Source organism: Siniperca chuatsi, linkage group LG4, assembly GCF_020085105.1.
Source record: "Siniperca chuatsi isolate FFG_IHB_CAS linkage group LG4, ASM2008510v1, whole genome shotgun sequence".
Lineage (NCBI taxonomy): Eukaryota > Metazoa > Chordata > Actinopteri > Centrarchiformes > Sinipercidae > Siniperca > Siniperca chuatsi.
Genome location: NC_058045.1, coordinates 15,981,494 through 16,225,286, shown reverse-complemented (window position 1 = coordinate 16,225,286; position 243,793 = coordinate 15,981,494). Strand labels below are relative to the sequence as shown.

Genomic DNA, 243,793 nt, shown 5'->3' with positions numbered 1-243,793 from the left:
GCAGTTGCACATTTCATTTTAGAGAGAAAAATAAAATAAAAAATTGGACAAAAAATAATGCCCCAGAGGAAGTTTGTATATTTGTCTACATGCAGAAAAAAAGAAGCAAGAATTTGCACATTAATATGAACAGAACTTCTTTCAAGTTTATAGCCTGATATTAGTATTCTGATGCTACTTTGCAAAACACTCTTGGCTTCTCATTCAAAGTTATGGATTAGCTGGCAGAATTAAACGTCTCTGGAGTTGTTTAATACTGAGCATCAGAAAATGAGGCTGAGAAGTTTTGCAAAATAAATTGAAACCATGGCAGTCACAGACAAGAACAGTCAGAATTAAAGAAATGGAAAAACTTAAAAATACAAAAGCAAAAATCTAAATGATCCTTGAATTGTTCTTTAATGCCCCTAACAAGCAGTGCTATGGTTGATTGTAGGTTAAAAAAACAGCATGTCCTGACATTCAATATGATTCTTGGCATGAGTTTTATTCCAAAGGGACAAAACCTTAAATGTTCTCACATGTACTATTTTCACATACTAAACCTGTGTTTGACCTGTGCAACTGTAGTAACACTACACATCACTTTTAAACCAAAGTAAACCAGATCTTGAATAAACTCATTGGTTTAACAAAGTTGTCAATATCACTTCATTCAAAATGGGAAATTCAAGTTAAATTCTACAGTCATGCTCAGGTCAATTGAGTAGAGTAGAATTTAGGGCTCAGAGGACCAGCTGTTGCAGCAAATATCTATAGTAACATTAAAATAATCCCCAAATAATCCTATAGTATACTCTTATCATTACAGACATACAGTATTTACCATTTCATACCAAGTTGGAGCAGTTTCAGACCTGTGTTAGTCCTGGTTCAAAAGCAGGGTCATGAAGCCAGGTCAGATAATGCATGTTGACCCATTCAGAACAACAGCAGATGCAGGTTTATGTCGGCTCACTGCATCAGACCGTACTCTTTTATGTCTGTTAGAGTTGTTTGTACATTGGCTTTTTAGCTGACTTAGCTAATATTGATCATGTTTGCACTTTATGGCTATTGGTGTTAACTAAAAATCTAATTGATAAATCCAGCTAATAAGGTGTAATATGCTACATTGAACTTGTGTCAACATAAACAGTTCATCATGTTGAACCTGTACTGTAAACACACATTATTCCAAAGAAAGACACAAGGTGCTTGGACAATAACATAAAGCAATGCTGCATATAATTACAGTTGCACAATGTCATAATACAAATATTCCCTTAATACCCAGGGTAATTTTTTGCAAAATCAGCTGCTAATGGGCTTTTATTTTGAATGTTCCATATTGTCTATATAACTCTACAGATCTAGACAGTTTCTGATTTATTATCTGCATTTAAAGACAGTTCTGAATGATCTGCCACCTGTAAACTCAGTTTTACTTTATTTTGTCTCATTGTCATTTGTGGTGCAACATTTCAGGACAAATATCACAATTTTTCTCCATCAGCTGCAAATATTTAAGAAACGGCTTTTGCATACAAACAAAGATTATTATGAAAATGATGCACTTAGCTAAAGTTACACTTCCATGAATGCATTTAACATACAGCATATCTGAATACAGCTGATTACTTTTTTATGGTGCAACATCTCTAGATCACTGTTGCTTTTAGGTGATCATTTTGTATAAAATGTTTAAATTGGTAATTAGTTTTATTTATTTGAATGGGTTTTGTCCTATTTGTTCTGCTGCAGCATGCCAAAACATTTATGACATATTGGTTAATTGGGTTTAATTTTCATGGAATTTAAGCTGTTACAAACTTAAATTATAGTAATTAAAGGATTTTAACACCTCAGTAATAAAGTACTTTTTATATTCCACAATGTGTTTCTTCTTCTTTTGTGAGACAGTAAGTGTGATTTATTTACTTTATTTGCTTATTATAATAAGCCTCAAAAAACTAACTTTTAATATGTCCACTGTTATCCCCGTGAAATTAAACTGTTACTTTTGAAAATTCACATGATTGATTTCCTTTAAACCCCAAAGATAATCAACTTGATAATGCATGAAATAATTTCTTCTTACCAAAAGTGACTGCCCATGCATTTTAAAACAATCTTTTTTTTTTCTCCCCTTTCTCTCTCAAATGAAAAACGTATTTAGTCCTGGTTTATTTTGGAAAAGGTAAAAGCTAAATCTAGGTTCACTCTTTTCTGGGAGTTTGGGTAGCTGGAGAACAGCCCCATCATACATTTTGTGGTCTTAGAGAATCAGAACTGCCAAAGTGAGTGAGCAGTGCCACCTGCTGGGGAACCATGATGTGATTGTCACTGTTTTAAAAGATAATTAGAAGCAAAAGACTTTCTTTAAGAAAGACGGACACAGCTAAGTTCCTCTTTACTTTGTTCTTTATTACACATTAAATAGGAGTGGTGAGATTCATGGCAAAAAATAGACTCATTTGAGATCAGATCACCACTCTACACTGCCCACAACAGGTGTGTTGTAAAGTGGTCATTCATTCACTTCCCTAGACCTGGACCCAGTCACACTCTCTAGTCACATACACAGAGCGGAGTGAAACTCCATTTAAGCAACATTCATTTAGACACACCAACGAAATGAAGCACAATTTACAAAATATGCACCTTTCAGTATCACAACTATACAAAGGTTGTTAAAATATGATCCAGGTATAAATGATACATATCACAAATCAGCTGTTGGCACGCAATAAAAAGGAAGAGGAACATTTTAAACATTTCAGTAAAACTACTTTTGAAACAGTATTGTTAACAAGAGGGTTCTATAATTAAAATTGCATTAACAGTTTTGTCTACTTCATGAAAAAAAAGGTCGTCATAATAAACTGGGTCAAAATTCATTAATCCTGAAAGCAAAATGTATCATGTCTGGATTTTCTGTGTCAATAATGTTGCTCCCCTAGAACAGCATTTTGTGTATTTCTTGAGCACGCACAGGACAAAGTAAATGTTGTCTCGGCTCTTTCTACCATCTAAATGTAGCACCTAATGCAAACATAAAAAGGCAAATAAAAATCCCCAGTGGAACGGCTTGTAAATACGATGGAAAAAAGGTGAAATATGGGTTGACCTGGGAAAGAAACTAGGACTTTTTAAAAATAAATTCAGACAATTGTCTCTAAAAAACAAAAAAACAAAACAATTTTATGGCAATTACTGCCTCATTTACAAGCATCAGTTCCAGTTACGTCACTACGATAAACTAACTTTGTGAGAGAAAATGACAAATTATTTTGCTGGACAATAATTTCTGTTGAAAGGCAAGCCCACCAAACAATTTCAACACTTTAGGAAATTAATCCAAAAACTCTTTCAAAAGCTCCATAAAAGGAAGAATCTGAAAATCCATTTGGACAACATTTTGAACAACCTCTGTGACACCACACCAAGAGAAATATTCCTGAAATCTGCTTAAAAGCTGCATTCTGCTTTCTAACCAGTCACAAGAGAACAGAGTCAACAGTTTAGGAAAAATGTGCAAGGCATGACACCCCTATGGCCAGCTACTAGAGAGTCACAAATCCTCAAATTTAAAACCCAACCTAACAAACATTGAATAAGGAGCTGATAAAGGGTCCTCATACTGTTTAAATATGAACGACAGGAGAGTTCTTTAATTGTTTTGTAACAAATAGCAATGAAATGATTAGTCAGGATGAATTAAAAACAATCCTGCAGTCAAGCCTTGCAGTAAAGAAAAGCAGGAAACCAGTAAGGTCAAAGAAGCTGATCGACATTAGATTTTGATGAGGCATGAATCCCTGTAACATAAAATGACTCTGGCCGACACAAAACCTGGCTGCTATCCCATTTACTTATCACAAAACTGGTAATAATCTGGATCTTTGAATTTGTAATTAATCTATTTTCTCACAGCAAGTACTGATTCCTTTATTTAAACCTGAAAAACTAGACTGTTTGATGTCCGCTTGGGTCAGAGTTCCTCGCTGCTGGTTCTGCTAAATGTATCAACCAGAGGCAGTTTTTAAATACGCATGTCATCTAGGACACAATGCATGCAAAAAGAAACAACAAAAAAAGCAAACTTCTCATGTAGGCAAGAAATCACTCCCCACACAGTACAAAGCAGTGACATATTGCAAATTAATTAAAATCTAATTGGGGTGTTAAAACATTCAGAGAAGAGAAGGACTTTGCATGCATACTTATATCAGTGACATAACTAAGTCATATCTAGAGGTCATTAGAGATGGGGACATTACACAGTGGCTGGGACATTTGGATCTCATCTGGCTGAATGTTGGTCCTTTCTTCAAAACGGTTTTGTCTACGAGAATCAAAATGAAAATTCATTCTTTGGCATCCCATACTTAAAAGGGCATTAAGAATGTTTGCAGGTCATGACCTTTTAAGCAAACGGGTGGGGGGAAACTTTAAAAGTTGTTAATGAATAATTTGTCAAACATGAGTTGTGATGTATTTAGTTCACAGCTCTGCAGTTATATAAAATTATCCAAATCAACATCATCCTATAAAATCAAACAGGCTGTTGGACCAACACATGTGGGCAACTGGCACTAAATTGAAAATAAAGCTTATTGGTGTCCAGGTAGCAAATAACAGAAAGGCAGAAAAATCAGGTCAGGTTTAGTATTCAGTATGGTGGGTATTGAGAAAGAGGCTAATAATTTAGTGTAATGTACAAAATGTATTACTTTAACTGTTCAACATAGTTCTTTTTTTTTGTCTGTCTTGAAAAGGGGTGATTATTCACATAAGTGTACACTTTGTCTTGGACTTCTTTTTCTTCTTTTTGCCCTCCTTGCTCATCTTCTCCTTATGCTTCCGGATTTCTCGCACTAACGTGTAAAAGGCATCATCAACGCCCTGGAAAAAAATAATAAAAACAATGCATTATTAGAGTTACAGGTTATTATTTTCATACCAGAATACCAATAATCATCTACACAAAAATAAAAAACAAACAATTATACATCCTGACAACATTTAAAGGATTGACAATGTTCTTTGATTCTGAGGTGAAATTTTAAAGACTGCTGAATTTAAAGGGCAATCCACTCTAAAGAATAATTGGAACAGATTAAAATCCGATCTTTAATATCAAACTGATGTGTAGCCTTGACTTGCTCCACTGCCAAAGAAACAAAACTCAGTATTATCCCAAACATTTAATTTTATTATTTGATAATGATTAATAAATATTTATTATTTTTTCCAATTCAAAGCCAGAAATTAAACTTGAATCTCAAAGAATAATCTTGGATAATGTCAAAGTCCATTTTACATCAGTTTAAACTAAAGCTGTACAGTGTACATCAGCCTGACACACATTAGACGCTATCGGTCACCTTTAGTGACCCTCAGCTGTGGAACTCCCTGCCTGGAGATCTCAGGTAGGCAAACACAGTGTCCTCCTTTAAATCTCTTCTTAAGACTCACTTTTATCATATCATATCATTTCTTAATCTAAATGGTATTTGTTGCAATTATTTTATCATGTCTATATCTTAAGCTCTGGATCTTATTTTTTTATTATGTTTTTATTGTAAAGCACCTTGTAACTTTTTTTATAAAAAGGTAATATATAAATAAAGTTGTTGTTGTTATCATCATCAGGCAGATAAATTCATCAGTCCAGTTCAGGCTATGTGAGACAGCTGAATAAAGTACAACTCAAACAGAACTGTAATGTCATGTATTTCAGTGTAAACGTCAGCAGTGACAACACAGACAGTAGCTGCAGTTAAATGAGACCATTTCTTTCCCTCTGAATGTAATCAATCCAATGTACAACTCCCACAACGTGTTTAAATGGCTGCTAAATAAAATGACAGAACAAGTTGACCTGTTTACATTTGCAATAGTCTATGCGCAGGCTGCCTACACAAGCAAACTGTTAAAAAAGAAAAGAAAAAAAGATGGACCTGCATCGAGTGCTTGGCACCAAAACTGGTTTACTGCTGTGGGTTTGTACTGAGGCAACAGTTTTAAAAAAAAAATATTCTACTAACAGAGTTACTGAGCAGAAGGCAAGCCTTCTGTTTACCTTCCTAAAACTAATAAACAAACAATTTGAGGATGGTTCCCCTGGGAAAGATGCAACACTCAGAAAAGTGGTATAAAACTCTCATAAGCAACAAATAAAAAGAGTGACAGGTCTTCCTCAGGTGAACAGCTTTGATTTAAGTCAAGAATTGTGTGATATCCCGAAAATCAAAAGCAATCTGAAACACATAAAAAGAGGTTTAAATCACCGTTTCAAACTGAATGATTTTTTTTTTTGAATGAGCCAATTTATTCTGACTGAAGTGTTTAAATGAGGCTTTTATATTCTTGCTGAGATCCTATTCTGATTATTACTGGATAAAAGGCTCCATGTGAATGCAGCTAGTGTCTGTTTATGCCACACTGAGGCAAGTACACGAGTACTAGAACTAGTTTGTATGGTGCAGTAAATGTGATGATGAATCTGCAAGGAGCAGCAGAGTAGAGAGCCTGAGGTCACTTCAGGTTGTGACAGAGACAGCAGGAAAGGAAAGAATAAAGACTAAGGGATTTGTGACTGCAAGAAAAACTCTCACCCACAAATACACACACAATTTTTGTTCACAATATTATCTGCCAGTTTCTTAGACCACGTCCTCCTTGGAAACATTTCAGCACATGATTTGGTGCCAGATTCACCATAATCTCCTTTGATTACAAATGTTGGCTCACCAGCCCATACCCCTTCCTTCATGTTGATTTCAGCAGATTAGGACGCTTTCACACTGGTAGTTTCGTCCGAGTCCAGGAACAATTCGCCTGGAGATTTGATAATATGAACGCTTTTTCTGAACAGGAGTGCAGATCAAGAATCCTTTGCCGAGTCAACCTGAAGGAGGTGGTCTGACTGGCTCTAGGCCAGCTGTAGAATGGCTTGTGTGCAGTCAGAACGTGTGTTCCCAAAGGAAGAACTATGAGTTTCAATGGTATTTTTATTTTATTTTTACCAACAAAAGAGTTTAGATAAAATAGCTCACTGGTGTATGAGCAGAAAATAACCCCGGATTGATGTCATGTCACTTTGTTCCCCCAGTAGAGTAGTAGAGTAGAGGGCTTGTTTTTGTTTTGTTTGTTTTTTACATTTTTTTCAGCCCATTCAGATGGTTGTGTTACTTTAAATACTTTACTCATGTGGCTCTGTCTGTACATCAGTTTCCATTTTTCTTGCACACCATCATCATTTCCTTGTAGAAATTAGGGTAAACGCCTGCACCTTGGTGAGGAAAAAATTACGCAAACGTACACCTGGATCGGAACAAAAGTAGACAAGTGTGAAAGCAGACCAGCGAGGTTAGCGGGAGGAGGGCAATCAAACTTTACTCAAGTAAACAAACCCAGTGTGAAAACAGCCTTAGATAATAATTAGCCATGATACACAAAGACACTGAAAAGGGAAGAAATCATCAGCTGTTTCAGCCTCCTGTTAGAGCTTCACCACAGCCCCAGTAAAACCAGCAGGTTAGCTTTGAGAACCCATGAAGCACCAGCTCTCTTTGCGTGTCTCCTCCTATTGCCTTCTCCACAATCCCCACACACATAAACAGACACACAGAGCTGGTGGGCTCGCGGCAGCATACACTTACCCCTTTCACATCACAACACACTTTTTAAGCTTGACACAGCGCGGAGTCTTTTCTTCCTTGCTGAGCTTATTGAGCCGGTACAGCCTGATCTCCCGTACCAGAGTGTAAAAGGCGTCTTCCACCCTCTGCAGTGTGAGACACAACGTCCCTCAATGTTGAGGAATACAGGAGGACATACTGTATGGGTGCATGTGTTACAGCTTACAGATACAAAGGAGCAAAGCAGACCAATGTTTTCAGGTGGGTCTAACAGCAATGTCTGACCAGCCTTATCTACATAAACTGATACTCCACCCAAAATCAATCTTGTGAATACCGAACACTCATCTCATGTAGGCTTGAAAAGATTTGTGGTTTCCTCTCTCTCAACGAAGAGGGGCTGTGGCTAGATTGAATTCCAATGGGGACGGTTTTCATGGAAGAAAAAAAAAAAAAAAAGCATCAAGCATCCTTAAAAGATTTCCCACTCAGTATTTTCCAAACAATCATAATTTTGCCCAAATGCAGCTAAATAATACAGTTTCTGTTCAACGCTTTTGCCTTCTTTGAAGCTCTGGCAGAAGCAGGGTATTTAGCAGTATTTTGGCAACACAATAATTGTTTGGAACATACTGACCACACACATGGACAATGAAGAGGTGGATTATGGTGCAGGAGTGGTTTGAGAATTTTGATACTTAATTTTCATCATGAAAGTGTCATCACTGGAATCCATTTAAACTGAACTAAAAAACAAGTTGTACACTTTAAAAAACAGCCACTATTTAAGCCTACAGTGGGTGAGTGACACTAAAAAGATGAGGGTGGAGTATCACTTTAACCGTCCAGCCTAATATAAAGGAGAAGTGCATGCATTAGGAGCATATTTTGATTGTGCATTATACTGTATGTGGGAGATTTTCAAGAGAAGTCGGATGACACCGAGATTTGGGAAACACTGGGTGGCTTTGAATGTAGACGACCGTTGCTGGTCCAACAGCAGCAGCACCGTGAGAATAGTGAATTATTGGTACGCTCAGGTAGGAAATAGGTGAACAGAGCTGTAAGAAATGAATCATTGTGTCATTAATTTCCCCGCACCGGAAGGAGCCGTGATTCACCCCAGGTCAGAGAGGCCAAGAAAGGGTGTGTTTAAAGATCACTGCGTCAGCCAGTCAGCCACCTAAGGCCATGCTTACAACACACACCATTTGATGCGACTGAGCCACGGCAAATCTTCCAACACCCAGTCACAGTAACCAGTAAGCAGAATCATTAATCCACACACCTGAGTATTTACCGAGAGTTTGTCCTTTCATGCAGACTCCTTGACACACATTTACTGATTTGCTGATTATTCATAATGCAGGATCCTTTGCAGATGGCCCTAATTATGATGTAATTTCATATATCCATGACAAAGTAGCATGCACTGATTACATTATCACCCATAAAAAAATAAATTCAATTAACCAAAGAGGATTTAACGATGCGCAGCACATTGCTCGAGACATTTCCAAGCAACGTTATTATAAAAAGGAGACCATTACAGCCACTGAATGTGACAAAATCAACAGCACCACATGACTCAAGACTTTAACTTTTCTTGTGATCCAAGTGTCAAGATTATTAAGCCTTAGCGAGGACACTTATCAAAATTTTTATGAGCTTAATCTCTCTGGAATAACAAAATTTGTTTTCAAGAGTGAAATTTGTAGGACTGCTGTGTCCATCAAGCCAATACCCCTAAGACCACATGCAACTTCTCATCATCCAACATGCTCTACAGACCTGCAGAGGAATACTCGAGCAGTTCAGTGACAGATTGAAAAGTTAAACTGTTTGAGTCTTGAGGGTGTGGCCATCTCTGGCTGGACTCTCACCTGTCTGGTTTTGGCTGAGGTCTCAATAAAGGGAATGCCGTAGCTGCGTGCTAAGTCCTGAGCCTGCTTGGTGTCCACTGTCCGGGACGGGAGGTCACACTTGTTCCCAACCAACACCATTGGGACGTCCTCAGAGTCCTTCACCCGCTTAATCTGTTCTCTGGACATTGACAGACCCAACAGAAAGTTCATTTTGATTTTAATCCAACTGAGGTAATACTGTGATGGCTACTTAATGTGAAATTAAAACACTTATCTGTTAAGAGTAACTAGAATAAGGTCATAAATCAGAGCAAGAATATGGTCATTATTGGCTTTTGCTCAATGCTGCAACCCATTAGGCCATTTATACATATGTGCATATTGCAACTACTTCTGTATGTCAAAAATCTTAATTTTTGTGTTTTACTACAAAATCCCATTATTTTTCAAAAAACATATTATATAATAAAGAATTTAAAACTTTGATGTTGTGACAGATTTAGGTGAAACTTGTTGATATATTGTAGGTCAGAGTTCTCATGTTTAAATAAATAATAAGAGTCACAATAAAAGTACATGGAGATGCAATGAAGGATGATACTTAATTATCACTCAACTCTACGTTACACTTTCCAAAATTGTGCATGTCAAAAAGCCACCTTCACACTAATCAAAAGGTCATAAGCCATAAACTCCATGGTGCAAGAAGTGAAGTGGCATGGGATGTAACAATCAAACCACTACATATAAATTCTTAATTAAATTGTGGTGACATGCAACAAAAGGTTCCCAGCGGGACTCAAACCAGAGATATTGCAATTACATGGTCAGCACCTTACACCCCGAAATGGTATCCCTTTTAACTATGATTAAAAACACTGCCTTAACACTGGGTCCAAAGACTGCAGACATTTAATCTCCTAGCTCACCTATAGTGGTGAATGTCCTCGAAGGACTTGGTGTTGTTGATGGCAAAGACACAGAGGAAGCCCTCCCCTGTCCTCATGTACTGATCCCTCATGGCGCTGTACTCCTCCTGACCTGCAGTGTCCAGGATGTCAAGCAGACACGTCTCTCCGTCAATCACTACCTGCTTTCTGTAGGAGTCCTGGAAGAGGAAGAGGTCAGAGAGCGATCAGAACTCTGGGATGAAGTGGGCTGAGGATCCAAATAGCAGCTTAATAAAAATAATGAGATGGTTGTGGATGGCACAATTAAAGAATTATTCATTTTCTTTATACTTAAGGTTATTATAAATGCATTTTAAACATCTACAGTATAACAGAGTGCAACAATTTTTAAGAATGTGCATGATTTTCTGAGATTCAACATATTTTTTAATAATCCTTAGTTCCATTAATGACTAGGTGATTAGAATAACAATTAATATCACAATAATCATAAGAAATGTAGATATTTATACATAACATAAGCAAAACATACATGTTCAAAAAAGGTATGTAGTATAATGAGCATTTTTTATTATTAATTCAAACAGAATTGTTTACATTGTTTCATCATTATATGATTGTATTGACATGATTTTGTTGAAAGGCGCCACAGGACTGCATTTAATTATTGCCCTATTCTAGCTGTAGCAGGGCACTTTTATAATGAGGTCCTAATTTCCACTGTGCCAAAGCAGTCCAGCTTTCCATCACACTGATGGTAACACCCACTCTGATCCAACACAAATAATTACTGTCTGCTCCAGTGAACAGCTATTGTTTCAGATGTTATCTTGTATTCAAATAATCTATAGTGGAGTTCCAACCTGCAACTGCACATCAATAATTGATTGAAATTATAGTGAAACGGTGTTCACTCAGCGTAGGTTGGCCCCCTGAGAAAGCAAGCAGGCAAACATGCGTGGAAAGTTATTAAAAACCTGTTTGGTGTCTTTTTAAGACTTAAACCAGAAGAACCTGCTGCAACTCCTTTTTAAGAGGAGTTTCTCCTTGTTCTGCCCCCCATACCAAAATACACACAAAACCATGGATACAGTCATGGACTTGAGTGCACACACACATTCACACATACATGCACACACACACAAACAAAGTTTCTTTACCTCAATGGTGGGGTCATATTCATCCACAAAGTGATTCTGGATGAGCTGAATAGTAAGTGCGCTCTTGCCAACGCCTCCAGCTCCCACCACTACCAGCTTATATTCTGTCATGATTCACCTGTAGGACCAAAAAAGGACATTATACTCCGAGATTTCCACAGACACAGACAGTCAATCGGCACAGCATCAATTCATCCGGGGCACCATCAAAGGCTTAAAAGGAAAAGTTTAGAAGTGTATTTCTCAGATTTTGTCAACTAGCTCCATTTGTTGCTCTTCATTTCTGTCTGACACGCTGTCTGCTCGCTGGGAAATCTGCGTCCTCAGAATAGGCCGACTGAGAAAATGTCAGTGTATCAACATCACTTCTAAGTGACTGCTACTGAATTCAGGAATAGTTGCCATATTAAATCATTATCAGCCCTGAAAATTAAATCAAATGTTGATGAACCCGTTTTTAAAAATTAATTAAATTAAAACTGTTTCTGTGAGACAAAAATAGCAGGCTTCATATCACAAACAATCAGTTATGAATACCCTGTATATGTAATTAAATGTCTTAATCCAGCAACACATTCAGTGGTATTTTCTGAGTAGCAGACACAGAACAGAAACTAACCCCAGGAAGAAATCTATGACATTACATTAAGGCTCCAAAACTGACAAGCAACTGGAAGGCTCTCTGCTGTCTGACTGCTTTGTGGAGCAGCACCCATCAATAGTGGCAGCTGGCCTTTACAGAAGTTACAGTACATACTGCTCACAGCTCTGCACGGCCTGCAGTCAGGGAGGAGTTCCACTGAATATCATTGGCTTTTCTAGACAAACAAAAAAACGAGAATGTGGTTTTATAGGTATTTGGCCAACAAAAGGTATACTTTTACTATGCATTAGTGTTGGTAACACTTTAAAATGCTCCATGAAATGATCAGCCACATGTTACGCCCAACTCAGTCTGTGATTTACACATATTACAGTGAGGCTGTTCTGTCCACTAGGAAACCGTCTTATCTTTACCTGAGCAGATAACACTACTGATAATGTCAGACCATTCCAGCAACACTTAAAGTTGTCTGTCACATGTCACAGGCCTGCCAAGCCTGTAAAAATACAGCTTATTAGTTAGTGAAAGTGCCTTTGAATGACTGATCGTAGTACATGTGCAGTTAGCTGTCAAGTCTATTCTGCAACAAACAAGGATGTAATGGAGGGATGCAGCTTATTGATGATTCAATAAAGAGTAAACTCAGTTTTCTAACCCTCATTTGTGTTGCGGTCGAGTTAAAACACCATGAAATATTCACAGAGTATGCTACAGTGTGTTGCATCAAACTGTGGTAAAGTTATGATCCTGTGGTATTTAAAAAGGAAAAATGATTTCCTGGAAATATGATTATGCCAGTCATAATCGTTGTTTGCCTTATGTTGATACCATCTGGATGGTATTGTGTATTCACCTTTTTATTTATTAAATCACTGACAACAGGAACAGGGTTATACCAATGCCAAACTACATTTTTCAAACAATACCACACCAAGAGATTCACCAACACGGTGAATTGAGAAATGGGCGACTGGTAAGCAGCCATATAAATATTAGGCTACTTTGGAACAGTTTGTCACCTATGTGAATTAGCCGAGGTTAAAACAGGCCTCACCACTTTTCAATGAAAGCCCCTGCGTTGTGTTTAAGCAGGCAACAACACCTAGAGCAGGCTTAAAAGTCGAAATTAATTTGATTTACATCCACTCCTCTGTGCCCGCAGGGTTGCCAGATTGGTTGTGTGAAAACCTCTGAGCACTGTGTTTAAATAACCAGGCTGCTGGGCTGTTAGCTAGCTTAGCACTGGAGCTCGCCCACAGCCTCAAAAGCAAGTTTACTAGCCCCTATGAGCTAACCTAACGTAATTTACAAAAGGAATTCATTAATGCAGTATTGTCTGCACCGTTTGCTCGGACAAACTCGGTACCATTCATTCAAAGAGTAAGGATGAAGATTTTGAAGCCGCCATTGACAGGCTAGCCCAAAGGTCTGCATTGCAGGGCCAGACGTTAGGTTAACAAATGGGCGTAGTTTGCACTAACAACGAAAATGAATATCTCCACTATAATAATATTGTTCAGTGGTTAACGTTACATAGCGGACACACTGACCTGTTTACGAACTTAGGGAGTGCGATGTTGCAACAAACCCTAAAGCGACACACGTATGAATTATCCGTTTGTTTTACCTTTTAGCGAGTGGAGTTCCGCGTCCGAAGTAGCGACCAAATAAGTCAAGCTGATAATCCTCTCGTTTCACACGATCTCTGCATTTCCTATTTCACACCAAAACGCCCGCATTTAAGTCGGTCTACCTCGTTTCAGAAGCAAACGGGAACATGCAAAAAAAAAGTGGGCAAATTAATCGATTGAACTTTCCATTTGATCCACCGTCCGGCCTAGCTGCTCAGGTTGGCCTCCGTAAAGCGAATATGGGCGGATACCGGGGCGCACTTTACCCAGAAAGCATAGCTGGGGATTTCAACCGGTTTGGGGCATGTCGCTCGCCTCTTGTGTCGCAGTGTGGGCAGTAATACCCTCTCTTTTGTCCTCTGTAAATACACTATTGGGGTTTTAGACGGGTTTAATTTATAACTGTAGATTTATATATGCCCTGATTACCTCTGTTAGTGATGTAAGTTGTCTATGTGCAAATGTTACTATATTTCTTTTATTACATGTCATTGGACGCCAGACAGAGTACTTCACGTTTACGCCTTACTGATCACAAACAATATTGTAACTATATAGGTCACATGGTGTCAGTTTCAGGACGTCTCCTTTCAGTACCGTGATCTCCTACTGCTGCCTGCTGCAGAGTCAACAAAGCCTAGGGGGCGACTCCACTATATATAGGCTCTAAATATAACTGAATTGTGCTGGAGGAACGTCATTCCCAGGCAAGGAAATGATTTGGCAATCCCTTGTCAGTTTTCCAAAGTGTTCACTAGGCTGCCTCCTGCGCACTCTATGTGCATACACACATGCAAGGCTCGTAACAAAACACCGACCCAAAACGAAGGCATACATTAATCTAACGTGTTAAACACCTGGTAGATACACAGTTATTTCACTACGAGTTCGAGGGAATGTCTCTTTTAAAATACACACTAACCCTACAATTAATATTAGACGGACACTGTCCATGATATCTAATCGCCTATAGCAATAATTCAGGAAAAACGAGAGGTATAAAAGAGCATGAAATACAAAAAAAAGACGATACACTATTTTCACTTCATATAACAGACACGCTAGATGTCACTAGTGGCTTCTTGTCTGGCAGTTCTCCAAGCTGTTTGTTAATTTCAAAAAAGAGGTGAAGGCCAATTTTACTTTCAGTGTTGTTTTAATTACTGTTAAAATTTGGAGAGGCCTACCATTTAGGCTATAATGAATTTATCAAAGACATTTAACCTGACAAGAACCTGTTGTGTGCAGAGATCAGTAATTATTGTACCATTTTTTAAGACTGAAATTTTTACGTTAGTATTCCCATTCTTTTGTGAGAAGTCATCGGCTTCTTTTATCTGCATCTGCACTGTGCATTTGCCCCACTGTGTTTAGTTATAGTTACAAGCAAAAGAAAAACAATAAATACATAAAATAGATTAGAGATTAAACTATCCAACAAGATGCAAAAGTACATCAAAGAGAATGTACCATAAATGTTTTTGCAGAAAAAGCATTAATAATTTCACATTCAGAATGGAAACATTCTTCACAAAGTCTTCACAGTCAGAGGGGTCACACTTGAACAAGAATGTATATCTACTACCATATTACATTAATCACGCTATATTTCTATTTATATCACTATGGATATACAATATAGTCCTTCTGTAGGTTTACCTGTAGATACAATGCATGTAAGAACTTGAATGCAAGCTGGAAATCTATGGATGAAGTACAAAATCTCTGTCTTAGAACAATAGTATTTGTATGAAATTACTAAAACCATATCAAACTGTCACATTTTTCATTTACAGATGCTAGAATATACATGAAAAATAATTGATTGAACAACAGTAGTTTTTTTTTACAGCAGACATTTTGATGTCATAGCAGTAAAATCACAGGTGTACCTGATGACAATAACTCACTGGAATAGCTTCCTAGGACACTAAAAAGTCATCAGTAACGTTAATAGTCACCTGTGCTTTTTTAAAACGCCTGCTGTGACAAAAGGTCAATAGTGGCATTGTTTAGAGCCATGACTGTTCCAGCTGACATTTTATTACAACAGGAAAGTCTGTTCTGTCACAAGAGGGCAGTAAATCTCCATTCGTACATGGTCCCTTTGCCAAAGGTTCATCCGCTGCTCCAGTTGAATGTGCTGTATGTTTAAATTCATCTTTTGCGAATAACTTGCATGTATTTGTGTGTTAGGTGAAGTGGAAATGTAATTGTTTTTACATTATCACCTGTGTAAATCCACTGTTTAGAGTGGGCAAAATAGTGACTGTTTTACATTCATTTCTTTCATAATGTGAAACAAAGAAAAAACGTGTTCTACCAGATTTTATATCACTAAACAATACATTCATTATGACAGACACTTTGTGCGTTCTTCATTTTACATGGAACTTATCCTACTTTGCCTTTATGATGTGAAATATATGACTGTGTTTCAACTGCATGGTATTTTTCGCCATTTTAATTTCAGATGTATGTGTTGTAATTGTACGTCATGATATTAGTATTGTTCTATTTATCGATTAGTAGTTTTTAGGCTGTTATTCGGCAGCACCTTTGAATGAATGCAATGCACAACTTTCTTTACTCTGGAAACAGATTATGAACCACTTTACATCTGCAGAAACAGTCCTCTTTAGATCCTACAGAAATCCTCTTGTTCATTAATAACAAAGTTTCCGAGAGCATCCAGGAAGCACTCAAGTAAACTAAATTACAAATCTCTATTTAAATTTCTCACTTTAATTATATATTAGACATTTGATAACAGTATTGACCCTGCTTTGCTCATACACAGCCAATAAATTCTCTGTAGTATTTTTTGTTATGTCTCGTTTTTATAGAGTCTATGGTCTCATTCTACTGCTTAGATGGCCTGCATGTGTAAAAGTTGGCGCGAGGTAGCCTCCCCCCTCAGAGTGTATTGCAGCTTTAAACAGTCCACAATGCCTTGCGGTGTCCCAGTTCCAATGCGATGTATTTACCAGCAGGAGTAATGAAACTGGGAGAGGGGCTTTTTCCGCAGCTTATTGGTGCGACCGCAAAAGACTAGCGCACAGAGAGGGCAGACACAAACTTTCGGACAGAGGACCCACACGTCAATGATCTGTTTTTAGAGGCGTATGTCGCCTTTAATGTGTTTTTGTCCAGCAGCCAAACGTTACTTTGTCGCAGTTCGTTGGAAGTGATTTGCTGGGCAGTGGTGAAGAAGGACACATTTTGCGGAATTCACGCCTTCACCTGTGTTTTCACCCTAAACTTCGCTTCGGATAGAGAGCACAGAGTTGAATCCTATTTTCACCAAAAAGGTAAGACCATTACACAGACCTAATAATGGCAGACTGTGCTGCGGCTGAGCCCGTTAGTTGTGAGATAACGGAAACATTTCTATAGTAGAATAGTTCGGCTACTCTCTCATCCCCCTACAGCCCATTATCGCCATTTCTCCAGCCTCGTCCCCCTCTACACCAACAATATGAGGCAGAGGTGCAGTGTACTGCCAAAAGGTACTCGTGTAATATGTCTTTTAGGACGTTAAGTGCCGAAATATCAAGCTAATAGTCTATTGCTTTCAATCATGTCTATATCTATTAGTTTGAGATATAAGATAAGAAAGCATTTTTATGTGTTCTCAGATGATTCAGACTTATCTTGCACTATTATTTTAGCAGGGCCAGATGTTTTGTAGAACATTCACTGTTCAGCTGTTGCTTTGCCCCTTTTCACACTATCAGGATCAGCATCTTCTGTAAATATAACGAGCTCTCATGGTCTCTAAAATCTCCAATAACAGAGTCTAGATATAAAATCACTTACAGTTCAGTCTATTCAAAGCTCGAGTGCTCTACACTGCAAACACACACCAGGTGTAGTAGAACCAACCTGTGGAGTTTCTGCACTCAGCCAAGGCTTTGTGTCTCACAGTCTTAGGACTGCTTTAGTCCAGAAAAAGAATCATGTAATTCAGTAGCCTTTGTTGCCTTTAATGTTGTCATAGCACCATGAAGACCAGCCTGCAAAGAACTACCTACAGACTGGAAAAATAAATACGTTTTGCCACTTTTTGTGTGTGTCTCCCATGACAGCTGCTGCTATAAAACCATTTCAGTTCTATAAATGTTTATATGCAAGAATGTGATTCAGCACCAGATGATGTTTTACAAACCGCTGTAACATCATGTAAACCTTGGCCAGAGGCCTCTTGTTGCCCCGCTGTGTTGTTGCTGAGCCTCTGCCCTGGTGCAGCAGCCTGCTGCCTGCCCTGCTGGCTCTTCCAAGCTGGCTAGTGAGCAGTGAATATGGCATGGGAACAAAGGCGGCATTAATGCTGGCTGAACGTGCCGTCCAGATGTTCAAGATCCTGCCAGCACTGACCTCCCAAATGGGGGAGGCTGCTCCAGTGCCTAATAGTTTAACATCAGCCAGGCAGAGAGAGAAAGAGGGAGGCTTGCTCCAGAGCAGGGGCCACTGGAGAGCTCCCAGGAGCTGAGGGTGTTGTCTGTAGCATGACTGGATGTGGGTTTAATCCCAAACACCCCGATCGTCAGATTGGAGCTAGAGCGAGAATTGAGGAAGCAATGCTTGTTCCTTCTTTGTGTATATTTTGGGAATACTTTGGTGCTTTTGGTAATTGGGCTACAAAACACACTGTTTTCAAAAGTTTTACACACAAAATAATATTGACATATTAACATATTCCCTTCTGCTAAGACATTTTGTCTTTTAGCCTCTGATTAAGTGTTGGTATATTGTCACCTTTAATTTCTTATTAATGAACAGTTATCTATATTGCAGGGCAGGCATTAGGTCTTGTCATTGTGTGGAGACTAGTACAAATGAGACACTAAATTAACTGGGAGGATGCTGACATTGTGCACAGCAGAGGCTCTTAGAATAGAAAACCATTAGAAACTTAGCTTCATCTTTTTTGTTTTTCAGATATGTCAACTTAAGGATTGCACATTTCAATTATTCTGAATGTTGCAAACACACATTTGCTGATCTTTTAATGATTATCCAGTGACGAACTGTAACGAAAGAGTTTCCCCTCGGGGATCAATAAAGTATTTCTGATACTAAACACACTTTAGATTGGATGCAGTTCGTTGAAGTGTCATTGCATAGCCTGTTTCCTGTTGCACAGAGTGGATGGACCCATAGCTTTCTTGTCTCGTAGTCATGGCCCGTTGCATTCTCACAGCCCAGGAATGCATACCGTGGATGTTATCAGTTTCCACTCTACAGGATCAAGGCCTGTGTCTAGCAACAGTCTTTGCCCTGCTCTGTAATGTTTACATTTGCAGAGGGTATTGTATATATGCCAGACTGGCATACTGATGATGAGGAACTTTTTTTTATTTGGTTCCCACTGCAAGACCCTTAACTTTTAACCACTGGGATCCCATCTTGTCAGCGTGTCTTATGTTAATGCTATACTGTTGCCACCCCAATGTGTGTTAGACCCACGGATTTTATTGGGCTGTAGCACTTGATGACAATCTGCAGGAATTGAAAGAGAGGAAAGAGATTTTTCCAGTTCCAACCGAGTCACCACCAGTGCCTCCACAATAACCCTATTTCACAACAGATCTGTTACCAATTAGAGCAGAGCATAAATCGCTAGTAATTACATGTTGCTCTACAGGGAGTGCAATTTGAATTAAAGTTTGGTTAGCAATAGGCAAGGAGGTTTAAGTACTAGAACAGACTGCTGTCACTCCAGTCTGTAAGAAGTAACCCATTGTCTTTAATCAACAGCGTGGGGGAGTTTTGCGTGTCAGAAACCTGACTTCTATGATAAATTAGTTACTAGTTTTAATTAGCTATATAAATTCCTTCAAACTCACAATGTCAAAACGTCCGGGCTTCGAGAAATAGCCGTATTGTTTTCCACCTTAGTGAACAATGGTCAGCAAAATTGGATAGGAACCATGGTGTAATAACGTCTGTTTGTGGAGGTTGTACTTGTGGAACATTAGTGTTTTCCTGTGAGATTATTTCTCTCAACTTGGTTCAGTTGCTGCCCTACAGGCTTTCTCCAGAGTCAAGCTCAGTCTTGGTTTTGTATTAATGTAATGAATGCTCATTTTGTTTTCCTCAAATACCCCCTTGTTTGGCAAACTGCTAAACTGCACGATACTCAGGTCAGTTCGTGATGCATGACAGACTGTAAATCCCCAAAAGAAAGAGTGCCGTATTTAAGATCCTACAGTAAAAACTCCTACAGTATTTCTTTACAGCAGTGTGTTGGTCGTATTGGAACACCCCCAGGAGCATATGGTAGGTTGTTTACACCAGCAGCCAGTCGAAGCCTTTTTCCTGCCAGCTCGGTGTGCTCCTGTAGGCCTGGAGAATTGTCGTCAGCAGCCGGGCGGGCAGGCTGGTCAGTGCTGCTCACACACCGCACTGCTCTGAGAGGAGTGCATCTTGAGTCATCACCACCAAACCAATACAAGACTGAAACAATCATGGTCTAGAGTCATGAGGAGTTGGATGTTTGGCTGCAGTTGATCATCTCTCAACTGAGCTTAAATAGAATTCACAGGAATTTAAGCCCTCCTCTGTCTCATGAAATGCCTCTCTGGCATAAGACGAGCTGCACAAATCAGAGAGCGGGCATCTCACCAGGCTGTGGCTCTGACAGGCCAGTGGAATGGAGCTTGCAGAGCTCAGGATGGCACTCTGCCCCGCACCACTGTGCCTGTATCATCACTTAGGTTTTCTGGGTTAATGTTAATGAATATAAATGTTATAAGCCTGGACCAGAGCAAGCGACATTTATAAATGCCCCGCTGAGTCCTGTTGAGCTTGTGCAAGGAAGAGGCATTGAATCAGCTGTTTGTTTTGCCTTCACTCCACATGAAATGTTCTGTTTTGTTTGAACAGTTGTCTCTTTTTTGTGTTTTTATTTTTGTCTTTGTGTTTTGATTAAAAACTTAAAATAACTATTTTTGCAACTATTTTTAATGCCAATGCAATATACAGTAGCCTATTCCATGCAGTGGTCCTTGTAAATCCCTCTGACTCAGTGTTGTTATAGGTAGTATTTTTTTTAGGCACTTTCCCCTTCCCCCTCCAGTGTATCCAAACCTTCCCCCTGGCTGATCCACTATGTCTGCTTTGCATCAAGACCTACTCAGTACCTATTACTGTTTCCACATCCCCCAGGAATAAGGGTTAAACAAAATGGTGACAGTGTTTTGGGTCACTGCAGAAAAATCTCACAGTGTGCTTGTGTGTGACTGTTTTCCTGTTCCTCTCCATCCTTTAGCCCTTAATGCCATTTAAGGGCAGTCTGAATGAAGGACAAAAGCACTTTCCAACCAGCTCTGAATATGCCAAGAATAGAGTGATCAAGAGCCAGGCCACAGACAATGGTGACACAAATGCACAGACTGTACGTATTGGATTAATACAAAATAGACGCGCATGCGGTGCATTTGTGCACTTAACACACACTTGAGTCCCTAAACCTCAGATAACTGCTTGAAGTTTTGTTTGTTAGTAGAGCTAAAATGATTAGTCGATTAATTGGTTAAGCAATCGACTGGAAATTGAAAAACAATTTTAATACTCTATTAATCCTCATTAGTCATTTATCAAGCAAAAGTCCCAAACATTTGCTGTTTTCACTCTCTCAAATGTGAGGATTTGCTGCTCTTCCCTGTTTTATGCAATAGTTTTGTGTTTTATACTATTCAGGTCAGGCAAAACACGTCATTTGAAGATGTCACCTTGGGCTTTGGGAACTTGTGATGGGTATTTTTGACCTCCTTTTAAAAGTAAACAACGAATCAATCAGCTTAAAAAAAGATAGAATAATCACTAATGAAAATAATCATTAGTTGCAGCTACATTTGTCTAACTCTTCAAATGTTACCTTGCAGCACTGTCTAATGTCTACCGTATTTAGAAAAGCAATTGGTGGAGGGTAAGACAGGCTGGTGTGGATGACTTTGTGAATGTAGACAGGGAATAGGTGGGCTGGGGGAGGTGTAATTGGTGGGGGGTTGGCGAACAAAAGGACCTTTTGACGTAGTGGAGGTGCAGTGAAGGTTAGATCCATGGAGGGTGATACAGATCTGGGGACATTCATTCTCTCCCAGTGCACTGTCCTTGAAGAACGTTTTGAAGAATCCCTCCCCCTAGATGGGTATTTCATATACTGTGTTATGTCAGTAGTTATTAATATGTGTTTTGTAAATCTGGTAACGTGAGTAACCAGTTTACATTTGCTCATCTGATTTTGTGAATCTTTAAATTGCATCAGCAATCCGTGATTAGAGATGATATCAAAACAAACTTTATGAAAACAGCCCATCTTTAATATTTTGTTGTATTATGTACATATCATAGTATTGACTGTTCTAATGACCCAGTAGGGTCAGTGCAGAATGCAAGCCATGTTGCATGTGTTAGAGAGCAGTGAAATCAAAAATAAAACCCTACCCTACTCCCTCATGTTATGATTCTTCCGGCTCTCCCTTTTCTTTTTTAATTGCATTTTTATGCCTTCTCTGTTTCACTCTCTGTTTGTGTCCTCTCTCTGTGTCACTGAGTCAATCTTCCTGCTCTGTCTTTGCTGGTTCCATGTAATTCTCTGTACAAAAGCAGGAACTGGACTTGGGAATGTCTGCTGGCAGACTCTTCCTGCACCCCCAACAGACATGTATCTATTGAGAGAGAACAAAACAACAGCATTATGACCATGCTGGTCCTGGCATGCCTGGCTGTACAAGTCCATTCTCAGCTGGACAATATTTTTACCTGAAAGCTACTGCTAAAATAGCCTGCCTGACTATACCTTGTATTTTCTGCTTATTTGACTAATTGTATTAGTAGGTATTACCCCAGGTGGACCTGTTTGCATCTCTTGGCCTTGAGCACATCCTGACTAACTGCTTCCTGTTTTCCCTTGTGTTTCCTCCCCAGTGAAGTAGCCAGAGGGGCTTCCGCTGCCCTGCATCATTGGAGCCTTCAATAATGTCGGGGCCAACACACCACAACCGACCCCCTTGCTTCTGACCCAACATGGAGCTCAAGGTCTGGGTGGATGGAGTCCAGAGGGTCGTCTGTGGGGTCACTGAGGCAACCACCTGCCAGGAAGTGGTGATTGCTCTGGCACAGGCCATAGGTAGATCATTTTCTATTATAAAACCACACACACAAGTAGGCCTGTCACGATAACTACTTTTATTGGACGATAATATTGCCCCAGAGAAAATTGTGATAAATTATATTATGGTCATTTTAAGACCATTTTATGCCACTGATATAATTATAATATAATATATAAAAAGTACACCCTTTCAAGGAGCAATGAACTTTTAAGCTACCTGAGCCCTGCAGACGATGAAAGGACAGAAGCAGCGCAAACAGAAATGAGAGAAAAGCATGTTTTGTTTTGTTTTTCCTGTTACATTCAGCTTAAGCGTTATGCCTAAGTCTTACATTGTAGGGAAAACCTTGCTGTTTATTCTGGCATCATGTTGGTTAAAATGTTGGTGACATTCTTATCCAAATAAACATGCATGTAAACACAACGGGCAATATCGTACAATATTTGGACATGACCTTGATAATTTTTGCTGAGTAATTATTTAAGTAAGTAATTATTGTGACAGGCCTACACACAAGCACACCTGAAATACAAGCAGACCTGTTAGAACTTTCTACTGAGTTGTATTTTTGACTTCCTCATGAAGTGAAATTGGATTCAGTTGTTATGAATTGGGCTATGTCCATTAAACTCATACCCAGGCGATTCAGTACAATGCATCAGTTACTAGATTGACTGCTGTACACAAGAATCATCTAATAGATCCTTAGTTTGGTTTGTGATCCTCATGTTTGCTGCTCACATGTATGATTTAATCAGCTGGTGTCAGTGTGAATCCTAAAGGATGTTTAATATTGCTGTGTTTTTAAAAACACTGGTAGCTAACTATCAACAACAAGCAATATTTCTTGTTGGCAAATAGTGTTGTGTACACCCAAGGATTGTATACTTCTGGTTTGGTGGTTAAGTTACACCACTGATATTAGATGACATTCTGGTGTGTTGGTTTCACAGGGAACATTAAATGACAATTTCCACATCTGCCTTGCTGAATTCCTGATCCAAAGCCACTTTTGTTCCTTAGTTATCCCCAGTCTTGTTGAACTGCTTCTCCACACTACACTCATGGACTGCTGGTGCAATTCAGGCAGTGTATTTGGTTAGAAAAGGGTGCAGACAATCCAGGCTGTTGGCATAATTTAAACCAGTGAAATTCAGGCAGAGCATAGCTCTTGTGTGCTAATCCTAGCCCTCTGTCTGTTGCCCTACCAGCTTGGACAGAATCTGCTTCATGTTAGTTACAGGTTGATCTGACTGTATAATACTTCCATGTTAGCTACACCTCCATCTTAGTCTTTTGTACAAGGACAGACTGCTAATCTAAAATGTCTCTCTCTTATGTAATGCATCTCAAGTCCTTTGTTAACATTGTATTCACTTTCATTGTATTCTGGTAGAATTTTACAGTTTTCTTCACACTTGACAAAACAGTTCAAGCGTATTGTTAAGCATTCATCAACTCACAACTGTAATAAGGCTCTCCAAAATTCCAAATTGCCTTTGTTACCTGAAAAGAAGTCCTTATGAAGTAAACAAGAATTTGAGTCTCCTGCCTATATGTTAAGCTCCTGCTGAGATACAGTGGGTCATAGTCAGAGGCTTTATTGGTACTGTCTTGGATCTAAGCACCCCCCCTTCCCATATGGCTTCTTCAGGAACGGGGGCACTTGAGCAGACTGTATTGACATCACTTCCCACAAAGCACAGGGTAGGAGGATGGAAAGTCTGACTCATCCCTCAGTTTCCTGCCAAACTGAGAAAGCAGCACTTCTGAGCCCCCTCCTCTGCCTTATATCTATTAAAAACATATATACCATGTTAAGTGATCAGACATCAATATTGATTTAGTACTTTGGCATTTTACAAGTGTTTCTGTCTGCACACTACTACCAGTGTTAAGGTGTCAATGTTTTCTCTAAACAGCATTAAGCAATGTATTTCTACAATCAAATGTAATGTGAACGGGTTGCTCGTAGTGCCAAACTCACTGAGAAACACCCAACACTGCAGAGCTATGCAGCTTTTAGCTGATTGTTTCCAGCCTGCATTTTTACTGTATGGTTGAGACTTAATTCTCTCACTTCACTTATAAAACCACTGTGAGCTGTTTTCACAAATCACACTCAGACAAGCCGGTTGAAATTTGAACTTTTCAATTGTTAGGTGGCCAGAAACATGAGTCCAACACAATGATAATGTTGCTCTGTGTCTGCTTAATGTGTAGGAAGATAGGTGTTTGCTAACATATTATCTTAACAGTTTCATAAGATGACAGTATATCATGGCTGCGTTTGTTTTTGTTTTGTTTTTCAATCTTTCACAAGTAATATGTGTTGTTTACAGGTCGCACTGGGAGATACACTCTGGTAGAAAAATGGCGGGACACCGAGCGTCACCTAGCCCCTCATGAGAGTCCTGTGGCTTCTCTGAACACCTGGGGCCAGTATGCTGGTGACGTCCAGCTGATCCTGCATCGCACAGGCCCCTCCCTGACTGAACGACCCCCCTCAGAAGGACCCCCTCTCAGGGGGCCTGAACGTGGGCTGCATCGGCAGAGTCTCCCTCCCCTTGCAAAGCTTCGTCATCCCAACGATCGTTCCCTCCGCCGCCGTGAACCCCGCCGCAAGTCTCTCACGTTTACCGGTGCGCCCAGAGGCCTTAGGGAGATACTGAGCGGAGGACGAATTGGCGAGGCTGAGGCTAAACGAAGACTCCACCTGGGAAATAGTGGAAATCACCACTATGCAGGACCAGCCATCGGGACTGCATCGCCTGGCCTGTGGGCCTGTCGCATGGAAGATCTGTTCAGACTGGTCGGTCTACAAAGAGAGACTCTCAATGTGCTGGAGAAAAAGCTGGAGGCCTATGAGGCCGAGCTCCAAGCCTGGGCTGAAGGGCGAGGGGGGCGAGTTGGAGGGTGCATTGGGGACCCAAGTGGAGGAGGAGGGCTGATAGAGGAGATCCTGAGGCTGGAGAATCATCTGAGGAAGAACGAGGTGGAGATGGAAGAGGAGGAGTTTTGGGCCACTGAGCTGCAGATTGAGCTAGAGAGTGAGAGACAGCTGGAGGAAAGACTGCAGGAGCTACGAGGACGCCTGCAGGGCTGTGAACTGCAGATTGATGAAAAGCTTGCAATGGTACAGGTGTGCTCTGTGTGGGAGATTTTCAGGATATTGAATAAAAAAACCTGTATTTTAGTAGCAAGTTTTGGGGAAAGATGAAAATAACCAGCTAAGAATCAAAGAATAAGAATTCGTTAGTTGGTTCTTTTTCATCATAGTTGTTCAGCTATTACCAGTTGTTCTAGTGATGTATGTGTATTGTAGTAGGTGGTTTCCTTTTTTTTTTCCCATATCTGTCTTTTTCCCATCAGGGTGTAGAGGCAGGCCTGGAAGAGGAGCGGCTGCAGAGGGAGCGGCAGGAGACCCAGTGGGTCACTGAGGCAGAGGCTCGGGCTCAGGTCCTCAGGGTCAAAGCAGAATTGAAAGCCCAGGAGAGACAAGCTGTCCAGCTAGAGAGCAGCTGCAGAGCTGTGGACAGGTCACTTGGACAAAGCAGCAAGAAACTGCAGGTGAGACATATGCATGTATTTGAGTTTTTTTTTTTAATCAAAATAGTGCTGCAGGGTGATGTAGTGATAAGGGAGACCGTCCATCAGTATGAATGCATTTAAGCATCTGTCCACCTGAATCGTCCCTCACCTTGATGCTGAATCCCTGCCAGTTTAAAACGGAACCCCATCGATTTGTTCTTATTTTTTATACATCAAAGTCTGTTTACAGGTCTTGGAGGGTACTGCGTATGTTAAAAATGTTGTATGAAGACTCTTGTGGCTCCAGGGGGAGCTGTGGGATATATAATAAATTGACTCATGCGATTTCACTTGAGTCAGTGTCAGTTGGGGCTGAAAATTACAAGTTTGAAAAAAAAAATCTGGGGGTTGTAGAGTTTACCAGACCTCTGTAGCCCGCTCCTCATTTCTGCTTGAGGCTACATTAGCCGCTACTAACACACCTGAATCGCCGAACGAACTGTTGATAGTTGAGTTGCATTGTGGGCAATGTAGGTGACAGGTTTTGACAAGGAAGAAGAATGTGTGGAATAAAAAAGACAATATCTCCGGTTATGTCACTTCAATTTTTAGCCTTTTTTTAAACTGTCCATCATGAGTCTAACAATGTTATAGTAGTGCAATGCTAAATCGGTGGACTGCTCTTTTAAGTGTCAGTCAGTTTAGAAACAATAGAATATTACAAATGCTTTTTTGGTCAAATAATACTCATAATATTCAGAAATTTGTGTCTGATTGGTTTGCTATGTGTAAAATGGGGTGCTTACTGGTGTGTGTTTCAGTTATTCAAACACCAAATCAGTTGGTGTTAATTAAGATGCTTTCAATGTGACAAATAATGTGAGAAATGGTTTAATAAATGTGTGAGTTATGACACTGTAATTTAGTTGGGGCTACGAGTGTCAGCCTTGAGTAGTCAATCTGTGTCTCACTTACATCAGAGGTGATGTCAGTTGGTATTACAAAATGATGACGAATACAGTATGATCATGTTCATGCCACCAGTTTTGATCCTGTTGGATAATAACTAAGATTGACAAAGGACTTGGAGATTTAAAGTAATATTGCTATTGTCTGGACACAGTCTGATATAATCTGTACCTGTAGATGTCAGTCATTTTCAAGCTGCTGGTAATGCTTGCATGTTTCCTGAAGAATCACACTCTCATGCCGTTTCATTGAAGGACATGCAGCACGAGCTGGAGCTGCTGACCAAGGAGCTGAGGCAGGTCAACCTACAGCAGTTCATCAAGCAGACCGGCACCAAGGTTACAGTGCTGCCGGCTGAACCCAATGAGGATGAAAGTACTCACAACAGTCATGGTATAGGTAATATCATTTTGTTATAAACATTACAGGGAGTGCAGAATTATTAGGCAAATGAGTATTTTGACCACATCATCCTCGTTATGCATGTTGTCTTACTCCAAGCTGTATAGGCTGGAAAGCCTACTACCAATTAAGCATATTAGGTGATGTGCATCTCTGTAATGAGAAGGGGTGTGGTCTAATGACATCAACACCCTATATCAGGTGTGCATAATTATTAGGCAACTTCCTTTCCTTTGGCAAAATGGGTCAAAAGAAGGACTTGACAGGCTCAGAAAAGTCAAAAATAGTGAGATATATTGCAGAGGGATGCAGCAGTCTTAAAATAGCCAAGCTTCTGAAGCGTGATCATCGAACAATCAAGCGTTTCATTCAAAATAGTCAACAGGGTCGCAAGAAGCGTGTGGAAAAACCAAGGCGCAAAATAACTGCCCGTGAACTGAGAAAAGTCAAGCGTGCAGCTGCCAAGATGCCACTTGCCACCAGTTTGGCCATATTTCAGAGCTGCAACATCACTGGAGTGCCCAAAAGCACAAGGTGTGCAATACTCAGAGACATGGCCAAGGTAAGAAAGGCAGAAAGTCGACCACCACTGAACAAGACACACAAGCTGAAACGTCAAGACTGGGCCAAGAAATATCTCAAGACTGATTTTTCTAAGGTTTCATGGACTGATGAAATGAGAGTGAGTCTTGATGGGCCAGATGGATGGGCCCGTGGCTGGATTGGTAAAGGGCAGAGAGCTCCAGTCCGACTCAGACGCCAGCAAGGTGGAGGTGGAGTACTGGTTTGGGCTGGTATCATCAAAGATGAGCTTGTGGGGCCTTTTCGGGTTGAGGATGGAGTCAAGCTCAACTCCCAGTCCTACTGCCAGTTTCTGGAAGACACCTTCTTCAAGCAGTGGTACAGGAAGAAGTCTGCATCCTTCAAGAAAAACATGATTTTCATGCAGGACAATGCTCCATCACACGCGTCCAAGTACTCCACAGCGTGGCTGGCAAGAAAAGGTATAAAAGAAGAAAATCTAATGATATGGCCTCCTTGTTCACCTGATCTGAACCCCATTGAGAACCTGTAGTCCATCATCAAATGTGCGATTTACAAGGAGGGAAAACAGTACACCTCTCTGAACAGTGTCTGGGAGGCTGTGGTTGCTGCTGCACGCAATGTTGATGGTGAACAGATCAAAACACTGACAGAATCCATGGATGGCAGGCTTTTGAGTGTCCTTGCAAAGAAAGGTGGCTATATTGGTCACTGATTTGTTTTTGTTTGGTTTTTGAATGTCAGAAATGTATATTTGTGAATGTTGAGATGTTATATTGGTTTCACTGGTAAAAATAAATAATTGAAATGGGTATAAATTTGTTTTTTGTTAAGTTGCCTAATAATTATGCACAGTAATAGTCACCTGCACACACAGATATCCCCCTAAAATAGCTAAAACTAAAAACTACTTCCAAAAATATTCAGCTTTGATATTAATGAGTTTTTTGTGTTCATTGAGAACATGGTTGTTGTTCAATAATAAAATTAATCCTCAAGAATACAACTTGCCTAATAATTCTGTACTCCCTGTAAATGCGTGAATTTCTCTTGAGGAATATGCTTTGGAGTTAAACATTTATCTCATGCCACAGGACATGCTTCAATATAAGCATAGCCTACAGTCACATATAGTGTTAGCCAGGTATCTCTTGCTTGTAGGCTACTTTGACGGGCGAATTTGTCCCCAAGGATTGCATTGCAGCTATGGTGGCTGGCCCGTGTCGCGGCTGACGGTTGAGGCATAGAGCCAGAATATTTCAGTGAATTAAGGATTTATTTCGACAAAACCAGAGTTGGTGATTGTTAGAACAGTAGGAAGACTAACAAAGACGGGTTTGGTTTTTGTGAGTTTTATTTTGTTTCTGTCCAGTTTGATTGAAGTGTGTTTTACAACCATCTGCAAGGTAAAATTACTGTTTTTCTCAATGGAGTCTGGAGGGCCATAGTGTCCGTTTGTTTTGGTCTGAGATGCTGGTGCTCTAGTACGACATTTAGTGACAATGTGAATGTGACATACAATACCTTTTTAAAGTGCATGAAGTGCAGTTTGTCTTTGAGTCTGCCTGTGCATTAGTAAAGTCATTCTGTTCCATCAAAGCGCTATTATTTTTCTACCTCTTGTCTTGACAGCCTGCTGAGAGAAAATTACTCAGCTTAGTGTTCAAGTGTAGGTGTGTGTGTGTGTGTGTGTGTGTAAGTAAGATTGTGATCAAGAAAATGGGGAGGGGCGGGGGTAAGCACAGTACTCACTCCAGTGGCAATTATAGTCTCTATGCCAACAGCTGCCTGGATACAGGCAGACCTGGCATCATTCATTCACTCTACTTTCTCTGTCCATCCCTCACTCCTTCCATCACGCTGTCCCTCTATCACATGCTCAGCAGTTTCTGTGATGGGCTCATTGGACCAAAGCTCTTGTCACCCTACAGGAGACTAGCAGAGAGCTGACACATAAACTAAGAGTGCTGAATAATGGGAGAGCTGTCACAATGCTATCCACATCAACTATCGGCCAGCTGGTTGTTAAAAACTTTACAGTAATTTGGAACTATCGTATTTAGTGACAAATAGTAATGAAGAATGACTTTCAGGAACAAGTTTGAGGTGAAACTACAGCAGTCCGTTATGTGTTGTAACCAGAGACATAACCAACAGCTTGGAAAAAAAAGCTTGGAAACTAAGAGCTAGATATCCAACTTGCAAAACAAAGTTCATAGGCAGAAAATATAAGCCTGCAAGCACAGAAATGAATGTATGAATCCAAATGTACAAGACTAAACATTAAGTTAAACATCTATTTTCAAGCACACCTATGAATAATTTAGTATTCCACATGCCCACTAGTAACTCGTGTTCATAAAAGAATTTTAGTATATAAACGCTGTATATTGGATTTCATGTTGCACTTTAATTTGAGAAAACAAAAGTTCAACCCAGTCTACTCCGAAATGAATAGCATGGTTGTGGGAAACGTGGAGAGGTCTATGTAGAAACAAGTGGTAGCAGTAACAGTGATGGTTAACAGTTTACACCTATTTTGGTTCAAATCTGTAACACAACAGTTAACACAACACAATCTTAACTTATATCTCACCTCTCCAAAGAGCCCAGATATTTTTTTCTGATTGCATGACTTATACTTCATCATTGCATCGGTTAGAGCAGTAGGTCTCTTTATTAAACTTCACGGTAATAGATTTCAATTGTGAAAAGTAATGAATTGAGTGTTCATGTCCTTCTAGTAACCTTCCAGTTCATGAGTGTAAAATCAGAAAGCGCTTTTGTGCCTGGCCATAAAATTCAATGCATTGACTGGTTCTCTGCATGGCTCAGTACTGCCCACTGGTGGCACCATGGCAGAGATATTATGTAGCATACACAGGGCTCTGTTTTGTTTAATCAGGTAATTTATTGATATTTAATATGAATTTAAATTAATAAAGTACATTTAAAAATAAGTTTTTAAAAAACAGTTTTTTTTAAATCTGACTCTACATTTTCAGCACTAAACCTTTGAAATACACTTTTATTTAGATTAGGCTTAAAATTTTCTGTCTTTGATGTGTTTTCATTCTCAGATTTAGTTCCCCTGTCTGGCTCCCTGAAGCGTCCCGCGTCATCGCACCCGATGTCCAGTCACCTCCGGGTCCTCCACAGCCCCCTCAGTTCTGGTCTGAACCCAGAGGGGATCTATGTGTGAGACAGTTCTGATTGGAGGGGACGCATCATGTCTCCCGTCCAGCGCCCATTTCACTCCAGAACACATTTGTAAGTGGATATCTTTGTACAGGATACCTCAGTAGCACACTACTATGCACTGTTGTCTCAATTATCTGAAGGCAACCTTGAGTGTGAAGACGCAAATTGTGAAAGAACGATGTTGATCTTTAAATGGAAGTTGTGGAGGACTTGGTGGGAATGAAAGATGGTTGGAAGCTATGGCATGAAGAAAAACACGCGGCAGCAGCACCATCGTGTGTCATGAGTGCACAGTCTCTGAACATGTTAGGACTTTCTAAACATCAGGCTGTTGTGGACTTCATTTATAAACATATCCACTTAATGTACTTTTACTCTCACTTTAGTACCTGCTGAATGATTTGTATTGTTTTCTCACTAGCATCATGATTCAAAACTATTGCCTTTTGAACAGTATTCTTGAGAATCTTGGTATGTGAATCTATAAAGTATATCTCTAAAATCATATGTAATTTCTGCAGTGAATACATTTTACCCAGCATAATGACTGGTTCTTATATTAAGTAATGAAGGATCCACTTGTGTCTATAGTAAAACCGTCTAGAATATATCATTGTACATATCAGAATTTATTCCTGTAGCTCTGTCTGCTCATGTTAAAACTATGCACAAATGGTTAATAGTTTTGTTACTGAACAATGTTACTGTCTGTATGCACCAAAATGATGGCTTATTGTAAATATGTTTTCTTACTTTTCAGCTTTATTTAGTGAATTATTATATTTTAATACAAAGAAGTGCATTCATACTTACAAAAATGCAATTCCTGCATTAATGTCTGCGTAAAACAGTGTTAATTATCCTCTTAAGCTGATTTTTTGTTGTCAGGATGACTAAACAGTATATTTTTGCCAATTGTATTATGTTGGTTTTTCTGTTAGGATCAGCGGCCAAAGATTAGCAGATCTTGTTGCATGATTGTGTTAATATAGCCATATCTGGATGTGCAGAGCACCCACAGTACAGTAAATTAGTTAGTTGATTCTAAATACTGTGGCATGTAATAATACAATGGAAGGCTACAGTGCATATGAGAGTGTGAGTGAGTCAGTGATTAAAGAGGTGTGTGTGTGTGTGTGTAAAGTTAGAATAGCCAAGGTATGAAGCCCCTCTTAGGTTGTAGTTCAGCTGCTAATCACATCAAAGTGCCTTATATTCATTCCACAGTGGGTGTATTCACATAATGTACACTACAGCTTTAGTAGAGACATTGAAGCAATGATCATAGTCAGTATAGATCAAATGTCGCTAGATGTATTAGTGACACATTGTTGCACATAGAAAAATTGCAATAGCACAGCAACAAAGAGGAAACTATAATTATGTTTTATCTGTCAGTATTTTGTAGAAATGTCAGTGGAAAGAATGTTATTGATAGTGCTTTCCACTTTGCTACTGTATTATTGTCACCATTATACTGTGTGCTGTAAAATGCATTCACATTTAATCTGATTTATTTCATCATGCAACACGTACTGTATACTGTAGTCACCAATTTAGATCAGTACTGTCACCCAGGAATAAATACTTGCTGTAATACAGAAGGGAAGTCCACCCTGTAACATTCAGTATCTACAAAAACACATCCTCACTACAGTGTGTCTCTCTGCTTTTCAGTTAAAGGAGAGACCTGTTTTAAAATTATTCTGTGATCGTCTATATATTGGGGTGGATTTTCCCTTTAAGAAACCACTTTGTGCATTTTCCACCCTGGGATAAGGCATAGCTGTGGTCACTGTTTACAACCATATATGTTCTAGAGAACTGTAAGATGTCGACTGTACATAACCTGTTTTTATGTTTTCCTGCCTTAATATACTGCAAAGTGTTGACAGATGTATGGCTGTAACTGGCTGCTGATATGACATGGATTGCATGATTCAATAAACCATCTGACAAAATTCAATGTGTCACAACTGGTGCTTGTGGTAACTGTAACTATTTGCCTGTTGATGTAAATGAGGAAGAATTTGTATTGTATTGTACAGTATGTGCTCTAAATGTTTTCAGGCTTTTCACCAGTAGATGGAGACCTTTACTCAGTAATGGTAGAAACGTGGACACAACATGGCTGAGATAGAATAAAGGGAAAACAACTTTTTTTTCCCCACAGAAAAATGAAATGAGAAGAAATGCTGTGAGCGTATCAAATGCATTTTTATGCAATTAATGAACAATGTTACTTGAGTTCATAGGAGGATTATAAGAGAATGGAAACGGTAAAATATAGGCAAAATGCATTTGTTTAAACTTACAAAGTTGCTCTCACTGGTGAATGAAGATACTGACTGGCTTGTTGTCAGTAATTGGACTTCATTGTTGCCAGGATCACTAGAAAGCATAAAGTCTGAAGTTTCAAGACTGATGAAATTATTAAATTAAAACAATATTGCAGTAAGCCAGTTAATGGCAACAACAAAGACTGGATTTGATCCTGCTTAAAGCTTTTGACAGGTTGGGAGGAGGCCCTTTGTTTTTCATCAGCCTGTACAGACTGAGGATAATCTCACGCCATCATCTTTGTATCACATGACATTTGTTTAAAGCCTGTACATTCCTCTGCTGTGACCTGTCAGCTGATTGCAGTCTTAGTAACAATACATTTTATCTACTGGACTTATAGTATTGTTTATTCATAAATGCTATTAGTACTACTGTGCTCTGACCTGTTTGTCTTGTGCATACATTACATTACCTAAATATTACATATGTAGGTATTTGTTGGAACAGTTTCACACATGCTCACTATAGTTGTGTTAAATAAGAAGAAGCCTGCAGAGTTTAGTTTTTATATTTATTTTACAACTCATCAGCAATAATTTAGAACAGCATATGTGTAAAGCATTAACGAAATGTGCAACAGTTGCTCAGTTAAATCTTTTTTAAAAAATCCATAGACTTCAACAACATTGACATAGACATGTATACTTTATGGTATATTCACAAAAACCTATTTACAGACGCACATGACACTTTATATAACAGTTGATAACAGATTTGAGGCAAAACCAGCTGAAGAAAACTACAAAAGCAATGTTATGTATGCAAAATACAATGAAAATCATCTGTTTATTCAGCCATGTGTGAAACCTTAAAAAGCTGAACAACACTACAGTTGCAGGAATTATTTTCTTAGAAAACAGGCCAAGATAAAGTTAAAGTTCTTAAAACAGCAATGATCATAACTGATGGTCACATGACCACAGCTTCTTTCTCGCCTTTGTCAAATATTTGAAAAGCAAGGTTTTACATAATGATAGCATATAACACAGAATCGGGGATAGTCTGGCGTGTAGTGGGGTGCAGGGGTTTCAAATCTGATTATCTGATCTAATTGCAGTGTTTTGTTAAATTGGGCAAATTACTTAATCACCACTTTACTGTAGGCATGAAATCATCACAACGCATGTTGTGTCTCTGCTCTCTCTTTTGAAATGAAGTCATATTTTTTATTTCAAGACAACTCAACACAATAAAAAGGTTCAAAGAGAACTACAGTGAGAGACTTTTTGAAATGATGAGGTGACTGTTGAGGGGTGAGTAAAAGCAGAAAAAGTGCACTTTACGTCTCAAAGAGTAAAGATCATTGTACATACAAATTTTAATAGCTGGGAAAATACAAGTACATTCAATATCAACGATCTATAAGGTGCTATCCTACAATGTTTCCTGGAGGTACAGGAGGTCATAGCATCTCTGTGCTGAAATGTTCCATTCAGGGGGCGTACAATATGCTGGTCAAGCAGCCCCTTGTGAATGAAGGGTTTCTTCTTTCTGTTATTTTCTGAATGATTTCAGTGAATTTCTTTCCTCAGAAGAACAAACAAGTAAAGGAAACCAGAGTAAACTCTGTAAAAATGAGTAGAGGGCAATCAGGCATAATACCTCCCCCATGATTTCATTAGTATCAATGTGTAATTGTTAAAGTAGCTGATTTTTGTATTTGTCTAATGATGGCGATGTTGTGTGTGTTGGGAGGGGGGTACCATTAATTTCTTCTCAGGAGGGACAGTAATGTGCCTCCCAATCAGCCCACTAAAGTGAAAGTTGGGGATGAGGTACTTTGGGAGTTACACTTTTTTTAATAGGCCCATTTAGTGCACATTTACATGAATCAGACTGTCTTCCAGGTAATAATATTTACAGTCAGAGTCAGCCAAGCTCTTAATGACCTTGGCAGAGGTCAGTTGCAACTTCATACATCCAAAGAGACTCGCTGATTGGGATAGTGCGCACTGTTGTAGTACTCAAAGGTTTGGCACCAATGCTGCCATTTCAAAATATTTTATCAAAGAGGATTACAAAACTAACTCCAGCACAACACAGCCGTGCCTATTAATGTCAATCATTATCGATAACCGTTTAGATTGATTAATCTATAAGTGCAAAAGGCACACGCCGTCACAACTGTCCCCTGTTTCGCCAAGATACATGAGAAACTCTTCTGTGAAACCTCGTTTTAAAACTTGCCTAATTTAAAAAATGAAATACATAAACTCCTCAGCAGAATGCGCGGAAAGGTAACAGACAAATTAGCTCGTTTGACAAGCAGAAAACCGATCATGTGGGCTCTCCTCAGCTACGTCACCCTCCCCGTCGTCACTCGCGGGACTTTCCTCGCGCTCCTCAGGTGAGCCTGTCTCAACCTCGTGTGACTCGTCGCTGTCTGGACTGAGGGAGTCGTTGGACTGAGGAGAGGCTCCAAAGTGCGCAGATAAGCCAGGGAAAGCGGCAGCAGCCGCCGCGGCCGCCGCTGCTGACGCGTGTGCAGGGTATAGCCAGGGGAAAGGGGATGCAAGAGCGGCCGCCGCTGGGTACATGTACTTTTCAATGTTGCTTTTATCGAAAAAAGGCATATAAGACGCCGCGGCCGAAGGGTTGATGAAGTAGAAAGGCATGCAAATAGGTGTCTGCTGTCCCACACTGCTTATTCCCATCAGAGAGTTCATAAACGCCAGATCTGGCCTGGTGGGGTCTGTGCCCCCTAACCCGTACCCAGGCCAGTTCATCTTTGGTTTTTTGGCAGCGCGATCATCTCCAAACTCTTGCTTGATCTTCACTGCTTTGTGTCCCTGCGCCTTATTGCGCTCACATTCTTTATCTTTGCCATCGCTCTTTTCAGCCTCGCCCCCGTATCCACTGTCAGTGTCTGTGTCATTCTCGTTAAGCTCCCCGCCTTGGGTCCTCTGGATGACCGGGACACAGTTAGCTTGGCTGTCGGCTTTCTGCCCATCCTGTGCGTCCAGCTGGTGCTGGAGCGGCGGCGCGCCGGGCTGGAACTGCGTCAACACCTTGTGAAGGTGGTTGATGAGCTGCGCGCACCTCTGCTCTCGTGTCGTCCAGTTCTCAAACTGACTCAAGTGCTGCAGGACCTCTTTGGCACAGGCCTGGAACCCGGAGTGGAACGCATCCAGATCTGCATGAATGGACGATTTCATCGACCGGTCCCCTGCGAAACATGCAGTTTAAAGATTAACAGATCATTATTCTGTAAGGTGTAGCACATCATAAGCCAGTGACAAAAAAAAAACGGACGCGTGTCAACAGCACGTTTTATTTATTCTGTTGTGGTATTCTCAGAATGCGCATTATCTCTATATCCCTTGTGTTTGTTCTATTCATGTACATTTTCTGCTATTGTAAACACATACTTCCTCTATACGGGGACTAATAAAGTTTCATGTCATGAAACCAGTTTAATAATGCAACCTCATCTCACTATAAATGACCACGTTTGTTCATCTTACCATTCTGCAGAGCGATGATCTTTTGGTGCTGCTGCTCAGTGACAGCAGTCAGTGCGTTTAAATGTTTCAGTGTTAACTCCAGGACAACTGCTTTCTCCAAATGCCCGAGCGTCTACGGAGAAAAACAAAGGATCAGTTGGCTGTTTACTCTCTGTCATGTAAAACCGGGTACGCTGAGCATGTAAAAACTTTTTGTAGTATGATTATCTCACCGACAGCTTCAGATGTTCGGGTAACAAATCCTTCAGCTGGCCAATACATTCGTTGATTCTGTCTCTCCTCTTCTTCTCTATCAACCGGTGTGGTAACTTGTATGCGTCCTGCTGGCAAAATACAAGCGTTACAGTTTTAAACACAAATGTATATGTAAACAAAGTTACTGTATTATACATATGAATTCTGCTGAGTTTCAGGAACACACAAAGGCTGGCTAATGAAAACAACAAACGAATATTTAGATTCCCTTAGTATAAAAAACCGCGCACACCTTCCCACCATCCTCTCGCTTTATTCCTCTTTTGGATTTGCACATGTAGAGAGAGGGGTAGTCCACCCTAAAGTAAAGAGGAAAGTGTTCGATTATTCACCAGGTTGTCATAACAGTTTATTTGACAGAGTTTGACAGAGTTTGCCAAAAGCGACACTCACCCCAAGAAATCTGCGTGCTCCATGAACTGCCTGTCCTGTAAATGCGGTATTCTTTCATCCATCACTTCTCTGCTGCTGGTTATCCGCTCCTGAGCTTTTTTTGGAAATGTTTGTTATTCCTCGACCCACAGACGGACGGCTGAGGGAGATGATGCACAGTGCGTGTCCTCCAGTGGAGCTGCTCTTCAGACTGATGTCTATAGTTCCCTGAGCTGCTACTTCGTAAAGCCGTCAGTGCTGTGGTCACAGCGCACGCGCGCCTCCGGTAGGGAACAGCTTCCGACTCACGTGTAGCCTGCACCAGCACAAAGTCCGGTAATTAGACCTTCTCTGTGTTATAGCAGCTATCTCCGCCGTTCCTATAGGGATGAAGTCCAAACACTTTCGACGTGGTTGCTGAAACGTGATTCGTGCGCAAAATGTAGCAGAGGAAAAGGAGCACAGACGTAGAGAGAGACAGACTAATCCACATAAGCATCAGCTCACTAAAGTCGGCGTTCTTGGAGCTAATATAATGTGTCTCCTAAACTTCGCAGCTCGAGCCTGTCTTTCTGTACAAGTGGAGTAAGGGCTGATAAGTGACCGGATGGGCTGTAAGATCTAATGTGACACATAATTAGACGCACGCTAATTAGATAGAAATCACATTCACAGTTTAGAGGGAACCCAAGTTCTAAATGCACCTTATTCACAATCACTTATTTACTGTAAATGATTGCAGTTTCTCCTGCTGTTCATTAAAAAACACATTTTCAACTGGAAACGTCCTGATCGCTCAACAAGAAAATAACACCCATGCTGATATCAAGTGAAAATATAGAGGCTAATGTGAAGTAAACGCACAGTGTAAACATGGGACCCCTTTCAAATATTCAAGGTGTGTGCGTGTGCATGCAGTGAGGGTTCGTGTGTGTCACTCTGTGCTGTTTCCCGGAGCAGGGCAAGGTAACCTATTCATACATCTCCAGTCGTTCAAAGCTGCGTTGTCAGTAACCATGGCACCGACCCAGCTGGGTGTTGAAACACGTGCGCCGCGGTTCTTTATTAATCTCAGCATGGGTGCTGCTCTCCCACCTTCATCTAAGTGTCTTTGTCTAATAAGAACATATTAACATCACTGTGACAAAGATTGGCGGGATAATTGCTAAATGAGGCTTTGTGACTTTGACTTTTTGAACAGTTATCCAAAGAATGATCAAATGTCCCCCAAATAATTCAAATATCAATTGTGACGTTATTGCCATATTTACTAGTGATGAAAGTAAAGATCCAGAACTTTCCATCAAAATATATGTTATTACAAATTACAAAAGTTTCATAAATGACCATACTAAGTAGCTAATAACTAAGTTAATCTGATTGTCAGTGACACCTGTTCTCCTCCCATGAACATTAAAGTGCTCAAAAACACTCAAATTTGAGCCCCTGTGATGCCCTCACATGCCTTATGATCACATTACTTCTTCCTGTGAGTCATGTGACTTTTTCTGGCTGGCAGCATATGGCTCTCTTGTGTAACAGTGCTGACAAAGAATGATCCAATCACTCCGGCTCTCAAATGAAGTGTGACCTCCTCTGTGCTGGCTTTTCATTAACTCATAACTGCTGATTTGCCTCTGTACTTTTCCTTTCTTGTCTTTAATGTGACTACACCCTCATAGTTGTATGTTGGAATCCCCCTTTGTGTCTTCCTGCCCCCTTCCCTCCTCTTCCTTTCCTCCACAGTATGCTGCTTGCTCTATATGTGGCACTGGAGCCGCTTTAGGAATCCAGTCCAAATGTTTTCCATATTAGTTCAGAGTCTTCTCTGTTTCCAAATAGCAGCCGAGCAGGGCTTATGGTGAGAGGAGGCCCTGGCAGGGAGGGGAAGGGAAGGGGAGCGAGGCAGACGGCAGGCAGGCTCATCCACCCCAAATACTGCAACAGTAAAAGTCGAGAGTACAGAGAGGGAAACAAGTGTAAAGAAAGGAGGAGAAATGGGGCAGGGGCAGAAAGGTTCCTCAGACAAGAAGGAGGGCAAGAAGAAGAAGAGAGATGAAAGCCCAGCACCGGAGGACGGCCATAAGTGCAGAGTATGTCGCTTCCCTCTGCTCGTCGCCCTGTTCCAGCTGCTGTTGGGGGTGGCCGTCACAACCGTGGCCTTCCTTATGTTGGCCATCAGCCCCTCACTCCTGGCCAGGGAGACGCCACACTGGGCTGGGATCATTGTAAGCTCCATCCTTACGCTCTAACATCAGCCACTACATTCACATGTTTGCATGGACCATGAGTCTCCCATTTCTGATACTTCTGCATGACCCTCGGCTATATCCCTCAATGTGTTGTCCATCTTCACCATACCGCATGTCCTTACCCACCTGTCTCAGTCAGACAGTCATTGTAGGCATGGGAAATCACTGGTATTGTCATGTACTAATAAATCATCATCTGTCATATTCATCTGAATGCATACACCTGAATCCCCAATCTGTCTCAGTCACACAAGCTTGCTTGCACCTTCTGTTGTTTTTGTTGTATGTCCAACAAGTCCTCAATATCCGACCTGATGAGACAAGCCAGCCAATCAAAGCATGCCATATTCCAACTTGACCTTTGAGCACCTAAAAAGCATCTAAATACATTGTTTTTATTTGCAAATGTTATGCGCATACTGTACTTGCTCACACCTCGTCATCCTTACCATCTGCCTTATTAATACATTACACACACAAAAATAAATACACCACACATTTCATTTACTTCATACATAAGTTTAACTTTGACTATATAGATAGTTAAAGATAAGCCATATTTTAATTAGGTTTATTTGTGTAATAATTTGTGTTATTTCAAAACTGAGTTTTGACCAGAAACCGGAAAAGTTTTGTCTTAAAACTCTTTGCATGTGAAATATGGTATGGAAGTTGCCATTTAAGTTGATGCACCTAAAGGAGTTTAAGTGTTGAGTAAGTTGAGGTACTGAAGTAGTATGAAGTGTCAGTTGAAGTGTAAGCATTGAAAGGGGCTGGGGTTTTAGTTGAAGTGTTAGAGGTGAAATCCGTTGAAATCAGTTAAAATTTAATCGCTGACAGCATGTGAAATTTCAGTTTAAGCCCTGCAGAAAGTTGAGTTGTCCAATTGTTTGTAAGCACTGAGAGTAGTTAAATTAACAGCTGAGGAGTACCAGCTCAAAGCAGCTGAAGTGTAAGAGATGAAGGAAGCTGAAATGTCAGGCCATGAAAGTAACTGAAATGTTAGTTGATGTGTAAGCACTAAAAGTAGCTGAAGCGTCAGTTAGAGTGTTAGAGTTGAAAGCATTTGAAATAAGTTGAACTGTAAGCACTTAATGCATGTGAAATTTCACTTTAAGCTTTGTAGTAAGTCGAGTTGTCAGTTTGTGTGTAAGCACTGAAAGTAGTTAGACTAACAGTTGAAGAGTAAGAGCGATAACAGTTGAACTGTCAGCTGAAGTGTAAGAGATGAAAGAAGCAGAAATTTCAGTCGATGTCTAAGCCATGAAAGCAACTGAAATGTCAGTTGATGTGAATGCACTGAAAGCGGTTGATTGTCAGTTGAAGAGTAAGAAATGAGGGCAGTTGAAGTTCCATTTGAATAGTAAGAGGTGAACGTCTAAATGCCAGTAAACCTCTAAACAATGAAAACATGTAACATACTAAAAGCAACTGTGTCAGTTAATGTGTAAGCAATAAAAGCACTTAAAATTTCAGTTAACGTGTAAGTAACGTAAGTTAATGAGACTGTTAAATCGTTTTTTGCAGTTTTTTTTTTTTTTTACACGTGAACAATGATTAACCTTCTCTGTGAAATCTGTAACATAAAACAACAAAAAGGTAAACTTTACTTATTATAATTTGGGATAAGATTAAAGGTCACATTTTGGTGATAGAAAAAAAACATGTTGTTCCTGTTTGGACCCTACCCTAGCCTATCACAGATGCCATCTGCTCTCAAAAACAACCCTGGACACCAACATCCCGAGTTAGATCCTCACGAGATTCAGCCAAGTGAAAAACACTGAGGTCATCAAGAACTTTCCAGAGAATCCTGAGTGCTTAAGAACCTGGGAAAAACATTTAAATAAGATGCTGCACGTTAGTCACAAGACTCTTTTGCACTGAAGAGAAAGAGTGTGAGTGTGTTTGTGTGAGACAGAGGGAGTGAGAGAGGGAGAGAGAGATAGTAATGTAATAAGATGACAGCCTACTGCTGAATCATGCAATATTAAGAGACACCCCTGAAAACCTGGGCACAAAATATTTTCTAGAACAAGATTCTTGTTTCTATACTGTATCTAACACCAAACACACATACTGTACATCACATATATGTATATATAATAGCTACAAGGTACAAATGTAATAACCAATATGCATGGGTTGACTACATTCTTTTTGAAATTGAAAGGGAACAGAATGAATATTATGTTGTGAATCTAACCAAACTATGTCAAATATTTTCTGATGTATTGTTGCAGCTGTGTTTAGTTTCCATCCTGGGCTTTATCCTGTACTGTATCACCTACCTCCCTGATGAGAGAACGTTTATGCAATTCACTGGCAAGGTGAGTCTATACACATGCTGACACATTGTTTGCAGATGTGAAAGTGAACAAATCAGTTTGTGAATGACAATCTGTCATGTCATGCATGGAGTCCTCAATGATGCCCAACATGTCTCTTTGAAATTGACCAAAGGTATATAGTAAAATCATGGCTGCAGTAAAAGGTGTGCTCAGATGGGTCAGTGTATTTTCCAGACAGAGAAAACCTTTGCAGAGAACAAAGTTTTACTCACTGAGATACTGTAATTGTTAGATGGCTGTTCTAAGAGAACTGTAACTGTAAATGGCATGGAGAGAAAGGCATCTAACTGTATTCCTGTTTAAAAGAGCTCTTCAGGCATTCCTATGAGTGGATGCGTGCATTCATTAATGTGACTTGATTGTACAGCTCAGTTAGCTGTACATTATATGCAGTTGGAATGCCAATGCAATTAAAATCAGTCCACCATTGTTTGCTGCTGAGAAGCAGGTCCTTGGAAGCAGCAACTTCTTTTTTTGTCCAGTTCGTGTGTGCATACCAGGTTCAAATATGTGCACACGCTCTGAATAGAGTGATTCAAAACACTCACACAAGACAAAGTATTTTGCTTAAAGAAGCTAATTTGCAAAATGGTCTTTGCAGAAAGTTATGATAAAAAGTCAATTCCAAGTGTGTCTGTATTGTGTAGTTTTAAATACCATCAGACTGTCTGAATCACCAAAATTACAGGTATTTTCTCAATTTACATCTTAACATACAAAGTTTACAAAGCAGACGTTGGAAATATTAAATGGTCTTATAAGAAGTAGTTATCGAAATGATGCATGTTGTAAACAACAACAATATGAGTGTTGAGTCGTTGTTTTGGGGTTTCAGATCATCTCCATTTCGTGAAGTAATAATGTTCAACAAAGTACTTGCTGATGCACTTGCTCTACACACATTTCCCTGTAACCAACCATACTCCAGATTTCACAGCTGTTCCAAAATTAACATAAATACCATTTCAGATGAAGCACCTCTCGTCGCTTGCATAATTCCATAAGCAGCATGTAACTGAGAGCAAAATACACCAGTGAATGAGGGCTCCTGTTATATAAACAATGGATTAAGATGAAGGTTTAGTGTTATTGAGATTGTGCAATTGCATAAACAACACAAAGCCTCTTTCACATTTTACAACTGTATTTTTAGACACTGTCTGTTGTTCAGCATACTCACACAGGATGTGCACTAAAGGTGGGAAGCGGCTGTAGCTGCAGGGCAGTCTTGCATGTGCTGTGTCTCCTCTGTGCTAAGAGCTGGGCTCCTACTCTCAGAGTCAGACCTTTCCCAGTAGTATCGTGGGTAATCTCTTTTGCCATATAGGCACTGAGCCAGCATGTCTGTTTGTAAGCTACAGTTTTGGCACTCTGGGTTAATCATGAGACAACAGACTAAAGCAGGAGCCAGATTTTTTGTATGAAAAACACAGCAAGTTGAAGACAAGAAAAGGTTTTCTGATCACAGCTTTCAAAGTAAAAGTGCATGACTTCTGACTTGTCCTCTGCCCTCCACAGCTCCTGTACTTTGTCCTGTGTACAATCGGCCTGGTCATTTCAGTGCTGGTTATGGCGTTCGCTGGACACCACTACTCACAGACCAGTAGCTTCAGCTGTGAGCAGGTGGGAGAGGACTGTGTGTGCAAACTGGATCAAGCTGACCCGATCGCCCGCACCTTCACCTATGAGGGAGTCAGCGACTGTGAGGTGATCACCGGGACACTCACACTCTACTTCCTGCTCCAGATCGTGCTAAACCTGGTCCAAGCACTCGTCTGTGCCGTCGGTGCCTTCATCATGTGGAAACACCGTTACCAGGTCTTTTATGCTGGTCTTCAGATTGGCTCCCCCTCCTCCCAGCAGTGGCAGAAGGTTTAACGTGGCAGAGTTGATGGGATGACTCTGATCAGTCAGATCAGGATGGAGGGTGATGCCAACTGTGTGATTACACTCTGAAGGACAGGGACATTTGCCTTTTTGGTGTGTGCCTGATTGTGTTTTCTTTGATGTCAGTTTATATTAACCTTTTGTGCTAGTTGTACTTTTTGCACAAATTTTGTATACCATATAAATAACTTTGTACTTCCAGTTGTCTGATGTTATAAAAACAACTTGAATAGAGGAGCAAAACAACTCTATTTTTGAAAAACTAAAACCAACTATTTGTGTTCCACGATAATGACGCAATGTTTGTAACTATCTTGACATTTGCTCTTGTGACATACAGCTTATATACATATGCAATACTAGACAAATTAAAAGCACAACACTGAAACCAAACAAACCATTTGTTATGCACATAACTCCAAAAATGAACATGATCTGGCAAAATTTCCTTTGGTCTGAGTTATTGAGATTTAATAATCATGATTAGTTGCTGCAGTGATGCTTTAGGTGGCATACTGAATCACTGTGTTAAATGACACTGTCAAAAAGGAAAAAGGCCAAATATTGTCTAAATGCAGTAGCAAATATTAGTAAGACATCCTTTTTTATCTTAATTGACTGAAAAAATAATACATTCTTTATTAGTTTATTGCTTTTCGATCAGAAAATTACATTGTATTGAAGTTTTTAACTCTATAAAGTTTGCAGCTGCCTGCTGTAACTCATTATCACGTTTGACGCACACACAAAAAAGCAACTAGGTGGATTAATTCCATGAATAACCTCTGTTTTGTTTCTTTTGCTTATTATATAAACATATGCAGCTCTTTTATGCAGCAATATTGCATAAAATCCTTGATGAAAAAAACAAAACAAAGGACATTTCAGCTGATAGAAGTAATCTCTGTAATACTCCAAACAGGCTAGTTATATGCACTAAAAGCGGATCCTGACAGCAGCAACACAATCTGGGCAGAGGACACTTCATGAGACTGGATCCAGGCTGAACTGGGCTGTGGCTTGCAAAGGTGGTGCCAGGCCATAGCCAGCATGACTCAAACAGCCTGTAGGAGTCAAACTACTGCAGCCACAAAGGGAGTGGGGAGTGGGGCCGGGGTGAGGAAAGGGGGACTCAGACAGGCAGCAGGACCGAGGTAACAAAATCATCTCACTGTGTTTACAACATTTCAGTTGTTTTCATTCAGACAGGACAGAGCAAGAGGGATGCAACAACCACAAAATTTTAGGTTCGTATTTTCAAAATGCTTTGCCTTCTGCAGAGCTTCAGCTTTATCTCATTCTTACTCTCAGCTCAGGTGCCGACAGCAGTCACCTACTGTATATACATGCTAAGCAGGGAATGGTAAACATGAGGCAGTTTCCGTAGCAAATTAGATCAAACGTGCCCAGAGGGAGAGTGTAATTAGTGTGCAATGTTACATCTGTTTTGTCAATGATGAAAAAAGGTTAACTGACTGGAGATGGTTTAAGAATATTTTTTTCACAGAAGCCTTAAATGTGGTGTGGTGAGACAGGAGCGTTTCATTTAGATAAAAAAAAAGATGCCAATGAGTGCATTTCATCTTTTAAGACTGTCATACTGTTTGTGGTTACAAATACAAGTCTTTGTTTCAGTTATATGCAGTTTCCTTTTTTCCTGTTTTGTCAACACACATATACAGTTAATAAACAGAAAGAGCCAACTCAGACCCAAAATGTCACTCATGTTCAAATGAATAGATTTGCTTCTGCAGGTAATGGCATTATTATTAGTAATGACTGAAACTGAGCAGAAAGAGAATCAGTGAGCATCTCTTAAATATGCATCCCCCAAGCCAAAAACATTTTTATGCTGCACAAAATACAGCCTAAACATGAGGCTAGCATATTATTAAAATTTATGGAAAAATGCATATTATAACTGAATCATCCATATTAACAACAATGCAGCTGTCAAAGTTAAGGCAGATTGTATTACTAATCTGTGATATCAGCAAGAGACAAAGTCGTCACTGTCTGAGCCTGGATGTGATTTACTGTGAACTATTAATTTATACAAGTTAACTGTGACTGCTCACAGTGATTAACTGATGGCATCCCCAGGGATCAGTCTCTCATGGCAACACATTTGGTAACATTCATCATTAAATTTTTTAAGCTTAAAAAAATTATCACCATTTTTTTCAGTTAGCAGGATAATAAAAGAAGTAGTGTATTATAGTGGGAATGATTGATTAATTCTGTTGAATGATGCATTTCACACAGTAGACACTCATACTGTACATACTGCATCTACATGTGACGGAGGGCTGGCTTGTTTGCTGTGTTTTTCCATGCTTATTGTTATGATGTTGATGCATCATGTGACTACAAAGGCTCAATCTCGCAGCCAGACACAGGAAGTCACATGACTGTCATCACGGGGGCATGTTTATTTATAAAAATGAGGAGGCACTGTCCACCCTCGGTCAGTAACAACTTCCTGTGTGGTGAATTGATCTTTCAAGGCAAAAAAAACACTGAATGATATCTGATTCTGGTGGCCACTGATGTTGCTGTGAGTCTTTAGAGGAGACTGCAGAAGACAGAAGATCAATATGTATATTGACACGAATCTCAACTACTTTCACAGAAACTTGAAAACAACAGACTGAACTCTATTCCAGTATTTTAATTACGTAATAATGTTAATGTTTTTATCTACAGTATATATTGTTTATATGCCGTTAAATATATGCTTTAATTAAAATTTATAGTTTGAATGCAAATGATTCTTCCAGCGAGATGGATCCTATTGGTCAGCCTCCAGCCACAGAGGTGTTTGGGACATTGCCTTGTATTTATTGACCTTCTCTGGGTGTTTTCTCACTCTCACTACTGAATACACACTGGCTAAGCACGTGACTCTTGACTGTGGTTTGCAACGAGATTCATGACTGTGATCCAAATGTGTCCAAGGTTGTGTTCATAAAGTAAATAATTCACTGCTCACTTGCATTAACAAAGTTCAGTGTATACTGAGAGGATGAAATGAAGCGGACTATCTTGTGTATTATCCTAAACTGATCCCCCCCCCCCAAAGTCATTTTAAAAGTTTTGTTGGTAAGTGGACATCAAAGTTAAATGTTTTCTTTCCACGGTCAAAATCATCAAAATAAATCTCAGCTGATAAAATGGTCTGTTTAGGAGGCGATGCAGACCGAAGCAGTGAATATTTGTTTAGTATCACACTACGGCTATAAGACTTTTGCCAGACAGTACTGATGGTCCTGGTATTATCCTCCTCCCTCTGTGAGTCCAATACATTCCAGTAATGCTGCACTTTACCCATCTTGTCTGCATAGTGACAGCTGCTCACCATTATAGCACTGCGTGAGCTAATTTTAATGGCTGTCACAGGCAGCAGGCGCAAATGCAGGCCTGCCAGCGTAAACATCGAACTGAAGCCAAGAAGGATGGGATTCTCTGTAGAGGGTAAATGACAGGACAGGATAAAAGACCAGTTAAGGCCTTTCTGTGATTCGTTTATTATCTCAAATATGTTACACAAGCACAAACATACAGACAATCAACCAGCCACAGCTTTGAATTATCTATTTCCACAAGTACTGAGTGTTAAATTACCAACAATGTGAATGGATGTGTGACTGACAGGCCCAAATATAACCAATGCTTCATACCTGTAAAGGAAATTAATTTCTTTATGAATAAAAACGCCACATGACAAAGGAAAGACACAGCCTTTTGAATAGATAGAAGCACTCAATGAGAGTAACTTAAGATGCTTTCTATTTTATATCTCCTAGAACAGTCTAATGTACACCCAGAGCCCTTTCAGATGAACTAATGTACCCCTTCATCGACAGCACCTGTCATGTTTCAAATGTATTCATTTGCAATGACTTTAAACTGGGTGTTATTTAACACTTTATTATATTAAGGTGGATATTATTACAAAACATTCTTCATACAAATTGTATTGTTTGAGTCAGTTTGGTCAAGTTGGCATTTGTACTACTACCACTTGTAGTGGCATAATCTAGACGTTTCAGCCATTTAACTACCCACTATTTTAACTACCTGTTTCAACTGCTCATCCATTACTTTTAGCTTTCTATTTCAACCATTTATCCATTACTTTCAGCTGGGCTACAAGTACCCGTGGTTGGGAATCGCTATGCTAGAAAACATCTATAATCTCTTATTTCTGTACTTTGATTACTTAATTAAATTTTTAAAAAGAGTGTTAAACTTGGATAACAGCAAAGCTCATAAAGTAGACTGACTAAGAACAAAGGTTCACTTCCAGAGTCTGGTCTAGTCTCTCTGCATCATATCAGCTATTAATTAGCTGCAATTAAATGTCAAGATGAGCTACACAAAAGCAGTACAGTGACGGCATGTGCAGCATATCTGTTAACTTTGCTTTTAATATTAGATGACTATCCCTGCTGCATGAAATATGATCCTGTCTGAATGAAGTCTCTTCCTGTGCTACCTTCATGGATAAGTACAAGTGTGAGTAAACAATGAGTGTGTGGGTGGGTGGGTGCAGAGGGGGTCAGGGTGAGTGTGGGGGAGTGCTCATTCATCCCCAACAACAACAGGGACTGAGGCAAACTCTGCTAGAAAGCTACTCACGTCATTGAGTCTTCTTACAAATTTATTACAACATCCAACCACATAAAACACATTTTTCTATACACTTTGTTTCAACAGAAAGTGTCACGGGACAGTTATCATCAAGTGCACACACTCATAATCTGCCATTAGTGTGTGCAAGTTTAAAACACAAGTTCAGATTTAACAATCAATGGCAGTCCAAGAGAGACTAGTGAGGATGATTTACACCAAAAAGTTAAACTTTAAGAAACAGTAGAAGATGAAGATGATATGAGCAGATACAGTAAATATTACAGTATTAGTTGACATCTCTATAGACATGAGGATGTTCATATTGTAACAAAGAACTGTAAGCATACCATCTTCAGTCAGTACTACATTATGTACCAATATAAGATTTAGATTTGAAAGAAATTTCAAGTAAGTTCTGCACAGGTAATCATTATTTTCATTCACATTTCTGTTACTTGTATACTCTGTAGAAATCTGTAAAAAGTCAACCAAAATGGTGCAGTGAATGCATTTTTAAACACAACACAAAGCATGCATAAATAATACCCCAAACTAACCATTGCTTTCGGTTACAGGCTTAAATTCTTACCCCTTTTATTTTTTATAAAAGTGCACTTTCAGCAGTTGCAATGTACTGTTTATAAAAGTTAATGAGTGAGGCAGCATGATTCTTTTTCCAAAATGCAAAAAATAATACTCCAGTTATAAACTGCAAATCGTCTCATAAATATCATCAGAAATCTAAAAAGGTGAAGGGGAGAATACTTAATGCTCACACACACACTCTTCCCCTGGAGGCCAATCGGTGATGCAAGAAACCCCCCCAACTTCTGTGTTCACCGCTATTCACTGACCTCAGTGCAGCCAGTCGGTCCGCTCTCTTACGCATCAGCACTGAGGCAGTCGAGGAACGAAGGCTGAGACATGGCCATCCGCAGACTTGACAGCACTTAACCATTAACTTTACCTTAACATTTCCCTTGACCTCCCGACACTACACTGACAGATGTGTGCCGTGTCTGGCCAATCATTCACGGAGACGAGCTCCTCTGTACGAGGGTGTGTACAGTAAAGCATGCTCCTAGAGCACATAAGGCACAGTCTGTATCCCATAATGCAGTGATTGTGTCATAAAAAAGGCACTATGTCCTCTTACATTTTGATTGTAAGTGTACTCTGCGTACATGTATTGTTCTTAAGGCTGGAGTTTGTGTGTGTCTGCATTTCAATCTGGTTTCTACTGCGAGCCTGCAGTCGAGTGGCCCGTCACTGTCTCCTGTTTGAGCTTCGAGCCCCTCAGTGGGCCGGGATGTGATGGTTGGGCTGAGGAGGACCCAGGAATCCAAGCCTCTGCTTGTTCTTCCTCTGTTCTGTCATCTGTGGAGGATGAAAAAAAAAACATCAACCTGGAGTGGCTTTTAATTTTGCATGTAGTATAGGCATGATACAGGCAAACCTGTATTTGTGCTTTTACTGTTGTAATGGGCACTTTATTATGCAAAACACAATGTTCCTACTATGTTCACATATAATTATTACATTCCAGAGCGGAGTGTTTATCTATTTGAACTTGGAGTGCAGGTAAAATGTTTCTCTAAATCTCTACTCTAAGAGCGAGTCAATTCATTTAGACCAAACAAAATGAATCTTGGTCTCATTACATGAAGAAATGAATCTGGATTAGCTGTGTTACAAAAAAATATTGAACTGAACAAGACTTCTCACATTAGTCATTTCAAACACTGCAAACAATTACTTTGTGAGAGTTTAGTAGTAATTTAACATTTTCTTCTCAACATTTGACTGAGATGTTATAAAAGAGATAAATCTTCTCAACAGTTTTATGCAAATTGCTTTGTTCAACCGCTGATATGACTGGAAACTAAAATGTCCCCTGGAAACTTCATTAAAGGACACCGTCATGTCTGGCTGTTGTATGTGTGTGTGTGTGGGGGTCATGACGTCAAAAATGAATGCCACTGCTTCTGTAAACCATAAACTGTACATGCAGATTAAAGGACATCGAGTACACTGTGCAGAACCTCAAAACCCACACAAAGTGTCATGGTCAGCAGAGGTTGTAATGAGGGAGGAGCTGCAGGTGGAACTTTCTTCAGTCAGAGCTGGTGTGACACCTGCAGGCCTCCCATCATGACTGCAGAGCTGTAATTGGGCCTGCATAAACACACACCATTTGTGGTGTACACTAAAATTTCCGTTTATCATAAAGGAGGAGTGACATCCTTGCCAACCCCATGACTACATGTTTGTCAGTTTAGACTGCTGTAAACCTAGATTAGAATAATCCATCGCCTGCAGTTGAACCAAACTACAGACTCAAGAGAAAAGGTTTCGTGTCTTGCTCAACAGCACATTAAACTTGGTTGTTACAGGGATCGCACGAGAATCCCGACCAGCAGGGAGATGTTACAGACTTAACTGCTTACTGAGGTTGACAGAGGTTGTTGTTTTGTTTATTGGAGTGTGATCCTCCAGTAGGAGCTGTTTTCACACATCTGGCAGAAGAGGAACAAGGACAGGCCTGTGACTGGAATCACATGCAGGGGAGGCAGGTGATGAGAGTGATCAGTCACACTGCAGCAGCAGAGCTAGTCATCCAAATAGCCAGAGGCTCACTGGCGGCTATCAGTCGCGTTGATCACTGACGTGACAGTCACCTGTTGTGCTGCGTTCAGGAGCATCAAGGGTCTGATAAAATTAATTTAGATAACTGAACTCAGTACAGAGATGGATAGTAAAATAAGACTGCTGACGCTGCCTCTTCCATGTGACCTATTGCCCCACAGGTGATTTTAGGTGAAAGGAGTCTGTAGGTCAGGTAGCACGTGGAGTTCACAGTCCATGTGCTATAGTTGGCGGAATGCATCTAAACAAGATGTTACTATGATATATACTTTTTAAAAACAGGCAGATTCTGCTTTGGATTATTCATCAGGCGTTCAGGTCAGACTACCATGGTGCTTGGACCAGAGCTTTTCCCACCACAGCAAGAAAGACGGCCTGAAGTGGCACTTTACCTGTTCCTTGAGCTCAGCCAGCTGGCCAGACAGCTGAGTTACCAGAGTGACAGTGCTGTCCAGTTTCTCCTGCAGAGAGCGCATCTCATTCTGCTCATTGTCTCCCTCACTGCTCACCAGAGACATGGCTCTCATACGAGGGAACCACTCCAGGTTCTTCTCCTGGGAGGAGAGAGGGAGAGATGGGATGTGAGAGAAACAGTGAGAAAGGTGAAAGGAATTAAGAGGCTGAAATAGAGCTGACTTAGTGGGTCAGAGAGACAACAACAACAGTATGTTGGCACAGACAACAGCAAGGAGCATTACAGAGCTAAAGCCAGACTGCAGGAGGAGAGTAAACAGAGAAGTGTTGGTAACTGGAGACAGGCGTGGAGGTTTAATATTAATCATTCCATCAGAATGGAAGCTGCTCTCTGTTTCATGCTTGACAGTGTAAAATCTTTTAAGCAGCACTACTGTCTCTTGGATACTGCAGATAGCAATTATATACTAAATGAACAGTAACTGGCATTTCAATTCTCACCCACTCCATAAACACACTGTTGATGTGGAGTTGAGTCACTGTCATCTATTGAGAACACAACTGGGAGTATAGTGTTATTTATATTTGTGTGTGTGTGTGTGTGTGTGTATGTGTGTGTTTGTGCTCTCATGCAAAATCTGTTTTTCCAACAGTGCAGTGGACAGACCAAACAATCTGCAGCTATGCCATGAGAAAATGGTAAGCAAAACAAACCTATAGCATTATGTAATGGACTTAAGTGCGTCTGTGTCTGTACACGTGAGGGTATGTGTACTGTTGGTGTGCATCTGCATGGATATATACATAGCAGACTGTGAGCAAGCGTGTGTGTTTTGCAACACGCATGCTCTTGTGCATCTCTGAAAACGAGCTAGGTTTCACAGAGACAGACTGCCATCAGCTGATCTTATGTAATATTCCTTTGCCAGTTCTTCTGATAAAAATGACTTAAAAGGTGCTGAGAGTGGGATTTGACTGGCACCACATTAAATCCAGTAGGAGGAGTGAGGTATTCTCCCACCTACTCTTATATAAGAATAGACTACAGGGATAGAAAAGCTGATCAGAGTGTGAGACGCTGTGGACAGAGAAGAGGACATGAGGAGAGGAGAGTCTGAGGGTGGAGATGAATGTGTGGGCGTGTGGGTTATTTGTTTTTGTTTCCATAATTAATGAGTTTATTACAGTTTGCTTAGTGCGACATTAATGGCCATGACACGGTATTGCCTCTCCAAATCTAAATTCACTCTGCCTGTGAAATTCATGAACAGGACCAAGAAACTAAGTAACAAAAATCCAGAAATTCAAATCATTATTATGTTAATGATATTAAATTTTAAATAAAATAAAACATTCTGCTTTTGGCTATAAAATGCACAGCATTTATGCCATATTTCATCATTTATACCATACATAAGAATAGAAAGATACTATAAAGTAGCTTTTACCAGTAATTTGAGGTAAAAGAAAAATAACAGTAAAAGTCTATAGTCACAGTAGCAGCCCTGTAATGTTCACTTAAAGCCAGAAAACAAAACTGCTGAATAGATGAGAAGTTGAGAGAAAACTGCTTTTCTTACATATTTTGCCCCACTAGTGGAAAAGAAAAGATCTATGTATGGCAACAGAAGAAATTATAACCATTTTGTCACCTAAATTAACAGGGTTTATCTTCTGTGCAGTCTCATCACATCTTCTCTCAGACTCAGGTTCAGCTCTACTTTGTCTCACTTGACTCATCTTGCATCAGTCTAAATTGTACATTTAAGACTTTTACATTTAACTCATAATCCATCAGCTTCAGCTGCACTCTGTCAGGCTCAGCTGTGCTTTGAGCTTAATACTAATATGCTAACATTCAGCATCATTCTGTGCTAAATGCTAACATTCTAACATTTAATACGTTATCATCATCATTATAGTCAGTATGTCACATTGACATTTTGCAGTTATCATATGTAACCAAGTACATTCATACATGTATATCTGACTCAGATTACTTTCATTTACTTCTTTACTGTACTTTTATTTCGGTTGTTTTCAATACTTGACTACTTTTTACTTTTGACTAGAAAACTTTTTCCATCCCTGGCTACAGGGGAAGCAGTTAGACTGATTAAGTATAATTGCTGAGCTACACAGCATGAATCGAGTCTTTCTATAAGAGCTTGCCTGAAAATCTTGGGCCTCTAGCATTGAGAGGCTGACAAAATAAAAAAAGAATACTTTCCTGTCTCAAAGCTTCGAAAACACAGCAAAGTCTCTGTGAGCTCAAAGACAAAGCTTCAACATCACTGAAACTGAGGACTATCTGATGCTTGTTTTATGGATGGATTAAGGAACCTCAAAGACTCAATAAAGAGACCCATGAGACATTATTAGGGGTGAATACAATATCATGTTTGAACGTACAGTCACTCGGTTGAAGCATCGTCTCTAGATTAATGAGATACGGTGAGATACGGTTAAACGGTGACTGTAGAGAATCTGAACTATCCCACTCATGTCTTGTTGCTGTTCATTAGACTGTACAGTAGACCACTGTGTGCTGTGCTGCACTGTCTGAATGAGTCAAGGCTTTAGTGTTGCTTCACTGATCCATTTAAACACCTCAGTGAGCATGAATTTACAGACATTCATGTGCTTCTCACTCTGCTGCTGCCACCACCATACCACTGGTGTGTTTCACCACGTACATGTACATACTGTACTTCAGCTGTGCAGAGCGCTACAACGCAAACCAAAAAGGTCAGGTCGGTGCTGTAAACATACTATGGGAACAACCTTGTCAGACACTATAGTCAAATTCCAGCAAAAATTAGTAGTAGTTGTAGCAATTGTAGTTATTTGTCTTAACTACTACTACTACCATTTTGAAAATGTCCCAAAATGTATTATATTTAGCCATCAATTTGTTTTTGAGATGAGAGCAAATGCAACCCCATGACAAAACTATAGTCTATTTCCCAGGTATAGAAATAACTACTTGATTCATCTAGATATGGCAGAAAGGTTGCCTAAGCATTTTCTTTAAAACCTCTCAAACAGTCAATTTAGTAAAATTAGTGATGAATCAATGAATGGTAATCCATTAGTTGATCACCAGAGGATAGTTTTGAGTCATTTATTAACTAAAACCCCAGTAATACAATACCTTTGGGTTGTTTCACTGTTGGTCAGAAAAAATAAGAAATTACATTATATCGCACTGTGACAACTTCTAACAGGCAGTTGTGATTTTTTAGACCGTTTGGAGACATATATTTGTAAATAAAATATCAATTAAATTAATTTACTATGAAATTAGCTGTAGCTATAGTTGCATCAATGTTATGCTTTTGATATTCTCACCATGCCTCAAGAAAAATCGTACATTGTTTTATTAAAATCACGTAAACATCACTGTTAGTTAGCTCTCTGCATTTTGGGTTGTGTCCATAGTAATATACATTATTTACCTTATATGCAGTACTGTGCACTTTAGTCAGGAACTTAAGGTAAAAATAGCAGAGCTCTGGCTCTTCAGTGACTTAGCTGTAGCTATACAATGCTTGTAAACAACAACCACAAAGATACAAAATGAGTGTCAAGAGAAACTGACAAAGCCCACCAGAGTGTACCAGAAAGTCTGCAGATAGAATCATCTACCACAGTTACCACACACACACACACACACACTCACACAAGTTCTTAAACTGAGCAGTTTCTAAAGTCCTACTACATTTCATAAAGCAAAATCTGACCTCTCCCCTCACTTTACATCATAAGTACAGGCTCCTTTTCTATTCAGACACTGAACTGTTGCTCCTATTGTTACAGACAACGTGTCACATGTGTGTTGTTAAGTAAGTAAATTATGGGTTCACAATGAGGTGGAGAGAGAGAGAGACAGAGAGAGAGAGAGAGAGAGCGGGACAGGAGAGCACGTGCCAGGCAGGGCTGAGCTATTAGCAGGCCACTTGAGATGGGTTATGTAACAGCGCTGTGGCTGCTGCAGTACCTGCTAGGCCTGTAGTCGCTGTCATAATTTACACACAAACACCCGCACACTGACTCACATCCACATGCACGACACACCATCAGACACTCAGTGTAACACGATCACACTCTTTTGCTTGGCACCACATCACTCTATGCTACCCAACCAGATGCACTCATTATGAGAGTGAGTGAGTGTGTGTGTGTGTGTGTGTGTGTTTGAGGTCATCAGGTTTCAGCTCTTTTCCAGCAAAGAGAGGGGAGGGCAGAGTTTTTATTAGTCCAGCAGCTTCATGTTGAGTTGTCGCTCCAAACTGTGGTGCAGTAGTGCAGGAGATTAGAATAATGATGGAGCTTAACAAATGAAGCCCTCAACTGCAAAACTTCCCCCCTCCCTGCCCTTCCCACCTGCCCTCAAACACACACACTTATCTCTACCTTCACATTAAGTCAAATCCTACTCTAGGCTGCGGTGTGGACAGGGCAGATGGAGCAGGCTTCTGCAGAGATCAACATCACAGACTCCTCTACTTTCTAATTAAGCTGTTTTTCCAATACAGCTTCTGTCATTGCACCTATGCTCTCTCATGCAGAGTAACGTACCATGTGAGCAACGACATAATCGCTGATTTTAGGAAGTCCAAAACGGACACCAGTTTACATCAACAGTGTCCCTGTTGAAATTGTGAAGAATTTCAGATTTTTAGGCATTCAGATCTCAGACTCCCTCTCCTGGTCTCTAAACACCAGTTGTGTCGTTAAGAAGAACAGAGACTATAGTTTCTGAGATGTCTTAAAAAAATATGGAATGTCCACAAAACCCTGGTCAGTTTCTACCAGGCTACCATAGAGACCATCCTTACAGGAGGCATACTGGTGTGGTTTGGCAACCTGACTGAACAAGACCACAAAAAAACTGAGAAGGACAGTAAAAACGGCTTAAAAAAATCATAGGAACATCACTGTCACAGCTTCAGGAAATTTACACCACCTGCTGCAGAAGGAAGGCACTAGGTATCATGGAGGACACTAGCCACCCAGCACATGGTCTGATCTCACTCCTTCCCTCAGGAAAATGCTTACAGAGCATCAAAGCTCGGAACAGCCGCCTCAAAGACATTTTTTACCCCCGGGTGGTCGGAATAATGTACAGGAGGCACCTTACATAACTCGCAGTGACTTATTATTTTGTGGGATTTCTTATTTATAGCTTATGTTATTTATTTATTTATAGTGTTAAGGGCTGAGAGAGCCAGGGCACATGATTTCATTGCATTTGAATGTACATGGTACTTTTTAAGTGTATATGGCAATAAACTTGAACCTTGAGGTTAAGGTCTTGCTTAAAGGGGGACTCTAGCAATTTAGTGTTACGCTTCCATAAAGTTCCCGAAGTGTTCACATTTCTTCATGTTTTGTCACCTTTTGCATATGGAATAAATACATTCTTTTTGCATCTGAGCCTTTCTAGACTTTTTTTTGTCAGTGTGCAGTCATTTGGCAGTTGGGATAAAGTTGGCTGACTAACCAGAGACAGATTATGAATGTTTTACTTCTGTTAACGTTATTTATGTTACTTATTATTGTTATTTATGCACTTAATTTCTGCCAGGTGCCACTGTTTTGTCATTATTGTATTGTACATGTTGTTTTTACTCCATACCATGTTACCATGATTTAAAATCAATAAAAATATGAATCTGAAAAACAAGGTCAAAACTGAAGCGGCAAAGGCAGAGATATCCTAACTTGTAGCCACTAGTAGGGGCCAACTTTGAAAAATGTTGGCTCTCACATTTCCCCATAATGCAACCAAAAACATATTTTTCCTTCAAACTCCACACCCTCACTTTGTCAAACAAGCTTTCTCTTATAAATTTGTAGTCTAGCCATAGACTATGATCCACACCAAGACAAGAACCTTACAGAAGATAATCAATAAGTCTGAAGGCAAGGTAAGGTTCTCATTTGTAGCCATGGATGTGTGAATACCCCTAGTGGCTGCTGTGTATATGTATGTGGTATGATTAGTCTTTAATGTTAACTTTTTTTTTTCTTCCACACTCATCATATTTAAATTTTCTCTGTAAAGTGTTGCATGTTGACCCTCATGAAGGCCACAAGCCAATGCATGTTATTCTAACAATAAAGTTAATATTATTACAAGTTTTATTGGAGGTTTAAGACTGCTTTCCCTTCTTCATGAATCTTGCAAGTAGGTGAAGTTGTGTGGGATTTTTTTCAAAACTTGAATTGTTCTTTACTACTACTCTACTCTACTTTTTATACAACATATTAGTGATACCTGAAGAAAAATAGAAACAAATAGTGGTTTTAGCCCAAGTCTGTTACCCTTCTGTGTGTGTTTCTGCTCTGCAGCATATTAGGAGGTGTTAATATAACTTTCTGACTCATCATTACCTCATCAGACAGTCATACTTTGGCCTGGCATCACAGAACCGACCTGTTGGAAGACCTGCTGATGCATATTAATTCAATGTCTGTCACCTGTTTGTTATGCAAATTGTTCATTCTAATGCCACCATTCTTATGCCCATCATGGCCAAATGTTAATCACAAAATGTGCCATTGTGCTCCGAGGCTTCATTTGAATCCATTAACCTAACGGCAACACCTTTTGCTGCCCCTACATCCTTCAACTTCTTGTCTGTGTGTCAGCGCAGCAAGTTGGTGCATTGATGATAATAGAGCTGGACTGGGTTTAATTACTATTTAACCACACTGTGTCCCAGCAGGTTAGGAGCTCAGCATAGTGAAGACTACCTGAGCACAGAGACCCATCTCTCTCCAGCAGCGAGGGGGAAGGAGAATAAATTGAGATGCTTGGCACAAGCCTAGAGGCTCAGTCTCATATTTCGATTGCTCGTCTGCTGTAGAGGCTCACGCTTCTCTAGCACACTGTGCAAGTCTGCAAAGTGAGGAAGTCTGCACAACTTTAAGACTCCAAGACTGGGACATCTGTATGCTGATTGGTTTGGCTCGCCAGCAAAATATGAATTAGGGGGTGAAATGAATGTGTTTGTTTGTCCATATGTTCCTGGAATAATAAACAAAATCTCTGAGGCTTATGTACTTGCAGTTTCAAATTCCTAAAATATTACATTGTTGTATACCTTGCAACCACAAAATAAAAGTGCTTCACTGTAACTTAAGCTACAGTATTTTGATGATAGAGCAGTTTGTGTGATGCAACTTCTAAGGTGCAGAAAACTGCATTACAAAAAGGTACTGTGTGACCATTTCCTGTGTGTGTACTGTCTGTATGTTTGGTCTACTGACCGCAATCATCTGAGCCACATAGCTCTCAGGGCCGGTGTACTCGGTTGGATCCTTCACCCTCACCAGAACCAGGAAGTAAAGGTAGTGCCACATGTTGTGCTCGGATTTGATATGCTCCTCAAAGGACACCGTCTTGTTGTCAAATTTGTCCCTTTCCAACCCTGCAAGACATTAGCTCTATTTAATATGAGTTCTTCCAAATATACTGTTCTGCCACTTCACTATCATTTGCATACAGTATTGGGTGAACCACATAGCAGTACGCACCACAGATGAAACAGGTGGTTTTCAGGATCTCCTCCTTCCTTTGTTTCTCACTTCTCAAGTCAGCGAAGGTGTCAATGATGACACCAAAGATGAGGTTAAGAACAATAATGATGACGACGAAGAAGAACAGAAGGTCGTAAACCACTCTGGCCGCAAACAGAGGCTCCTGGATGGTCCAGTTATGGGTAAAATATGGAGAAAATGCATAATTTATCTTACAATTATTTAATTTCATCTTAAACAGAAGCTAATGCAGCACAAATGCATTTATGTATAGTTCAAGTGATTACAAACAGACATTAAGTATAGAAGAATTTTGTAATAAATGAACACACTAATTCATTTGTTAATTTTGAGGTTGTCTTACCTCTTTAGAGGGTCTCCTGAGAATGTCTCCCACGCCGCCTCCATTACGTAGGCCCTGGTTCAACACTGTGATTATACACATGAGCAGAGTGTCGCACACCCGCTCTATCCCATCGTCTTCATCTATAACCAGACACAAGGGACAACGTGTGAGGGGCAAGAATAGACAGAGTAGGACTGAAAGTGACAAAGAAGTTATTAAGATAAAGAAATATATTATTAATAAGAGAAAATATATACGAACAGTAGACAACAAGGGTAAATGTGCAGTATTGGCTTCTAAATATCTGCATTTGCGTTAAGCACATGGACTGCCAGTAAGAAATCAACATGAATGAGCCAAAAATTACACAAGATTGGCTTGACATACATTTTTATTTTATTTTAACTCTCACAACCACAACATCTAACTTCATTTTCAAATTATTAATCTGAATTTTACTGAACTGAATTACATGATATTGAACCAAGAGTGTGTGAAAGATTTTAAGAACACTCAAGTTCAAGTTCAGGAAAGAAACTATTTATCATTAAACCAGAGTGTGACCTAATTCAAAAAATTATCACTCAGCTGACTTTCATAACTGATAATAAAACACCTTTGCATGGGAACAGCTGATAATGGTGGGATTAAAGATCAAATGTGTACTTTCAACTCCCTTGCTTCCTCAAATGTGAGAATAAAACAGATAAAAATGAAAAGAATTAAAGCTCTATAAATCTATAAAGAAATGTAATATATTATTTATATCACATATGAAATGTGCATATACTGTAAATAGGAAAGGGTATGCACAGTGTGACTGCTGAGGAGAATGAGGAGGTGAAGGATGTGGATGAGATCACATGTGTGCCCCTATGGTGCAGGTGATCCATAGAGCCACAGGAGAACAAACAGGAGTGTGAGTCACCCCCTCTTTCTCAACAAGTTTCTTTGTGTGCGCTTGTGTGTGCGTGCATGCGTGTGTGTGAGTGTACACTTGTGTGTGTGCATGTCTCAGTGTTTGTGTTTGTGTGTCAATAACCTTTCAGGAACTGACTACTGCCGGAAAAGTAACATACACAACCACATGCCAGTCAAACCACAAAATCTTAAACTTGTCCACTCAGCAGTGACTTTTATAATGGGTAGGGTATAAGGCTAAACAAAATAAAACAAAATATTTGATTTAACTTCATCATAAAACTTACCAGGAACAGGTTTAAGTGTTGAAACAGGGCAGCTATCTTTTGTACATGAGTCAGTAACTTCTTTGTTACTCAATAAATCCCTTTTTCCTTTTCAAAGAAAAAAAGAGAGGAAAAAGGAAAATTATGTAAAGTTGATTAATGATAACAGCATTGAGAATTTACAAATGAACGACAATGATTAAATTGTGCTCTGGCATTAAAACTCCTTCCCGCTAATTCTCATCAGCACCGGTAATATCAGCAAGAAAGATATAGTCAGACATTATGTAAACTGAGGCAGCAGCTGCTGGGTGGGCGGTGAAGTGTTGCTGAAAAAACCTGAACAAATCAGTTGCACATCGGCAAAGCCCTGAGCAGCAGAGGAGCTGTACTTGAGTGTGATCAGCTCAGGCAGACAGGCAGAAGGAGTACTGTACACCTGGGCCAGAGGGTCACCAAAAGGGCCTTCTTCCCCGACAGCCTGGGAGGCAAGAGGCAGAGGAAGAAGAAGAAGAGTGGAGGGGACAGGGGGCTGAGGCGGGGCGCAGGGGTCACACCCCCGAGGCAGCAGCAGTGTGAACATGGTGCTCCTCAGCTTTGATGGAGCTCTGGTTGTGCCTCGGCTCACCCCACAGCTAACAGATAGACAGGCGTGAGCCCAGCTGGTTATATAACCCACCACTGCTCTGTGTCTGCTGTGCTCTATTCAGCAAAACACAGGATGACGCGGCCACCAGGTTATGCAACAGGTGCACATGTGTTGGCAGGTTGTCTTCCTGACCATCCAAGCACTGTGCTGAAACTCATTAACACTCCCACACTCTACACAGTGTTTTCAAAACATGTGTCTGGGTATGTGTATACAGTGTACTGTACATATTCTATATATTTTTCCATGTAGATTGTATATATGCAAACATTGATTCTACAGTTTATATTGATAAATTGTAATCCAAAAGGGTAAAAAATTCAGACAAAATACATAAAATCCACTACAGTCATGTTGAAACCAAGTTGTGCAATGGATTCATTCTAAGCCAAAGAATCCTTTTGATTATTGTCCTGATAATTTAGAAATTAATGTCAATAGTGTTAAAGTCTCTGATATACTGTATGCAGATCCACCAACTGCGTGCTTGAGGTTTGAAACTCATGAACTCGTAGGATGTACAATCTCTGAGTTATTGATAGGTTTAGAGCAGAAAAAGGACACACAAACAGCACCTAGACATTTATGAGAGCACTGTAAAAGAGTGCGAGTTAAGGATATGTTTTAGGTTAACTAAGGTTAAATTCAGGAGTAGAGCAGCCGCAGCATAACAGAATATAGTTTGCGATAATTCTGTCTGGAGCAGAAGTATTTTAAGGACATTTAATGTCCTGAAAGGAAGCAAGAGGGGAAAGTTGGGGGATGACATGCAACAAAGGTTCCTACCCGGACTCTGACGAAGGACATTGCAATTACATGGGCAGCGTCTGTCTGAATAATAGACTTTTAGTTTGCCAAGGTAGGCGTAAAGCTACACCTCAGGTAAAATCTACATTGTAGAAACTGTTCAAGACAAAGGGTCTGATCACTAATAATTACTAAGAGTGTTTTAACAGTTCGAGAAGTTCTGACCTGGTGCAGGAAGGCGGTCCACCTCCATGCGGAAGTCATCTTTGAGGAAGAGGAAGCCGATGATAGAGAAGAAGTAGACAAGGAAGATGGCCAGAACAGCTGTCAGGATAATAGAGCGGCCATTCCTCGTCACACTCTTTATCACGTTGAGCAGCGTCTCCTCTCGGATCACCAGGTCGAACAACTGTGGAGGGAGATCAGCATCAGTGAGTCATCAGCAAATTGATTTATTCAGAACAACACGAATGTTTGTCTCTGAAGTGCGATGCTGATCAATCAGTCACAATGTAATGGAAGTGAAATGTATAAGAGATTTCTTACCAAAAAGCTGTAGAAGAACTCGTGCACAAAGAGGCCCAGGACGCAGATGATGGCATAGCCCAAATGGTAGATAAAGAGCATGTCCATAACAACTGCTTTGTAGCCTCGAGTGAACGTCCCCTGGTTTCCCACAAAACTTACAAGAAAGACTAACTTGTTGAACAGCTGAAAGAGAAACAAAGCAAGTCAACAGCTTTGATGTCTGAAGAGGCAAGAATGATGAGAAAAGATGTCCCCAAACAACACTGGGTCAAATCTTCCATTACTTACATTGACAGTGCCCAGCAACAACAGAGCAGGGCCGAGGCCCATAGTGTAGATGGCACGTAGAATGAGGGAGACCAGGAAGAACAGGATGCCCCACGGCTTGGGAAAAACAGGAAGTAATGTGGTGAACACCCCCAACGCCACCCACAGTAAGATATTCCAGAACGGGGACAAGGTGCCTGGACAGAAGAATAAAGCATCAATCAAGGTACCACACATCAGTGCTCTGTAACATTGTGGCATTTCTCTAATGAATTATTCACCCGAGCTAAGAGCCTAACTTAGCACAACACAGTCAGAGGCAACACTTTAAAATGTCAAACAGTGGTCCGTAGGGACTGTGAACTTCATCACTCATAACAGCCTTCTCTTCTTCAGCTCGCCCTGTAAACCACTGAAGTGAAGCTCACGATTCTTTAGGAAACTGCAGTGTTCTGATGATTGTATTGATAAAAAGAGGCTTTCAGGAAAATACTTCAGCACTTCATCATCACTAAGGCAAACGATCCACATATATGTTCACGTTTCAGTGGGGCTTAAACCATTTGATCACACTATGACACATTTTGCTCACATCTGTATATGGTCTTTAAAAACCCCTGATATGTGACTGATATGGCTGACAATGTGATTCATTTAACAAAACCTAAATGCAACATTGCAGATAAAATAGGAAAAAGTAATATATGTTGCTTAAAGGCTATGCACTCCCACAGAGGTTTTTTCAGTTATTCTGATTGATTAGACCTCAGGGTGAAGTTGGGCGGAGCTTTGCAGGGAATTACATGAGGTCACCAATCTCAACATACCAATAAAGATGATTAAAGTCAAAGTTGTCCCGCCTCATCAGGTGCAACTAAAGAGTGAGGGAGATTTCAATGAAGCCCATTTTGTGTGTGCAAACGCTGTCCTTAACAGAAGTCTAATCCCCTAGTGGGTGGACTATGGGTGTGTAGGGCCTTTAAATAAATACAACCTCAGGTGACATATGGCAGCTGATTTCAAATGCGAACACACAGCGAAATAAAGTCCAGAAAAACAATAGATCTTTTCACAGCAGATATTTTGACTGGTCATAGTTGGAGAAGCACAGTTACTAATAATATTAACGATGGCTCTGTTCTATTCACGTGACAGCATGAACCAGCATGTGCAATACCAGGACCCTGAAACTGAAACAGCTGAATGGAATTCCGTCATTCATTATTTACACATGTGCTTTTGCTACTGTGACATGTCAAAATGTCTTCTGTGAAAAAGGTCTATGTATTGGCCTGTGTATTGTGATGTAAGAGACACTTGGCTCTAAAGCTTTTTGAATTCTTCAACAACTGGAAACAAAATGAATGTTTGGGGCAGGGTAATTTTATAGTTTAGTCAATACATTCTAAATTATTTAATGCAGAGGCTGGCAATTAGTTTGCCACTGACCATTTTTATATAATTGCAGTCATTTGTTTGAATTCTTTAATTTGCTTGGAAATAAAAAAGCCAGTGAGCCTCTTTGAAACATAAGAAAATAATAGAATCGCCTCATCATATCTGTTTGTGAAACTCTGTTTGTGATACTGATGACTGTGGTTGCATTAAAGAGATAAGGCACTGATTAATTAAAATGAATTGGTTTTATTTTTCATCTGTGAGTTCTCTGGTAAGTCTATTAGATCTTATTTCAGGAGCTGTCCATACCACAACTCATCAAACAGCCGAGGCTTGTTATTGGTTTCCACGTGGTTGTACTAAGTTTAATTGGAACTTAAATTGACTCAAAATTTATAGTGTTATATCTTTAGTAGATTTTTGAAACACGTCTAAGGAAACATGTTCAGATTTCAGTGGGAGGTAGGTCCATCTATCACACTGACAAGGGAAATACATGGGTTTGAGAAAGCATGAGACTAATTCAAAGAACTAACATCTATCTAGCATAACCCAGACTAGCTTTAGCCTCATCACATGACCAGGACAGGTCTCAAGCCAACACATTACACAACATATAATACACATAATTTGTAGCAGTAATTTAAAAATCATAAACTCTCACCCTCATCTCCATCATCACCAAAGGGGTAGAATACAGCCACAGCGATGTTGACCAGACAGGCCAGGTAGAAGGAGATGCTCCCCCAAAGAGATATGTGGCGTGAGAACCAGAATAGAGCCTTATTTTCTGCACAAACAGAACAGGAAGCATAAGTAGAGGGGCACAAACTCAGCACACAAACACACAAAGTCGCTGAAGGCCTGTCAATTTATTCTGGAATAACAATAACCAGACACTGTGGATGATAATCATGATTTACCATCCTGCAGCCTGCTTCTGCTGCCACCATCATTATTACCAAGTGCTGGATTCAGAATGTAAAGACTTACTGCGGATCTTCTTCTGCCACCTCATCTCATTGTAAAGGTTGTCAAACTGCTGGAAGAAGTCGTTAACCTTGCTGCCCTGGTCGTCTCTCTCGGTAGTGGTGAACACACGCACCTTGGATTCCTCGGTGAGATACTCGCAGATGTTAGGGACTGGAAAAACTATCTGCTCCATGGTGCGGTCATGACGCACAATCTGGCAAATAGATATCCAGTAAATCCACTTTGCAGGTTTATAGTTATAATTTTATTTTGAGAGATAGGAAAAATGTGATTTGCTTGTTAAATAAAGTTTTAGAGATCCAGAGGATAAATGGATGACATAATGCTGAGGTTTACCTCTATCTGAGCTGTGTGATTGGCATAGTAATGAAGGGCGTCATCCTTCTCATTGTCGGGGTCCACCCCTGACCCCAGCCCCAACCCCGACCCTGGCCTCAGGCTCTGCTGCAGAATCTTGTTGTGTCGGGCCAGCTAGGATCCAAAAACAAAAATGGTAATGTGATTGGCCCTAAGGGGAAATTCTCCTCTCATCCCGCCCATGATTCCCCAGCCTAATCACAACACAACCATCTTGCGACACAAAGCTTTAAATATGGATACATCAGACAACTTCATGAGAGTAAAAACAAGACGATGTTACTTAACATGACAATAAGAAGACAGAAGAGCAAAAAACAATGGCAGAATGAACATACTTCCTAACAGGATAAACAAACAGGATACATTTACAGATATCTGGTCAAGGTAGATGGCTCTTTAGCTGCTAAATGCTCCATTATGTTCACCAGCTAGTCTCTAACTGTGTCTGTCTACTGTTTGGTGCTGAGCAGCACAGTTGGTTTTTAGAGCTTTTTCACTGACAACAGCTGTCTGCTGCGGTGAGAGTGAATCAGTAAAGTTGCGGCCGGACAGCTAAACAATGAGATGAAATGCACTATAAAGCTCCGTAAAGCCGAGGGAAACTGCAGATTCAGCTGATAATCCTCTGTAGTTTCATTTCTACGAGCAACACCTTTTACATTATCAAATTGTTTTCACATTGTCAATACATTGTTATGAAATTATCAATTATAGCCACTTTAAGAAATATGGCCAATTGGGAAGAACTTTGATTTTTTATTTTTTTTTCTATTTACATTTGGCAGGTAAAGTAAGATAATCTCCTTCTTAAGTTAAAAAGTCAGAAGTCTTTTTTCCTTTTTTCTGCTTCTCTGTGTAATTGATTAAAGTTCACCTTAAATATGTGCCACAGTGCTGTAGGAGGAATTTTCTGATGTAAAAAAAAAAAATCAACAGTCAAAGAGTAAAAAAAAAATGTCCTTTTCATGATGCAACTAGTCTGTTGGTTGGACAAAAATACCCTGTCTGACACTTGGCTCTAAAGAGGCAGAAGTGAAAACCTGCTAGACTCTCTGTCTGCTCTCTGCAACTGACATAAACTGTAGAGAAAGGCAGAGACACACAAGATGCACACACACATGCACAATACAACTATTTTCTCTGTGGCACAAAACACCCGTCTCATTTCTTTACTGTTGATACACTGGACCAGGAAAACCACATTTGTTTAGTAATACAGTGACTACTCCCTGCTGCAGTGTAGGCAGTATGTCTGCAGAACCAGTGTAACATCCTGAAGGCTAATTTTAGAAAATTGGCAGAGTGACTCCTTCATAGAAGAACAGTCTTCCATCATTTAGCACAGAGGACATGCATGTGGACACACACACACACACACACACACACACACATCAATTACTGCAGTGCAAGGCCCTGAGGTCGGCAGAAGGTCAGACAGACAAAGAGAGAGCAAATGCAGTAATGCCTCTGTCACAGACAAAAACAAGCTCAGGCATTGTTATTACCTGGTGGGCCAGGATGTAAATGTTGTGTCCAACGTCTCTGGGCTTGATCTGGTCTCCAACACTGTCCTCATCCTCCTCACTCTCCAGACCCTGGGTATAGGCTTCCTTCATTACATCCACCTGATGCACGAAAGTTTAGAAAAGTTACTGCTGTTACACTTGAAAACAGATTTTACATGGGACCTAGCTCTGTGTGTGTGTATACATGCTGACACACACTTACCAGTTCGGTGGGTCTCATCTTGTAGAGAATCTTCTCTGCATTCTCGCTGTCATGGCGGCTCTCCATGATAGCCAATAGGAGCTTAGAGGCATTGTTCTACAACACAAGGCTTCACCAATGAGTGTTTACATTTTGACCAACCTTAGACTACAGAGCTGAGTAATTCAGGAATTAATGAGTTGATGGATGCAATTTTTTTGCAGAAGATTGAAAACCTCAGCAGTCAAACAGCTAGACATGATGTCTGGCCAACGAACATAGGCCATCATAAGGAAAAAAGGAGGTGCAACACTCTATTGAAATATATGGCTCCATTTTTTCAAAACATTATGTTTATGTCATATTGCTCTTTTAAACATTGGGGAATTGGTAAAAATACCTCAATTTATCTTGTTCCCAGTCTCTGGCACTAATTACTACTATAAAGCAATTTGTAAGTACTGTTATGTTATGTTAATGGCTGTGCGTCATAGCGAGCAGCCTCTCAGACACCTGCTACTCACCTTAAGCTCCAGCACCAGGTCCAGCCGATGCTTCCCCAGGGGGTTGATGGAGTTAACAATCAGTGCTATAATAATGTCAGTGCCATTCGACTCATGCTTGGCTATACAGGTCTGGAAAAATATGAGCAGTTTAGTGAGAGCACACTGGACAGCAACAAAATTCATCAGAAGAAGATGTGTCTGTGCTTGACAAGTCAAGCAAACACACACAGAGAAAAGAATATTGTACGATCAAAATTAAACCACAACTGATGAAACACCAGCGCTGTGACTTGTGAAGACAGCAAGAAAAACTGTTTGTATTTGGGAAGACTAGCCAACATATTAGTGTTCAAAGATGATTCGCCTGAGTTTTTTAAAGTCAGCTACCAAACAGCAAGCCTTTAAATTCAAGAAATTACCAGATTTAAATGAAATATTTTCCAATGTAATGCTTAATAAGAGTTATTTTCTTCTGGGTTTGATTTTCTGACAACACAGGTCATGAATGTGACACTTTTTGACAGTTCAGATTCAAATCTCTGATGTTGAAAATTCCTTGAATGACCACCAAGGAATGGTTTTAAAAATCATGTGGCAAAATAAATTTCACAAAAGTATAGACCACAAAATGTTCACTGTGATAGAAAAATTTGAAGTCTCTGCAAGTTGATTTTGATTGCATACAGACATGAAAGCAGACCTATGACTTCCCGAAAAGAAGGAAATTGACATACATACTTATGGTATACTTTGCAAAATGGTTGGCAGCAACACTTTACACACATACACTTTGTAGTTAACAAACTATAACATTCAAAACTACCATAAAGTTATTTTCCTATGTATTGTATATCCTTTGAGTCGAGGAAAAGACAGAATACAAGCTATATCATCAATACATGACCAAAATCTCAGGTTATACAGTCTCATCATCCTGTTTAATACTTAATTAATATATAACCTACTTAACTATTCACTAAACTAAACCTACTATGAACTCTAAACTAACCAATCCTTTCCCTACCTGGTTTTCATGGCAGGGGCCCTGGCAGTACTCTGTGATGGTTTCCAGGGTTTGGCGAACCAGGTCCACATTACTCTCATTTATATAAAGGCCCAGCAGCCCGAGGCCTCCAGTAGTGCTTCCACAAATACAGTCCAAGAACTGAAGAGTCTCACACACCAAATTGTAGTTTGTCTTGTTGTTCTGGTTGCGCAGAAAGTTCTGTATTCAAAGCAGAAAAACAACAGTTAATCAGCAGTCAATTTAACAGTAGTTGAACTTCATGGTTCTTACTCTCAATTCTTAACTCTTATCACAACAGGAGCCATTACCTGCAGGTCTGAATTGTGGTTCTCACAGAGCAGCTGTAGGTAACGTAGGATTGGTTTCATGATGGTGATGGCTGGGCTCATCTGAGTTTCTTCTGAAGCCTCTTCAGCCCCAACTATCTCATTGTTCTGGCCGAGGCCTTCGAGGTCGGGATCCAGCTCCTTTCTGAAGGCACAGAAGGCCTTTGAGGTCACTGACGAGGCCTCCTTCAGCTGCCCTCGCATGTCCTCCCTCATATGAAGCCCTGAGTCTTTCCCTAGAGCACAGCACGCAGGTATAAAGAGACAAACTTGATTCACTGTTAAATTATTGGAAAGTACAGTAACATTTGGCAGAGGATGGGTCTTTGTAAATGGACGGAGGAAAACAAGTTCACTTGAAACATGCAAAAGGTTACTATTTCAGGTAACGATCAATGGCAGCCTGCACTATGACGTTCTAGACATATTATTTTATTACTATTGAGTGGGGTTCTGTAGCATGAAAGTACACAATCTTGATACAATGGCCTTTTGATAGGCTTGTGATGTGGGCCGTCACATGGCCTCTGACATGTGACTGCAGGAACTAGGAACAACAGTCTGCACAGAGGTCAGCAGAGCAACAAAATAAATTATGGATTTATCCTCGACTTTTGTTTAAACTCAAGGCAGAGCTGTACATGAAGACCACACGTACTGCAAAAGCATTAAGGTTTTCAAGTTTATATTTGAGCCGTAACTGTGGCTTTTCACTGACTCCAGGCCGGTTTCTATGGAAATGCTCAGCTGTGCTCAGGACATGACCCCACTTTTAAATGCTCATCTCTAGGTACCTCTGACATTATTATCCAGTTGGTTTGTTGCATGTTCCAGACAGCAAAGGTGACAAATGTTTTTTGGCCACACGCGGGTGTGAAGCTGAGTAGCCAGGGTGTGTTAAAATGCATCATTACTCAACTGTACCTTTCTTTAACCTGATGCTACTGACATCGCTGTCATCATCCCTTTTTCTGCAGCTGAGCTCAAACATGTTGACGGACACGGTGGCTCGGATCTCTTGCTGGGCCAAACGCATGCGGTCATAGAAAACCTTGAAGAACTTCTCGGACTTCTTCTGCTTGTACAGTTGGTTATAGAAGGAGTTCTGGTTGGGAGGCAGAGTAGTTATCAACACAGATCTAAATCTGAATATCTGAGTGTGTGTGTGTGAGCGTTTGTATGAGTTTTAGCTGATCGATGTGCACGGAAATAAAGGGTCGGAGTGTCTGTGTCACCAACCTGTATCTGTGTGTTTCCGCCCTGGAGAAGGGCAATGCCCAACAGGATGCTCTCCTCAAACACCCGGTCGTTCTTGGTGTTGACAATGAGGTCAATCACCAACTCTGATGCCCCAACGTTGTCCAACAGACACTGGATCTCCACCACACTGCTGCCTGGCTTGTCAGAGTCCAGCATGGGAGAACCTCCTGCAGAGATTGAATAATAACATTTAACATTGTGCTCTGGACAGATATAACTGCACACATTACTGATAATGTTTTATTTTAATCTAATTATAATCTAGCTATATTCCACAACTGTTTGGACATATACAGTGTATATTTATGTGGGACTTTAGGAATCATTTTAAACAGATTCAAAGTCTGCCGGCAATTGTCAAACAGCACTTCTCCTAAGAAGCAGAATGCTGTCATGTTAGCTGCTGTTGTTTCGTCTGCAGTGAGTAGTTATTGCAGTGTCTACTGGGTTTATTTGGGGTTCTCAGTACCTCCAGATGACGGCTTGACAAAGCCGCCAGATGAGCTGTTTCCACTCCCAAGCTCTGACTTAGAGAGAAGCTTTTGATTTCCAAAGTAGCGTGTGAGGAGAATCTTTCTCAACTCGTCTCCCTGTGGAGACAGAAATCATGATGTTAAATCCATATCACAGTCTTAGAGAGTACCAGCTTCAAACTAGGAAATTCACATTTTAACACATTTTGAAAAAGTAGCATTTTGTTAGCCATAACCATAAAAATAACATCAAAATGAAGGACACGTTAACAAATGTCCCATCCAAGAGAACATCTGTGGTGTAGTGTATTCACTGGCATGAAATCCACCCAATCACCCAAACAAGAGGGCTGAGCAGATTTCATCTTACACCTAATAGGAATGATCATCCCATGATGCATTTCTTTCTTGATGGAAGCAATGGCTTCTAGGATGATAATGCTCTTATAAATAAAGAAATTGGAGCCTCTCATTGAGGAGCATGACAAAAATAGCCCTATAACTACATCCTAACTGAGCATTTATGAAAGATTCTGAGATGGCAGCCAAGACAGAAAAAAAGAAGAAAAGAGAGGGTTTTTTTATTTAGGTTTGTCATAATTAGTGATAGCCTTTTCTGAAATCTTTGATGTTGATGTTTTCTTTATTTTATCTTGAACACGAGACCATAGCATGAAAGTCAAGTCTGACATCCACTTACACTTACATACAATTTCATAAAGATCAACTTCAACAACATGGATTACTGTGATTGTGGAGATTTAGTGAGTGGACAAAGAGTAGAGATGGAGATAACATAAACCCAATTGAAAAAAATACAGTAGTATACAGTAGTATACAGTAGTATGTCATACACACAGAAGCACTATAGTGCAAAGGTGATAAAAGGAGGCTGCATGTGGTCATTTGTGTTTTTTCATTTTATGTATATGCAACGCATTATACAACACCAGTTTGCTTCTAGCTACACATTTATCTAAGGACTGTATTTATTTTCTTTCTATCTTTCAAAAAACATCTCTGTGCATCTCTTGTGACATTTGATGCAGATAAGCAGAAATGAGATGAAAGGATTCATGGAGATAATCTCCCTACAGTGGTTGTGTAATCTAAGTGGACAGGTGGATGACTTGCATTGTGCTTGTCGCCAGATATTTTTATTGAGCAACAGGAGGGAGCGATGGATGGAAGGATGGATGGCATATAAAGAATGTATGGACTGGGGTGGTCAGCATCAGTTTCTATGGCAACCTAACAACTCAAAATGGACTTGTTTTGATGACAGCTCACCACCGTCATTACTGATCAGAGTGGATGAATAGTGGATAAACAGATTGATTGAAGGGTGGAGCAAAGGGATGAATGGACTGTAGGAAGCCACCTTAGGTTTCCATGGAAACATGTTAGTAGGATAATCAGCCTTCCCCTGAGATTCAGGCAGTGGACAAAATAACAGAAACACCTGAAAATACTAGAGCTTTGCAGTAAATTCATACTGTGGTGGTATTGAGTTGTTGATCCAACTCGTTGACCATATATTTTAGGCTTTCAGGTGTTGTTAAGTAAAGTTAAGCAATTAACGTTTAATCAATTAGTCGTTTATCAAGTAAAAAAACATCTTCTGGCTCCAGCTTCACAAATGTGACTGCTTTGGACTTTTTATTTTTACTGTGACATTTTATACACTAAATAATTTATTGATTAATCAAAAAAATGTGTGGTTTAGATTAATTAATAAAGACAATCCATTGTTCCTCTAAGTAAATGCAGTTCCTGTGTTTGGCATACATTGTCATAAGTTTTAAACCTTTTCCCTTCATTACAGTGCAGAATTTTGCAGTGTTTGCGAGTGACGCACCAACATTTCAGGCAGCGATTATCTGGCCTCTTTGTCCATCTGCAAGTTCCCTTATTGTGATTGTCACACCTCTATTAAAGCTGACACATACTGCTAATTGGTATTCAGCTTAATATGACTCACTTGTGTGGCTGCCTTTGTAAGTGTTATTTACAGTAGTTGCTGCTTACAGTAAATTGCTGGTGCATTGCAAACATCGCAAAACTGTAAGGTGGCACAAAAGTCTCTACTAAACACTGAATTATCAAGTAAGGGATAATGTACAGTGAGCCGGTCATTATTACGAAATTATCCCAGACAGTGTGATGCAGGACCTTGACTCAAACACCCTGAAGGGGTTAATTTTGCAATAATGACCGGCTCGCTGTACATTATCCCGCTTATTGCACGGATAATTCAAATCAATTATTTTGACAACAAATATTGATTTGATTGATATAAAAATGATTTTAAAACTTTTTTTGCCACAGGACTTCTTTCTGCAGATTGATATGATTGGACTCAAGAGTCTATGATCAGAACTGCATCCATAGCAATGGTCTGTTATTCATACCAGCGGTCTGCACTTCAGAAACAACAGACTGTAGAATGCTGTAATTGACCAATGCTGTGTAATAAAAAGGAATATTGGTCGCTACTCTTGTATATATTTTCAACAACACTCCAAACGGCACCCATCAAAAAAAGAACATTAATTTTTGACAGCAAGAGATCAGACAAATGAGGCACCTCTATGCCTCGCCACAAAGGCTTTCGAGGCACAGTCCAGCCGAAGAGCCTCAAACTAAGTGCACTGAAGAGTGAAGATGTGGAGGAGCACGTGTAGCTGATGCGCCCTGTGTCAGTAAACACTCCATCTCATCTGCAGTCAGCAGAGACACTTGTCTGCCTGCACTGTCTGGCGGAGCTGTCTCACACACACACCCACACGCGCACACACGCACACACACACACACACACACACACACACACACACAGACAGACAGACAGACACACATTTCTTGAACTGAAGGTGAGGATCCACTGAGCTAGCCTTTCTCATTTCCACAGAGCAATGCACAGACACATTCTCGATGCAGCTACAAACTCAGCACTACACTCTGTAAGGCAGCGCATCCCAATGCACGCTCTTTGACTGATTGCAGATTGAATCATGTTTGACTTAAAATTTCCCCTTTTCTGACAGAGGACGTGTTGGTTTTGCACTACTGTCAAACTGTCAGTGAAAGAAACACTCTGGCAGGGGAAGTTGAAAAAGGGATGTGGGGGTGGCAGGTTTTTGCTCTTGTTCGCCTCCCTTCTGGGCAATGCAGTCTACTGGCTAGGTCTGCAGAGAGAGAGGAGAGGAGAGGGGAGGCTGGATGGCGGTAGAGGAGAGTCAGCCCAGCCTGACTCATCTGCTTGCTGCATTGACGAGAAAAAACTCCAGTCAGGTGATGTAAGAGCCCCGAGAAAGAAAGAGAGATAGAAATAGGAGCAAACAAAACCCAGCGAGGAGCAGACAGTCGTGGTGTTTTAAAATGTGCACCGGCACGCCACACTGCGGCTCTGTTGTCCAAGCTGGGGATGAGCTGCCGATCCCCACCTCCAGCATCCTCGCTCAACCTTTTCTCCCCTCCCTCCTCCAGCCCCCTCGCAGCTCTGCTGTCTGCAGATCTCTCCGACTCCGGAGAGATGCATGGAGAAAAAGACAAAGACACCAGCCTGCCCTATGCTTCTTTAGGTGGTCTGAAAACTCACACAGGCAGTGGAGGGCAGCACCAGCTGTGAAACAAGACAGACAGTGCCACGAACTGGTGGGGGAGGCTTGAGCCGCTTAGGTCAGACAAGGTCGATCATAGTGGAGACAGGCCACAGAGGAGGAGAATGTTACCCAAACTAGGGTAATAGTTTCTTTTTTGTGTTACTTTCTCCCACAACAGAAACCTGAAAGGACTCTGTGTGTGTCTCTTTTGTAAACAGTGGGGAAAGCTGATCAAGTACACTGTGACACAGTACAAGCAGAGTTTCCCTACAGGCCATGTGATGGCTGAACAACATCCAACAACTTTACCATCAGATAGCAACATTTAGGTCCCAACAGAAACTACAGTCAACACACTTTGTTCAGTTTTGAGTTTCAAACTGAAACTCTACCTCTTACACTGTTGTTGTCATTAACACATGATACTAAAACTCAAACTGAAACTCAATCTGATGCATCTCATGCACAGCATAAAATGATGTGTTGCCTGTAAGACTTCAGTTGTCTCTAAGGAGTCAGTGAGCTCCTCCACAGTTTGGAACGGGAGGGAAAATTAAAAGCTTAAAGTGGGAGCCTTCCGTAATATACATATCCATACCAATGTGTTTTGCAAGGCTTTCTCACCAAGGGAGTTATTTCATGAATAGTACGAAATCAGGAAATCAAGACACATACAGTCACATTATCCTGCTGTTTTATGGGAACATGAAGTGGGAGAGTGAAGACAGAGATGTGGGAAGACGCAGGCAGGGCTGTAACTGACAGTGAGGTCATGTCATCTGTATTTTTTCTGGGAATTAATTTGTTTTTTTAGTGTAGTTTAGATTTTTCAGTAAAAAACCTGCACATCTTTCAGGCAGACCCACCGTTTTTAATTACCAGGATTCCATATTTTTCCCCCATAATTTCACTCCTGACAGCATAAAGAGGACTTTGAAACCGCATTTAGACATTCATATTTGGAAATAAATGCAAATGCTTTACTTTACAGGTCCATAATTTCCAAATAATTATAGAGAAAGTAGAGAAAACATTTTGAGACAGTTATTGTAGTTAAGAGTTTATAAGCAGTTGCTGCTTTTAAGAATTTCCTTGGAAGAACTGCAGAAAATCTAATTGAATGTGTGGTGATTATGGCTTCGACTCATGAGCTCCGGATTTCAGAAACTACGTTAGGTGATGCTGTTCAATTAAGTTAGAGTTAGGCAGACAGAACCGTTGAGACAGAACTGTCACTACAGGTGGCTCAGCAGCTTTGCACAGAGGGCCAACAGTCTACCATGGTACATGCATCTGAAAAAAAGAGACACTCATGCGCGGTGACAAACATCACATGTCGCCATTACGATGTTTTTCAAGCTGCAATTACACAGCACATAAAATGCTTTTACACAACAAACAAGCACAACAAATTAAGCCCACGTGAGAGCAATTGGTGAGACTGGTTCAGGGAAATACAAGACCAGCAGCGTAAACAAGCATTCAGAAAAAGGCCAACTGTTAGCTGTTAGGTGTCTATGGAAGTGTTACATGCAATTCACTAATATTAACAAGTGCTGATTGTGTTTGTTAGGAAGACTGTAATGGTGAAGATAGGTTAGCTGGCTGACTGGTACCCGAGCATGTATACAAGGTGGACAAAATAAGAGAAACATCTTACAATAAAATAGCCCTGCAGTTAATCGAATTCTAATGAAGGCTTGGATTTCAGCCATGCTATTGGCATTGCTTTATGGATGGAAAAGTTAGCCTGTCTGTCTGTCTGTCTGTCTGTCTATCTATCTGTCAGTCGACCATTTTGGTCTAGACTGAAATATCTCAACAACTATTAAATGGATTGCCATAAAATTTTGTATAGACATTCATATCCCCCAAAGGATGAATTGTAATAATGTTGGTGATCCCTTACTTTTCATCTAGCGCCGTCAAATACCTGCAAAACTAATGACATTCCCATCAGCCTCAGCTGGACTTGTGTTTAGTGCTATACCTAAATTGCTAGTGAATCAGTTACAAACATTGCCAAATTATGTAATGTGGCAAGGGGAAAAGTCTCAAACTGATGATGACATACAGTATGTGATAAAAACTGACTGAAAGGCACCTAACGGCATATTTGCTTAATAGCACAACAAACCGCATTACCCTCAACAGCAAAGATCAAACAAAATGAGGTTCGCTAAATTCTTATTTACTGCTATGCAAAATTAAAAGCTAGAAGCAATCAGTCCAAGCACAAGTTTGCAGTTCATATGATTCATCCTGTCGCCTGTCATGTGCCTCGCACAAGAGACCAAACTCACATACAATCAGATTCAAATAACACGCTATGATCTGTGTCGAAACACTGTTCACAATGACAATTAATCTCATTCATAGTGGCCCTCAGATGCATGAAGTCTGGGCCTTTCGCATTTTTACAAGTGGTTTTTAAAGGACTTCTCTTTCCTCCGCGGCTTGGAGCCAAAAGAGTTCGGCAGGCACCGTGCTCCTGGTCTGAAGGCATTTCTACACAGGGTACACAGACTTCCTGTGCCCAGTCACGGCCAGACCAGACAGACAAACAACATCTGCTAATCCCTCATTGCCATGGAAACCAAAACATAATACTCAACTAAGAGACACCTGACGGATGGATCGAGGGAAATGAGGGCAAGAGGAAGGAAGGAAGGACCATCTCAGCACAAACTCAGGTAGTAAAACATAAATGACAAATTGATTTCCACACAAATTATTTGTATTTTTTGGCACTGGATAAAGATGTATAAAACCTTAAGGCATTCTGGGTCCAGACTTAGGATCTACATTTCATAACTCCAACTTTCTGACTTGACTCAGCATGCTGTGTCAGCCTCAATCCTGCCAAAGGTCAAACTATTTGAGGTATCCGTGAGCTCACCCAGCTCTCAGCCTGCCCGCCTGCTTGCCTGCCTGACCCGCTCCCTGTGGATGAACCTAAGCCATGTTCCATGAGAAGACAGGGAAACAGGGAAAACCCTGAAGGATGTGCTCATACAGTGACAGCCAGTGGCTGCATGCCTGACACCGTGTGTGTGTGTCTGAATAAAGCTTTACGTCTACATGCGTCCGTGTGATACGCTTAGCATTGAGAGGGTGGTAATCTGAAAATCTGCTTTGCCTTGGGCAGGTGGTGTGAAACTTGGCAAGCAAGAAATGAAGAGAGTGAGAGAGGGACAGGAAGAGAAAGAAGGACAGACAGACAGACAATGTGTGAATGACAGGGATGAGTGTGAAAGAGGGAGGAAAGAGAGTGTGAGAGTGGTTTATATTACAGAACTAGCCTTTTCAATCTTCTGTAAAGAAGACACGCTTACATGCACATACACATGACAGCACATTACATACATATGCATGCATGTGAAGAAAACACGTAATAACTAAAATATGTGCACATTTTAAAAAAAACTTGAGCCATTGTGTTAAAAGGTGTTAAAGTATAGTGATATTCTATATTTTTCTTATTTTCAACCAATCCCATGAAAACACAATGATTGATCCTGCTAACAAGTATTGTCTGTGTATCCAAAGCCTGATATAACTGCAAACTGCATTATTCAATCCTGTTCGAGTTACATTTGAGAAAAGCTAAAGTGTCCAGATGATTTAAGAGATTACTTTTTTAAAAATGAAACCATATATTTGTTTCCCATATTTAAAGATTTATTTTCTTCAGTAGCAACAAATGTGCTTGCTGCTGAGTATCAGAGAGCAGGGCCTTTGTGGGACTTGAGGGGAGAAGGATAGACAAAATGGGGTGGGCAGATAGAATGCGATAGCCTTAGACAAAGCATGGAGAGGGCAAAGGAAGAAGAGAGAGGCAGCGAGCGGACAGAAGAGTGAGTGTGTGTGTGTGTGTGGGGGGATAGAGAACGTGATGGTCCACGTGACGCTGTCTCAGCCACTGCAGGCTGTTACGTAAGCGCACCCCCTGCCCTGTCTCCTCATGGACTGAGCAGACTCCGCTTCTCTCCAATCCCTCACCCTGCAGCCGCTGCCCACTTTTTTTTCCCCTTCCACTCACATGGCTCCTCACATGGCTGCCTCCCTCCCTCCCTCCCTTCCTCAATCACTCTCCCTCCATCTCTTTCTCTCGCTCTCCTCCACCCACTCATTGCACCCCAGGGGAGCCACCAACCTCTGCTGCCTATGCTGTCACTCTGTCTCTCTCTCCCTCTGTTTTTTGTCTGTCTGCCTCTCCCTCTCTCATTATTTCCATCAATCGTTTTCTCTCTCTCTCTCTCTCTCTCTTTCCTGTGCAGTGAGGCTGCAGCTCCACGCTCTGGGCTACAGGGATATGACAAAGAGAGGCCACAAATACATGCTTGAGCACACTCACGCACACCTACACAAACTGACATTTCACATATCGTTACCGCACTGTCTGGCTTCTCGAATGCGCCGAGCCGCTTTTAAAAAATGACTGTTTTTCCACTTTGAATTCCTCTGATCTTGTTCCACACAACTGTTGAATAATTTGCCTTTCGAAAAACAGCTTGGCTGACTGACACAAGATGCAAACACAAATAGGGAAAACAAAACTCTCACTCCTCAAGCAGCTGTAAGTGACACTGGCTGACATGTACTATATTGAGAAGGGTAATCTTGACAGTATCACTAATACAGTTACACTGAAAGGGAAGGTAAAGGCACATACATACATTCTATTTTAACAAGTGACATTCTGGTGCGATAAAAACAGCCTTTAGGAGGACAGTATTGTCAGCCAAAAATAATCATGTCTGCATGAAATCCCACATCAAAGGACAGTGACACATGCTTTCTTCCAGTTTACTTCAGGACAACATTTAGTACAACAAACTGAGCTCTAAGCGATGCAAAACAATGGACCATTCTTTGGAGTTGTTGTCTTCTTATGCACGCTGAATGAATGAAGTCTTGACCGGAGTAGCTCATTTCGTGTTGTGTGAATTGCACAGCGTCACCTCCTCTCATCACGCAGCTGGAACAATCTCTCATAAACCCTCCAAAGGTGATACAGACCTGACTTTTTTTGTACTTTGGCCCTCACCCTCCACCCCCTTGGTGCACACAAACATACACACATGCAGCCACCTCCTTAAGTCTCCTCTAACAACTCTTGTCATTCACTTTCCAGAACTCTGGCTGAGAGGGGGTGCAGCAGGAGACGGGCTCCTGCACCCCCCACTCGCTGCAGTATTGATTTGTTTGTTCAGTACCCCCACCCCCTCCTCCTTCCCTTACTTCCTCCGTCCTATTCTCCCTCTCAGTGTGAGTGTGTCCTCAAGTGCCTCCCTGCCTTATGTAACATAGATAGGCACACAGCATACTGATGAAGGGGAGTCTGGGCTCTGGGCCGATAGACCTGGGAGAAAACAAGGACTACACTGCACTGCTGATACGAGTACAGCACTGCTGGCACTTGAAGACAGTGCTAAATCCACAGCAAATTTTGAGGTAATTTTACCTACTTAATGTATTTTGTATTTAACAGTGACCATATGAGGATCCTGAAATTTCTAAAAGTGACAAATAATTTAATGAAAGCCATGTTTCACTGACAAGCAGGGTCAAGTACTCACAGACTGCTGAAAGCATTCCTTCTTGTCCAGCATCTCTCTGAGTGTCTGCAGGATCTTGATACACAGCTTCTCCTCTTTGTCCATAAGCTTTTTGGTGTGTTTGATCAGTCTGACAGGGTGACAAGAGAAGTGCTGTATCCTTTACAGGTGTGTCACTGGCTCACAAGTGAAAACAAAGAAATACTTTATTGATCGCCACAGGTGAAATCTCCTATTCTGCTTTCCAGGGAGGTCAGACAGTAGCAGCAGAGTAACAGCACCCCTGGAGGTTTGATGGTGTATCAAACTCATTTTTTATGAAATATCTAATATGTTAGTTCGTTTTCATTTCATTTACTATTGTTTATTTTAAAGCTAAATGTTGGTCTAATGTTGTTCATTTATAATTTCAAATATGTTTTTTGTAATTGTGTTTCTTCACTTTCAACTCTTTTCCAAAGCCTCCCCAACTACTGACTAAATATAATGGAAATAGTAGTCAATAGTAGTTAATTAGTGTAGGTTTTAGTTAAAGCTAGTTTTTCCATCTTGGCAAAAAAATTACTTGTTGTTTTTTGACATGCCAATCTTTAATTTAGCACATATTAAATATGAGCAAAAAAAAACAACAAACAGTTATCCGCAACTTCTGTCAAAAATCTTAACTCATCTACCATTACCATTTTAAGATGTGCCCTCCAGGTCTTCAAAAATGAGGAACGTGTTCTCCATACACAGGTTATGGACAGTGACTTACTTGGACATAAAAGCTCCGCTCTCGCAGCGTAACCGAGCAGCCTCTGGAAACAGCAGCTCAGGGCTGTGAAGAACATCCACCAGCACAGAAAACTCTGCCTGAACCTTTGGACTGAACTGCTCCTCCAGAAGAGACACAACCCCCTGTACATCACAGATAGACACATAAAGGCTCAATTAAATGCTGTCCTGGAGAGAATGATCCTGCTGAAGACCATACAGCTACAATGCAATGGTCCATTGTTTTAGCCACGCTAGCAGCACGGCTTTAGTGATTGCAGTGTCGGTCAGTCAGTACACCACTTTGGTCCAGACTGAAATATCTCAACAACTGTTGGCTGGATTGCCATGAAATTTTGTACAGACAGCCATGGTCTCCAGAGGAGATAGCCTACTGACTTTGGTGATCCCCTGACTTTTGCTTTAGCACCACCATGTGGTTGACAATTTAGAATTTTAAGTGAAACGTGTCAACAACAATTGGATGGATTGCCATAAACATTGAATGAATTATAAGAATTTTTTTTTAACTTTTCATGCAAAATAATGACATTCCCATCAACCTTAGTGCTAATTAGCAAATGTTAGCATGCTAACACGCTAAACTAAGATTGTGAACCTGGTAAACATTACACCTGCTTAACAATGGTCATTGCAATGGTCATCTTGATAAAATAAATTGCACCTGCAGCTTCTCAATGATGTTCTTATAGTCAGGGCCACCCAGGGGCTCCTTGCGGGGTCGTGTGCGGGCAGAGATCCTCCAGTCCTTGGCTGCTCGCTGCACCATGTTGCTATGGACCTTGAGAGACAAAGTGTTGACCTGACTGTCCAAATCCACTGGGATGGCTATGGCCTGCGCCTTAGCTGGGGAAGAACATGAAAGGTTAGATGTTTATTTGTTCTGCTCATACAGCAAACACATCACAGGCACCCTAATCCCAGTTGATCCAGTAGAGTTTCTCAGTGGTCAATGGTACTGTGCAGCTCAGATTTACACTGTGACATGAAAAATAACCCATCTCTAAATAAATACTGGTACAAAATCAACACAATCAATACATTTACTATTACAGTACATTTACTATTAAATTACATTTTAATAATACAAACACTCACCAACGTCAGCCAGCGTTTTGATACAGCTCTCAATATTGGCCTTCTGAGCTGCGTTGATCCAATTGCAGCTGTAGATCCTGAAAGCAGACTGGAGTAGCCTGATGAAGACATTCTGGTTTGTCTGTGAAAAGAGGAGCGAGAGCAGGGAATATGTTTTTTTTTTTTTTAATGGGCATAAGTGTAGAGAAAGACAGAGACAATCCTGATGGGACCACTTCAATATAGTCTCTGATTGGAGACATTAGTACAGACTTCTGCGTAAAACACCTCAAGCAGCTGCTCTAGGTACAAATGTCTGCAATGAAAGAAGAAGGTCCCAAGCGAAGGTGCAGTGAAGGAGGCAGTCTGCTGTCAAATAAATTTACTGTAAAGTAGCTAAAAGTTGGCAAAGGGTTTGGACGTGTTATGAGTGAGCCTCCCTCTGCGGGCACATTTCACCTGCTTGTCAGAGGTGAAAAACAGTACCTTCAGGTTGGAGTGGTTGACAGAGAAAGGTGAGCTGAAGAAACCCTTGACAATGGCCATCACTGTCTCTGTCACATACTTCTCCAGGGCAGGATTGGCATGGTTACGGTCTATGGTAGTGTTGCACACCTTAAATACAAAAATGAAATAGAGGAAAATAGAGGAAAACTTCTGAAGTTCAACCTCACATAACATCTTTTTAATTTTCTCTACACATGCAGTATGTGAATACATTTAGCATATGAGTAAGCCCCATTCAGAAAGTATCAGGCAGACATGTGTGACTTTTCAATCTGACAGAGCCTTACACTGGACATGTCCACCAGGAAGTTGTCAAAGAGCTTCCAGATATGGCTGGAGGTGTAGATCTCCTTCATTTCTACCTCTGTGTCCACATAGCAGTGATTAACAAAGTTCACATAAGCAGTTTTCACCTGGGGGATAAAGAAATAATAAAATAAGATGCCTGGTTACTTTCAGATAAAGAGATAAAAGAGACTTAAAAGTTTTGACAAAATGTATATCATTTATCTATACCATAAAACTCAACTAGTAAAATGATCTATCCTTTACCTCTGGTATACACTGGTCATCAGTGACAACTTTGACAATGTCGTCCAGTGGTAGCAGAGAGTTGCATTTCAGTTCTGTGTAGACGTTCTTGCCCTCGGTGCAGGCAGCCAGTAGCTCCACGAGCGTGTTGTGGTAAGCCAGAGCTCCATCTTCATCTGTTCGCTCTCGCTCAGAGCCCATCATCTGCAGCAACACCGGGAAGGAGGAGCGGTCGTTGTAGAACACCAGCACGTCCTCGCCTCCGTTCACCAGCTGGACACACAAACAGAGACCCAAAGAAAAGTTACATGAGGTTAATGCAGGGTGCCTGACGTTACCTGAGGTCCTTCCACTATCGCCATAAGCACAAATGCTTTCATTTGCAAATATTTCTTAACATAACACATGGCCAATATCACAATGAGCTGCATATTTTAAAGCATCAAATTTCACAAATTTTAAGAATTCTGATTAATATGTGATTTATTGCGGCAAACTGCTCCTGCAACTAAACAGTACACATACTTTAATGACTGTAAGTAACTGTGTACTCAGTAAGATGACATAAAAACTATGCACTGAAGTGAAAATAATAAAATAGACCCTTTCAGGTCTTCAGTAGTATTCCCTACAAAGATAGAATTAATGTTTATACTGTAATAATAGTAATCATCGAGACATGTTACATTTTTCAGGTGATCGGTGGTTGCAATTAATTCAAAATAATACTGTTGAAGGAGAACTATCATGTGGATTGATGTGATGTGAATTAAAATTCTCACCTCTGTCATGACTTTGTCCTGACATTTCTTTACATACTTCCCATCAGCTTTCACAATGGTTTCCAGGAACTTGAGGTACTGAACGTGTTTTCCGTGTGTTTCAATGCAGTGGACAAAATGATGGACCACGCGGTCGCTGATCTCATTGCACAGCTGGTAGTTGTTCATAAAGATGTGACGCATTGTCTCAGCTTCCAGCAGCTGGTGAAAAATATCATGATTCAGTCTTTTACAAGATAATCGTCATGAAAACAGTATACTGATTAATTTGTATAACAGAAAAAAAAGAAACTAAGAAAACTGTTGTTGCTTAAAAACCAAGACAACCTATCACGTTTCTGCTGTCAGGCTGCTGTTGTTTTGGACCTTGTATTTTTCATTATAGGCTCATTCTGCTGATCCTACTGCATGCTCTACTAGAAAAGAGGATATCTCTAAACTGTACATCATGTCAAGGAAAAAGTACAGCGAGGTCATCTATACCCCTGGAGTGAGGAAGAGGTTCAGGTGTTTATGTAGCAGAGCTTGGTTCTGAGGGTTTCCTCTGCAGAAATTTTGCAGAAATGTATGAGCCAGGATCATGATCTCATTCATCTTCTCATCACTCTGTGCAAAGGCAGAAAAACAAACAAATAAAAGGAAAGTTTATTATAGAAAGACATCGAGAAACTATGTAACACAAAGATTTTACAGAAACATCAAGTGCGACGAGTCATTCAGTTGGCTGTTTCGGTTGTTACTCACCTTCTCATAGGGGATCTGCAGCAGGTCCAGCACCACAGTATGGGCCCCCATGTTCTTTAGCAGCCTCTGCTGCTGCACACGACTCTTCTTACTGGGATAACACAGCTTACTAAGCCGCAGTAAGATCTAAATATCAGACACACACATCTATTGTCGACACAATACAGAACAAAAAGACAAGAATAACCTGGAAATAAAAGACATGGAGCTCACCTCTTTGACGATGTTGTAGTTGTTTGCTTTGTTGCTGTCAATTTGAGGTTTATTATCTCCATCCTGTACTGGGCTCAGGACAACCTCCTGGCAAAAGACATACATGAAGAAAAATCAGTATGTAATACAGTACATAAATTAAAAGTATGCTAAATATTTTAATTGTTGTAAGTTTATGACACAGTTAGCTAAAGCCCCACAATTCATGTGTTCACTCCAAAAGGTTCATCTTAGGCGTGCAACAACCTCTAAATCCAGTCTCTAATTACCAGGTATTTGTCACAGTGTGATGGGAAAAGTCCCTGCACTGATCCTTATGCATTATTGTAACAATAATGATGTGAAAACACACTACATATTACAGGCCTGACTAATAAAAACTGATTTACAGCAGGTTCCTGTTCTGCAAGACATTATTATTCATTATTCTTAAGTAGCTAACAAAACAGCTTTCCATCAGCTTTGATGAATAATAACAACAAACAAAGAAGCCATTTACAGTGCAGCTGAATGACGGGATGGGATGTTTAAGATAAATATAGTAACTTCCCGTGGAGAAATACATGTCACACTAAAATCTGAAGTGTGACATTTTGCTTTTAGATGCTGGATACCATTACATGAAGGTACAGCACCTCGATGTTCTGTTCTTTGCCCTGTCTGACCCCCACGTCTTCACTGCTGTAGACTCCACTCTTCTCCACCCACAGCTCTGACTTCTCAACAGTCAGACGCAGCTGGTCCAGGTCTGCCTTGATCTGCTTGTAGTTCTCTACATCCTGCTCTGACACTAGCAGCTGGACCTGGAAAACACACAGACACACACACACACGCACACACACACAGGATGAGAAATAAACCAGACAAAGATATTAAAAGTGTGTGAAAGCATATCTCTGCCAAGAGATTCCAACTGAGGAAGCTCTTAGTAAGCAGCTGCTGTTTGGCCCTTTGGAGAACACTCCTAATCCAAACTGACAAAAATCACTTAACTGCGGAAGTGCCTAATGCCACACCCTGTCTGTTCAACCAAGTATCAAGTGCTCAAATTTAACTGCTGTGTCGCTACCTGTTTGAAGGCCTGCAGCACCTCGGCTCTCTGGCTGAAGTGTTTGAAGATGAGCTGCAGCGAGCCAGACACCAGTGGGGGGTAATCTTGCATGATGAGATGGATCAGAACCCTCAGAAAAGTCCGGCCACCCTCATCGTCCAGCTCCACCGCACATAACTCTGAGCTGAAATCATACATGTGCACGCAGTCAGTTCGCATGCACACACATGCACAATAAAGCTTACACACAATTTTTTAAGCAGATGCAATCATTTCCAAAGTGACTGAGGGACCAGATCATTCAAAACAATCAGCTTACATCTTTAATCAATTTTTTCTCTATGGATGTTTGAGTGTATTTAAGCACAGCTTCACCTACCTCCCTGCAAACATGCTCTCTGCTTTGGTTGCAATCTCATCTATGTCTGGTTCAGAAGCTGGAGACAAAATATAGTGGACAACGGGTCAGTAAAGTATGGCAGGCTGCAGTGTTAAACACCTAATTTAGAATGTAATAAGAATGCTTTAGTATTTGCATTAAGAGAGAATAAAGTCTCACGTGTCACAAGGGGCATATCAGCCAAAGAGGCAGAGCTGTCAGTTATAGTCTTGTCCCCAAACTCTTTCTTGTAGATGGACAACAAGTATGTGATCCTATAATCCAACCTCACACTCAGGATGAACTAACAGGGAAACAAAAACCATGCAAAAAGAGAATCAAACACTGAAATGGAACCATTGAATGATGCCAAATTGCACCAGAAATCGCTAAAAGTACATCTAGTGAGGGCGCTTACTTGCAGGATCTCAATGATCTTCAGCTTGGTGTCCATCACCATGACATCCTCATTGTCTGGCAGGAAGTGTCCTTTCCCGTAGCGCAGAGAGGGCGAGGTGTCAGGGAGGCTATGCGGCACACCTCGACTCATCACCATCTGAGTCATCATTTCCCCAACTCCGTGGATCGTACGCAGGACATTGTTGCCTAAAGGAAACATTCATTTTCACACATTTTGTGCATATGTAAAGCCTATCATTTACATTTATTTACATAGTTGACATATTTCAGCTCAAGCATGTGAAAATTTGACTATGTGTATCATAAATACTAAGACAAATGCCCTGAGAACATCAAATGGATGGCCCAGCCTTGTTCCTGCATACATTCATTAACGGCTGCATCCATATTTCCCATCTAGAAACCTGACGCTGGCCTCTTGTCTTTCCTTCACTCGGAGAAGACAAATCATTTGGTCATGATTTGAAGCTGAATCATACGTTTTTTATTCACTTTTTTTATTTTGTTACTCAAATTATAGAACTGCCTCCTCCCCCTTCAATTATCTTAGTCCCTTAAATAGGAAACAACAAAATACAGTTTAACTCATTAGCTTTAAACTTTCTCCTCTTGTTTAAAGTGCTACATTAAAAAAAACTTAGTTGACCACCTTAGTTGAAATAATGCACTTATGCTGTGTAACTGCACTAACCAGCCTCTGGGCTCTTGTTGAGCTTGTTCATGAAGGTGAGTGGGTGCTGGACAATATCCAGGATGGCCAGCAGAGTGCGTGTGAGACGCAGGAGCTCACTAAAGCTGTAGAAACCAAAGTAAACCAGGTTACGAGCCAGATTCACCACCTGGAAGAGAGGAGTAAAACAAGCACATCATTGAAATAGCCTATGTGAGAAAAAAAGTGGAAGAAAGTACTCCAATCACATTTGAAAAACATATGCACCATGTTGAGTTTCTTTTACCTCTAGTGTGAGTTCATTCTTGTCTTTATCCCCAAATGGAAAAGGCTGGCTGACCACGTCTCTAAGGTATTCTTCCACAAACTCCATGGTGGGAGCAAACCTCCTCTTCATCTCCTCTGTTGAGGTGTCAGTGGACTCATACTCAAACCTGTGGAAAGGAACATATCACAATCATAATAACAGCCTGTACATAACACACACAATCACACGGACAGACGCTCACTCATGGATGTTGATCTTGGAGGGGATCTCGGTCCAGAGGCGGGCGTAGCGTACAGGCACCACAGCCTCCTGTGGGTCACGGTCCACATGCATGTGCAGCATGAGACGGCAGAAGGAGGCTCTAAGGTTGTAGGGCAGGCAGTCATCAAACATGCAGCGCAAGATCAGGTCCACAGGTTGCTGACAGGAGATCTGGTTGATGGCTAGGTACTGACGGTCCAGACACATTTTAGCAAACAGGTTGAGCTGGTACCTACAGAGGAGGCGAGGGACATGGGAAGAAAAGGGGAAAAACATTCACTCTTGCTAGCTTGTTTCAGCTATTTTTATGTTACATGGGGAAAGAAGGTGTAGCACATGGGGGAACTAAGGGCAAGAATGCCACAGTCACCTGTAATAGGTCACAATGTCTACATCCATCTTATGGTTGCCCTTAGCATCCTGGGCCAGGTGGCGAATGGATTTGCCATGAGGCTCCTTGTGGCGGTCGATCCAGTAGAGCCAAACCTCCTCCTCCTCCACATCCTCCTGCAGCAGCGAGGACTCCAGGGTGGTCTCCATGTTAGGGATTAGTCTGGGGAGGGGGGGGTGACATAAAGCAGTTACTAGAAAAATTGCACACATTACACTCTGACATGGAGCTGCTGCTGCTGAATTTCACAAGAGGCACACTGGGTGTTGTGGAGAGTACTGCATGTGCGTGTTTATACATGTTTAAAAATGAATGACTGAAATATGACAGGATCAACTTGGATGTTTTAAATACAGATACCACACGGTGTGACTCACTTGGTCTGGATGAGGATATCTGCGTTGGTGGGGTTCAGCATAAATTTACAGATAAGCTCCTGTGTGACAGGGATGGCAGTCTTGTTGGACACACAGAGATCAGAGAGATAATCCAGGAATCTGGAAGAATAGACCCGACATGAATCACCATGTTTAACGAATGTTTTACACATGAACTGATTGTACACGTAAGGTTGTGTGTGTTCCTGACTGTACATAGCATCTTTGTCTGTCTAAGTAAAAATGTTTAGGAAAATTCTTCATTCTTACTGTTGCTTTATTTGACAGATTCTGTAGGTTTTCTGTCTCTTACAGTATATACTGTATTTTATGTTTACATGTAAAGCAGGGGGAACACAATAACAGCAACACCTTATAATATACCTATTATGCACTCCAATACACCAACACCACAAAATACAGTGGCACAACGAGTGGAGATTATAGGTGAATTAATAAAAACTGAACATTTTACATTTGACAACATTTGAAGTTTAAGACGGTAAAATTCACATAATGTACTGGATTGCATTATTCTGCATTATAGCACAGAATAATGCAACGTTCAGTTTCTGTTTCACAAAACTGACCATTCGCAACAAAAGTCTTATGTATGACTACTAATAAGACGGTGTAGTCCCTCATTCGTCCAGGAGTGTTCTATCGTAGAAAAGGTTTCAGTCGTAGTCATCTGGACACTGTTTTCAGAATCAAGACGTTTCGGCTCCCATCCGGAAGTCATTCTCAATTGTGAAAAAATTGAACGGGAACTGGAAATTTAAGCTAATCTGTGCTATTAACAGATACTCAGGCAGATTCCCTCCTGAGGGCAGGGCTTATGTAACTCAGATTATCTTAAATTTCCAGTTCCCGTCCAATTTTTCCACAATTGAGAATGACTTCCGGATGGGAGCCGAAACGTCTTGATTCTGAAAACAGTGTCCAGATGACTACGACTGAAACCTTTTCTACGATATGACTACTAATGTTCATGCACAATATCATATTTTTCCTATATTTTCTATTATTAATTTGTTCCCTTGGTCATCTAATCTCTGGGAGGTGTACATGTCTGACCTGGGCTCTCTGTTGCGCCTCAGCAGGCTAACAAACGTCTCAATCTCTCTGGCTGTGATGTGTTTTTCCAGCAGCTTGCGGTTGTTGTGCAGCAGGGCAGTGATTGTGTCCTCAGCCAGGATCTCATACCCAATCTGAGACTGCATGATTGAGAACTTTTTGGCTATATACTCCTACGTGGCACAAAAAACATATGGTTATAAACACTTGTAATGTAAGAAGTAGTGAAGTTGAGAGAAAAAGACTAAATACAGAAAGCATAAAAATGTGCTGAATCACTGCATCTAGTGTGTTCATTTATCCATCATCCAGGGAGAATTTGTTGAACAAGATAACTTTCGGAAAAAAACACCCTCATTCACATTCATGAAGTTACCCACAGTTACACCTGAGAGCCACTGAGCAACTCAACATGAGCTATTTGTGATTAGTCTAGGGCTGCAAATGATGACTATTTACATCAGGGGGTTGGGTTCTATCAATATATCTACTGACTATTTTCAATTAACTGATTAATCATTTAGCTTATAATATGTCCAAAATAATAAGCACGCTTAAAATTTATCGAAGCCCAAGTGAGGTTGTACAATTGTTTAGTTTGCTTGATGAGCACAAAAAAAACTCCTAAAATACTGAATTTGTAATGAAATGAAATTGAGAAAAGCGAGAAAATGTTATTTTCAAAGGTGTAATTAGCAAATGTTTGGCATTTTTACTTGATAAAAATTGGTTAAAAGCAAGTATATGTAACTTTTGCTCGCTCTGGCCACAAGCGGTAATTATCGCTTATTGAATGTCCATATACATTTTCAATTTTCTATACTTAGTGTAGGCCTTTTTCACAGCAGACATTTTGACTTATTATAGTAGAAAAGCACAGGTGATACTAATAACATGAATGACGGCTCTGTTCTATTTAAGTGTCCCAGTGGCCATGACAGTGTGATCATTCATTTTATTATTTACACCTGTGTTTTCCTACCGTGACATGTCAAAACGTCTTCTCTGAAAAAGGCCTGTTGAAGTAATAATTAGGTGACCTGACAGAGAGTGAGGGGAACAAGAACAAAATCAGGAAATAAAAAACAACAAAAATGTCTTCTAGCGAGGTACTGTTTACTTCTTGTTTTACTCGTATAGTAAAACCACACAAATGCTTATCTGTGACATGCTAAAATGCAGGGCAACAGTAGCGCAAGTGAAGTCCAAAGTCAGTCAAATGACTCGAGAATCAGTTATGTAGGTGTATCTAGCTAAAGTTAGCTTAATAGCTAACTAGCTAATACCTTGCATCAGCCACTGGTCGTACTTGACCAAGGACGACTGTAGTAGCAAAAGCCAAGAGTGTATTGAACTGAGAATGAGTGAGTTCCTTATAAATAAAACTTCTATTTCTTAATTCAAAAATTATATGAGCTCACTTTCATTATTAAACTTGTCATGAATTATCTGTTAAGACAGCGTACTACATAGGTTTAGATTCATTGATTTTTCCAGACAGTCTGACAGAATCTATACTGATAAGCTCCCAGTCCAAAGCCATCTCTCTATCCTTAAACTACCTCACATCCCCATAATAACAAGCATGATAGTGAGCCTGACTCAATGAATACTCAATACTAGACTTGTGTGGAAGGCGGAAACATGCCTGGTTCTTGCGATAGTCCTGTTGGGAGTGGCGTAGCACCCTGTAGCAGAGTCTCAACATGTACTTGAAGTGAGCATAGCGCTGGTCTCCCAAATCCTCCAACTTCAGCATCGGACCTTCACCCTGATCTGTGAATGGAGCCTTCAGGATACCAAAGATCTGGGGGAACAGAAACCTGTATACAATGATGAAGAACCAACCGAGCATCTACAGACTATAGCAGGAAAATACTTTAATAAACACACTTCTTAAGGCCAATCTGTGGTTATTGTAAAATATCACACTAATGGAAATACAGTACAATTTAAGATCTGCACTGGGCATCACTGTCAGTCCTGGACCCTCGTGTTTCAGATCAATCTGCATTCTGTCCCAACATAAAGGACAGAGAGGACAGACAGAAATGTGTGTGTGTGCGTGTGTGTGTGTGTGCTTGTGTGTGTGTGTGTGTGTGTGTGTGTGTGTGTGTGTGTGTGTGTGTGTACTTGTGCTGACCTGGGCGAGGATGTTCTGTTCCCTCATGAGTTTCTGCCTCTCTCGGTTGGGTGTAGCGGTGACCACAGACAAAACATCCTGGCCGTTGTTTGGTACCACACACACAAAGAAAACCAGCTCCTCCAGGAGCTTAGTCACAAACCTGAAATATATATATGAAAGCAAAAAAAAACATGAAATTATATAACACTATGCAATGCACACCATCTTATGTCACCTGTGTCGTACCTCCTCTCATTCTGAGTGATGCAGCCGTACTGGAGCTTCCTCACAGTGGACTCCAGGACCTTGCTGGCATCGTTGGCAAAGTCCAAGTCTCTGACCTCCGACAGCGGAACAGATACAATGGCAAAAGCCTCTTTGTCCTCTTTAGTGGAACAGGTACCAATCTATTGTGGCAGCCAAAAGACATTTTCAAATAATACTAATACATCTATGTTTGTTTTACTTGAGTGAGTGTGTGTGTGTGTGTGTGTGTGTGTGTGTGTGTGTGTGTGTGTGTAGACCTTGAGCATAACTGGACGCTCCTCTTCTGTATCAATGGGGACGTTGGTGCTCGTCACCCAGGTGTTGGTGCACAGGTGTCTAAGTCTCACATAGGAGTTTCTGAGGAAGGATGGTAAGTATTTAATTTCTTGCTGCTGTTATTGAAGTGAAAAGTTTCCATCTTGGTATGTCAGGTAACTTCATTTCCAGTCTTAAAATGTATTTTATTTTATGGCGGCCTGCATTTGGTCCACAACTTTGGTCCAGACTGAAATATCTTAGCAACTATTGGATGGATTGTCATGAAATTTTGTACAGACACTCATGGTCCCCAGAAGATAAAACCTACTGACTTTGCTGATTCCCTGACTTTTCCTCTAGTGCCACCATGAGGTTAACATTTCTGTTTATCTTGACAAATATGGGATGGATTGCTATGAAATTTGGTACAGCCACGAATGTCCCCTGCAGGATGAATTGTAATAACTTTAGTGATCCCCTGATTTTTCACCTAGTGCCGTCATCAGGTCAAACTTTTAATTTGTCCAAAACTGTGGTTTAATACCTGCAAAACGTATGATTTTCCCATCAGCCTTAGCTGTTCATTGTGTTTAGTGTGAATGTTAACATGCTAACACACTAAACTAATATGAACATGGTAAACATTACACCTCCTAAACATCAGCATGCTGACATTAGCATTTAGCTCAAAAGTACTACTGGGCCTAAGTCCAGCCTCACAGAGCAGCTAGTATGGATGTGGACTCTTACACTAGTCTTGTTATAAAATATGTGCATATTAAATGTATATTATGCCAAATGAATGATAAACTTCCATTCCCTTCTATTTCAGTGCCACTTGTTTGTGAAATCGTTTGTGTCAGTATATTTCTGGTTGTTCTATTACTAACAACAAAATGACACTTAATTGAAAAAAAGTGTTAAAAGCAGATGTTTGGTGTCAAAATAAGTGACAGTATCTCACCCTAACTGCTGTGCTCTGTGCTTTCAACTGAGTGACTGACCTGGGCACGAGACAGTCGGCCCGCTGCAGAGTGGTGGCATCCAGCTCAAACAGAGAGGCAATGTCATTCCCATGGGGAACAGAAACCAGGGTGAAAGCAATCTTCTCTGCTGCTTGATGCTTCCTCTTGGAGAACACAATATCTGTCTCATTCTGCAGCACACACAGATACACGAGGATACACACAGACACACATACACGCACACACGCAGAGGAAGTAGAAATTAATGCCAGCAGTCTAAAAGCTTATATGGCACAAACAGTTAAGCCATTTATCAGTACTCACACAATGGATTTTATACTGTCCTGACAACCTTCAAACATACAGTACACAACACTACTGCCTTGCAGTTCACACAAGTGCGTTTACACTGTTGCAAGTCAATGAACCTTACTTAGAGCAGGTAGGGGCTGCAACTAATTATTACTTTGGTTATTGATGATTCTGTAAACTGTTTTCCATGAACTGACTGTAATAATTGTTAGGTCTACAAAATAAAAATTATTACAACTGCCCATTAGAAGTTTTCAGAATCCAACCTGATCAATCAAATTGCTTATTTTGTTGAATAACACATCAAAAAACTCAAAGTGTAATCAAAAAATCAATTGAAGAAGTTCAACAAAAAAAAATCATATTTGATAATAAATTGAATATCTTTGAATTGTTAAAATGTTGGTTGGATAAAAGAAGCAATATATGGGCAATGGGAAATTACAATGGGTATTTTTCACAATTTTCTGACATTTTATAGGAAAAATGATTGATAGATTAATCTGGACAATAATTGGCAGACTAATAGATAATGATAGTAATTCCGAATAATTAAATTTCTAATAAGAAACAGAAGGGGACAAATTCTCACATTTTTATAGCTGTAACCAGCAAACGTGTGGTATATTACTATTATTAATAATATTATTATTAAGTGTTACATACAATAACTTGATTGATTATTTTTCTGGCCACTATTCAATTAATTGACAAATAGTTTAGCACTAAAGGCAGTGCACACAGCCGGACAACACCACAAGGCCACTTCACAGTCTTCATAAATGCCTCAATTAAGTATTACTAAGTCTATGTGAACAAAAACTGAGCAGTTATGTTTTGTGTCAAGTTGCCACAACTTTCCACACATAGTCACGTAAATACTGATAAATGAGCCCAACTGTTGATAAAATCTATAATTGAGAACAGACGGATGTGAGCCAAACTATACTGTCACAGCTTCTTACACTAATGAGGTATCGCATTACATAGAAACAGACCCAGAGAGCCATGACTTCTCTGTGTGGTGTGTTAGACACTGCGGTACGTAGGCTGGTACAGTCTGCGCTGTACAGATAATGGCAAGGGTTAATTTCTCCCACTGTTCTCTGCATGTCAATGGGAAGCTCCCCAGAGCTACCTCCACGCCTCAGTTTCTCTATCCTCCCACTCCCCCACCACCCGCTGGTGACTCACCCCACCAGCTTAGCACAGGCGAGTGGAGCAGAGCAGACAGCACGTCTGCCTCCCCTCCATCCCCTCTCGCAGGGCACCCCCACACCCAGACGTTATGTAAGGAGCCCCCTGTGTGTCTGAAATTCAGCATGTGCATGACAAAGTGTGCGAGGCTGAGAGTTTGTGTGTGTGTTCTGTACATTTCCAGAATACAAATGTGCAAGGGAGCTAAGAACTGAAAGTAATGTCTAGATATAGATTCAGAGTTTGTGTGTGCATGTGTGTGTATGAGTACTTTGTGAGTGTGAGAGAACTGGTGGTATTGCATAACCAAAGGATGAGGAGACACAGAAGGGCCTGAGGTTGGACAGACAATGTATAACTGCTGAGATAATCGTTCTTTCCATTAAAACACTCATATAATCTTCTCTCCTGTTGACTAACTATTCTCTCTTTCAGTCAAGTGCAATCTGACTCATATATGGTGTAAAATGGCAAACTATTTGCATTGCTGATGTCTTGAATTATAAATATTAGTATATAAATAATATAAAATAATGTGAAACATGATGTTAGTAGCAGCCACTCTGAGGATAGGTGTATGTGATTTTGCAGCTAAATGTGATTGTTTGACTGACTCACCTCTCCTTTGGGCTCCACCCTGTTGTCTTTGAATTCAGGGTTCACCTGCAGAGAAACTGAGCGGTCAGTGACCTCAAGTCTAGAAAGCTCTGATGATAATTGTGTCATTATCATCCCCATTACCCAAATCCTAACTATTCAACAGCAAGAAAATGGGTGATAGTAACCATATCAGTGGGAATACTGCCACCTACAGCACATCACCTAACATCCCCTTCAACTGTGCTTATTCAGAAACTATAAAAGTAGATAACTCTCAATTTGGAAAAAAAAAATGACTCAGACAAAATGATTAGTGCAAGTGCTATTTTCTAAAAAAAATATTATTTATTTTTTATTTTTTTATTGTGAGCGTTAAACAATGATAAGCAGCTACACAATGAAATGGATGAAAACAGAAGCACTGCAAAGGCATGACAAAGGTTGGAGAGTGAAAACTCACCTCAGCTGCGAGGTAATTCCCTGTCGCCAGGTGTTTGAAGCGGAAGAGACTGTTCCACTGGCCGGCTCCGCCTCTACAGGGGTCATAGTGCACAACCTGGCACAGAGACACAAAATAAGGAGCATTATACACCTTGAAGCATCAGTTTTTGTCCACTGTTTGATGTTTTCTGTCTCTTACAAGTATGTGGTTTAGTGTCAGTCTGTGCTTACCTGATATAGTAAAGAGGGACTTTTATAACATTGTTCACAGTTTTCAGTTTATGTCTCTGCCTTACAACACTGCTCATTTAGTTTCTGCTTTTGTTCAGCAGACAGAAAAGCTCTGACAGGATTGGTTTAACAGCAGTCGTAGGATGATTTCTGTTATTCAGAGTGACAATAATTCACAAACCAAATGAGACAGAGACACATGGCTTCATTTTCAGCACTTGGTACACCAACATCAGTTTAGCCTATCACTGCGGTGTCAGAGTGAATCAGATTAAGTCATCCTGTGTGCCAAGTAAAACAGGAATTTGTGTTTGTCATACTGACACAACAACATGTCAACAACTGATAAGGTAACATAAGTACATTCTAGCACAAACAGCAGCGGGACAACAGGAACTTCAATTTAGTGCAAGCTGATAAAGAGGAACATACAGTACAATAGACAGTGGATTACACAGAACTAAAGGTTAATGTGGCAGATGGGCAGACAGTATACAGTATGTATAATGACATTATGGCCTAAATTTGTGAGAAATGGCCCTTAATTATGACAACACTGTGTAACAAACAAAGTGCTTAAAAATACATAATTTATGTTTATTTCAACTGTCTTATATAATTCAACTGGCTTTAGCTGATTCTTTATTTTATCTTTCTTTATTCTTTATTTTTTTCTTAAAAGGAACAACAGATATATTATATATAGATATATATTCAATTTCACCTTTTCCATAAACTGCACTCAGGCCAAAAAGTCACCTGAACATGAACATGACTTTTTTCTAGAAACAATGATTTTAATAAAGTAGCATCAATGACCTTCTCAAAAATTAAAGAGAGATATTGTTCATTTCTGTGTGTGTGTGTGTGTGTGTGTGTGTTTTACCTCGATCTCCCAGAGAGCCTTGGAGCTGGTGGCGGAGGTGGCAGACTGCCGCAGCGTGGTTCTGAGGAATACATGCTGCTGTTTCTTGTACTCGTCACTGGTCAGAAACTTCTCCTGCTCAGCGTGAAACAGCCTCACCACGTCTCCCTGGACACATACAAAACATGAGACTGCTGCAAAATAACTGCATGCTGTTTGCAAGACATGCAACCTACATGCAGTCCTGCTAAAAAAATTGCACAGAGGAAACAGAGCTAAAAGCGATAAAGCAACATACCCCCTTTAGCACATCTTCCCTGTAGTCGCTAAACTTCATGAACAAGGCGACCTTCCAGCTTGTGTTACAGTTAACTGCATTGACCTGCAGCATAAAGCAGAGAGTAAGGGGCAAACATAACATGGAATTAAGATTTTTATCATACACAAGTCACATGTTGTCTGAAATCCTTGTAACACCACCTTTTGGTGATTTTTATGTTTCAACAACAGTTAAAGGATTACATGTTCTTCTGTGGACTACGACAACATATTATTACATTACAAACTATTAGACAAACTGCAGCCAGAAGACAAGCTACAGGTTTTTCTTGGTGAAAAGTTGTTGTAGGCTTTTATCTGGCAACAAAGAAACAATATAAATGAACTAGTCCCACCTCTTTGCAGCCGGGGTTGTCTAGGAGCTCGATGTTACTGGCATGAAGAGGCTGCCCTGCGTTTACTGGCATCAGCACCACCTTGTCTCCAACCACCACCTTGAACCCAATTGGAGACAGTCATATCCCAGCAGGAGACACAGGTTGGTAAACTTTCAGCAGTGTTCAGATGGATCAGACAGAAAGTTAGAGTGTGTCCATGCAAGGGGTTTGTCTAAGGTCTGCAAACATCCCAGTATTCTTATTTTAAGCAAAAGGCCGAGCTTCACATGAGAGAATGGTTGAGCTGTTCACAGAAAACCGGTTTATTCATACCATGGTAAGTGGACATGAATGCAACATACAGAGATATGGTGACTGAAAAGTACACTACCTCTATCATTGCTTGCATAATACACATTCTCTAACCCAATCTAAGTAATGATAGACTCTAACCAGCCACACACGAGCATACTGTGGAGTCAGAAATGGGTGTCTTGTCACACTTATTCCAATGCCATGTTGGAATTTTTAAAAACATTTAAAACACAATGAAGCAGTATCAGTGACATACAGGAGATAGCAAGTAACAACTGGCTGGACGCTTTTAACGCTCAGCCTAAAAGTCTACATGCAATGGGAAGGGCAGTGCATCCATGCTTTTTACATGATATTCTGTGTCTGACCGAATAATGCACAAACACCATGCACAATTAAGAGCAATACCTTTAACCATAGGATGCTAAAGCCAAAGGGGAGGACAAAATCAGAAATGTTACTGGAACAGGACAAACAATGAACTGACAGTGTATAGGATGAAAAAGTTGGCTCACACACCAAACAACAACTGCTGTATTTGTAACAAAGATGTTGTACAGTACTTCTTGTCTATAGAAATGTGTGTGGTGCTAAGCGGAGGGAAACCTACATTGTCTCCTTCGCTGCGGAGCTTCCAGAAGGGCTGAATGTAGAACCAGGATCCCTCGTTCCCGGCCGGGTCCAAAGACACCCGCATGGCATTCTTCTCAAGCAAAGCAGGGAGACGCTTGTTCACCGTCAGGTACTTATTACTCTTAATGTGCAGTAGCTGAGACAGAAGAATCAGGGTGTTTAGATACTACAAGAGCAGTGATGGAGGAAGTATTCAGATCCTTAAGTAAAAGTACTAAATACTGTAAAAATACTCCATTAAGAGTAAGTTGTGCAAGTATTAAGTATTAAGTTGTACAAATGTTACTTAAGTAAAAGTATGAAAGTATAATCAGGAAAATGTACTTAAAGTATCAAAAGTAAAAGCACTCAAGGCAGAAAAACAGCCCCTCTGACTGTTATACTATTATATATTAAATAATTAGATTATTATTTATTATTATTAGATTAGATTAAGTTATTATTATTATAACTAGATTATTATTACTCAATGATGTGTAAGTTGTATTTTACTGTTGTAGTTGGTTGAGGTGGAGCTAGTTTTCAATTATTTTATATAGGACTGCAACTAATGATTATTTGCATTATGAATTAATCTCCTGATTATTTTCTCAATTAATCGATTGATTGTTTGTTTTGTTAAAATTCAGAACATTCACATCACAATTACCCAGAGCCCAAAGTGACACCTTCACAATGTTTTGCCCAACCAACAGTCCAAACCTCAAAATTATTAAAAATAAATTTTTAATTATTTAAATAATTAAAAGGAAAAGCAGAAAATCCTTACATTTGGGAAGCTGGAACCATGAAATGTTTTTGCATTAAAAATGACAATTATCTAAGTCATTTTCTGTCAATCAACTAACCAGTTGACTTCAACTAACCAGCTGATTAAAAGAAGTTGGTTTACTATTTTATTCAATTTGACCTCATTTGAAGTGTGTGTAGTATCACACAACCCATTTTTGGATTCCATTTAACAGACCATGGCTAAATTATACCAGTGTTTGAAGTCAACCCTAACAAATTGATAAGGCCTGTTTACTGAAGCACTGCAACAATGGAGACTGCCTTGAAAGCATTTTGCAACAGCAATTAAATATGTAGTTGCTTTTCTCAATTCAACCCCTAAAAACAAAAGTTTAGCAATCAGTAAAACCAAATACGACCATTGTGGGCTTTTCAACAAAATGCCTGAGGTATCAGGGATCAGATGACAGTAACACAACCTTGGTAAACAAGAAAACAAAAACAAGGCTCTGAACTCAAGGCAACCTGACACCGCAGGTGTTTGCTGAAGAGATGGGCTGTACCTGGATGACGTTACTGTATTTGACGACTTCTCCAAGGAGCTTCTTGTTCTCTGACTCATTCTGCTTCTGCTCCAGTTCTGCTGCATGCTGAGGAATGAAACAGAGATTTACTAAAGCTTTGGGATGCAAATGAAAATGAAAATGAAGATCTAGATGCAAATTGTGATAAATAAAAACAAAAGTTCTACCTGTAACTTCTTAAACAGGTCTCCCTGTGTGTTGTTGTTTCCTTGTTTTCCTTGCTTTGCCTTCCAGAACTGCTTCTGGGCCGAATATCTGTTCATGGGACACACCTTGAAGAGGCAATCTGGAGAGGAGGAGAAGCATTCAGGCACACAGGAATCACTCTCTGTGAGTCAGCTTAAGAGCCACTCAGTAAGGGATAATGGCAATTCTAGACCTGCATCACCAATCGACCAATTAGAATCGAGTATTCAACAAAGCCGTGAAATAAAGGGTCTTAATGTCGTGAAACTGCATTTTTGAGGTTAATGGTTATTTACCCACCAGGGGCCTGCAGAGTCACTTAAACACATAAAAACTTCTCTAAAACAAAGGAGTGCAAAGGATCTGGTCAGCTTTGACAGTTAAAAAAAATATGTGTGTGTGTGTGTGTGTGTGTGTAACCTCGAACCAGTGTGACTAGTATATTCCTACACACCTCTGAACTTTTTGGGTGGGTTGGCCAAGTCTCCAGCATCAGGCTGGACCACACACCTGTCATCGACAAGCCTGCAGAGACATGATAACAATTCAATCAACATATTTCGGAAGTACATCTTGTTGTAACTCATTTCAACTTTTATGTACATATAGTCCAATTTATATGCTACTGTTCTGCGATTGAAACTGCCCTGGTCATTAAATCACTCGCCTTAAAAATAAAGATTTACATGGTACAAACTGTAATCTATAACACTCTAATTGTGTCAAATGCAAACACACAAAGCAGAGTCTCAGACTACTGTTAAACCCCTTCATTTGAATACGCAGTTCAAAACCACACTTGCTCTACAGTTGATTAGCCACCTGCAGGATGAAAAGCTCAGCTGGCAACACAAGAAAGAGTGACGGCTCTGTTCGCCATCATCTCCATCTCCTTAGAGCTCTCCCAGTGACTGAACGGATGCTCTGAACATTTCTGGACAGAGCTCATCAAATTTAACGCCGCTTTGATCTCCGCTTTCTAGCCCAGCAGGGGGAGAGCTGCTCAGTCTTGTGGTTTGTATCGAGATAGATAAACCGTGATCAAATGACATCCAACTTTCTGTGCCTTTCATATAGTGTAGATTGGAAATGGGGAGACAGAAAATATATTTAATTATATATAACAAAACCAGATATCAACATATTGTGTGTAAAATGTACAATGAAGCTTTAAGAGTGAACATTATATTGGTGATTGAAGACTGAGCTTCTCTGTAACGTCTACTATAGGTTACTAGAGCATGCATAGGCTACAGTGGGCTGCTGCCACCAGAGGAAACCATGTGGTTTCTGTGCAGGGTTGATTAGAGGACATTCAAAGAAGTCATCCAGTTACTAACTGCCTTGTTTCCCACATCGTAGCTTTTTATTTGCTAGTTACTGACTATTTTACACACTAGAGATGCTTCATTGACAGGTTTAGTGATGCACACATTTGACTGAGTTAACGTTGCAAAAGAGCATTTAGTAAACACTGTGCCAAGTGTGCACATGGTTCATTCAAATGGCAAGACAATGGAGACGGAAAAAAGAGCGGGTTTACGAGCAGAATACCTAAAACATTAAAGTACCGGGGGGGGCTACAGGCATTCTTTTTTGTGACTCAAATGCAGGTCTGGGCTACAACAGTGAAATCATTTTTTTCTGCATTTGCTTTGAAAATGAATGAAAATTATAAGAAAAAGAGTTTTATATAAAAAATTTAATTGGTTGCACCTGTCAGTAAATCCTTGTTTAGCTGGTGTTACTTGTTGGTGTTATAATAATCCATTAAGCTGAATTTACACCTGCCTTGAAAGTTTTATTTAAAACTTAATTTAGTCCTGGATTAACTCTAATCCCCCTTCAGGAAGTTGGTTTAGTTAAATCAAGCTCAAGCCAACCAGACCATGTCTGAGAAATCAAATTTGAGATAATCTGGTATAAAGTTCAGTTTAGTCGAGAACTAGGTTGAATTCATGTGTGGAAAACCAGTTCTCTGAGGGCAAGGGTCACAGTGGTCACAGGGTTTGAGGGAGTTTTCATGTGAGTTGTTTAGGACATACAGTATTTGTAAGTTGTTTACAGTTTTACGATCACAGATGGCTTCATACCAGAGAAATACTGTAACTTCAACCTGCTGAAATATATTCTGACTCCAGCTATGAATTTCTATATCAAAGACTCCATATCATCCCATTCCCTTCATCAAATTTGCACCCAAGGCCGAGGTGCACAAGCACATCCATTCATCCTGTCCACTGAGAAGAAACATAATGCAACGCACAATTCCTCCAATTCATACAAAGCTGGCAGCCCTGCTGAAGTGAGTGGAGCCATTTCCTATTTATGCCACGGCACTTGATCAGTGTCAATCCACAGGCTGTGTATTATTTCCTCCGACTCTGTATTGGAATTACATCCAAATGAGAAACAATATAGCAGGAAGCAGAATCAAGTGCTAAATGGCTAAACAGGAAGGATCTCTGGAAAAGTCCCTCGAGCTCATAAATAAGTAACCTTAAGTCCGCAGAGAGCCGGACTTTAGTTTAAACAGAGAGGCTTTGACGGAGTCTGACACTCACAGCGAGAGTTTGCTCTGTAACTGAGTTAAACATGAACCAATGATAAATCTACCAGGCTGGACACAGACAAGCTAATTTTAGCTCCATTGCTTGTGTTGAGTAGACTGAGACAACAACACAGAAACAAAAACAGTATGTAATGAAGAGCAGCAGTTCTGATATGTTTCTTCTGTTAAGTGTTTTTTAAGGAAAAACTAAAGGAAACAGTAGAACGACTCATCTGTAAGAAAAGTGCATGTGTGGAAGATTTTACAACCATTGTCTGTTATTGCATGTTTCAACCTGCTGATGAAGCAGTCCGGTAATCTAATTGAGTCATACACTTCCCCATTAACTGTATCCTGTCCTTAAGTCACTGTTTATGGAGTGCATAAATAACACTTGGGATACAGAATTATTCTATCTTCGTCTTATAATGTATCTCTTATCTATGCACTACAGGTCCACAATACAAGTGAATTGCTTGATTACTATGAAACACAAAATTAACCTTTCTGATGATTACAAATGTGGGGCGGCATGAGATTCAAGAGGTCAAGGTCACTGATGGATCTGGATCAGCCAGATGACCTTATAAGAAACTCAAACGTCATTTGGCTTTTGAGTGTTTGCAATGTGAGGCGTGTGAGGAACTTGCAGATTTAATGTTATCCAAAGCAAACATGGGCAGCCCTGTGTAGTCGAGGTTATATTGTGCTCACAGGGGCTGTGGCTCAGCGAGGTTCCTGCGGGGTCTTTGCTTTTAGATACTGTCGCTCTCTCTGTGCCTTGGTGAGCTCTGGCACAGCACAGTCCTGGAAAACACACTCAGCTCTCCCGTCAAACTACTTGAGTTATTGAATCGCTGATAAGAGTTTCACTGCTTTGCTTCACAACAACATGAGCTGTGAACAATCGCTGCTGTGCATTTTTGCATTTTGAAATTTACAGCCCCTGTGTGTGCTGCTGCTGCTGCCTACATTTGCATTGGCACAGGCCTTTACAGTTAAAAGAATGTTGGCTGTCTGTGTGCACTCCTGCAGATAGTGAGGCAGGGAACATTGTTGCGTACAAACCTCCTTTAAAGTCAAGGAGCTAACATATTTATTTTGATTTGAAGGCATTAAAGAGACTTTAACATCAGAATATGCCAGCTGTTGTTTAAGGGAGAAAAGGGAAAGTGCGAGTGTGAGAAACAGGGAGAGGAAAAGGGAGAGGAGGTGGGTGGGGCAGACTCATTCCTCAGGACTAGTCGATCTTTCTATGCTTGTTCTGCAGGCTCAGAGGCCAGAGTGCAACCGGAACCACCGAGGCATTTCACCTTGCACTGAAGCTTTCAGCTCAGGAGGAACTACAGCCAAACAAACTGCCTGTGGCATTTTTTTGCACTGCCGTGTGGAGAATGACACGATGAAAAGAAGTTTCCATCACACCTACACACAGCTTTAAATATGAAGTCAGATTGACAACTGACTGCATGAGCTATGAAGAATAAAAACTCACATCACACTTTAAAGCAGTGGTTTGCAAGCTCTTTATGGTTGTGACCCCTTCAAATGGAGCAGTGTCTACTTGCAAACCCTGAATATTTCTGTGAGCAGTCCCACAAGTATTTCACAACAAGTAAGCAAAGATTAGTAAAAAATCTAAAAAATTTCACAAAAATCGAAGAGGTCCCGACACCCAGGTTGGCAACCACTGCTTTAGATGATGGCCTAGTGACTGAATCTGGCAGGAAACTTTTTGAGCTCCATATCACTCTTGCCCAAATCAAAATGTGGCTCAGATCTCTTCAACACTTGGCTATTATACTATATAACACAATATGGAAGATCACAAGTACACTTCAAAGTGTATGTAATAAGACTTGACTCGAGTGAATAACATCCTTAGGATAGGATAGGATAGGATTATTAGACGTGCAGTGTGTTAGACGTGTGTTCTTTAGGGTCAGTTAATTCACATACAGACAGATTTAGTTCGAAGATATACATAACTGGGTACATTTATGTTGCAGGTCAGGAGGAGTGAGTAGCATGAACATCGATCATATTCTAACTTCAAATCAATGAAAACATAGTGATACTCCTCCCTTATTTTGCTGAGGGCCCCCCTAACGCCTCCTCATGTCGCCCTCCGTGTCCCCACTTTGCGGACCATGCTCAGCAAAAAGATCTGCTTGTGACCATTACCACTCGCCTACCTGGGTAACACGCTGCTTTGCATTCCTGTTACATTTGCATAAACTTGAAGAATTTCCTGAGAAGCCGCATTTTGCGCGCTGACAGGCCTTGGCCATAAGTCCCACACTTTAAATTTACTTTTCGTTTACAGTGAACGTATATAGATTAAGAGAGGGAGAAGTGGTGTCAGATGTAAAGTGAAAGTAATAAGATATGAGGATTAATCCATATGGACTCCCCAGTGAGTAGAAAGTAAGAGGTAGGGTGGAGGAACATACCCCAAAGTACTGATGAAGCCATTCACCGAGCCTTCCGCGTAAAGAGACACAATGTCTCCAATGTGAAGAAAACTGGATCTGTGCTCTGACATTTTCACTGAGTAAACGTGTTAAGATTTGTTCTGGTTCCCAACATGCAGACGAATGGTACTTCTCTTCGGGTGAAGTGATCCACACGTTACTGCGCCTCCAGTTAAGCAGCAGTGCTCAGATTCACCGTCATTCTTCCAGCTCTACATTTCAGCAAGTCGATTGCGGAAAAAAAAAGCGAAAGTGCAAAAACTGGTGGCGATTTTTAGGAAGCGCTGTGTTTTTAGACTTCTTCAACTTCTTCCTGTATGTCAGACAGACCGGAGAGAGCTCTTCTTCACATCCACTTCAGGGGGGAGGAGACTGCTGCTGTCAGGGCTGTGGGCTAATTCCGTTCAATGACATGTTTTTGTTTTTATTCAGAGAAGGCCCTCTGAGAAGTACAAGTCAGTCACTTCTTTCTACTTTTAGTAGAAAATATACATCGCAATATACCTATAGCTGTAGGGGATATTATATAGATCTAATATAGAGATATTTTGGGAGATTAAAATGTATCGTAAAGGCTGCTCAATAGACTACAACAGATGTAACCTACTTGTTTCTATTGGAATGTTGCATGATAAGACTTGTGAATATATAGACATAAACATATTAAACATATCCTTTATGAAAATGACGCTCAACTCATTTTCCTGTATGTGTGTCGATTGAAATATACAATATAATAATGCCATTGGGAAATAATTCAATATATTTTTAAGCAAGCTAAATATTATGAAATGTTATTCCATCCTGCTTCTTTTCACAATACCACTTTTAAAATTAAAAGACAAACTTTGGAAAAGTGGACATTTTGAAATATAAACTGCTGAAATGAAATAAAAAATGACCTGCAATAAATGCTGTTATTGCAAAAAGAAGCAGAATTGGATAACATTTCATAATAATGAGTTAAGTTTTAACAACTGAATCCTATAAATTGTTAAGTCAGCTAGGATATGTATAAGTTACATTACATATTTTGTCTATATTTAATCATATGATTGCTTATTTTACAATGTCATTTATTTTTCAACATTGAACACTTTGGGTTTCCATAGCCCTGAGCATCATTTCAGAAAACAAATTAATTTAGGCAGGAACAACATTTCACAAATAAATCAACAAAATGGAAATCACAACAACATTTCACAAACTGCAAGTGGTAAGCACCTATGTCCCTTAGAAAAGATTTGCAAAAAACCCCAACATAAATATAAAAAATCTAAATACAAAATGTGAAATATATTAACAGTAACAGCTGGGCACGAGCCATGAGCATGCTTTGCAGCAGACAGAGAAGACAACACAACTGTGTAAATCATAAATCACACATTAATAGTCTATCAACAGGTTTTCACGTTATCTGATTTCTTTTCATCAAAATAATTAGGTTGGGTGTGATTATTTTATACACACACACACACATACACACACAGGCAGTGTCTTCCCAGACAAATCACAAAAGTTTGGTAGTGAACTTTTGGCAGCATCACACACAACATCCTGACTGCACTTACACATGGCCAGAGTAAGTCTGTTTATCAGTGGGTCCATTACAGGTCCCCACGCTGCTACAGCAGCAAGACTGACAGAGACACTTTTGCAACAAACACAGACAAACAAGTACATGTCTTTTTCTCTGTACAACAGAACAACACGTGGTAGTGCAATTTAATTTCCTGCAGGCAGGTGTTTTGTCTTTTTTTGTGAAACGTCAGATTTGACATATAAAATGTCTGATAAGCTTATAAAATACAATGCAATGTCAAAGATTAAACCAGTAGTTCCCAACCTTTTTGGCTTACAAAGAATAATGTCTACTTGGGGCTCCTTGTCACATGTCAGATGTCTTTGAGTTGTTAGTACTTCCACCAAAGAGACAATTCCCCTCTAAACTTGTCATTCAAACTAAACTAACTAAAAGAGGTATGCAGAGAAACACCTAAAAAATGAAATACAAATTTGATATATAATAAACTTTTGTTCTTTCTTACCCCATTAATCATCTTATGGACCCTTAGATTTATCTTGTGACCTTTTGGAGGGGTCCGACCCCCAGGGTTGGGAAGTACTAGACTAAACTACCAAATCAACTGTATATAAAGTGAAAACTAGTTCCAACCCGACCAGCTACAACAGTAAAATGCTGCTTACATATCAATGCATCAGTATTAACAATCTAATAATGTCATATATAATAATATATCAGTCAACAAGTACTTTTACTCTTGTTACATTAAGTACATTTACAACGATGATGATGATAATGGTGGTGGTGATGTTTCTGTGGAAAGTTTTATAGATTTTGAAAGTTGGAGCCACAAAGAATACCAATTGCGTGATGTGTGATAATCATGACACATGGACGTGAAAACATCTGAAAGAAAGTGCCAACATTAATCTAATTTTAGCTGATGTTTATCCTATCAGTTACCTAATTCATTAGAAAACTTTAAACGGCAGTAGGTGGTCTAAATGACCTGCAGTGAAACAGTGACAGAGGCTTTTCAGGGAAAAATTGTAGTGGTTTTGGACATTTTAATGTACTACCTATCTTGATACACAAGGGGCCGCTATAGATCAAGCCTCAAATGGGTCAGCCTCAGCTGCAATGTCATGCAGGCAATCCCATTATCTGGCCTGTATCGCCCTCTAGTGTTCACTTTACTGAATCAGCCGGTGATTCTGCTGTTCACCGCTGACTAATATATATATATATATATATATATATATATATATATATATATATATATAAACATATATATGCTATTATAGGACAGTGGAGACAGAGGAGATGATATAGTTGTATAATGGTAGACTCTCTTCTGAAAACCATAAAAAATGCCCTGGAGTCCTTGAGCAGCGTTGATTTTTATAGCCCACACATCACAGATTACTGTGTACACACAAACTGGTTTATGTCTGCCTGGAAGTAACATGTTTACAGCCTTGATGTACGTAATAGTCCTTTTGATACAATGCCTCTAACAGAAAATAGGAGGCACAGTATTGTACTATACAGTCACTATTTTTTTATTTCATATGTTGACATGACTGTACAGCATTGCCAAGCATGTTGTACAATGTGAGAACGCTATAATAATTCAGAATGTAAGAAAAAATACAACAAATGGTTTTTACATTACTCCACTATATACAGTACAATATACAGTACATGATAATATACATGAAATATGTACATTTTCTCAAGTAGCCTACTGTACAAATTTGAGGTATTTTACTTGAGTATTTTCATTTTATGCTACTTTATACCTCGACTCCACTACATTTCAGAGGAAAAATTGTGTACTTTTTACTCCTCTACATCTATTTGACAGCTTGATCAACAAATTTAATATCATGTATTTATATACATTAAACTACCCAACATCATATGGAGTACTTAAAATGATCTCCACCTTGATCAGCTGCAACATTAAAATGCAGCTTACCCATTAATGCATCAATTTAAGTAATATACTATATAGATAAGTTACAAATTAAAGGAAAAAACAACATGAAGTGTCTAAGTATGGAGTCAGGCCACCACAAGCCTCCAGAAAGGCTTCAGTGCTCCTTGCCAAGTCTGTGGAACTCTGTTGGAGGGATGAACACCATTCCTCCACAAGATATTCCCTCATTTATATATGCAACCTTTATTTAATCAGGTCATCTCATTGAGATCAAGATCTCTTTTACAAGAGAGACCTGAGTACAGCAGAAAGAAAGAAAAACAAACATAGCCAGACCTAACAAAAGGATATATAGCTTCAGAGACAGTCACAGACATCACTGAATAGATTTGAAGATAAAAGTTTATATTATGTCATTTGGTGTCATGGAGATGGTGGTGAGCATTGTCTTACACGTTGGTCCAAAATCTTCCATAGTTGTGAAACTGGGTTGAGATCTGGTGACTGTAAAGGTCGTGGCATTTTATTCACATCATTTTCATACTCACCACTAAATATCACAAATAGCTAGCTATAGCACATTTCTTTATATTCATATACAGACTACAGTGGTAGGTAGTGTTTTGTTTCCATCTCCTGTGATATCAATACAAAAATAGACTGATAAATGATGTAATGATGATTGTTGCTGGTGTGTATGAGAGAGAGAGAGAGAGAGAGAGAGAGAGAGAGAGAGAGAGAGAGAGAGAGAGAGAGAGGATTAATGTTCCCATATTGGCAGTGCAGACGCACCTTTCCACCAGCTCCGGACAATGAAAGGCTCCACTCCCTCCTCCTTCATTCCGCACCACACAGACCTGTTTTCTCGCTTTTGTGTTTTGATAGAAAATTAAACACCGTCGGTCGGAGTCTTTCTCCCTCTAAATCCGTGGGCTTCGTATTGAGCCTGCTCAGTTTGCCTCCGACACCACCAGCAGGACTCTCCCGGTCACACTTCACTTCACTGCCAGTCGTTCAAGTCGTCGCGAGGCACCGGAGGATGTAAGTAAACCAGACTTCTTACATTTTTATGAGTTTCTTCCCGAGCACGTGCGGTTTCTGCTTTCACGCAGGTGATATTCACTACAGTTGATTATCGCTGTAAACTTTCGGATACATTGTTTCTTTTTTTTACCTTTTGTTACCTCGTGGATGTGCCGAGTTAAGGGCTTGCGCGGCTTTAAATAAACAATTAAATGAACCTAATATGGTGGGAAAGCGGGAATAAAGACGATAGTGTAATATCTTTAGCAGGCTACCAAAAGAGAAAATCAATATCAGTGTATAATGACTGGACCAAACAATAGTCTGAGACAGGAGAGCTGAAAGAAGGTGCATGGCTTCCTTTGGTTCTTTGTGTCTCACACCACATTGTCAAGACTTATATTGACAAGCTATGCAGTTACTGTGATATATGTGCTGTAGCATCACTGTTCCCCGTTGACTGGTTTGCCCCTCTTCACAGACAGACGCGAGCGCGCACACACAAACACACACAGGAGATGTGTTAATACACACAAAATTATACTCATAATTTTAAGGAAACTTTACTGCCAACCGGCCATTTTCAACTCAGTTCAAATCCTTTGTCAAAGATTATCAAATCAAGTTTATTTATAAAGCACATTAAACAACCATGTTGACCAAAGTACTGTACAATAACTTAACATAGATAGAATAAAATCACATAACATAGTAGCCAGCATAAAATACTATCCAATACACAAATAAATAAGGTAAAGGAGAATTTTAAACACAGAGGAGTAAAAGTGAGGCATAAATCCATTAAGGGCAGTCAAAGGCCTAAAACAAGTGGGTCCTAAGTTTAGCCCTGTGTCTACAGAGGGGAAACACTTAATTGAAAATGGTAAACTGTTCCAAAGCTTTGGGGGGGCTACTGTAAACGCATTAGGAGGTAGGTTTGTGCTCAGCCTGCTTCATTTTGCTTGTGGGAATTGACACATTTTCTACTTTTCTCCCCAGAAGCTTGAGAGGTGAATGCTGTGAACAGAGTTGGAATGCAACAGGATTATCATCTGACCTTAACTCAGAGGAGGCAAAGCAACCAGACCATTAGATCACACGTTTTCTGATCTTTGCTGCACTACAATGCCTTTGAGGTTATAATGTCTACGCTGAAGCACGTTATTCTACAGGATAAAGACCAGGCCGTTGAGAAGAAGCTGGACTGGAGTTACATTGAGTGGGCTGAAAATGAAGTCGTCACCACAAGTGTGACAAATGCACAGACACAAACGGACTGGGGGCCTTTTGAGCACAAGGAGAGTCAGACCAGCAGCCCGGTCATAATGCACATAGATCTCGCACGGACACATTCCAAGCTGAGACATTCGTCCCTGGCGGACACCGACTGTTTGGCAACACCTTTTTTCCAGTTTGATCGGCAGGCCCCTGGGCGCATCTCCACGTCTCCCACCTTGAGGAGGATGAGGAGCACCCGACGTCCTCAGATGGATACCTGGGATCCTTTCAGGATGGGGAGCACTCGGGAGGAGCCATCCCTCCTAAGCCCCCTGTCCCCAGTACACAGAGTCAAGTCTCCTCTTGCAGCAAGCCCCCTCTCTGATGGAGAGGTCTGTCAAGACCGTCAGCCCATTTCATCCTCTGGCCGACAGAGAACCAGATCACATAGATCAAAGACTTTTGACAACGGCATCACTTCCAAGAGACAAGAATGTCACAGTGCTCATCCTACTCATATTAAAGATTTTGGATTTTCTGATAGTGAAGTACGGGTGAGCTTTTACCAGTATTGTGTGTAATTTTAATTAAAGCATATATATATATTAGTATAATAGTCAGTCAGAAATCATTTGATTCCCTAATCATCTTACAAACCTCTTCCCACCATCACCACGAGTCACGTGCTGTAGTCTAGTGAGGATTTTTACCTAAAGCCTATCATTTAAATGGTTACACATTCCTTCCTTGGGGAAACCTTCTCTCCCTCATTCTGCCTTGCCTCCTGTGGTGGTCACTCACAATGCGAGCTTTTGACAGCAAATGAATCAGCAGTTACATGCACTGACAGCTCTGACCAAACCCATTGCCTTGAGAACCCTGGGAAGTGCTCTCTTTGGGCCCCTATTCACCGCAGTCAGCAGTCGCCCAATAATGGAGGGGTCAGTGAGCGATGGAAAAAGATAATGGGGAGATCTATTCATCAGCTCGTGGTATTCAACCGAGCACATTCTCAATAGAGTCCTGACATTCTCCTCAGATATCAGAGGCTTTTGAATCCAAGCGACCACTTAAAACACTGATTCAAATTTGAATGTCTTTGAAAGTGATATAGTGGTGTTGTTAGCAGTAGGAGGTCTTCGCACCTTCTATTTAATGCTGAGTGTACAGTAAGACAGTGCTAATATGGCATGTAAATAGTATAATAATCACAGCTTTGGAAACTTGAGAGCACTAAAAAATAAGAGTGTTTTTTAATGTGTACAATTATCTGATTTTAACTAACATCATCTCAGTACATTTACTGTAATATATGTTTTCAGCAAACAGTGACGTGTTAGTGTATAGAGTGGTTGCATTTTTTTTCATTGACTGATGCAGAATTTTTCTCTTTTTGCAGGAGAAAGAGCATTGCTATAATAGGTAGGTGTACCTCGGACTGGTTTGCATGCTGTAGTGTGCCCTGTCAGCGTAGACAAATACACCAGGACTTCCCTTTCAAGTTTGTGAGAACATGTTTGCATATCAGAAATGTACTGTAGGAAAGCTTTTCCTGTAACTGATAAACTGGACTACAGCACTCACATTTGTTTTGTCACATTTGGGTTTTGTTTTTGTTTTTTTTGTCACTCTGATTCATCAATCACCAAATCATTTCATAAACACAAAAATTTGAGCTATAACTTGTTACTTCAGCATCACGAGTGCCATGCCTATTGTGCTGGCAGGACACTCATGAGTTTGGATGATTGGACCTTTGATTTAAGGAGCCCCATTGCGTATTCATTGTCACTCATGTCTTTGTTAATGGAGCATAAGCTTAATGGGTTAAGTTTTGAGAGTCCCATGGTTATGTATGGGCTAGACAAACCCTCATTAAGGCTGTTTTCTCTTACTGCCACCCACACCCCTCCTAATGGGCTGCTGGGCTCTTCCTCTCACTGGATAATTAGGCAGCTATTGTCTCTGTAATTGCACCCTGGCACTGTGCCTCTTACAGTGACCAGGCCCTGCAAGCCATTGGTTGGGACAGTTTTGTTTTGGGGCATCATTATTTCTCTTGTTGTGCGGGAACAAAACACCCATTTTTACAAGTGTTCTTGGTGGCAGAGAGGCTGACACAGAGAAAGCTTTCTGGGCGGTCACAAAGCAACAGGATGTCATTGTGAGGATGCTGTGGAATGAGCTGCAAGGAGGCACTGACCTGGTTTAGAGGAGTAATCGTGCCTTTCTTACTGTCCCATTTTCCACTTCTCCTCTACAGTGCTCAGGTGCTGCTGCTGATTGTTACCTGTTTTACTGCCTGCTCATACATTGATCTGGCAGGGGGTTGTATCAGTTTACCAAGAAGAACATGACCCCTGCCAGTGAGAGCAATGAACAGTGCTTTCACAGTTTCCTCTTGGAGGGGAAAAAACATACCAGTTTACTCCTGTTCATTTGTAGACTAACTTATCCTCCGAGTGTACAGGTTGACCCTGCAGCCACATGGCCTACATGGGCATTTGAGTTAGTCTCGTTTGCTGCTTGTGCAACGGTGCAGGCACAGCAGCAGAAATGCAGCTAGTGTATGAGGGGATATTATGAGATTTAAGAGGAAGAAAGATCATTCAGTCTAACAAAGCAGATTTTACATAGAATAGTAGACCAAGACAAACCAGTACCGGCATTGTTCCTCTTGCTTGTACTTCTGTTCCAGTTTATTGTACTGTGATAAACAGGGTCATTAGCCCTGATCTGTAGGCCAGGCTTCCTTGTGGTCTGATCAAGTCCTGATAACCTTTGTCAGATAGAAAGTATGTTGATCTACTGCGATGAGGAGGTGGTGTGAAATGGATTCTATAACAACATTCTCTCAGATCTTGTGTTATTATTTCTCCTTTATCAGATCATTTCTGATTTACTTCTGAACTCTAAACTGTTCTTTTTAAAGCCAAGACCCTGAAAAATGTGAAAAATGAAACTGCAGCATGCTGAAAGTGAACCGTACCTTTGGCAAAACCAGCCTATCTGGTAGCTGTGCTGCTTATTCCTGCTGTCTTTAACCACGTTAAATGGCAAGAAGCCTCTTGGTATTGGCATTGCCATGGTTTGGATTGTGATTGTTGGAGTCACACAGTCACCAATCAAGTTCTTCTATGTTGAGAATCTGTTAGTCTTGCAACAAATGAAAACATGTATGTGGCCATGCCTTTTCAAGATATTTGGTCTGCATATTTAAAATCACCTGCACCCCCATAACATAAATGAATTACATTCATTAGGGTCTTTGGATTTGAATTTCAACACGCAAATGCTCATTTTTATTTTCAGCAATAATCCCTGAAGTACAACAACTGAGGATAAGTCAAAACACTTGAGAACAGTGGCTGTTTGAGCTTTGCCTGAGGCTAAAAGGCTGGCCTGTGTTTTTCTAACTATGAAAAGGAGAACAAGAGGATTATAACTGGCACACACTGACAGCTCGCCTCCTTCCACACAAATAGAGTGATCCAATAATCAGCAGCTATCCACACATAACCCAGACAACACTTATCCTATGTAATTTCTGCTACTCATGTTAATCGCCAGTTTGCTGCACAATGCAGATGGTATCTCAGTGGTATTTCAACCATGCAAAAGGACAAAAGGAATTCTGTTATTTCCTGTGGCTTGCACTAAGTCTGTTCTCTTTGTGCTATATTATATTTACAATATAATAATAATGGTTCTTGTAACAGTAAATCTCAGAACGTCCAATGAGGCTGTTTTGAAAGTGTCAATCGTTACTATCAGTTTTAATTTTAGCGTGTTTGGCAGCCAAAAAAGTGGAATACCATCTGAAGACACTCACCTGTTTAATGTTCCCTCAGGCTTCAGGAAAGGAGACGGAGCTCTGTGGTGGTCAGCTTGCCCGGATTGGATGTTTCACCAGGAGACCTTTTTGTATCCAATGGAGCAGCCGACATATTAAATGGTTCAAACTTCTCTGGTAAAATCTTATAATATATTATATATATTTTAATGGTATTGTTTCTTACATTGTGAACCAAGTGGCTGATTTAACCCTATCAGTCCCAGCAGAGTGCTGGTGGTCCGCCCCCAGTTTTAAGTGATGCTTCCACATGAACCCATTGGTGCATCTTGCTATCAATCAACATATAAATAGCCCCGGTCCTTACGAGCAAAATGAGCTATCATTGCTTGACTGTAACCCATCCCTGCGTTTTGCTGTGGCAATCCAAGCAACATGTGAGCATCAAAGTTTGGTTGTTTCCCACTCTCCATTACGAGGCTGTAAAAAGTTAATTAGTTGCCTTTGTTATTTATTGGTTATGATGCTTTTAGAAACTATTCACAGTCTAGGTGTTGACCCTTGACCCCCATAAAGTCAGAAGAACCTCAATAAAAGTTATTATGTAAATGTTTGTTCTTTCTAAATTTCAGCCTGTATTATTTTTGAGGCTGTTGTAAGCTCGTAGTTGCTGTCAGTTTCACCAAAAACCTCACAGATGTCACTCATTAGTTGAATTACTGTTTTGTGATGAGCTTTCATACTTGACAACTTCAGAATTTTAATAAATTGCATCTTGTAACATAATTTTTCTAGACGAACCTAAATTCTGTATATAATCGAGCATTAACCTTGAATGCAAATGCAATTATTCACATCAAATCAATTCTTCATTTAATAACAACCCTGGTAATTCTGAAAAAGACAACACATTCATATTTGAAGCTAATTAGAGACTTTGAGAGGCAGATAAATGGAGATAAATGGAACTGGCACTAAACTACTAACTACTACTTTGTACATAATTTAACCTCTCATATTTGCAAAAATAACTGAACCATTTGTACTTGCCGTAAGTGTCCAAGTCCACCATAGTTTTTATCCTAACACACTGTTTTGATTCTAATTCCATCTATTGCACATCACACATTCCTGTTTGTTATTTTGTTAAACATCTGTATTTTATGTTTATGATTCTTACAGATACTAAGAAGCCAAAGTGGCCTTTTTCAAGGCGTAGTACGGTAGGTGTATTGTTTGTCTGTTAGTTGTTGTTGTGTGTGGCTGGTGCCAATGGTGTGCTTGTGGTTTGTTTTTGATGTGCTTTGTTTGGACATTGTTCTCTGACCCACTTCTCAAAGCAGATTAATGTGGTTCCTCTAATCCATTTTGGCCCACACAATTTTTGGAATTGGTCAACACTTGAAATGCAGAGCTTGAGCCAAACTTGTTTAGTTTTTCGACACTGTCGTATGGAGGGATATTTGAACAAAATAACAAATCTGCAAACACGCCCTTTCCCTTGATCAACACACATCCATAACTGAAAGTGCCTTTTCAAAACCTGCCTAATATAACTGTGTGTGTTTTTCCTTCACCTTTCAGACTAAAGGGAAGTTGCAGACAGGCACAGCATCAGATATTGAAAAATATCTCTCAGCATCACAGATTCAAGACTGGAGAAACTCTGACCTTCAGAGGTATAAGGTGAGAAATGAACACTGTCTAACACTGTGTTTGTTACGTAAATCATCAAGTTGGTTCTGACTGTGCAGTGACTTCTAACCCAAACAAAGTCAGAGTTTGAACAACTAAGATCCAGATTTCCAATTCAAATAGAGCTCAGTGTCAACAAGTGACTCAGAAATAACAGGACGGCAGTTAGAGGGAAGCTCCTGTAACGTTTAAATGACACAAGTTGTGCAAGAACCCGAATTTCTAGGCAGTAACCAGTCAGGTTGACCCTACACACGTATATAATCAAACACTGACATACGCTTGAGTGTCTCAGGATGGTGGTAGGAGCTTTACAGTGACAGAATATACAGTTTTTATACAAACATTTGAGGTGAGGTGTAAATAAATGTCTCATTTCCCCGTTTAAGTCTTTCTTAAAAGTTTTTTGTCTTCCTGTGTGCAGGACTACTCTCTGGCGGAGTTCTTGCGGGACCAGTCTTCCCAGGTGAGCGCCGCCTCTGACCCTCAGGGCTTCAAGAGACAGGAGGCCATCTGGGAACTCCTCACCAGCGAGTGTGTTTACTTTCTGGATCAGCTCATGGTTCTCAAAGAGGTACAACGCCTCATAACGCACATGCACATGCAAATACACACACACACACACACACACACACACAGGATCACAAATAAATAGACCAAACCCAAACGAAACCAAACACCTGCTGCTTTGTGTTTTTCGTCCCGTCACTGAATTCCTGGTTCGAGGTTCATGTAAAAGTCTCTTTGGTTTTTCCATTCTTTACAGCAATAGATTAGAAATGTAATGCTAGCACACCAGATAGCCTGAGCCTATTCTCTCTCTGACTTCTTTGTTGCTTTCAGGTGTTTTTGGCTACGCTCACAAATCTGCAGATGAGGAACTGCCTGACTGATGTCGACTCCTGGAGGCTGTTTGCAAACCTCAATGAGCTTTGCCTGGTGAGACATGATGCAAATAAGTAGAGTGAGGCCTGCTAGTTCTAGGTGTATTATGTAAATAATTACAAACAAGAGCAGCCTTCATAGCATTATAATAACGCTGTTTGTTGTGCAGCATCTTAAAGGTAAAAGACAGTAAATTTTAACTCTGTCTTATTCTTGAAAAAGTGCTCTCAATAAGACGATGATGAATGGTTTATTTATTCAACTTTTATTGAACCAGAAAAAGCCTCCTTGAGATTAAAAATCTCGTTTTCAAGACTGCCGCGTCCAATAGCAATGAGGAGAGACAATCAACATAAGACAGATAACACAAGATACAGTATGACACAAAATCAAAGTAACATTTATAATAAAATCATACAAAAGATTGAATCCTAGAAACAACCTAAATAGCAACCTAACAGCTGTGTAAAACCAACAAAATCACTAAGACTAATCTAAATCGGTAATGTGTGACACGCATAGCGGTCTTATTGGTGGCACCCAAGATGAAACTGAGGTGATGATCTATTCATTCGTTAATTTATTCATCACGTGTGTGACGTTTGTATATCTCAGACACGGCTTAATAGAGAAGTCTTTTAGTGTTGTTTTTGCCTTTAATTGACAAAAGTTAAGTGTATGACGCATCTTGCCACAGCCTTCTCACAGTTACACTACAGTTACTGGTGAAAACAAAGGGACCTGTGACATTAGAGGACTGCGTCTTTCATAGGGGATGATATATTTATATTGGTTATTTTTGGTATTGTTATTAGTTACTTTGCGACAAAGTTGCAGTGTTCGGTTCATTAAGTAACTTAGATAAAGCGAAAAGAGGGCAATACATTTAAAAATGTGGAAGTTTTGCAACAAATATCTTGTCTAACTTCATGTAGCACTTCACGTTAAGTGGACAGCTGTTAGCTTTATTGTTAACAAACTGAAAGTGGCTGGGGTGTGAGAGTGCTGGCTGTGCGGTGACTCTTGACACTGAGTGTTTTCTGCTGCAGGTGAGCTTTGGTTTCCTGAACAACCTCCTCCGCGTCATCAAGGACACGTTGAAGACTGCTGAGGGTGGCGGGCTCACCCTGCTGGAGCTGCTGAGCAAGGCAAGTGTGGCTCACATGTGGACACAAACACACTGACTCTCACTGCAGTCTACACTCAAGTTATTCCTTCAGTTGTAACACTCCACTAATAAACCTTTGGAGACAAAGGGAACATTTCACACTTAAAGGTGGGGTATGCGATTCTGGAGAAATCAAATACAATGACAAATAACATGATATAGAGCGAACAACGACACAGCAATTAATATAAATATAACTATCCTTAGCTAAGTTGTGGGTTAGCAAACTGTGGCTACAGCTAACATGTGAGGAGGACGAGACTTTTCCCAGAGCCAGCAGACCAGCTTCAGACAGCGACACTCACAGCTGTCCTGCTGCCAATGCTAACAGCACAACAACAACGCGTCTTAGCAAAGTAGAAAGTTGCTGAATGTCCGCGGGCAAGTCATTTAATGTTATCTGACACACAAATCATGGCAGGAATAGTGTTGTGTGGCTCGGTCCGAGCCTCTTTGTTTGTTTCCAGTTTACAGAGCCAGGGCGGTGTTGGCCCTGGCTCTGTGTGCGCTGAGTTTTTTTCAGTGCACACTGAACGGACAGCTAGCGGACTGTGAGGAGATATGACCCACCCAAAAAAACGTGTATTGGATTAGAATCGCATACCCCACCTTTTTTTAAGGACAAACATTTATAAATGTATGCTGGGTATGTTTGCACATTATGCAATAATGCAGAACACACATTAAACTGGAACTGATTCACACCATGATGTATTTTTTTTAACACATTTCCATTTTTAATCACAGACTGAAAAAAATCACCAATAATCAAAGATTGTGATATTTAGAATCATTGTATACATTATAATATTTGTCCACACTAAATATGATTTATGTATTATATATATCTTTACTGACTAGATTAGAAAGCAGGCTACATTATATAGGCTGGTGCTTAAATGATACATTCATTGCACAATAATTATTTGTTTCGAATCATAGTTTGAAATTTATGTATGTATGTTTTGCAAAAATAACACTACCATTATTTGTTACTAGTCTGTTCTCAGCCTCATCTCCCACTACAGGAGCCTCTCCAGAATAAAATATTAATAATAAGAACTCATATTCATGGCTGTGACTGGATCAGGTTGCCTCAAGGAGCGCACAATTCCTCTGACACACTTGAGATAAAACTAATCTACAACAATCCTAGTTTAATATTTTGTTCTTTGATAATAAATGATTTTGAGCTCCAAAGATCAACAAAAAAGAAACTGATAGAGAAAATAAAGAAAAAATAATAGAAACTTCTTCATCATGCTGTTAAATTATACATCACAAGAAGCAGCAGAGAGGAAATATTTCACACACAGGTTCAGTGTTTTGTGCTTGTACCCAGATTGGCATCTTCTCGCCTTTTTTATGATCTGTTTATCTGCAGCTTAATGGCTGATGTGACCCAGCAGTATCCTGATGTTTGTGTAACACTCCTGTCTGTTGGCAGGCTTACCAGGAGAGCATATGTCACTGCCTACAGAAGTACTGCCTCAACTACTCCACATCTCTGCTTTATCTGGACAGCCTGAAGCCCAGAGAGGACTTTGGAACTTACGTGAAGGTACGGGAGGGAGCTCATTGAGGGCAGCTAAATTGTGTGTTTGCGAGTGGCAAGGACGCTGTGTAACGCGGCTGGCAGAAGCGGTACAAGTATAAGAGGGGACACACAGCAACATTGCTGCCTAAACAGCAAACAGCCAGTTCAGTGTCACAGAGGCCTGCCAAAAAGAGGAATGTGGCCATTTGTCCGTTGTGTAACCTTCCCTGTCATAATTTTTATGTATTTTAGGGCTTTTATTGTGTTTAGGTCTTAGATCGCATTTCTCTTCACACGCTTTTCACCGCCCATCCCCCCCCCATCACCCCTCTGTTCTAACAAACACCGTGACGAGTTCTTTCACCCCCCTGACCTCCTTCTTTTTCCTCCTCTCGCCCTGTCCTCTCTCTTTCTCCCCTTTTCTCCCCAGTGGTGTGAGAGGAACGAACAGTGCCGGAGGCTGCAATTGCGTGACCTGTTGGTGGCGCCATTGCAGAGGCTAACTCGATACCCGCTGTTGTTGCGGAATATCGCAAAGAGATGCCGGGTGGAGGACGAGATCAGAGGCCTGCAGGTTATAGCGGAGCAAATGGACACATCTATATGTGAGCAGCATACACCACCCTGACATGAACCCTGAAATGCATCACTATAAAATGTGCTCACAAAACAGTGGTGTTCTTCACCACCTGAGCACTTCAGCACTGCCTTATCAGCAGACTGATTGAGTACGCATACTGTTGCGGGGTTAGTTATACGACCTTAAGCTCTTCCCACAGATCTTTTCAGCTGCTGATGACAAGCTGAATGTTCCTCTGAGCTTCAAGTGTCAGACTGAGGTGTTTCTTCAGTCGGGTCTTTTTCAGCAGGTGGTTGACAATCATATTAAGATACAAGAAGCATGTTAAGCAGATGTAAATGAGGTTATCTCCATTTACACAAACAGATCAGTTTGTGTCTTTCAGAGCAAACAGGCTACATGCCTTTGGACGGCAGCCAGCGCTGACCGTTTATTCTTCATAGCATGGCTCTGCCTGCAGACCTGTTGTGGCGGTTTACTCTGTAACTAGATGGACAGGCTGTGGGAAATGTGCTGCAGCACTCCACCTCAATGTCATTTTGTTGTATTGAACAAATAACCATACAAAACCAAACCGTGTGGGCTCACAAATCTTAAATTACACACTTTCCCATAGCCATTAAAAAGGTGCGGCAGGGCTGCACAGGTGACAGAGAGTATTGTAAACATGGCTAAAGATGTGTCAAGCAATGTCCTCTGGGCGTGGGGGCATATTTACTGTAAAAGTTGAGTGTGCTGTAATCTGTCACGATACGGTCACGCCTCTGTTTAGCAGGCAACCATCACTATACAGGAAAACACAACAAGATAATAAAGTAGTGCTTTATTAGCCATGTTGTCACACTATAAAGACCAGTTTGTCTGTCATTTAGAATAAAAGGTGTCATTAATGTGACTAAAGTACATTATTATTCTTAAAAGGAATCAACAATTTGATCCTAAAACTATGTAGTACTGGTAGTTTTTTTTCAGCAGTACATTCCAGTCAGAGGTTTTTGTCTGTTTTTGTCCGTCTTGACTGAAATGATGGCACTCTGTTTCCAGGTGATTTAGAGGGAAAGGTCAAATGGCTGGATAACTACCAGAAAGTGAAACAGCTGAGAGATGCCCTGGTGTGGCTGCCTGTATGGGAGAGAGACAAGCGTGCCTTCGTTCCTGAGGTCTGTCTGGTTATGTGCAGATATGCAGCAGCGCTTCATCCTCCACTACAATTTTGTGTGCAGATAAGATGATCCAATCATTTATCTGGATGTAAAATCAGACATCATGAAAAGCAAAGAAAACTATTTCAGAGTATTCACATTTTACAGTGCAGTGTGTCATTAGCTGTTACTTTGGTATCAGAAAGGCGGAACAGTTTACATGCCAAAAGGTGAAAATGCTTTCTTCTTACCTGGTTAACTGCTTCTTTTTCAGAATCTGAAACATCTCTTAAAGACTGTCACTCTGGAGAATCTCATTTCTCACAGAAGTCTGCTGCACGAAGGGAAACTGGTGCTCACAGGTGTGTACAGCTGGCCTAACTCCAACACATTTTGCGTGCTTCGTGCTTCGATTTGAGCAAAATCTTACACCATCTTTCTGTGGTTCATTACCAGAGAATACAAAGCAGATAGATGTTTATCTGTTCCTGTTTGACGAATTCCTGCTGATCACAAAGATAAAGAGAAACAAGAAGGTGCGTCACTCTGTTGTCTTGTTCTCAGTCGGATTTGGGCCACGGCAGATATTCAGTATTAGGCTGTTGTAACGCTGTACAGAAGCTTCATAGCTTGTGCCCTGTCTTCCTGTGTAGCGGTCCATTGGTCCAGAGCAGAATCCTCTGAGGCTGCCACAGAACCTGGAGCTGGATCAGCTGCTGAAGGAGGGGTGCATCTTCACGGTTCTGGACCAGCCCGTTTCTCTGGACCGACTCCAGCTCAAGAACATCGATCAGCTTAATGCCTCAAGTAATAATAGTATTTTAAACATTCTTTCTTGTTGAGTTCAATCATTAAACATATTCCATAGTAGGGACACATTTCAGACTGCTTATTTACTGTCACATGCAGTAATGATTAACAACAATTTATTTGAGTTATTGGATTATTTATCTAATATCAGTGAGTGGATATGTTGAGAGCACTTGATTAAGCTTGATAAACTTCTCTCTGTTTATGTTCTGCTTGTGTGTTACAGTTGATGTTAATGGAAGAATTGTAATTTCGTGCTTCCTTTGTAGCATCGGGGCTGCCTCACTCTTTCATAATCATGCACCAGAACCGCTACCAGCAATGTATCGGTGCATTCATTCTGCAAGCTGCGTCAGAGTCTGCCAAGGTAGATTCACTTCAACTATGAATTTCTCAGAAGTTTTAAAAGGCATGCAGTCTTTTAAGAGGTGGCGGAGCACTGATTACATTCAAAAATACTGCGTACATATCATACAGATGTGCGACATCATATGTGGGTTTGTTAATTATATCCAAACATTTCTGCTTTCTGTATAGCATCAACAAAAGATTTCACTGTTAACATTCACAAAAAATTATCTTTTTAAATGTATGTTTTGCTCAAGGCAGTTTTGTATGTGAGTTTAGAGGATTTTCAAATAAACCTCATCACTTAATTTAGATTTACCTCATATGCCTGCAGTTACTTACTGACACAGAATATTATTTTAAATCTGCTGGGGGTTTCCTTTATGAAGATGTATTTTGTCTTAAAATGTACATGCGTTTTATCTGCAAGTTAGTCTTAAACTTTATAAATTGCCACGCAGTAAGGAACTCATAATAGTTTAAAGATTTATGCATATTACAGTATAATTCACATACATTTCTACTTATGTGCATCTCTTAAGTAATTTTGCCCTTTCTGTAAATGGAGGGAAATTGTTTAAGTCACTGCTCAGGAATGATCTTGTATGTGTGGGGCAGTTTTGTAAGCTCAAGCACAGAATTAGTGATGGCTCATATGAACCCACTTTAAAAATGAAGACTTATGCAAATAAGTAAATCATTATCATCTGAGCAAAGCATCCAAATAGCTGCTAACTGCTGGATAGTAAACTTGATGATACTTCTCTTTCTGAATACCTCCATGTGTGACTTTCCAGAGAGTGTGGATGTCTAAGATAGAGGACGCTATGACGGCGCTGCTGAAGCTGGACTCTCAGCAGCCGCGACTCAAGAGCTCCTCCCTGTGGCTGGAGTCTTCACAGATATAACCCATCAAACAGCACTAGAAGCATCTGTAATGCCTCTACTGTCAATGATCACTTCATGGTCTCCTGACGTCTTGTAAAATGAGTGCACTAGCACTAGGATCATTTTGTAAACTAAATGTTTGCCTTTAAAGGTAGCTGCTGCAGTAGTGTACAATAAATAGATTGTGTAGTAAAAGTTGTTCTTGAGTGTTTTTCCTGTTTTAAGAATACACATCATTTTTTTTTTTTTAATCTAGCTTCTCATCCTGCTTTCTCAGTGCACTCTTTTCAGTGACATTCAAGGACCTTGACAACAATTTCCCCCCAAGTTCTATTTAGTAGCTGATCCTAAGCTTTTGATCAAATCACATGCTCTTCATCAGAAGATGGAGTTTGCTCAGTTGTCTCAATTTTTAAGCCAACATGGACAATTCCATGACAACTGGGCAAACTCCATCTACTGACCAAGATCATATGATACTGTATGATCGAAAGCTCCAGAGCAGCTACTAAATGGACCTTGAGGTGAGACTGTCTTTCCAACTGCTGTTTCCAAGGTCAAGAATGAACTTTGATCCTCAAATTAAAAAGGTCTTACTTGGTGAACAAACTCAAAATCAAACTTTTTTTTTTTAACTAAGAGATATATATATATATATATATATATATATAATATAATAATTTATATATATATATATATATATATTTATATATATATATATATATATATATATATATATATATATATATATATTAATATATATATATATATTTATATATATATATATATATATATATATATATTTATATATATATATATATATTTATATATATATATATATATATTAATATATATATATATATATATATATATATATATATATATATATATATATATATATATATATATATATATATATATATATATTATATATATATATATATATATTATATATATATATATAATATATATATATATATATATATATATATATATATATATATATATATATATATATATATATATATATATATATATATATATATATATATATATATATATATATATATATATTATATATATATATATATATATATATATATATATATATATATATATATATATATATATATATATATTATATATATATATATATATATATATATATATATATATATATATATATATATAATATATATATATATATATATATATATATATATATATATATATTAATATATATATATATATATATATATATATATATATATATATATATAATATATATATATATATATATATATAATATATATATTATATATATAATATATAATATATATATATATATATATATATATATATATATATATATATATATATATAATATATATATATATATATATATATATATATATATATATATATATATATATATATATATATATATATATATATATATATATATATATATATATATATATATATATATATATATATATATATATATATATATATATATATATATATATATATATATATATATATATATATATATATATATATATATATATATATATATATATATATATATATATATATATATATATATATATATATATATATATATATATATATATATATATATATATATATATATATATATATATATATATATATATATATATATATATATATATATATATATATATATATATATATATATATATATATATATATATATATATATATATATATATATATATATATATATATATATATATATATATATATATATATATATATATATATATATATATATATATATATATATATATATATATATATATATATATATATATATATATATATATATATATATATATATATATATATATATATATATATATATATATATATATATATATATATATATATATATATATATATATATATATATATATATATATATATATATATATATATATATATATATATATATATATATATATATATATATATATATATATATATATATATATATATATATATATATATATATATATATAATATATATAATATATATTTATATATATATATATATTTTAATTAATTAGAGATAAGGCTTATTGATGAATTTGGCAGCTGAATTTATCAACACATAAAATATATTATAATATTCATTTTTAAATCCATTATGATTAAACTTTCAATGGCTGTAAGAGTAATTCTTCCTGTCTATAAAGAAAAACACAAGACGAGAAAATAGAAACATACTTTAGGTTTTATTTAGGTTTGTCATGACGATGAATTAGAAAATCAACTGGTGCATGTGAACATAAATTACATTGTTTCTCTCGTCCCCTCAGGTGAACTGAGGTCACCCTGACTGTGGTAATACGTGGTGCATGCCACCACTAACAATAAGCAGTGACGTACAAGATGTTGGCCTAAGGCACACCTTCACAACCATCAATTATGATGACTCTAAACATGGAGAAAATGTGAGAGCCACCGACCAGTTAAGTCATCATGCATGATAACTGACAGCAACACAAAGCAAGCCACAATTCAGTGTGTACAGGTCTGTGGTGCCATTTTGTAAAAATTTGTAAGACACTGATAAGTCCACACACATTTTCACTGTTGTCATGTTTCTACATCCACAAGTGTTATATAGGTCCTTTTTCTCTTTCATTACAAACATTTACAAAGATAATTATGACAGCCTTAGTATTAATCAGCAGTTAAGTACATCAGGGCTAGAAATGCTGAAGCCTATATAAAGTTGGTGTTCCTACATTTGTGGCTGGGTTCTCATACGAACAAGCCCAGAATACAATACGGTGCAAATCATCTCTGGGTTTTTTAAGGGACTGTACAGCTTGATAGATAAATCACAAATCCTTGATCAAATGCAGGCAATGACACAATTTTTGTGATCTCTAAGGTTTACAAATAGTGCTTTTCCTGTGCCAATCTGAGGTAGACAGAACAAAACCAATGCAACACAAAAAAGAGACAGGTGTTCTTGAAAGCTTGCAACTGAGATGGATGTTCTTTTTTTAGTGGGTGTACAAGAATAAAGAGCGAATTTGGTAAGCCAATGTCTGAAACAAAATACAAAATGCCAGAACAGCCTGTATTGTCGCCTGGTTTACAGTGTTTTCGCCTGCTCCAGTCTTTAGACAATTGCACAAAAGATCTGACCAATATCAACAATTATAAATTATACAAAGCAGGAATTTACTTTTACAGTGTTCTCAGCTGCAGACCGGTTGGACAGAGAATTGACAGTAACTGCTGCACCTGAAAGCAGCACTGACATCCCCGAACAACGTGCAGAGAGATACTGAGGTTCTGAGCAGCCAACATTCGTACAGTGCATCTCAGCAGACAAACACAGCAGGCCTAAACGCTAAAACACACACTCTGTTACAGCAACATCACATACAGCCACAGTTATTGCTTCAAAGCAGAGCACACACATACACACACACACACACACACACACACACACACCTCTAGCAGTCAGTCAGTGCTGTTGAGCGGAGACAAGCAGCAGGGAAAAAAAAAAGTTTTAAAAATGAACATGCAGGCATCTTCAACCTGCATTACCAGTCTGCAGAAAGCACCACAATTTGCAGAAATTGACACACAGAGAAATGTGGCACAGCAACAACTGACTGCACATAAAAGCCTCAGATGGTCATACATGCTGTGTTCAAGATAAAAATTTAGGACCCTGTGATTTAAAACTCAAAAGCTTTCAGAGACGCTTAGAAAAATACTGAAATATGAAACAAACTCAGGGTTTTCGTCTCGACTGTATTCCTGCTGCAGACATTCTTTGGTCATGAAATAGGCTGAATACATTAATTTCAACAAACACGCTGCCGTACAAAGGAAACATGCAGTAACTGATTTGACATCACAATTGATTTCAAGCCCTGTACAGAAAATCGCTGGTGCATAAATCGACTGATTTTCTTTAGGGCACTTTTTCTTTTTAAAGTTGAAGACTTAAACACCAAAAATGCCGTTTGACCCATAAAATCTCAATCTTTTGCCGTTAACAACAAAATGTTACCAAAAAGGATCTAGTCTCTTTTTACCACTGTGAATTTACTAAACATAATGCATATTTTTAAATGTAAAATCTCCACTTAATATTTGAATGAAATCATGTCCACAAACAAACTTCAGCTAATGAACTAACAAGCATTGGTTGCCTTGTTTTGGGGCCAAATGAACTGTTGACAGCATGTAATTCTAATTTTAAACACAAATAATGATTTCCTTCAAAAAAAAAAAAAAAAACAATTTTAACACACCTCCGTATTCACATATCAAATCTGCATTACACACATTAAATACAGCATGTCAGTTACAGTGAAAAATCCAAAAATACTTTTGTACTTACTTGAGTTGCTATAAAAATCTGAATTTAAATGTCTTAGTGATCAGATTGGTGTAGTAGAAAATATGTCACATCGGGCATTTACATTTTTCAAAAGTTACCTGCATTTACCTTTGTAGGGCAGCAATGATTTTCAACATCGCTATTACAATATTTACTTCCCCAGTCACTCTTGCAGTGTCGCGCTGACCTTACACCTCCTGATGCCAAACATTTTACAACATACAAAGCAAACACCTTGCATTTGCTAATGATGCCAAACAACGATGGAGATGTGAATATGAACTTAAAAAGAGATGGATGGTGTTTAGTTCTCACTGTCTCTGCTCTCTGGCAGTCCACAGGAGCAGCAAAGGCACAAAAACAGACACAGACAATCTCAACCAAGCCCACCCAATCCCCTCACGTGGCTCTGGTGTCTCTTCATTGAAACCCTTCAGTTATTTCACTCCACACCAGAGCCAGAAGTCACATGCAGGTGGGAGTCTTTGCACTGGGTCTGTCCTTTATAGTGCACATTAAAATATGACAGACACGCCTTCTTCTGCCCGCTGGAGTAGGAAGGGGAGGGAAAAAGTGGGTATGGAGGGTGTTTGGGGGAGGTAAAGGGATGAGAGGGAAATCAGCCTTGGAGCTCCTCAAAGCATGTCTCACAGACCCGTACTGGCTTTTTAGAGGACGGCGTGAGGGCGTTCCTCCCTGAACACTCGGCACAGAAAATGTTTCCGCAATGTCTGCAATGATGCTGGATATTCACAGAGGAGAAGGAGAGAGGTGGTGCATGTTACAAGGTAGACAATGAAATGATGTGTCCTGTTGCCTATAAGCACCAATACTTAACATAACGTCATTCTTACCTTCCTGACAGTGACCGAAAAGCCTTTCCCACAGGCCATGCAGTTCTGCACTTCGTGATCTTCGGCCCACTTCCTGGTCAGAGACTGTGACTGCTTGATCTAAAAGCACCAATAGCAGGACTTACAATCAGAGTGTCTGCAATAAAGCATCCTAAGACAAACTGTTGACAAATGCTGCCAAACATATCTGTATTTTAGTGTTTTTTTTTATTATTTTTTTTCACTGTACAACTTTTCTGACTGACCTGGAGCGACTGGTTCTCTCTGCCAAGCTCCTGCATGGCTGCTGTCGTGTCATCCAGCTTCCTCCTCAGCTCCACCACCTTGGCCTGTAGTTTCTCTATTTCGCCTTCACCCTTTACACACCTGAAACACAACCACAGGACACTGATGATTTGTGTGCACATGTTAATTAGTGGCTCAGGAAAATTTTACACCACCACTACCTGGCTGGACGCATAATAGGTTTGTTAATTAATACTTTGAATGAACAGTGTTTTATTTACCACATCTCTGTGCTACCACAGCGCTCTATTGTTAAAGGGACATTTCCCCCCTTAAATCAAAAATATATATTTTTCCTCTTAACTGTAGCGCTATTTATCCATCTAGATTGTTTTGGTGGAAGTTGCCGAGATTTGGAGATATCGGTCGTAGAGATGTCTGCATTTTTTGAATATAATGGGACTATATGGCACTCGGCTTGTAGTGCTCAAAGTGCCAAACAAAATACATTTGAAAAATAGCAAACAGCAATGTCTCTTTCCAGAAATCATGACCCGGTTACTCAAGATAATCCACAGGCCTAGAAAATAGTTCCTACATGAAACTGCTCACAACAAATAATTTCTGGAAAGAGACATTGCTGTTGAGTTTTTCAAATGTATTGTTTTGGTGCTTTGAGCACCACAAGCTGAGTGCCATGTAGTCCCATTATATTAAAAAAATGCAGACACATAAATAGCACTACAGGTAAGAGGAAAAATATGTATTTTTGATTTTGTATTTGGCTCATTTCAATAAATTCTGACTCATCACATTGCACCCATTCACTTCATCCACGGAGCACATTTATAGGACATCAAATATGAAGACTTTTCAGTAACCTTAATATTCAGTAACTGACAGTGCTAAATGAATGCATGTTTTCACGAGTTAATCTTTAATGGTGGTATTAAAAGTTGAGATAAAGGAGCACAAAAAGGATTAAACACATCTGTACTTATGTACAGAGGTGATCCACTATTCACACTTGGAAATTAGAGCTGTATTCAGTGCTGCGCCACTGTCTGATTGTTGCTCAAACCACAGTTTATTTCCCCTAAAACTTATCCCTTTAGGCGATGTAACATACACTCACATGCAAATACAGCTGCATGTATTGCATATATAGCATGTAAAGCATTTTATTTTTAGACATGGTAAGTAACTGTTAACAGTGCAGAACAATGGCTTTCCCTACTTTTGGAAAATCATAGCAGGAATTTGTTTAAGAAAATAGAAATTGGACATATATATACATACATATATACTCGAACCTGCTGACTCATTCAGTGTCTGTTCCTTCATGTAGTCAGCCCTCCATGACTTTCTTTTTTCCTCTGTGAGTGTGCTGCGGTGGCACATGCAACAGCCTATAATAAGCCTAATTTATAATGAATTTCACATGATAATTTTAATTATCATTTGTTATGCACAAGTAAATGACGTTCTTTAAAAATTGAGATTGTAAATGAGTTAATTTAAAGTTGTAGGAGAGATGTGGCCAAAACTAACCCTGAAGCAATGTTCAGCAGCTCAGGGTGACTGATTAAGTCAAGTCAGTCTTATAATAAAGACAATTTAATTAATGTTTTAACCTAAATTATTTTTTCACAGCCTAATTGGTTTGTTTCTTCTAGGAACTGGAGGCAAGTGCTTGTTTTAAAAAGGGATGCGTTAGATACATTGGATAAACACATTTTTTAAAACCTAAGAAAAATAAGAAAATCCTGGTGACTTCTGAGGCCTGCACTGGAAGCAAATGGTTTTAATAATCTGTATGGGAAAGCATCTTTGCGTTCCTCACTCAAGAACATGCAAAAACCTTTAAAAGGCTTTTAAGTACTTTTATGAAACAAAGAGTCATTACTTGCCGGGTGACATGTTGTTAAAACAATATCAACTTTCAACCTTTCTAAAAGAGCCCGTCTCTCGTCCTGGTTGTTCTGGATGGTGGCCTCCAGCACAGCGATCTCTCCTCTCAGCTCATCGGTCTGCTTCTCCAGTTCACCGACTCTCCGTTGGCTGCCCTGCCACTCTCTCTTCAGCGTGGCCACATTTTCATTCAGAGCTGTCACCTGCACACCCATCTTTGCTTCTGCTTCCTCCCTACGCTTCACCTGCTCTTCTCTCGCTCGCTTCTCTGCCAACTTTGGAAGGAAGCATTGATCATGTCACGAAAGGGATCAGAAGGGGACGTGAATGATATTTAATATACTAATTTAAAATCATTTGGTGGGATTTGGCAGATGAGCCTACCAACTGATCCTGGACATCCTTGGTTTGGGCAAGGAGCTGTTCCTCTCTCTGGCTCCTGCTGTCCCTGGTGGCCTGGTGCTCTTTCTGCTCCTGCTCCAGGGTGCTCTGTGCTGCCTCCACCTGACTCTGCAGCTCCAGTTTCTGCTGGATCAACAGCTGTTTGGCTTCCCGCAACTCACCCAGCTCCTGAAAAGCAACAAATATGTAGCGCAATGTGCAATATTTGGTAATTAAAGGCTCTTATACTGTCTCAAACTAAAGAAGCATTAAGTCATTTTGGAAAAATAAGATCACAGGTGGGGTTAAACTTTAAAATGTTTGAGAAGGTTTGAGCTTAGGAAGTTAGAGATGGCTTTGACTGCTTTGAAGAACTGAAAAATCCAGGCTCACGTCAAATTGTCGACTCAAGCACGCCCAGTTATAACTTTGAAGAATGTGGCCCTGATGACCTACAGTATCCCTGAGTTAAGATGTTTACATAAGACAAAGCATGGGAAGCAGGTCAGCCAGTATGAGACATCAAATGGCAGTCATTACCAGGCTCTGACACTCAGATTCCTCTATCTTCCCCTTTAAATCAAAATAAAGACAGTGTTAGTTGTTGATTCTTATGAAAAGTGACTGACCTTCTCGCTCTTCTCCATTAGCGCTTTTAATTCTGAAGTCAGTCTGGTGTTATTCTTTTCCAGGACACTCTTGGCTTTGTTCAGCTCCTCCACTTTGCTCCTCTCCTTCTCCACTTCCTCCTTTACTTGACCCTGGGTGATTAAGCACAATTTACAATATATGAACTTAACATCAAGTCATCTAAGTGTTCATGTCTGTGTGTGTTAATCTGTTTGTCTGACCTGTTGCTTCTGTAGTTCCCTCAGGGTTTGTTCTTGCTGTTGGAGCTTCTGGTCCCGTTTTGCCAGCTCCTGCTCCAACGAGCCCCGGCCAGTCTGCAGTTCCTGAATCTGAGCCTCTAAACGTGTCTGATGGGTTCGGTTAGCAGCCAGCTCTTCCTGAGCCACGTTCAGCTTCTCCTCTGACACCTACAGTCAGAGAAAGGTCAAAAGTCACTCACCGAGAAAGAGAAATCGAAAAAAGCAGCAGGGACTATGGGAAATGCTCAGAGGAGGGCGTGTTAATTTTGTTAGCAAACACTTCATTCAATCATCAACACCCGCCTCCCTATCCGTAATCCATCTCTGAGAATTTGTCAAAAGTGATGCAGCATTACGTCACATTTAACATAACCTCCTGAAATGAAGCCATTATCAGTCTCTACTCCTCCAGCCCCTCCTGCATAAACCTACCTTCAGGTCTTGACGCAGGGCAGAGACCTCAGACTCCTTGCCATAGAAGTCAGACTGAAGCTTAGTGAGGCTTTGCTGGCTTTGCTCCGAGGCCTTCTGCAGCTCTGTCGTCCGACTCTTCTCAGAGGCCAGCTTCTGACTGAGCCCTGACACCTGGGCCCTCAGCTTACTCTCCTCTTCTTCCTGGAGATAAGAGTCAAATATACAAATAAACATACACATAAGACATAAGATTGCCATTATACAAATTACTTAACATATAGTAAGTGTTGCTATGTGGTTAAGTGCGATGACAGCTGTCGACTGTATGCATGTCTGTATTTGTATTTAAACATGCTACTTGCCTTCTTGACATTAACTTCTTGTAACCCTGCCACTTGGCCCTTCAGTTTCTGCATCTCCTCCTCAAAGGACCCCTGGGCCGTCTTAAGTTGTGCCCGCAGCTTCTCCAACTGATTCTCTTTTTCCTTCAGCGTCTCCTGAGTCTTTGAGTGTTGCTGCTCCACTGTGGTGAGCTGCACTTTCAACTTTTTCTCTGCCTGACATTTGTAGACACACAACAGGTCTTAGGTGTTACATTCAAAGCAACACTGCTTGATGTTCCATTTTTCCAGAAGCTTACCTCTCTCATCTGCTCCAACTGCTCTTTATATTCTTCCATTGCCTTGGTGATGGCCTCATTATTCTTAAGAAGCTCCTGTCTGGCCTTTTCATTGGACTTTTCCTGAGGATTAAGACAGATTCATGTTGTCAGTGTCCTGGTGTTGTAATTAGGTGGCTATTTGTTACTCTTTGTTGCAAATTTCCCAAAGGTGAAAGATAATATTGAAGTGGTCTAAACTGGTTTTGTTTTGACTGAAGCTTACTGAACCTACCTTCTCCTCCATGGCTGACTTATTGTTCTTCCTCTCTGTGTCCAGTTGAGTCTGACTCTCTTTCAGTGCCTTACTAGCCTTTGCTAGGCTCCCCTGCACAGAGGCAAGCTCCTTCCTTTGAACCTCTTTATCCTGCTGGGCCTTTTGTAAGTCTATTGCCAGGCTCTGAGCTTTCCTGTCCACCTCTGCATGCTTAGTCTTTCCCTCCTGGATCACCTTGTCCAGATTCAACTTCAGAGCGGCTTTCTCCTGCTCACTGCGCTCCATCTCGTGCTGAATGTCACTCAAAGCAGCTGCTGTTTTCTTTAATTCCTCTTGTAGTGTTGTAGCCCTTAACAGTGTAAAATACATTTATGTTGTATTATGGGTAATTCATTAAAATACAGCGGAATAAACAAAAAAATAAGAAAATACTAGCATATGGTTGTGACATCATTATAATACAGTTACAGAGGGTTAGTTACAGTTGCATGCATGTATTACTCACTTGGAAAGCGTCATCACATTTTAATAAAGCCAATGCACCAGTATAGTTTATCTCACCCTGCTTTCTCTGTTTCCAGTGAGTGCTGCAGCTCCTTGGCTTTCCGTTTAACCTCTGACCCCTCCTTCTGCAGCTTCTGCACGTCTTGCTGCACCTGGTCCCGTGTGGTCTGCAACTCCCCAACCTGTGACTCCAATTTCTGTCAGATTAAAACACCAGATTAATTTATGAAACACAAGATGTATGTATACTGAGGGCACTACAGACAGGAAACATTTAGGCCTAAAATTACCCCTCATACAGTCCAATATCAGGTACCTAAATAAATACTCAACACAAACCTTATTAAGCCCCTCCAGCTGCTCTATACGCTGTTCTGATGCCATTAGTTTGTCTTTGCATTCCTTCAGACTGGCTTCCAGCTGTGTGCACTGCTCCTGTCTCTCCTTTAGCCTTTGGGCCTGCTCCTCCACCTTCTTCTGAACCTTATTAAGCTCCTATACAAGATGTGGGAGAGGACGCAGGATAAGAGGGGAGGTGAGTAGAGTGAAGGGGGGAAAGGAAGAAAACAACATATATAAGTCAGGGAGTGACATATTTTCAAAGGAAAGAAATATGGTGCATTACAAGGGACACTGCGCTGCGTTTTAGCCAAATTTCAACATCAGTGGCACAAAGAAGGCGCTAACCTGCTGCTTGTCCTGCAATGCATGCTGAGCAGTCTCCAGGTTGTTCTCCAGGTTAGCCTTCTGTGCAGCCTTGGCTGCCTCTGCAGATAACAACATCTCTGTCTTTCCCTTCAGCTGAAAAGAAACAGACAGACAGAAACTAGTAAAAAATAAAATCCGCAGGACAACATACTGTTTTTGGATCAGTCCTTCCAAACAGATTACACAGAGGTTTACCTGAGCGTCCAGCTGGGATACCTTCTCCTTGCTGTCTGCGAGCTGGGTGGTGAGTTCAGTGACTGAGGTCTCCAAGGTGTGGGCTCGGTCTTGGGCTGAACGCAGCAGGGTCTTCTGCTCCTGGACCTGCTCATGAAGGTTATCCTGGGCTTGCTTGTTGCTCTCCGACTGGTTCTTCAGCTTTTCTGTCAACTGTGTGACCTTTAAGACGTACACATACAGAAAAGGTTATGTGCTCAAAATGACCAATAGTTACCTGTAATTATTGTTAAATAAAACTGGCCATTCTATATGATGCTTTTTAATCTACACTGCAGGTTTTAGTTGTGACAATACATTTGTGTAGAGGGGGGTGGCATGAGTCTTTTGTCATATCACTTTTTCACTACAGAGAAGTGCTGGCAACATGAAAGTGAACCTTTGAGAGAGAGAGAGAGAGTGTGTGTGTGTGTGTACACCCACTTGTTCTTGTAGTGCATGGTTTTTCTCTTTTAGCTGGTTGAGCACAGCCGTCTCTCCCTCCCCGGCCTGGATCTTGGCACATAAGTCCTCTCTCTCGGTTTCCAGCTGGCTCACAATGTCCTTACTCTTCTGCAGCAGAGCCTCCAGATTCTGGATCTTCTGGTCCTTATCTCCGATCTGACGCAGCACCTGCTCCAGGTCATTCTACAGCATGAAGGCAAGCCAGCATAGCAGAAAGGTTGCATTAGGTATTTTGGCAGAAATATAAATTTTATTTCAAGTTGGGGTTTTATGTTGAGGTATGAGTGAGGTATATAATGAGATGTACTGTAGACCACACCAATTTTCACACATTCATACTACACCAGTGTTTGTTTGTGTATGGATCAAATGTTATGCAATCAGGATAATGTAAAATATGCTTTAATCTTATAAAGCTTCTACAAATAATAATCGGATTACCAATAAAGCAGCATTGTCATGTAGCACTCACTTTTACGTTCACGTTTAGTTACAGTAAAATAGCATTTAAGAATCCAATAAGTGGCATTCAAAATCTGTACGTACATATTAACTACATTTTTCACTACTAAATGACAACACCACGAGCGAGCGAGCTCAAGCCAAAAATCAAATGATAAAACTATCATCATAGTATTAACACCTGATATTCTCGTTGCAACTCTCCTCTGAGATGAGTTGCTGACTTTGTAAAAAGACTATGTCGCACATTGTTCCAAGTAGAAACTCTCTGTGATTTTTAAATTCACTGTACAGCACAGCCTCGTTTGGCTTTATGCTCTCCAATATTGTTGCCAGAGGGTTTTTCTTGTGGACAGTACCTGTGCCTCGCGGAGTTTGCCATTGGTGTTTTGCTGCAGCACCTGCAGCTCCTGGTGCTGCTGCTTGGCTTTCTCCAGCTGGTGCTGCAGGTCTGTATTCTTACTGGCACTCTCCTTCAACTAAAGAAGCAAAAACACAAAAGCACTTAAATTTCTTTTCCTTTATTTGTTTACCTCTACGCTAAACCTAAATGCAGTGTTAATTTCATAGTCATTTTGTGCATCTTACTGTTTCTGTATTATCACTCTACAGCAGTTTAATGAATCTTAGGTTAGGTCTTTATCTTGATTTGTTTGTTTTTAGGAGATCTTTTATGATCTTGTTTGTTTGTTTTTGTTTTTATCTCATCAGCACGGATCATTGATTCCCTTGGGTTTTAATCACTCTGCTTCCCTGTTTTAGCCTAATAAATAAACCTAACCTAAACTTCTCTTGCATATCTTACAGCATACATTATAGCTTACAATGCACACTTAAACAACAGACACATTGATGTACAGATGTTCTGTCTGTTCTATTACACTAATTCCTTTCCCTGTAGCGACCATTAAAGTTTCATCTGATGCCTACCTGTTCTTCCGCACGGGACAGTTTGAGCTGCAGGTCGGCTGCTTGCTGCTCGCGGTCTTTTAGTTTCTCCCCAGACAGCTGCCTCTGTTCTTTAAGACGACCTTGCACCTCGCCCAGCTGCCTCTCCGCCTCCAGCAGTTTGGAGTGCAGCTAGGCAGAGCGCAGAGAGAGGGGTAATGATTAAGATGGAGAACAAGTTGACAAACTTAATAGCAAGAGATACAGTCGATACTTGGATGAGGAAAATGGATGTCTGGAATCTTCGTTGACTGAGTTTTTAACACATTACTGCATAACATTTGTGCATCAACTATTGATTTGAGTGATTTCTTTCTTTGTCATTTTTACTGTTGTAGAATTTTCTTCTTAACTGATTTCATGCAAAAACAGGTTTGCATGAGCCTCTGCCATTCTGTTATATGGACATATTTTTCATGGGTGCCATGTAGCATGAATCATGCTGTAGTCATAGTTAAATGAACTAAACTTTAAATAAAAAGCTGAAGATATCCCGTGCACAGCAGTGCTTCTCCTCGGGTGCCAGCTGGTGTAGAGCAAAAAGAGTATTTTTTGGTTAAACTTGAAATAACCCAATCCCTAATTCCACAATGGGACCCTTTGCTATATCGACCACCCTGTAGTTATAATTTACAAAATGGAGGAAATCATAACTACATGTTTTAGAATTTCAGAATTCAGAGTCATACAGTTTGATACCTACATTTAATGTTGTTTTCTTCTTTTGTCACCCATCTGTATATCAATTGTACTGTTGTCCTGCATGCAGTTGTGTGTGTGTGGCTTTTGTCCGCCCTACTCACCTGACTGATCTCAGTCTGCTGCTGAGCACCATGGCTCTCTTTTTCTTCCCTTTGCTGTTCCAACTGTTTCCTCTCAACCTTCAGCTCTGCGTGCTTAAACTCCAGCTCCATGACCTCACTCTTCAACTTTGCCACCTCCTCAGCTCTCTCTACAAGCTCCATCTGGGCCTTCTGCAGGGAGGCCTCAGCCCCTGTGGCCTGAGCCTGGAGCTCTTGAACCTCCAGCTCCCTCTCCCTCAGGCTGTCTTGAACTCCCTTCTTGGTAGCCTTCTCAGCTCCCAGACGCTCCTCTAGTTCCTGATACTCTTTCTCCTTACGCGCAAGCTTTTCAGACAGGCTCTGTGAGAAGAGGAGAGGACAACTTGAAGCAGATGAGCACTGGTTGCCCAGATGTTTGGGAAATATGAAGATGAAAGGGGGGTGAAAGATGTCCCTGAGTAGGATTGAAAGCCAGGGAGGAAATAAGTGCAAAACAAAACAATAGCAAGTAAAATCATTGTTTTCTGACATTTCTTGAGGGAGCAGGGTCTCATGAAAAAGGATTAAGTTTTGAAAGGTTAATCAGGAATTGTTTGAATCATTAACTAAGCCAAACTGTAACATGAACCATATGTCTTTTCTAAATTAAAACAGTTGGCATGATAGGAGCTGTAACAAGGAACTAACACCCACGCCTGCTGTGATATAAGCTATGGAAAAAACAGTCGGCTGTCGAGTCAAGAATAAAGTGAGGTATGGCATTTCTAGGGGAATGTTTACATAACAGGACTTGGAATACTGTGGTATGTGTACAGCACTTGCTCTGGTGTAAGCTCTGGCAATAAACTTAGCAACAGGGTGATAAAGAGCAAAATGTTGTTAATAGTGGAGCGTGCTGCTAACTAGGGAGTGTGACAGGGCACCTGGACTTCACAGACGTTCAATAAACCTCTACAGGCCACCGCAGCAGCTGGCCAACATTAACAACCCGCTCCAGACACTTTGTTTTTTCCCGTCCTCTTTTGTTGATCCCTCTCCTTCTCACGGCCTTGTCCGGCTGTCCTTCTCTTGTGTCATTGTCACAGCTCCCTGCTGGGTTTCTCCTCTCTAATCCTGGTATTACAGACCAATGAAACCCGTTGTTGTTCACCTGTCTGTTCCTACTCCTGATCCTCTGTATTTCACAATATGCTCCAACACTTTTGTCTCTATTCTCATGAGATAAGTATCTGTATCAGCTCTCAGGGTGTCCTTTTGCAAGGAGAAGCATAGGGCGGGGGCATCACACTGGAGATCCAGCTCTGCAATCCTCCTCGTACCCGGAAACCTACTTGGCTGGAAGGACATTGACGTGCCTGATGTGGGAGGATTTAATCTCTGGCAGGAACCCTTTGCCTCCGTTCCCCATTTCCCTTTGCACCTGTGCAGTTACCTGTGATTGTATTTCACCCCAAGTGACAGAGCTGGCATGGCAGAGATCCCCCCCTGCTGGTTTAATTTTAGAGCTCCATGTGACTTTTTTTTATCAACATGTCTAGGCTGCCAAAGACGGTTGGTGACAGCAGGGCATTGTGATAGGGCCTGATGCCAAGCAACAGAGGAAGGTTTACAGAAACTGAGATGGCGTGCTCTGTATCTGAGAGGCAGCTGGCAAGGCTTGTTAACATTACTGAAGTAAAAGTAAATCCTACACAATTGTATGCTGTATAACATGTGGCAAATGCCGTAGCAGTAATCTGCTCAGAATGACAAAACTGTCACATGACTATAATAACTGTACTTGTTTGATTCTGGTGGTGTGTGTGTTACCTGGCTTTGCTGCTGCAAATTATTCAGATTGCTCTGCAGCTGGTGGATCTGTTGTGTGTAGACGGCTGCTTCCTGCGGACCTTTCTCCAGCTCTGCTTTCAGTTGGGATATGGTCATCTGCAATACCATAGACAGACACGTTACATTATTTTTGCAAGCCATTTAGTGTACATTCAAAGAACTGAAGCATCACTGAGAAGGATATAAAAGAAGAAAACAAACCCCACATGGATTAGTAACAACGAGGCGTCAGTCACACAAAAACATAAGAGGCAACGCACTGTTAAAAAAAAATGACTTTCTGAAAAACCTTTCAAACTTAGAGAAACTTAAAAAGATTAAACCAAATTTGGGGGCAACTTGAAACAACATGTTTACCTCCAGTTTACGAATCTTGAAGAAAGAGTGAGTGTTGGAGAGGAATACAGTATGTTAGGAGCAAAAGAAGAAGGGGAGGGAAGAGAGACACAGACAAAGGTAAGTCACGATACAACAGCAAAAGCCAATGAGAGAATAAATAATCCAATTTATCACGAATTTACTGCACTTCATTGTGACAACATCTTGCTATGGCAGCATTAAGCAGAATATTTTATACAAAAGAGGGTTTGGTTTGCTTTTTGTTATGTACTACTGCAGGGGCAGATGATGCATGAACCTGAATTTAATGTTAACTGTTTGTCGACCTGGAGACTGGCTGCTGACTGCAAAAACTCCTACATGTTCATACTGTGGAACTTAAACCTCAATGTTTCAGACTATTTGCAGACTGTAACAAAGTCACTTATTATCCTGAGAGCAATTACATGATCAAAAACCAGACAGCTCTCAAATAAATTCAGAATGTGGTCCCTCAATGTGTAAATTTGCAGAAGGACAGGTTCAGCTGGTGCTGCCTGACAGAGACTGATAAATGCTCCTCTCCTACTGGGATCAAAAATGCAGGAAATAAGGCTAAATTATTCACAAAGCATAATTATTGGGAATTAGGCACAAAGCCATCTGGTATGACAGTACATTAGTTATTTCAGAGCTATTTTTAAATAAGAATCTTAAAAGCAGTTTTTTGCCAAAAAGCACAGTGGGTGGCCTGAGCAAATGACAGGTGAAATAGAAAGGGGGTAAAATAAGAACAACTACACTATACTTCACATCAACACTACAATCTTCTAGATGTAAATTGTGGGAATCATTGTGCATGTCTATGTGCTTGCAACAAGTACAATTTAGGGTGGAAGAGTGGCAGCTTATGTTGCAACATGTCTGGAAAAAGTTAAAGTGAGAATCAGCAGAACTACATTTGGCCTTCAAGACATTCAGTGTTTTGTTCCCCTCACCTCTGAGGTAGTGTAATTAGCCTGCAGCTGCTCGTAGTGGTTTTTGAGACGTTCAGACTCGTCCTCCCTCTTGCGGGTCATACTGTCCATCAGTGTCTGGACCTGCACCAGCTCCTTCTGCAGTACCTCCACATCCTCCACTCCCGGTCGCTGCAGCTAGGGGGCAGAGCAGAGGCACTGTGTTGAAGCCATGAGGACTGGGTGGCAGACAGTGGGCAATATTTGAGCAAGAGGAGAGTAGAGGAGACATCAACAGAATATGATATTATATGATGCCGATATAATATGATGATCCCCGATATGGAGATAAATCTGTTGTGAAGTTGGCAGACGACACTACCATCATTGGCCAGATTACAAACAATGATGAGACTTCATATTGGGAGGAAATCAACAATCTTGCAGAGTGGTGCACAGAGAACAACCTGTCTACATCAGTGGAGCTGAGGACGTCAGGACTGGAGGGCAACAACAGTTGATTAAAACCGCTCAGAGGGTCATTGGTACCAACCGAGCATCAGTGATAACGGTGAGGTGAGGTGCCTGCGCAGAGCCCAAAAAGGCAGTACCCACCCCAGCTACAGCCTGTTCACCCTGCTTCCATCTGGCAAGAGATACAGAAGCATCTGCTGCCGTACAACCAGGGTCCGGAGCAGCTTCTTTCCCCAGGCTGTGAGACTTTTAAATTCATCCCCTCACTCCATCAAAATTAATTGTTTTTGTTGTTTGTGCCTTGACCTCTAGCACCAAACCTATGCTTGTATGAAGCCTTTCTAAACCACTCCGAACAGTTAAAAACATTTAAGAACGAATAACATAAAAGTGCAACCAACAACTCTAACTAAAAAAAACGCGTGAGCTCTTTTGATATAAATTCTTTAAAGTTCTGTTTCACGTTTCTATAACAACGGTGAAGGGATTGTCTGGGTAAGATCTGCTTTAATTCTTCACACCACACAGCTCAGAGCCAAACAGATTTCATGGTGTCAATTTAACGTTATTCTTTCAGAATCCAAAGCACAACATTTATAAAAGAAAGGTCTATACAAAGTATGTCTCAAGCCTGGTGAGAAGAGAATAAATACCAACGGAAACTTAGTGTGTGTTGTACCAGTTCTGTTTGAAGTCTATCGTTCTCCTGCTTCTCTTTCTGTAGCTGTTCGGTCAATTTGGCCAGCCTCTGGTCAGCAGCCTGCCTTAGGCTCTTCTCCTCATCATAGCGGGACTTTAAGTCTGTCAGATTCAACAATTCAAAAAAGCCAATTTAATAATATGCTAGTCAAACCAACACTTACCTCATTTGTTCACATCATCAAACTGATTTGAGGAAAACTTCATCAGGCTGTAAAAGCAAATGTTGAAGAATGAACAACAACTTATACAAGATAAAACACAACGGATGGATTGAGTTTAATAGTGGTCCAGTAAAAAGAGTACTTCACTGTTGTTAAATGATGCAGACCCACAGACACAGGCCTCCCAGTTCCCTGGCCCCACACTAACCTACTATCTCTGTGGCCAGCTGGGCAGCCTTCTGCTCAAACAGGTCTTTCATCTGCTTAATGTTGAACTTTTCTGTCTCCGCTTCATTCAACTTCCTTTCGAGGGCTGAGAAAAGAGCATCACGTATTAGTGATTGATGTTTGGTATCTTTTTCACAGGGATTTTAAATGTAATGTCCCCTACCTGAATCCTCTGAGCCCGTCTGTCCGTCAGTCTGTGGAATCAAGGCAAAGAGAGAAACATGTACAGTAAGAGTAAGCATTGCCATCATGTTTTATTAAGCAGTTTCATATTCAGAAAGCCAACATTTTATTATAATACATATTAAATATCTTGAAAGAATTACTTGCTTCAGGTGTCCTTGGACTTTGTCTAACTCCTTCTTGAGCTCTCCAGAGAACCATCTTTCCTCCTAATCAGGTAAAACACACAAACAGACACACAATCAAGTCTTTGTATGAACTGACCATTTACACACTCTGTTCACTTCAGAAACCCAACTATACCTTGAGAGAAGCATGCAGGTCCTGAACCTCTTGCCGCAGCATTGTAAGGTCTTCCCTAAAAGGAAAGGAAAGACACAAAGTAAAATTATGTCAAGTGCACCATGAGTTTAGTGACTTGAGTTTGTTATAATTAATGTGACATTAATATATCACCGAGTGGGGGCCACATGAGCGGGCAGGTCTCCGGTATCGTGGAACAGCTCATAGTGCTTGAAAAGCTCCTCTGCAGAGTTGTGAGACTTCATGCACTGAGGACAGATGAAGCCCTGAACACAGAAACACACCATCAGAATCAACCATTTGATAATAAATGATTAGCTTCAATTCTACAGCTCTTACTTACAGGGTGGAAAAAGCTACAAGTTATCAATTGAGAAAAAAAACAAGCGTCCACCTTACCTCAGACGTCTGATCGTGGTTAAGATCTGTGCTGGGCTGCTCTGACTCTGCGTTCTGGGAGCCTCCCTTCCCAGGAGTCTGGAGAGGACAAAATGGACTTGAATAGTCTGAATGTAAAAAAAAAAAACACTGTATACATTTGTTAACTTAATTGCCTGAGAGAAGTAGTTACGGTATGGGAGGAGATTTATATCCTTTTTTGCAGATTTTAAATCACTATTTTTTTCTGTTTTCTCAAATAAATTACGGACTATATTCCAGAGACATTCGAACGTTACATATACACCTCTGACTCTGATGCTTGTGCTCTTTACTTGAATTGTTTTGCAATGTTTGCATCCGGGTAAATGCTGGATCAAGTGAACAATAATTAATTTCAGAAAAGAACAGTGAGGCTTCCCAGAAAAGGGCCCCAGGCCTTCGTCTGAGTCTTGGCTCACACGTCTCAAAAAACAACAATGCTGGGTGCGACCTATTAGCCTTAAAGACATTTTTATATAGAGTATCTCTACCCTAGAATGTTGTTGTATTCTCCTTTTGAAAGCATATTGATTTAAGACAGTTGCATCATGAAATAACAGACTGATGAAAAAATCTCAAATCAACTACACCTCTTGGAAGTAGACCTCAGATCAGCTCAGTGCACTAGCCTGAGCCACGAACACATGAAGTGGATGTGCCACTGGTGGCACATTCACAAAAAGGGTTTGTTTGAGCTGGTGATAGTCTGCATGCATGAATCAGGTGAATATGTGGGTTTTGTGTGTGTGTGACTGAGTGTTGGGAGGAGGACATTGAGCACTTTGAACTGAGTCATCTCAGAGCCTATTGGAGGGCTGACAAACACCACTTTGATGGCAGGCTAAGCATTTGCATTATGAAACCTTTGACCCAACTAATGCAAACTGCACACATGAAACAGCACTAGACTGACTTATTACAGTATTACGATACACTAATAATTATGTTAACAAAAAAACAAAAAAAAATCTTTACTAGAATTAATTCAACACAGGTCCTGTGCATAAATGATATCTTTAAATCAGGATTCAATTAGGGAAATAGATTGACAACATGATTTTTGTTAACGCACCATTAAGCCTAGAGTTTAAAAAATGATGAAACCTCACATTTTGGTCAAAGGTGACAGAGTAATATAATGCACTGTATTATCTTATCATTATCTTGGCAATGTGGTCTACAGTTTGAGGTGTGTTTGTGCCCATAAACTGTAGACCATATTATAAATCAAATCTGTGGTTTCCAAACTTTATCATATGGAGGACAGATGTGTATTAGAGAATGGACCCTTTTTAATCAGATTGTTTCTTATAAGCGCCCATGCCCTGATAATGTCTGTGTTGTTAGCTACATGGTTTGAATAATTAACAAGTTACTGCACAGGTCCGGTGTATGTTTATGTGAGGAGGTAACGGAACAAAACAATAATTGCTAACAATTTTTTTTTTTTTTAATTTCGTTTGGCTTCCTAAACCTTTGCAATAAAATCCATTAGAGGTTACACGCCCTAGTCTGGCAATCCCTGACCTAAATGCATAGTGTTTAAAGATGGATTTTCCTAGTTACAAGGCCGGAACTTCAAAATGTACACAATGATGCAGTTAACGTTAGCATGCCCTGTGGTAAATGTAGTCCTAAGTAGTAGGTTAGCTAACTAAGTAGCTAACCTCTGTTACTCCCACTTGTACATTTAGTGATGAGCTGGCAATTTATCCAAACAACCATGTCACCATTAACAATAGTATAAGCTCAATTATTTAAAACGCATGTTTCTCCCCCAGTTGCGGTCAGCCAGTTGACACGGGACTTCCCAACAGTCAATCTGTGGCTAACGTCAGCGTTAGCATGTGCTGAGTGGACGATGAATTAACCTACCGCAATAACATAGCTAGCTAACGGAAACCATGAAAACAAAATGATTCAGTGACCAAGCACGTAAGCTAGCTAAGTTATTCCTTACTCGACTAACCTTGGCAAGGTGGCCCGTTAGCTAATATGTTTGCTACTGCATTGTATTGCTACATCCCTGTCAAGAGTAGCATCAATCAGTTGAACCGAGTTAGCATTTAATGGTTAGCTGTGTAAACCATGGATGTAGAAGGAGCGCTTGATATGTTCACTACGATCTGACGGGTGGCGGGTTTTTTTTTTTCCAATCGAGAAACTCCCGTTAGCTGAAAATAAACCCCGTCCAATCACAACACACTGTGTTGTAAAACGTGCGTCCCCACCAGGAAAACAGACAAGGATAGGCCTGTCTCCCAAGGAAAACGACTCGGTTTAACCAAACAAAAGCGACTTAGGTTGACTTAGTTGCATTAGAAGCTTACCATTTGAAGTATCCGTCTAAGCATGGCCTCGACTGTGTTTGTCCACACAAAAAATCCAGTAAGTTTTCCAAATTCAAAGTTTACGTCGCTGTACAATGAACACCTGACCAAGCTCAGGCAGCAGCGGCGAATGGGCGGGTCATGAAGAGGATGGTTAGGCAGGACACACAGCGTGGCTACATTCAAGATTATAAGAGCTGTTATGTTCTACTGCACTGATTAAAACATGTGGCAATGAGGATCATCTTTTTTTTTTTTCATTTAAAGCTTTTATATACAAACATGATGATGAACAGCAGAATATTCCAGTCACACATGCACACAGAAAAAAAGGGTTAGTCATCATTGATCTTTTCCATCCTACTTAAGTACAAGAGTCAATGATAGTTAATTAATTTATCATATAATTTGTGCTCTTTTTCTGGTGCAAAAAAAAACAACAAAAAAGTCTGGCCTACACACTGACCATGACTTCCTGTCATAGTTTCCTGTTCATGATGGGAGGGGGCATTTCCCTATGAAACATAAATAAAGTTCAGTCAACTCTTACTAAATACTGTACTTTCAGATGTAACAACAATTCCAAGTTTCCTTCAACATCCTATTGTTCAAATCTAACCTCAGCTGAGAAATATAAGGGGCTGGTTTTGACAGTGTGTGTAAGGCAGATTGTACTGCTTCCAGTCACTGCTGATAGGTGCACAGTGTTGAGAAACTAAACACAATTTACTGTTGTGTTTGTTCAAGCACTTAGAAGAATCAGACTAAAACACATTGTAATTCTTATCTAAAAGCAAGGCCTCCTTATTGTCTTCTCAGACACAGGACTTCACATTTGTCAAATGCACTTAATAGTTTCTTCAGAAGATATGTATTATTTCTTGTATGATGCATCTGTGTTTGTACTGTCTTTCTTCGGCACATTTGCAAGATTATGCTGACTGCAGTTCTGTTCTACTATACAAAAGCTGATATTTATGTAACTGTACCAATATACTGTCATTGTTCAATTTAGTTGTCAGCCTGACAACATTAAATTTATGTACAACTAAAAGGATGTTTGAGGAAGGACTATGTAAGTCTCCATTTCAGTGTGGTGGCTGGTTTTCAGATTTTCGCCTAATCTTTATTACAGTGTTACACTGTTACTAGTAATTAGAGATGATACTGTGTGTACTTGTAAGGTGGTAATTACTGGAGGAGCAATGTTGTTCACACTTGTTCCATCAAAGACAGACATTGCCCTCAGCTCTCTTTAGGCAAAATACCCTACAAGACTTGAGCTATAGTGAGAGGACATTAGCTTTTCTCCCAAAAAGTGTCACAACAATTCACAAAAAACTGAATTGTAATAAAATATTCATACACGTGGCGACTCCTCTTCAAAACGTCTTGCAGAAGGGCATTATTTGGCACTGAGTCACTGTGGGGATATGACTTCCTCTTAGAGCAAACACTTTGTGCACTGCTAGTCAAATATTCGGCATGTAAGACTAAAAAAGACTTTTACATTGCATAAGCAGCACACTGAGAAAATCCATCTAAAGCTGGATGCTTTACAGGGACACCTTTGCTCTATTAGCTGGTGATGGTTGTTAAAAAATATACATATAAAATCTTAAATATACTTGGAAAACATTTTGGCACTCTTCAAGCCCACTCGAAATAGATTTCAAATCAGCTTCAAGGAAGTCCATACTGTACATATTAAGAGGCTGCGTTAGTAATGCAATCAATGCAGAAGTCTTTTTTAGATGATATGTCCATCCCGGTATCCTCTTAGAAGAACTGCTTGCTGCTGGTGATGGTCCTATCTGTTGACTAGATCTGAGCCCTGTGTGGAGCAAACAACATAGTGAGGTGTGTTGTTGTCCGTCACTTGGGAGCTCGGGGTGTTGCCGTTAGTCGGGCTACACGCGGGACTGCAGGTAGGATTACAGGCGGTTGTGAGACTGCGTAGGTACTCTGCATGGACAGGCTTGTGGCTCTGCAGCACCCTGATTGCTTCGTCAACTTTGAACCACTTCCTCTTCCTCCCTGTGAAAACATTCAAGGAAGGACAAGGGCAAGTTGTCAGCATATGGATTACACTGGTAAACAGGTAGAGGTTTGGTGTTGTGCTAAATGACACTTTATCAACAACCAAGGATTATACTGAACACGATGGCCGTAGTTGGGATCGAACCTGTGGTCTTGTGGTTTTGAGTCTGTCAGAGTGTCAGTTTTGGAAAGTTACAAAAATTGTCTGATGTTTTTTGAACTCCGACGTTGGAAAGGTGTGGGAGGAGGGATTTCAGAAGCTCTTCGACGATCCAACAAGCACTTTGTTTTAAACATAGTAACCCTGTGAACTTGGCCTCTATCATGCTGATGAATACAGTGTATAATGATAATACGCAGATAACAATAATCTGTACTGCCATCATTTTCATTTTTCCTTTCAGTGTTGTTAATTAGCTTTAGTGTTAAAGCTCGACTAAGATAAGATACGCAAGGAACCAGAAATAAAGCATTTATTATGGTCATATCATGTTACCTTATACAGACAAACTTACACAGCCTTACTAGATATGTTAAGTTTAGTTTAGTTTATTTGCACATATATTTAAGACAATAAGAATATCGAAAATAAGTTTAAGCATTGTGCAGGAGCGGTTGGAAGCCAAAAATGGTTTATGAAAATACCTTTCCTATATAGGCTAAATATCAAGTCATACTTAAAAGAGAAAAACAAAAATAAAAACATAGATTGCATAATTCATCAAGTTTCCAGACTAAGCACTAATACAAAACTGATAGGAATGTAGTGAAGTTCATGTTAGGGCTGCATGATATGGTAAAAAAATCATATTGCGATTATTTTGACAGATATAATGACTGTGATGCGATTCACGATTAGTGGGAATGATCATTTTTGCATCGCAATTTTCATTTTCTCTGAAAAAAATATTAAAATCAAGTTGATGTGACATTTGTTGAGGTCTGTACCGAACAAACATGTTTTCTTACATCTGGAGAACAAGATTTGTAGGCCAGGGCATCTCCTGCGTTGCAGTACTTCACTATAATGCTGTTTTGTCACATTTTACCTTTTTCAAAAAAATCGCAGCTTCTGTGATTTGGATATTGCACTTGGCCATATTGTGATTTCGATAATATTTCGATTAATTGTGCAGCCCTAGTTCATGTTTGCAAGTTGAGATGCATTACAAAAAAGTCTCAAGTTGAGTTAGCCATCAATTTGTGGTTGATGAATTGCTGTTTGAATATTTCTTTGAAATCAATGTGGTCGTTTTTGATTTGTTGTTCAAGTTTGCGATTTCCTTGTAAACCCTTGCGCCTCAGCATGGCGCCCTTCCACACCACCAATTTTTTCTTCTGTATTGAGTTCTTCTTGTTTGTCCTCCAGCATTTTTGGGGTCTTTCTCCTTTTCTGTCTGTTACACCCACTCATCCCTCATTCAGCCTAGCATAGAATTTGATTTGTTTATTTGGGTTTGTTTATTTGAGTTTTTTTAGAAGCAGAAGCTTGGTCTTGTGTTGCCATCCCTTATGACTCTTAACTGGAAGTCATTTTAATGAAACCAATAGATAACCAAGATGAAACTGCCACTGCACTGCAGCCAATGGCATTCTTCACTAAAGCTCTTTAGCAGTGTTACTGTATGCCTGACTGAGCGGTGAGTAAGATTGCTCAACAGGCAAAATGACCTTAAATTGCTAAACCACAATATTATACAACACGCTCAAGAATAAACTGTTCAGCACATGTTGCAGCACTAAGATCAGAGTGGAAATGGACATTCCTGACCTACTTCAGTTTGTGTTTATGAAGCCCTCATGTCACCAAACCTTCCTTAAAAAAGCACCTTCCACAAGAACGATCTGTCTAGTAAACTGTCGGCTGGGAGGTATTTATACTTTGCTTCAAACCCATCATGGTGTGAGAGGAGGGGGGATTCAACCACTTTATATTGAAACCCTGAAGTACACCACCGCTGGCCTTTCGGCAGAGGGGGAGAGTAAATTAGACCAGTAGTGTCGAGCTCTTTCCGCTCAGTCACAGTCCTCATGCAGGGCAAGAGAGGACAAGTAAGGAGGGGGCTGTGGTGAATGATGATAACTGGAAAACAACTGGGCACAGCAAACATTCCTCTCCCTTGTGAACAGGCTGAACTCTATTCCTGTGGGTGAAGGGAGTAAATTATCCCGACCACTTTTTTTCACGTTTTTAGTTACTAAGTCCCCAGAGAAGCATTAGAATTAAAATACTGAAGACATTCAAAACAAATAGTGATCACATGCCTATACATACTCCACATTACCGGCAACATTAGAAATTTTACAGTAATAGGGCCAAATATAAGCAATGGGGGAAAGAATATACATGTTAGGGCTGCAACTAATGATTATTTCCATTATCTCTACCCTGACTCGACCTTCTGACCTGTGATCTACAAATGACTTTTTTACCGTCAAAAAGACAACAAAATCAATTGAAGTTGTTTACAAAGTTATAATAACTTCTGTATGTCATTATAATTGCCCTAAAACCTTTAAAAAAAAAGGTACTCTGTAGAGTTTCTTTTCTTTTTAACCACTCGTAGCACTATGGAGCAGTGTTTTTGTGGGTCCCCAGTAGGTCCCCAATTTGTTTGTATCATGTACAGCCAGAGGACACACAAAGCACAAGCATACGGGTGACGCAATTTCTGTTATTCCACTATTAAACAGTTGGTGGCTGTAACATGCAAAGAAGCATCGCAGTGAACCAAGGACAACAACAAAGGCAAGGAAGAGGAAGACTCCAAGCTGGCAAACATTTCACAATTTATAATATTAAAAAATTGGCTTTGCAAGTGTTTTATGAGGAAAGAAATACATTCATCACATATGACGGTGTAGTCCCTCATTCGTCCAGGAGTGTTCTATCATAGAAAAGGTTTCAGTGGTTTCAGTGGTCATCTGGACACTGTTTTCAGAATCAAGACGTTTCGGCTCGAAACGACTGAAACCTTTTCTACCATTCAACACATATGTTAGAGCTCAAGAGTATACACAATGCATTTTGATGAGAAAGAAGAAGAGAAGAAAGAAGAAGAAATTGTTTGTGTACAAGAAAGCTTCACAGGGCACCTTTAATTTACCTCTATGCAGTAGGCTGAGGAGCCCTAATTAGCACAATTTATGTGAAAACTATCGGTAATATGATGACAAAGTGAGACTTAAATGTAGAGGCATACCAATGTTGACAGAGTCCTCCCAGTCCTCCAGTGTCTCCGTCACTATGAGGGTAAATACGTACGTCCTGTGCTTTCTGTCCTGATTGTGCTGCAAAAGTTTAGATGAAGACACTACTTTATATCACTGCGATAAACTGTGGCAATGCAATGCATTCAAAGCTTTCATATACAGTAAAGACATGATGTAAAGACATGATGTTAACTGAGATTAACTGTACTGTTTCTTTATAGACACTACATGAACAAAATAACTTAACGCTGGCTGACTCTGAGGACTGGCACACAGACATGAGGCATGCCTACACTGGCATCCAAGGCATGATAGTAGGGTTACCAGCTAAGATTTTAAACAGCGTTATATAATGTATTATATGCAGCGTGAGAATTAATTCCATTTTTTTAATGACAAACTTACCTCAAAAATCCCGAGTAGTCTGCCAAGCATTCCCTTCACACCAGCCTGCACACACAAGAAGAAAACTAATCAAGAGTCATTCAATACATTTACATTTGAGTGACCACAGAGTGTTCTATATCACCAGTACTGAACATTACGTATTACTTGCTAAGTAGATTTCACCTTAGTTCATAGGGACTGATAAATTTGTTCTTCTGACACTAACAAAGCTGAATGAAAACACTCACTGTGCGATATTTTCATACGGCAGCACCACAGCAAGAATGCGTGACCTGGTATAAGGAACAGCTTGTCTTTGTTCTAAAGTGTACACATATTCTCTGTTGAACATTTGTCTCATTTAGGTCAGGAAACCCTTTGGCTTGGTACCATCCTAGCATCGCCACATGCCTGTGAGGCAGCCTAGCAGAGATGACCAGGTAGACCTAAACATAGTCTGAGTGACAGGATGATGACACAGCGGGGTTTAACACAAGTACAGTGCACGAGTAGAGTTCCATTTCTGCTTATGCACAGTTTGTGACAAATTTACTCTTTAGAAGATCGTGGCCACGGAAGTTAGCTGTGGAAATGTCATCAGCTCAAATGTATCCTAGAGCAGAAGTTTCCAACCCGGGAGTCAGGACCCCCATAAGAAGTTCTAAAATGAATGGGGTCGCGAGATGATTAGTGGGTTAGAAAATAAGACAAAATAATCAGCTTTATAAAATTATGTGTAACTTTCAGACATCTTTGCTTTTTCTTGTGAAATACTGGCTAGTTTAACCTCTTCAGGTTGTTAAAATATATTCCAAGTCACTCTTCAGTTTAATTAGTCACAAACTTATAGACAAACTACACCCTGAGATGAGGGGTCACAAGTAGAGAGTGCTTTGAAGAGAGTGCCTTGATCCCAACCTTTTTTCCTCACAACCAACAAAAGATTAGGAACCACTATATTAGTGTCATAGTGAAGCTAGGCAGCTTGTGGAGCATGCTCCAAGTCAGCAGATACTGATGGCATGTATAATCAGCTTTTTGCAAAAAAACATTGGCTGGCTGGGAGACTCAGAGGCATTCCAGGGGCATGTTTCAGACATGGCCTCTCATTTCAGAACCGCCAGGATCTGTTAGGATGTCTAGGACCCCACAACAATTGTTGTGTCCCAATACCATACTATTATACTTATCTTTATAGAATATTGTTTTTGCAGTAAATATACAAGAAATCAACATACTTTAAATGTAACAAATAGAAAGCAAAATATCTTACTAAAGATTTCTTTGCATGTTTTCCAAGATCTTTCTGGAGCACTTTAACCACAATTACCAATCTTGTTTTAATTTTGTGCAGTTGCAAGCAACTCCTCAATTTCCTTTGTGCAAGGCATTGTGATAATATATTTATGTGATAAAGTATTTTTCAGTATGCTTGCTGTCTTTTGACTTTTGAGCATACTGTAATTTTGTCACTTTTCTAGTGTGAACACATTACATACTGAAAACCTGCTTAGATTTAGTATGTAGTATAGAATTTGGACACAGCTATTGTCTACAATAAGGGATAACAAATATTTTTGTCAAAATATTATCTTTGATTGCTGTAGTGATTATACAAAAAAGATATAACAATTACATTTGAAAATAGCCTGATAGGACAGACAAATCTCATATTTGCACAAATGAAAACTAACACATGGAACCGTGGGGTCGATGTGTTGAACTTGACAGAAGGGTATTAAACATGACGTTTCGAATCGTTGGCTTGCCACAGTAGTTGGTTTGCAGCTCATCCATATTCAGGCACATGTCTGGTCTGGGAGGCACAGGATGTGGGTAACTGGAAACCCTTCCCAAATGTTACTGCCATACCTCAAAGCTGTCACTACACTACTATCCAAGGCAGAAGCTCACATCTCACTCCATGCCAAACACTCTGGCCAACTACCAGCAGCCCCCTTTACTAAACCACAGAACAATTAACTGGTCATTTATGCAACACTGCCAAATATTTCTATCCCTCATCTGGATCTGGCTCGTACAACAGTGGGAGCATTTCACAGTGTGAACAGTGACGACACTAACTGCCAAGAATTGCTGCTTATGATAACGATCATTTGTGTCTGTGCCTCTAGCCAATCAAAACTAATAGACTAGATGACTTATTAAGGTGACACAGTGCAGTTTTTGCTTGTGTTATGTAAGGTTATAGGGTTTGCAGGTTGTAATTGCATTATAAATCACAGTGTATTCTTGACCTGCTTTATTTTTTTCACTATCATTATCATCATGTGGTAATGCAGGCCTGAATCTGGGTTTTAAACCTCTGTTATTGATGCTTTCGCAATCTTGTGGGAAATTCCAACAACCGAGTCTTGGGGAGCTGACTTCTACACCAGAGACCTTTTGAACGCATGAAATTACCTAGTTCACAATGTCCTTTTCACAATGTCCATGTTTGCTTATTGTTTATCTTCCACTTTCATTGTATGACAACAGAGCTTGTGAAAGCAATACTGCTGAAAAGTTGACTCTCAAAACTCACATGTTGGAAATTCCCAGAACCAGTTGGGCTCACCAGCAATGAAGTCCTATTTTCACCTGCATTATGGTGCACTTTGACCCCCTTCAAATAATAAATAAAGCTATGAAAAATTAGCAATCTCCAGAAAATTCCAAGTCTCTGAAAGCTGATTTTTCATATTGTACTAGCACAAACTTGTCTCCCTCTGAGGTACAAAATCATCTAAATACATACAGTATGCTTTGGAGAATGGTCAGCAGTAATGTCAAGTGTATGCAATCTGTAGTTTAACATGCAAAAACACCACTATGGACATTTGGTGGTTTTACTGCTTTAAAGCAGTGGCAACTACAAAATATAGAAGAACAGTTACATGATGTATAACTCTGTATTTTTTCAAGGGATGAGCTCACCTCTTCGTACACCTCCCTGACGGCGGCCCCACAGGGCTCCTCTTTAGGCTCCATTCCTCCTCCTGGCACAATCCATTGGTCTGGATGTCGACTGCTGCTCACCAGTAGCACCTGCCAAGGAGAAAGGCCTTCGTCAGGTCTCTGCTGCTGAATTCGGGGTGCTAAAAACACGCCAACGGCATGCCCAGGTTTAGAGTTTGCCACCACTGTAGGTGTCTGGTGGCGGCTAAGTGTGGAACTATTCATTCAGCAGGATGCGAATCAAACATCTCACATGTCATGCCAGCCATTCACTTAATTTCCTTAATGCAATATGAGCATGGTGTGGATTAGACTGCTGAGCAGATCACACCCTTTGCCACATAATTAAAATAAGACAGACAGAGAGTAACCAGTGTGTTTTTTCATATAACATTCAAACGTTGTTGTTAGATATTGATACACATGAAAAACAAATACAACCACCTTTACATTTACTATTACTGTGGGTATGAAGCAACATTATATTTGACATATCATTTTCCCAACACTACAACCTAACTCACTTTTCTAGCCTGAGATATGACCACAGGGGGATGCAATAAAAGTAACACCTGTAAGGAATACCTCACATTTTAGGTAGACTATATAATATAATGCGAAACAATAAAATTATACCATGAACAACAACAACCTCAAAATTGAACAGTTTAAAATTACAAATAAAAAACCTCTCTGAAAAACAGTCCCACAAGTAACATTACAGTGCCATCATTTGCTTAACAAATAATAAACAAATTATAGTTTAAAAAAAACAATAAAACATTAAAACTTGAAGAGCTATAAAACAAGACAAAAAAGATGACAAATAGCAATCTAATCTGAATTAATCAAACTAGAGCCACACACTATGTTGAACTGACCTCAAACACATGCAGTTTGGTCGCACCTCTGGAGATGCAGTCATTTGACCTTAAACCCTATCTGGCATCACACTGACCCACATTAATTTCACGTGTGAATGCTTCTTGAATTGTGCCAGACACATGCAGCCACTACACTCTCTTGACAGCAAAGACTGGTTAAAAGCCAGCACCCAAAATCAGCTATTTGCATACTATACATTACAGGCAAATACAACTGTCCCAGCAGAGGTTTCCCAACGTTAAGATGTGTCTGCATTCCTGCTGAGACCTGATAGTGGAAGCATGGCAGATTTGTGAAGAGCACTAATGAAACCATCTTCACTGCCGTCAAAGCTGATCTCAGTTGCACAGAAATGACTGTGATGAGTGAAACTTCATGCTGTTTGACCCTTGACTGTAACTCGTTCTGTAACCGGGTAAAGAGTAAGGTAAAACCCACAAGAAATCTCAGGACTCAGACAGAGCTTCATTCAAACATTATTTTGACGGTCTCACTGTTAACTGAGCTAATTCAGTCATCAACCTCATCATGAATTACCACACTATAAAACTACACAAAGAGCTCTTGTTTACCTGTTTACATGCTTTGGATCACTGATACAAATACATAAAAGCATGTGGGTGTGACAAAACTCTGTCTCTGTTCTTGAATTTATAAACTCTGTGGAGACCATATGACTTGTTCTTAACACCGGCAACTCTAACACTAAAATACAGTGCTAATAAAAAAGTATTCACCCCCTTGGAAGTTTTCATATTTTGTTTCATGTCTTACAGAACTGAGTTAAAGTAGATTTTAGTGGGCTTTTTTGACACCCTGTAATGTTAAAGCAGATATCTAAAAAGTGATCTAAATTACTTAGAAATACAGGCACTGTACTAATTCATTTAATGTCCAACAGGAATATTACACTGTATGTAACGTAAATGTGGTGTAAAGAGTTTGCTGCGTGATGAGTGATGATGAGGTGGCAAATTAATAGCCATAAGGATGAGAGCAATGGTGAGTCTCATTTGGATCTCTGCCCCATAAACTATCTGTGCAGGGCCCTGGGGGCTGTAGAAACACTGGTAGCTGTCTCACAGACACAAATGCACACAACACACACATGCATGCGCAATTTCACACAAATGCCATGTGAAACACGTAGGCACTCAAAAACCACTGGATCAGCAGTTGTCATTCTGTATGAAAACAAAGGAGCTTAGCAGAGGAGGTTAATGACCCCAACAGGCTTCACACACCTCAGTGAGAGATCAGAGTGAGGAAACGCTTTGAGCGAATGAGGTATCATGAGGCAAGAAGTAAAAACAAAACACAAATAGAGGTCCTATTTCTTTCAGATCCTTAATAATAATAATAATAATAATAATAATAATAATAATAATGTTGTTTTCCCTTGTATTGAAAGGTGAAAATGAAATGAACAGATTACATTATTTTTCTGAGTACAAACAACGTGATGTCATCCTGTCTAGTATTTTTCTGCAGACCTGTTCCTGTCCTCCTGGACTCCAGCTGACATGTTGAGGAAGTGACAGTAAACCAGGCATGCAGACTGGAAGGATGGTTTACCACATAAAGTGTGACACATGTAATCAAAGCAAAGACAGTAAGAATGACAAGCTCAGTATGCCATGTGATGTGAGATTTCATCAGCCTCCAGTGCAATCAACAATAATCAAAGAGACTTTTAGCATATGTCAGCACTGTGCGCCAGACGAACAGAGCATGATGAAAAGCGAGACAGAGAGAGAGAGAGAGAGAGAGAGAGAGAGAGAGAGAGAGAGAGAGAGAGAGAGAGAGAGAGATGGGGTAGAGGAGAGGGTGGGAGCACGAGGAGCAGGAAAGCAAATCTGTCAGAGGCCAGCAAGTGCCTGCACCTTGTTTCTATAAATTGCAGCTGATAGGTCACTTGGTGTTTAGCACACAGTGTAACACTCAACCCCCTAACCAGGCCCCTACGACCCCACTCCCCTTATCACATGTGGTCCTGAGATGGGTCACCGTCACTAGGCAGACAGGTTGCCCACCTGCCCCCAGTGAATAACTTCTTCCATATTAACTCAGTCTTAATAATTACCCCAACTAAAAATCCCCTTAATTTCAGCAGCATCAAATGAAAATAACATATGTTCTGGAAAAAGCCTGCACTCTTTTCATGCTAATTTTAAGAGTTTACATTAGCTTCAGAATGAATCTAATGGGAGACACATTCAAACCTGGTCATTTGTAATGTCAGTGTCAATATTCTGTATATCCCTATTTGAAATTTTCTAAAGTTCCTCATTAGCCACATTACCCTGTTAGGTGGCATGATGCATTTAATATTAGTATTTACGGTAACGTATCACATTTGATATTAAACTATAGAAACCTACTTTAATTTAAAAGTTAAGCATTTTTGAGTGGGTGTGGGACAAGCCCTGCCTAGGCTTATTTTTCTTTATAATGTAGAATTAAATACAGATTAAACATTAATTAATGAGACAAATGTTGAAGCACTCCCTTGCAATCATGCTGCAGTTTAGAGCAAGCAAAAACATTGCACATGGGATATTGTAAGAAATGCAGCAGCAACAGAGTGCAGGATTTGCACAGTGCCTCAGCAAAGGATTAGTGATCACAATGACATGTGTTGATATGGAAATTACCCTGTATAATAACCACATCAGCTGATGCCAGTGTAAGATAGAAAACAAACACCACCTATGTGAGTGAATGTAGATGCAAGATTTTATAATGACAGATGGTATTAACATAATAAGTGGCACTAATGTTTATAATCACATGCAATATTACACCTATGAAATCTGCAGTTGAAGAAATCAAATAGATTCTTGAGTGTGCAGGACTGTCTACTGATAATACTTCAGCCAGCACAGTTTGCACTGCCAGGACACAATGAGGATGCCTTGTCTTTATGAATTATGAGTTATCTGGATTTCCTCCTGGACAGGAAATGAAAATGATGGTCTCCTGCTGAGTGCTGGTTACAGTGGGTGCCAGCTTGTAAGACCGCCTGTTGTTTTAATAGGTAAAGTAGTTGGCCCTTCAGCCAAGTTATGTTCACCTCTGCCCCACACCTCAATTAAAGGCAGACGCGTGAACGCGCTCTCTCTCTCTCTCTCTCACACACACACACACACACACAATATTATAATGCAACTCAAGGTGTGTGAACATACAAAGCAGCGTAGCCTACTGTATGATAGTCAGCCAGAGTTCAGGAGTTAGCTAAATTGGGACTTTGCCAAGCCTGTTAGTAAATGCTCTCTCTCTTGACGACCATTGCAAACAGGTTTAACAGCCGTCGACGGACACATTTTACCTCGTCCTCTTTTTCGTTTTTGAAACACAAACACGCCGCTCTTCTCTTGAACCCTTCGCCGTCGTACGTCCTGGTCTGGTTGGGCTTAAACTTCATCATTTATGTTGCCAATCGTCGAGTGCCAGGAAACGTCAAGAAGTATTGGGAAAAGCGAAAATCTAGATTCAACCAGACGCTGAACAAAGTAGCTTCGGCTGTCCGAGAGAGTGGGACGGCAGGAGCAGAGTATCCCCCGAAATCGTCCCAATTTAACCTTCTTTAGATAGTCCCAGTGACAAAGTGTAAACTCGGTTCATTCATTCCTGGGCAATGTCAGACTGCGTCTGGTCGTATATTGTACCGACCATGGCGGTTAAGTGCCGTTGTCAACACGCATGATTCAACAAACTCGCTCACATCTGTGGTCGGTGAGCAGCTAGCAGCTGACCTGAGAGCTGCGCAACAAGCTGACTGTCAGCTTCCCAGGTTACAGAGAGTTTCGTGTTCATCATTAACAACGATTAATAAGCCAAACATGGATCAAGTTCTCCGCACAGCCCGCAGCTCCGCGTGGCAGTGTTTTTCAGCGCGGTTGCCTAGTAATCATCAAAAACGTCGCGTGCGTGGAGGCTTTCCCGGAATTACTAATGCTGCTTTCAAGTGCCGCTCTTGAGATCTTCAGCCCTAAACTAAGGGGCTTTGAAGATATTTCGTTTGCCTTTTCGTGTGGGATACTAACAAAGCAGGCCATTTTAAACTAGATTTGTGGATTTTATTATCAGTTTACCAAACAAACATACATGCCCTCCACCATCCCATAGTTATAACATCATATATAGATTAGTCCTCCCATTTTCTCCCCTCTTACATATATCGAAATAAAATTATTTTCAAAGGTGGAATAGTAGGGGGTCAACAAATTCCACATTGACATCTACAGAAACAAAAACAAATACACCCCAAACAGATAAATAAATAACCCCTACCTTTCACCCATTTGCAGCACATTTGTATTACATTTATATTTATATCAGAAATTACATTGTAGGCTACTGATAGTTGAATAGAAGTGGAATGAATTAAATAAATAAGCTCATACTTGTAGTAGGTGGTTTAAGCAATTTATTGGCCATCAGCTGTTGCTGGATAACCCACCAAGTAGCCTATGAGCTGCTGCCTAAACTCATATCTCGGCAACCAAGGTACATGTGAGTCGCATTTGGATTCTCATGATTACCCCAACTTCCCACAGTAACTGAAGGAAGCATAAGGCCGTTCCCTGCTGTTTTAAAGTCAAATAAACAAAACAACGCAAGCCTGAAATCCTGTCCAGTTCAGTGCAGCAGTCTGGTGGTAAAACTCACTGGTTATTTACATCAGTATGCTGCTTGTAGTGAGGTAGTGAAGCCTGTATGCAAAGTTACAAAGCTCAGGGCTTCCCTCTAGTGGATGTGGACTGTCTTTAAACCACAGGATGTGTTCAAAGGTGAAAATGTTTAGTAGTGTTTAAAAATGACAATGCCAGTGTGTTTGGCTGTGTGTTCTTCATGGTAGACTATTTCCAAAATGTAGGACATGGACATTCATAACTATAGGACACTGATATTTGGCAGCAGAACAAGAAAGTGTTTTTTAAAAAGGGGAAAGTCTTGATTATTATGAACTCATGACTGATCCTGACTGACATCCAAAGCATCACTATGCTCACAAGAGGATTAAATGGTTTGTGAAAAGTCAAGGACCATACCATGCTCTGCAAAGATAATTACTAAAATGTCAGGGGCATGGGAGCATGCAGGCTTCAATTTTGCAGGCCAGTGGGACAACCCTGAAGACCCCTTTGAACTTTTAACTTCATCTGACTGAACCAGACCCATGTGGTTGGAGAGGACACACAGCTCTTTATTCTGTTAACTGTGCAAAGGTTTTAAGCACCAAGTTAAGAGAACAGCATGAATTTGGTTTGATTTGCATCAAGCGCCAAGTTAATAAGAGTATCTTTCAGTGCATTAAGGGAGAGTTGTAATTTCTTGATGGTTTGAATCAACAACACAGTATATAATAGTATCATCTGTATAAGGATGTGTCCACATACTGTCTAAATGAGCCAGAGCCCACAAAGGAGCACATACCTCTAGTACCCAGCAAGAATTCAGACTGGGCCATCTCAACCCTCACACACTGATGAAATAAGACGGTGTAGTCCCTCATTCGTCCAGGAGTGTTCTATCGTAGAAAAGGTTTCAGTCGTAAAGAATCTTAATAGTTATAATTACCAAAGGTGTGGTAATAAAAAATAAAAAAACTACTACTTTAACTTGTTTAATGTAAAGTAGGAACATTGATTGGTAAATACAAACTTAACAAGAACGCACAGTTCACACAATAAGCAGCATGTTGTTGTGAATAGAATTAGCTAGTTTATTAATTAATAGTAGTTATCAATTGTAATTCATTTGTCATTTCATTTTTTATAACCATACATGTACACAGTCTAGAATAAATGTACCTAAAATGAAAGATTCTTTGGTGAAGTTACAGCCTCTCAGTGGTTGAAAATAACTAAGTGCATTTAGTCAAGTACTGTACTTGATTATATTTTTGAGGTTCTTGTACTTTATTTGAGTATTTTGATTTTTTGCTACTTTATACTCCTATTTCACAATATTTCTGATGTAAATATTGTACTTTTTTGTCCACTACATTTATTTAACAACTATAGTTAGGTATAATTTTATACAAAACACGTGACTTATTGTGGCTGATTAGACCTCAAGTTGAAGTTGAGCTACGATGGGAATTATGTGAGGTACTAACGATGTAACCTGTCCAGTCTGCACACACCCACACAGTCCTGAGAAAAGGTCTAATCAGGCAAAATAAGTGACCCCTGTGGGAGCAGCTCATGGGTGTAGAGCTTCTTTAAAATACCCAACAGTTTCTTATATACTATAAACTGGCTCCACCTCGAGCAGCTACATCAAAATGCTGCTTACATTTGATTGCATCAGTAATAATAATCTGCTAATGTAATTTACAGTATACTGTTTAATAAACTGAAAGGGGCAATTCTGCATAATAAATACTTTATGTGGTAGTTTATTTGCTGATAATACCTCTGTATGTGTATCTGTAGTAAATTTCAGAGGACTTGTAACAGAGTACTTTTACATCACCAGCTATCCCTATAGAAATTACACAACATACATCAACAGCAATATTTGCCACACTTGTCATACGTGTCCCATCAAGAATTACACTCAGGCAGCTATTTATTAATCAACTGATTTTATTTACAGAACATAAAAGTATGCAGGTGGACTGTTTCATAGCATTCTGAGAGCAGGAAAACATTTCCTCCCCAGATTAATAGAAAGAATAAATTTACAAACAGTGAATTGAATACAGACTTTTCAGCCAAAGACCAACGACAGTTGAGAGTCAAAGCCTTCATTGATTTTTTGGAGTTTGATCCCGTAACAACTCGGCATCTCCTCTCATACAGATCAGTCCCCCAGCACCCCAACCCCCACTCACATCATCACCAACAGACAGCTCAAATGTAACCACTGCTTTGTGAAATAAATGCCATTGGAAGAAGTAAACCACTGAGTTTTGTAGCAATTAGACTGTGAAGACTTACGGGGGAAAAGCGGTGTAGTTTGGCAATCGTGAGAAAGATTCACATATAAAAGACTGGATATGGTAATAAAACATATGTGCTAAAACTAAGGAAAGGTGCACAATGTCCACCCTTCCCTCCACACTCTCCCACACCATCCACAAGCCTACAGTTTACACTGAGAGAGGTTGAAAAAGTAAATGTGACAGTGGCAGGCTCAGTTTGGTTTTCAGTCATATTATTTTGCAGCCAGATGTGACTTAAAGAAAAAGTAGGGCTACGATTGTTTGTCCTGCTAGGCCATCTACATAAGACAAAACTCTGGTCTGCCTCCAGGTGACTGTCTACATACAGTGGGCTAGTAGTAGTTAGCTGTATTTAATAAACAAACAGCGACACGATAAAACTAAAGTTAAAAGAAATTAAGTTTACACTACGGACCACATCTAGCCAGTCTCTCCGCCACCCCACAAATGTGGGACATAGGACACTCTTTTCCTTCCTAAACGTGCTTGTTTTTAAGCAGCAGTTGGATTTAGTCTTCCAAAATCAATGGACATAGAAAGCCACATGAGTAGAAGACCTTTGCCCATGCATTTGAACAGTAGTGAGTTAGGACAAAGACAAGTCATTTCATTAATGTGCATTTAAATTACCAGTTGTCAGCAGTTGTTTTTTCCTTTACAATATATTCACGTTTATTATAGAATATATATATATATATATATATATATATATATATATATATATATATATATATATATATATATATATATATATATATATATATATATATATATGTATGTATATATGTATGTATATATTTAAGACTGTGTCCTTTAAATGCAAATGAAGTTGGAAGAGGTCTTGGCAGAACGTGAGGAGTTGTGTTCACACTTGACATCCACTTGTTAGGCTGTGCTACACTTCATTTTTGTTTCCGGCATAAAGCCTGGTCCATGACTTGGCTGTAAAATAAAAATAAAAACAGAATATTAACATAAATCAGTGAGGGCAAGGAAAAACAAAAGGACAAAAATAAGACATTAAAAAAGTCAATGTGATCATGAATTAAGCAAATTAATGTATTTATCAACATATTACAGTATATATACAGTATGTTGATTTAAAAAAGAATAAATGGTTTGAGTATAGTTCTTTCTTTCTTATCTTATAGTTTTAGGTCTATATAGATTTTGTGTTCAGTAAACAGTACTGGAATATTGTAGCGTCATCTCATTTCAGTAACTGAGATATACAGTATGTACAATAAGGATATGGTATAAATAATTCTAGTTCAAGATAGTTGAAAAAAGTAATACAGTAACAAACACAAAAATCTGCCTCAAAATCCAAGGTATTTTGTTTTTTTGTATGTATGTGTGTATTTAGGCTGGATATCCCTTTAATCCAAATGACGCACTAGGTACGAGCTGCATGGAAATGTGTAATAAACCCTCTGTTGAAGCCAGCCAGGTCATAGCTCTCACCTGTTTCTATAGCTTCAGCTTCATTGGACTTCCACTTCTCTGCAACATCATTTGCTAGGGGATCATCAGGGTTGGGGGCACTTAGTAACGCCTGGATTGATAGCAGCACTGTACGAATTTGCAGAGCCGGCGACCATTTATCTGCAAAAATGACAAACAGAGGGATTAATAAGACTAAAATAGAGACCAAGAAAAGCAGAGAGACAATGCGTCTGACATTGAAAAGAGAGAGAAAAAGAGTAAAGAAGAAAGCGCGAAAATAGTGCATCTGTTTGAAGCTGCAGGGGCAGTGAAGAGACAGTGGTGATATGCAGAAGTAGTGGCACAAAGCTCCAGTTAGGGGTCACAAGTGTAACGTAAGAGGCCCTTGATCTTTTGAGCAAGATGAAATTGGCAAATCCCTCACTTCAATCACAGGCCAAACATCACAAGACACAATACATACAGGCTCTCTCCTACAGTAACAGGCCTGACTCAACAGACCAAAGAGAGAACAGATGCAAAGCTGCTTGGGAAAAGACACATTTTCTGTCAATTGAAAACATGTCCTTTTAAAAAGGTAAAGCACAATGAATACCACATATAGCTGGGCAAGCATAAACTGTGACATTACAGAGTATTGACTTACCTTTCAAAATGTCTAGACATATTCTTCCCAACTTGTCTACATTGGGATGATATATTTTGGTCATGAAACGTACTTTAGGAGCTGCCATGGGATATTCCTCTGGTAAAAACAGTTCAAGTTTAAATGTGCCCCCCTCAAAAGGTGAGTCCTGAGGTCCAGCAATGACCACATGAAAGTAGCGGGCGTTGCCTTCATCTGGATCTGCCTTGATGCCCGGGACAGGCTCTGCAAGTAAACGCTGAGTTTCCTGGTATAGAAAAAGACAGAAAGAAATTAACTATAAGTTGGTGCCAACACATTACAGGCTAATGCCACATAGTGCTTTCACTTTGCACTGCAAAATGCACTGTCACTACCATAAGGCCCCTTTCACAGGGAGATGTGTGTGTTAGGAAAAACGCTTTTGAACTCTATATTTCAGTGGAGGGATGCAACTCGTAGTGTTCGGATATGGCAGGGCAGCGCTGAGGCACACGACTGCACAAGGTGAAAAAACTTGAAATAGTTCGATTTTTTAAGGGGATGCAGCACAGAGCATCTGTCGTACCACACAAGTCCACCAATGAGTTACAAGGGGGCCAGAGAGCAACCAATCTGCATTCCTGTCTACTTTTTCATTGTAGCTGCTTCTTTTGTAAATAACAATTGCATAAAAGGTATGTTTTTATGTGACAAGTACTAGCCATTTTTTTAAGGATAGGTTAGAAAATGTTCTAACTTTCTGCGCATGTCCAAAAACTTTTGCGATAACTGAAAGGAGCAGACTGTCGTCATAATTATATATATACACACTATGATTTTATGCTCATCTCCTTCACTGAATCCATACACTTGAAAACAGTGTAATGCTTTGTAATAAACTATGACATCTACACCTGTGCCAAGCATTACAGTGCACTGGTGGAAACTACACATCACAGTGTTGAACTGAATTTAAAAATATCTGCATCTTATTGGGTGAAACGTCCTCAGGAATTTTTATTTGATATTGGTAAAACTTGTTTATTAAAATGATGAATTTGGAAGATTTATAAAAGCCCTAGCCCACACTTGAGAGCTGCAAAAAAGTTGTTAGTCATTATCATTCTAACTAAGATGGCAGGCAGGAGGTGGACTGTAGTCTGCTTGGCTTTTATGTTTTAACACAGAGGGGAGGGTGGCTTTGACTGCAATAGTGGTTCAATGCTGTGATTCTGAAGACTCTTTGTGCAGTATGTAACGGTCTTTTAGAGGTGACACTGACTCAGCCACCGCACCACTGGAGTCCATTACTTTCATTCCCATCAGCCAATGCAGCAAGGCTTCTCCCAACTCATCGTGACAGCCAAGTGACCAACAGAAACACACACCTTTACTGTGAAAGAGGAGCAGGTATCCAATATATCTTGTGGTATGCATGAGGCAGCATGAGTGACACACCTGAGAGATGCTTTTAATAAGGAATCATTCAAGATCAAGTCAAACTCATTCAAGTCATTATATAAACTGCAGTGCTCTCAACTCTTCACTGTACATTCTGCATTCTCCAAACTGCAATACTGATAATACAATTATCCTGCTATATGAGGTCTTTTGATTATTTTCCTAATCTACAACCCTAGTATCCCCTTGTGCCTGTTTGAAATGCAGCCTTGTGTAATATATGCATCACACCTGACTACAACAGAACAATAAATAAATAACAGAATAGCCAACTATGTATGAAAAAAATTGCATCTAATAAAGCTTGCCAACAGCTTGCACTCTTGTTTTTGACGATCTTTTCCTGAATGCAACTGGGAGTGAGATTCCTGAAATGTTTCAGATAACCCACAGACAAAACCATGCAGTGAAAACACAGACGAGAGAGGGGCTCCCAGTCTCAGTCACACGCTCTGAGGGCTCAAGGGCTCGGCCCGCTAACTACTGTTCCCAGCCCTCCCGCCTTTTCTCACCAATGCTAGTCTGTGGTCTGCTTACTCACCCACCTGTGCAACCTTAGACAGCATTCATGATCCTATAATGCTTTCCTAATAAAACTCAATACAGGCTAAGAACATTTCCTTTAGAAACCAGAAGCTGTAATTCCAGTAAATATGGTTAAAATACATGTAAACAAAAACACTGAATGAATGACAAAATTACAGCTGGGGCACTGTATAGGTTCCGAAAAGAAAAATGAGAAAGTAAGTGGTTTCTGTAAGACTTGAGTATTACCACCAAAGTTAAGCAGGGGTTAAAAACTATAAAGATGAAGAATCAACTAAACAGCAAGCTGAATGTAAATGAGCCTCTTATTAGGTTCACAAATAGAACACTGGCCAGCTTTTCATTAAATTATTAATTAAATTTGTGGCTGCTGGTCAGAAGGTGAAAGCAGTTTCAACACATCACCCTGGTCTCTGGAAACTTAAGGCTTTTGACATTTTATAGAAGTGATCAGAAACCTTCTCAAAACTTTGCTGTCCACTGAAATGTCATGATGACAGAAATAAAATGCAACTAAGGTACTATTTTTGTCACTACTTGAGAACATACATTTTCACTGAATACAATGGCTTTCATGATCGGGAAATTACTCATGACATTAGCCCTTAAGTTCTGTAATGATGGGTTTGCATTTGGGAGGCAGAGGGACTGTCAAGCGACAGTGATAACACTGTAGCATATTCAATAGCATCCTACTGTAAGTATGCTGAGCAAACCCTCTCTGGTTAGATGCTAACATCACTTGCTGATGCTGTCCCATAGTCAGGGGCCGTGCGGCAATGGAAGTGATTTCTGATCACAGTTTAAAATGTCTTATCAGGATACTACTTTGTTAGGTAGCTACTAAGATACGTTTCCGCATTAATGACTAACGTTAAGTTGTGGTACTAACGTTTACCCCCTAGCTAACTTAAGAACTTCATTATATGTAATGTAAAGACAAAACAGTGTAAAAAGAAAAGACTACAAAAGGCAAACATCCCATCTTGAGTTCATGTATGCTTAAATGACAAGTATAATGCTAGCATAATCAGGTTTACAGGCTAGCGTCAGCTTGATAAGTGTTCCTGTTTTTATTATTCAAAGCCAAACAAAGCTATCAAACTAGCCGGGGTTAGCATAGTTAGCCAGCCATTCAATCAGATCAGTAGCTACTATATTTAGAAAAGATAATCCCGGCACACAGCCCATTTATCCGACATCTTTACAAAGAAGTTATGTATTTGTAACCCACCGTGTCTCGGTGTACCTGCGCACAGGAATGAAACGGAAGTTATTTTAGCAAACTAACGTTAGCGTGCTGGATGCTAACGTTAGCACACAAAACCATTAACCGGGCGTACGTTACCAGCAGAGCACAGGGAGTTTAGACTGCTTATGTAGAGTTGTGGCCATGACAGAAAGGTCACACATACTGCTGTTTAACGTTTGAAACAATTACCTTAATGATCCTGCGCGGCAGTCCTGTCATCTTGTCTTAAATGCGGGGTTTTAGCTCTCCGTGCCTCTTCTCTGTCGCTGGCATTGAAAGCTAACACACGTCTTCCGGGTTCTTTGCGTCATGACAGTGGCTGAAGGACGTGACGGTAGCTGATAGAGCAGTAATTCATCTGATGTACAACGGATGTTTAAGACAGATCTTATACAAAAATGTATCAATATCAAGGATAAAAAACGTACCAACAGACACGTCAGATTACGCTCCATAGCTCTGCACAAACAAGAAATATATTAATGACATTACTGAACTGTTTTTTGTGATATGGGCACAGAAACAATACATTTATTTTCAGAATTTATTTCTGTGAAAAGGTTTTGAACTGATGTGCAGTTGTACATGCATAGCCTACATGGATATATGTGTGTGTGTGTGTGTGTGTGTGTACCCCTGTTCATTTTTCTTTTCTTTTTTTTTTGTTTAGCCTTGATGGTTTTGTATGACTTTATATGAACCAAATAAAGCATTAGAGCACACAAATTACGATGATATCATAGCAGCAATTTTACAACATTAAAGTAGTGGTTACAACCATTTACCACATACATAATTAAACAATTTGAAAAGGAGAGTGAGAAAGTCCATTTGCTTGGTATTCTTAAGGTTATTTTACAGTTTATTGTTTTAAAGCATAATTTGAAAGCAGGACTTTTATGGAGTATTTTTACACTGTGATATTTCTAAATTTAATGAAGATTTTGAATGCTTTTCCTACAATTGGTGAGTTGCCACTTTACCCTCCACAATACTTTGTTTATACCATCTCATCACATCACATCTAAAGAGTGCAGTTTATGCATTACAGCACCCGATCTCATTTATTTTCCACATGCACTTTTCCAGGACCTGTTTATCTACATTGACTGCTTGATTTGGAAATAAAAGTTTCTCTGAAGTTGAAGAGCCTCACTTTGTGTTCCACAGCTGCTCTATCTGTTTTAGTCAAAACAAAGCATGAATTAGACTTAACACTTCCACAGGCCAATAAGGCTTTGCGCTAAAAGCTGCATTTTAACTTTTTTTGCACTGCAGGCTGAATGGGAGCTATAGATTGGAGGGGGTTAAGAGCTCCTCCTCCTGACATATCTGTATGGACAAAAGCATTGTCCCTTTGGGTGGCAGGCCTGTGACATGGGCATTAGCAGTGCAGCAAACTGAAAGGAACTTTATTTTAAAAAGCTAACTAAGAAAAAGAAGTCCAGCATGCATTTTCTGTCCCAACATAGCCCAACAGGTGGGTTTGATATTTCTGTAATTGGTTACTCTTTTGAGCATGAATTCTGTGTGTAGAAAGTGGAATTAGAAATGTATGTATGATCTGTTTTTTAATTTGTCTTGGCAGGAGTATAGTACATTTTACTATAGAGATTGTTGAATTCTGTCATAATCATAGATTCTCTGATCTAGTTCATTGTATTCATGCTTTATTTTACATTACTGTTACACAAACATGAATTATACTCCTTAAGAATACAATATGTTAGACTGTGGATTGTTTTGAAATGTTAAAATCTTATTTTGAAAAGTTTATTTCAACCTGAAGGTGAGAGTATTTGACTCCTTTAAAGCTATTCTTTTGCCAGCTCACTCATTCCTAACACTGACCTTGGCTATTCCACCACAGTTTAGGGCTAAATATCTATCTTTAGTCTTTTGTAAAATATGTATATTACAGGCAACAGGGAAAACAGCCAGGTGTAAAATCTGAGCCTATAATTACTGCTCATGTTTGTTGCCTTACAGGTGCAAAGTTTCCACCTATTTAGTCGTGATCATGGAGGCGCATCAGACCAATCTGAGCTCATGGGATTTTAAATTGATCTATTTCTGTACATGTATGCAAATATTATAAAATATAATAATGTTAAATGTAATAATGTTTTAAGATACTAATTTTCTGAATCTGAATATGTCATGCTCTCTCATGTTTGTAAAGGTAAAATGGCAGAATGTTTTAGGAATGTAAACAAATCAAGTCCCTAAAAAAATATTCAAAAAGCTACAATTTTTATGAAAATATTCTCACAATAATAATAATAATAACTGATTTCCTGCTACTTATCCACACTTCAAAGTAATGTTTCATTTACACTGCAGTGGTATCTTTTAGCATTCTGCCCTGCCCCACCTCAACAACCCTCCAAAATTTTCCATTGTTCAACACACACAGGAACAGATGAACCAGCACCTAATCTAGTCCCTTCTCTCAGTGCACAGAGAGAACAGACAATATCAGCCACATTAGAGTGCTTGATTTGAGTGGCAAGATCTATCTCGACAGGGCTTAGCCAGACTTCCTTATCAACTTGGAGTGTTTTATATAGAGGCATTATGGGTTAAGCTTAGTCTGATACACAAGAAGTGTATAAAAGAAGTGGCTTTTACTTTGATATTGACAGCTAAAATGAAACAATGTCTACTTGTAACCCCTCATAATAGAATATGTGTTGTGAGCAGTTCAGCTAAACAGTGATTTTTGACATTTGGATTTGTTTCATTTGAAGAATTTTACAAGAAACCCCCCCCAAATTATAGAAAAGCCAGAGAGAATAAATATTTTTCTGTAACAGACTAACTCACTAATACTTTCAGTGACTTATGTCTGTCATCTGTAAATGTAATTTCTTTGATTTTCTTTTTTTAGCTCAGTGGAGCACACACTATTACCTGGCATGTGTATTCATCATGACCACCTGCTCAAGACCAGTTTCACCCTTTCATGGCCCCCCAGGGACAACAGGTCTCCGCTCTGCTTTCTCTGCCACACGAACCAACAGCGTAGTGGGAGGCAAGCAGAAGGCAGTGACCTTCAACAGGCTCATGGTCAACACGGGAGGAGATTTCAATCCAGACATTGGTCACTTCCGCTGCCGCATCCCCGGGGCTTACTATTTCTCCTTCTCCGTGGGGAAATTTCCAAAGAAAATGCTCTCTGTGATACTTGTGAAGAATGGAGAGGAGGTGCAGGCTATAGCATTTGACGACTACCGCAAGAAAGGAAGGAAAGTTCAAAGCCAAAGTGTCATGATCAGTTTGAAGGAAATGGACACAGTGTGGCTGCTTTTACAGCCGAGTCCCCAGTATGCTTTGTACAGCAACGCTGGCCCTTACATCACCTTCTCTGGTTACCTTGTCTATCCTGACATCTCCCCAACCAGCTACATCACCAACCACCTGTCCCCACCAGGGCTGTCCTACCCAAACTGCCCCCCTCAGGCTGACCCCTGGGCCAGAGGTCAAACCTCAGAGCAGCCACGGTCTGCCTTCTCTGTGGCACGGACATCCACACTCATAGGTGAGAGTAGCAGGCAGCAGGACAAGCCACCTCTGACCTTTGATGTGGAATATGTCAACATCGGGGGGCATTTCAACAAAACCTCAGGCTTGTTCACCTGCCACTTCCCGGGTGCGTACTTCTTCGCCTTCACTGTGGGGAAACACCCTCGTAAGGCTGTTTCTGTGAAGCTGATGACCGGTAAGGGCGAGGTGCAGGCGATGGTGTTTGATGAGGACACATCGAAGAGACGGGAGATGCAAAGTCAGAGCTTGCTGCTGTCTCTCCGCCGGGGCGACAGTGTGTGGCTGTACAGTCAGCAGGATGAGCGTTATGCTGTCTACAGCAACCAGGGGAGGTACACCACATTTTCTGGCTTCCTGATTTATCTTGAAGCAGAAACACTCACACCTCCCACCACACAGGACAGAACTCACCTCTAAATGTCTTTACCCTTCATGGTGTCCTTTCTAAAACAGTAATAGTAAAAAATCTTGACTCTGTGGTCAGTATAGTGTACGTACATTTACTGCTTTCTTTGTTTGTTTGTTTGCTTTTTGTTTATTTTCTTTACAGTAAATAATATAATTCCAGGGATAACGTTTGTTGCCAAATTATGCCACAAGATGGTGCTATGATACAATTATGGATACTATCCAGCATGCAACATGGTTACTTTTGTCCTAAAAGCACAATTGGCTGTAAGACATCACAAATATAAGAACACATACAAACATAAGAAGTCATACAATTGCATTTTGATTCACAGATACCTTTACTTTTTTAATTCTTTGTGTTTAGAAGTTTTAAAAAGCATTTTCTATATTTAAAAAAGATTATTGCATGGCAAGGAAAATTATGTAAATGATGTATAGTTTATTAACATTTACTTACTGTAAAAATGAGATTTAGAGATACATCATGGTCCTGTGAGTGGTGATAGTCATGTTATGGAGCTTTTATATTGTGGATATATCTGTATCTGTTTTGATGTTTTATGTGCATTTCAGGAAAACAAACAAAATAAATTCAAACACTTCAATGAATTAAAAAGGTCTTTTTCCTTCTAAGTATAATGTTAATGATACTATATGCTGCACTGAGTACAAGGTAGATTCACTGTCAGTTCAGTTCATGTTGTCGGCACTGAAATGCAAAGTGTGGGGTAGCTACTGCAGCTGATGACATCTTCATTACTCTTAATGTATACACAGTTTTCACAATGTGGTAAATGTCTGTTGCTCAAATCCTCACTACAGCTAGTACTACTCCTCCCCCAGGTGGTGGTGTTGCTGCTGCAACTATTAAAGCTTCTGCTACAGTGCCTTTGCTACTACAACTACCACAATTAATAATAACTACAGCAATAATAGCAGTATGCCAGGTATCACTATACATAAAAAGAAGGAAAGAAAGAAGGAGAAAATGGAGGAACCAAACGTTCAAAATTCAAACCAATTCACCACTGTAATGGTATACATTAAAATGGTCAACAGCAATGTTAAATATCCTATAAATTACAAAAAATTGGCTGAAACATGCAAAAACACAGTAATGCTCCTGTAACTGAGGTGCGTTGTTCTGATGCCCCACTGAAATGAAATATTAGCAGAGGGTTAAATGTAGGCATAAATGAGGCATAAAAAGTCCTTGTTTTTGTTAGTTGTTGTTGCAGGTTATATGATAGAACACCATATTTCATCAGGGAAACCCTTTATTTTAATATCATATAAAGTCATTTGAACATATTTCAGTTTAGTTTATTGAGATAAAGTTTCAGAAAGATTAAAGAGGAACAGGAACTTTTCAGGAGTACCAGATGTTATATCTGTACAGTATGTGTACTCCTGAATAGTTGTTTCCTCTGTGCTGACTAACAGGCATGAAAATTAGCATAAGGATGTTCCAACATCAACCTTTTTCCTGTTAATCTTGTCATTTATTGAGGCAGAACATACAACTTTTGCATATTTACAGCACGTACATGTAGCAAGTACTTCGAGTTTTATGAATAAAAAATAAATGAGCCCATTATAAAAGTCAATGTAATTTAAACTTTACACTTCTTATGAGCACCGTCTTTGCTTTGAAGAAGTTCCAGTGTTGTCTGACTAATCACGCTGGGACTTCAAGTTTCATGTGTTACATGATGTACACAGTAAAAAGAAGTCATTTCAAATGTCTCACCAATGAGACAAGTGTCAAGAATCACACAGTAACTAGACATGACAAAGTTGTGAGCCATAAAAACTCAGAATAAACACAAACAATACTCTAAAGCATTCACTGAGTTAATATACGACTAATGCCATCAAGGTCAGGCCACACATACGCACTGTTGTTGAACCATGACTTTTTCTTGCAAGATGAAATGTTCATGTTATCATCCCTGCGTTACCACTCTCTTCACTTCTCCTGGTGTGTCACTGCACATCCCAGATCTCACAGAGCAGTGGGGTAAATTTGTGGTCGTTTGTTCTCCAGGATGTGAGCATCTCTGCGTGGTAGTGGCTGAGTGTTCTCAGCTCCGTCAGGCGGCCCAGGAGACGAGCAAAGTACTGCGGCTCCTGTGGATGCTGCAGGACACACAGCTTCCTCAGCATGTCCAGCATGGTCTCCTGAAGTCTCTCAACAGCCTGTTGATCCTTCACATAAGGCCGATCTGAGAGGAGTAGAGTGAACCGTAATGATAGAAAATAAAAAATTGTAGAAATTATTTTGTAAAAAAAAACAAAAAAACACCTTACGTTTCATTACAAAATACTTCTGGATCATTGAAAGCTGTTTAGTTTTCCTATGTTAGTTTTTCCTATTTATGGATATTGATATTATATACCTCCATTACTGCTGTGCAATATCGTAATAATCTGTGCAATATCTTAATAATCTCAATAAACTACACTTAACTCGACAGTATGTACCACTACTAATTACATTGTATTATTATACTGTATTATCATCATCAACCGGTAAAGCCACTTGGTACCTCACACTTATCTTATACTTATACCCACCTGGTACTTAATTTATTTTCTGACCTGTTTTTTTTATAGTTTTTATAGTGTATTGTATTATATTTTTTGCTAGTACTTTCTCCTGTGTGCACTGACGTAAAGGCGAGCTGCTGTAACAAAGAGTTTCCCTTCGGGGATCAATAAAGTATTTCTGATTCTGATTCTGATACTGGCTCACCTGGTGTCAGGATGGTTATGGTAGTGAGGAGAGCCTGTTCCTCTTGCACCATGTGGAGTTCACCGATGCTTTTGTAAAAGTTGAACATGGGTGTGATGAATTCCTCTGATATACCTGCAGAAGAAGATATATTACATTTTTCTAAAATATTTATGGTGGATGGGCAAAAGCAAGCGCCCCATAAAAACTCTATGATAAGGTAATCTGTTTATTTATATTTACTGGAAATCTCCCTGATACCAAAGTTTAAACTTGGACACTGTAAACTCACTGAAGTGAATGCAGATGATGTTAGTCTGTATAGTGCTGCACCTCATGTGATGAACTAAACTGATGAATGATGGAGCAAATGCTGTGTCTAAGGTGGTGCAAGTAAAAAAAAAACTGTCAAAACACTGCTAAGAACAAGTTTAGTTTATCTGGTAATGCATCTATAGAACATGACAGAAGGAAGATCAGGAAAAGAGTAGAAAGAGCTTGTCTTACATAAGTGTCTGCACTTTGAGCCACTTAATCAACAGTCCTCCCTAATCTGCATTATTGTTCTCTTATATGATCATCCACAACAAAGACAATAAACTCAAGTTTACATAGAAGGAGAGCAGCAAGTCTAGTTCTCAATGTAGGACGTTTTCTGGTGGTATTTTTCTTGAAAACAGGGTACATTTCTGACTAATTTTCGGACCATTTCTGCGCACTAATCATTCAAACATATGTATGTTTATAAGTTTTTCCTCAGTTGTTTACATGGTAACAGTGGAACCTGAGATGCAATCATCATCTGACATTCAACAGTTAATGTAATCAATAAAAAAACTCTGCAGTTTTACAGTTTTTCACATTTGACACTTTAATGCTAAAATCACATGTGTTCAGATTCAAAGGGCTGTCATGCAAAATAAATACTACTACAATTAACAGTGGGCCACGCTGATTACTCCAAGGTTTAAACACTAACTGTAAAACTCTTCAAATAGAAATCAGAGCCTAAAAGCTGTGCTGTCCTTTACTGTATTGAGGTGAGTGTCATGGATGAACTGGAGAAGAAGAGGGGAGAGGAGGAGGAAGAAATGTAAGAGGATAAAGAAGAGAGCTAATAAAAAGCGCTGAAAGAGAGAAAATACTCTTGACTGCGTTTGTGAATATACTGTACATTTATATTTATGAACCTGAGTGGTAGCCAAATTAATGCGATTTACATAGGCGAACAGAAGAAAGGGAGTGAATTTTAGATAGATAAAAGTCATTTTAACTGTAAAATCTATTCCTCTAACTAAAAAGGAGTCATAACTGTAAAATGAGGGGCGACATAATGTACATCATTCCACAAGAAGATTGCAACTGAAGTACTTTGCATTATAAGACGGTGTAGTCCCTCATTCGTCCAGGAGTGTTCTATCGTAGAAAAGGTTTCAGTCGTAGTCATCTGGACACTGACAAACAGTGTCCAGATGACTACGACTGAAACCTTTTCTACGATACTTTGCATTATGTCTTAACTCATATATTTCGTGGTCATACAGCTGTACAAATTAAATTACAGTAGTTGCAGTGCAGTAGGATTTGCAAGCAAGAGGGTCAGCCTCATTCATCTCTAAATAGGGAAAATATCTGTGTATCTGTGAACAAATATAAACGTCTCTGCTTTTCTTCTTAAGGTAATGATTCAATAATAAATATGGATGATTATTACAAACTGCTCTCTATATAATTCCAAATGTTTGCAGTCAGATTTGCTCTTGCACACTGGCAACAGTTCCTACTTTCGACGCTCTTCAAACTGGCAGAGGTTGCCTGTCTGCTCGGACACATCATCAAGCATTCAGAAATGCCAATGGGGCTCAGAGGGAGAGAAGTGGACAATAGCACTCCTGATGTTTTGATAAGGAACAATGGTCTCTTCAGACAGCTTTTCTCCCTTATTCTCCCAGACTGACCTTTTATGTAAATATATCTTATCCCCACCATTCACACCAGAGTTGCGCTGAGGGAACCAGTGACTCACACACCCTCCTGCCATCTTGGCCGCTGTCTGTCTAACTGTCCAACCTGGTTGACATAATGACACCTCGGATACATATAAATGATTATTTAAAACCAGCAGGCAGTGAACTATTTGATATGGGATATATGTGTAAATAGAGAGGCTGCGAGAAAAAAAAGTATATGTGAGAAAAACCTTTCCATGGCAGAAATAACTTATAGGTTTGTGTTTTAATAAATCAGACCCAGTTTCACTAAAGAGCTGGGTTTGCTTTGAATGCCCTCCTTCATCTGTCAGCATGCCCACACACATGCCTAAACAGAGGGAAACTGTACCCAGCAAGGCTGTGTGTGCATGTGTAACCTACACCCAGCCAGAGATCAACAAGTCAGCACACATCGTCCAGCTGCATCACACAGATCAGGCAGATCAATTATTAAAGGAGGATCTGACTAGACCTGGCTGCTTGGCTGCAGGTGGAACTACAAATGTCATTATGCTGCATGTGCTGAAACTGTTAGAGCAAAGGACCATGACTCTTAAAGGTCATGAATTAGGAGTAGAAATATTCTAGTTCCACACTTATTTCACTTCCACAAATATTTTGGGTGATGGAAGTTTTGAAGGCCATAGATTTTACTATAACCACAAGGATTAGTGTAGTTGCATCGTCTGAATTTTGATGGAGTTTGAGTACCAAAAGTATGGTGCGTTGTATCAGACAGCGCCTTACATTTTTATGTATCACTTTTTTCTTTTGTCACAGTTGACTCACCACTTGTGCGTATCCTCTCCTCCAAAACTTCTGTGTGTCCAATGGGCATCTTTCTGCTGAGAACCTGAGCTGAGCGCAGAAACATGGCTTCCACAGCCGAACCCTTCAGCAGAGCGATCTGATCCTCACGATCCAGAGAGAGAAAGCCTGCAAGAGGCATCACACCACTCATTACATCCACCAAAGACCAGTGAAGCAATTTGTATTTGCACTGATATCATGGTATCAGTGTGTTATACTCTCTATATTCTATAAGATTTGCAAACTAGGAAACAATACCTGGAATATTTTTCGTAAACTCCACCAGAACTTGAACTTGACTTGTTGCCATTTCCGTCAATAGGAGGAAGTTTTCCTCTACGCTGTACTGTTCTTGTAGCTGGATGGGAAACAAGAGTAAACAGCCAAGACCACGCTGCATAAACTCCACCAGTAGTAGGTTACACCAGTGTTGTTCTCAGTGTCAGGTATGAGCCTGAGAACAACTACATTCAGTAGCTATAGCAGCATCAGAGGTCTAAGTCATCATGTGAACTTCAGTGAAATTTAGATAAACGTCAGCTGAATGGTCCAAGTGTGGCATCTTTCTGTTCTGACTTAGTGTGTACCAGCGGCACTCTTATCTGTTGGATCATTTAATGCTGATAATTTGAATAGTTTAAAGAAAAGTAAAGTCTGAAGTGATATTGAGGGTAAAATACCAGTTTTTTGGCCACATCTTGAGGAATTTGATGTCTGTTGTAAGCATCTACAATGAGATTCATGAGCGCCTGCTGCTCTTTGGTGATTTCAACTTTTTCCTGGATACAGACAGAAAACAGAAACAACACATCATGACATGGTAACACATTTTTTGTCACATTTTATATGACAGAAAAAATGAAGGTGGAAAAACTGCAAATTTCCAGGACTTGGCAGAGGTTGTGATTACCTTTGACAGTTTGGTGGTTGAGGTGACCTGTTTGTTGTCTGCCCCCTCTGTCTCGTCTCCAGTTGACTGTCCCGGGGAGGCCTTGGTGGTCTTTCGCAGCCTTTTAGATTTACACTGGATCTCTGTCAGCAGGCCTGCCAGCGGTGATGAAGGCTTCACCATGTGTGTTAAATACCTCACAGCTCTTTATTCAACAGCATTTGTAAACATTTACATTTATCATGAGGCCATATTAAAGTTGTATTTAATATTAGTACCAATGCTGCATAGAATAATTAGTGAAGTGAGAATCTTAAATATAACTTTGTCATTTTGTGCCATTAATATTTTAACATCATATCCACTGTAACATAATCCATACACGTCAGTGATCCATAAGTCACACCTTACATTCATATCTTTGCATAATTGTTTCTATTCATTTTATTGATTTATTGCCTTGTTTAATTCAATTCTACTATTTTAGTTTCCATTTTGTAATCTAATTTATGTGTTTGTTTTCTATTAGTGTCTATTTTACTTTTGCTGCTACAATGGCCACATTTTCCATTAAGGAAAAATATATTTTCACTTCACCATCCTTTATTATGATAACTTGTTCTAACTATAATTCATGAATGTAAAACCGTGTTAGTTCTTTACATTTCTATTTGACTTTGTAAGCTCGATCAAAAAAGTGGTGAGAGAATTTTCCTCTTTAAACAAGACTTGGGAGGAAAGTGAGGAGAGGGGAGTAATCAAAGAAATAAGACAGAAATCAACCTCTCCAGGAAATTGTCATCTGTCTTTTCACACTACGACCAAAAAAGTCTAAGTCTTTGTTGAGCTCTTGTTGTGCCAGCAGGTAGAGTCGTGAATGCCCACTACGCTGCAATATTCATCACAACTTCCCTTCATTATTTATGAGCAACAGGAGTCTGGTCCGTCCTCCTGCTCTATTCAACTGACTTAATAGACCCAATAACTAATAATCCTCCAAAGACTCCAAAAGTAGGCTACATGTTCACATTTACAAGTTCTGTCTTAAAAATGAAGTGTGAAAAAACACAAGACTACATTCCCAAATAGCCAAAGGTGTTAAGATAGCTTTTAAGGCAAACAACACGCCATAGAAAATTTGTTTTTATAACTGCAGCCACTTTGAAGTGAATATTTCCTAAATGGAGCTTAAGGTGTCTGTTTAACTGCTTCCTGTAACTAACAAAAGCTGGACCTTTCTATTGTGTGATATGTGACATTCAATTCCTCAGTAAAACTCAACAGGCCATGTCAGAATGGAAAATAAGGGCTCATAATGGCAGCCTTTAACATCCACTCTTGACTTCACTAAATAGACAGTACAGCGTGTACATGTGGACGGCACAAATCAGTTTGAATTTATGCCTGATAGTAAGTAGAAATATGTTTACAATTCTTTCATTCCCCATTGTATTGATTAGCAATTGTTTCGGCATCCTGTCAACATGAACAGGAACCAGAGTCTCTTAACGATCAGTGATACTCACATTCAGCCAGCATGCCCATCTGCTTGCACTTTCTTAGCCGACACTCCTGGCATTTCCTGCGCATATACATGTCCATCTCACAGTTTCCGCCACTCTTGCATTTGTACACAGCATTCTTTGTTATGCTCCGTCTGAAGAAACCTGAACACGGTTGACAACACAAGGCATTATCATGAGCCAGGTACAGAAGATGCTGATGCAAAGCCAAGACATTTTGTTCTCTTAAGGATACATGCAGTATGTTCTGTTAGGCCACACTTTAATAGGCCCATCGTGGTGGAAAGTACATTCACTTAAATACTGTATTAAAGTACATTTCTGAGGTACTTGTAGTTACTTATTTCCATTTAATACTACTTTTTACCTCACCTCTAGTTACTAGTTACTTTGCAGATTAAGGTTCTATGCAAAAACACATTTATCTTTGTTACCTTGTAAGTTCAACTATGTAACACAACATGTATCAGGGATAATAAAATAACAATAAATATATATTATAATACAGCAATCTGAAAGAGCTCATTCTAGTGGTTTTCTTTTTGGCCACTTGGGGGCAGCAGAAACAAGCTGTGAACACAACACTGTCATAGTATGTTGATATGGCGAACATGCACGCAATTGTCCATGTACACATCCAGCATACACAGAGCAACATTATCATTTATTTGGAGTTATGCTTCTGGCCACCTGATGAATGTTAAGTCCAATATTCACTCTTCTTTTAGCTCTGTTTTTGGTCTCCACCAACTCCTGAGGGAAATATCTGGCTCTTTAGCTGCTAAAGGCTCCGCTATGTTCACCAGCTAGACACTAACTGTGTCTGTCTCCCGTTTGGTGCAGAGCAGGTAGTGTATAGTTGTTTTTTTGTTTTTTTTCGCTGAAAACAGCTGCCTGCTGGAGCTCAAACCATTGTGGTATTCATGGGCATTGTCAAAATCAGGCTTCTGTTTTTGGATTAGCCCCGATTCTTTCTGACAGAGGAAAAAATCTATAATCATCACGAAATGTAAATAAATAAATTCCCGACCATCCCCAACCCTTGCTGCTGCCTGTGTGTGGATGTAGAGAGACTCATGGAGTGGGCGGAGCTGGGTAACATCCTCTTGTATACAAGTTCAGTCAGTCCATCTGTAGCCCTCTTTTGGCATGGACGCACGCCGTGCAATGCTGCTTCTGCTCGGTTGTCGGGCTCACACAGCAGCAGTAACAACGCTACACCAAAAAGGTAAGGTATAAACAAAAGTCCCACTAGTGACCGTACTGTCCCTAGATTTAAGAACCACTGGTTGATTGATTGATGTAGCTAAGCAAACCCTAACTACATGATATCTGTGATATCTGCTGCTGGTGCATTCTGACATTTTTGCCAGAGAACGTGGCTAAGCTAACATTACTGGTACATGTCAACAAGCTAATTAGCATAGGGTAACAGCGTTGCCTGGCTATATCTGATAATTAGCCAGCTAGCTAACGTTAGCTGCTGCATCGTTTAGCTCCTGGTATGTAAGTGTTCAAGTATGTAACATTATGCTACCTTTGTTTGATAGTTGGTCAATGGTCATCATGTGCAAGCCATTTTTCAATGTACAATCAATTCAATTCAAGCTACTGTCATCAGGCTGCTGGTTTATTTTATTTGTACAACACAAAGTGCCAAACATTACAGCAGTCAAATAAAAATGTAAAAACAGAATAAAAAAGTAAAGTAGCAATGAAACACTGGTGTCATAGGTCTGAGAATTTGTAGCTTCCCAGAGCAATTGTCTTAACATTACTATTAAAAATTTAAATTCAAATTAAATGTAACGTTTGCAATAGTGATACAATGCAGTAAAATTAAATACAATTTAGGCAGTAGCGTTCCAGGCAGAACAGCAGGGACCACCCAAAAGAAATATGGCACACGCTCTGCGCACACACACAGGCTCAGCCCCAGACCTTGTCAACTCCGAGAAACGCCCCTGGTGGTATTGCTACTTTTATGTGAAGGATCTCATCTTCTTCAATCACTGCTCAGTATGTATTCCATATCGATTTAAGCTTCTTTAACCAGGAAGTATAATTGACAAGTTGATATAAATCAAATTCGTAGGTTACATATTGTTCTAATAATGTCACAGACAGAATCCAGCTTGCAATGTTGACAGGGAGAGCAACAGAGCAAAACACAAGCACGCACACACACACACACACACACACACACACACACACACACACACACACACACACACACACACACACACACAGAATAACTTTGGAACAGTTATTAGACATTCTGACATACAACATTAAGCAGAATGACATGCATGAGCTCAGGTTGCTCCTGCATTGTACTGCAGAAAGCTGAGAGGGAACCTAATCTGGCAGCAGTACCAGGTAGACCTGAGCCTATTCTCAGTCAAATGGCAGGACAGGCCAGCTGCTGCACTCGTGGCATTGTCCAGCCTCACAGGGTGGAATTACACTCATATCCATTCACCCTGCGGTTTGGAATCAGCAAATTCAGTGTCATAAAAATTTGGGGAGGAGCTGCTAAAGGCCACGACTCCACTGTCACCAAGTGGATAATTTTTACATGGAGACGGGTTGTAAAGTTATGCTTACTCTTAGTCTAATATTTCCTCATATATCCTTTGTTCTCTTTAAATCAGCCTCAATCTTATCTGCAGCTCAGGAGGTCACACACACACCTTAACCTTGATGTACTGTATGATTGCATGGATTTTATTGCCTGTCCTTGGCATGTAATTAAATTTGGACTCCACAGCATTATGCCACAGTGTGTAGCAATAGTAGTAATATCGTAGAAAAGGTTTCAGTCGTAGTCATCTGGACACTGTTTTCAGAATCAAGACGTTTCGGCTCCCATCCGGAAGTCATTCTCAATTGTGAAAAAATTGGACGGGAACTGGGGACGAGGGACTACACCGTCTAATAGTAGTAATAGTTGTACAATTAAACAACCCTTAATCTGTTTCTACCAACAGCACACCAACAGTAAATCAGATGCAGCACCAAAGCATACTATGTGAAGAATTGTCACTAACCTGCCCCTTAGTCAGGCCTACTAAGCACAAACAGCATGACCAATGCTCTCGTATTAATTAAAAATGATCATGGACAGCAACAGCCTTCGTTTGTGCCTGGAGATGCACTTTAAACAGTACAAACCCAAAATCAGATAAATACAGTGTATGTCTCATAGGTTATTAACAAAAAACATCCAACAACAACACTCTGACTTTGCCTTTTGCCTGAAAAGCTGATCATAAACACATCATCTAACTGGAAGCAGCTTCTTTACAGGACATATTTCTTCCTTGTGTTAAAATTAGTTTTGGTTATTAGTTGTTTAATATCTTCAAATAGTAAAACGCCCCTTACACCAACAGCCCTTATTATTAACATCAAATGTAGAAAATGCAAGCAAATCTACTAGAACAGAGTGGAGTAAAAATCACATATATAACTGTGATGAATTTAAATCCAGCGCATGTGTCGCTACAGCGCACCTTCCCTCACCTTTACATCCCTCACAGGTGAGAGCGTTATAGTGGTATCCAGAGGCCTTGTCTCCACACACAACACACAGTTCCTCCCCTTTGACCCTTCCAGCCTGCGGCACGTGCCGGGTCCTCTTGCACACGGCAGGCACCACAGCAGACACCTCCTCCATGTCAGCATCATAGCTGACCTCCAGGGGTCCTTTCCTCAGTTCATATATCCCCGTGTGTGAGTACCATTCGTCTCCATTGTACGGAGGGTAGTAGTTCTGAGTGGAGTAGTATGGCGTGGAAGACACGGTTGGCTCCATGGACGGGTACTGCATGCTGGGATAGCTGGTGAAGGGTAAGATGTCGGGATCCTGCAGGAGAGGACTGCCTTGATCTGCCAGAATATCTAAGAGAAAAATAGCAGATTATAAAACTGTTTAAAAACAGCATGTACCAAAAAAAAAAATCTTAACTCAAGGTCCACTTACTTGTTTTTTTTCTGAGATTTTAACTCATGGCCTTCTTTAGCAAATGGAGATATCTTAGTTGTCGTTACATGTCACTAAATATGGAATCAGATAATGACAGCTGAAGCTTTCTCCAGCTGAGCAAACTTGATCTGCTGAGGAAGATCATGATATGTGGTTGAAAGCTTTGAAAAAAAGCTTATAAATGGACCTTGAGTGAAGATTGAACTGCCATTTTCCAGGTTAAGAATGAACTTTCACGCCTAGTGAAGTTGATACAACTTAATATAACTTGGACTAAACTAAAGTGTCAGAAAGCAGTAAAATACCAGAGGAAATGTCCAGTCACATTTACTTTTAGATCCCAAATTAAAAGTTTGTTTCAGAGAGCTTAAAAATCTCTTTAAGATACCAATACTTAAACTTACAATAACTAATTTTTGGGGGGCCACTTGGGGGCAGCGTAACAAGCTGTAAATACAACATTGACATATAATCACATTCAGAGGTTGATATGTTTCTGGCCACCTGATGAATGAAAGTTCAATATTCTCTATCTTATAGCTGTTTTTGGTCTCCACCAACTCGTGAGGGACATGTCTGTCTCTTTTGCTGCTAAATGCTCCACTATGTTCACTTGCTAGTCGCCAACTTTGTCTGGAAATGATGCAAATAAGAGCAAAGAGAGTCAACCAAAACAGTAAAGTTGCAGGCAAGAAAACCAAAACAATGAGCTGAAAGATGCTAAAATGTGCCATAGAACTGTGAGGTGCAGAGTCTGGTGATAATTATCTGTGGGATCATCACTACGAGTCACCCCTTTCACTCTACAGGTAGTCATTCAAGCCACTGGCTCCTTGAATAAGAATGGTGAAGCTTAAGTCAGAAGCAGTCAGATACCAAAGTATATCCATTTTGAATAATGTCAAGTCAAGTCACTATTATTTTTATGCCCCAAAATCACAGGGTGCTTTACCATCTGTGCAACATAATACCTTCAATCATTAAACCCTAAAAAAACTCCATGAAACAGTTTTATTTCAAGTGATTCCCTGCAGAATCTTGTTAGAATAGGGATTGGCTCAGCAGTAGTCGGTAACAACACGTACTAAAAACCCATAAATGATTAACAACCCGCTTGCACAGAGCACACTGTCTTTCAGAAAACAAGTTGGCACTTTTGAAACACATACGAGAATGTTAACAGGATTGCATTGTTGTTTCATCATTACTGATTTTCAGAGCAAGTGTGATATTTATTTTTTTAAAAGCAGAGGGGTGATGAGTACCATTTCAAAGACCATGTGAAGTCCACAAGTATAATCTCTCAACTGTACTGAAATATTGTCATTCAAATCTGTCATTAAAGCAACCTGACACTAAAACAATATCTGTAAAATACATGTAACACTGACCTCTTGAAGACTTGTTCTGGACCATGGCCATCTCTGTGTGACCGAACACACAAACTATTCAGAGACTTTACTCTCTGATCCCGACAGTCCAGCTGTGTTTTATAGATCAGTCCTTGCTTTGCCTCTAACTAACAAATCATCTTTCTTTTTTTCTTCCTTTAAAGACATGAGAACAGCAGATCAAGTACTGAACTACTTGCCGCTTGCTTGAGAAATCCCAAGGGGAGCAAAGGTTGCCACGGCTACTGATTAACCACACAGTCACATTTCTTTACATCATTACAAGTAGCTGGCTAATGTGTGGAGTCATTTCCAGATTTGGGGCAATGGTACCAGCTGACTGCTACTGTGTCACTTGAGTTTGTGAGTAGCCAGACATGGATGCGAACTGGTTTGTGCAATTATCATAAGGATCATGTGCATCCATTTTTTTTTTAAATTTTTTTTTGGAGTTGCTGGGTAATTATTTCCTGCCTGCTTGTTTATATTTTCTTTAAAATTTAAGACCTGTTTTTGAAATATCTAGATTAATCAAGGTGGTTGCCAAACTTTTTTGTCATTTAAACTCATTTACTGGAGCCCTTCATCGTCACCAGCCGTCATGCTCCAAATGTGTCCAGTTGAATTCATTTTAAAATAAATGTTATTTAACACTATTAATCATATAAAAGTGGATACTGTTACAATGTTGTTTTCATACATGACATACTGTGATCCTGGAATCGTTGATGTTTAGGGTTGGTTTTTTTTCAGTTGGTTCAGTCAAGTTTGGATTTTTACCTCAACCACTTGGAGTGACAGAAGCTGGACATTTTTATCATTAATCTGTTTTTTTTTTTTTAGATTTAATTTTCACTTCTCTGCTTGCTTGCTAACTAGTTTTTGCTCACTGAAGTGCAGCATGTGGTGCAACAGTGTTTCATCTCACTCAAATAGGTTGGATTTGTGCCTATAATAGTGTAGTTGATTGGCTGTTGTGATAATAAATGTACAGATAAGCCTCACACCACACTATTTGTAATCCAATTTGCGTGGTTTATATTCCTACTCAACACAAAAATGTAAATATATATCTATATTTTTTTTACCTAATCATAATTTCTATTTTTTCAGAAGCAAATTACTGATCTACGGCACTCCTATTAGTGTATTAGCTTTCTTCTTTCCTTTTGTGATAAGGTATCTATGTGTTTTTTGCATGTTTGCTTTTGATTTATTAGTTAACTCAAAGCATTCTTGGAATATATTCAACTTTTCTCCTGTCTAAGTGTGAAAGCATTTACTCTAATGCTTTACTTCTAATGTAATGTTGATGGGACATTTACAAGGGCATTGTGTGATCACTCCTAGTAATTGACTGATTGGGTATATTGTCCTCATGTGTATATCATTAATTACCCAATTCACAGATGATGTGTGACATGTCATCACAGCTAAACTAAATGTGTATACAGGTGTGCTCATACCCTCATGTTTACCTGAGGAGGATCATGTGGTGGAAATATTGTCATGTCCATGTAGAATAAAAGTCTTGGGAAGGAGACAGGCCACCACTTTGGTCCAGACAGAATTATCTCAGCAACTATTGGATGGATTGCCATGAAATTTGGTTCAGACATTCTTGTCTCCCTCAGGATCAATTGAAATAACTTTGGTGATCCCCTGACTTTTCATGTAGCGCCATCATCAGGTAAAAATTTCAGTTTGTCCAATACTTTGGTTTATGACCACCTGCAAAACTAATGACATTCCCATCAACTTCAGCTGTGATAGTGCTAAATAGAAACTGGTAGCATACATGCTAATACACTAAACCAAGATACTGAACATGGTAAACATTATACCTGCTAAACAGCAGCATGTTAATGTTGTGAGCATGTTAGCATGCTGACGTTCACATTTAGCTCAAAGCCCCGCTGTGTGGCTGTAGACTCTTCTGTGGCTTCATCTTTCTGTGAGCTGGTTCCTGTCAAGTAGACTTACCAAACAAGTGGGAGCTTTCTGAGACGGAGAATTCATCGCTGAGTGGGATTTCCAGCGGTCCCACCACATTGATGTCAGGGCCCACCCACTCATTCATTCAGGAGGGTCGTCGGGCGCCAACTCAGAAAACACGGGTTGGACTGGTCTGCAAAGTAGTAGTAAGCCTCTAATTACTTCTGTAATAAGCATACAAGTAGTGTGATTTGTGAACCATGGAGAAGACCTCCTCAACACCCTTGTAGGTCTGCAGAATCCTCTGAAACCTGCACCACAATGTAATTAAACATCAGGCTTGGAGTCTCTACAGCAATACACCTGACAGGTCTTTCCTCCTACACAGGGATGAGATGTTCAGTAGCTGCCTGCAGGGAGGTGGGGGGATGACGGTCAGGCCTCAACAAGGTCCCCGTAATAGCGAGTCATGGGAAGAGTTGTTTTTTTCTACCTCCCGTCGGAGCAGTTATTATATGACCTCTCCCATTACATATTCAAGTACACTTTGTGTCGATAGTGCTCACTTGACAGGATGTATCACAAGATCAGTGTTGTCTTTTTTAATGTAATTTCACTAAACATGTACATGTATGCAAGCCTTCAGTCTCAGTTATCTCATGAGTAACAGGCATGTTTTTAAACTTGTCCATGGCCTTTCTGATGTCAGGGCCACAGCATGGTCACATGTGGGACATTACTTTTATAGGCTTCATCTGACACTCTTTTTTTAATTAACTCAGTGTAATTTCCCCTGAGATCCAAAAGCAACCCACAAGGTTTCAGAAACCTCCAGTCCACTCTAACAACCCACACAACAGCCAAACATACCTCAGACACAGTGGCACACCGCGGACACATAAGAAGTCACCTTTTCACCAGTGAAAAATGAAATATGTTCAGACTCAATCTCATAGTTCTTACCTTATCCTGGTCAGTTGATGTTGAATTCCTGCACACTAACTTTCCTCTTTTTCAGCCTTGTTTCTGATATCCACGCCGTGAGCTACAGCTCAATCAATATTTGCTAATGAACATTTAGCTGCTTGTGTCTGGGCTCCAGTGAGAGCATGTGTGACCAGTTGAGGTCAGGGAGAAATGGATGGTGGTTATTAATTAAACTGTCCATTCCTGTCCATGTCATCCCCCATCCAAACACACTCCCCCTCCCCAAATACCCCCCAAAAAAATCCCTGTTTATCTTACCAAGACAAGAGGCTGCCTCATACATTCTCTAGCAGACCAGAAATCCCACACAAACATCACACATGAAACATACATCCAGTTATTAGCAAACAACTGGTATTATTAGTATGAGTATGTCTTCTTTTCACTGCAAGTACACTACACCACATATAATATTTTCATAGGCACAGCAAGAAGCTGAGGTCATCATAGATAACCTCTGAAAGCAGACTGTGGCAATTGTTGCCATCCGTCCTTGAACTGATTAAAGCCACTTTTTGTTTATATTGGCACTTTCATACCTCAGCATACCTGCCTTGAGATGGACACACACACAGGAAATCAAATTAGTCTTGTCTTTATAGTCTTTAATTTGTCCAAAAACCAATAGTTTAATCATTGATGGGTTGTTGCTCCATCCAAAGAGGCCCTTCTGAGTCAACAGACAGTCTCTGTGAAATAAACAGAACCTTTGCTATTGCCTGCTGGCTGTTGGTGGACTATCTGGTCTGTGTTTGAGAGTATGTGGGGAGTGAGCTGGCTGCGATAGCCTCTGGGAAGGGACGGACACAACTCCACTGAACATATTTATAAGTTACATGTACAGCAGTCAAAGCTCTCACAAGTATTGATGAGGTCCATTTAAAATTATTTTAGATATCTCTCCATGTGGTGTGACGAAGACTAGAACAGATATTGGTAATATGATGACAGCAACACTCCCTGGAAAGTGACATAATCGTCCACATGTTCTCAAGGACTAAGAGCACTGCGAGGATGACCAGCAACAAAGTCCATAACCTTGAAACTTTTCACCAACCTCTGAGAGGGAACAATCATTTTACACAGAAAGCATACATTTTAAGTGTTAAACATATTTATATTTGTATATTTCACAATAAAAGTACTCCCTTTATCATCTTTTCAAGCAGCAGTAGTTTCGTAGAAGTGAGTCTGACATTGGTGAGGCATATCCTGTCCAGTAATTATCTTCTGTTGTGAAAATTAAGCAGGCGTGCAAAGACAGATAAGACAGAGGATGTTTACCACAGTGTGATGGGAAACAGAGCAGTCTTAGGAATATTTAAAAATGTCTAATTTGAGCCCACTAACATAAACAGGCAGCAATAGGGACAGCCTATTCTGTCAAGTAGTTACAGAAAATAACAAGAATCTAAACTGTGTCTTTATGAAGGCTTTACGTTAATCATTTAAATGTAAAAATGAGCTGGAGGGGTGGAAACTAATTTTAAAAAGCTGAGCTATACTATATTACAGAGTGAGAATGCACAAAAATGTTCTAGGACTTCCTTTCAGCTTTTAAAACTTTTTATTTATTTATTTTTAGCCATGCTAGCATCACGGCTTCATGGATGGCAATGCCAGTCAGTTGGTCCACCACTTTGATCCAGACTGAAATATCTCAGCACCTATTGGATGGATTGCCATGAAATTTTGTTCAGACATTCATGGTCCCCAGAGGATGAAGCCTACTGACTTTGGTGATCCCTGACTTTTCCTCTAATGCCACCAGCAGGTCGGCATTTCTGGTTTTGAGTGAAAGCTCCTGACAAATATTGGATGGACTGAAGTGAAATTTGGTCCAGATATTCATGTTCATCTCAGAATAAGTTGTGATAACTTCCGTGATCCTCTAATGTTTCATCTAGAGCCATCATCAGGTCAAAATTTTAATTCGTCCAATACTTTGTTTATGACCACAAACCTGCAAAACGAATGGCATTCCCATCAGCCTCAGCTGTCAGCTGCTTAGTGCTAATTAGCAAATGTTAGCATACTAACACGCTGAACTACGAAGGCGAACATGGCAAGCATTATACCTGCTAAACATCAGCATGTTAGCATTGTCACTGTGATCACATTGCCATGCTAACATTAGCATTTAGCTCAAACCACTGCTGTGCCTAAGTACAGCCCCGCAGAGCTGCTAGCATGGCTTTCCATTGCACCAACAGAACAATTTGCAATTTGATAAATAATTATTTTTATAATTTTTTTGAATACACAAAGTAACATGACATGTTGAATAACCTCATGCAAGGTACTCAATAATTCAGAACCTTGAAGCTCTTGAGGGATTTTATGTCTCAAAACAATCTTAATACAGTATGGAAATGCAGTTTTTTACATCTCCAGTGTGTTCACATAAAGTGCAAATCAAATCAATGATCTCTCAAACAATAAGATAATAATTTACTGTACAAAATCGATTTTTCTCTTCTTTAGCAGTAATGATAAACAGTGAGTGTAGATTTCTTATACTCTTTTATGATTAAAGTGAAACATTACAGAATGTTATTTTTTAGAAACAAACTGGGTCTCTATGTATCAGAAGAATAAATAGAGTTACACCAAATGCTTCATGGAGTGACGTCAGCACTGGACTCACCATCCATTTCGTCCCATTATGAGCGCAGAGCACTACATATAATGAAGCCGACATAATGCTGGAAGAAGTGCATAACAAACGGATGGTGAACAAAGACCTGCTCAGACAAGGAGAGCGAGCTAAGTGGTGACAGAGTGCAATCATTCAGCAACAGCAAATACATACAAGCAAAAAAACAACAACAAAATGCTTGTTACATTAACACTGTGGTCTGGTGTCAAACCCATTATTACATTCCAGAAGCGCGTCGCTTTTCACGTTGCATAGCTGACACAAAACATTTCAAAAACTGTTCACATGGTTCCAAGTAAGCTACGTAAAGTTCAGTCGACGTATGCTTGCACAGACGTAATACAATCAACGCAGGCGGCAGGAAAAGTAAACTCAGGTTTGAAAGTTGATATGTGTTTCTGATGTTCTTCATGAACGTTGGTCTGTGGTTTAGCTTCCATTATAATATTCATATTCATATGTCAGTGTAGATTAAATCTATTGTCTATTTTTGATTATATCATGTATTTGTATATGTTTCTTTCTAATGTTGCTCCAATGGGTTTCTAATAAACATTATGTTTGATTTTAGCTTTGTGACTTTTTTAGTGTTGTGTGTTATGTGTTTTTCTGTGGACATTACAGTACATACAGTTAAACTGGTGTAGTGACCAAATCTTGAGGTGCATATGATGATGCTGCTGCTTCTGACACTGCTCCGATGTTTCTGACATTTCCACAGGTGTGAAATCAAACCAGTGAGTGTTTTGGAAGTTCTTTGCCCCACAGGGCGTCTCACTGGTACCGGTCCTGGTAGTCGCCATTCCCATAATGTTCCTCCTCTTCTTGCATGGTCACCCCTCTCTTCTTTTTCCAGCCCTGTTTTTGACCAGATGAATTGTCTGTGGTTCCGTAACTCTTTTTGGGAGCCACCATGGCCTCGCTGTTGAGCTCTGACTCTTCAGCCAGCTCGTCCTCATCAATAATGCCACATTTATCCTCGCTGGTGTTCTCAGGATTAGCCCAGTCCTGCTGCTCTCCCGAAGCAAAGATCGCATAGAAGATGACCCCTGAGTAATGCACCATGGACGCAATAACAAAGACATTCTGCCATTCCAGACGAGTCTAGGGGGAGATGAATGGAGTCAATGAATTTCCTGTCTTTTGATTATGTTCCACTGAGGTAATGCTATAAATCCACTGCCTTACTCATGGCATCGGAAAAACTACAACTGCAATGTGTATAATAAATTTTACAGGGCTATAAATTATTAACAACAGCCATTTATAGGTGCGACATTAGATACAGTGATTCTGTGTTTGACCAAAAAACAAACCTGATAATAAACAATCCTGACATGCCAGGAGGGAAAACCTCAGTGAAGGACAGGACTGTTTCTGAGTTTCCTGTAATGTTTTATACACTTATAAGTAAAAATAAATAAAATAATTTCAACAGAATATAGATCAGATCAAAGGACCAAAGCATTAATCTTCAGTTACAGTCAAGATAAGAACAAAATATCTAAGATGAATGACTGGTAAAACAACTCATCAATGTACGTATGTTAACATATATGCAAAACAGTTACTGTAGTGTTACAAATCAACTTGTTGTACCTTGTTTTTAGTCAGGGCTCCGACAATCAAAGGACACACCATTCCAGATAGTGTTCCTACCCCGTTAGAAATGCCCATCAGGATGCTGGCATAGCGAGGAGCAATATCCAAATGATTGACATTAAAACCTGCAGACGCAGTACACACAAGGGCATTCACTTATAAGTAAAGAGTGACACAATTACAAAATACATTTTTGGCATTTTAATATTTTGTAAAAGTGAACATGGTTTAGATCTGCACGCACATTTAGATTTTTTGGTTGCCTTGACAACAATCTATAAAACATTCAGGAGAAGTGCCTGTGTGAAGGCTAATGCATGTATACTGCATCACACCCAAAAGGAGAAGTAGTACTGCATTTCAGTGTTTTCAACTGCTTCAACAGCTTCAAACAAAACCCTCATGTTTCACGTTTAGTCTATAGTCAAACTAAAGATCTTACATTTCAGGTGAAACAAAAATGTTTCTTTGGTGCAGATGTGGTAATACCTGAGATGGCAAATCCACTGAACCCTACAGCCAGAACTAGGAAGGAGATGGCGATGCCTCGAGTGTGAGAAAACCCGACCACCAACAGCAGAGTAGCCTCCATACCAAATCCTGTGAAAATGCAGGACCAGTCAATGTGAGTCAATAGCTCATGTAAGAAACAACACGATAAACATTTTTAAATGTATGCCAAGGATCTGTAAGAAATTAGTCCGGGGTTAATTTAAAGAAAATGTACAGAAAATGTTCAGCAAGGGACATAGCTGGCAAAAGAAATCTGACTTCATCTTCTTAAATCTCTTTTGATATGGCTTCCTTTTTTCACACCAAAAGAAGTATTTTAGTAGTAGTTGAAGCTAACAGAGCTCAAGAGCAATGGTGCATAGTGATATGGAGCTTATTTTCAAAATTGCATGATATAATGTTACTTTAGAGTAGAAACAATGAATATTTTACTACTTCTACTACTGGCTAATGCAAGAATGGTTGAAATCAGACAAAATCTAAGTTACAAAAGAGCTATATCATCTACAACACCGAGTCTCTTCGTTTCCAATATCAAGAGAAAGAATGACAAAATGCATTGCTTCAAGTTTACCATGACGTACCTCCACAGTTCATGAGTTTCCTCACGTTCGTGGTAGACATGATTTTGTTACTGCGTAAGAAGTCAGCCAGCTGTCCTCCAATAGGAACTACAATTGTCATCACCATGTGAGGGACAGCGGACAGGAACCCTACCTGTTGGGAGATCACACATTCAAGAAGCCATAATGTCCCATGATTAATTATCTCTCCTTATGGATATTTGTCATTGTCAGTTGTAGCGAAACTGTGAGGCCAACCTTGCTGATGGGGAAGCCAAAAACCTCTTCAAAATATGCCGGCTGACTGATGAGGAGCAGGTAGAAGGTCCAGCTGCGGCAAAAGTTGGCCACGATGATGGCATAGACGGGCATGGAGGTAAAAAAACGGCGCCAGGGAGTCTTGAATTTCTGTGATTGGGGGAAAAGAAGTCAGTGTTTATTTATGCTGTGTGTGTATGTGTGTGTGTGTGTGTGTGTGTGTGTGTGTGTGTGTGTGTGTGTCAGCAGTTTAGTGAAATGAATAAAGATTGTACTGTGATACCCCAACACAGGCAGCACATCACGCTCACACACCTCAGTCACACTCATTTGGCGCATTGTTTCACCGATGGCGGTCTCGATGTACGTCTTCTCCTCCTCTGTGATTGTGGGATGTTCGGCAGGACTTCCATATGCCAGCAGGAGCCACAGGACATACCATAAGATCCCAAAAACACCTTTTCATAAAATGACAACAACAAAAAAAGTGAATGCAATACTTTGTACATATAAATATACACTTAAATATGTTAATATCTGTAGTGAACGCTCTGTAAGGCGCAGGACAGACTAATTAAAACAAACCCCGACCTTCTCTGGACTAAGAATTTTCATTATTAAAATGAAATGAACAAGGTATGAGTCACAGAGCCCAGACAGGAACATGCTAATTCACATCAATAAATCAAGAGATTATATCACAGCAGAACCAGAGTAAATTTTTATTAAAACACATTTGGCAAAGTATGAATTTTATGTCATTGTTAATCATTTTAATCAAACTCTGAAGCTGAAGCAGATAACGCTTATTGTGCAAAGCATACAAAGTACAGCTGCCATAGGGCAGCGTGCCAGTCAAGGATTATGAAAACCACTTTGGATGTCACTAAACTGACACCTTAGTGTATTTAACACCTGATGAACTATATGGATCGCTGGAGGAAGGACCATCATGGGAGGACAAACCCCTACATGGGATGTACCACCGGAACATAACTGAAGTGGCTGATATCAAGAAATCCTACCAATGGCTAGAGCGGGCCAGACTGAAGGACAGCACAGAGGCACTCATCATGGCTGCACAGGAGCAGGTCCTGAGCACCAGAGCAATAGAGGCCCAGATCTACCACACCAGACAAGACCCAAGGTGTAGGCTGTGCAAAGAGGCCCCTGAGACAATCCACCACATAACTGCAGGGTGTAAGATGCTGGCAGGAAAAGCATACATGGAGCGCCATAACCAAGTGGCTGGCATAGTGTACAGGAACATCTGCACTGAGTATGGACTGGAAACCCCCGAGGTCAAAGTGGGAAACACCTCCAAAGGTGGTAGAGAATGACCGAGCCAAGATCCTGTGGGACTTCCAGATCCAGACTGACAGAATGGTAATGGCGAACCAGCCTGACATCGTGGTGGTTGACAAACAGAAGAGGAAAGCCGTTGTGGTTGACGTGGCGATACCAAGTGATGGCAACATCAGGAGAAAGGAACATGAAAAACTAGAGAAGTACCAAGGGCTCAGAGAAGAGCTGGAGAAGGCCTGGAAGGTGAAGGCAACAGTGGTGCCCGTGGTCATCGGAGCACTCGGGGCAATGACCCCCAAACTGGAGGAGTGGCTACAGCAGATCCCTGGAAGAACACCAGACATCTCGGTCCAGAAGAGTGCAGTAATGGGAACAGCAAAGATACTGCGCAGAACCCTCAAGCTCCCAGAGGACCCGAGCTCGAAGGATGAGACCACCCGCGGAGGGTGAAGGACAAAGTTTTTATATATATATATATATATATATATATTTCTGATGTTTTCTTATTCACATAAATATAATATGTTGGATATGACTCAAAAAGTCATATCCAATAATCAATGACCACATGTCATTTAAGTAAGAGAGATTCCTAGTTTACTCACTGTTTAGATTGATAAACGCACTTGTACTTTTTGGGTCTTTCAATTGTTTCTTAAATCATTGCTTTCATTTTATTTTATTTTTACGTGAACATATTTTGCACTTTTACATTGTTTCTGAGTGAGTGCATGAAGTGTTTGTTATGATATATATTTTTTTATGTTTGTGATGTTTAATACAACATCAGTCTTACCATAGATATAGAAGACCGAAGACCATCCGACGTACTGAACAAGCACTCCAGCTAAAGGCATGGCGATCACTGCTCCTGCGTAGGATCCTGGATTTCAGATTTCAATGTCAAGGAATTATTGTACCAGTAACATCGGATCTCTGTGATAATTAACTAAAAATATATCAAATATTCAGAAAAGATTGTCATACTAAAACAATATGTTGTCTCTTGTTCACATTTCCTTTTCACAAAATTGAATATTATACAACAGAAATATAGTGACAGTGCAACAGCCTTTTATTGCACAAAAAACTGCACTGCATAGTGAATATGAAAAAACAAACAACACATCATAGAAAAACATTAGTTTCATTGATAATCAACGGCGTCAAAATGAGTCATTGGCACTGCCGTGACAGAGAGGGTGTTTTAATGTGTTTTCTATTATCTGACAGATTCATGAACACTGTTGTTTTGAATAGAGCAGGGAGCATGAGAGTGCTTTTGGACAGTAAGCAATGTGACACTTCATTTAGGTGAACAGAGGGAGAAGCTCCTTTAGAGTACGCAGCTGAGCTGTGTTCATTTACAGACAATGTCAAGAGGGTTTTGATGCATGGGTTGTCATGGAACCAGTTTAAAGTGCAACATGGTTATTTTAATTTCAGGGGAGACATTGGACTACATCTGCAAATCAAAATTAGCTCTCTCGTGTCCATTTACTGAACAGCCCCGCTATGACTTATAAGATTGTGTAAAGTGGTTTGTATCAGTGAAAAGCTTTGTGTTGCGGTCAGTTTGGGAGTGTTCACTGAGTATTTTGGAGCATTTTGACAAGAGGAAACTAGAGACATCGCTCACCGCAGAATGAAGTTGTGGCCAGTCGACTCCGTTCAAGAGGTGGCGCCCATTTGGACCACATCCCATGACATGCTGGGTAGGTGACACCCTAGCAGGGACATGGTGTGGAAGATGTCAAAGGTCAAAGATTGACTTGAGAGGAAACCTGGGATTCATCTGACAAAGTGGAAATGCTTTAAAAAAGTAGTTTGACATTTTGGGAAATACACTTATTTGTTTTCTTGCTGAGAGTTAGATGCGAAGATTGATACCACTCTCATGTCTGTATGATAAATATGAAGCTACTGAACAGAGCCGGTTAGCTTAGCTTAGCCCAAAAACTGGGAACAGCTAGCCTGGCTCTTCTAAAGATCATCAATTAACACATTATATCTTGTGTGTTTAATCTGTACAAAAATAAATGAAGAATAAAAACAACAAGTTGTGCTTTTACAGGGAGTTATATTTGCAAGACTGTTTCTTGGCCAGGAGCAGTGACATAGTCCCGCACATAACCAACCTAAAAAAACGTACAACCGCAATTTGCTGTTCAGTGTTTGTCATCTAACTCTAGACAAGAAATAAATTAAGCGTATTTTCCCAACATGTCGAAGTATTGCTTTAAGTCGATCATTTTCACTAATTTAGCCAACACTTTTTTTCTTACCTCCACTAAGCCCTGCAGGATGCGAACAAACAGGACACAACCATAGTGCACCCTCGCTGCTGATGGGATGAACATATTGAGCACTGAAGTCAGGAAAATGGCAGCCCCAAACACCCTGTAGAGATACTGAAATGTCAACATATTGTGTGTGTGGTTAAAAGTGAAGGGGTGGTAACATCAGTGTCCACCTGAATCACTTATATTACAGACTTACAGTCGTTTCTTGGGGGGGGGGTCTGTTAAAACACTGCACTTTCAGTTAATTAATTCCACTTAATTAAAAACTGAACATGCAAAAATGGGAAACTTAAACTTCTTTCGAGGAAACGTCCTAAGAAATTTTTAGAAATTATAACCTTGACTTATATTGTGACATCTGTCTGAGCTGTCTGTAACAGGTAAAAACACAACAAACACATGCTACCCAGTGTCTGAAAGCTACTGTTGATGTCTAATATTGGCAGGCAGTATATCTCCAAATATCTCATGGTCAAAGCATTTCAGTCAGCCTTATAATGAGACAGATCTCACGCCTCTGCCTTTCATACACTGAGATAAAGACATCCCATTCAATCTGCAAGTTTCTGCTTCATCACCACGGTGCCGCTTAGCTCCCTTCTCTTTTCTCTTTCACCTCATCCCCCCTTCCTTCTCTTTTTCCAAAACAGTGTGTAAGTGACACTTGTAATATTCCAGTGGCTGGTGTTTCAGAAAGAAATCAGAGGCAGGATCTTTCATTATTAACTCTGTCAGTGGCGTGTCCTCTTTTCCTGTGAAGCTTTTATTACAGGACTGCTATCTGCTCCATCAGCACCGCTCACCACACCGTACAGCTTTAACCCTTTAACCACACAGGGTGAGGAGGAGCCCGCCCCCAAACCTTTATCTTATTTAGGCTTTCTTGTGATCCTTTCTTAACATGTGTGGTCAAGGCTGCAGCGACCATGACTTCAAACATCAACAGATATATCAACATAAGACAAAAAACATAATCTGTCTCACATGTAACATCAAACAGTTTCTGTCTCATGGGCAACAGCATCAGTTGTGTCTGCACTGTGTTTAGGGCTGCAACTAATGATTATTTTCATTATCAATTAATCCTTTGGTCTATGAATTGTCAGAGAAAGGTACAAAAAAATGGCTCTCAGCATCATCATCAAATTGCTTTTCTAACCAACAGTCCAAAACCCAAACATATAAAATTTATTACTACATAAAACAGAGATTACAGTATTACAGTGGAATTATCGGCTATCATGAAGCCATGGAGTGCATGTCACCTGTTGGCAAAAAGCTTGTTGGAGATGAAACCACCAGGGATTTGAGTGACAATGTAGCCCCAGAAGAAGGAGCCGTGGATCAGGCCCACTGTCTCTGGGTCCCAGTTAAACTGAGCTTTCTGGAAAGGGTGAAAAAAAACAGAAGCACACTCAAATATGGAAATAACCCCCATTTCCCACCAAACTGTATTCATTTGGTATATTCTACCTGGCTGCATCATAGATACATCCATAAAAGAGTTGATTAAAATGGTTAAACTACAATTTAGTCGGCTTCTGTAAGGTCAGACTATATTTGGATATCTATTCTGGAGTGTATCAAGAAAAAAGACACACATTATACAAAGTCTTACAAAGTCAATAACCCAAGGGTCCTGTCTGATCCAGCTACCTGAAGCACTGGAGTCCCATTTATATAGACGGTGTTGTTGTTCACCATCTCCACAATGGCCACACCAAGGTTGCACCGGATTCCAAAGGAGATGCAGAAGCCCAGGCCACTGAGGATGGCAATGATGTAGCGCTTGGGCAGACCACCACAGCTGCAGTCCAGCAGTGGGGCAGAACGTGGTGCTGATGCCACCGGACGCCCATGCTCTGTCAGTTCAATGTTGTCCTCTTCTTCTATATTGCTACCATCTATTTTCCTAAGAAGCAAATAGCAGGAGAATAATTTAAATTAAATTCTTCCCTTTCAGTATCTGATAAACCTAAAATCTGTGATTTTTTTAAGCTAATCTTGGCTGCAAGTCATACAAGCACATACAGAATGTAGTTTTGTGTAATATCCACATGGCAATCATTTCACAGTCCTATAGATTTTGTCTGTAACTTTATGAAAATGTGGCAGCAAAAATAGCACAGTAACACGAGTCTCTCTGCTCTCTTACATAGGGCAGAAGCCAAGACACATGACTTAAAAAGGTCACAGCCCTGCTGTTATCAGGTTGCTTTCAGGTTCATCACTCTCCACACCTGTTCCACTACCCAGAATCCATCTCTGTCTCTGTCCCAGTGCTCCGATTAACTGCTTTCATCTGCCTGCAGCAGATCTAAACTGCAGCTCTCCTCCAACCAAACTGGGATCAGTTTTTTATATCAAGCACTCAAATCTTCACATTTTTTAGCCCAGTGTTTGAAGAATCACTAGTGTCTTTACAGTTGAAACAACTGGTTTGTCCTGTTATATTATGTGTTGTGTATTGTATTGTATTGCTATGGAAAAGAAAGGGTTTTTCGTAGTAAAAAAATACAATAACATCAGAAATATAGTCCATAGTCTTAATGTAGTCTGATAGCAGACTTACAGTAGACATGATTCTTTGAAAGAAAAGTCTGGTTAGTAGGTGACTCTCGTAGAACAGCATATATACAGCTGCATCAAAAATTGTGAAATGCATTTAGATACAAAAGGCGTCTTTTAAAGGTTTATGCCTGGTCACTAACTTCATGTGCTCAGTTTGTAAATTGGGGCATTAACCAAAAATGGCCACCACAAATGGACTTTCCAACTCCAAAATTGTGTAAATTATGGTTAGTAAGTATTTAGTTTATTTGGCAGTTTTGTAAGGAATATGAGTGTGTTTGGGGTAGCACAAGTTCCTGATCAATGTCAGGCTCTTCACATCATATAGGAACTGCTATGAAAAGTGTAACATTTTTTGCAAAGAAACCAAACAAACTGGTACATTTTTTTAATTTTTTTTCTTCTTTTATATCTATATTGATCAAAAGCAAAGACTAAAAATATTCCCATTTTCCACTTGTTCGTAATGTAAATCAATGCATTCTTAATATACATGACAAAAGCACATGCACATTCACGATACACATGCAAAATTCATTTTTCAGGAAATTGCCTACTTAGTGTTTTATCTCTTAAAATGACAACAATCTTCCTTATATAGGAACACCCCCCTCCACACGCACACGACACGCATCCATCTGTGAAATATGTATCAGATATGAAATATGTATTAATGTCTTAAAATAAAATCTGTGATTACATCACTGGCATTGCCTGGCAAGCACAAGAATCAAATATGTATTTATTGTCAAGATCTCTGAGACGACGCTGTGCTTAATGTGCTCGCTTCCAGGCTCTCCACATCCCTCTGACGGCAGATGTTTCAGCCCTCTTAGTTGAGCATTCTTACCAAGTTATTTTAAAAATTCAACTCCACTGTGAATACAATACATGGATAATGATTGGCATGCTTATTTTTATCCATGTAAACATCTAAAAAAGCTGTGGAGGATCAAACACCCTGCACACACAGTCTTCATGCCTATTACCCACCACTCTCCATACAAACCCTCTCACCTTTGCAGTTTTCCTAGAGAGTCCCCCACTGTGTTCTTCACTTCCTCCTTCCCAGGCTTAAGCACCTGCTCCTTCAAACCTGCTAACCCACCAAAAGGCATTTTTCTCTGCGTCTTTGTTTTCTCTCCCTGTTTATCTCAGAACTGTGTCTTGATACCTCACTAACACACTTTGTTCTGAGGAAGACAAAAAAAAATCCACTAGAAGCTGTTCTTCATCCTTGTGGCACCGGGGGTTGGCTCCACCTTTCAGTGGTGCCACGGGTCCGTCAGAGGTAAGATAGACCTTTCCTCTTCACTTTTCTACGTTGTGAGGAGAGGAGTCCGTGGAGAAGTGGAGGGGAGGATAATATTGAATTATTCCTCAGTGTCCAAAGCACCATGCAGCCAGAAGCTCTGGAGCTTGTTTCATCTCCAAAAGATCCAGAAAGACTGATGAATAAGCACAAGTGCAAATTAAAGTATAGAATCCAGGTTTTAGTCTCTAGGCATTGTGAGCCCCCTTTTGTCTGCAGCTGAACTGAATGAACCGCTTAGATCTCCTCTCCATCTCATAACTCATCCATTCCTGGTGAGGAGGGGCAGGTGTAGCTGGTTTTCCAAAAACCAGCCCCCTCGCTTTACACATCATCATCATCATCATCATCATCATCATCATCATCTCCCCAGCGCCAGCCCTTCAGCTAGTTAGGTTAATCTGATAGCAGCCCAGTGGACGAACAATCAAAGATGCATGAGCTTGACAAGTTGCATTGAGGAGAGACAGGAGTAGCTGGACTGCGGAGGTGTTCAATGGGAGCAGGTGAAACCTAAGACAGAGCCATCAAGTTCCAGGTTTATACTCAATTTCTGCATTTATGAGGGAGTGACAGAACTCATAACTGCTGCCATAAAGCTGTATAGTTCATGGACTAAGCAACAACATCATGTCTCTTATCATTTGACACTGATGGGAATTTCACTGCAATGCTTATTTTGCCAGCAGGGAGAAAGTCATCATTTTACAGAGTGAGTTTCTAGATAATCCAATATGTAGCATTTTAAAGATGTAGAAACTGAGATTTCAAAATTTAAACAGTAGACCGGATGCTTTGGGCCTGAGCCCTAAGAGTCAGGGTGGTGCTGGTACTCCATCTGTTTATGCACTCCATAAATAAACTGAAGGCTCGATACCCAGTGGACGCTTTCAATAAATAAGGTTCTTTATACCAGAAATATCACAGCTCCATTACAGGAAACATCCTTCTTTTTTGTATATACTGTATGGCATGAAAATCCGATACTACTTCAGAAATAGATTGAAATTACATGTATGTAATTGTGTAATCTAAATAGCAGTATTAGTTTTTACAACATACATTGTTCAACCAGCAAGACTAATGCTTCAATGATTACACTTTAATTTAAGCTAATGAATAACAGTGGAGTGACTATAATTACATGGCAGTGTGGTAAAAAGGCACACGCATATTACACATTACAATGACAAACAGAAGCCAGAAAAGGTGTAAACAAACACTTTGAGATGTAACTCTCAACTAAACATATATTCAACTTGACAGCCTTCTTGTTTCTGTTCAACTGCTTCCCAGGAATTATAAAATTAGCCTAAACCACAGGAATGCAATTAGCAAACAGTTGGTTTAACATAATTTATGGACTTGCATTTATTATTTATTTCTGATTGTAATACCTGAATATGAAGCCAAGGATGTTGAAGACAAAAAAAATGTCAAGTCTTTCCATTTCTAAGTAAGTCATGCCTGCCATCTAGTGTTTGGAATGAGGAAGTGTGATCATCTGCTGATTCTGCAGAGATAAATAATCAATACACTGTATATAATTCTGTCATCTACCCAGTGCAGTCTGTACTGTGGAACTAAAACTAACTTGAGAAATGATTAGGCTTTGGCAGAGGTCTTCAAATCAAATACAGTACAACACAATACACTTCAACAGCACCACAAACTGCAGCCTCCAAACTAACCATAAAGTTGAATTAATGCCTCTCTAAAACATAGAAAAGGTTTCAGTCGTAGTCAGTCCGGAAGTCACTCACAATTGAGAATGGAATGTCTTGGTTAGATGACAGATGACTACGACTGAAACCTTTTCTATGATAGAACACTCCTGGACGAATGAGGGACTACACCGCCCTCTCTAAAACTGTTTGAACAAAAACTGACTTTATAACCTTCATGAAGGTAGCACAACTCATGTTTTATTAGACTGTGTTAGGTTTAACTGGTTGTTCCAAACTACAAACTTAATTTGTACATCTTTATAGTCTTTAAAGATGTCAAATAACTTTAAAAACTCAACTAAAAACTGTAAATAACTTAAATGACTAACATTACAAGTTATTCAATGATTTCATAAATCAAATACCTGATCACTATCAGGGAAAACTACATTTATTTAAAGTATTTTTGATCTTTAGTATTTTTGTATTAAGAAGAGGGGTACTGCTCTGCAGATTCATGAATGTATTAAACTGCAAATACAGTTTATTGTAATTTAAATCTGTAACATCAATTAAATATTTTCATATCAATCTTCCCTCAAGTTTTCACATTAATTGTAGTTGTTCCACAAGGTGGAGCCATGCAGAGTTTTATCAGTAAATACTCAGTAATTATCTTGCAGTCACTGAATAGCCCTTTATGAAGTAACTCAAATGTATTAAGCAAACTTGAAATCAAACAACAATATAATAATACATTACAAATATATCGTTTCCTTTGCACTCTTAGATCATTCTTTCTACTGCCTCCTTTTGAGCAACTTTACAGTAATATTTTACATAATGTGTGTGCGCGCATACATAAATGTATGTTTTCCTTTGTAAATGAAGTGTTCTTTTCATCTTTGTCATTATTTTACTTGCTTTATTTTTTTATTATAAATATTTTTAATTGATTTTTTGATTGATTCGATGTGATTTCTCTTCCATCCATTATCTATACCTCTCACCCAATATGAGCCTATCCCAGCTCACATTAGGTGAGAGGTCATCATTCACACTCACATTCACACCTACGGATCTAACCTGCATGTCTTTGGACTGTGGGAGGAAACCAGAGCACCTGGAGAAAACCCACGCAGACACGGGGAGACCATGCGAACTCCACTGAAAGGCCTGCCTCCTGTGAGGTGACAGTGCTAACCACTCCACCACCGTGCTGCCCCTGCATTTGTTAATATAAATTATGAATTTATGTATGGATAGATAGATAGATTCATAATTCAGATTTATAAATACATAACTGAAAAAGCTGAATCTTGACTGCAGAATTTGTTCTTAGTATTTAAAGTGGTGTTGAAAATTGTCTTGTTTCTGTAGCTTGTTTTGTTTAGAAAGGATGAGGAACTGTGCATCGGAAGTCGCTGTAGGGCTCCATCAGGTGGTAGACACAGTCCCACATGCAGCAGTTAGTGTTTGTATTGGCAGTCAGTGAGTTGGCCAGGATACCCACGGGAATAAGTAGGCCTACACCTACAGTGGCGATGCCAACATGCAAACCTACTTTCAGTAGGCCTTTAACACAGCGACGCCACATACTTTTGGTCTGAATCTCAGCAGCTGGAGTCTCCGGGAGGCTGTCGTCTCTCTGATCCTCAGGTGAGTCCGGTCGTTCTGTATTTTCAGCCAACATCCTACATTCGTCTCTGAAATTCTCAACACCAGCAAGTATCTCCTCCTCCTGGTTCGTCTCTAGCTGATCTTTAAGATCACGGATTGATTGTTTCATATCGGTGTTGAGGATGTAAATCTCCTCTATCACTTCCTGTTTATAAGCAAGTTCCATGTTTTGCTTTGTTATCAGCTCATCTTTATCCCAGATTACTTGCTTAGCCTCCTCCAGTTGGTACTGAAGATCTTTCACAGCTGTCTTCAGGTTTTTGTTCTCCTCGTTTTGTGTCTCTGTCAGAGACTCAAGTCGGGCCAGCTCATCTGTGATGCCCCTATTCTGTTTATTCAGAAAGTCTTCCTTTTCCTGAACATCATGCAGTGCTGTCCTCAGCTTTTCAATCTCTGCCTGTTTTTTCTCCGTCAGATATTCAGGATGGGTCAGCTTCTGTATTACCTCATCTTTATCCCTGATGACTTCCTGAGCTTCTCTTACTTGACACTGAAGGTCGCACACTGCTGTCCTCAGACTTTCAATCTCTTCTTGTTTTCTCTCTCTCAGAGATTCAAGATGGGCCACTTCATCAGTCAGGCTCTTGTTGTTCTCCTTTATGTTGTTCCCATGTTCCTGCAGATCGTGAACTTCTGCCCACAGATTTTCATTCTCTGCCAGTTTTTTCTCTGTGTAAGATTTAAGCATGGCCAGTTCGGCACTGATGGTCGTATTCTGCTTGTTCAGAGACTTCTCCCTTTCCTCCAGATCCTGCAGTTCTGCCAACAGGTTTTTCTTCTCTGTCTGCATTGTCTTTCTCACATGTTCAAGTTGGGCCACCTTCTGAATTAGCTCATGTTTATAGCTGTGGTCTTGCTGAGCCTCCTCTACTTGATGCTCAAGGTCATACACCGTTGCCCTCAGCTGTTCAATCTCTGCTTGGTTTGTCTTATTCAGGCATTCAAGTTGGGCCACCTTCTGTAATAGCTCATCTTCAACACTGTATTCTTGCTGAGCCTCCTCTAGGAGATGCTCAAGTTCAATTAGGCTATATGGTTCCTCTGATATCTCTGAACTGCACAGAGCAGCGTTGAAACTATATTGAGACATTTATTTTATATGTTACCCTATTCTAATATAAATGTTATTATCTGTTATGTTCTATGTGTGTAGCATGAAGGGACTACAAACTAATTTCGTTGTACAACCTTTTGTTGTAAAATGATAAATAAATTAGCTTGTACCTTGTAGGCTACCTTGTACCTTACCTTAGGAATGAAGTTTTTCACAGCCCCTCAAATGAGAGAATTCATCAGCCAATAAATTCAGCTAAGATTAAAACTAGTTACTTACCTGTGATTAGTTGTTCTTCCTATCCGCTTTCCTCAAGTCTCTTATTTGTCCTCAAAATCCTTCGAATAACAGTCCTTTGTTTCACAAAATAATCCATCTTTAATAAATTCCAGCTATATGTGATCTTCCTGAACAAAGCTACACCTGACGTCATCCGCGTCTTTAAAGCACATCCGCGCCTTTGATCAGCGGTGACGTCATGACATGTGCTCCCGATATGAGCGCATGCGCATAGAATGTTTACATTTTTTATTTCGATTTTTAAAGTTCATTGGTTTAAAGACGCCTTAGCACACAAGCAGTGTAACATTGATGTAAGGCAGACCCACGTCCAGCAGAACTTCAGAGTGCAGATGGAGTTGGTGGTGGTATGGCTCATGTTATGTCTTCATATATACTCATGCGAATACTTGGGGAAATGATCATATTTTCCAACCAGAAACAGACCTGAACTGTGTGTATAACAGATATTTCTGGTACCAAGCTAATTACCTTTTGTGGCGAAGGTTTCGTTTTCAGAAATGCTTTTCAAATTTTCTTGTAAATTAATCCAAGAACTGCAATATTGGGAGGTATCCCTGAAGATTGTAGATATTCACTGCCTACTTGTTCAGTGTTTTGAATGAAATGCATAACTCCATAATGTCTTAATCGCTATACCTTCCAAAGGAGAATAGACGAGCAGATTAAAATTATAAAATGCTTAAGACACATAAAGACCAATAAAACATTTGAAAAACTGCACAAATGTATTACAAATATTTGCAGTGATAATGTAGTGTTACTGAAAAGGGAATGTTTATGTTACGTCTAATGCAACTTAATGTGAATCCATCCACCTTTCATTATTTATTCAGCTTTAATTTCCTGTTTGTTTTTCTTTTGACCATCCTGGATTTCTTAAATTAGTGGGATGGTAAGTGCATGACGATTGATATTTATATTGATAAACCACTGCTAGATGTAGGCTAGTAGATTTTCTGAAGTTGAATCCGAAAATTGCAGCAGAATAGACGATATGATCCATATGATCGAGAATACTTAAACCTGCAACAAGAACAGCTGCCGCTCAAAACTGCAAAACTGAAAAGGAAAAAAAATATACAGGCTTAAAATGTATGGGCTTATTACCACTTACTTTGTGGTATTTTAATCAGCATGTTATTAATGATGGGACATGTTTCAGATACTGTAGATGTCGTGTCTGTCCTCAGAATCAGCACCTATCTTTCTCTGTGCAGGGCGCTTGGGTTTATATCCTTTACGGCAGAAGTCGATTGTGGGTTAGTTGTTGCTGCGTTGGCTCTATGTTCGTGAATCCGCGGCGCGGCCAGATCGCAGTCAAGTGCGCCCTGCCCAGTGAGTCGGGAGCGTGACAAACGTACTTTTTCGTCCTTTCGTAGCTATAGGCTCCCTTGGCGCACCTGTGGCGCACTTGGGCACGTTGCGAGATTACCATACATTATAGGTCGGTGAGTTAGAGGCTGTGACAGTTATGGCCAATCACATCCACTACTTTCATCCCGTGTAAACACTGGGCTCTCCCCGTCATGGTGCACAAACAGTTTGGGAAAAAACGTATTGTTGTCTGTTATGCTATGTGCATAGTCGTGCATATGCTACGTGAGTTTCAAATATGAATACAGCAGCTGAAATATGCCGACAAGAGCAGATAATGACTCATTTTAGTTGAATTCACTCTTCTGGACGTTCGCAAAAACAGCAAGACAACGGCTCTTCTTCCTCCACAGCTCAGGATACTCTGCAACTTCTACAGGTTGCAGCACTGGGGGAATCCTGACTGTCGCTGCCATCCATGGAGGACCTCTACACCCAAAGGTGAAGGATGAAGGCCCAGCCACAAACTGCTCTGTCTGCTGTGGTCCGGCAGACGGCACCGCAGCACCACCAGACTCAGGGACAGCTTCATACCTCAGACCATAAGTCAGAATCGGAATCAGAAATACTTTATTGATCCCCGAAGCGAAACTCTTTGTTACAGCAGCTAGCAAAAAATATAATACAATACACTATAAAAACAATAAAAACAGGTCAGAAAATAAATTAAGTACCAAGTGGGTATAAGTATAAAATAAAATAAGTGTGAAGTACCAAGTGGGTTTACTGGTATAATAATGCAATGTAATAATATTAGTAATAAGTAGTATTGCAACAGCAGTAATGGAGGTATGAATAATAAATAGGAAAAAAGCTAAATATTGCACATGAGTACTACACAGATATTGCACAATTATTCAAGTATAGCAGAGATGTAATGATCAATGTCCAGTTTAGTGACCTAGGGTCATACAGACTAACCCTTAGAGGGAGGAGTTAAAGAGTTGGCCACAGGCAGGAATGACTTCCTGTGGCGCTCTGTGGTGCTTTTTGGGGGGATGAGTCTTCCGCTGAAGGTGCTCCTTTGCTTGACCAGCACGTCATGGACTGGGTGGGAGACACTGTCCAGGATGGCATGAAGTTTGGCCAGCATCCTCCTCTCTGACACCACCGCTAGAGAGTCCAACTCCACCCCCACAGTGTCACTGGCCTTACGGATCAGTTTGTTGAGTCTGTTAGCGTCCGCTACCCTCAGCCTGCTGCCCCAGCATGCAACAGCATACAGGATAGCACTGGCCACCACAGACTCATAAAACCTCCTCAGCATTGTCCGGCAGATGTTGAAGGACCTCAGCCTCCTCAGAAAATAGAGGCGGCTCTGGCCCTTGTCTAAGTGTACCCCCAGGTACTTGTAGTCCTCTACAGTGTCCACATTGACCCCCTGGATGGAAACCGGGGTCACTGGTGCCTTGGCCCTCTGTAGATCCACAACCAGCTCCTTAGACTTTGTCGCATTGAGCTGCAGATGGTTCTGCTCGCACCATGAGACAAAGTTCCCCACCACAGCCCTGTACTCAGTCTCATCACCACCGCTGATACTTCCCACCACAGCAGAGTCATCAGAAAACTTCTGAAGGTGGCAGGACTCTGTGTGGTGGCTGAAGTCCGTGGTATAGATGGTGAAGAGGAAGGAAGAGAGGACAGTCCCCTGAGGGGCCCCAGTGTTGCTGACCACGCCGTCTGATACACAGTGCTGCAGGCGCACATGCTGTGGTCTGCCAGTCAGGTAGTCCACAATCCAGGACACAAAGGGGGCTTCCATCGCTGCCAGCTTCTCACCCAGCAGGGCAGGCTGGATGGTGTTGAAAGCACTGGAGAAGTCAAAAAACATGATCCTCACCGTGCTTGCCGGCTTGTCCAGGTGGGTGTGGAGGCGGTTCAGCAGGAAGATGACGGCGTCCTCAACTCCCAGCCGGGGCTGGTAGGCGAACTGAAGGGGGTCTAGGAGGGGTCTTACCATGGGCCGCAGCTGTTCCAGCACTAGTCTCTGCAGGGTCTTCATTATGTGGAAGGTCAGTGCCACCGGTCTGTAGTCCTTGGAGCCACTGGGACGTGGCGTCTTCGGCACAGGAACGAGGCAAGATGTCTTCCACAGAACTGGGACCTGGACAGCAGGTCCAGTGTCCTCTCCTCTCTAGTATGACATTTCACACACTGGGTGAAACTAATCAGTGTTGTTGAAACACTGACATGGTTGAAATCACCTGAGATTAAAATGAGCCCACTGCCTTTCCGCTTACCGCTCCCAGTGTGATCCCTGTCGCCCCAAACAGTCTGAAAGCTGTCGATGGAAACGTTATGGTCCGGGATATCCTGGTGTAGCCATGTCTCTGAGAAGCACCATGCCGCTCGGCTTCAGCGCGATCAGCTGTTCCCTGGTGTAAACAATGCGGCCAAACAGCTGATCTGCAGCGGTGCCCCGACCAAGTAGCAGAATAAGATGTTCCACGGCGAAAAAAAGTACCAAAACACTTTCTACTCTCATTTTCGTAAAGAGCGTAGTTTAAATTATACTTACACACTACTCAAGTTTGGAAGAAAAGGGAAAGTTAAAAGTTGGAAAAAGTAAGACGACGGGACGGAGCTACGGCAACAGGCAGCATGCGGGCTGGCGCATGCGCACTAATAACTGCTGAACTCCTGACCCCCCAAGCTTATTACTGACACTTTACTTGCACCTGATTGACGGATGTCACTTTACTTTATACTACTATCACTTAGTTACTATTTACATCTCCGTTTATATATTTTTATTACTACCGTTTATACCTGCATACATCACAGTAGGCTATGTACTGTATATATCAGGTTCAGGGTTTCTTTATTTGTACCCATATGTAGATTTTGTGATATTTGTACCCATATGTAGATTTTGGTTTGCTGTAGAGGCATCTATCTTGACACACATTTTACAAATGCACTGCTTGTCTAAAATTCTGTTCTTACCTGTCCATAACATGTCTACATTAGTTTATTCATTTTATCATAACTGTGTACCTGCCTACCACAGTATTATATTTATACATTAGGCATATATTATATTTTATTCTCTATATATTATATATTATTTAATTTTTTAACTTCTGCACTATTTCATATCTTAGATTCTCTCTTTTTACTTGTGTGATTTTCTTTTATACATATTGTTTGAGCTTTGTTGGAGGGAGCCTGAGAATTAAGCATTTCATTGCCAATGACTGCTTCACTATAATTGTTGTGCATTTGACAATAATTATGAACTTGAACTTGTTCGCAGAGTCTACAAGATACCAAAGAGGCTCAGGCGAGGAAATAACTTCAGTGCACTGTAGCCATATCAAATAAGAAATCATTGGACTTACAACATAAGTGCAGAAATATGCTATTTTATTATTTTATGTTATTTTCTGCACCATTATTTTGCTTTGGCCAGTTACGTTGAGCAACTCCTCTAAACATTTAGTTCAGTTAAAGGCAGGCAGTCAAGTCATGATATTTAAGTAGAAAACATTATATTGTAGGCTATATGTTTATCCTTATTTAAAGTTTACCCTATTTTTCATACTTGAACTACAACAGAATAATGCATCCACAAGCACTTTAACAGAAACTGTTAAAATAGTTTTTTTCAGAGATTATTTTAAAAGGTAAGATGATATTTCCACTGTGTTTCACTTTGGCCAGAGGGAGGCTGCAACCCTAATGTCCCGGAGTAATTGACTGTCCCTTATTTCTCATATCAAATTTGTTTAGAAATTGATTTTGGTGGACTGCTAAGGTGAAATAAGGGAAAGTTTATGTAGCCAACTTCATACAACAGAACCCTACTATGCATGCTCGGATCCCATTGGCACACAGAACTAGTGGTGTCAGGAGGTAGGACGACTGCAGTTGGATCCTTCTCTGTCCACTGGGCATGACCCTGGGAAACTTAAGGCTCGCTAGCAATGCTAGCAATGGCAATGGCGAGAGTGATTGGTAGCTGGAGGAAGAGCGATGGCGGAAATGGAGTCAGAGGAGGAATCGGAGCGTGAAATTGGAAACGAGGAGTCGAGAGGATTTGAAAATAAAATGAAAAGGAAGAAGAGCAATTCAAGTGATTCCAGTCAGACAATGAAGAAAGAGGAGAAGTATCTTTGTTTGAAAAGAACTGTATTGCACCACTTACTACTACGGTGTCAACCGTCTCAGAGAGTCGATTACCACATTTGATGTCCAATGGCCATGAGAGAAATGAAGAGGAGGCAGTTGTATTGAATCGTATTAATTTACTCTTTACGATGTTGAATATCAATAATCAAATACACTGTGTATATTTTACACATTATTACACATTATTTTGATCAAAGTAGATCACAAAATAGCAAATAAAATATACATATAAAGAGTGTAGGCCTACTCAAAATAATAAACAAACAAACTGAATTATTTTAACAGATTTGGATTTCAAGGATACAGATGGAGGCTGGTCTCGCACTGTGGCTTCTAGAAGCTCTTGATAGCTACTAAATTGAGGGACATCTGGAATGGCAGGTGTTGCAGTCTCACGTAGTAACCCACAGAATACAGGTTTCTTGAGCTCCTGAATATCATCAGGGGTTTGACATTCAGGTGCCGTCGGCCAGTTGCACTTGGGTTGTGTCAAAAAGGCTGGACCCTGCCTCCAGCGAGTGTCTTGAGCCAGTTGCTTCAGTGCCAAACCTTGTGTGATGTCATCGGCAGGATTATTAGATGAATCAACATCGCGCCAGGATTTTGGGTCAGACAGCTCTTGTATTTCAGTGACTCTGACTCCCACAAATACTTTGTACCTGCAAGAATCAGACTGCAGCCATTCAAGGACCATGGTAGAATCAGTCCAAAAAAAGTCAGCTCTTTCTTTAACACAGTACCCAGCTGCACGCCTGTCAGTGCAGCACAAAGTTCTAAGTGTGAGATAGAGAGCTTTTTTGGAGCGACTCTAGATCTTGCTCATCCTCAGTACTCCTGTATGCTACAGAACCATAGGCTCTCTCAGAAGCATCACAGAATACATGAACGCTGCGACTCTTGATTGCATGCGGGATGATGGAGATCTGGGACAACTGAGGGAGCTCACTCTCCCACTGTTGCCAAGCGGTAAGTAAATCAGCAGGGAGGCAAGGATCGTCCCAGCCACGTTTCTTGTCCCAGAGCAACTGCACAATGATCTTGGCCCTTGTAGTGAAAGGGATCAAATACCCAAGGGGATCATATTGCTTTTCAAGTGCACGGTAGATCTTGCGCGTGGTGGTTTCACCTTCCTCCTTCTAATATGGTTTGTATGCCAAAGTATCGGATTTGCTATGCCAGATCAGTCTGAGGGTACGTTCCTGAGGTTTCTTGACTAAGCCAGATCTCACTGCTCTGTGATTTCATCTCAGAAGGAAAGTGGCAAATGACCATAGGAACATTACTGACCCATTGTCGCAACTCAAATCCGCCCTCCATTAGATGGTGCTGTAGTCTGTTTACTAGTTTGTCAGCCTGTGCTTCATCTGGGACACTTTTTAGACAGTTGTCTACCTAGAAACTGCATTCGACAAATTGACGCACATCGGTCAGTGGGCTTAAGGTAGTTCCCGACATGGGACTGAAGGGCAAATGTAGCGCAACAGGGGCTACAGGTGGTTCCAAAGGGCAATACTTCCCACTGATAGACTGTTGGAGGCTCAGCAGTATTGCCATTATGCCACAGAAATCTGAGGAAAGGCTTGTCTTCATCAAGGAGACAGACTTGATGAAACATACCTCTCACGTCGCTGCAGAGAGCTACATGGTGCTCCCTGAAGCAGAGGAGAACTCCTAACAAGCTTGCCCCAAAAGTAGGCCCAGGTAAGAGGTGCTCATTTAGAGACTGGCCTTAGAATTCAAAGGAGCAATTGAATACGATACGGTCCTTACCATTATGATGGACCATATGGTGTGGTATGAACCATGAATGAGGACTCAGTCCACACTCCTCAGATGATAGTGGGGTGATGTAGCCTGCCTGCAGCAACTTCTGAATTTCAGCATTGTAAGTGGTGGCCATTTGTGGCTCTCAGGATAGTCGTCTCTCCGTACTACATAGAAGAGCCATGACAGCTTCCTTCGGCGCATTCAATGGGGGAAGTGACTCTTTCCAGAGTAATGGGGTAGCGTATCGGTTTACTCCATCCACATTAATTCTGATGTTCTTTTCTTCCAGAATGCGGAGGGCTTCCGCATCTTGTCATGAGCATGTGACTACCTTGTCAGACTGGTAAGGCAGAATGTCAAGTTTCCACAGCCTTTCAACCTGGTTAAAGAGTTCAGAATCTTGTGTCTCACAAGAAACAAAGAGACACTCCTGCGGCTGAAGACGAGGACAAAGGAACCTTGATAGACCTTGCAACGTCCACCCAAGCCTTGTATGCACAACTGCTGATCCTCCTTTAGGTCCCAATCTCACTGGCTCCACTGCTGTGATCAAATGTGGATAGTCTGATCCAATAAGCTCTAATGATTGAGCTTGATTGATATCGTGCAAGGGCAGATCTCTAAGACACCGGTACTTTCGCTGCAAATAAGTGATGGGATAAGTATGTTGGAGCCGTAAAGGCTCCATGAATGGGGAATGATTTGTCAGGTTGTGAGGCTGGAGCTATTGAGAAGGACACTGAACTTCCACAGATGGTGTGAAAATCTCCTCCTTGTTCCTTTAAGCTCCTTGTTCAAGAGCTTAAAGTTTGAGCACTGATTCATGTAATGCTGGGTAGTATCGCAGAACAGACACTACCTTTTGGGCTTCTCCTGAATCTTTTCAGAGGATGCTGTCCCTATCTTTGGATTCTCAGTTGGCACTTGCTTATGTTCTCCTCCATGCAGAACAGTGGTCAGCCTTCGAGGCGTGAATCCAGGCTTCTTCTCTTTACGGAAACTATGCTTCTCATGATCAGGGTATGATCGTGTACCGTACTGGGTTCCCTCCACTTGCACACGAACCTCATATTCAAACCAATCTGCCAAATCAAGTAAAGTAGGAATGGGAGTATGAAGAGGATTAACAAATCTCTTAAAGTTGGCTCTTAGGTCATAAGGTAACTTAGCTAAGAGGCGAGATACATGAGAACCACACTTCAACTCAGTCCAGCCTGGGCTACCCAACTGATTCAACATTCCGACTAAGGCCCGAACACGAAGAGCGAGTCCCTTGAAAGCTTTGACATCACCACTTTTGATGTTGGGCCCGTCCATCAAGCTGGTAATCCGCTGCAATGCCATACATATCGGTAAGAGCTTGCATAGTGTCACTGAAAGGAGAGGTTAGGGTTACTGTAAGAATCTGCAACAAGTAAAGCATCTTCCAATTTCAAATGATCCATGAGTATCTGAAACTTGAAAGATTCAGAAGCATCATTGGGCAGAACATTGTCTAAAGCGAGCTTAAGTCTGGCAGACTCTCGTGGATCATCATGAATGAAATCTGGGATTGTGGGTGTAGGCCCACGATATTGCACTGGCATTGGGTGCCAAGAACGGTCTTTATCCAAAAATGGGTACGAACGATCAGAGGGATACAGCCATTCATTGCCACGATAGTGGTCCATTCTCCGTTCCCATTGAAGTTAAGGACTCAAATGATCGGGTAAGGCAGTTCTCTGTGAAGGGTGCAGTCTGTCCCCATAGCATGGATCATGAAGATTTCTAATGGGCCAATACTCTGAACGTGAATGAGAAGTATGTGCCTCTGCTGGAGAATGACTGAAATCTCAAGGTGGGTAGAATGGAGGATTGGGTTGCAACGGCATGGCATCATCTGACTGGCAATAAGGAGAATCAGACTGACGATGCTGCAAACCATGGACATTAGCACTATGGCCAGGAACATGTTGCGGGTTTTTTACAATCTTGTTGGGATGGAAGCTGTGACACAAACAGACGGCATTTTCAAGGATCCGCATGAGGTCGGAAAGTTTGTAGGAGGAAAGCTTGGAGATGTAAGATCGGTCAGGATAACAAGTGGGATAGTTATCATTGACTGTGTATCAAAGCATCAGAGAGATAGAGCCCTGAAGATTTGTGTATTTAGAGATCATAGCAGTGTGAATTGCTTCCCACTTGGATCAGAAGTGAAGAAGAAGGGAGTACTGAGCGGCGTGCCACTGATGGTGGAGGCCGAGTCATTTCGGGATATTGAAGATGTGTGTGAGGCACGAAGGCTTACAAGATTCCGAAAAAGGGGAGAAGGAGGAGAGTAACTCGGTGTGTTTGACGTTTGAGGGGGAATTGCCAGAAAGAGTGTATCTAGATTATGTTTGTTACAGGGTGAGGCCATATGAGAGAGCTCCTCTCAGATGTTTCTGCTGTCAGGAATATGGACATGTTGCTGACTATGTCATGGGCTCACTTTGGGTGGACACTGTAAATAGTTTACACTGTGAAGCTGTTACAATCCAGTAGGTGGCGGTAATGCACAATTATGGATGCCAACCATAATAAAACTCAACAGAAGAAGAAGAAGAAACTAATGCTGGCAACCAGAAACAACCATCTATGATCCATTCTTTGATAATCTAAACAAAGAACAGCAGTGGCCTTTCTAAAATGAGCAGTGGTGAAAGTGACTATATTCTGTTATGATCAAGGAGTTCATAAGTCATAAGCAGAAAGCATTAGCTAGCTTGCACACTAGCTAGTTGAAAATTTGTCTGGTACAATGGACAGTGAGATGTTTGCTCTGCGCAGACATCTCACCAATATTACTGATGCTCGGTAGGTTGGTACCAATGATGTTCTGTGTGGCTTTATTCACCCGCTGCAGAGCCCTCCTGTCCTGGGCCGTGCACATTAGAGGGTGACACAGGAGTTGAAATCAAATCCTGTTAGCTCTGTTAGCTCCGTTAGCTGTAAACATACTGCAGGACTCTGCTGCCCACTGGCTGCTAAAATCTAACAAGCTCTGCTCTTGCCAATTTCAGAGTCCCCGCCTTCGCCTCCGACCTCCATAGGGTCCCCGCCTTTGCCTCCGGCCTCTAAGGGGTCCCAGCCTTCGTCGCCGACTTTCCATCTGGCATCTAGATGACGTTGATCTTTGTCACGGACCTCCTGCGGTGAGCTCCGCACAAAGCCAGTCCCCGGGATCTCCCTCTCCAGCGATCTCTCTCCAGCGATCTCCTTCTCCAGCGATCTCCACACCATTGAGTCTTCTCTCCAGCGGACTTCTCCATCTCCATACCTGCACACCTGTCTTCACCATCTATAACCTAATAAAGAACCATTTATCCCCATATTGGTGTCTCCTGCCTGTCTGTCTGTACAGGCAGGAGACACCAATAGACACCAATTTGTCCCCAACAGGCTGAGTAGCCGAATGCTAGCGTCTAACTTGCAGCACGCTGTACCGCTCCACGTGACCAGAAGTTTGCATCCCACACCTCATCCCCAGAACCTCCATGTCCATCTCCGCCCACAATGGCACCTCAGAGCACTGTTCCCTCTGTTAGCTCCCCCCACCGGCCTCATGTGTCATTACCCCTCTCACCAGAAATTCTCACAATTCTCACATCCGATTTGATGCATACCCATTTCTGCCATGTCATGGTTTGAGGATCTGTGTTTGCCCGCCCTAATTAAGTTAATCTGTGTCTAGTTATTCTGCCCTCACGTGTGTGTGTGTGTGTGTGTGTGTGTGTGTGTAATATTAAATGTTAGCCTATGCATATAATATAAATCTACATAAAAACGCTTATGCGCTGTGTTATAATGGCAGGAAAAACCCTGCTGTTTATTATGGCAGTGGTATCACATTGGCTAAAATGTTGGTGACATTCTTATGTAAACAAACACGCATTTAAACCAAATGGGCAATATTGAGGTCAGCAAAAATGATCACGGTCGTGTCCATACAATAAGTCGATAACGTAATTATCATGACAAGCCTAGTTTCAGTCAGCCTTCATGAAACACCCCTCAGGTCACGTCAGGTTGTTCCGAGATGTTGTAGATAACAAGCAGTTTGAAAAACTGAGGTGACATGATAAATGATACTGGTTATCCAGGATCACTAATGTTAGACTGAGAACTTGGACTATTCCACATCACCCCTGGCAGTGGCAGTAATGGACTGAACCATCTCGCTGCATAGGCAGGATGGCTCTAGTCGGATCCACACTGACTATGGACTGGGGGTGGTTCTTTAGTTTTGTGGACATGTGTATGTGTACATGAAGCTGTAAGTTAGTCTACCGAAGCAGTAAATTTATCAGTGAGTGCTATATTGACTGAGAAAGCTGAGTTCTCCTTAGCGGCACTGCCAGCAGGGCACTGCCTGCCTCCATATAACAAGCTAACTGAGTCTAGTTGCACTTCTACCATTAATATCACCACAATAAACACTTCTAAACCAAAAACTTGACCACTGCACATGTTCGAAGAAGGAATCTGATCCGTATTAGCCTCTGCTTCACTGCCCAGCAGGCCACTAACATTACAGCTTTATGGTCTGAGCAAGCTAGCTGCAGGGTGCTAATCGAAGTTACTCAACGTTGCCAAGCAAATGAATTCCTGCAGTTTGACCATTTATTTTTCACACCTAGCTATATCATTACTTTCAGGGCATGTCTATCAAGTACAGTTACATAAAGCAGCAACACACACACACACATCTGCAGAACAGGCTTCCGTATAGCAACAATGCAAACGCTAGCTCACAGATGCTCTGGCTAGCTGCTGCAGTAATGTTAATAAAGTTCCATAAACATGAAAAAACTGTTACCGGCAGCCAACACTGGTTATTCCGTTGGCTTCAAATGAGGCTTAAAGGTTATATTGATAACAATATTATATAGACGATTTTATTTTTTAAATGCATCCACAGAGCTTTTAGAAAGGAGCAGAATAAAGTACCAGTTTCCCTAAAAAAAATATTATTATTTTGACGGGTCCAAAATTAATGTTTTGTTTATCTCTGTGTGAGATGTCTGACATTTGGTTCCTGCTTCTAACAAGGTTTGTGAGCCAATAGTATAACGACGCTGGTATCACATGGTATAGTTTGTATGGAAAAAATGGACACTGATGTTAGCACATATTAGCTAACTTAGCTTAGTCCAAACAAAAAAAACAAAATTACAGTTCTGCATATTTAAACAAAATAAACTATTACCAACAGTCATAGTCCTTAAAACCTTAACTATTGTGTTGTCACCGGTTAGATTGTCAAAATTAGAAAAATAACAGCGTCAATCCCTGAGGAGCTAATTAGCATTAGTGACCGTTGTATCCAGTTACTCAACGTTATAGTTCCCTCAAACAATGTAACGTTATAACAAAGATGCATATCACAGGGGATTTAGAAGTGGGCCAGGGTCTGACATAACCGACGGCCCGGGGCCAGTACAAGTTTATGCAGGGCAAGTCGCTCTTGGACGTGGGATCCCAATATATTACCAATGTGTCATGTTGAAGTTAAATTAATGTTCAGAACTACTGTAAATCTGCTCATTATAGTGTTTGGACCCAAAATGTGACTTTTATTGAGGGTGTCATCTCATATAGCAGTCTAACATTAGCCCTAATATGAGACACGTTGCTGAGGTACCTGTGGCTAGCTAGCCATGTAGCCAGATGTATTGAGCTCAACAGCTACGGTACTCACGTTAATATAAAAATCTGAAAATACTGACATGATCTTACAGTCGTCCTTTCTCTCTGTAGCCATTGTTGCTGTGTGGCGCTCAGCTCTTTTTTTATAACCCGCTATGAGATTTTTTTCACCAAGAAAACACTGACTAATGTTAGGTCAACTATGCACTAGCTAACATCAACTTTTACTGTAGCTGTCTGTCTAATGTCAAGCGCTGTCTGTTTTAATAGCATCCCTACAATGTACCATACTGTACCCTTTTATTGGATTAAAATAAATAAGTAAATATTTACCTACTGTCTTATAGCGTAAAGATGATTGAAATATCATTTTACCATAAGTGTTGCAATATAGGGCCCCTATAATTATTAAATGATGAGGGAAAAAAGGATTACCTAAAGCTAGATAGCCATATCCTAAGATTACTATAGATAACGTTGCATGAAACACCACCGCACAAAGTAACCTAAATCTATGGCTAATGTAAAATATGTTGCAAAATGAATTCATTACTTTATCACGAAAGATTCATCACTTCACTCACTCCACTCGACTATGAAATATGCAGGTTGTACAACGAAGTGGCCACCACTGGAATTAAATGGAAGGGGGGAGTGCATCATCTAGTGGCTGGATGTTATCAATAGCACCTTTAACATTCACACAGTTTCTCTTGACTGTCCCTGAATATTACAACATTAGTCTAACATTGCCTAGAGTACCACCTTAGGTGCCCTCTCAGCCCTGCTGGTCTTGGATGTCTTTTCCAGTTTATCTTCAGGATCAGGATTGGATTATTGCATCAATATTTGACCCTTTTTCCATATTTGTCCTGCGTCAATGTTTAGCCAATAGAGGGCAGCATAAGCAAGCTAATGGTACATTTATTCACCACTCTACCCATTCCACAGTATGTTGATGTGGAGAAGCCAGAACCTTACTGTTTTAGTATCTCTCATTACATATATTCATTTATTATTTTTGTTGTGTATTTCCAGATGCCATTCCACATGTTCATTGCACACGTTCTGATGAAAGAGGAATCAAGTCCTGGACAGTGTAGTTGAAAAGACTGTGGACAGTCATTCATTCATCATAGTCAGTCACCTACACCTTCTAACAGAGGACAGGAATATCTAGCTGCAGCACACCAGTGTTAGTGCATACATGTCAGATATTATGTTATTGAATTGAATGGGTGATATTGCTTATTTTAAGATTTAATCAGTTATGAAGATTCTGCCAAAAGTGACATGACTGAACGTGATCGATGTTCAATTGTCTCCATCGCTTCAAACCAAAAACAAAGACAAACCCCAAAATGAAACCTTCTCATTCGGACTTCAGTGGCTTTTTTAACTGTACATATTTAGAGTAGTATAAGATGTCAAATAGCTTTAAATAAATAACTTAAATGACTTGCTGATGGGGGACAAATGAAAGGAAAAACCTGAATAAAAGAGTGAATTGCTGATGGTTCCGTGAACCAGGGCTCATTGAATAGTTTGGTGAGAATTAAAATGATGTGAATAAAATGTGATGGCCTCTACAGTCATCAGATCTCAATCCAGTTTCACACCGAGATTTTGGACCAACGTGTAAGACAATGCTCACCACCACCATCTCCATGACACCAAATGACATAAACTTTTATCTTCAAATCTATTCAGTGATGTCTGTGACTGTCTCTGAAGCTATATGTCCTTTTGTTAGGTCTGGCTATGTTTGTTTTTCTTTCTATCTGCTGTACTCAGGTCTCTCTTGCAAAAGAGATCTTGATCTCAATGAGATGACCTGATTAAATAAAGGTTGCATATATAAATGAGGGAATATCTTGTGGAGGAATGGTGTTCATCCCTCCAACAGAGTTCCACAGACTTGGCAAGGAGCACTGAAGCCTTTCTGGAGGCTTGTGGTGGCCTGACTCCATACTAAGACACTTCATGTTGGTTTTTCCTTTAATTTGTCACCCATCTGTACGTTGTAAGTTATTCACTGATTTCATGAATCAGATAACTGATCATTAATGGCAATCTTCCAAATTTGCGTATCAGGGAACACTACATTTGAAGGATTTCTAATCAACTGTATAAAGAAGAGAGGTACTGCTCTGCAGATTCTAAGAGCCTTTTCATAAATGTATTAAACTGCAAATACAGTTTATTGTCATTTATATCATAGACTTGGACAAAATTATAACATCATCATCAACCATATTCTTCTTTCTCTTTATGTTGTTTTTCTTTTGCAAACCACTACAATATATCTTTTTTTTGCACTCTTTTGAGCAACTTTACAGTAATATTTTACATAATGTGTGTGTGTGTGTGTGCATACATAAATGTATATGTTTTCCTTTGTAAATAAAGTGTTCTCTTCATCTTTGTCATTATTATACTTGCTTTATTTATTATTATTATTATTGTTGTTGTTGTTGTTGTTGTTGTTGTTGTTGTTATTATTATTAATTGTATTAATAGATTTTTTTTTTATTGATTTGATGTGATTTCTCTTCCATCCATTATATATACCTCTCACCCAATATGAGCCTATCCCAGCTCACATTAGGTGAGAGGTCATCATTCACACTCACATTCACACCTACGGATCTAACCTGCATTTCTTTGGACTGTGGGAGGAAACCAGAGCACCTGGAGAAAACCCACGCAGACACGGGGAGACCATGCGAACTCCACAGAAAGGCCTGCCTCCTGTGAGGTGACAGTGCTAACCACTCCACCACCGTGCTGCCCCTGCATTTATTAATATAAATTATGAATGTATGTATGGATAGATAGATAGATTCATAATTCAGATTTATAAATACATAACTGAAAAAGCTGAATCTTGACTGCAGAATTTGTTCTTAGTATTTAAAGTGGTGTTGAAAATTGTCTTGTTTCTGTAGCTTGTTTTGTTTAGAAAGGATGAGGAACTGTGCATCGGAAGTCGCTGTAGGGCTCCATCAGGTGGTAGACACAGTCCCACATGCAGCAGTTAGTGTTTGTATTGCAGTTGGCAGTCAGTGAGTTGGCCAGGATACCCACAGAAATAAGTAGGCCTACACCTACAGTGGCGATGCCAACATGCAAACCTACTTTCAGTAGGCCTTTAACACAGCAACGCCACATACTTTTGGTCTCCGGGAGGCTGTCGTTGCTCCGCTCCTCAGGTGTAGTCTCCGGGAGGCTGTCGTCGCTCAACTCCTCAGGTGTAGTCTCCAGACGGATGTTGTCATTCCGCTCCTCAGGTGGAGTCTCCAGGAGGCTGTCGTCGATCCGCTCCTCAGGTGTAGTCTCAGGGAGGCTGTCGTCGCTCTGATCCTCAGGTGTAGTCTCCAGGAGACTGTCATCGCTCTGCTCCTCAGGTGTAGTCTCCGGGAGGCTGTCGTCTCTCTGATCCTCAGGTGTAGTCTCTGGGAGGCTGTCGTCGCTCCGCTCCTCAGGTTTAGTCCCCGGGAGGATGCCATCGTTCCGCTCCTCAGGTGTAGTCTCCAGGAGGCTGTCGTCTCTCAGCTCCTCAGGTGTAGTCTCCAGGAGACTGTCATCGCTCTTCTCCTCAGGTGTAGTCTCCAAGAGGCTGTCGTCTCTCAGCTCCTCAGGTGTAGTCTCCAGGAGGCTGTCGTCTCTCTGCTCTCTGCTCCTCAGGTGTAGTCTCAGGTTTAGGAGGCTGTCTCTCAGCTCCTCAGGTGTAGTCTCTGATCCTCAGGTTTAGTATCCAGGAGGCTGTCGTCTCTCAGCTCCTCAGGTGTAGTCTCCAGGAGGATGTTGTCATTCCGCTCCTCAGGTGGAGTCTCCGGGAGGCTGTCGCCTCTCTGCTCCTCAGGTGTAGTCTCCGGGAGGCTGTCGTCGCTCCGCTCCTCAGGTTTAGTCCCCGGGAGGATGCCATCGCTCTGCTCCTCAGGTGTAGTCTCCAAGAGGCTGTCGTCTCTCAGCTCCTCAGGTGTAGTCTCCAGGAGGCTGTCATCGCTCTTCTCCTCAGGTGTAGTCTCCAAGAGGCTGTCGTCTCTCAGCTCCTCAGGTGTAGTCTCCAGGAGGCTGTCGTCTCTCTGCTCCTCAGGTGTAGTCTCTAGGAGGCTGTCGTCTCTCTGATCCTCAGGTTTAGTATCCAGGAGACTGTCGTCTCTCTGCTCCTCAGGTGTAGTCTCTAGGAGGCTGTCGTCTCTCTGATCCTCAGGTTTAGTATCCAGGAGGCTGTCATCTCTCAGCTCCTCAGGTGTAGTCTCCAGGAGACTGTCGTCTCTCTGCTCCTCAGGTGTAGTCTCCAGGAGGATGTTGTCATTCCGCTCCTCAGGTGGAGTCTCCGGGAGGCTGTCGCCTCTCTGCTCCTCAGGTGTAGTCTCCGGGAGGCTGTCGTCGCTCCGCTCCTCAGGTTTAGTCCCCGGGAGGATGCCATCGCTCTGCTCCTCAGGTGTAGTCTCCAAGAGGCTGTCGTCTCTCAGCTCCTCAGGTGTAGTCTCCAGGAGGCTGTCGTCTCTCAGCTCCTCAGGTGTAGTCTCTAGGAGGCTGTCGTCTCTCTGCTCCTCAGGTGTAGTCTCCAGGAGGCTGTCGTCTCTCTGCTCCTCAGGTGTAGTCTCCAGGAGACTGTCGTCTCTCTGCTCCTCAGGTGTAGTCTCCAGGAGGATGTTGTCATTCCGCTCCTCAGGTGGAGTCTCCGGGAGGCTGTCGCCTCTCTGCTCCTCAGGTGTAGTCTCCAGGAGGCTGTCGTCTCTCAGCTCCTCAGGTGTAGTCTCCAGGAGGCTGTCGTCTCTCAGCTCCTCAGGTGTAGTCTCCGGGAGGCTGTCGTCTCTCAGCTCCTCAGGTGTAGTCTCCAGGAGGCTGTCGTCTCTCTGCTCCTCAGGTGAGTCCGGTCGTTCTGTATTTTCAGCCTTCCTAGATCCCTCTCTTAAATTCCTAACACAAACTAGTATTTCCTCCTCCTGGTTCGTCTCTAGCTGATCTTTAAGATCATAGACTGATTGTTTCATATCGGTGATTAGGATGTAACTCTCCTCTATTACTTCCTGCTTATAAGCAAGATCCATGTTTTGCTTTGTTATCAGCTCATCTTTATCCCAGATCACTTGCTTAGCCTCCTCCAGTTGGTACTGAAGATCTTTCACAGCTGTCTTCAGGTTTTTGTTCTCCTCGTTTTGTGTCTCTGTCAGAGACTCAAGTCGGGCCAGCTCATCTGTGATGCTCCTATTCTGTTTATTCAGAAAGTCTTCCTTTTCCTGAACATCATGCAGTGCTGTCCTCAGCTTTTCAATCTCTGCCTGTTTTTTCTCCATCAGATATTCAGGATGGGTCAGCTTCTGTATTACCTCATCTTTATCCCTGATGACTTCCTGAGCTTCTCTTACTTGACACTGAAGGTCGCACACTGCTGTCCTCAGACTTTCAATCTCTTCTTGTTTTCTCTCTCTCAGAGATTCAAGATGGGCCACTTCATCAGTCAGGCTCTTGTTGTTCTCCTTTATGTTGTTCCCATGTTCCTGCAGATCGTGAACTTCTGCCCACAGATTTTCATTCTCTGCCAGTTTTTTCTCTGTGTAAGATTTAAGCATGGCCAGTTCGGCACTGATGGTCGTATTCTGCTTGTTCAGAGACTTCTCCCTTTCCTCCAGATCCTGCAGTTCTGCCAACAGGTTTTTCTTCTCTGTCTGCATTGTCTTTCTCACATGTTCAAGTTGGGCCACCTTCTGAATTAGCTCATGTTTATAGCTGTGGTCTTGCTGAGCCTCCTCTACTTGATGCTCAAGGTCATACACCGTTGCCCTCAGCTGTTCAATCTCTGCTCGGTTTGTCTTATTCAGGCATTCAAGTTGGGCCACATCAGCAGTGAGATTCTTGTTCTGCTCATTCAGAATCCTCTCCTTTTCCTGATAACTCTGCAATTCTGCTCCCAGCTGTTCAACCTCTGCATGTTTTTTCTCTCTCAGAGATTTTAGTTGGTCCTGTTCAGCAGTGAGGTTGTCCCTAAGGGTCTTCTCATTTTCCAGTAGATAATCTATTGCTACCTTTAAAAAGTTAATTTCAGTCCTTTGTTCCTCTCTCAGAGATTTTAGCTGGTCCTGTTCAGCAGTGAGGTTGTCCCTAAGGGTCTTCTCATTTTCTCGTAGATAATCTACTGCTGCCTTTAAATTTTCAATTTCAATCCTTTGTTCCTCTCTCAGAGATTCGATCCGGGCCAGCTCTTCCAGTTTTCTCATGTCATTTTTCTCCCTGGCACGTTTCTCGTTTATCAGAGAGTTTGACACTCGGTCCAGATCTTCCTTAATTTGTGCGTTTTCACTGACCCACTCCTGCAGCCTTTTTTTCTCAGCTGTCAGATCACTTACTTCCAGTACCATCACCTCTAACTGGGAGTTAAGCTCCTTCCAATGGCCATGCAGTTTATTGAGCTCTTCCTGGGAAGCAAGCACTTGTTTTGTACGGTGGCTCTCCTTGGCCCTCACATCTTTTAACTCTGACTCAAGCGCACTCACCTCTGATTTGAGCTTACAGTTCTGCTCCTGATAGGTTCTGCAGCTCATTTCCAACTCATGAACTCTTGTTAGAACCCCCTGAGGCTCAGGTATTTCTGCCTCCTCTGACACATAGAGGCAGTGCGATTCCTCTGATATCTCTGAACCGTACAGAGCAGAGTCGAAATTATCTCGAGACATAATTTTTGAATTTGAAGAAATTCAATTTTGAATTTTTGAAGAATGAAGTTTTTCACAGCCCCTCAAATGAGAGAATTTATCAGCCAATAAATTCAGCTAAGATTAAAACTAGTTACTTACCTGTGATTAGTTGTTTTTCTTCCTATCCAGCTGTCCTACACGTGACGTCATCCGCGCCTTTAATTCGTCATCCGCGCCTTTGATCAGTGGGACGTCATGACATGCTGTGCGCATGCGCCATAGAATAGCAGTCTAGAATGTCGCCATAGAATGTTTACATTTTTTATTTCATTTTTAAAATGTTATTGATAGAATTGAGCAGCCGCAGTTGGTGGTGATATGGATGATGTCATATCAATACTCATGCGAACTACAAATTATCAGTGGATATTTTCAAACCCCAAACAGACCTGAACTGTGTGGAGTACAAGACATTTCTAGTCCCAAGCTAATTAACTTTTCTAGTGAAGTTTTCGTTTTCATACAGAACTGCGATATTGCGAGTTATCCCTGAAGATATTCATATTTGCTGAGTGTTTCGATTATGGCAAGGCAATGCATAACTGCACATTGAAGACTTTAAATACCAATAAAAGACAGAAAAATGGGACGTATTCTTCCAGATAAAGCATAACATGCGCGCGGGAACGTATTTTCAGCAGGAGGGCTGCCTTGGATACGTGCAGGCGCTCATTGATATTTTAATAAACAACTGACAGACGTAGGAGTAGGCTACATTTAGAAAAGTTGAAACTGAAACTTGCAGCAGGACAGACGGTATGATCCATATGATCGAGAATATTTAAACCTACAACAAGCTCAGCTGCCGCTCAAAACGGAAAAGGAAAAAAAAACATAAACATACAGGCTTAACATTGTTGCCAGATTGGTTAGATTTAATTATAACGCAATGTAAAGAAACCTATTTGGAACATTGGAAAGAAGGAACTAAAAGCAAAAGTTATCTAGCCCTATAAAGAGATGATGAATTGACAGAATATCTCTCTACTGTCAGAGATAGAAAGCAGAGACAGATCCTAACCAAGTGCAGGCTCAGTGACCACAAACTGGCAATCGAAAAAGGAAGACCAACCAAAAGAAAACAGAAAATGTGGTCAGTGTTCGACAGGTGAGGTTAAGACAGAGATGTACTTGCTCCTACATTGTACAACATTCAATGAAATACTGCAAGTCTACAATTTATTATAATTATTAACATTATTATCTTATGTTACCTATCTGTATATATTTTAATAACACATGTCCTCTGTTTATGTATATGTTTATATTTTATTTCAGACATGCTCTGGCAATGTTAACGTCAGTTTCCCATGCCAATAAAGTCTAATTGAATTGAATTAAGAGAGAGAGAGAGAGAGAGAGAGAGAGAGAGAGAGAGAGAGAGAGAGAGAGAGAGAAGAATCTTTTAACTGCAAGTGTAACATTTTATTATCTTATCTTACTTATCGGTATATATTTTAATAGTAAACCGCGGGTAGGTGGTAATGATGGTAACTCATATCTCTTCTCAGCAGAATGAATAAAAAGGGCCAGATCGCAGTGAGGTGCGCCCTGCCCAGTGCGTCGGGAGCGTGCCAAACGTACTTTTGGTCATTTCGTAGCTATAAGCTCCCTTGGCGCACTTGGGCACGTTGCCAGATCAGAAAGAGTAGCTTACATTACCATACATTATAGGTCGGTGCGTCAGAGGCTGTGACAATCATAGCCAGTCATATCCACTAGCCTACTTTAATCCCGTGTAAACGCAGGGCTCTTTCATTTGTGATCACAATGATCCATATAATAACCATCCGCAGTTAAATACCACCATAGTGCCTTAAATCAAATCACAATCAAATATAAATGTGGTCTAGTGTTTTGCATGTTGGATTCAGTTAGATTGACTCTTACTTGCAAAAATAATTGCTCACAATCGGGGGACGAAATTGTTGCCTCTTTAATTATCATATTATCACATAAACGTGATCCTGGGAATGATCCACCAATAAATTGGGATTTTAAAAGTAACCCTGTTTTGTTTCTGGGAACACCGCTATAAATTTCAACTCGAACAATCTAACATTTTATGTTGCATTATGTTAGCGCAGTGGTGCCAAGGGTCCGTCAGAGTTAAGACAGACTTTTCCTCTTCCCTTTTCTCCGGCATGAGGATTCAGTGGCGAAATGGAGGGGAGGATGATGTTGACGTATTTCTCTGTCCAAAGTACCATGCAGGTGTAGGTCGTCTTCAAAACCCAGCCCCCTCGCTTTACACATCATCATCATCATCATCTCCCCAGCGCCAGCCGTTCAGCTAGTTAGGTTAATCTGATAGCAGCCCAGTGGACGAACAATCAAAGTGTGTTGCAGATGACACAGTAATCTTCTTAAAAGACAAATCTTAAATTGGAAAAGCCCTGGACATAATTTCAATTTTCTCTAGATCATCTGGTCTGTGTTTAAATTTGAAAAAATGTGAATTGTAACCAAATTTATCCTTGTGTTGAGGCAAATATTGGTGTGATCGGAGTGTTAAAGTTGAACTGGATAAAAGGTTATTTGGCACAGCCTGGTTCTACGGTATATGGTTTCATATACCAAAATGTTTATTCCAGAAAGTTGGAGGGTTGGAATTTTTGTTTCTAAACTGCCTCTTAAACAGTCAGATTTCCATAAATAGATATTGTATTACTGGAAAATTATATTTACCCATAATTTCACACCGCATGGCTCCACCTTGTGGAATAACAGACCAGAGTGGTATGAGAAAAAAAGTTTTATATGTTGTTGATTTGATGGATAAACATGGCCATTTTATACAATTTGATTCATTTATTGAAAAGTTTGATTTAGAATTTGCATAGCCAATTCACTTCCTTTAAAACACACGATACAAAATACTCTTACATATTCAAATGTGTCTATTAAGTTGCCTGAATTGAATTGAAGATTGAAGTGCACATTGGTGAAAGAAAATGTAACAACAAGATTATTGGTAATGTTTTAAAATGTAAGTTATTTTCTGATTTTAATTAATGGAACAATGTTAATAAATAAATGTAATTATCTTAAATGGCCAATTTCACCTAAAATAAAAGACCCGCTGCAGAAACCTTACAGAAAAGGTTTCACTTTGAAGTAGATCCTTGTAGATTTTGTTTGAAAGAGCCTGAAACTATTGAGCATTTATTTTTTTCTTGTTCAGTCACATTGCAGTTTTGGCAGGATCTTTACAGCAGGTTAAATATCGGGACTGGCAATCCTTCATTACCAGTGTGTGTGTGTGTGTGTGTGTGTGTGTGTGTGTCATCATGGCAAAATGTGGTCCTGGAGACAACTACGGTGGGAACTACAACCGAAGTGGTTTTAAGTACTTTGCTGGGTGTTTATATACTGTATCTGTCCATACAGTACTTTGTCAATGCGATACCATCAGAACCGTGCAAGATGCAGTCACAAAACTTTACAGGTGTGGAGTTGAGATCAAAATGAAGGCCGGGTTTGAAGATGGGTGTGGTCCGAGCAAGGGCGCCAGAAGTGGGGGGGGGGCATTGGCCCTCACTTTATGCCCTCTTGCCAATAATGACACATTCTACATTCGTGACTAACCATGTGTAATATTGTACAGTCCTTGTATCAAACCAGTGAATATTTCAGCAAAACACATACATATGTCAAAACTAACATAGGTTAAAAGTTGACCCTGCGAGGACGGTTAGGCATATTGAATAAATCTGGCAGTCATCTGTTTCGCCAAACTCACTTCTCTCATGTCATGTGTTCCATTGCACCATACACACCGATTTGGCTGGTGTGGTCCCATTGCAAGATAGTCTCTAGTTTGATTTATTTCAGGTTTTGATTTATATGGATGGTGGCTTAGGGAAGATGTTGGATATGGTAAACATAATTATCATTATGGGTAAATATCATATACATATATATGTAAATGAAAAAACAGTAACATATACAATCTATATGTGTGTATGTACTGTAGTTTGGTATGCTATTGAAATGGACTGAACACACCTTAACAATTATTATCATTAATCATTATCTACTTTTTTACACCACATTAGGGGCCCACTAACGAGCTAAATCATTAACATTTATTATTTAGGGCATGAAAGTGCCAGGGCCCATCGGTGCCAGGAACCTATTGTTTTTGTAGAGATTATTATTATTATTGTTTTTCTGCCTTTTTGAGGGGCTTAGGATACTCAAAAACTCTTGAAATTTTGCACACACGTCATAATTGGCGGAATTCGCAAAGTTCTGCAGTGATTGGGCTCGGGTGTGGTCAGGGGGCTCTTTAATGCCCCCAAACCAACATGCCACAGTTGAGATAAAGTTGCTTTGATCCCAACAGGAAGTCAGCCATTTTGGATTTCCTGCGTCAATTTTAATTCTTCAAACACATGTTTGAGGCCTTTAGGATGGGAAAACCCCCCACAAAACTTTGCGCCCAGTCTTGAACTGGTAAATTTGAGTTCACTTTTGGGCTTGGGGGTGGCACGTCGGCTCTATAGCGCCCCCTAATGACTTTTAGCCATCAAAACGGCTAGAGATAGCCAAAAACTCAGAAGGGTTGTGTTTAATTTTGGGCAGTGCAATCTAAAAGGGTTTTTTTAGGTTTCCTCAAACGGCGTGGCTTTGGCGATGCAACGAATTTCGGGTTCAAGAATTAGTAATCGTGCTACCTTGTTCCAAAATTAAAATATTTAAGTCGTTCACACAGTGTCCGACGGTCTTGAAGAATCAGAGCGGTGTCAGCCGGCCTCCGGTCACAAGACCGCACCTGTCGCTGATCCCGAGGCATGCATGGAGGCGAGGCCCGTCAAAAAAATAATAATTATTATTATTATTATTATTATAATAATAATGATAATAATAATAAAGCTTTATTTATAGAGCGCTTATCAAAACAAAGTACAAAGTGCTTCACAACAAGAGAAATAAAATACCACAGTGAATGACGAGATATAAAGAAATAAAATACACAAAAGCAATAAAATAAACAGTGAGTTCAAGTAAAATCAGGATATGCTTTCAGATAAAAATGTGTTTTGAGACGAGACTTAAACGAAGACACTGACTCAGACAACCTAATTTCTTCGGGCAAGTTGTTCCAGAGCCTCGGGGCCCTGATAGGAAAAGCTCTGTCCCCCTTAGTTTTCATCCTGGACTCAGGAACAGACCCCTGCCCGAAGATCTCAAACTACGTGAAGGTTCATAAGGGATTACAAGGTCTAAAATATAATCTGGGGCCAGGCCATGAAGAGCCTTAAAAGTAATAGAAGCCCTATCCAGTAAGGCAGCTAGATATACATTTAGAATACTTACAATTTGTGCTCTAAAGCAAATTACAAATAAATGGCTTTGCCCACAAACACCAGAATTTAATAAATGGAAAGAAACAGTTTATGAAGGTATACCAAATGGAATTATTAACACATATATGGAGTCAAAGCTCCTCTTTTAGGTGAGATGGAAGAGAATTAAACAAATAGGGAGTTCAAGAGTAGAGCCACTTTTTTCAAAATGAACAGCTCCTTTCTAAAAAAATATTCTTGGGCAGAAGCCACAGTGATAACGGCTGTTAACCACAGAGCCAAGGTGGCATTTATAGACATTATATCCTAAAAGAAAGACAGAAAAGGTGATTTAGAAGATTCTAGAAACAGACAAAAAAATCTAATTTTGTACAGGCATAATTTGAAAAAGGTGTGTGAGCAATAAATAATCATGTCACTCACAATTACAGTTTTTGCTATAACAGAAGGTCCATGCCTATAACCTGAAAATTTGCTAAGTGAATGTGTGATAATGCTCAAATTGTGCTACTCAGTAATGGTAAAACAGCAGTTTTTCTAAAAGAGCAGTTTCCCACAATTTTTTCGGTAATTGCATTGCATTTAGCAACACAGTAATCCAGTAGAGACCTAAGTTATTGATATAATATTTCAATATTGATCTAGCTTACTACGATGTGCTACGATGCCAAGTGGCTCATGCTAGCCAGAAAGCTAATACGCATGGTAACCATGACGATAGAACTGTATATTTGATCACTGATTGGCCAGTTGTAATCAATTATAGGAACTGATTTAGTTACAAACTAACTAGTAGTTACTAATCCTCTAGTGTTGACTTTACACCCTAACTTAGGAGAGAACTCAAAATGATGTGCAATGTTTGAGAGATGTACTTGAAGAGAATGTGTTGGGTTTTTTAGGTTTTGTTTTTTTTTCTTCTCGTTTTCTTTGTCTATGCTGAGCTGAATGAACTGTGTTAAGTTTAAATTGTTATTCTTTTCTGTCTTTCTTTTGTTAAATGGAAAGTGGAAAACCCACCCATTTGAAAAAAGACGAAAAGAGCATTTTAATCCACATTTTTAAAATGAATGTATTAATCTATAATTGTAATTTATATTATAGATTTGGACAAATCTGTAACATTAGTTAATGTTTTTCATTAAAATCTTCCTTAAGTCCTTCAAATTTGTGCGATTTATTCTAACAGATAAAAATTAAAACCTCCAGAATTAACCATTTATATAATTTGATTTGGTGTGTGTAAATGAGCCCAGCATCAGAGACATCGGCAAGATGAAGTTTCTACTCAGAACCCATAATATACTGAAGGACGATCGCCACCCCAGTGCCACTGTATGATGAGCTGATTCTTCTTCTGCCGCCTGCCTCCACTTTACATGCTATACATGTTACATAAAATGCACTACAAATACAGATATTGCATCTGTAAATTTGCACCATATTCTTCTTTCTCTTTATATTGTTTGTCTTTTGCAAACCACTACAATATATCATTTCCTTTGCACTCTTTTGAGCAACTTTACAGTACTATTTTACATAATGTGTGTGTGTGTGTGTGTGTGCGCGCATACATAAATGTATATGTTTTCCTTTGTAAATACAGTGTTCTTTTCATCTTTGTCATTATTTTACTTGCTTTATTTTTTTATTATTATTTTTTGTATTAATTGATTTTTTGATTGATTTGATGTGATTTCTCTTCCATCCATTATCTATACCTCTCACCCAATATGAGCCTATCCCAGCTCACATTAGGTGAGAGGTCATCATTCACACTCACATTCACACCTACGGATCTAACCTGCATGTCTTTGGACTGTGGGAGGAAACCAGAGCACCTGGAGAAAACCCACGCAGACACGGGGAGACCATGCGAACTCCACAGAAAGGCCTGCCTCCTGTGAGGTGACAGTGCTAACCACTCCACCACCGTGCTGCCCCTGCATTTATTAATATAAATTATGAATGTATGTATGGATAGATAGATAGATTCATAATTCAGATTTATAAATACATAACTGAAAAAGCTGAACCTTGACTGCAGAATTTGTTCTTAGTATTTAAAGTGGTGTTGAAAATTGTCTTGTTTCTGTAGCTTGTTTTGTTTAGAAAGGATGAGGAACTGTGCATCGGAAGTCGCTGTAGGGCTCCATCATGTGGTAGACACAGTCCCACACGCAGCAGTTACTGTTTGTATTGGCAGTCAGTGAGTTGGCCAGGATACCCACGGGAATAAGTAGGCCTATACCTACAGTGGCGATGCCAACATGCAAACCTACTTTCAGTAGGCCTTTAACACAGCGACGCCACATACTTTTGGTCTGAATCTCAGCAGCTGGAGTCTCCGGGAGGCTGTCGTCTCTCAGCTCCTCAAGTGTAGTCTCCAATAGGCTGAAGGTCGCACACTGCTGTCTTCAGACTTTCAATCTCTTGTTTTCTCTCTCTCAGAGATTCAAAATGGGCCACTTCATCAGTCAGGCTCTTGTGGTTCTCATTTATGTTGTTCCCATGTTCCAGATGCAGATAATGAACTTCTGCCCACAGAGTTTCATTCTCTGCCAGTTTTTTCTCTGTGTAAGATTTAAGCATGACCAGTATGGCACTGCTGATCGTATTCTGCTTGTTCAGACACTTCTGCATTTCCTCCAGATCCTGCAGTTCTGCCAACAGGTTTTTCTTCTCTGTCTGCATTGTCTTTCTCACGTGTTCAAGTTGGGCCACCTTCTGAATTAGCTCATGTTTATAGCTGTGGTCTTGCTGAGCCTCCTCTACTTGATGCTCAAGGTCATACACCGTTGCCCTCAGCTGTTCAATCTCTGCTCGGTTTGTCTTATTCAGGCATTCAAGTTGGGCCACATCAGCAGTGAGATTCTTGTTCTGCTCATTCAGAATCTTCTCCTTTTCCTGATAACTCTGCAATTCTGCTCCCAGCTGTTCAACCTCTGCATGTTTTTTCTCTCTCAGAGATTTTAGCTGGTCCTGTTCAGCAGTGAGGTTGTCCCTAAGGGTCTTCTCATTTTCCAGTAGATAATCTATTGCTACCTTTAAAAAGTTAATTTCAGTCCTTTGTTCCTCTCTCAGAGATTTTAGTTGGTCCTGTTCAGCAGTGAGGTTGTCCCTAAGGGTCTTCTCATTTTCTCGTAGATAATCTACTGCTGCCTTTAAATTTTCAATTTCAATCCTTTGTTCCTCTCTCAGAGATTCGATCCGGGCCAGCTCATCTGTGATACTCCTATTCTGTTTATTCAGAAAGTCTTCCTTTTCCTGAACATCATGCAGTGCTGTCCTCAGCTTTTCAATCTCTGCCTGTTTTTTCTCCGTCAGATATTCAGGATGGGTCAGCTTCTGTATTACCTCATCTTTATCCCTGATGACTTCCTGAGCTTCTCTTACTTGACACTGAAGGTCGCACACTGCTGTCCTCAGACTTTCAATCTCTTCTTGTTTTCTCTCTCTCAGAGATTCAAGATGGGCCACTTCGTCAGTCAGGCTCTTGTTGTTCTCCTTTATGTTGTTCCCATGTTCCTGCAGATCGTGAACTTCTGCCCACAGATTTTCATTCTCTGCCAGTTTTTTCTCTATGTAAGATTTAAGCATGACCAGTATGGCACTGCTGGTCGTATTCTGCTTGTTCAGAGACTTCCCCCTTTCCTCCAGATCCTGCAGTTCTGCCAACAGGTTTTTCTTCTGTGTCTGCATATTCTTTCTCACGTGTTCAAGTTGGGCCACCTTCTGAATTAGCTCATGTTTATAGCTGTGGTCTTGCTGAGCCTCTTCTACTTGATGCTCAAGGTCATACACCGTTGCCCTCAGCTGTTCAATCTCTGCTCGGTTTGTCTTATTCAGGCATTCAAGTTGGGCCACATCAGCAGTGAGATTCTTGTTCTGCTCATTCAGAATCCTCTCCTTTTCCTGATAACTCTGCAATTCTGCTCCCAGCTGTTCAACCTCTGCATGTTTTTTCTCTCTCAGAGATTTTAGTTGGTCCTGTTCAGCAGTGAGGTTGTCCCTAAGGGTCTTCTCATTTTCTCGTAGATAATCTACTGCTGCCTTTAAATTTTCAATTTCAATCCTTTGTTCCTCTCTCAGAGATTCGATCTGGGCCAGCTCATCGGTGATGCTCCTATTCTGTTTATTCAGAAAGTCTTCCTTTTCCTGAACATAATGCAGTGCTGTCCTCAGCTTTTTAATCTCTGCCTGTTTTTTCTCCATCAGATATTCAGGATGGGTCAGCTTCTGTATTACCTCATCTTTATCCCTGATGACTTCCTGAGCTTCTCTTACTTGACACTGAAGGTCGCACACTGCTGTCCTCAGACTTTCAATCTCTTCTCGTTTACTCTCTCTCAGAGATTCAAGATGGGCCACTTCGTCAGTCAGGCTCTTGTTGTTCTCATTTATGTTGTTCCCATGTTCCTGCAGATAATGAACTTCTGCCCACAGATTTTCATTCTCTGCCAGTTTTTTCTCTATGTAAGATTTAAGCATGACCAGTATGGCACTGCTGGTCGTTTTCTGCTTGTTCAGAGACTTCCCCCTTTCCTCCAGATCCTGCAGTTCTGCCAACAGGTTTTTCTTCTGTGTCTGCATATTCTTTCTCACGTGTTCAAGTTGGGCCACCTTCTGAATTAGCTCATGTTTATAGCTGTGGTCTTGCTGAGCCTCCTCTACTTGATGCTCAAGGTCATACACCGTTGCCCTCAGCTGTTCAATCTCTGCTCGGTTTGTCTTATTCAGGCATTCAAGTTGGGCCACATCAGCAGTGAGATTCTTGTTCTGCTCATTCAGAATCCTCTCCTTTTCCTGATAACTCTGCAATTCTGCTCCCAGCTGTTCAACCTCTGCATGTTTTTTCTCTCTCAGAGATTTTAGTTGGTCCTGTTCAGCAGTGAGGTTGTCCCTAAGGGTCTTCTCATTTTCTCGTAGATAATCTACTGCTACCTTTAAATTTTCAATTTCAATCCTTTGTTCCTCTCTCAGAGATTCGATCCGGGCCAGCTCTTCCAGTTTTCTCATGTCATTTTTCTCCCTGACACGTTTCTCGTTTATCAGAGAGTTTGACACTCGGTCCAGATCTTCCTTAATTTGTGCGTTTTCACTGACCCACTCCTGCAGCCTTTTTTTCTCAGCTGTCAGATCACTTACTTTCAGTACCATCACCTCTAACTGGGAGTTAAGCTCCTTCCAATGGCCATGCAGTTTATTGAGCTCTTCCTGGGAAGCAAGCACTTGTTTTGTACAGTGGGTCTCCTTGGCCCTCACATCTTTTAACTCTGACTCAAGCGCACTCACCTCTGATTTGAGCTTACAGTTCTGCTCCTGATAGGTTCTGCAGCTCATTTCCAACTCATGAACTCTTGTTAGAACCCCCAAAGGCTCAGGTATTTCTGCCTCTTCTGACACATAGAGGAAGTGCAATTCCTCTGATATCTCTGAACCGTACAGAGCAGAGTCGAAATTATCTCGAGACATAATTTTTGAATTGAAGAATTTTTGAAGAATGAAGTTTTTCACAGCCCCTCAAATGAGAGAATTTATCAGCCAATAAATTCAGCTAAGATTAAAACTAGTTACTTACCTGTGATTAGTTGTTCTTCCTATCCAGCTGTCCTACACGTGACGTCATCCGCGCCTTTAATTCGTCATCCGCGCCTTTGATCAGTGGGACGTCATGACATGCTGTGCGCATGCGCCATAGAATAGCAGTCTAGAATGTCGCCATAGAATGTTTACATTTTTTATTTCATTTTTAAAATGTTATTGATAGAATTGAGCAGCCGCAGTTGGTGGTGATATGGATGATGTCATATCAATACTCATGCGAACTACAAATTATCAGTGGATATTTTCAAACCCCAAACAGACCTGAACTGTGTGGAGTACAAGACATTTCTAGTCCCAAGCTAATTAACTTTTCTAGTGAAGTTTTCGTTTTCATACAGAACTGCGATATTGCGAGTTATCCCTGAAGATATTCATATTTGCTGAGTGTTTCGATTATGGCAAGGCAATGCATAACTGCACATTGAAGACTTTAAATACCAATAAAAGACAGAAAAATGGGACGTATTCTTCCAGATAAAGCATAACATGCGCGCGGGAACGTATTTTCAGCAGGAGGGCTGCCTTGGATACGTGCAGGCGCTCATTGATATTTTAATAAACAACTGACAGACGTAGGAGTAGGCTACATTTAGAAAAGTTGAAACTGAAACTTGCAGCAGGACAGACGGTATGATCCATATGATCGAGAATATTTAAACCTACAACAAGCTCAGCTGCCGCTCAAAACGGAAAAGGAAAAAAAACATAAACATACAGGCTTAACATTGTTGCCAGATTGGTTAGATTTAATTATAACGCAATGTAAAGAAACCTATTTGGAACATTGGAAAGAAGGAACTAAAAGCAAAAGTTATCTAGCCCTATAAAGAGATGATGAATTGACAGAATATCTCTCTACTGTCAGAGATAGAAAGCAGAGACAGATTCTAACCAAGTGCAGGCTCAGTGACCACAAACTGGCAATCGAAAAAGGAAGACCAACCAAAAGAAAACAGAAAATGTGGTCAGTGTTCGACAGGTGAGGTTAAGACAGAGATGTACTTGCTCCTACATTGTACAACATTCAATGAAATACTGCAAGTCTACAATTTATTATAATTATTAACATTATTATCTTATGTTACCTATCTGTATATATTTTAATAACACATGTCCTCTGTTTATGTATATGTTTATATTTTATTTCAGACATGCTTTGGCAATGTTAACGTCAGTTTCCCATGCCAATAAAGTCTAATTGAATTGAATTAAGAGAGAGAGAGAGAGAGAGAGAGAGAGAGAGAGAGAGAGAGAGAGAGAATCTTTTAACTGCAAGTGTAACATTTTATTATATTATCTTAATTATCGGTATATATTTTAATAGTAAACCGCGGGTAGGTGGTAATGATGGTAACTCATATCTCTTCTCAGCAGAATGAATAAAAAGGGCCAGATCGCAGTGAGGTGCGCCCTGCCCAGTGCGTCGGGAGCGTGCCAAACGTACTTTTGGTCATTTCGTAGCTATAAGCTCCCTTGGCGCACTTGGGCACGTTGCCAGATCAGAAAGAGTAGCTTACATTACCATACATTATAGGTCGGTGCGTCAGAGGCTGTGACAATCATAGCCAGTCATATCCACTAGCCTACTTTAATCCCGTGTAAACGCAGGGCTCTTTCATTTGTGATCACAATGATCCATATAATAACCATCCGCAGTTAAATACCACCATAGTGCCTTAAATCAAATCACAATCAAATATAAATGTGGTCTAGTGTTTTGCATGTTGGATTCAGTTAGATTGACTCTTACTTGCAAAAATAATTGCTCACAATCGGGGGACGAAATTGTTGCCTCTTTAATTATCATATTATCACATAAACGTGATCCTGGGAATGATCCACCAATAAATTGGGATTTTAAAAGTAACCCTGTTTTGTTTCTGGGAACACCGCTATAAATTTCAACTCGAACAATCTAACATTTTATGTTGCATTATGTTAGCGCAGTGGTGCCAAGGGTCCGTCAGAGTTAAGACAGACTTTTCCTCTTCCCTTTTCTCCGGCATGAGGATTCAGTGGCGAAATGGAGGGGAGGATGATGTTGACGTATTTCTCTGTCCAAAGTACCATGCAGGTGTAGGTCGTCTTCCAAAACCCAGCCCCCTCGCTTTACACATCATCATCATCATCATCTCCCCAGCGCCAGCCGTTCAGCTAGTTAGGTTAATCTGATAGCAGCCCAGTGGACGAACAATCAAAGTGTGTTGCAGATGACACAGTAATCTTCTTAAAAGACAAATCTTAAATTGGAAAAGCCCTGGACATAATTTCAATTTTCTCTAGATCATCTGGTCTGTGTTTAAATTTGAAAAAATGTGAATTGTAACCAAATTTATCCTTGTGTTGAGGCAAATATTGGTGTGATCGGAGTGTTAAAGTTGAACTGGATAAAAGGTTATTTGGCACAGCCTGGTTCTACGGTGTATGGTTTCATATACCAAAATGTTTATTCCAGAAAGTTGGAGGGTTGGAATTTTTGTTTCTAAACTGCCTATTAAACAGTCAGATTTCCATAAATAGATATTGTATTACTGGAAAATTATATTTACCCATAATTTCACACCGCATGGCTCCACCTTGTGGAATAACAGACCAGAGTGGTATGAGAAAAAAAGTTTTATATGTTGTTGATTTGATGGATAAACATGGCCATTTTATACAATTTGATTCATTTATTGAAAAGTTTGATTTAGAATTTGCATAGCCAATTCACTTCCTTTAAAACACACGATACAAAATACTCTTACATATTCAAATGTGTCTATTAAGTTGCCTGAATTGAATTGAAGATTGAAGTGCACATTGGTGAAAGAAAATGTAACAACAAGATTATTGGTAATGTTTTAAAATGTCCGGACAGACTTGGCAGGCCCAAGCGTATCGTGAGGGTCTGCTGGGAACGTCTGGCGGAGCCCTCTGTCAGCAGGGTCTACAACTCACACCTCCGGGAGAGCTTCTCCCAGATCCCGGGGGAGGTTGGGGACATTGAGTCCGAGTGGACCATGTTTTCCACCTCCATTGTCGATGCGGCGGCTCGTAGCTGTGGTCGCAAGGTTTCTGGTGCCTGTCGCGGCGGCAATCCCGAACACGGTGGTGGACGCCGAAGTAAGGGATGCCGTCAGGCTGAAGAAGGAGTCCTATCGGGCCTTGTTGGCTCGTGGGACTCCCGAGGCAGCTGACAGGTACCCGGCAGGCTAAGCGTGCTGCAGCCCGTGCGGTCACAGAGGCAAAAACTCAGGACTGGGAGAGGTTCGAGAGGCCATGGAGGAGGACTATCGGTCGGCCTCAAAGAAATTCTGGCAAACCGTCCGACGGCTCAGGAGGGGGAAGCAGTGCTTCACCAACACCTTGTACGGTGCGGGTGGAGAGCTGTTGACCTCGACTGGGGATGTTGTCGGACGGTGGAAGGAATACTTTGAGGATCTCCTCAATCCCGCTGTCACGTCTTCCGAAGAGGAAGCGGAGGCTGGGGACCCGGAGGCGGACTCATCCATCACCCTGGCCGAAGTCACTGAGGTTGTTGGCAAGCTCCTTGGTGGCAAGGCTTCGGGGGTGGATGAGATCCGTCCTGAGTATCTTAAGTCTCTGGATGTTGTGGGACTGTCTTGGCTGACACGTCTCTGCAACATCGCGTGGCGGTCTGGGACAGTGCCTCTGGACTGGCAGACCGGGGTGGTGGTCCCTCTGTATAAGAAGGGGACCGGAGGGTGTGTTCCAATCACAGAGGATCACACTTCTCAGCCTCCCGGTAAGGTCTATTCCAGGGTACTGGAGAGGAGAATTCGTCCGATAGTCGAACCTCGGATTCAGGAGGAGCAGAGTGGTTTTTCCCCCGGTCGTGGAACACTGGACCAGCTCTATACTCTCCATCGGGTGCTCGAGGGTTCATGGGAGTTTGCCCAACCAGTCCACATGTGCTTTGTGGATCTGGAGAAGGCATTCGACCGTGTGCCCCGGGCGCTTTGTGGGGAGTGCTCTGGGAGTATGGGGTCCGGGGCCCTTTGCTAAGGGCTGTCCGGTCCCTGTATAACCGGAGCAGGAGCTGTGTTCGCATTGCCGGCAGTAAGTCAGACCTGTTCCCGGTGCATGTTGGACTCCGCCAGGGCTGCCCTTTGTCACCGGTTCTGTTCATAATTTATATGGACAGAATTTCTAGGCGCAGTCAGGGGCCGGAGGGTGTCCGGTTTGGGAACCACAGGATCTCATCTCTGCTGTTTGCAGATGATGTCGTTCTGATGGCTTCTTCAAACCAGGACCTGCAGCATGCACTGGGACGGTTTGCAGCCGAGTGTGAAGCAGCCGGGATGAGAATCAGCTCTTCCAAATCTGAGGCCATGGTTCTTGACCGGAAAAAGGTGGTTTGCTCTCTTCGCGTGGGTGGGGAGTCCTTGCCCCAAGTGGAGGAGTTTAAGTATCTCGGGGTCTTGTTCACGAGTGAGGGACGGATGGAGCGTGAGATTGACAGGCGGATCGGTGCAGCATCTGCAGTGATGCGGGCGCTGCATCGGACCGTTGTGGTAAAGAAGGAGCTGAGTCGAAAGACAAAGCTCTCGATTTACCGGTCAATCTACGCTCCTGCCCTCACCTATGGTCATGAGCTTTGGGTAGTGACCGAAAGGACAAGATCGCGGATACAAGCGGCCGAAATGGGCTTCTCTCCGCCGAGTGGCTGGGCGCTCCCTTAGAGATAGGGGTGAGGAGCTCAGTCACACGGGGAGCTCGAGTAGAGCCGCTGCTCCTCCACGTCGAGAGGAGCCAGCTGAGGTGGCTAGGGCATCTGATCCGGATGCCTCCTGGACGCCTCCCTCGGGAGGTGTTCTGGGCATGTCCCACCGGGAGGCGGCCCCGGGGAAGACCCAGGACACGCTGGAGGGACTATGTCTCTCGGCTGGCCTGGGAACGCCTCGGGATCCCCCCGGAGGAGCTGGAGGAAGTGTCTGGGGCGAAGGAAGTCTGGGAGTCCCTGCTTAGACTGCTGCCCCCGCGACCCGGCCCCGGATAAGCGGAAGAAGATGGATGGATGGATGGATGGTTTTAAAATGTAAGTTATTTTCTGATTTTAATTAATGGAACAATGTTAATAAATAAATGTAATTATCTTAAATGGCCAATTTCACCTAAAATAAAAGACCCGCTGCAGAAACCTTACAGAAAAGGTTTCACTTTGAAGTAGATCCTTGTAGATTTTGTTTGAAAGAGCCTGAAACTATTGAGCATTTATTTTTTTCTTGTTCAGTCACATTGCAGTTTTGGCAGGATCTTTACAGCAGGTTAAATATCGGGACTGGCAATCCTTCATTACCAGTGTGTGTGTGTGTGTGTGTGTGTGTGTGTGTGTGTGTGTGTGTGTGTGTGTGTGTGTCATCATGGCAAAATGTGGTCCTGGAGACAACTACGGTGGGAACTACAACCGAAGTGGTTTTAAGTACTTTGCTGGGTGTTTATATACTGTATCTGTCCATACAGTACTTTGTCAATGCGATACCATCAGAACCGTGCAAGATGCAGTCACAAAACTTTACAGGTGTGGAGTTGAGATCAAAATGAAGGCCGGGTTTGAAGATGGGTGTGGTCCGAGCAAGGGCGCCAGAAGTGGGGGCATTGGCCCTCACTTTATGCCCTCTTGCCAATAATGACACATTCTACATTCGTGACTAACCATGTGTAATATTGTACAGTCCTTGTATCAAACCAGTGAATATTTCAGCAAAACACATACATATGTCAAAACTAACATAGGTTAAAAGTTGACCCTGCGAGGACGGTTAGGCATATTGAATAAATCTGGCAGTCATCTGTTTCGCCAAACTAACTTCTCTCATGTCATGTGTTCCATTGCACCATACACACCGATTTGGCTGGTGTGGTCCCATTGCAAGATAGTCTCTAGTTTGATTTATTTCAGGTTTTGATTTATATGGATGGTGGCTTAGGGAAGATGTTGGATATGGTAAACATAATTATCATTATGGGTAAATATCATATACATATATATGTAAATGAAAAAACAGTAACATATACAATCTATATGTGTGTATGTACTGTAGTTTGGTATGCTATTGAAATGGACTGAACACACCTTAACAATTATTATCATTAATCATTATCTACTTTTTACACCACATTAGGGGCCCACTAACGAGCTAAATCATTAACATTTATTATTTAGGGCATGAAAGTGCCAGGGCCCATCGGTGCCAGGAACCTATTGTTTTTGTAGAGATTATTATTATTATTGTTTTTCTGCCTTTTTGAGGGGCTTAGGATACTCAAAAACTCTTGAAATTTTGCACACACGTCATAATTGGCGGAATTCGCAAAGTTCTGCAGTGATTGGGCTCGGGTGTGGTCAGGGGGCTCTTTAATGCCCCCAAACCCACATGCCACAGTTGAGATAAAGTTGCTTTGATCCCAACAGGAAGTCAGCCATTTTGGATTTCCTGCGTCAATTTTAATTCTTCAAACACATGTTTGAGGCCTTTAGGATGGGAAAACCCCCCACAAAACTTTGCGCCCAGTCTTGAACTGGTAAATTTGAGTTCACTTTTGGGCTTGGGGGTGGCACGTCGGCTCTATAGCGCCCCCTAATGACTTTTAGCCATCAAAACGGCTAGAGATAGCCAAAAACTCAGAAGGGTTGTGTTTAATTTTGGGCAGTGCAATCTAAAGGGGTTTTTTTTAGGTTTCCTCAAACGGCGTGGCTTTGGCGATGCAACGAATTTCGGGTTCAAGAATTAGTAATCGTGCTACCTTGTTCCAAAATTAAAATATTTAAGTCGTTCACACAGTGTCCGACGGTCTTGAAGAATCAGAGCGGTGTCAGCCGGCCTCCGGTCACAAGACCGCACCTGTCGCTGATCCCGAGGCATGCATGGAGGCGAGGGCCCGTTCAAAAATAATAATAATTATTATTATTATTATTATAATAATAATGATAATAATAATAAAGCTTTATTTATAGAGCGCTTATCAAAACAAAGTACAAAGTGCTTCACAACAAGAGAAATAAAATACCACAGTGAATGACGAGATATAAAGAAATAAAATACACAAAAGCAATAAAATAAACAGTGAGTTCAAGTAAAATCAGGATATGCTTTCAGATAAAAATGTGTTTTGAGACGAGACTTAAACGAAGACACTGACTCAGACAACCTAATTTCTTGGGCAAGTTGTTCCAGAGCCTCGGGCCCTGATAGGAAAAGCTCTGTCCCCTTAGTTTTCATCCTGGACTCAGGAACAGACCCCTGCCGAAGATCTCAAACTACGTGAAGGTTCATAAGGGATTACAAGGTCTAAAATATAATCTGGGGCCAGGCCATGAAGAGCCTTAAAAGTAATAGAAGCCCTATCCAGTAAGGCAGCTAGATATACATTTAGAATACTTACAATTTGTGCTCTA

At 40.3% G+C, this 243,793-nt stretch overlaps 13 protein-coding genes across 41 annotated transcripts; 4 read left to right on the top strand and 9 right to left on the bottom strand.

Annotated features, from left to right (window-relative positions):
* Positions 1–2,385: 2,385 nt before the first annotated feature.
* kras (v-Ki-ras2 Kirsten rat sarcoma viral oncogene homolog) lies at positions 2,386–14,416 on the bottom strand. Of its 7 annotated transcripts, XM_044193244.1 has the most exons (7): positions 13,796–14,142; positions 12,322–12,382; positions 11,565–11,682; positions 10,423–10,601; positions 9,512–9,671; positions 7,650–7,774; positions 4,817–4,887 (listed from the first exon to the last, which is right to left on the bottom strand). In XM_044193244.1, exons 3-6 carry the CDS (start codon positions 11,673–11,675, stop codon positions 7,655–7,657), a joined length of 570 nt encoding a protein of 189 aa, XP_044049179.1. In that variant the 5' UTR covers positions 11,676–11,682; positions 12,322–12,382; positions 13,796–14,142; the 3' UTR covers positions 4,817–4,887; positions 7,650–7,654. The 7 variants fall into 7 exon arrangements, with proteins under 7 accessions (XP_044049185.1, XP_044049184.1, XP_044049179.1 ...); XM_044193250.1 differs by lacking the exon at positions 7,650–7,774 and having other exon boundaries at positions 2,386–4,887; positions 13,796–14,129; XM_044193246.1 differs by lacking the exons at positions 12,322–12,382; positions 13,796–14,142 and adding an exon at positions 14,397–14,416.
* A 2,333-nt stretch (positions 14,417–16,749) lies between these two features.
* On the top strand, positions 16,750–33,533 carry LOC122875569 (ras association domain-containing protein 8). Of its 3 annotated transcripts, none has more exons than XM_044194892.1 (6): positions 16,750–17,110; positions 22,734–22,935; positions 25,264–26,063; positions 26,294–26,491; positions 27,676–27,814; positions 31,447–33,533. In XM_044194892.1, exons 2-6 carry the CDS (start codon positions 22,833–22,835, stop codon positions 31,566–31,568), a joined length of 1,362 nt encoding a protein of 453 aa, XP_044050827.1. In that variant the 5' UTR covers positions 16,750–17,110; positions 22,734–22,832; the 3' UTR covers positions 31,569–33,533. The 3 variants fall into 3 exon arrangements, with proteins under 3 accessions (XP_044050827.1, XP_044050825.1, XP_044050826.1); XM_044194890.1 differs by having other exon boundaries at positions 16,752–17,110; positions 27,676–27,820; XM_044194891.1 differs by having other exon boundaries at positions 16,754–17,110; positions 25,264–26,057; positions 27,676–27,820.
* An 874-nt stretch (positions 33,534–34,407) lies between these two features.
* bhlhe41 (basic helix-loop-helix family, member e41) lies at positions 34,408–38,511 on the bottom strand. 2 transcript variants are annotated; one of them, XM_044194893.1, is made up of 5 exons: positions 38,023–38,511; positions 37,862–37,928; positions 37,587–37,697; positions 37,375–37,486; positions 34,408–37,076 (listed from the first exon to the last, which is right to left on the bottom strand). In XM_044194893.1, exons 1-5 carry the CDS (start codon positions 38,082–38,084, stop codon positions 36,160–36,162), a joined length of 1,269 nt encoding a protein of 422 aa, XP_044050828.1. In that variant the 5' UTR covers positions 38,085–38,511; the 3' UTR covers positions 34,408–36,159. The 2 variants fall into 2 exon arrangements, with proteins under 2 accessions (XP_044050828.1, XP_044050829.1); XM_044194894.1 differs by having other exon boundaries at positions 37,587–37,694; positions 38,023–38,502.
* A 1,261-nt stretch (positions 38,512–39,772) lies between these two features.
* sspn (sarcospan (Kras oncogene-associated gene)) lies at positions 39,773–49,342 on the top strand. Its single transcript, XM_044194889.1, has 3 exons — positions 39,773–40,229; positions 42,497–42,583; positions 44,123–49,342. The coding sequence occupies exons 1-3, from the start codon at positions 39,999–40,001 to the stop codon at positions 44,480–44,482; spliced, it is 678 nt and encodes a 225-aa protein (XP_044050824.1). The 5' UTR covers positions 39,773–39,998; the 3' UTR covers positions 44,483–49,342.
* On the bottom strand, positions 49,137–105,940 carry itpr2 (inositol 1,4,5-trisphosphate receptor, type 2). 3 transcript variants are annotated; one of them, XM_044194885.1, is made up of 57 exons: positions 105,568–105,939; positions 101,018–101,088; positions 100,545–100,663; positions 100,357–100,443; positions 99,039–99,197; positions 98,132–98,230; positions 97,756–97,839; positions 97,479–97,625; positions 96,381–96,476; positions 95,939–95,983; positions 93,851–94,002; positions 92,846–92,945; positions 92,568–92,728; positions 92,340–92,481; positions 91,845–92,003; positions 90,197–90,369; positions 89,120–89,239; positions 88,722–88,904; positions 88,332–88,583; positions 88,109–88,256; positions 87,844–87,991; positions 87,151–87,338; positions 86,913–87,036; positions 86,733–86,790; positions 86,372–86,537; positions 85,917–86,105; positions 85,303–85,389; positions 85,090–85,215; positions 84,829–84,951; positions 84,346–84,546; positions 83,585–83,836; positions 83,320–83,445; positions 83,012–83,140; positions 82,547–82,667; positions 82,113–82,294; positions 81,429–81,571; positions 80,693–80,801; positions 71,505–71,625; positions 71,015–71,202; positions 70,700–70,880; positions 69,758–70,011; positions 69,447–69,647; positions 68,441–68,551; positions 67,938–68,033; positions 67,715–67,834; positions 66,186–66,320; positions 65,850–66,042; positions 65,521–65,646; positions 63,480–63,655; positions 63,210–63,374; positions 62,889–63,072; positions 61,289–61,375; positions 60,099–60,220; positions 59,732–59,897; positions 59,465–59,625; positions 52,165–52,326; positions 49,137–50,503 (listed from the first exon to the last, which is right to left on the bottom strand). In XM_044194885.1, the coding sequence occupies exons 1-57, from the start codon at positions 105,657–105,659 to the stop codon at positions 50,423–50,425; spliced, it is 8,091 nt and encodes a 2,696-aa protein (XP_044050820.1). In that variant the 5' UTR covers positions 105,660–105,939; the 3' UTR covers positions 49,137–50,422. The 3 variants fall into 3 exon arrangements, with proteins under 3 accessions (XP_044050820.1, XP_044050821.1, XP_044050822.1); XM_044194886.1 differs by having other exon boundaries at positions 85,938–86,105; XM_044194887.1 differs by lacking the exon at positions 83,320–83,445 and having other exon boundaries at positions 105,568–105,940.
* Positions 105,941–109,804: 3,864 nt separating this feature from the next.
* plekhg7 (pleckstrin homology domain containing, family G (with RhoGef domain) member 7) lies at positions 109,805–124,337 on the top strand. Of its 4 annotated transcripts, none has more exons than XM_044193931.1 (17): positions 109,805–110,096; positions 111,078–111,850; positions 112,696–112,718; positions 115,148–115,266; positions 116,272–116,312; positions 116,674–116,775; positions 117,209–117,358; positions 117,628–117,723; positions 118,719–118,817; positions 120,285–120,398; positions 120,805–120,979; positions 121,999–122,114; positions 122,371–122,458; positions 122,553–122,632; positions 122,750–122,903; positions 123,133–123,273; positions 124,052–124,337. In XM_044193931.1, the coding sequence occupies exons 2-17, from the start codon at positions 111,221–111,223 to the stop codon at positions 124,066–124,068; spliced, it is 2,145 nt and encodes a 714-aa protein (XP_044049866.1). In that variant the 5' UTR covers positions 109,805–110,096; positions 111,078–111,220; the 3' UTR covers positions 124,069–124,337. The 4 variants fall into 4 exon arrangements, with proteins under 4 accessions (XP_044049866.1, XP_044049864.1, XP_044049865.1 ...); XM_044193929.1 differs by having other exon boundaries at positions 109,808–110,096; positions 111,081–111,850; positions 123,176–123,273; XM_044193930.1 differs by having other exon boundaries at positions 109,808–110,096; positions 111,078–111,844; positions 123,176–123,273.
* Positions 124,338–126,405: 2,068 nt separating this feature from the next.
* eea1 (early endosome antigen 1) lies at positions 126,406–146,238 on the bottom strand. 6 transcript variants are annotated; one of them, XM_044191800.1, is made up of 30 exons: positions 146,079–146,238; positions 143,728–143,805; positions 143,482–143,594; positions 143,329–143,383; positions 143,169–143,234; positions 143,006–143,036; positions 142,823–142,927; positions 142,431–142,552; positions 141,320–141,475; positions 140,361–140,375; positions 139,983–140,099; positions 138,195–138,533; positions 137,374–137,523; positions 136,803–136,922; positions 135,961–136,164; positions 135,499–135,699; positions 135,283–135,396; positions 134,935–135,090; positions 134,653–134,792; positions 134,110–134,440; positions 133,857–133,958; positions 133,579–133,773; positions 133,235–133,417; positions 132,785–132,970; positions 132,563–132,694; positions 131,937–132,122; positions 131,589–131,827; positions 129,662–129,782; positions 129,417–129,515; positions 126,406–129,304 (listed from the first exon to the last, which is right to left on the bottom strand). In XM_044191800.1, exons 1-30 carry the CDS (start codon positions 146,100–146,102, stop codon positions 129,182–129,184), a joined length of 4,203 nt encoding a protein of 1,400 aa, XP_044047735.1. In that variant the 5' UTR covers positions 146,103–146,238; the 3' UTR covers positions 126,406–129,181. The 6 variants fall into 6 exon arrangements, with proteins under 6 accessions (XP_044047735.1, XP_044047736.1, XP_044047740.1 ...); XM_044191801.1 differs by having other exon boundaries at positions 133,579–133,761; XM_044191805.1 differs by having other exon boundaries at positions 135,079–135,090.
* An 81-nt stretch (positions 146,239–146,319) lies between these two features.
* Positions 146,320–159,674, bottom strand: nudt4a (nudix (nucleoside diphosphate linked moiety X)-type motif 4a). The gene is made up of 5 exons (XM_044191807.1): positions 158,893–159,674; positions 154,656–154,766; positions 151,737–151,781; positions 151,322–151,409; positions 146,320–148,115 (listed from the first exon to the last, which is right to left on the bottom strand). Exons 1-5 carry the CDS (start codon positions 158,989–158,991, stop codon positions 147,889–147,891), a joined length of 570 nt encoding a protein of 189 aa, XP_044047742.1. The 5' UTR covers positions 158,992–159,674; the 3' UTR covers positions 146,320–147,888.
* A 2,468-nt stretch (positions 159,675–162,142) lies between these two features.
* ube2na (ubiquitin-conjugating enzyme E2Na) lies at positions 162,143–168,179 on the bottom strand. 3 transcript variants are annotated; one of them, XM_044191799.1, is made up of 5 exons: positions 168,021–168,179; positions 164,612–164,858; positions 163,984–164,124; positions 163,302–163,461; positions 162,143–163,209 (listed from the first exon to the last, which is right to left on the bottom strand). In XM_044191799.1, exons 1-4 carry the CDS (start codon positions 168,048–168,050, stop codon positions 163,415–163,417), a joined length of 465 nt encoding a protein of 154 aa, XP_044047734.1. In that variant the 5' UTR covers positions 168,051–168,179; the 3' UTR covers positions 162,143–163,209; positions 163,302–163,414. The 3 variants fall into 3 exon arrangements, with proteins under 3 accessions (XP_044047734.1, XP_044047732.1, XP_044047731.1); XM_044191797.1 differs by having other exon boundaries at positions 162,143–163,215; positions 163,306–163,461; XM_044191796.1 differs by having other exon boundaries at positions 163,306–163,461.
* A 1,014-nt stretch (positions 168,180–169,193) lies between these two features.
* c1qtnf13 (C1q and TNF related 13) lies at positions 169,194–172,899 on the top strand. Its single transcript, XM_044191795.1, has 2 exons — positions 169,194–169,311; positions 170,722–172,899. The coding sequence occupies exons 1-2, from the start codon at positions 169,281–169,283 to the stop codon at positions 171,792–171,794; spliced, it is 1,104 nt and encodes a 367-aa protein (XP_044047730.1). The 5' UTR covers positions 169,194–169,280; the 3' UTR covers positions 171,795–172,899.
* Positions 172,900–173,054: 155 nt separating this feature from the next.
* On the bottom strand, positions 173,055–188,190 carry nr1h4 (nuclear receptor subfamily 1, group H, member 4). Of its 2 annotated transcripts, XM_044191793.1 has the most exons (10): positions 188,013–188,190; positions 187,098–187,242; positions 183,261–183,638; positions 179,739–179,879; positions 178,234–178,367; positions 178,004–178,102; positions 177,582–177,681; positions 177,303–177,449; positions 174,544–174,657; positions 173,055–174,013 (listed from the first exon to the last, which is right to left on the bottom strand). In XM_044191793.1, the coding sequence occupies exons 2-10, from the start codon at positions 187,192–187,194 to the stop codon at positions 173,775–173,777; spliced, it is 1,449 nt and encodes a 482-aa protein (XP_044047728.1). In that variant the 5' UTR covers positions 187,195–187,242; positions 188,013–188,190; the 3' UTR covers positions 173,055–173,774. The 2 variants fall into 2 exon arrangements, with proteins under 2 accessions (XP_044047728.1, XP_044047729.1); XM_044191794.1 differs by lacking the exons at positions 187,098–187,242; positions 188,013–188,190 and adding an exon at positions 185,115–186,995.
* A 430-nt stretch (positions 188,191–188,620) lies between these two features.
* On the bottom strand, positions 188,621–206,866 carry slc17a8 (solute carrier family 17 member 8). Of its 7 annotated transcripts, XR_006377681.1 has the most exons (15): positions 202,520–202,616; positions 200,828–201,635; positions 198,896–199,151; positions 198,505–198,623; positions 197,222–197,336; positions 196,576–196,663; positions 195,733–195,819; positions 193,947–194,089; positions 193,632–193,781; positions 193,395–193,527; positions 192,787–192,897; positions 192,295–192,422; positions 191,327–191,799; positions 190,684–190,741; positions 188,621–189,266 (listed from the first exon to the last, which is right to left on the bottom strand). XR_006377681.1 is itself a non-coding variant. In XM_044193131.1 (14 exons), the coding sequence occupies exons 2-14, from the start codon at positions 200,926–200,928 to the stop codon at positions 191,693–191,695; spliced, it is 1,608 nt and encodes a 535-aa protein (XP_044049066.1). In that variant the 5' UTR covers positions 200,929–201,635; positions 202,520–202,616; the 3' UTR covers positions 191,553–191,692. The 7 variants fall into 7 exon arrangements, 4 of the variants coding, with proteins under 4 accessions (XP_044049065.1, XP_044049064.1, XP_044049067.1 ...); XR_006377679.1 differs by having other exon boundaries at positions 190,684–191,799; XR_006377680.1 differs by having other exon boundaries at positions 188,621–190,741.
* A 14,857-nt stretch (positions 206,867–221,723) lies between these two features.
* On the bottom strand, positions 221,724–236,366 carry LOC122875169 (nucleoprotein TPR-like). Its single transcript, XM_044194020.1, has 3 exons — positions 233,937–236,366; positions 222,487–224,910; positions 221,724–222,439 (listed from the first exon to the last, which is right to left on the bottom strand). The coding sequence occupies exons 1-3, from the start codon at positions 236,257–236,259 to the stop codon at positions 221,724–221,726; spliced, it is 5,463 nt and encodes a 1,820-aa protein (XP_044049955.1). The 5' UTR covers positions 236,260–236,366.
* Between the last annotated feature and the right edge of the window lie 7,427 nt (positions 236,367–243,793).

Coding starts and splice junctions, on each gene's coding strand:
- LOC122875569 (XM_044194890.1), top strand. CDS start 22,833: ATGGAGCTCAAGGTCTGGGTGGATGGAGTCCAGAGGGTCGTCTGTGGG. Junction 26,064..26,293: donor AAAAGCTTGCAATGGTACAG/GTGTGCTCTGTG, acceptor TTTTCCCATCAG/GGTGTAGAGGCAGGCCTGGA. Junction 26,492..27,675: donor AAAGCAGCAAGAAACTGCAG/GTGAGACATATG, acceptor GTTTCATTGAAG/GACATGCAGCACGAGCTGGA.
- nr1h4 (XM_044191793.1), bottom strand. CDS start 187,194: ATGAATGAGTGGGTGGGCCCTGACATCAATGTGGTGGGACCGCTGGAA. Junction 174,658..177,302: donor GGAGAGGATACGCACAAGTG/GTGAGTCAACTG, acceptor CTTCTTCTGCAG/GTATATCAGAGGAATTCATC. Junction 174,014..174,543: donor CATAACCATCCTGACACCAG/GTGAGCCAGTAT, acceptor TACTCCTCTCAG/ATCGGCCTTATGTGAAGGAT.
- kras (XM_044193246.1), bottom strand. CDS start 11,675: ATGACAGAATATAAGCTGGTAGTGGTGGGAGCTGGAGGCGTTGGCAAG. Junction 10,602..11,564: donor AATATGACCCCACCATTGAG/GTAAAGAAACTT, acceptor TTCCTCTTCCAG/GACTCCTACAGAAAGCAGGT. Junction 7,775..9,511: donor CCTCAGCCAAAACCAGACAG/GTGAGAGTCCAG, acceptor CTCACACTGCAG/AGGGTGGAAGACGCCTTTTA.
- ube2na (XM_044191799.1), bottom strand. CDS start 168,050: ATGACAGGACTGCCGCGCAGGATCATTAAG. Junction 164,859..168,020: donor TGCCGCGCAGGATCATTAAG/GTAATTGTTTCA, acceptor TTTCTATACCAG/GAAACTCAGCGTTTACTTGC. Junction 164,125..164,611: donor ATGTCTAGACATTTTGAAAG/GTAAGTCAATAC, acceptor TCATTTTTGCAG/ATAAATGGTCGCCGGCTCTG.
- itpr2 (XM_044194885.1), bottom strand. CDS start 105,659: ATGTCAGAGCACAGATCCAGTTTTCTTCACATTGGAGACATTGTGTCT. Junction 94,003..95,938: donor GGGTGGAGCCCAAAGGAGAG/GTGAGTCAGTCA, acceptor TGTGTGCTGCAG/AATGAGACAGATATTGTGTT. Junction 83,837..84,345: donor AGGACAAAGTCATGACAGAG/GTGAGAATTTTA, acceptor TTGTGTGTCCAG/CTGGTGAACGGAGGCGAGGA.
- bhlhe41 (XM_044194893.1), bottom strand. CDS start 38,084: ATGGATGAAAGAATACCGCATTTACAGGACAGGCAGTTCATGGAGCAC. Junction 37,698..37,861: donor AGCGAGAGGATGGTGGGAAG/GTGTGCGCGGTT, acceptor GTATTTTGCCAG/CAGGACGCATACAAGTTACC. Junction 37,487..37,586: donor CCGAACATCTGAAGCTGTCG/GTGAGATAATCA, acceptor TTTTCTCCGTAG/ACGCTCGGGCATTTGGAGAA.
- nudt4a (XM_044191807.1), bottom strand. CDS start 158,991: ATGATGAAGTTTAAGCCCAACCAGACCAGGACGTACGACGGCGAAGGG. Junction 154,767..158,892: donor AAAACGAAAAAGAGGACGAG/GTAAAATGTGTC, acceptor TCTCCTTGGCAG/GTGCTACTGGTGAGCAGCAG. Junction 148,116..151,321: donor GGAGGACTCTGTCAACATTG/GTATGCCTCTAC, acceptor ATGTTTTCACAG/GGAGGAAGAGGAAGTGGTTC.
- eea1 (XM_044191800.1), bottom strand. CDS start 146,102: ATGCTTAGACGGATACTTCAAATG. Junction 143,037..143,168: donor TCCAAGGACACCTGAAGCAA/GTAATTCTTTCA, acceptor TTGATTCCACAG/ACTGACGGACAGACGGGCTC. Junction 137,524..138,194: donor AGCAGACTGAGATCAGTCAG/GTGAGTAGGGCG, acceptor CGCTCTGCCTAG/CTGCACTCCAAACTGCTGGA.
- c1qtnf13 (XM_044191795.1), top strand. CDS start 169,281: ATGCATTTTCTGTCCCAACATAGCCCAACAG. Junction 169,312..170,721: donor GTCCCAACATAGCCCAACAG/GTGGGTTTGATA, acceptor TTCTTTTTTTAG/CTCAGTGGAGCACACACTAT.
- slc17a8 (XM_044193130.1), bottom strand. CDS start 200,928: ATGCCTTTTGGTGGGTTAGCAGGTTTGAAGGAGCAGGTGCTTAAGCCT. Junction 194,090..195,732: donor TTCGGTCTTCTATATCTATG/GTAAGACTGATG, acceptor TTTTATGAAAAG/GTGTTTTTGGGATCTTATGG. Junction 192,423..192,786: donor CAGTGGATTTGCCATCTCAG/GTATTACCACAT, acceptor CTGCGTCTGCAG/GTTTTAATGTCAATCATTTG.
- plekhg7 (XM_044193929.1), top strand. CDS start 111,221: ATGTCTACGCTGAAGCACGTTATTCTACAGGATAAAGACCAGGCCGTT. Junction 112,719..115,147: donor AAAGAGCATTGCTATAATAG/GTAGGTGTACCT, acceptor ATGTTCCCTCAG/GCTTCAGGAAAGGAGACGGA. Junction 116,776..117,208: donor CTGACCTTCAGAGGTATAAG/GTGAGAAATGAA, acceptor TCCTGTGTGCAG/GACTACTCTCTGGCGGAGTT.
- sspn (XM_044194889.1), top strand. CDS start 39,999: ATGGGGCAGGGGCAGAAAGGTTCCTCAGACAAGAAGGAGGGCAAGAAG. Junction 40,230..42,496: donor CACACTGGGCTGGGATCATT/GTAAGCTCCATC, acceptor GTATTGTTGCAG/CTGTGTTTAGTTTCCATCCT. Junction 42,584..44,122: donor TTATGCAATTCACTGGCAAG/GTGAGTCTATAC, acceptor TGCCCTCCACAG/CTCCTGTACTTTGTCCTGTG.
- LOC122875169 (XM_044194020.1), bottom strand. CDS start 236,259: ATGTCTCGAGATAATTTCGACTCTGCTCTGTACGGTTCAGAGATATCA. Junction 224,911..233,936: donor AAATTTAAAGGCAGCAGTAG/ATTATCTACGAG, acceptor AGGCAGCAGTAG/ATTATCTACGAGAAAATGAG. Junction 222,440..222,486: donor TCAGAGACTACACCTGAGGA/GCTGAGAGACAG, acceptor TGAGGAGCAGAG/AGCAGAGAGACGACAGCCTC.